The sequence below is a fragment of the Sciurus vulgaris genome, assembly GCF_902686455.1.
Source record: "Sciurus vulgaris genome assembly, chromosome: 14".
Classification (NCBI taxonomy): Eukaryota; Metazoa; Chordata; class Mammalia; order Rodentia; family Sciuridae; genus Sciurus; species Sciurus vulgaris.
In genome coordinates this window covers 68,909,809-69,153,601 of record NC_136475.1, presented here as the reverse complement: position 1 = coordinate 69,153,601, position 243,793 = coordinate 68,909,809, and the positions used below count along the sequence as shown (strand labels likewise).

General features: G+C 35.1%; 3 protein-coding genes across 5 annotated transcripts in view; 1 reads left to right on the top strand and 2 right to left on the bottom strand.

Moving 5' to 3' along the window:
- Window positions 1–6,720: 6,720 nt before the first annotated feature.
- Window positions 6,721–134,471, bottom strand: STRN (striatin). Of its 3 annotated transcripts, none has more exons than XM_079109594.1 (19): window positions 134,101–134,471; window positions 68,937–69,040; window positions 62,630–62,703; window positions 56,385–56,463; window positions 53,803–53,970; window positions 51,295–51,430; window positions 47,894–48,029; window positions 43,825–43,935; window positions 41,620–41,706; window positions 41,014–41,157; window positions 38,049–38,185; window positions 27,275–27,450; window positions 25,397–25,444; window positions 24,586–24,707; window positions 21,490–21,657; window positions 20,843–20,983; window positions 13,797–13,904; window positions 12,562–12,648; window positions 6,721–12,473 (listed from the first exon to the last, which is right to left on the bottom strand). In XM_079109594.1, exons 1-19 carry the CDS (start codon window positions 134,332–134,334, stop codon window positions 12,304–12,306), a joined length of 2,430 nt encoding a protein of 809 aa, XP_078965720.1. In that variant the 5' UTR covers window positions 134,335–134,471; the 3' UTR covers window positions 6,721–12,303. The 3 variants fall into 3 exon arrangements, with proteins under 3 accessions (XP_078965720.1, XP_078965722.1, XP_078965721.1); XM_079109596.1 differs by lacking the exon at window positions 134,101–134,471 and adding an exon at window positions 70,763–70,783; XM_079109595.1 differs by lacking the exon at window positions 41,620–41,706 and having other exon boundaries at window positions 134,101–134,468.
- Window positions 134,472–145,332: 10,861 nt separating this feature from the next.
- HEATR5B (HEAT repeat containing 5B) lies at window positions 145,333–234,328 on the bottom strand. Its single transcript, XM_079109587.1, has 36 exons — window positions 234,200–234,328; window positions 233,210–233,357; window positions 230,078–230,289; window positions 228,803–228,911; window positions 227,160–227,309; window positions 223,990–224,161; window positions 222,463–222,620; window positions 221,250–221,499; window positions 219,805–219,960; window positions 219,068–219,318; window positions 217,588–217,699; window positions 216,166–216,318; window positions 213,593–213,692; window positions 213,146–213,255; window positions 211,951–212,114; window positions 210,968–211,143; window positions 208,995–209,100; window positions 206,796–206,986; window positions 206,210–206,369; window positions 205,364–205,553; window positions 203,709–203,878; window positions 194,943–195,087; window positions 194,421–194,660; window positions 193,330–193,581; window positions 187,313–187,494; window positions 184,787–184,855; window positions 166,627–166,806; window positions 164,529–164,766; window positions 163,315–163,566; window positions 162,283–162,410; window positions 158,466–158,610; window positions 157,725–157,991; window positions 156,067–156,291; window positions 151,377–151,528; window positions 150,251–150,464; window positions 145,333–147,423 (listed from the first exon to the last, which is right to left on the bottom strand). The coding sequence occupies exons 2-36, from the start codon at window positions 233,333–233,335 to the stop codon at window positions 147,119–147,121; spliced, it is 6,210 nt and encodes a 2,069-aa protein (XP_078965713.1). The 5' UTR covers window positions 233,336–233,357; window positions 234,200–234,328; the 3' UTR covers window positions 145,333–147,118.
- A 3,719-nt stretch (window positions 234,329–238,047) lies between these two features.
- The window catches only part of GPATCH11 (G-patch domain containing 11), a 7,070-nt gene continuing 1,324 nt past the window's right edge, over window positions 238,048–243,793 (top strand). Inside the window, exons 1-7 of the mRNA XM_079110502.1 lie at window positions 238,048–238,122; window positions 238,764–238,990; window positions 240,003–240,044; window positions 240,838–240,958; window positions 241,088–241,178; window positions 241,981–242,094; window positions 243,354–243,435. Of these exons, the coding sequence (XP_078966628.1) occupies window positions 238,064–238,122; window positions 238,764–238,990; window positions 240,003–240,044; window positions 240,838–240,958; window positions 241,088–241,178; window positions 241,981–242,094; window positions 243,354–243,435 (736 nt within the window). The 5' untranslated portion in view covers window positions 238,048–238,063. The remainder of the gene's footprint in view (window positions 238,123–238,763; window positions 238,991–240,002; window positions 240,045–240,837; window positions 240,959–241,087; window positions 241,179–241,980; window positions 242,095–243,353; window positions 243,436–243,793) is intronic.

Sequence of the window (243,793 nt, the reverse complement as noted above, 5' to 3'; positions counted from 1 at the left end):
CCCCTGCTCACTCTGACAATGTGAAGGAACCAGTGTAAGGACTAAAGCACAGACCAGGAGTTGACTGACAGCCAACATCACAACCACCTCCATCCTACAACCTCGACGAGCTTGGAAGTGAATTCTTCCCCAGCGTTTCAGGTAAGAGTCCACACCCTGGCAAATACCTTTGTTTCGGTCCTGCTGGGACCTAAGCAGAGAGCCCAATGGAATCCACTTGAAGTTCTAACCTATAGCATTTTGAGGTAACAAATGGTTATTTTAAGGCCCAAATGTGTTATGTAGCAACAAAACACTATTCACTTATGAGGCAATCCAAATGATCAACATAAAAACATATCTAGAGTTATAGTAGCCAAGAAAGTGGAAATCAAAATAACACAGAAATCACTATACCCACCAGGCTTAAGGTTTTTCTTTTTCTTTTTTTTTTTTTTTTTAATGTTATGGCATCTATTGCCAGTAGGTATAAAGGGAAGAGTGTTTTTACACATTTACTGATAGAAACATAAATTGTTCTAGTCTTTTTAGGAAACAATCTGTCAACATGTATTAAAATTTTTAAATACACATATACCCAAATCCAGCATTCTACTCCAGGGAATCTACTCTGCAGAAGTAAAACCATCAAAATCATATATATGCACAAATGCTTATTATAATAGTAAAAAAAACTAGTAACAAAGGAAATACCTATTAATGTGGAAGAGGTTTGATAAATCATGGTATGTAATCACCGTAGAGTAATATACAACCATTAAAAAGAACAAAATAAGGCTATAAGACTTTGAAGAACTTCCATCATAGATTGTTGAAGAAGAAATGTGAGACTCAGAGAATAATTCTATTTATTAATAGCAAATGGCCCATTAAAGTCTTTTCATTTTACTTATATAAGATTGTGTAAATGTGCTAAGAAATTGAAAAGTAACATATATGTATAGACATATAAGGTGCTCATGACACACATTCAATTAAAAAAAAAACAAACTATAGAGTAATATGTAGAATAAGACAGATAAAACCCTTAAGGTAATATTTATGTATACATATTTGTATGAACAATTAGAAAGGGACATATTAGGGAGGAATGAAGGAGTAAAGTGGGAGAGATGGTTTATTTTGTTGTTACAAGTCTTTATTGCTTTTTGTGGTTTTTAAATTAACTTCATTAATTTAAATTGTTTTACTCTTTTCATTTGTAACACCCCCCACCACCACCACCTTCTTTGGCAGTACTGGCAATTGAACTTGGGAGTACTCTGAGTTACATCCCCACCCCTTTTTTATTTTTGAGACAAGGTCTTGCTAAGTTGTGGAGACTGGCCTCAAACTTGCAATCCTCCTGGCTCGGCCTCTTGAGTAGCTGGGAGCACCACTGCATTGGCTGTATCACTCTCTTATCAGAGAAACACCAAATCAAATTTATTTTTTTCTCAGTACTTCTTATTAAGATTCCATACATTTTACTTACCATTTCTCCCCATGGGCTTTTCAGGTACATTAGGTGAAGGCTTTTGTCTGTTCACAACTGACTACCAGCCCATAGAATTGTCTGGTGCACAGCAGACACTCAAATATAGGGGGACCAGGGAAGGAAGGGATGCCATTAACAGGGTTGAGTGATACTTCCGTCTCTCCTCCATGCTCTGTTCAGTTCCCAGATGGGCGGCACTGGAAGAGTGCAACAGAGAATGTTGCCTTGGGCATTCTGCTGCACCTGCATATGAGGCCCAAATTCCTTCCCAATCAGGCATCTGTAGGATCACATCCACAGACCTAAATGCATGTGAGCATTACCTAGGGACCGGCAGAGATTATTTTTCTCTGTTTTTGATGATTAGGATAGAGGGCTCTCCAGTTCCTCACTAACGAATATTTGAGTTCTTTCTACGTGGTAAGGCAAAGGCAAAGGGCTAAGAGAGAACAGAAGAAAAACAAACATGGTCCCTGCCTAAAGGAGATTCTAAAGACAGAAGCAAACAATTGTCAACATTTTATTTTGTTAGGTGACAAATGAGCAGTACTGAATGTACAAAATCTGGGTTGAGGATGGAGGAGAGTCAAGATATTCAGTAAAATACTCATTACCTGTGCCCCATGCCTAGGGAAAAAAAATCCAAAAGATTTTGAATAATACATAAAATAAACATATATTCCCTGTCAACCTTTTTACTCTCAAAATAATTTCTAAACATCACACAAAATTGTATTCATCAGGAGAAGCAAGCTGTTTGTCAACTGCATACATTGAAGGCACAAAATCGCCTGGATCTATAATTGAGTTCAAAAGTAAAATCATTTTTGCCTTCAGAATGCCATGATGTCTTTACAGATAAAGAGGTCTGTTTGTAAACTTGGGGGAAAAAAAACAAACTGTAATCAGTACGGGTGTATTACTAAGTAATCTACAGAAATAAAGGAATTCCTTGTCTTGCTTGTTTAAAAGACTGATCTTGGGAGTACACGTGTCTCTTCAACATGATGATTACATTTCCTTCAGTTATATAACACCCAGTGGTAGGTTTGCTAATCATATAGTAGTTGTTTTAGTTTTCTGAGGAACTTCCATAATCTTTTCCATAATGGCTGCACTAATTTACAATCCCAACAGTATATGAGAGTTTCTCTTTCTCCACATTTTGACCAGCACAATGGGATACTATTCAACCATTAAAAAAAAAAAAAAAAAAAAAAGGCATGAAATCCTGTTATTTGCAACAGCATAGAGGGACCCGGAGATCATTAAGTTAAGCTCGGCACAGAAAGACAAACACTGCATGATCTCATTCATGTGGACTCTAAAAAAGTTGAATTCACAGAGGTTGAGAGTAGAACAGTATACCAGACCTGGGGAGAGAAGGGGCGAGGTGAGGAGAAGTTACCAACAGGTCACTGTTAGATTTACGCAGGAGGCTCAGGTCTGGTGTTCTATGGCACAGCAGAGTGAATATGAGCAACAAAGATGCACTCTCTCTAAACAGAAGAGAGGATTTGGAATGTATTCACCATAAAGAAATAAGTTTAAAGTGGTAGATATGCTAATCATTACCCAATATATATGTGAACTAAAACATCACATCATACTTCATAAACATGTACAAATATTATGTGTATAATTTTTTTTAAATAAAAAGGTGGTTTTTTGGAGGGAGAGCTATACTGGGTGTCAAACCTATGGGTGCTCTACCTCTGAGCTACATCCTTGACCCTTTTTAAACTTTTATTTTTGAGACTGGTCTAAGTTGCCCAGGCTGCCCTCAAACTTGGAATCCTCTGGCCTCAGTCTTCCAAGTTGCTGTGATTATAGGCATGCACCATTACACCTAACTACAAATATTATATGCCAATTATTTTAAAAGGTATGAAAGAAAGTCTGAATATTTTAGATTCAGAAGAAAGCCGTATTTCTTCTGAGATAAACAAAGAATCCAAGCAAGCACTATTTTACTGAGAAAGTTTCCACTAACATGAATTTAAATGCTGCTTTAGCTTAATCTGTGTACTTTCAAAACAGTAATTGGCAGAACCTAACCTTTATGTTGTTGAGGACAATGCTATTAAAATTTTTCATGCTATTACAATAAATGGCATAAGCTTAATGTTCCATTCATTTTATTTATCAAATGTACAAGGCTCCACTTTACCTGCAAGTTAACACACAAAGACACTGGTTTATTTTTGATTGGCCGGGGTTGTTTTTGGTGGTACTGGGGATAGCACCCGTAGGCACTCTACCACTGAACTACATTCCCCACCCTTTTTAATTTTTTGAGATAGGGTCTCTCTAAGTTGCTGAGGCTGGCCTCAAATTTGAGGTTCTCCTGCTTCAGCCTCTCAAGTAGCTGGGATTACACTGCACACAGCACAAAAACATCAGTTTTCCAATCAGCAAAATATGCAAAATTTACCACCCACACATTCTTCCACAGCAGTTGAGTACTGGGCTTTGGGGTGGGGGAATTCACAAACAACTGTCAAAAGACATGTGAGACTACTGAATTTTCCTTATTCCAAAATATGCACCAGGTAAAATTATTCTATCAAAAGTATACTCTGTGTGGAAAAAGCCATAAGCAGATTTGTAAAATGCTTTTAAAAGCATGATTAAAACCACTCGAAGCAGTTTGCTCTCTAAAAATGATTCTCTCCCCCCACTCTCCTCCCCTAGATCTGGGTATGGAACTCAAGCACTCTACCACTGAGCAATATCCCAAGACTTTTTTTTTGAGACAGGGACTTGCTAAGTTGCCCAAGGTTGGCCCCGAACTTGTGATCTACCAGGTGGAGTAGGTGGGATTACATGTGTGCGCCACCATGCCTGGTAATTTTTTTTCCCTGAGATTATTACATTTCTTACATATCTGGTTTTCATTCTGACATATGAAGATGACACAACATACCTGGTTTATGTTAATCTTACTCCCTAAAGTAAAAACTAAGCTGCCTGACACTTTATTAGGGAACTCTAAGATACTTTGTCTTTAATGGATAAAGAAACTGTCGTGTGTGTGTATATATATATACACAATGAAATATTATTCAGTCATAAAAATGAATAAAATTATGGCATTTGCAGGTAAATGGATGGAGTTGGAGAATATCATGCTAAGTGAGATAAGCCAATCCCAAAAAACCAAAGACCGAATGTTTTCTCTGATAAGTTGATGATGATACATAATGGGGGAGGGGGGGGTAAAGGAAGAATGGAGCTGCTCACTTTTTGAGGTCAAAGTGATCATCTTTCCAGACCACTGAAGGAGAAATACAAGACAATGTGGCCCAGTACATAGAGCTAGCTGCTTTTTCATCTTGGTGCAATACTTATTTCCACTCTCACCCAAGTTATTTAGCACCCAGAAGAAACTGTTTCTGATAAAATGACTTTTGCTCTAAAAGAAGTTAACTTTGTTTACGTATGAAAAAACAGCCTCAGTCCCAATTCCACAGGAGTAACTGAAAGCCAGTATAATTTAACATTTCAGTCCATCATATAAAACCCATAAGTTTATTTCTACAACTCATGGTTAATGTAAAAGATTGCTTTCCATGCAATTTTCTTAAAGTTTTCAGTTTTGGGATTCTCATTTGTGAGTGAGTTTTCCTACCACTATCCTTAATTTGATGATTCTATTCCCTATCTTTGGTTTGATGTTATAAATTGGGAACCTGGTACATATACTGGATCTTATGAGGGCATAAAAAATCATGGCACATAATAATACTAATTCTAGTACTCCAAGTGCTATTTCACGTGCCTCACTGTGGGATCTTCTTTACATCACTAGGCTAATTAGCTTCATAAAGAAATACACAGGAAAACTCAAAGTGGAGTTAGCATCTAAACAGTCTCTCCCATGTAAGGTGGGTGGCTAATCACTAAGGACAAGATCATTTTCCATGAAATGGCAGGATATTGCAGATTCTGCTCTCAATTAACCTAATCCTTCTTCAAGTTTGAAGCCACCATTTTTAGTCTAATGTCAATTAGGACTAAGGGTGAGCAGAGTTTTGTAGAATCTAAGTGATACTTAAAGTGAGTCATTTTCTCTTTGGCACATTATGGATTCTGTTTGGTTTTGCAAATACAAAGAATGTACAAAATTAAAATTTCTAATCCAAAAGGCTGGAGGTGTAGCTCAGTGGTAGAGTGCTTGCCTACGTACAAGGCCCTGAATTAAACCCCCAATGCCAAAAAAAAAAAAAAAAGAAAGAAAAAAAAAAAGAAAAAATTCTGTTCCAGAAAATATGGATTCCAATTTTTGGAATCTGAGAGCTCTATGTCAGTGTTCTTTATACAAAATTGAATATCCTTGTCATTGGAACTGAAAGTTAATAAGTGGAATGATGCTTTGTGATTGTTGGGTTTGTATCAAAGGGTACGTCAGACTTTCAGATGTCTCTGGGGGTACGTTAAGTGCCAGGACAATGCTGAGACCCCTCAAAAACTCAGTGGTCTTGTCAAACTCAAGAAAGGTCAGACTTCTACTCTAACCCTAGGCTGACTCCAAAGGGGTTCATCTGTCAATTCATGAATAACTTTGAACCCTTTTGACTATCTGAGTTAGATTATTTCAAAATTACTCCAGCAAATCATGTCTCGGTTCTTATTAAAAGGACGTTTCTAATACTACTGAAAAATGTGTGTACATACTGAAGGATATAATACTTGCCACTACAAGAGCATGCAGAACCCAAAGAAGAGGAGGTAGTTTCAAGGACATCAGAAGAGGTACCCTTTGGATCCCATATTGTATTGTGGTTCCAGACTACAACAAAGACAATGTGAGTTCTAGGCAAGCAAAGCCCTTGAATAGTAATGATCTGAAGGGGCAGAGGGTATGGAAGGCTTAATTGTTAGGAAGTCAAGCCAAAAAAAAAAATTATAAGTGAGTATAAAAAATTATTGAACACTTGAAAAATATAGAACCTATTTGTTAAATATAGTTGTATCCCTCAAAGTATCACTGATCCAATCTTATGAGATACTTTGTCTTTCCAAAGGCCCAAATTCTCTATAATGATACATTTCTCCATCTTTCTTACAATCAATAATTAAAACTGTTTTATTACTTTGAATTCATATTTGCCCTTTGGTTTCTCTGCACCCTTCTAATACCCCTCCAATAAAAATGCCAAATTAGATTGTATTAATTGATTGACTGCAAAGTCACAGCTAGATTTCAAAACTGACAAACATTCCAATTCATGAGACACCTATAGCACATTATCTATATTTGTACACTTTATTTAAAAACATAATACACTTAGAGCCACCAAAAATGGATATCATCATTAGCTTATCCATACCCTGAATTTACAAAAGAAATTTCTTATACCACAAAAATTAGCATTTGGATTAATTTACATTAATCGATACTTTAACTGAAATTTAAAATACCTTAAGATCAAACAATCAGGCCCAGGGCTCACCAGTTGGGGGCTTAGGTGTGGAGAGCAAGGGTTATTTAGGAAACTGAACTGATGATACCCTGAGATCAGCTCTAGTAAACTTAAGTTGAGAAGACAAAATAACCAGTAGACTGAGTATTACAAAGAAGTGGTTCCTCCTAAAAAACAGGAATTAGATTATATAGTTGGAATGGGTATGGGAATACCTCCTAATCTGCATTGAAAAAAGTGTGTGTGGAGAAAGGGAGTTGTATTTGTTTTCTCACAAGAAGCTAACATCAGCCAAACAATGAGGAGAAAGCAGGGAAGGGAGTATGTGGTAGACCAAAGACTTTCTGATGCTGATAATACCAAATTTAGCAGCTCTCTACAAGTCAATTAAAATACCATTCTCTGAGACACTTTCAAAGAGAGCTAACACTCAACAGGGGGAAAAATCATTCTACATTAACAAGGCACTCACTGGTTCACAGCCTGTTAAAAAAATGCAGGCAGACATTAATCTAAATTAAAAAGAACCTTCTAATTTGTATCAGAGGGATGACAAGTTTGTGGTCCCAGTTAAATCAAATCTAAAGCTTGATTAGCAAAGATCCAGAAAATTCCAACCCCTATGCACCACCTCAGGAATACTGCTAAAATAAATGAGTGGAATCTAGGGGTCTCTTTTGGTCTAACATTTGCTTTTTATAGATTATAAAAATAAAAGTGATGTTATGGATCTATTAAAAATTTGTCAACATGGAATTCCTTGCAGTGATATGGAGATTCAGTTGGATGACAAATATGGCCTATTAAAAAGTTTTTAGTGGCAAAATAATGTACCATTCTTTGTTTTTAAATACAGATATGTTAGTTTCTGGACCTGCCCCTAAAACAGATTTTAGGAATTAGTACATTTCACAAAAATATACATATTTCAGTCAGTAACTACTTTTGTACAACCAGAATCCCAGTGTCAAACACTCAAAGTACTGCAATTACATAAATAAACAAGTAACATAGTAGTTGGAGGCAACTTCTGAGTTAATAAAATGAAGGATTATGTACTTAATAATTTGGAAACAGCTTTCAAAGAATAAAGGAAGCTAAATAAAATTACATTTAGAACTCTCTTTTCATGTAAATTCAATAACAATTTGTCTTTTGGTTGAAAACATCAGACAGACCATACACCAACCAGGGAGAACCTCCATTCACTCACAACACTGATGGTTAATTTTAAGCCATTCTTTCAAAGGAAAACTAAGAGTAATTCTAAGTCTTTCAATCTGATTTGTGACAATACAACTTAAATGATAAAGCCTGAGAAAAGCACCAACATGATTTTTAAATTGCATCTAACCATCATTTCAGATGTCATAAAAATTTGCTTTAGTTAAAATGGCAGCAACAACGAGGTAGATATGAGAGATGCCATTTAAATTCTTTAAGACTATTCTCAGGTAGAGATTTAACTAGTTCAGGTGTTTAAAAATATTTTTTACTAGTTGAATCTTCATCACTTAAGAATTTCATGACATGCTTTTATGTAAGGGAAATATATGAAGTACTAAAATGCCAACCTTTAAAAAATTATAATGTTAATGAGATCCCATAATTTTGGTGAACCAAAAATTTCTCTTTTACCTGAACTTGACTATAAAGAGTAGCTATTGATTCTCTACTGAAATTTCTAGGAATTCACATTCATAATTCTTGGAAAGTACATATGGTGCTCAGAAGAGCACAAAGACAGCGCATGAAATGTCCCCTGAAGTCCTAGAGGTTGAGCATTACATTAAAAAGACACTGATGGTCACAAATCAGGACCTTCACAGATTGGCAAACACACACACACTCTCTCTCACTGTCCCCCACCCCCACCCCCTTACACAAATTCAATCTTCATCCTCACTGTAAGGCTGCATTTGTATATATATATATATTTTAAAGGCACCTCTCATTTTCTAACTATTGCCTTCTTGATGATTTATATTTTGTTAAAAAGCCTGAATGTTCAATGGAAATAGTTCAGTACTGAGAATGGAATATTTTTCAATTCACATTTGAATAGCCAGGTTTTCTTACATTCAGATTTTAATAAACTAGAATGACAGTCTTTAAAACAAGCATGCTAGCCTATAATGAATATAGAATATACAGTAATTTAAACATTTAGAACTATATATTATACTGCAAAAGAAAACAGCACAACACTCATCATAATCTGCTGTTACACTACCTTCAAAAATGAAAATACAAAACAGTAAAATGCACCTATGGTTTATATTTATATATATATAGTCTATATATTATATATATTCACACAATATATATAATATATATTTATAAAATATACATACATTTTAGATATTTTCAAATAAATTTTCATCATTATCTCCAAAACAAATGTATAGCAAGAATACTGAAGGAATGAAAGTCAGATAAACAAAAAATTTTTCACAAAGTTCATTATCAGTAATGCAGATCAATTTCCCCCTTTTAGTTATAACTAAAATGATTATAAAAGCTAAATACTTTGCATAACTAATTATCTGTTTAATGGCAAAAATTGCTAAACTTGTTCAATAGAAAAATACTGAAGGTTATTATATCACTTATGTTAAATATTTGTCTATAGTTTGAGCAGCAAATGAGCTCCAAGTGACAGGTGAGTTTTGAAAAGGGTACTGCAAGCTCCCAAAGATGTATCCACAGCATATGAAAATAAGGCAGGGAACCACACCACCTGCTGATTTTCATACTATTCCAATACATTTCATCCAAAATATTTACAAATCAAGCATTATGAAAGCATTTCAATGACTGAATCTTGAATTTGTTCATTTTGTAAACTTCTATTGAATTTTCAATAGGCTGGGGGAAAAGTCAAATACATGCATATGCTACCACCTCATTGGAAGACAGCTTAGGCTCATTTCTAAGCTGAGATCTTACAACGCTAATATAAGAATCTCTTTGTGCAGTATCTAATGGCACAGGACTGGCTTCCTAGGAACTTCCAGGAGATCCATTATTTGCATTACAATTTGCATATCTCATGGTTATTTTTCACTAATAGAAAAACTTCAACCATGAGGCATAAAATGAACAAAAGAAGTGTCTTGGTTTTCAGAATTTCAGTGAAACAAGTAAAGCAGGCACTCAAGACCTTGGAAGATAATTAAAGCAATAAGTGTTAGAACAATAGCTTTGTGGTCATCGATCATAAATATACCAAGTAAGGGCACCTGGCTGGAATTTTCCAGTATTCTACAAATGTTAAGTTAGCAACATCCTTTCTTCACTTTGTGAACGATGGAATTTACTAAACACAATGTGACATTCTATATCTGCATGGAAAGATAAGCATTCATCTGGTAGCTTATTTCTAGATCAATTCACTTGATTATACAAAGAAGTCTCTTAAGCCTTCAAGTTAACCAAAGCACAAAGATGAAAAAGAAGCTGTATTAAAATATGATAGCATGTCTATATAACAATCAGGCAAATAGCACAGGTCTTAGAACTTTAATGAAAATTTGCCTGTATATACAAAATTCTAAATGCAGATAAGCAGAAATTTTTTTAAGATACTGTCAATTATTGTCCACGTTGCCACAAGGTTTCTGCTTCAAGAAATGTACACATCAGAATATTGCTATGACAATGAACTACATGGGGATAGAAATGTAGGAATTATTATTATTATTATTATTATTATTATTTTGGTAGTGAGGATTAAACCCAGGGGCACTTAACCACTGAGCGATATACCCAGCCCTTTTTAAATTTTAAGACAGTGTCTCACTAAATTGCTGAGGCTGGCCTTGAACTTGGGATTCTCCTGCCTTAATCTCCCAAACTGCTGGGATTATAGGCAAGCATGATGGTGCCTCGCTGAAATGTAGGAATTATTTGGTTAGATATTAATAATTTATTTTACTATCTGGATTGATCTCTGTCATTTGGGGCAAATAAGAAGAAAGTATGAAGAGCATGACAAGTTTAAGGAAAGAATCTGCATGATAGGGCACTCATTCTAGATAGTAAGGTAGTGGGAATCTCAAAAGTTGACCACATGTGGGTCACAGGTAAAGTGGGCTCAGGGAAACCCAGCCTCTTAGAACCTGGTTTTCCCAAAGAACAATATTGATTCACTGAGCATTAAAATGTGCTTTCCAATTAAATAATGGGGGAAGGGCAGGGAGAGGGAAACTTTTTGCCAACATAAGGCATAAAATCTTCCACTCAGATTTCCAAGAGGTTCTTCTTCTCAGGGATACTAGAAGAGGAATAGTGGGGTACACTTGCTTTATTTAACTGCTACAAAAGCAGCTGCCTGAGGTTAACCATATTCTTTGGACTATTAAAACATAATAATTATGAACTATTTTTGGTAGGTGTCAGCATGAATGTGAGAGACAAAAAAGAGCAGAGATCATCTGAAGCATGGTTATGTGGCTACTGACAAATGAGTACTAGCAAATAACTTCAGTCTTATTCAATCACTGGAAGATTTCATCAATATGAGATAATTATTCCGGCACTATTAAATATCACATGAATAAGGTGAATTTTAAAATAGAAATTATTACACAGCTATGCCCTATTTGCCCTTAAAAATAACAGAATCTCAAACCTGAATAAGTTAATCCTTTAGTAAAAGCAGACTCAACTATTCTTTACAATGGTGAGTGCTTGACAGCTAAACTTTACAATGGTACCAAATCTACTTTCAAAACTGTAATACAATATAGAAATCTGCTTGCAAAGTAAATATTTTTTTAGCATTTCTGAATAATAATATATTTAACATATTATTGCATCTTTTCCTGCTAATAGGTAAAATGCTTTACCACGTGTTATGCAAGGAGCTGAAGGAGAGCTAAATTAAAAATTCATTTTAACACTGCCTGGTCATTATACACAACAGGGTTAGCACAGCAGATATAGTAAAGATTAATGTTTTGATTACCTAATGTGTTTAATAAGATTTCTCAGGGGAGAAATAGGTCCAAGTTTCCATTCTTCTATTCCTTCCCAGTCATCCAGCTTTTAATTATCCCTTACAGCATGCCCTGTTTATTCAACAGGGACAAGCTAAACCTGTCTTCACTCAGGCCTGCCTAGCGAATTAGAACAACTTCAGAAATAAAAGCGCCTCTTTGGGGGAAATTTTGAAATAGTTTTCAGGCTTAAAGATTCAGCTGAGCTTGCAGCAACCTGAACAAACCTTAATTTTAGAAAACAGTATACGAATTGCAAAACTATAACAAATGTTCTCTGTGCTCCTTCAGCAGAATAAAAGGGCAGGATGAGTTGATTCTTGCCCTGGTCTTCTGTATGTATCTTTTTTTGTGCAGTTATTATTTATAAAGAGCTAGAAGGTGAAGATGATGCATGGTGTCATACAAAGACCTTAGCCAGGGCATCAGCTCCAGCACTGGCTATATAGCATTTGGATGGGTGGAAAGCTACATCATGAATGGATTCTTCAAATTTTTTCCGATGAGCCGTGAACTCTTGTATACATGTCTTACTTTCTAGATTCCATAAACGTATTGAACAGTCATGACCTATACCAAAGGAAAAAATTGAAAGGAACAATTATATTAACATGAAAATGATAAGAACAAATAAATAAACCATATTTGATGTACTTACTGCCAGACATCAAGTACAGGCCATTAGGATCAACTGCTAAACTTGTAACAGCTTCTAGGTGGGCTACCATTGAGTGGATCAGTTTGCCTTTGGAAAAAAAGAGATGGTTACTCTTTATAAATGATTTTTCTCATCTTTCACATATGCCAGCTATCATGTTACTGATTCCTCCAGCTATCCTTCTCGTATGAACAACTTTTTCCATCAGCTAAAACATATTACCTTCCTCCCTCTAATCATAATTATAATGTGGAGGGAAAAAAAAGAAGTTCAAATTTTAGATTCTATTTTTGTCTTTTAAACCACAAAAGGGAACTCATTAATTTCTATGTGTTCATTAATTAGAACACAGACATTATTAATCACTTATTTGCATCCTTTAGCTACAGACAAATTATATGGGCTTATGGGAACAGATAGTTTAAATTCATAAAGAGAAAAATGGAACTGAGACAAAGAAACCAAAAGAAAACATGTCCATAATTTTAGTGGAAACATCATACAGGAAAGAATTAAGAACAGTAAATTACTCATCACCAGCCACTAAACACAGTCAGTAGAAGTCACCATGTTAGCAAGGTCAAGAGCAAATAGGGAAATATCTCTGCTAATAAACAGAACTTTCCTCCAAGCACATCTCTTCATGAATTTCCTTTAGACTGGTGAAAGGTAATCCAGTAAAAACTGGGAAAGCCTCATGCCCCAATTCAAATTAATCAGGACTCAAATTTTATTATAACACAGAAAAGATCAGTTCATGGAAAAATAATTAAAACAAACAAATGATGTGTGGGTTTTCCATTAGTAACACTGAATAGTGCTATCCAATATCTTAGTAACTGAATACTGAACAAAACTGTTCAATAACTGAACAATTTTAAATACAATAATCATATACCTTTGAAAAAAGGCATGCTTATACGTTTCCCTCAGCTATTGCAACGTATCACAGCAACAGATGATCTTAACTGATATTTGACTGAATTTTTTTTTTATTATGTTCTTAGTGATCACCCTGGCTCTAGGTCTTAAATATACCATTAACTCACTGTTAAACAAGTCAGTGTGATTCTGAATTGCATATTATAGCCTGGTCTTAGTGCATCTAAATGGAATGAACAGAAATTGAACCAGGAGAGCATTTGTTGGAGTGCCTATTCCCTAACTATGAAGCCATCAAGAAAAGTCTCAATTAGCTTATTTTTAGTAGAGATATTGTTCATGAGAATTCTTACCTGTATTGTTATCATAGAATTTGATATGCCTGTCTTCATGAGCAGTGATGCTGATTGGAAGAGTGGGATGACTGATGACTCTATTTATTTGGCAGGAAGAGTTGGCTGCTAAAAAGGAAGAAGAGTAACACAAATTAGTCAAGATGTAAGGGAGAACTGAATATTCACTGAAGAAGCTGAAAAAGAAAATAATGTGACTTTAGTTTTAAAGTTTTTAGTTCACTTATTCTCTAACTATTTCCATCATTTCAGTGTTAAGAAAGAGAATTGCTTGAGCTACACTTTACCGACATATCCAGAGGCACCTAAGAATTAGAATTTCCTTTTCCACTATGTGATATCTATGGGTGCCACCTAAGGCTTAGCCTGAAGTTACTGATGCTTCTCATTCTACAATGTTCTGTTGATATTTCTGCTACTTTAAACTAAAGTTTCATCATCACTTGCATGTAGATGATCCTCAAATTTAAATTGCATTCTTTTTATATACAAAGTTCTTTATCACACAGTTGTCGTCTAAAGATAAACATGACAAAGACAGCTTCTTAACCTTTGAATCTTCTCTTCTTGAGTTGTCTTCATCATCATAGGAATGGTCATAATTTGACAAAGTATGGCCCATACCAGGTGAAATTTTGAAATAGTCAGCATCCTAACAATGCTTTTTGTGCACTATTTAAGAGTTTTCAAAGAGATTTCAATTATATGCACAATGAGACAGGCAGATCATACATTAGGCCCATATCAGTAAATGCACCAAGATTCAGAATGAACTGTAACTATCCCTACACATCAAGTGACAAAATCAGAACTACTCTAAAGTCTAACACTATTCCAATCATACAAATCAGGCAACTGCCAAAACTGGTTCCTGAGCAATCCGAAGTCTTTTATCAAAGGGGAAAAGATAACTAGGAAGAACTTAAGTTAAATTAGTGTTTTTATTAGTGTTTTTTGGTAAAGAAAAAAGAAAAGTCAACATATAGGTACCAGAAATTTAAGTTATGTCAGTATCATTATATAACCATCCAGGGAAAGGAAGGAGGCATCCTTATATAAAACATTATTGGGACAATTGGCAAAATTTGAATATGAACTATAACTCAGAATATAACAGTATTCTATCAATGTTAAATTTCCCAATTTTGATTACTGTAATGTTCTGTGTCAGAGAATGCCCATGTTCTCAGCACCCATTCATGTTAAAAACACTAGAGAAGCTAGGGATGTAAGGAACTTACCTTAACATTATAAAGGCTACTTATGACAGACCCAACACCAATATCATACTGAATGGAGAAAAACTAAAAGCACTTCCTCTAAAATCAGGAACAAGAGAAAGTGGTCCACAAACTAAGCTGTCCACTCTCACCACTCCTACTCAATATATTCCTTGAAACATTAGCCAGACATCAGGGAAGAAAAGGAAATCAAAGGGATACAAATGAGAAAAAAAGAAATCAAACTATTTGTTTGCTGATGACATGATTCTATATCTGGAAGACCAAAAAAAACTCCACTGGAAGACTTCTATAGCTTCTAAATGAGTTTAGCAAAGTAGCAGGATACAAGATCAACACCCATAAATCAACAGTTTTGCTATATTCCAACAGCTGAGAAAGAAATTAGGAAAACCATCCCATTCACAATAACCTTAAAAAAAATACTTGGGAATTAATCTACCCAAGGAGGCAAAAGAGCTCTTTAATGAAAATTACAGAGCCCCAAAGAAAGAAATTGAAGAAGACCTTAGAAAATGGAAAGACACCCCATATTCTTGAACAGGCAGAATATTATCAAAATGGCTATACTACTACCAAAAGCAATACACAGATTCAATGCAATCCCCACCAAAATATCATTGATGTTCTTCAGAGAATTAGAACAAACAATTCTTAAATTCATCTAGAAGAACAAGAGACCAAGAATAGTAAAAGTAATACTAAGCAAGAAAAGCGAAGCAGGAGGCATCACAATACCTGATCTGAAAACATACTACAGAGCTGTCATAACAAACATAGCATGACACTGGCATCAAAACTGACATGAAGACCAATGGAACAGAATAAAGACACAGAGACAAATCCACATACCTATTGCTATCTGATATTTGACAAAGGTGCCAAAAACATTTTACAGAAAAGACAGCCTTTTTAACAAATGGGAGTAGGAAAACTGGATAACTATCTGTAGAAAAATGAAACTAAGACCCCTACACCTCTCAACCTGCACAAAACTGAAATTGAAATGGATCAAAGACTTCGGAATAGACAAGAAACCTTGCAATTGCGAGATGAAAACAAAGGGTCAAAAATCCATAATATAGTGGACTGGGACTATAGCTCAGTTGGTAGAGTGCTTGCCTCACATGCACAAGACCCTGGGTTCATTCCTCAGCACCACAAAAAAAAAAAAAAAATCCATAATATAGGTACTGATACTGACTTCCTTAACAAGATCCTCCAAAGCATTTAAAAAAAAAAAAAATCAATAAGCAGGATGACATCAAACTAAAAAGCTTCTGGCCAGTAAAGGAAATGATTAAGAGTATGAAGAGAGCCAGGCACAGTGGTGCACACTTGGGAGTCTGAGACAGGAGGATCTAGTTCAAAGCCAGCCTCAGCAGTGGTAAGGCACTAAGCAATTGAGTGAAACTCTGTCTCTAAATAATACACAAAATAGGACTGGGGACGTGGCTAAGTGGTCAAGTGCCCCTGTGTTCAATTATTGGTACTCCCCTGCACCCCCAGTCAAAAAAGAGAGTGTGAAGACAAAGTCTGCAAAATAGGAGAAAATCCTGGCCCGCTTCTTCTCTGATAGGCAATAAATAATTCAAAAAATTTAACACCAAAAAAATAACAACCGAATCAATAAATGGGCAAAAGTATTAAACAAAAACTTCTCCAAAGAAACACAAATGGGCAACAAATACATGAAAAAAATGTTCAAAATCTCTAGCAGTCAGGGATATGCAAATCAAAACTACACTAAGACTTCATCTTACTCCAGTCAGAAGGGAAATGATCAAGAATACAAATGATAATAAAAGCTGGCGAGATTGTGGGGGGAAAGGTACCCTTGTACATTGTTGGTGGGACTGCAGACTAGCACAACCATTCTGGAAAACAGTATAGAGATTCCTCAAAAATCTAGGGACACAACCATCATTTAACCCAGATATCCCACTCCTTGGTTTTTTCCCAAAAGATCTAAAATTGGCATACTGTATCAATGCAGCTACCCTCAATGTTTATAGCAGCACAACTCACAATAGATAAACTATGGAATCAACACAGGTACCCATCAATAGATGAATGAATTAAAAAATTGTAGTGTATATATACACACATGCACACGTACAATGTAGTTCAACTTAGCTATAAAAAAAGAATGAAATTATGGAATTTGCCAGTAAATGGATGGAAATGGAGAATAAAATGATAAGAGAAATAAGACAAACTCAGAAACCAAAAGGTCAATTTTTTTTCTCCTATGTGGAAACTAGAGTTAAATAAAGGAAAGGGGGAGGAAAGGATAGGATATCATAAAGGGAAGATCAATAATGTAGAAAAAAGGAGAATGAGAGGCAGAGTAGAAGGATAGGTAAGGGGAGGCAATGCAGAATGAATTCTTAAAAAATCATGTTATGTACACATATAAGTAATATATACCACAAGGAATTTCACCTTTATGTATAAGAAAAAGAAACAAATATAAACAATGAGCAAAAGGAAGTCTAGTATAGAATAGAGGAAGAATGGGGGAGGAGGGGAGAGAGGGTGGGAGAGAAAAGGGGGAGGGAATGGAGGATCATGAACTGAAATTAAATTCCATGCTTTACTGTGAGTTATTCGTGATGATCCATCAATACAAACTATAAAGCTCTATATAAAAATACATATATAAAATCATTTCAAAATAGAGTTAAAAAATGAAAATCCTGAACAGGTACTGTAAATTTATGTTCACATAATAGAAAATAAAGCTAAAAAATTGTCTAATCTTACTGAATTTTCATTTAGCTTCTAGAAATATCTTAAATGAAGATGGATAGTGTCAAATACAGACAAAAATGTCACTTGTCTACGTGGACTGTAAAGAGATGCTTAGTCTCAAATTCAGACTGTGGATAGTTTTCTTCCAGACACCATTGAGCAATTTTTTTTTTTTCTTTTTCTGGCACCAAGGATTGCATTCAGGGGTACTCAAGCACTGAGCTATATCCCCAGCCCTATTTTGTTATTTTATTGATAGGCAGGGTCTCACTCAATTGCTTAGTGCCTTGCCATTGTTGAGGCTAGTTTTGAACTTGAGATCCTCCTGCCTCAATCTCCTGAGCTGCTGGGATGACAGATGTGCACCACCCAGCCTGGTTCAAGAACTATTTTTAAGGTTTGGCAGGACAAAAACAATAACAAAAAAGAAATAATGCTCCAAATATTCATATTAAGCTTGCAAATTAGAAATGATTTACCTTTTTAGTGGGTTCACAAGTACCCGATTATCTACATGAACTACCTCTGACTTTATGGGTCTAATCACCCATTGACATTAATTAGAAGAAAGGTAATTTATTCTTATTCTAACAACAAACATCCTTCATCATTTTAAACTCTATATGAAATTTATTTTCACCTTGAAGCATATTTGGTTTTTACTTTATTTTTTTAAAGAGTATTAAATTCCCAAAGTAGAACAACATAATCAAGTATAAATAACAAAGAAATAGTCCAAAGAAAGGAATAAAAGATTAATTCAATGTGCTTTACACAACTCTAAAAGTACCAAAACTGGTAATTTAAGAAATGCCAGGACATGTTGTAAGTTTAAATAACTATCATTTATTCTAATAATATTGCTTTTGTTAAAAACATTCTCGGTGGGGATGGCTCAGTGATAGTTTGCCTGGCATGTGTGAGGCCCTGGGCTCAATCCTCAGCACTGCATATAAATAAATAAATAAAATTTTAAAAAAGATCCATTGACAACTAAAAAATATTTTTAAAAAAATTCTTGGCAGTCTTCTTCCAAAAATGTTTCCAGCACCAGGCAAAATGTCTTATGGTCACATCTCTTGGAGAAAAAAAAATGTGATTATCTTATTTACCAGACTTTAACAACTTGTAGCAGTCATTAAACATCAACATTTGTCCTTCAGGAAGTTTTTAAAAATTAGCTATAATCTCTGAAAATAATTTTAAAAAATGCTCACATCCTCCCTAATTTAATGTTGTTTTTTTTTTTAATTTTACTACTGTGCTTCAGATCACATATTTAAATATGACTTAAATTCACTTAAAGTCTGCGGGTGCAGCTGCACACAACTATAATCCCAACAAATCAGGAGGCTGAGGCAGAAGACTGCAAGTTTAAGGTCAGCCTCAGCAACTGAGCAAGACCCTGTCTCTAAAGAAAAAGAGGGCTGGGATGTAGCTCAGTAGTAGAGTGCCCCTAGAATCAATCCCTAGTATCTAAAATAAGCTAAAAATTAATTAATTAATACAGAGTCTGTAATTCTTGGTAAAAATAATTATTTTTCCAATTCCATAATCTAATTATTTATTCTCCAGTCTTTCTCTTTCACATCCAAATAGCTCAAAGCTATATTTAAGCCAACTTCTCCAAATAATTCTCATAGCCTATCAGAAGAAAACAAAGAATAACGGATTAGGAAGTGAAAACAACAACAACAAAAAAACCCAAAATGGAATGAAAGAAATTTTTTTGAAAGGGAGGTAGAAAGAAAAGTAAGTGCACATGAGCATACACACATACACATGTGTTTATATATGCATATGCAAGTGCACACACACTCAAGTAATTTTTAAAAAATATTCTTTAGCTGTAGATGGACATAATACATTTATTAATTTATCTTTATGTGATGCTGAGACTCAAACCTGGTGCCTCACACATGCTAGGCGAGCACTCTACCACTGAGTCACAACCCCAGCCCCTGGTGTAATTACTTTTAATGCTAGTTCTCAGATTAAAACAACAGTATACGTTGATGTCTTTTTCTTCATCAACTACAACTCTGCCTGGATTATAGCTAAAGATAGAAGCCAGGTGTAGTGCACACCTGTAATCCCAGTGGCTGGGGAGGCTGAGGCAGGAGGAACACAAGTTCAAAGCCAGCCTCAGCTAAGCATCTCAGTGAGACCCAGACTCTAAATAAATTAAAAAATAGGGCTGGGCATGAGGCTTAGTGGTCAAGTGCCCCTGAGCTCAATCCTTGGTACCCCCAATTCCTTCCCCAAAACTAAGAATAGAAAGCTACCATTAAAAAAAACCCCAAACCAAAACAAACAAACAAACAAACACACACCATTATGTAACATCTTCTTCATAACCTGAGAAAACCTTTATTTCCTGATTTCCTATATCCAATAAGAAGTTTCATATTTGGAATTCTCATAGTCGAAGTGTGATCTATACTCTAGTCAGTAGTAAGCTGTATTGTTATACAATTAACCTAAAGTTGGTTAAAAATGAAATTATGAGCCAGGTGAGGAAACACATGCCTGTAATCCCAGCAAGTAGGGAGGTTAAGTCAAGAGAACCACAAATTTGAGGCCAGTCTTAGTAACATAGTGAGATCCTGTCTCAAAATAAAAAATTAAAAGGAGGTTCAGAAGTAGCTTAGTGGTAGAGCACCTCTGACTTCAAGCCCAGTACCTCCAAAAAATAAAATATTTAAAAAAGGAAAATTAAAAACCAATTTTATTTTCTATTCAGAATAAATAATGCCTTCTACAAACAGAATTAAAAATAAATTGTGTGGTATTAATCAAACTTGACTCATCTATGGAATAATTCAAATGCTGTTTCAAATAATATAGTTATAAATTTATATAAAGTTTACCCAAACTTAAAAAAAAAAATCAATTTGTAAATCACTATATTCTTCTAAGAAAAAAGTGTTCTGAGATTTAGGAAGCAGAATACTTTATAATGACATAGTTAACTTGGGAGGGGGCAGTTATAATTCTGATTAAGTTAAAAAACCAATCCAAATTCGAACCATTTGAAATTGGTATACATACTTGAATCTAGATTGGATTCTAAAGTAAGAATGCGTTGTTGTGTTTCCATGTTAAAGATGCTTGTAAATCCTTTGCTGAATGATGCTACCATATGGCTTGGGTCACTGCTCACTAGGTCCACAGATGCAGGAATTCCCAATTCTAAAAAGAGAACATTTTTAGAGAATGACAAATAAAGGGTCTACTTGACAATGTACTCAAAATACAGAAAAAAAATTAATAACAGCATGATTTCCTTAAGAAGCATATAAGGCTTACCATTAGAACAAGAACTTGCTCACAATGATTCAATGAACACTATTTCTTTTGCACCTTTTGGCCTTAGTCTAACTTATTATCCTTACCTATTTTATACATCTTCTACCTGTTATTTTGCTAATAATATTCATGGAATGCAAACCTTTATTTAGAAATCAAATGGAAAACAAGAATGGACTACTAGTTTTGCTGTTTCCATCTCAATCTGGGGCTTAGAGTCACACAGGGAAATTCTTCATTTTAAAAAATCAATCTTGGGCTGGGGGCAGCTTCAAACAACCTTCATTAAACAGTAAGAGTTCTTAGAATCATTAACTTATTTGCTTATTTATTTTCAGAATAAGATATTTTTATAAAGGATTTAGAAAAATATTTTTGAAAGTATGTACCTTGATTATTATTAAATACACTTAGTGCAGGAGCCACCTCCGTTGTATTCCACAAACGAAGAGTGCCATCTGCTGAGCAGGACAACAAACGCTGATGTGCTGCACTGTATGCCAAACCCCAGACTGCATCTGTGTGGCCTAGAAAAGGACCTCTTAAAACAGAAGGATCTATATAAAATAGCAAAAATAGGAATCAGAAGGAAAAGAAAAAGTAAAGTATTTAAACAAAAGCACCTGATCACAGTATAAAACATATTTCTCAGTTTCTATTACTATTTTCAAATACTGCAGCAATTAAAACAGGCTTGGAAATAAGCAAATGTAGAGCTTAACATTGCAAAATTATAAAGCACATCATTTTCCTCTTAAGAAAATTAGGTATATCCCCTTTCCTTTTATTCTTCCATTTGCCTAGAATTTTAAATTTATTTTTAATTTAATCTACCTTTGGAGAAAACAGAACTCATACTCCCTAAGGAAGTGAACAAAAGTCTTCTCCTCTCTCTGAATTCCTTTGGCACTTTGATTATACCTCTTTCTGGCCACTTTATCCTATTGTATAATGAATGGCAATTGTTCATATATTCAATTATTCATACTTGACAGGAATGAAGACCTACAGGAATCCCCAAATCCTTAATTCTCAGATAGCAATAACTAGGATGTGGATAATGTGCATATGGGGGGGCAGGAGAAGGATCTCTTAGCATAATCTTATGATAAAAGTAAAACTGGAAACTTCAGTTATTAATTCTGCAAAGGTTCTATGAAGTGGTGCTTTCAAGATGTCTCACAGAAATCTGAAATGCCAATGGTATTATCTGTCTTATATTCTCTCTCAGACATACCATAATTTTATTATTAATATTTACTGAAGACAAACTGTGTGTCAGGTACAATGATTGGTGCTTATGCCACACAGATGATTAAGACACAATACTACCTCTGTCCTCGAAACACTACGTTGGAAGTATAGTGATAGTGACAGATACTAGTTACCACAAAGACAAGGAGGAAGCACTGACAAAATCATAGAAGGAAAAATAGCTTGATGTGCAAGGAAATTTATGAGCAATTAAGTATTAATGGAGTGTGGAATATGAGGCAAAGTGCACAAGATGAGGGCAGCTAGTTTTTGCTGGGATTTCTATGACATATTAATGAACTTGGAAATTATTCTGATAGCCATTGGAGATTCACTAAAGAATTTCCTGGAAGCAGGTAAGTATTAAATACGGTAACCTTGCCTCTGATGCAGAAGACAGATTGGACAGACTTTGATAAAGGCTAAAGGATTGGAAAAGTAATGATAAAGACCTAAGCCCCCCACAGTGGTACAAGGGAAGAAGTAAATTCAGAAAATATTTAGGAAGTCATATAAAACATATAAAACTTCTTAAAACAGAACAGTAATTGATAAGTTGTAAATAGTATGCCAAAGCAAGGAATAAAGGAAAACCCTTAGGTTTCTATTTAATGCCATTAGTTGATAATGCCATCAAGTAAAAAATGGAAACAAAGACATGCTGAGATGTACAGATGAGACACTCACTTTGAAATTTCCTACAAAGATTTTACAGCTTAAAAGGGATTTATGAGTCAATAGCATATAAAGCTACAGAAGTAGCTTTAATTTCCCAAGGAATGTTCACGTACTACAAAGAATGAGTTAGTATCTGGGTCTTCATAAATGCCAATACTTAAGATGAGAAACAAAAGGAGTTTATGAAGGACAGAAAACAGTAATGGTCATAAAAACTGCCAAAAAAGCCAATGAAATGACAAATTTCAAAAAGAATGGAGTTGTTAACATTATCAACTATAGCCAATACATCTAGTAAAAAGGACTGGAAAATACCCTTAGATCAGGCTGTTAGTCACCGACAATCTTGTTATGTTTAAGTGATATAGGTAGAAGACAAAATGCAGAGCGGTGATGCACAGGGCAAAGACTTGGAATTCATAACTAGTAATTATGACAACACCATCAAAAAAATAAGGGAAAGAAAAGCTATACAGGGAAATGGGGTTAAGAAAAGACTTTCTCTTGACTGGGATGAGGGATACCTGATATGCTGAAGGAATAGGGAAAAAAAACAGAGGGTAAGGCTTAATTAAGAAGACAGAGAAGGAGGAAGACAAGAGAGTAGAGGGCTGCCCCAAAGGAGACACAGAGATTAAAGTACAGTCCCTTCTAGTTTAGAAAGAATAAGGTCAAGAGCAAAATGAGAAGGGCTGGCATAGTACAAAATGGGGGGGAGCCAATTACCTGGGAGAAAAGTAAAGGAGGTAAGGAAAGACATGGAACAAAAAAATTTTTAAGAGAAGTGTAGGAAAGGAGGGGTTACTTTTTTATATGCTTAGTGTTTACTACATAAGTGTTAGAGAAAAATTTTATTTATTGCATTTATGTTTACTTAGGTTAATAAAATTAACTTAATAATGAAATTCAAATATGCTTTTATGACAAATATGACACTTTAAACCATCCTCAAACTTAACAGAAAACCAAAACTGCCAATTCCTGAACAGATTCTCCAAGAAAATTGATGATATCTAGTGATAGATTATAATATGAATTTATGACTTATGATACTATTCCTCAGAATAAAGGGCATGTATAAACTTTTAAGGTCTTTTACATAGTTTGGTAGCACGGACTTTAAAACTTACGGCTCCTACATCCCTCTAATAATTGACCAAGGGGATAATGGCAATATTCATTTTCCTTCAAAGTTGTTTGTCAACAATGGTGATGAAATACGGTTATAGATTAATAACAATAAATCAAGTACCAAGCAGATGACTAAAATGGACACATCAATTGTCAATCAAGTCGATATTTCCAATCAGTAAGACCTTGGGAGAATGGAAACTGTTTTCTCAAGAAGAATGTTTTTTTCTTTCTTTTAGTATTATATATCAAATTGATTCCTGAAGGAAGGAATTTGTATTTTTAACAAAATAAAAACAAACTTCTGTCTTACCTATTGGATGTTTTATTTTCTAAAACATTCAAATTTTGTCCTTATATATACTAGGTAAAAATGTTTAAAAAGAAAACACCTTGTTCTTTCAGAACTTTGAATCACATACCATAAGAATCATAGGGATCAATGTTGGGATTAGTGGTGTTCCAGCCCTGGATCAGTCCATCAGTACCACCACTATAACACTGCTCACCATTGCTGCTCATTACCACACAAAGCACAGGACCTCTGGGATATAAGTAAATAAACAGGTAAGTATAAACTGCTATTCTCAAAAACCAACTCTAGAATATGACTTGTTAAAAATACAAATGCTTAATTATTTAAATGGATTTCTATTTTTCTGCTTTTTATGATGAATGAAAATACTATCAATACTTTTCTTCCTCTGCTATATCAGAGGTTGGTAAATGATGGCCTTCAGGTCAAATGCTATCAAAATGTTTGTTTGATTTTCAAACAAAACAAATAAAACACAACTTAAAAAACAAAACAAATAAAAAAAAAAAAACCAAGAATATGCAGATAGTATGCAGCTTGCAAAAATCTAAAAAAAAAAAAAAAAAACTGACTATATAATCTTTTATATAAAAAGGAAGCCAAACTTTGTGCTCAAATGAATATAGGTGTTCCTTATGCTTAAATGGAAACAGGAAAATATATATGATCACAATAAAAAATTTGAACACACACATAATTTAAACATCACGCAAATAAAACCTTTCAGCAAGGATCCCTAATTGGTAGTGATAAATTTGTTTTCAGCATTCTATTATCTGTCAGTTTCTTTTATATTCACAAAAACCCACTACTAAATATGAAACTTATGTAACAAATATATAAGTGAACAAAATAAAATACCTAATCAAGCTTTTTAAAAAAATGTTGGTTTAAAATAAAGAAAAACACATACTTACTTATGAGCCCTGAATGTATAGATAGGCTCTACATCAAGAGAAGTACTCCTAAATCACAGAAAGAAGACAAATTCAACCACTTTAAATTTCAGTAGTGAACAGTATGACTGAATATATATATCATAATACTGCTTTTAGAAATATAGACACTATGGTAATATACCATTCTCAGTCACAGGATACATAAAAACTTCAATCACACGTTCATGTGGTATTAAGCTTCTTGTTTAGTAACACCTTGTTACAATGCTTTTAGCATTATCATAATCTTATTTGACTGAAGGTAGAGATTGCTTCACTCAGGGCAATCAACAAAGGCTTGGAAGGGCTATTTCTGAATTCAATGTCTAGTTCTGTCATTAATTAGCTAACTTTAAATAAGTGAATTTAGTCTTTCAGGACTTCGGATTCCTTTATGTTTAAAATAACAGAAAAATGGGGGTAGCACCACACTTATGGGATTAAATGAGATTCTGCAATTTTAAAAATAGACCAGAACTAGAATCATGTATAACAGGATTTCAATAAATGATACTTTAATTTCCTTGCCTTTCCATGAAGGTTAATATGTCTATTCTTGATACTGTAGAAACTGTCCAAGTCATCAGTTTGCTCTTTACTAAGAACATCACTATGGGTTACACTACACTACCTAACAGGCCAACACTTTTTAATGGAAACTGAATGCAAAGTCAAGTATTTACCATTTTCTACACTGTGTCAGAGTAATGTATATAAGCGTATATTCCCTCTCCTCAAGTCATTTCCAAGTTTTAAGTTCCAAAGGTAAACAGGTCACTGTTACTTACACGTGATATTACTAAGTTATCACTAGCAAGTAACTTGTTTCAATATATTTCTAAATTTTAGTAAAGAATATATAATGAAACAGTCACATCTCTAGCTTAATGTGATTGTGCTAAAACTAACACATTGTGACCAAAGAACTAAAAAGGCAAGAGGCACAATGTACTGAAACAGGAAAATACCTGATCCACAGAAAGGTCCCTTTGGTTATACCAAGATCTGGTTGAACTATCTGCTGCAGACTGATAAATCAAGTATTTAATCTACCCTATGTACAACTCTCAGCATGACTGCCAATGGTCTCTTTTAAACTGGGCAACAGATTTCCTCTACCACTAATAAAATTTCTGTAGCCTCCTTCATTTTGAAGTTCAGTTGCACTCTTAAAAGTGCCTGACACAGCAGAAGGGCCCTTCCTTGCTGGCACAAGCTAGTTCTGTACCATGTGATCCAAGGGAGGAAAGGAGCTCCAATAAGGACTCCACCAAGTGGAAACAAGGCTAGCTTGGTGACTTGATAAAAGGGTTTATACTAAATCATGTTTGTTGACACTTAAGAATCAAGGGGTCAAGGTAAACACTAGCAGCTAAGTAAAGGCAACAGTGTCTTTCAGTTTACACATGTTGGTATGGAAAGTACTTAAAGACTCAGGGCCAAACAATAAGACCCTTTAGTGGTGCCCTACCCAATTAGACTTTCCTCTCCTCCAACCCGTTAAGCCCAAACTTATTAAACAATGGAGCCAGGTGGAGGTTTCATCATTTTAGACATACCAACCTACACCTGCTTACCAAAATAGTAGAAATCTTCAGTAGGGATCTGGAACTTCCCAATTATGACAGCCACTACATAAGGACTGTAATCAGCATTTATAAACTCTGGGGAAACCACAGAAAATAACATTTTTCCTTAAATGTCAGTTTTCCAACCTAACATGAGATTTATAGCAGGGAAAGTATGTGATGTGGTAAAGAAAACTAGAAGACATTTGGGAAATTCGATAGCAAATACTAAAAATTTCCTGCTGAAAAACTTAACTATGAAAGTAAAGGTAAAGTAGAATAGTCTCACTTTTTGGCTGGGGCTGTTTTCTGCAAATTCCACATTTTCAATGTGTGATCCTCTGATGCTGTTATCAAAACAGGCTCAATGGGGTGGAAAGCAAGAGCTCGGATGCCATCGAAATGACTTCTTAATGTAAACTTAGGGTTCCAAGTCTTCCTCAGTGCATCTTTATTGTTTGCTATCTATTAAAGAAAAAAAAACAAAGACATCTATACATTTAGTTGGGGTGGAAACACTGCCTTTTAACATTAACTCTTACTGATTTGTTACTAACCATCACACTGCAATTTTCAAAAATACGTAATTTTTAAATGTAAATAAGCAAACCAATAGGCAAAATTAGCAACATATCAATAATGGCTTTCTTTGAAGAAACATGAAATAAAAAAGTTAACATAATTTCATATAAAAAATGGATCAAATAATAATGCAAAATAGATCTTCCCAAGTGCTATAATTTGGATCCTGAATGCCCCCAAACTTAAGACGCCAGATGGAGGCTTGAAGCTCATTGTCAGGTACCTCTCATATATCAGGCTACTGAACACTGGGAGGTTTCATTAGTATATGATTATTATACAGTAGATTTTCTTTTTTCTCCTTTTAAAAAAAAAAAATTAAGTTTTTATTTCTTTACGTTTCTTGCTTTCTTTTCCTTCTGTTTACCTGTTCCCTCAGAGTCGCTTTCTCCCTTATTTACATGATGTTATTGTCCCCATAGGTGCTATTTGGTCTAGGATTGCATAGTATCTGATTTGGGCACTCCTAATATTGATCTCCCCTTAAAGAAAGGGTTTTGGAAACCTATAGGGCCACTATAAGCCTATAGGGGGAAATCTGCAATACCCCAGATCTGCAGCGCTAGAGGGGAAGATACATGAACAACATGAAAAAACAAGGGAAGAAAATGATCCAAACAACTCTAGATTCTATAGTAATAGAATCCAATGACAGTATGTTAGAAGAAATGTCAGAAAAGGACTTCAGATTATACATGATTAAGATGATTCGTGAAGCAAAGGATGAGAAAAGAGAGTAAGTGCAGGCAATGAATGATAATACCAATAAGCTGAAAGAGCACCTGCAGGAAGCAAAAGATCATTTCAACAAAGAGATAGAGATTCTCAAAAAAAAAAAAAAAAAAAAAAACAAACGGAAATCCTTGAAATGAAGGAGACATTAAATCAAATAAAAAACTCAATGGAAAGCATCACCAACAGACTAGACCACGTGGAAGGCAGAACCTTAGACAATGAAGACAAACTATTTACTCTTGAAAATAAAGTTGTCCAAACAGAGAAGATGGTAAGAAATCATGAACAGAATCTCCAAGAACTATGGGACATCATGAAAAGACCAAATTAAAGAATTATTGGGATTGAGAAAGGCACAGAGATACAAACGAAAGGAATGAACAACCTATTCAATGAAATAATATCAGAAAATTTCCCAAACCTGAAGAATGAAATGGAAAATCAAATACAAGAGGCTTACAGAACACCAAATGCACAGAATCACAACAGATCCACACCAAGGCACATTATAATGAAAATGCCTAACATTCAAATAAAGATAGGATTTTGAAGGCCGCGAGAGAAAAGCATCAGAATACATATAGGGGGAGACCAATATGGATAGCAGCTGACTTCTCAACCCAGACTCTAAAAGCTAGAAGGGCCTGGACCAACATATTTCAAGCTCTGAAAGAACATGGTTGCCAACCAAGAATCCTATACCCAGCAAAACTAACCTTCGGATTTGAAGATGAAATAAAATCCTTCCATGATAAACAAAAGTTAAAAGAATTTACAAATAGAAAGCCTGCACTACAGAATGTTCTCAACAAAATATTCCATGAGGAGGAAATGAAAAACAACAATGGAGGTCAGCAAAGGGAGGAACTACCTTAGAGAAAAACCACTCAAAGGAGAAACCAAGCCAACTTAAAAACCAAAAATAAGCCAAATGACTGGGAATACAAATCATTTCTCAATAATAACCCTCAACATTAATGGCCTAAACTCATCAATCAAAAGACATAGACTAGCAGAATGGATTAAAAAGAAAGACCCAACAATATGCTGCCTGCAAGAGACTCATCTGATAGAAAAAGACATCCACAGACTAAAGGTGAAAGGATGGGGAAAAAACCTATCACACACATGGACCCAGTAAAAAAGCGGGGGTTTCCATCCTTATATCAGATAAAGTGGACTTCAAGCCAAAGTGAGTCGGAAGGGATAAAGAAGGACATTTCATACTGCTTAAGAGAACCATAAATCAGGAAGACATAACGAGAGTAAATATTTATGCCCCAAACAATGGTGCATCCCTGTACATCAAACAAATCCTTCTCAATTTCAAGAATCACATAGACCACAACACAATAATTCTGGGCGACTTTAACGCACTGCTGTCACAACTAGATAGATCTTCCAAACAAAATCCAACCAAAGAAACCATAGAACTCAATAACACAATCAATAACCTAGACTTAACAGACATATATAGAATATTCCATCCATCAACGAGTGGATACACTTTTTTCTCGGCAGCACATGGAACCTTCTCGAAAATAGACCATATGTTATGCCACAAAGCAGCCCTTAGGAAATGCAAAAAAATAGAGATACTGCCTTGTGTTCTATCAGATCATAATGGACTGAGAGTAGAAATCAATGACAAAGTAAAAAAAGGAAATTACTCCAACACTTGGAGACTAAATAATATGCTATTGAATGAAACATGGATAACAAACAAAAAACATCAGGGAGGAGATTAAAAAATTCTTAGAGGTCAATGAGAATGATGATACTACATATCAAAATCTCTGGGACACTATGAAAGCGGTACTAAGAGGAAAATTCATTGCATGGAGCGCATTCCTGAAAAGAATGAAAAGTCAACAATTAAATGACCTAACATTACAGCTCAAAGCCCTAGAAAAAGAAGAACAGAATAACAGCAAAATTAGTAGAAGACAGGAAATAATTAAAATCAGAGCTGAAATCAATGAAATTGAAACCAAAGAAACTATTCAAAAAATTGACATAACAAAAAGTTGGTTTTTTGAGAAAGTAAACAAAATAGATAAACCCTTAGCCACACTAACAAAAAGGAGAGAGAAGACTCAAATTACTAAAATACATGATGCAAAAGGAAATATCACGACAGACACCACTGAGATACAGAACATAATGAGAAGCTACTTTGAAAATCTGTATTCCAACAAAATAGAAAGTACCAAAGACATTGACAAATTTCTAGAGACAGATGCTCCTCCCAAACTGAACCAGGAGGACATACACGATTTAAACAGATCAATCTCAAGCAATGAAATAGAAGAAGCCATTAAGAATCTACCATCCAAGAAAAGCCCAGGACCAGACAGATTCTCAGCCAAGTTCTACAAGACCTTCAAAGAAGAACTCATTCCAATACTTCTCAAAGTATTCCAGGAAATAGAAAAGGAGGGTACCCTACCAAACTCATTCTATGAAGCTAATATCACCCTCATACCCAAACCAGGAAAAGACACATCAAGGAAAGAAAATTTTAGACCAATATCCTTGATGAATATAGATGCAAAGATTCTTAACAAAATATTGGCAAACCATATCCAAAAACATATTAAGAAAATTGTGCACCACGATCAAGTGGGGTTCATTCCTGGAATGCAAGGATGGTTCAACATTCGTAAATCAATAAACGTAATCCATCATGTCAATAGACTTAAGGATAAGAATCATATGGTTATTTCAATTGACGCAGAAAAAGCATTTGACAATATACAACACCCCTTCATGCTGAAAACACTAGAAAAAATAGGGATAGTAGGAACATACCTCAACATTGTAAAGGCTATTTATGCTAAGCCCATGGCCAACATCATTCTTAATGGAGAAAAACTGAAACCATTCCCTTTAAAAACGGGAACAAGACAGGGATGTCCTCTTTCACCACTTCTATTCAACACTGTCCTCGAAACTCTAGCCAGAGTAATTAGGCAGACTAAAGAAATTAAAGGGATACGAATAGGAAAAGAGGAACTTAAGCTGTCACTATTTGCCGATGACATGATTCTATATTTAGAGGATCCAAAAACCTCCTCCAGAAAACTTCTAGACCTCATCAATGAATTCAGCAAAATAGCAGGCTATAAAATCAACATGCATAAATCTACAGCATTTTTATACGCAAGCGATGAAACATCTGAAAGGGAAATGAGGAAAACAACTCCATTTGCAATAGCCTCAAAAAAAATAAAATACTTGGGTATCAATCTAACCAAAGAGGTAAAAGATCTCTACAAAGAAAACTACAAAACACTGAAGAAAGAAATTAAGGAAGACCTTAGAAGATGGAAAGATCTCCCATGTTCTTGGATAGGCAGAATTAATATTGTCAAAATGACCATACTACCAAAAGTGCTATACAGATTCAGTGCAATTCCAATTAAAATCCCAATGACGTACCTCACAGAAATAGAGCAAGCAATCATGAAATTCATCTGGAAGAATAAGAAACCCAGAATAGCTAAAGCGATCCTTAGCAGGAAGAATGAAACAGGGGGTATCGCAATACCAGAACTTCAACTATACTACAAAGCAATAGTAACAAAAACAGCATGGTATTGGCACCAAAATGGACTGGTAGATCAATGGTACAGAATAGAGGACACGGACACAAACCCAAATAAATACAATTTTCTCATACTAGACAAAGGTGCCAAAAATATGCAATGGAGAAAAGATAGCCTCTTCAACAAATGGTGCTGGGAAAACTGGAAATCCATATGCAACAGAATGAAACTAAACCCCTATCTCTCACCCTGCACAAAACTCAACTCAAAATGGATCAAGGACCTTGAAATCAGACCAGAGACCCTGCATCCTATAGAAGAAAAAGTAGGTCCAAACCTTCAACTTGTTGGCTTAGGATAAGACTTCCTTAACAGGACTCCCATAGCACAAGAAATAAAAGCAAGAATCAACCACTGGGATAGACTCAAACTAAAAAGCTTTCTCTCAGCAAAGGAAACTATCAACAATGCGAAGAGAGAGCCTACAGAGTGGGAGAATATCTTTGCCTCTCATACTTCAGATAGAGCACTAATTTCCAGAATCTATAAAGAACTCAAAAAACTCTACACCAAGAATACAAATAACCCAATCAACAAATGGGCTAAGGAAATGAACAGACACTTCACAGAAGAAGATGTACAAGCAATCAACAGATTTATGAAAAAAGGTTCAACATCTTTAGTAATAAGAGAAATGCAAATCAAAACTACACTAAGATTCCATCTCACCCCAATTAGAATGGCGATTATCAAGAACACAAGCAACAATAGGTGTTGGAGAGGATGTGGGGAAAAAGGTACACTCATACATTGCAGGTGGGACTGCAAATTAGTGCAGCCACTCTGGAAAGCAGTGTGGAGATTCCTTAGAAAACTTGGAATGGACCTACCATTTGACCCAGCTATCCCACTCCTTGGCCTATACCCAAAGGACTTGAAATCAGCACACTACAGAGATACAGCCACATCAATGTTCATAGCGGCTCAATTCACAATAGCCAGACTGTGGAACCAACCTAGATGCCCTTCAATTGATGAATGGATAAAGAAACTGTGGTATATATATTCAATGGAATATTACTCCGCTATAAAGAATAATAAAATTATGGCATTTGCAGGGAAATAGATGAAATTGGAGAATATCATGTTAAGTGAGATAAACCAATCTCAAAAATCCAAAAGAGGAATGATCTCACTGATAAGCGGATGATGACACTTAATGGGGGGCTGGGAATGGGACAAGAATGGAGGAAGGAGGGACTGTATAGAGGTAAAAGAGAGGTTGGAGGGGTGGGGGGGAAGGAAAAAAATAATGGAATGAATCAAACATCATTACTCTATGTAAATTTATGAATATGCAAATGGTATGCTGTTACTCCATGTACAAACTAAAACAACATGTATCCCATTTGTTTACAATAAAAATAAATTAAAAAAAAAAACAACAGCCTCAGCAATTTAACGAGGCTCTAAGCAACTCAGTGAGACCCTGTCTCTAAATAAAATATAAAAAAGAGCTGGGGATGTGCCTCAGTGATTATGCACTCCCGGGTTCAACCCCTGGTACAAATAAAAAATAAATTTGATATTAAAAAAAAAAAAAAAAAAGATCAGCCTCAGCAACTTACTGAGACCCTCAGCAACTAAGCAAGACCCTGTCTCAAAATAAAAAATAAAAAGGGCTGGGGACATAGCTCAGTGATAAAGCATCCCTGGGTTCAATCCCCAGTACCAAAAGAAAAAGACAAAGCATTCATTATTAAATAATACATTCTGTTGGTAAAAGAAACATAATTTTCTTTTTCTCCATAGTGACACCATCTCAACATCTGAAAAAATGCACTTTTTAAAAATTCCAACTAACAGGAAAACTGAAGAAGTGGTTAGCATTTGACTTTACACCAGCACTATGTAAGATCTCTTCACATTCGAAAGTTAACCATCACACTAGGTTTAAACAAAAAAGAAAACCTGAGCAGAATCATATGTGCTCTTTTTAAGGAGTTGTAAAGTTTTCACATACTGGAGAAATGATATTCCTTATGAATATCCTAATATGGTAGGCAGCCATAAAAAATGATTCCCAATTAGTCCCACCTCCTTGTGTTTAACCTTGTATAGCTCTCTCAGAACATCAAAGGGTTGTCTTTGCAACCAACAGTACAAAAATAACAAGTTCCTTCCAAACCTAAAACTATCCATCTTAGGTGTTCCTGCTCTCTCTTTTCCCATGAACTCATACTAGGGGAAGCCAGCCACCTGCTATGATGAGAAGCCCAAGCAGAGGCTCATGTGGTAAGATACTAAAGTCACCGGTCAACAGTCAGCAAAGAACCAGGACCTTCAAACAACCATGAAGAGCTGGGAAGCAGATTCTGTGCAAGATGTGTCTGCAAGGTGGGACTACAGACCTTGATTACTACTATGAGAGACCTTGAACCAGAAACTACACAGCTGAGCTACTCCTGGATTCCTGACTCACAGAAACTATGAGATAATAAATATCTGTTATTTTAATCTGTTAAGTGTTGGCATAAATTATACATAGCAATAGATTACTAATATGTGTAATAAAACCTTCAACTATTTTTGGAAAAAATAGTTTTTTAACCATTTAGAACTATGAAAAAAGAATGAGCTTTCTCTAGAAGAAGACTAATAAGTTCCACTAGATACTGAATAGACTCTTTTGGGGGTTAGCAGAGAGGGAACTTAAGTATCTACAGGGAAGTTCTGCTTCTAGCCATGATGAATTAGATAATGTGGACTACCCCTGTACTAAGGACAAGTGGAAAAGCTGAACTAAATATTAAAAAACAACAACAAAGAAAAACCAAAAAAAAAGGTGAAGAAAAACCTAGCTATCAGGGTACAGGGGTGAAGGTGGGAGGTTAGAAGGGGAACACAGGACAAGGTCTAATGAGGTTGGCTCAATTTGGGGTGGTTTTTCCCCAAAAATGTTTACTATTTCCAAGAGGGATGGCTGAGAGACTAAGTAGTGCTTTTGATAGCTATCTACACTGACATAGGCATAGAAATTGGTATCTAGGACCTATCAAGAGAGGGGAACTTAGTGAATCACTTTGTTCTGGGTTACGATTTCAGAGGACTGCATCCTAGAAATAAAGGTGAATGGAAGAAGTTAAACTCTTGCAGGGACTATACAATGGTTTTCATACATATCAAAAGTTGAACATGTGATTCCAAGTGTCTAATGGCTATAAACATCTGAAAAAAGCAAATTAAAATACATTTACTGGAGGAAGAAATCATCTTAGGTCTGAAGTTATCTCTATAGTACAATTTTCAAATATAGTTACTTGGACATAAAAAATAACCATGTTATATGAGATAAGACATATAAATGTGCCGCTTGCTGCCCACCAGCGGGACAAACGACACGTACACTTCAGAAGTTCATGAAGCAGCTTCCGCTTTATTCGGATAACACCCTCAATATATAAGCAGTCTCGTGCATAAGCAATTGTAACCAGATATGTCCATCCAATCCTATTTAAGTTCAAGTGATCACGAGCTCAAGCATACATGTAAGATGTATCTGTCCACGCGCTAAGTGGCTGAACTAATTATCATACAGCCAATGGTAAACACTTCCTGTTTTTCTCAAGGTGCATTCAGCATGCCCTTTGGCTCTCTGCCAGTCACCATCTTGGATGCATGTGGCATAACCCTGTGCCCCGGGTCTCGCCCGCCACATAAATGAAATGAAAAAAAAAAAAGACGTAATGATAATAGAACTATAGTCTTCAACTTTAATCATGCTTCCTATGTTCAAGATAAAGAAATTTGAAAAAAAATTTTAAATTAATAATAAATGATTCCAGACACAAAATCTATAAGGCGTCAATAGGTAGGTTTAACTACAGATACAACATTACACATAACTGAAGAGAAAATTAGTGAACTGAAAGATTAGTCACAAATGAAAAAAGAAAATAGAAGATCAAGCTACGAAAAAGAAGATCTAACACATAAAATTAAGTTTCAGAAGGAGAGAGGTAAGTGCAAGCACAATATTTAAGAAGAAATGGCTGAGAAATTTACAAAATTAATGACAACACACCAAGCCATGAAGATCTAAGAACCTTAAGTTTAAATAAGAAAATTAAACCTTAATGCTTAGTCAAATGAATCAGGCTACCATTAAATGACCAGTAACAGAAATGATACAGTTGACTTCAGTAAGAAATAATAAAAATAAAAAGATAGTAAAATAGTGTTTAGAGTTAAGAAAAAAAAACAACGACTTCTGCCAACAAGAATTCAATGAGATAATAGTTAACCCACTCAGGCTAAACAAAGAAATTTAAAAAACCAGACACTGATAGAATTGATATACCCTCATTAAATAGAAGTATTAAAAGAATTCTTAGCCAGGTATGGTGGTGCACGCCTATAATCCCAGTGCCTCAGGAGGCTAAGGCAGGAAGATCTCCAGCTCAAAGCTAGTCTCAGCAAACAAAAAAGCAAGGTGTTAAGCAACTCACTGAGACCCTGTCTCTAAATAAAATATAAAATAGGGTTGGGAATGTGGCTAAGTGGTCAAGTGCCCCTGAGTTCAATCCCCACAGCAAAAAGTATAATTAGGGTAATACCAGGTAGATAGCCAGAAAAGCAAGAATGAATGAAAAAAAAAAAAAAAAAAAAAGCAAAATGTTAAACAGATAATCCTAAATGAATATAAAGTACACAAAACAATGATATCTTGTAGGAGATAAATATATTTAGAAATACATAACAAGAATGATATATAAGTAATGAGGCAGTTAAATAGAGTTAAAGTATTCTAAGGTCTTCACAAATAAATTTTTTAGAATTTTTAGTAGCTGTAGATGGACAGTGTGCCTTTATTGCATTTTTTTGTTTTTATGTGGTGCAAAGGATCAAACCCAGTACTTCACACATGCTAGGCAAGACTCTGCCACAGTTACAGCCCTAGCCCCACAAATAAAATTTTGATAAGGAATTTATGGTAATTTCTAGAGAAGCTATTGAAAGAAAAGCAAAAGCTTGTGTAAACTCCCAAAAAACTCAATGAATAATAAAAAAAAATAATCCCCAAACAGGCAAAATAGAAAAAGGACCAGAACAGGCAGCAGAGAGATTTAAAGCCAAATATATCAATTGATTACTTTAAAAAGAAATGGACTGAATGCTCTAATAAAAAGATAAAAGCTGTCAAGAAAAAAGCAAAAATCAACTAAATGGTGTTTGAGGAAGATAAATGTAAAATATGAGAATATGCAAACACTGGAAATAGATTTTTTAAAACATTTGTATCACATGCAGAAAGGAATGGAAGAAAACTGTTTAGGTTATTGTACTAGTTCTGGGTAAAGAAAAAATATATACCAGAATGGGAAGTGAAAAGAAATATATGGATTTCAGCTGTTTTTGGAGGTAGAACCCAAAACTTTCTAATAGAATTAATAAAGAGAGTTGGAGGTTTTGATTCGTAGGAAGAGAAGTGTGTGGTAAGGAATGCTCTTGGGCATCTATTCTATATACCCAGTACTGGCCACAGAAGCCAAACTATAGTCTCCAGCAAAGAGAATAAGCTATCTGAGTGAGAAGATTTTAATGAAATGATTAAGACAGTTATATATACTTTACCTATGAAACAAGTAATAAATCTTCTGACAAATTTACTGTGGTTAATGAATATAAGTGCATTTATAAAAACAACTGTCTGGTATTAAGTAAACGCATGTACAAAGATATAAGGGTTTCAGTTTTGGTCCAAATCTCTAATGGTTAGTCTTCATATCTGGAAAATACACATCTCTGACTACAATAATTAAAATCACATTTCAACAGAGTACTGGTTGATGTATTTTAAGAAGCAAGGCAAACGTTGTTTTAGGTAGGCATAATTTCAACTAATCCCTGGTATTCTAAAACTTTCACAAAACAAAACCCAAACTTGTAGGAGAATTATTTCTATAACCAAAACCAATGTACAAATCACACTGATTTATGGTAGTTTATAACTTTAATCTCTAGATTATTTGGAAAAATACTGGTTTAATTTTATATTTATGTTTTTGAAGTTTGCATTTAAAACTGAACCAGGATCTATACTTGTGAAGAAATTCTACAACTGACATTTTTTTTCTATAAAACCAACTTTGTTTTCTAAAGTTGAGTAAAAACATCAAAAATAAAACTACTACTTACATCATAAGCCAGTGAATCCGCTTCATTGGCCACTGTAAGGCCAGCTAATTCTCCAAGTCCTAGTTCACTTTCAAGGGCTTCATCTGCTCCCATGATGAATGACTTCCCAGAAGAAGGAGGAAATGTCAGTGCTTCCACTGAAATGGGAAGAAAAGGAAACACTAAAAACCTCTATTCTTTCCTTTGCACTATACAGAAAAATAGTACAATAAAAGGAAAGTAAGTTTCTCCCATTTATTATTTCATGCTAATGACTCAAATAATTTCTATCAATTACTAAACATAGAATAACAAGTAGTTCTGAACACTGCTGGTCTCATTTAAAAAACATATAACCCAGAAGACTACAGATATTTTCAAATAAAAATGATTAAAATTATAAAATTTAAAATTAATTTGAGGCAAAATTAATATGTGATATTATAAGTCAGGATCATTTCTGGGAGTTGGGAAAGGGGCAGTAAAGGCCTTGGTAATGCTGTACCTGACCTTGGGGGTAGTAGTAGCATGGGTGGGTGATAATTCTGACTTTGTAGTAATTCACTAAGTTATATATACGCCCTTATTATTTTAGTACTTTTCTGTGGACATACTTTTATTTCATTTAAAAATTTTTATTTCGAAGAAATTTTTTAAAGTTCATTTGAACACTTTCATTGCTGCCAACTATGCTTCAAGATGCAGATTTACTTTGTAATAAACTTGAAAATACTTACTTTATCACTCTGAATATAGCAATCCAATCCTTTCAACAATCATCACAGAGGAACCAGTTTTTAAAAATGCCAAGTTAAAATAGATTTTATTTGGTCAATAATAAAATGTCACCCTTGGTAGTGAAAAATTATTTAACAAACTGTCAGAGATAGTCTTGAGTAGTTTTCTAGAGGTGGTACCTTTACTGATGACAAACATTTATGAGTTAATTAGATGAATTTAGTAGTTCAAATTATTTGTAAAAGAGGTAAATTAACTTTTTCTTAAAAGAAACAAGTCAGTTTTATTAACTAGTACATGTAGAAAACAATATTTACAAGAAGTTTTTCATCATTATATTCAATCATATCTAATAATATTTGTTGGACAAATGAAATAATTTAAAAAAAAGCAGTCACAGATATTCTACTTAAAATTCTTGTCAGAACAAACCAAAAAGATGTTATCAAGCCATCATACAATAGAGCAGCAATAAAAAAATTAGGTTTTACCTAAAATATCATTCATCATCTGAGGGATTCAAACAACTCTAAACTTTCACTAATACAGTGGAAATTATTTAAATAAGAATAGTAATTTTCAGGCCAAAAATTCAAACAAATAGCTCATGTGAGATTATAAGGCTGTCTCCAGTCAGGCGTTTGTTCTGTTTTCACTTCTAATCTTTCCAAATAACTTTGTTCAGATTAAATGAAAACAACTCCAAAAAATTTCTAAGATTCCTGGGACTGACCGTATACATTGCGTGGGCTCATTTTAACTAATGCTCTGGAAAGAGTTAAGTAAAACCTGAGCAAGGCAACATCTATTTCCTCACATACCAGTAGAGACATTCAGTGGACTTACAGGCTGAAGACACTATCATGTGATTGTTCTTTAGGGCCTCATAACTTAAAGGACTTATAGGACACATTTCTTTTATACACACACACACACACACACACACACACACACACACACGTATTAGTTGTTGATGGATCTTTCTTCAAATTTTATTTATTTATATGCAGTGTTGAGAATCAAACCCAGGGCCTCACACAGGCTAGCAAGCACTCTATCACTGACCCATGATTCCAGTCCCATAGGCCACTTTTCTATCTGGCAACTAAACATTACTGACTCTAATTAGATTTTATAAAATTATTTAACTGTGCCTCTTAAACATGACACTAGCCTCATGATTAAAGCCTGGCACAGTGGTGCATGCCTATAATCCCAGTGACTCAGGAAGCTAAGACAGGAAGATCACAAGTTGGAGACCCACCTCAGAAATTTAGGGAGGCCCTAAGCAACGTAGTGAGAACTTGTCCCAAAATAAAAAATAAAAAAGGGAATATAGCTCAGGGGCAAAACGCCCCTGGGTTCAATCCCCAGTACTGTCAAACAAATAAATAAGAAGTCAAAATTATAAAGTATACACAGGTTACAGAAGCTTTTTCTGAATGTGGACAGGAGGCCAAGAAGCATCAATCATAAGCAACTGAACACACAATCTCTTTTTTGTGTGTGTGGCACTGGGGATTGAACCCAGGGCTTTGCACATGCTTGGCAAGTGCTTTACCACTGAGCTATATCCCCAGACCTCAAAGAACTATATTTACATACCCCAAGATTACATTGTAAAAAACAATCTAAATATTCAAAAGGGAAATGGCTTTATCTCTTCTAAAATATATAGTATTACAGTTTGAAATTGTATGATTTTATGTTAAGTATAAAACAAACTAGAAATTATACTGCATAAAAACAGATAAAAACATAACATAAGAACATATAAAAAGTATAACATGTGGACAAAGACAAAAGAGAACAAGGAAACATGGAAGCAGAAACTATGACTAGACTTTCCAGTGACTTTTTGCACTTTTTAATCTATCATGATAATTTTGCTTCAATAAAATATTTATATGAGTCTCAAAGTAAACATTTACTACCTATTTTCTGACTCAATTTCCTCAAGATTGGAATGGTATACATACGGCTTTACTACATGGGTGTCTGTGAAGCTGGGACATATTCTAACCCAGAATTTAGAGTTGGTTTTTAAATTTATGCATTCTTTCCTAAACTCTAAAGATAGAAGTTGAAATCAACAGTCCTTGAATGTAAGAAAGTCTATATTTGGTGAACATTGTATACATCAAACATTTGCAAAGTAAAATTCTAAGATAGGACAGTCTTATAATGACTTAATTTGGAGATGCACGTTCAAATGCTATCTGTGCTCCAGAATGTCGTAAGTACTTGCCTTCATCTGCCCTATTAATTTCATGCTCAGGAAGTCTGGAGCTGCTAGGTCTGGAAGGTGGACCCACAGATGGCTGCAATGAAGGAAGTTCATCAACATCTCTCAAATTAGCAAGCATATCCTGTAGTTTTGACCTATTGGGCCCTAGCCAAAAAAAGGGGAGGGGGCGGGTAGGGATACAAAAAAGAAGAAATAGAATTATCCAATTGCCATCAAAATGGTACCATAAAACTTATTTCACATCTGCCAATATTTACCTTCAGAAACATCCTAGATTGATTAATAAAAAGCAATTATTTTCAAAGTTTTCATATTATTCTAAAAGTTTATGTCTTGAAAACAATTATACTTTACAAATTAAGCTAGTGATCATTATTTCCATAAAAAAAATGCTTATGTCTTATGTGGACTATTAAAATTCACATTATTCTATACTCAAACCATTGAATAATGCTCTAAATGAAGTCAGATTCCAAAGACTGTGAACCTACTGTGTACTGAATTAAACAATAAAACCCCTGTGTATAACTTAAAAGTGCATTCACTGCCTTACATCCTGAAGCTATGACACCCAAGGTGAAATCTCATTCCCTGCAGATTACTTACCTGAGTTTTGATTCTTCCTTCTCTCACATCCCTGTTTTGACTGTTTTATATAGGATAGAGGCTGAAACAGATCTTCGGTAGTTTTTCCTGTTATAAGTTTAATTAAGAATGGGAAAATCTTACCCATAGTCTGTTATGGTTTGTTCCTATACCAGCAAAGAATACAACTATTTCTAAGCAATTTTAACTAATACCTAGAAATATATTTCAAGATAGTATGTATGAAGTACATAATTTGACTGAAAATATTTCCACTAGATCTATTAAAGGAACTCAGATTTTTCCAGTGAGTAATGTTCCAATTAAAAATATATATTTATGGTAGTTTATAAATAGTGTTTCATCTACCAATTCAAAACTTTGCTTCAGTTCTTTCAGTCACAAATCTTCAGCTTGTTCCCACACTGCTATTTTATCAACAAACATGAGCTAAAAATGATAAACAGAATGCGCTGAACTTGTTTGCCTCTTTTATCTTCAATGAAAGATATTAAAATTTCTCCCCCAGAGTCATTTTACTTCACTGAACCAAAAAAACCATGTGCTATACGCTTGAATATGGATCATTATCCCAAAATGAGGAAATTCAATTGTTTCTCTTAAGAATACTGTTCCTGTCAAAAGGTTCACTTATAGATTTCACAGGCTTAATTTCAACTATAGTGATATCTTGATATTTTAAAAGAACTAAATAATCAATGTAAGAGTAGATGAATTCTATTTAAGTTCTGGCTATCTCTGCAACCTAAAGATGTTTATGGATATTCATTTTTATGGTATAAGACCTATGGAAATACATCAACATTACGTTAATCTGGAAATTATTCCTTATGTATGGTATAGATATTCTCCTCAAAATTTCAGTTTGTCTGGTTTGGCCATAGCTCCAAAACAACATGGCAAATTATATCTCACTATATTTGTTAAGATCAATTTTTTATCAATATATTTGAATAAAAGGCATAGAAAGGTCTCATGATTTATATTAATAATTCTCATTCTGATTTCATCTATATTGGATAGCCCTAAATTATATCATCTTATTATATAACTGTTGAGACTATGCTAATATTAATAGCGAATACTGACCTTTTTTTAAATTAAGCTAAACATTGGTAAATTCAAAGATACTTTAAATAAAGATTTATGCTTTTAAGCAACTACTAGGTTGTAAAAGGATATCTTAATAGGGATGAGTGGTCTTTGATAAGCTTTACTATCGCTAAAAAAGAGGGGGAGGACATCCCTCCAGTCCTTTGCAATTTACAAAAAATATATTTCTCACTAAGTTTAGATTTCAACCTCTCTTTACACTACTTTCATATCTCAAAGGATGAAATTCCCATTTCCATAAAAGGGAGAGCCATGTTCATATCATCAATGAGGGCAGTAGCACAAGGAGGTAGTTTATTTAGTCTAGTCCTCCTAAAAAGATATTTCAGATCATCTTTAGGGATGTTTTGAAAGTTTTGGTATTTTCATTTTACATACTTAACTAGGTCTATTTCTAAACTTTTCATTTGCATATCAAGTTATATGGTACACAGGGCTAAAAATTTCATTTTGGCTCGTTTTTGATGTGGCACACAATTTACTGAAAAGAAAAAAAGGTAATTGGTAATACTGCTATAAATTAAACTGGCCAAAACTTTTAAATTAGAAAACAAATACTTTTAAAAGTTGTATATTTGACTCTGTGCCCTGTATAGCATATAGTTGGTGAGAGTAAATGAACTGTGTTGTGAACATAAAGAATATTCAGGGGTAGAAATTAACTTCTTTTTGTTCCTAAAATCTAAAATTATAAGCAATCATTGTAGTGATTTGCCAGAGGGTTACACTAGATGAGATTTATAAGTTGCCATTGGAAATAAACATCATTGCAATGAGGCATATATACTTTTAAAAAAAATCAATGTATCATCATGTTTGAATATGTAGCCCAACACTCTCATGACACCCTAAATTTGTTATTGGGATACATTATGATTCCATAATCATATTTTTTTAAGTTCATAATTAAATAGTTAACAATTTAATTTCCACCCCTGAGAGCAGGTGAAAAGGAAAGAAGGAGCAGAAAAGAAAAAGAGTAAGTAGTTTTTAGGAAAACATTGGAGGAAAAAAAAAAAAAAAAAAAAAACAACTCGGGAGATGTAAAAGAGGCAAGATTTATTATTTATAAACACAATGTTTTCCACTTACTCTTCACCCCCTTTTTCCCCTTTCTCTCCTTTTTGTATTGTTCCTTGAGTTTGGTAATTACTCCCTGGTCCACATTCCAGGCTTCAGGCATGAGACACTGGTCTTCCTTTTCTAAACAGTAAAACAAATGAAACAGCCTTTTTCAATAAAATATCAAACGTTGTAAGTCAATGTCTGAAAGATATAATGATTTTCTTCACAGCATGACTAACCAAAATAAAGCCATTATTTATTCATCGGATATTTAAGTTGCACAAAATATGGTAGCTAAGAAGCAACAATCAACTCAATTTCCTAATTAACAAGTTTCCCTTGAAAGAGTCATCAAGAACCTCTCAATTTCATTCCATTTTCTAAATGCCATTAGGAATGATTAAAAAAAAAAACCCACTTCATATTTACTTATGTGATGAGAGATGATTACTGAGATTATATCAAATGATCTTTCACTTTAAGAGTTTTATACTTTGGGCATGTGTTCATCAACAAATGATTTTTATTTCATTGGTTTTATAAATAGGATTTTATAAAACTTATTAATCAAACTTCACTCAAAACGTAAAATAATTTAAATAACATGATCATTTATAAATTCCAAAAACAGGAAACTCAGAACTTCTGGTGAAAAAAATAAATTAATCATTATTTCAGGAGAAGACTATTTAAAAGAGCAAATATGTTATATATTTATACTTACTATATAAAACAATTTATGTGCTATATAATGCTATGGAAGCATTGCTAACATAGAACTCTAGTTTGAATTCACAATTTATATATCCAACTGCTCACTCTATCTGTCCACTGGGAAATCTAACAGACATCTCAAAGTAAATGAGCAAAACCAAACTCCCAAACTCCCCTACTCATTCAATCTGTTCTATCCACAGGTTCTTTGTTTCATTTGATGGCAATTACATACTTGTATTTGCTCAGATCAAAACCCTTTTCTCTCTCTTCACATCAAATATTTCAGGAAATATCATTGTCAAAACACATGCAGAATTTAATTTCTCAACACATCTATAACTTCTCTGAACACTGATCTCTTACTAGAATTACTGCAATAATTATTCCCCTTCTTCACATAAGACAATTATCCACGGTGCTCTGGGTAGTCTATTCGAAGCATAACAGTCAGAGTAAAGCTTTAGAAGTCAGATATGTCACCCTTCTGCTCATGTCCTTCCCATGGTTCCCCATTTCAACAGCAGCTGACATGACAGAACATGGCCGTTTCTTAACACAAACCCTCTGTTTCAGTCTGTAAGCCATGACAGGTATGTTGCTATCTTAGGGCATTTACTTCTCACTTTCTTCTTCCTCAGATTTGTTCCTTCCTCAGACGCCATATGGTCGAATCCCTCAACAATTTTAAGTCATTTGCTCAAACGGCTTACCATAGTTACACTATTTTAAACTGTAACCTGCTCTTACCACCTCATCCAACTCCAATTCTTCCTATTCTACTTTTTCTATTATTCATAGCATTTGTCATCCTCTGACATTCAATATCATTTATTATGCTTGTTGCTTACTGCCTAGATCCTTTTACTAAGCTGTGAGCGCCACAGCAGTAAAAATCTTCATAGTGAGCACTTGTTCAATATTTGTTGAGTGAATGTTGAAATTATCTGAAATGAACCAGAATAAACAGAAATCTATTTTTAACAATTTGTTTCAATCTAGTTTAGAAAACTGTTTACTGGACCCCTAAATACAATGCTATTAAAATGATTTTAAATCAACATTTTTATACCTAACTCTATAATCTTAAAAACAGCAGGAATAAACTTTATTATTCAAGAAGAACCTAACAATTAAAATTTTTAATTTTCACTTATCAGGACTTAATAATAAGTTGAACTGCATGGGTTTTGAATTCTGGAAGGTCTTTAGTCTTTTAAAGTAAAAATTTAGCCCTATCATAACCTTAATAGATTTATTATAATAGCAATGGAAGATCATGGAAGATGTTAGTATAATTTATATATCTACTTGCCAGAAACGAATCAGATTCTTAACCTAAGTACAATTCCCTCTTTTTTAAGGTAGTGGAGTAGACAAGAGATGGAAGGAACACTTAAAATGGTTTAAATGTCCATTTGACTACACAAGATTTGCCATCTAATTCTGTTAGTTTGTTCAAAGTTCAGTGCTTTGAAGTTAAATTACAAATTTTTTTTTTTTTTTTTTTTTTTTTTTGGAGGAGGGTGTTTACTGGGGATTGAACCCAACATTGTTTTATCACTGAGCCACATCCCTAGCCCTTTTTATTTTTTATCTAGAGACAGTGTCCCACTAAATTGCTAAGGGCCTCACTAAATTGTTGAGGCTGGTCTTGAACTTGTGATCCTCTTGCTTCCGTTTCCTTAGCTGGAATTACAGGCATGCTGTACCACCGCACTTGGCCAAATTATAAAATTGTTAAAACGCACAGGATAAAACTACTGGAAAAGAAACTTCCAGTCAACTGAAGAGTTTTTACTTGCTCAGTGGAAGTTCCAATCAAAATAAAATAATAGTAACTTGTTTAATACCTCAATAGGAAAAATCATATAAAAATTCAGCAAATACCTCTAACATTATAATGGTTTCTGAGAAATAAGGAGAGTTGAAGGCTACTTTGAATGCAGGAAGAAAATCAGTCAAATAATATCTATCTCTTTCAGATCTTGTCCTATTGGGATTATTAGCAATTTACAGAGAAAGAACATTCCTTTAGATCACAAGTAATTTTCATTGCACAGTGTTTCAGATGAAAAAATAGGTTTCAAAAATATTTCTTGTTCACTGAAAATGTTAGTCAACCTTTTCCTTGAACTTACCCAATAGTCTTCTTATCAGTTACTATACAAAGACTGCACAGTGTAAAGAAGGAAAATCTGAACAAAATTTTTAACACAAGTTTAAAAAGGAAAAAATATTTTTTTTTTCCATTTTGGCTTTAGAGTATTATTATGTTTCATTTAGAATAGAAATACATTAAAATTTGGGGTTTAAATTAATATTTTTAATGTTTATAACTAAAAGTATAAAAATTTTTCATTTTAAGCAAATATACTAAACAACATTTGAACATAAGTACTATTTGTGTTCCAATATTAAGATCTACATTCTAGTTCTTGAAGATACATTGAAATCAGTATTTATAATAGCTGTTTTAATGGAAGTAAATGAACATGTTCATAATGTGGTGTATCCACATCTAAATATAACAAACAATCCCTCAAAACAATTTAGCTATTTTTATCTTTATGGACAAAGTATTAACCTAAAGGGAAAAATCTATTTCAAATAAGAAACCACTGGTTCATTCAAGAAAACTGAGTAAAGATGCTTTTATAAAGATAAACTTAAAATAATACTAAAATAATTAGCAACTTTATATGCCCTCAATAAGTAAACACTTGTCCAAATATTAGACCCTCCCTCTTTTTCTTTCTCTTTTCACATATATTGAAACCTAAGGAATTAATCAGTTTTGAAGAATTAATCACATCCTACCTTTTTGGTAATAAAAATGTACTTTTACAATACTAGGATGACTTATGCAACAGAAGTTTCCCCCAAATACTTGTTTTAACTCTTGTTAGAGGTTTATTAGATTCATTTAGAGTAATCTGAGAAAAAAACTATTCCTGTACAAACTGTCAAAACCTTAGAATGAATGACTACAATTTTTTAACTTCTACTTCTCTGTTGCACAAAAGATGCTAGAGATGAGATATCCAAAATCCTATAGTTAACATTTTCATACTAAGTTTCCACAAAATGGAGATTTGCAGGTTCTACTGTCTAGGAAGAAAATGAATATTCTATATATGAATTCAAATTATATTCATAGAGTAATGCTTATTCTGAAAGAAAGCAGGCAGGGGGGAAGGCAACTGGTTTTACAACCTTCCTTAAACACACACATCATCAATAAATGGCAACAGTAGTTAAAAATCTCACTGATGTTCAACATTTCAACATCATAACTCTTCAAGATGTAGCTCTCATGGTAAAATATTAATTTATTTTATTTATTTAAATCTCTGGTTGGATGCAGTATGCTTTCCCTTACCCCAGTCTGTTCCATCGCCTGCACTTCTAGATTCACTGTCTCCTTCCTCTGATGAAACCAAGAAGTCAAACTCCTTCAGAGCTTCTTTCGTATCTCGGTCTTCACTGCTATCAGGCAATGCTTTTTTCCTAACAATCTAATGAAAAAACATGCTAAATTAAAATATGTATACAGTATGAATTTTTAAATTTAATTTAAATAAAGGAGACAGTATCCCTGAGCCACTGAATGAGAAATGTGATTCAATTATTTTCTTCAGAAAGTATGTCTGTTGTATTAAAATGTACTACCTAATGCAGTGAAAAACACAAGTATCATTTTTAAAAAGTATACATTATATATCTTAAAGCAGTAATTTAAACTTTGTTCAATGGCTTGTTTTAAATAATATTCAAATCACCGCCATATTAGACATGCATTTAAATTGCAAATAGTTGGGAAGTTGAGGCAGGAGGATCACAAGTTTGAGGTCAGCCTCAGCAACTAAAAAAGACCCTTTCTCAAAATAGAAAACAGAAAGGCCTGGGGATTTAGATCAGTGATAAAGTGCTCCTGGGTTCAGTATCACCAAAACAGAACAAAACAAAAACCCCAGTAAGATTAAATTGCAAATATGAGAGGGGTTATGTTTATTTTTATATATTTAGAAGGAAGTATCTATGGAATTACAAATTCAGTTAGAGGGTTAAAATTTGAGATTAATGCATGCAGAGATGATTTCTGAGACCAAAATATCTATACTCTCTATGAATTATCTCATTTATGGCCGGCTCAACCAACACAAGCCCAAAGAAATTAGGGCGACTGGTCTGCAGCTTCTTTCCATAAAATGACACAATAGCTCAGCTTCTCCAGACTTCAGTTTTCTTGCTTCATGCAAAAGAGAAATAGCATGATCTAATCAAACTTTATCCCGGGGTTCCTCTGAGTGGCATAAAATTGTAAAGGTTCAGTGACAGATCAAAGGGACAGACTAGAAAGTCCAGAAATAAACCTTAAGAATTAGCAAACACACACACCTGACTTGTGTGGCCCTATTCCCACTCTCATATGTGGAATTATTTATCAATCACAAGCAATTTACATCAGAGATGAGACACAGTCTCAGAAATCCTTCATATACAGCATTCTAGACAGCCACTAAAAAGGAACAAAGCTGGCCTTAAAGATGAAACCAATCTGTCTTAACTGATCTGATATATATAAAAACTGAACATAAGAAATAAAGATTATTTAATGAGGCTGGAATAATTGGCTATTTGGAGTATTTCCTTAGTTGAATTTATTGAACTATATTGATTAAGCAAATGACACATTTTAAAAAACTTTTTGTTCTATAGGATAATTTTTGACCATTCTGTTTGTTTACATAAAATACAACATATTTTCTAAGACAAGTTTATTCACTACCACAAAGTTTGATTTTTAAAATCCTTGGCATGTAGCTATTAAACTATAGCAGTGAAAATCGGTGTAATATAATGTAGAAATTAGCAAAACTGTTAAAATCAGTTATATGTTTGAAAGAAAATTTTTTCTTGAAAAACTATGACTTTTTGGTCTAGTATTTAAAACGGGATAAGTCTCTTAACTACATTAGATATACCTTCATTGCTTGATCGCAGAACTATTATGATCTACACTAACTGGAAGACAGAATATTTATCAATTTGATTACTTAAAAACAAAACAACAATACAAAAAAAAAAAAAAAAAAAAGGCTGGGTACAGTGGCGCACACCTGTAATCCCAGTGGTTTGGGAGGTTGAGGTAGGAGGATCACAAGTTAAGTTGAAAGCCAGCCTCAGCAATTTAGCAAGGCCCTAAGCAACTTAAGTGAGACCCTGTCTCAAAATAAAGAATAAAAAGGGCTGGGGGGATGTGGCCCAGGTTAAGCATCTCTGGGTTCAATCCCTGGTACCAAAACAAACAACAACAGAAAAACCTCAAATGGTTAGGAATTAGGAAATCAAACTGGTTATTTTTAAAAATTTCTAGGCTGATAATTCAAAAGTTTTAATAATCAGTTTATAGATTTTAAATATGATCAATAACAAAGAAACTTACAGTATCATATTTACCATTTAGCTATAAATAAGGTATTCTGATAGGAAAGTAATATTTCAGTGTAATTATCCCACAGGAATCACAAGGAGTTACACAACTCTCAGATGATCAGAAATAGAGAAAAATGTCATAGAAGTTTAGGCTTTTTTACTATAGTAAATTAAGACACAAGCTATATTACTACTCATTTGGATAAGAAAATGTTTGAGTGACTATTCAAAGTTCCAATAATACCCATGACAGGACTACATTAGTAGAGCACTCCTGCATAGTGGCCCAGGGAAACAATAATCTGGCAGGAATAATTTGAGCACCTGATGGAGCTCAGGAAGCAGAAGGCATAAAAAACAGAAGTTACACTTTATAGTTAAGCCTATCATTTATACATAGTGTCCTTGTTTCTCATAAAATCTTCTAGGTATTTATTATAGTCTTCATTTTTATAAACCACAAAAACTAAGCCTGAAGCATTAAAAGCATAATTAAGTGGCTGACCTGGAATTTAAATGAAAGCATTTTAACACTAAGTCCAGTCTGCTTCCTATTTCTTTACTTTCCTCCTTTTTTATTCTTATTATAAGTATATGTGAAAGAAGAAATTTAAACATTTTCATAAACAAAGCAAAGCATGTCCTCATCTCCTACTTTGAAATGAAAGAGGAGGAAGTAAAAGAAGGGAAAAGGGGGTAGGAGAAGTGGAGAAAAAGTAATGGGGATAGAAGAAAAAGGGGAAGAGACAGGGAAGGAGGAATCATAATCAAAGAGGGAAGAAAATGGAGAAGGAAAGAGAAGGAAGAAATAGAAATTTACAGACAACTCTTATTCTAGGAAATTGCTAGGAGAAAGTTAATAAATTTATAAAGATCTGAACAAAACTATAGAAGAATCCTAAACATTTTGAAGAAATCCAGTGGAAGAGTCCTAGAAGTCTATAGGCCTGGTCTACCAAAGCAAACCTCCCAAGAGAGACAAAAACTGCATCTCAGCTGATGTTAGGCACCATGATATATCAGTCAGTTCTACTGTCTTATAACAGCCAATTACATTATAATAAGATTGTAATGCTACATATAACACACATCTATTATTTTTGTTATATTCATCAGTTCTATAAAATGTCATATTCAATAAATTAACAAAAAATTCAAGTGAGGTCTTTTAAGGGAAAACTCTGATATTAAACATTCTTGAATTTGACATCAGTACCAAAAGCTCTTCCCAATTTCCCCAAATTCATGAAAAAAAGTAAAAGGTTTACATTAAAGAATATGAATTATTTTTAAAGTAAACATTATAGTCCTTAAAATATATATTATCTGAGTTATCTAACTCACTGTTGAAGTATCAATGACACTTTTCTCTCTTCCCTCAATATCATCATCTTCATCTTCATCACTAAAATCAGCAGCTGCACTTTCAAGGAATTTGAAATTATCCAGCACAGAGGCAGAATCTGTTAACTCGGATTTTCTGGTTTAAAACACAAATAATCATGTTCAGTTAATCTTTTGAACCTCAACATAAAATTAATTCATGATAAGTTTTATTAACTTCTGTTTATATTATATTACAATTCCCAAATTACATTGATTCTCATCTATTACAATTCCATGGATTGAGAAAGCAATATTAGAAGTGGCTACTCTTTTAAAAGTACAATCTTTTTTGGGGGGTACCTGGTAATGAACCCAGGTGCACTTAACCACTGAATTACGTTCCAAGACCTTTAGAATTTTTTATTTGGTGCTGAGATTGGCTTTGAACTTGTGATCGTCTTGTCTCAGCATGGTGAGTTGCTGGGATTACAGTGCCAAGAGGCCTGGCGCACTAATCTTAATGGCTGATTGTGTCTTGCACAGTGGCACACAATTGTAATCCTAGCTATTTGGGAGGCTGAGGCAAGAAGATCGCAGTCTCAGCAATTTAGGAAGGTCCTAAGCAACTTGGCAAGAACCTATATCAAAATTAAAAGGACTGGGACATAGCTCAGTGATAAAAGCATTCCAGTACCAAAACAAACAAAAAAGATTAGTGGTAATCTACCAAAAAGAACTCCCTCTCAAGATTCAGCATTGCTTTGATCCTTACCATCAACCTTCATGTATTTTTGAAAATATTTTTCTCGTTATCTCTAGCTCTGTTTTTTTTTCTACCTTTTTCTTTCTGCAACTCTTCAATTAACTTCTTACATGAGTTTTCACAACTAAGAAAGCAACTAGAAACTATGTCATTTTTCTCTGATGCAATTTCGACTTTTGTTAAACAGAGGTAAAAAGAGCAAATGTACAAATAAAGTTATTTAAGACAATATACTAGTCAAGTTAATATTATGAGATTTGATTCTGTAGATAAGTAAAGCATGCATCTTTTAGAAATGACCAAATTTTCAAATATAAGACCTGAATATAGCTCCCTCAAACTAAATTTAGTTAACACTTTCCTAAGGGCCACAACAGAAAGATTTCTCTCTAGCTCAATAGGAAATGTTTTAGATGAGAAGGCATCTTCCCAAAAAAAAACTACAGTCACAACTATAGGCAATTTTTTCAAAACAAATAAATCTTTAATTTCAAATCTGCTGAGAGCTATAATTTTGATTTCTTTCCCCTTTTCTCTTTCTTTACAGAAATCTGACAAATTCAGAAAAATATCCTTGTCAATTTAAAAGATAAACACAAAACAAACAATGGAGTGATCTTTTCTGAAAGCCATTATAAAGGTTTTTTTACAAGTATGCATTACAGAGCCTAAAAATATTTATGTTGGGGATGGGAATATAGCTCAGTTGGTAGAGTGCCTGCCTTGCATGCACAACGTCCTGGGTTCAATCTCCAGCACCGCAAAAAAAAAAAAAAATTTATGTTGTCAAAGTTAACATAATTACTTAGGTTAATTTAAAAGGTAAAAACACAATGAAGAATAATGCCTATGTGATCTATGTCTACAAAGAGAAAGACTCTATACTTTTATTTGTAAATATAAGTTAATACATTCTTAATTATTAATGAATACTTTTAAGAAGGCTTCAAAGACATTTGTTTATAAAATTCCTATCTTGAAGCTTTAGCTAATCTTATAATTTTAGTTTATATTCCAAAGAACAGGAACTATGCTCTTATTAGAAAATTTACAGCATTCAATTAAAACCATTCTTCCAGTCTAAACATGAGTTAAACGCAGTATCATCACACTTAAGACTTTCAGAGAATCTTAGGTTTTGAAACAACTAAGAATCATAGCAAATTTTTTTCCAATAAAGAAGAATCACTATATTGAATTGTTAGTGTTCATTTAAGTAGAATTACATAAAATTGTATAATAACATGGTCCAATAAGGAAAATAAAATATTTCAGTTATTAAATCTTTCAATCTACCAATTAATATGCATATTTAAAATAGAGACTTTACATCAAAGAAAAGATGAGTTACATCATTATTACATAAACAAAAGTGGTTAAAAAAGGTTTCCTCTAAAGGATTTTGAGGTATTTTTATGATTTCAGGATCACTCATAATGAAATTTCATTCATACACATTAGTACTGCATTTCAAAACAAAATATTTTATGAGGTTCTAATAGTAGTTGATTAAACTTCAAGATATTAAAAAACTATATTAAATACATAAATCTCAAGCAAATAAAATATCCTAAATATAAAATTACATTCTTGAACTAAAATAGTCACAAATAATAACTTCAATCCCTGAGTTGCCTTCTAACCAAATGAAACTTTAAGTTTATTATTTCTAAATCCCACCTAAAAATGTAATATTTCAAAATCAAAAATATTAAACGTGAACTAAAGTTTCAACTGAAATACTCTCCAGAGAAAACACTTACCCAATCATTGCTGTCTCTTTAACTTCAGCCTCTGTGCCATTTAGAACTGAATCCTGATTTTTGTCATCTTCCCTGTCAGTGACATCACTTGAAAAGCCCAACAAAGCTCGTACTCGTTTAGATTTCACATCTAGAATAGTATCTGTGTAACCCACCTCCTGAAGATACCTGTGTAAAGAGGATCCTTACAATTCAGTCATCCAAGAATCAGTATTCTAAAATCTAATGTGTAAATAAAAGTATTTCTTCTAATACACTGCTTACAGAAGTCCTAACAGTACTATGCTAATAAGATCTGTCAATAATATTCCAGCTGCAGATGGAGCTGTCTCCTGCAGTACCAGCCTCTACAGTCACTGAGAAAGTCAACTATACAATACACCATTCATTACATTTATACCAGGAAGAAACTGCTCCTTAATATTTCATAGCACATTCTTTCCTTTAGGCAGGATCAGAGCAAGTTCACTACCAAACTCTACCAAATTGCTATTTTTGAATAGTGATTCCAATGTTTTTTAATACTTCAAATGTAAGTTGTCATGGATCAACCGTGAGCTCTAGAATGTCTCTAGTACATTTGGTTTCCTCCACAATATATAAGAACATAGATTTTCCCAAGAGCTCTGCAGAATAGAAGAATCTATGCTGAAATAACTAAAATAAGAATAAATCATAATTAAATTGTGGAATATGGGGTATGTGGACCATGCGTGTGAATTCATGCATGTTGCAGAAAGGCAGCAACACAGAGAAAAAGAGCACGGGCTTTGTGTTGAGTTAGATCTAGGTCTTACACCCATTTCTGCCACTTATTTGCCATATAACTAACTCTCCCAAACCTGAGTTTCCTTTCCCTGAAAACGGATACAGCTAATACTGTTCCTGGCATACAGAAAGCACTTGAATACCTATTTAACATCAGTTAATTTTAAAAAAAGATCAAATGGTAGGGGCAGGACCACGGAAAAGGCAAATGCCATTAATAAAAAATAGAAAACTATTAGGCATTAATACATGTTGATATGGAGTCTACTGCATGAAAGAAAACAAAGCTTAACAAGATACTATTAAGTTCAGTTTATTTCAAGATTTGGATTCAAAAGTTGTTAGAGCAGAAAGATATATGATCAAATGGAATAAGTGTATCTTATCAAATCAAGATGCTCATTTTCAATCCCAATGAATATATATAGAAGAGTTTTGATTAAAATAATAAATTTCCAACTTTTCTGAATTGAATCAGTTGTCATTATAGACTACTACAAGAATGTACTTTTTTATTTTTAGCAAATAATATTTGATGTGTACCTCACTTTGGCAACAAAACCACATTCTAAATATGTTTCAAAACTGCTTTAGCCATATGTAAATTGGTTTACTAATAATTATTTTGTAACTGATAAAATGTCACCTATAATCTAAGAAGATTAGAGCTCTTTTTAAATTTTCAAAAATATTTCTTCGATACTTCAATATGAAATCATTTCTCATTTAAAAAAAATCAGCATTTTAAGACAACTTCCTATTCAAAAAAATCAAAATACATAAGTCATATTTCAAACCAAAGTGAAGACAATAATGAAAATTCACTGAAATATTAGTAAGGATTCATTGTTTTCTAATTTTGTCTAAATAAACAATAGAGATTTTATAATATCTCTATTTTGTAATATTACCTTCCTGCAGTCAAAAGGAATGGCTAGAATTCATCCACTGTGGAAGCAACCTCAAAAGTCCCAAACAGGCAGCATATTTAATTTTACTCTGGCCTAAATGTGAATACCAGTTTCAAAGGTGGTATACAAGGACCAGGCACTGAGATAATGAGTTGGTCTACCACTTGACACCAAAACCTCAACTGAACTGTTTCTCCTATATAGTCTCAGATAAACATTTTGTAGGAGAAAGCTTATACTAGGCAGAATTTGCAAAATCTAAGAATTCAAGTTGTTCAACAAATTACTTAAGATAAAATTTTTACGGGGCTGGGGAGGTAGCTCAGTTGGCAGAGTGCTTGCCTTGTAAGCACAAGGTCCTGGGTTCGATCCCCAGCACCCCAAAAAGATAAATAAATAAAAAATTTTTTAAATTAACAAACAAGTACAAGAAAACACTGATTGGCCTTATATTGAAATATAAGTATATGCTTGCACAGATGATACAATAAGAATAAGGGTACAGAATTCTTTTAGTTATATACATCGTATACCAGGAATGAGTGCTATGGTCCACACCTGTAATTCCAGCAACTCAGGAAACTGAGGCAGGAAGATCAAAAGTTTGAGGCCAGTCTCTGCAACTTAGAAAGAATCTCTCAAAATTAAAAAATAAAAAGGGCTGGGGAGTAGCCCAGTAGTAAAGCATTCCTGGGTTCAATCCCCAGTACTACAAACAAAAATAAAAAGGGGAAAAAATGTTTAATATGAAAATGATACAGCAATTCAATTAAGCTTTTTCAAAGCAGTAATAAAATACAAGAAATAAACATCCTATTGAATCGAAAATACAAAAAATAAAAAAATCTCACGAAAATGCTTCTCATCTTCAACTACTGATAAGATTGACTGTGGGATACTTACTGTCTGAGTAGTTGTCGACCTTGCTTCCACATTAATTGGCTATTCTGTTGTGGCTGCACTTCTGTTTCATTACCTTCATCTGAAATATATTAAGCCAGAATAAAACTGACTTGTTTTACATATTAGAGGGCATCTCTATAAATATCCACTAAACACTTATGTATGTTTTAGGACAATTAAAATGTTTTTAACTTGAATTTTCATGATAAAACTTTAACATAAATTAATTATTGCTACTGGATTCCCATTAGAATAGTAGAATATAAAGACATTTTCCCTTTTAGCTAGGCTGAGAATTTTCCTCTAGGACAAAGACCTATTCAATCAAGTCACACACAGTGAGAGTCAAATATAAGTGTTAGGTATCACATTATAGCTAGAACAAAATATCTAGGAATGAGACCAAAAATCTAACTTGGTAAAGAGCAGATATCCTAAGAAATAACCTTAATTCAAATCTGTTTCCTTCACAAGTTATTAAATGAAAATTTCAAGTATTCTTTCAATGACATTCTTGAATGAAAAACCTCTTTTAACTCTTAAAGCTTAAAATCATCATTATGTACAAGCTGAATCATTTCAGAAAGATTAATTAAAAGAGCTTTCTCTATGATAAGACTAAGCCAAAGAAGTTCCAAAGTAGACTATGGCTCAAATTTCAGAATATTAAAAAAAAAAAAAAAAAAAAAAAAAAAACAACTTTGTTTTATCAGTTCTTGATTTTTTTTATCAGTTCTTGATCAAAATGAAATTGCTGCTCTTTATAAAATCTTTTTCAAGAGGAGTTATAAGAGGAACAAAGAAATTGTTTCACATTTTTTAAAATTAAGCATTTAGTGCATACTTACCATGTTCCCAACACTATGTTAAAAATATGTACGTTATCTCTTTTTTTTTTTTTTTTTTTTTTTTTTTTTTTAAGTGGTACTGGGGACTGAACCCAGGGGTACTCTTCCACTGAGCTATGTCCCCAGTATCTTTTATTTTTTAATTTTTGGACAGGGCCTGATAAGTTGCTGGGGCTGGTCCCAAACCTGCACTCTTCCTGCCTCAGTCGCCTGAGTAGCTGATTATAAGCATATGCCACTAGCCCAGCTCCTTCTCTTTCAATTCTGACAAACTCAAAAGATTCATGTTTATCCCTATCTTGAGAAAACTGAGTTTTAGAGAATAATTTTCAGATTTCTTGAAAACACAGTTGTAAGTGTTGAAATCCTTCCTGATTCCCTCTAGCATTTTCTTCCACATATTATTACTACAATGATAGAAAATTGGAGAAATATGTGAATAAAAGTAAGAATCATATCTAGTGTTCTGTTTTTTTCCTAAAATAATTCATAAAGTTTTATGGTTCTTCAATGAAATAGTAGTAGATTGGAGGTGAGTGTGGAAGAAAGAAAATAAGAGAGATTAAATAAATTAACTCTGAAACAAAGATTACTTTGGGATAACTTGAAAGAGGGTGTACTGTGGGGGGTGATAATGTCCCAATACTAAGGGAAAAATGATACAGGAGTAGGGGGAATGCTCAGGAATGAATTTAGCCAATTATATTGTCATATTGTGTGCATGTATGATCATATAACAACAAATTCCATCATTATTTACAAATAAAATGCACCAATTAAAAATGTGGAAAGAAAAAAATTATATGGTTCCATTAATTTGCATATTCAACATAATTATGTTACAATTTATACCATTTGGTCAATTGAATAACCTGTACATGCCAAGTAAGAAAATTTACATTGGCTCTTCAAGACTTTAAAATTTTCAGATGTGAAAAGAAATGTTAAGGTCATTTAATCTTCTATTAGAACAGGCCTAAATCTTTTCTATGCCATCCTCAGATATATTCAATGTCCTACTTTGACAGCTAATGATGTTATGCAAGTGTGGTACATTAATTCGATGCAATATTACTCAATAAGAACAAGGAACAAACTACTGATACACACCCAACATGGATGATTCTCAAATGCATTAGGTGAAGTGAATGAAGCAAGATCAAAAGGCTATCTTCTGCGCTAGGGATGTGGCTCAGTGGTAGAGCACTTACCTAGCATGCATGAGACCCTGAGTTCAATCCCTAGCACCACACACACAAACACACACACACACACAGACACACACACACACTAGCTATATTCTGTGAGATTTATTTTAATTCATATGATTTCTGAAAAAGGTAAAAGTATAAAAATGGATTAGTGGTTGCCAGTAGATTAGCAGGGAAGGAAAGTTTGATTACAAAGAAAAATAGTTATAAGACTATGTGTTTGTGAAAACACAAGATGATAAATTTTACTGTACTTATTTATACCTTAATAAAAAGTAAATTAAAACAAATCAGAAAAGAATGCACTTCCATCTTCTTAAAAGACAAATTACTCTTATTCAAACATAGCTAGGCCAAGTTAATAATTCTTTCTAGTAATTATCAAGTATCAGATTCATTCTTGCCTTACCAAGTTCAAAAAGTAGCTTTACATAAAAGTAAGGATTTTAAAGTAGCTCTGAAACAGTGAAGAACACCTGCAATCCTGGCAACTCAGGAGGCTAAGTCAGAAGGATCACAAGTTCAAGGCCAGACTCAGCAATTTAGTGAGACCATGTTTCGAAAAAATAAAAAGGACTGGAAACGTAGCTCAGATGTAATGTGCACCTGGGTTCAATCTCCAGTACCAAAATAAATCAATAAATAAAGTAGCTCATAGTTTAATTTCTTGATAATATGACTGCTACACCTAGTAGAGTTGGCATAACAGGAACTGGATTTACCCTTCTGCCTGAAACAAATGAGCCAGTAAGAGAATCACAAGTTTGAAGTCAGCCTCAGTCATTTAGTGGGTCCCTAAGTAACTTAGCAAGGCCCTGTTTCAAAATAAACAATGAAAACGGCTGAGGATGTGACTCAGTGGTTAAGCACCCATAGGTTTAATCCCTAGTACCAATAAATAAACAGAAACAAATCAAAAATGGTTTCCAAAACACTGGCCATCAGAAAACAAAAGATAGTGATACTTGAAAGAAGGCAAGCAAAGGGATGAACCTTATGATTGTCCCAGCTACTTGCTGCCTTGAAAAAATATTTCTAGTTTATAACACAGGGAGGAGAAACAAAGACAGTATGGAAGAAAAAATAACCAGAAGGTCCCAGATTTCATAAAAACTATAAACCCACAGGTCCAAGAAACTCATCAAACCCCAAACCTAAGAAACATTATGGGTAGAAGTAACTACAGTAAAGAACATCATAATAAGCTTTTAGAGCCAAGTGTGTGGCACATGTCTATAATCCCAGCTACTTGGGAGGCTGAAGCAGGAGGAGCCTAAATTCAAGGCCAGCTTTGGCAACTTTGTGAGACTCGTCTCAAAATAAAATAAAACAAAATGGCTGGGATGTTGTTCAGTGGTATAGCATTTCCCTAGCATATGCAAGGCCCTAGGTTCATTCCTTAGTTTAAAAAAAAAAAAAAAAAAAAGTTAAGAACCAATGATAAAGAGAAAATCTTAAAAGCAGTCAGAAAAAAAGGGTACATTATATCCAGAGGAACAAAGATGAAAAAAAACAGCAGACATATTATTAGAAACAATGATAGTGAGCAAAATAAAACTTTTTCAGATATGTAAAAGCTGGAAAAAGCTTCTTGCCAGTATCCCATATTATAAGATATGCTAAAAGAAGTCTTTAAGGCAGAAGAAAAATGATACCAGATGGAAATACAAACCTATACAAAGGAATCATACCAGAAATATATTTTTCATATTATTATTTAAATCTCTTTAAAGAGAATTTACTTTTGCAACTAAATAACTCAACCAAAGCCTTAGTTTTTCTCAATCCTACTAACCCCTAGTGCATGTCTTCCTCTTCACAAACAGTATTATAAACCTCCTCTGCTTTTCCTAAAGTCTGATTGACTCTTTGTAGATAATGTCTCATACATAAAGCTATCAAGAGGCCATTCCCTTAAATACCCACCAAAGTGAAACTCAAACTTATAAATCTGTTAACTTTCTGTTTCTCTTAGTAAAAAATGTGTCTGCAGTTATGTTCAGAATCCAATCCCAGTCATTTCTTCCTAATCTGAGGATACCCACCCTTTCCTTTTATTGGCTCCTTACTTATGAACCTCACTCTACCACCAACACAAAAAGTATCCCTGACGTCAGGTATGCTTTTAGGTACTGCCCTTCAGACGTTCTTCACTTTCATAACCTAAGCTTCCTAAAAGCTGACTACACTTGGTCTTCACTTTGTACTTATATCTTTGATTTTGTCCTCACCTGTCTCTTAAAACTGCTTCCAATTATGTTCTCAGTGACCCACTGAATGACCTGTGTACCACTAAATCCTACAGATAAGTCTTTAGCACTTTAGGAATTCATCAGCAGTGATGAACAGTCCTTCCTTTTGGAACTCTCTCTTCTCTTGGTTTCTACTCTCATGATCTTTCTTCTGACTTTAAAGTAGTCCTTATGAGTTTTCTTTTCAGGTAGACCTGGATTTAGTTCTACACTTCATCACTTAATGGGTGTGTGAATTTTGGAAAGTCTATCCACTTCTCTGAGTTAAAATTACACACACATGAAATGACAATATTTTGTTTATTGAGTAACTATTTTAAGAATTATAGTTTCTCCTTGGAATAGAACCTCCTTGGCATATACCCAAAGGACTTATAAACACTTATAAATGTTTATAGCAGCTCAATTCACAACAGCTAAGCTATGGATCCAACCTGGGTGTCCTTCAACAGATGAATGGATAAAGAAAATGTGGTACATGTACACAATGGAATTTTACTCAGCTTAAGAAGAATGAAATTATGGCATTTGTGGGTAAATGAATGGAACTGGTGGCTATCATGCTAAGTGAAATAACCAATCCCCCAAAACCAAAGGCTGAATGTTCTCTCTGACATGAGGATGATGATTCACAATAGGTGGGCGGGGAGGGGGTTCACCAGACTGGGGGCGGCAGGAATGGGGGGAAAGGAGAGAAGATGGGAATGAAAAAGACAGTAAAATGAATCAGACATAACTTTCGTATGTTCATATATGAATACACGACCAGTGTAATTCCATATCATGTACAACCACAAGTTTGGGAAGTTATACTCCATGTATGTATGATATGTCAAAGTACATTCTATTAGCCAGGCGTGGTGGTGAATGCCTGTAAGCCTAGTGGCTCGGGAGGCTGAGTCTGGAGGATCATGAGTTCAAAGTCAGCCTCAGCAAAAGCAAGGTGCTATGTAACTCAGTGAAACTGAGTTTCCAAATAAAATACAAAACAGGGCTGGGGATGTGGCTCAGTGGTTGAGTGCCCCTGAGTTCAATCTCTGGTACCCATCCTCCCCACCCCCCAAATACATTCTACTGTCATGTATAACTAAATTGAACAAATGTAAATAAAAATATAGTTTCCAAAGCCCCTAGCACAGGTAGACATTTCAGAAAGTGATATGAATTACAGTTAAAATCTTCAGTACTTGAAATGTGGAGGAAAGAAAAAAATCCTTAGATATTTGACTGAGGAATTTAATCTGAAATTATGCTAAAAATTCACCCATGTGATAACTTGTGAACATTTTTTCTCACTTTCCCTTATACCTACTAATAAGTGAATTATATCTATATTGTTTACAAGTACTATTTTATATTATTTGTTGGTTGAAGAGGAAGGTAGGGGAAAGAAAAAGAAGAAATGATATAAAAAGATAAATGTTTCACCTATTAAAACATATTCTGCTTATAGGATAGAATTTTTGTGGGTGAGGAAGTCCACAACAGTCTGAAACTGAGCAATCAGGTTTAAGGGATTAGGAATTCCCATGTGCTTTAAAAAAGAAATCTCTTACTTTTATAGTTCTTACTCTTTCTCAGGATTTCAAGAGCATCATGTACTTTACTGTGTACCTCAAAGTTCCCATTAATACTAGAAGGACCCAGAAAGACAAGGTTATGTTGATGCATATTACCCCCATGAAGTCTGAAACTTCCAGTAAGTGTAGAACATAAGCAGAAAATGGGAAACTAAAAGAAAGGGGAAGAGAGAAAAGGAAGGAAGGTGATGGGAAATGATCGATACAATACAAAATGATTAGTGCCAACAGATTAGTGGGTCAGAAAAACATGCAAATAATTAGAAATTAAATCATAGTTATAAATGTTGTTGTTACAAAATATTAGTCATTAACTTCTTTTTATTATTCAAGCTTCCTTTAAAATTAACTTACCAGAATCATAGCTTGGAGGCTTCATATCGCCTTGATTCAATTCTGTTCCATATTTTAACTTATGGTATTTGGCTCTAAAAAAGAAATGAGAAATTATCAAACAACTTGAAACACATTTAAATGAACTTTAGTTCAAGTTATATAACAAGCAGTTATCAGTATGTGGTAGTCCTGGCTTAACACTTCTAAAATCTTCAAAGGCTAAAAGTCTTCCATGGTGTCAAAGTCTAATTTAATACAAAAACATTTGCCTTTTTTATTTTTGTTATAACACCAGTGTCGTTATAACTAAGGAATAACACTAGGAATCATAAATCTCCCTGTAATTTCAAAGGAACAATCTAACATTCTAGTTTCTATAGTATTCAAATTATCTTGATGACTCCAAGTCAAACTTTACTGTAAATCCAAAGCAGTAAAAAAAACAAAACAAACAAAAAAAAAAGGGTTTGGACTATGAAACAAACTTATTAACTTTTCTCAAAACCGAGTGTTTTGTTTTGTTTTGTTTTGTTTTGAAAGGACAGTAATCTAGAATATGATGTGCTTTGCCACATAATTACAATTTGCCATGTATACTTATGGTGAACCATTGACAGGAAGCAAAAACAGCCCAAATCATCAGTATTGAATAGGACATTCTAGTAGTAATGAATAATTTTTTTTTCTTAGTCAAGTCAACGATTTTTTTTCCTTTGTCTTTTACTCAGAACTGTCAATGGGAAGACTGCTTCCTTTTAAAAGTTAACAGAATGTTGTTATTTCTGGTTAGTGAGATTTAGCCATCTCATTTAACCATGTCAGATCTAACCATGAGACTAGAAAAATAATCCAGATAGAGAAATTTTAAAAAGGATAATTAAAAAATGGTCATATCTGATTATTTACTTATATATTTTGACTTATTTTCTCCCCAAAATATTGAGGCCACTTTTAAATACTAATTGTTTTAAGATAAACAATGATAAAATGATAATTTTAAAAACGAAATACAATACTACAGAAGGAAGAAAAGGATAAGATAGTCAAATTGGAAAGTTTTTTCTTTATAAAAAGCTAACTGGAGGGCTGGGGATATAGCTCAGTTGGTAGAGTTCTTGCCTCAATACACAAAAAGGCCCCGAGTTCAACCCCCAGCAACACACACACACACACACACACACACACACACACACACACAAATTGGAGCATTTATAAGGTTTTTTAGTAATTCAAAGTATAAAGGAAATGACAATTATTTGCTCAGATATATAAATTACTCAAATCTTTCATGATTATTTTGCAATAATACTCATTTTGCAGTTAGAAAAATCAAAGGTTTTTAATTTTTATTTGCCAGTTTTATATAAAGAAGAGTCTTAAGAAAACCTATAAAAATTATAGGCAACTAATGCTGGGTACATGAGTATTTCTTATTTGTCTTTATACCTTGTATTTGTATAAAAGGTTTTGTAATAACATGTAACCCATTAAGAAGGAAGAAAAAGTAAACAAGAAAGAATATTTCTGTACTAATTCAAACTGATCTCTAAGCTTAAGCAAAAATAAAAGATATAAAATATTATGTATAACATGCCTCCATATGAGATGTGATTTGAGTATGTGTGTTTGTATGAGAAAGAGAGAGAATATTTCACATGCACAGAGTATTTTGGAAAGATGTATGATGGATAAGCCATCAGCTAATAGATTGTCTTTGGAAGGAAATCAGTAAATTAAAGCGGAAGGGAGCTATTTTTGTTCTTATTTGATTAATTAACTGTATGTATCTATTTTTTTATTTTTAGTAAATATGTTTGGTCCAAGTTATTTCTATTTCCAGTGTCGCAATTGTTTTTGTGGTACTGGGGAATTCTATTCCCCATGTCTTGTCTCTCAATCAGAAAGATTATCACCAGACACATTTTTCCAAATCTATTTCAACATATTTATAATAATGTTGATCACAAGAAGAAATATTTATAATTAATTTCACTTACAATTACCAGAAAATAACAAGATTCTTAATGTCACTGTCATTCTTCAGATTTTCCAGAAACATACTTCATCTACTATTAGACAAAGTAACACTATCTCCACAGAAGCCCAAATAGCAATTGAACCTGAGTGGTCTAAGGAAAGATTATATTAAAACTTTTAAAATAAAGTGACAAACGTATGAATTTATTTATATTTTATATATAAAACAAAGGAAAAAGAAAAACATAAGCATAAAATATTGCATTCTAGTGCATTCTAGTGGTCTAAGGAAAAACTGCAACAGAATTAACAAGAAAGAACAGAAAGTATTCTATAAAATAAATATAACAAAAACAATAACATTAAGAACTAACATTTTGCTGGGTGCAGTGGCACACACCTGTAATCCCCGTGACAATGGTTGAGGCAGGAGAATCACAAGTTCAAAGCCAGCCTCTCCAATTTACAAAGGCCCTAAGCAACTTAGCAAGAACCTGTCTCTAAATAAAATACAAAAAGGGACTGGGGATGTGGCTAAGTGGTTAAACACCCCTGGGTTCAATTCCCAGTACCAAAACAAACAAACAAAAAGACACCTAACATTTCATAAGAATTTATATAAGCATGCAGAAAGCTGGTTTCAATCCCCAGCATCACACAGACAAAAACAAAATATATAAAGAACTGTTAAATCACGGTCTCCCTACTGACTTGTTAAATTCACTAAGAAATATTTTACAGAACTCTCCTTAAGCCTAATAACATACTTTTGAAGCCATTCACATTGCTTCCCATTGTTTTAATACTTCAAACTCACAGTGCTATCAAAATATCTTCACTATCTTATTCTGACTACAGGATAAATAAGCAGATCTCATGTCTCACAACTCATATTTGACATCAAAGTTAGCCACACACCCCTCAATTGGCACTTATTGGAAAAAAGGATAAAAACCGTTTAATAATTATAATAAAGAAGTTTCATTCTAGCTTTTAAAGTCTATTATTATATACAATGTACCAAGAATAAAACATAGCACAACCCAATCACATTTTAAAGGTTGATGCTTTAAAAAAAAAAAAAAAAAAAACTAATTTCAATTAACTACTATGGATTTCTATGATGTACAAGGCAGTGTGCTGGCTGCTGGAAAGAACCTGCAGCTTGCAGTCAGGTAGGGGTGGAAGTAAGAAGCAGCCTAAGGAACAGGAATGTAAATAACTATAGTACACTATAGTAAGATCTGAGGAGGGTTATATCAAGTGTTAAAGGAATGTAGATAAGGGATTATCTAATTCTATAAAGGGTAGTGTCAAATAAAGCTATCAAAAAGAAGGCAATGATTTTAGCTAAGCCTCAAAAAAAAAAAAAAAAAAACCAGCCAGAGTTTTCTAGTCAGACAAATGAACTGATGGAGAAGGTATTTCTGTCAAAAGGAATACCATAAAAGTAAAAAATAAAAATACATAGTTGGTCAAAACATAGCAGTTTTACAGTGTATTCAGCACCCAAAAGTATTAGAAGGAATGGAGTCTTGAGAAGGGACTAGAAAAAGGATCTGGTTACAAAATAACTTTGCAATTAGTCAGATATTTTTAAGCAGAGATATAACATGACTATTTCATTTATATTTTAGAAAGTGAGTCCCATACACAAGGAAGATGAACTAGAAAATAGAAATACTAGAGGCAAGGAAGACAGGTGGGATCTTATGGTAATGCAGATAAAAGAAAAGTGGCAGTGAATGGAGAAAAACAACACAGGAGAAATGTTTCACAATTGTATTTTATACAGTATTTGAAGTTCCTCAGAATAAAAGTTCCTGAATACATCTCAGATTATATACTTTACATTCTTGAAAAACTAAATTTGCTTATTTGTAACTTTTATTACACTTTAAGGAATACTTTGATAAATACATTGCTATAATAATATTCAGTTTTTATATAATTTTCGACATTAAAGTGGGACTACCTTGAAAATCTACACAGCAATACAATATCACATTCCTTAGCTCTTTACTTAGGTATTTATAGGCAAAATGACAAGATGTCTGGAAATTAAAACAAACCAGGATAAAACAAGAATGATAAACATTATCTGCCAAATCTTGGAGATGCATATAAAAGGTGGTAGTGTCTCCATTTTGGGTCTCATATTTTCCTCAATCAAAAACATTTTTTTAAAAATTCCTGACATTTAAAGCATTAGAAAGGGGCTGGGGTTGTGGCTCAGTGGTAGAGCACTTGCCTAGCATGTGTGAGGTACTGGGTTTGATTCTCAGCACCATATAAAAATAAAATGAATAAAAGTCTATCGACATCTAAAAAAAATTTTTTTTTAAAAAGCATTAGAAAAACAATTGTAGAATGAAAATCACTGAAATGTTCTAGAGCTCTAGGCCACAAAGAAATGATTTTTATTCCTTAATTTATTATACTTAAAAAGTGCTGTTAGTTGAAGATCATTTTAGAATAAAAAGTACTTGAAAATTTCCCACAGTTTCTATCATGTGTGAAGTAAAAAAAAAGTCTGAACTCCTTAGATAGTTCTCCTTAGGTAGTCTGAACTCCATGATCTGACTTGACTCTCTCTACCATTATCAGTCATCAAATTACAACTAACACCCTACTCTTCACACAGAATGGTTAAAATTTTCTAAATACACCACAAGGCTTTGTTCCAGATCAAACATGTTCTACTTCCTGCACCTTGCCTGACTGGCAAGCACCTTCTTACTTGCTCTGATGCTGTTGAAGCCTCACTTTCTCTAATTATGCCTTCCTTGCTACTTCCAGATAGTTTCCAGTCCCTTTTGTGTGATCCCCATCCTACAGTCTATACATACACCTACCACACAACCTATCATACCTGGTTCACACGTGAGAATACACTCCCACACACTCACTCTGGTTATTTCAGTATGTATTTCATTCTCCTATCTTGCAAGACAGTATAACATACTGGTAAACAATACAGGTTTTAGAACCAATCCTGAAGGATCTAAAGCTCTACTTCTCTATGCAAATTACTTAATTGGAAGTCTTAGGGCCTGGAGCACAGTAACTATTAAAAAAAATCTTTACCATTATTAATGCTAATATTTTGTCTTTGGTTAATTGAGAAAGCCTAAGATCTCAAATATTCCTAGATTACATACTTCAAAAAATGTTTTTCTTTATAACTCTCCCATTTTCAACCAACCTCTCAAAGTATGAAAACAACAATTTTTTAGTAAGAGATAGAAAGGTCTTAAACTATTTAATGATCCTATATGAAGATGAACACAAGTTCTAATAAAAATATTTCTCAATATTCATAAATACCACCTGCTAAAAGGAATTTTATGGCAGTTTTACAAATAGTCCATTTACCAACTTCAAAAAAATAAGAAAAGTGGGCTGGGGAATATAACTCAGTTGGCAGAGTGCCAGCCTTGCAAGCACAAGGCCCTGGGTTCGATCCCTAGCATGGTTAAAAAAAAAAAAAAAAAAAGTAAGTGATTTACAAAAACAAAGCAAAAAACAACAAGCTCAGTGGCAGAGCACTTGCACAGTATGAGTTAGGCACTGGGTTTGATCCTTAGCACTGCATAAAAATAAATAAATAGAGGCATGTTGTCCGTCTACAATTACAAAAAATAAAAAATAAAAAAAATTCTAATATCAACTACCAAACACTTGATTACCTAAAGCAATGAACTGCTTTAGAATGCTCACACACACCCAAAGACCATCTATTGAAGTATATAAACAATTCATATAACTTGCAAAACTCTCATTCATGTCCTATTTTCCTTTAGCTGTGACATGAATGTCATTACTTAAATATCTTACACACTAGCAAAATAATGTAAAATCAGCCTCTGGAGAGAAAGGAATAAATAGCTGATGACAAAAGAACAAAAATGCCAAAAACAGTCTATGAAGACTCTCAGCATAGGCTGCCAGATCAAGTTTTTTTCTTAAGAAGTTATATCAAATTCAATATTAAATCACAGGAAAAGAGAGTAAACACTATAGACACTTTACAATTCAAAAGCTATGTCAATCTTATAAAAATGGATAATGACAGCTCAGGAAGTACAAACATTTCTTAAAGGAAAAAGTAGGGGGAAATGTTGCTAAAACATTTTAAATCATATAAATCAGTTTATTGATCACCATAACTGAACTATTCATAGTAAGATTAATATATTATGACCAGACATAAAAATGTTTAGTACAGATACACCTTAATTTAAGAATATACAGTAATAAAATTTGGATTTACTTCAGGAATAATAGAAAAATTATTTTGTCATTTAACATTAACACAACCTTTCAACCTTCCATTTTATTGATTTACCTTTCCTGTTTAAGAGCATATTCCAACATTTTGATCCTCCTCACCAGATCCTTTTTCAAGTTTTCTTGACCTTTCCTTTCCCCCTGAAGAAAGGCAATCTGGGCCTATGTAGGGGAGAGAAAGACAAAACTCACTTTAGACCAAATATATTTTTTTAAAAATTCAGCTAAGCAAAGATTCTTTGGGAAATAGGATAATTATATATGGTTTTTTTCCATATTTGTCACAAAATATGTACAAATAAAGAAAAGCATTGACTGCAAAGGGGAGGAGATTAAAAAAAAAAGGACATCTATATGCAGTTTAATTCATAGTCCATATCCTTTAAGAGCCAATCATCTAAACAGCCAATATAAATCAAATGCAAAGTATGCAATAGTTTGCGCAAGGGTTGTTCTCTTACACCTTTGAGAGGGTTTCTTTTTTTATGAAGAGTAAACGGGTGGGGGAGAAGTAAAATCACAAGATCTTCTAAATTAAAAGTCTTAGTATAACCAACTACTGAAATTTTACAAGAGATTGTCTTGAATAACTTTATCCTAGACCTTCCCTACAAATAACAAATTCCTCAACTTTTCAAATCCATTTCAGGATTTGTTATATGCAAAAGAAAGCTGATAAAAGGAAAATCAGAGACATTGGGCTTCTGTCCTTTCCTGCTTCCCACCAAAAAATTACTAACATAAAATAAACCATTATAAACTTTTATAATCAGTAGAAGAGAGGGGCTAGTAAAGAGTCAGAATTACTTTTTTTATAAATTAGAAATAAAATAGTATCTTCCATTTAAGAAATTAAAACTATGTTGTAAACATTAACTCATTCAAGTAATTCATGTTACCTATAAGTGAGGGAGGGGCTCCATTTAAGTTTCCTCAAGGAAAGCTACCAATATCACTATTCTCACACGTTTCCCTATTCCCCTAATTTCTGTTATATAAATAAGGCAGAAAACAATGTCTTTCCACAATGCTTTCCACTTGCTTTTCCAAGTAAGCAATAACTTTATATTTAAAGATGACCTTACCCACAGCCCTAAGGAATTAGGAGAACTGTTCAACTAAAATTTAATGAGGCAATCATTAAATTCTGTTTAATTTGAATGGGCTCATTTCTACTTATTTAGTACAACACTGACATGCAATCCAATTTAGCTATCTTCTTATAATATTCAAGATGCAGGGAATGTAATGTTTTCATTTTCATTTCAATGAGATCTCAAAATTGACATTTCAATTAACTGGATTACATTTGTCTTATTGAAATAAAAGTAGTCTGAAAACAACTGATATACACAAAGGAACAGGCATTAAATATTCACAGTATCTATTTCAACTTCACTGATGATAAAATTTTTGAAATTACAAATTTTGCAATGAGTTAATTATTTTACCTAAGTAGAATGACACATGTACTTAAAGCTGACAAAATTAAAATCTTGTCAAAAGAAAATATTAGCCCAAATTTGTTTAAGCAAGCAATTCTTTGTCATGGAATTTTATACACACTTTAAAATGGCTTTAATAAAAGCAATAATCTAATCGATTCAATGAAAATAATAACATCAAATATCAATTTGATCCTCTCTATATGCTTTGATTTGTTCTGTATTTATGCTACCATCACTGGCCCTGGATGATTCTGAAACTTCAGCCTATAAAACTCTGAAGTATTGTAACTCAGTCCCCAATCCACTAACAATTCCTATTTTCTCACTATACCTGCTTCCCTATCCTCCAATTCATATACTAGGTTATTTAAATACTAATCAAAAGAAAAGCCCAGAATGACTACAGAGAAGATTAGAGTATGTGAAAAAGACAAACCTAAGAGTAACAGAAATATCAGTGATACTCCTTCATGGTTACAGAATACCTCTGTGATGTTCCTGCCTAAGACACAAGACGATAATATCCATTTTAACCACAAAAATTTAACATTGTACTAGAGGTATAAATCAATGTAATTTAGTCAAGAAAATACATAAAATATAAAAAAAGGAAATATTGTTATCATTTGCAAACAATATGAGTGAATGCCAGGAAAATCTAATAAGAGTTATACAAAGAAAATGTTAATGCTTTACTAAGAGGAACAAAAAAATGACATGAAAAAATGAGAATATATATCATGTTCCTAAATAAACTCAGCAGAACAAAAATTTTTTCTCCCTAAATACATCTTTAAATATTACATAAGATCAATTAAAATACCAGCAATTTTAGAAAATAAAGTCACACATAATTCTAAAGCTCATATGGAACAATAAATAAGAACAAAAATTATTTAAAAGTCTTAAAATATGTCAAGCCATAATTCAATAGTTACTTTAAAAATGGCACTTATACATGAACAGACAATCCAAAAACCTGAATACATATAGGAATTTAGTATAAGCTCAAGGTGGCACTGTATACCATTGCAGAAAATGTGAATTAAAACAAAGGCTAAATGGATTTTAAAAATTGGGGTCAGGGCTAGGATTGTAGCTCAGCGGTAGAGCACTTGCCTAGCAAGTCTGAGGCACTGGGTTCAATTCTCAGCACCACATAAAACTAAGTACAAGAAAGGTCCATTGACAAGTAAAAAAATATTTTTAAAAAATTGGGGTCAGGAGTGGTGGTACAGTTCAGTGGTAAAGCATGTTTATCAGCACATGCAAGGCCCTAAGTTCAATCCCTAACACCATAAAAATTAAAATTTTAAAATTTAAATTAAAAATTATTTAATGAACACTAAAAGTATTAGTAGAAAAGGCAAGGTTTGATTTTGTTTTACTATCTCAAGGACGGCAATGCCTTTCTGAGAATAAGACAAAACCCAAAGCTATAAAATACATTTGACCTCAGAAAATATTTGTATACAGCAATTAAAAAAATTGCTGAAAAACTATTATAAAAAAATAAGATAATTTCTGACAAAGGTTATCACAACTTACAAGTTTGTTTTTCCTTAACTCTTATAGAGCATCTTTAAATCAGTAAGAAAAAAATCCAGAAGTCAATAGAAAAAACAGAGGACATGTTGATAGAAAGGAAATACAAAAGGTTCATATTTATTAAAGACATGTTCAATCTCAAATGTAAGAGAAATGCCAATTAAGTATAATAAGAGCTGAGGCAGAAGGCGAAGGGGGTGGAGCTCAGTAGTGTAGCACTTGCCTAGTATGTGTTAGGCCCAAGGTTTGATCCCCAGCACTGCCAAAAATAAAAAAAGGTAATTATACCCCCTTTTCTATTAGACTGATAAAGGTCAGTAATCCACTAATTTAATAGTCTACTATGTTGAGAAGCAGGTATTTGTATGCTATGGTTGTATAAATCAGTTTCACTTTATAGTGGACAATATCTATTAAATCTGTAAATATACATATTCTTTTAACTCAGCAATTTTGAAAGAATGTGTTTTCTTTCAAGTATATTTGCACATGTATGAAATGATAGAATGAAAAAAAAGAAAAGAATTATGTACAACCTAAATGTTCATCTATGGGGAAATGGTTAAATAGATTATGAGAGTACAATTGGAAGAAAATTAGGAACTGAACCAAGATCTGTGAGAACAGAGAAGACTCTTCAAGAACAATGTCAACCTTTTAAGTTTTTCACATCTGGAAAGTTAAAAACAAAAAGTCTTAAAACACATGTTCCTATACAAGGAAGCAAATTTCTTATGAAAAAAATAACTTGTGCCTAAAACATAGTAATTCCTATAAATATAAATCCCTTTCAAAATAAAGATTAAATTCCAGTTAGAGAGCCTCCACAAATGATAATATATTTTTGTCTGGATTGGATTATTTAATTGAAAAGGCAGAGGAAAGAAGGAAACGGAAGAAAAAACTGAAAGGAAAGGAAAAAAAACCAGAAGCAAAGTAGGATAATCTGTGTGAAAAAAATAAACTAGGTAGTTATTACAAAGGAGATGACTCTCTATATACTGATATGGAATAATATCCAAGATAGAGTAAATGAAGAAAAGACAACAATGTTAAAAATCATTCAGGTGTCTTTTTAAAATAGAAAGAAAAACATAAACATATCATTATTCCTCTACGTGTAGGTATTATCTCTAGAAAAGTTCACAAGTATATAGTAACTATGAATGTTCCCACAGGTGATGAGGTAACTGAGAGACAAAGGAACTGGAATTAAACCTACTTTATATGCATCATCCCCGCCAAGCTTGGGAAGACAGTACCATAGGTAGAGTGTTGTCATTGAAACTTATTACACCAAACAATACTCATTCATCAGATTCAGCCCCATAAGCCCACCAATTTGTAGACTGTCTTGGATGGTCCTGTCTACACTCTATAGTTTTAGACAGAAATACAAAGAAGCACCAAGAGATTAGGTGGATTATATTTCTAAAGGGAACAACATTCTCACAAATGAACTAAGGTGATGGTCTAAAACCTAAGCAAACTATCACTTAGAAAACTTAAGGCACACACCTAATGTATAAGGTTACTAGAAAATGCAATAGCCTGCAAGTTTCCTTAAAAGTTCTCCCTTCTTCTCCTCACTTCAATGAAGTTCCTTCCAGAACAGAGATCTCTAATTAGAGAGTAAGGGTATTTCTGATCTCCAAACCTACTTAGAAGTATGGAAGTGATGATTTCAGATACTTTTTTTAAAGGTATAGTTCTTGACATACCATTGTTATATTTTGCTACTTTTTCAGAAATCTCACTTCTTCGGGGTCTAATGTCACCTCAATATTCTTAGAGAGTACTCCCCTGAACTTTCCAGAATTTAGGAAAACAAAAGTGAGAGTAAAGTATGCAATCAATATCTTAAGAAAAAAAATTGTAAAACTAGAGAAATTCAATCTGATTAAGTTGATAAATTGTGAAAACAACTTTCAAGTATTACAAATAAATTAAAAAGAGAAAGCACAAGTCATCATACGATCATTTATCTGTACAAGCATACCTAATGATGTCATATATTTTGAAAGGAAATCTCTGGAATTATTTTCAAAGAAATTAAGTGTTAAACTTCCTGATTGCTTTTTAAGTTTTTTTACATAGTACATTTAAGATTAGACCTTCCATTTCCTAACCACTAAAAACAAACAAGACAGAAATATTAGGTGGGTATTTTACCATTTAGTCTACATAGTAAATAGGAAATTTATTATTTCATTTTATTTTGGAACTGGGGATTGAACGCAAGAACACTTAACCACTGAGTCACATCCCCAGCCCTTTTTATTTTTTTAATTTTGAGACAGAGTCTCACTTAGGCTGCTTATGGCATTTGTAAGTTGCTGAGGCTGTCTTTGAACATGAGATCATCCTGTCCCAGCCTCCTGAACCACTGGATTTACAGGTATGCACCACCACACCCAGCCTATTTTTTAAATTCTTATTTGTTAAAAGAATATATATAGGTTGAACATACCTAATCCAAAAATATGAAATTCAAAATGCTCAAAAATTGGAAAACTTTTGCACTCCATGACACATCTTGGACTTTGAATTTTCCTATTAGAGCTGTTCAACCAGTGAAATCTATGCAAATATTTCATAATCAAAAAAATCCTGAAATTTGAAAATACTTTTGGTTTCAAGCATTTCAGATAAGGGATACTCAACCTGTAAAAGGAATATCTGCTTATCTGCGTGCATCATATCTAATAAATAATTTAAACATAGTACTTATTTGACCCAAATTAAACTACCTTGTACTCTAAAATTAAAAAGCATTACAATTCAAAATCAATGAAATCACTGAAAAAAGTATACTCAAAAAGAAAATACAAAAGTGCCAGTTGTATTGAATACTTTTCAGTTGTTTCTCAGTCATCTGCTTTGGGAGAGAAAGAACATTCACATTTACTAAAATCCAATGAAGTACAGAAAACTTGACTGAAGTTCTCTTTCAATTCAGACACAAAGTCACAAATAACAAGAGAAATACATGTAAAATTCATAATGTGATTTACTTGAGCTAAGAAGTGACATACAATGAAGTTTCAACAATTTGCTTTTACATCTTCATGCCTTCTTGTAAACTATACCTAACTTCCTCTGAAAACCTTTGCATTGCTTGTGCTCTTTAATCTAGGCTGCTAGTTGGGTTTTCTTTAGCATTGCCTCTAGCCCTCTCTCTTAAAAGTAATATCATCACATGGTGACATCGAACTTTAGCATCAAAATCACATAGAGGACTTATTAAAACATAGATTGGGCTCCACCCTCAGAGTTTTTGATTTAGTAGGTATGAAGTGGGGCAGGAGAATCTGCAGTTTTAGCAAGTACCCAGGTGATGTTAATGTTCTAATGTGAGACCACATTTGGAGAAACACTGACTTACATCATCTGTGACAGTTAGAAGGCCAAAATAAAGCAATTAGGCCACTTAGAAGAAAGGAACAGAACTGACCCAGAACCACAGCTCTTTGCTCCATGGAAGTATGGGTCTTAAACAAGCCCACAAGTTGACAGACAAGTACATACTGGCTTTTTGAATCACTTCCAAATTTCTTATTTATGACTGTGTTTTTAGCAATCTCCTGATAAAGAAATAAAGACCAGCAACATGTTTCAGTTCAGTCACATGTTTCAGAGTACCTATTACCCTCCACAGCCTGAACTGCTATAAAGAAGAATACAGGGGGTGATCCGAGATGGCGGACTAGAGAGTGACTGCATCTCCAGTCACTCCAGAACCCAGGATTCAAGAAGGGGAGGCATTGAGAGACTCGGACTAAAATAGAGCCTCGGGGTGAGTCTCCCCCACCTGGTGAAGCGCTGCCCCGGTGGCAGGCCCGGATTCGGGTGGCTTATTAGAGTAGGGCAGAGCAGCTAGAGTCCTCCCCAGGCAGCCCTGCGCACTCTGGCGGTGGGCTCCTCCCACAGGACCAGATTCTCCAGCATCTCGGAGCAGGCCCCCCAGTGAGAGCCTTTCTGCACAGAACCAAGCTTCAATTCCCTGAACCAGGGCAGCGAGTTCCTGCCCGCAGGTTGCTTCAGGGACCAGGACAGGGAAGCCAGGGACTTCCCCAAGCAGCCTGCAGCCCAGCCCCCTCTGGTGGGAAGCACCTTTCCAGGCTAGCTTCTCGGAGCAGACCCCCCAGTGAGGGCCTTTTCACACAGAGCCATCTCCAAGTCCTGGAACCAGTAGAGGACTAGGGGCAGCGTTCCTTGGAAGCACTGCATTATCAAGTTACTCCAAGACTTCAGGCTACTGAAGGCAGGAAGGTGATATACTGGAAATCTACAGGGACAATATAAGCCAATAGAAGAATTCTGCAATATCACAAAGTCCCACTGACATCTGACCAATATGAGAAAACAAGGGAAGAAAATGTCCCAAACAAACCTAGATACTATATCAATAAAACCCAATGACAGCACAGCAGAAGAAATGTCAGAAAGGGAGTTCAGAATGTACATAATTAAAACAATCAGGGAAGCAAACGAGGAGATGAAAGAGCAAATGCAGGCATTAAATGATCGCACCAATCAACAGTTAAAGGAGCAAATACGGGAAGCAAGAGATCATTTCAATAAAGAGTTAGAGATATTGAAAAAAAAAAAACAAATCCTTGAAATGAAGGAAACAATAAACCAAGTTAAAAACTCCATAGAGAGCATAACCAATAGGATAGAACACCTGGAAGACAGAACCTCAGATATTGAAGACAAAATATTTAATCTTGAAAACAAAGTTGACCAAACAGAAAAGATGGTAAAAAATCATGAACAGAATCTATAAGAATTATGGTACATCATGAAAAGGCCAAATTTAAGAATTATTGGGATTGAGGAAGGCTTAGAGAAACAAACCTAAGGAGTGAACAATCTATTCAATGAAATAATATCAGAAAATTTCCCAAATCTGAAGAATGAAATGGAAAACCAAGTACAAGAGGCTTATAGGACTCCAAATATACAAAATTACAACAGACCCACACCAAGGCACATTATAATGAAAATACCTAACATACAAAATAAAGACAGAATTTTGAAGGCCGCAAGAGAAAAGAATCAAATTACATTCAGGGGGAAACCAATAAGAATATCAGCAGATTTTTCAATCCAGACCCTAAAAGCTAGAAGGGCCTGGAACAACATTTTTCAAGCTCTGGAAGAAAATGGAGGCCAACCAAGAATCTTATATCCAGCAAAACTTACTTTCAGATTTGACGATGAAATAAGATCCTTCCATGATAAACAAAAGCTAAAGGAATTTACAAAAAGAAAGCCAGAATTGCAGAACATTCTCAGCAAAATATTCCATGAGGAACACATGAAAAACAACGATGCAAATCAGCAACAGGAGGAACTAGCCTAAAGGAATAGCCAAATAAAGGGGAAACCAAATCATGTCAAAAAAAAAAATGAGTCAAATGACTGGGAATACAAATCATATCACAATAATAACCCTGAATGTTAATGGCCTGAATTCATCAATCAAAAGACATAGACTGGCAGAATGGATTAAAAAGAAAAATCCAACAATTTGCTGCCTGCAAGAGACTCATCTCATAGAAAGAGATACCCATAGAATAAAGGTGAAAGGATGGGAAAAAAACATATCATGCACACGGACACAGCAAAAAAGCTGGAATATCCATCCTCATTTCAGATAATGTGGACTTCAAGCCAAAACTAGTCAGAAGGGATAAAGAAGGACATTACATACTACTGCTTAAGGGAAGCATAAATCAGCAAGACATAACAATCATAAACATCTATGCCCCAAACATTGGCTCATCCTTGTACATCAAACAAATCCTTCTCAATTCCAGAAATCAAATAGACCACAACACAATAATACTAGGCGATTTTAACACACCTCTCTCACCGCTGGATAGATCGTCCAAACAAAAATTGAATAAAGAAACCATAGATCTCAATAACACAATCAACAATTTAGACTTAACCGACTTATATAGAATACACCATCCAACAAAGAACGAATACACTTTCTTCTCAGCAGCACATGGATCCTTCTCTAAAATAGACCATGTCTTATGCCACAAAGCTACTGTTAGCAAATACAAGAAGACAGAGATACTACCTTGTACTCTATCAGATCATAATGGATTGAAATTAGAAATAAATGACAGAATAAAAAACAGAAACTTCTCCAATACCTGGAGATTAAATAATACACTATTATATGATGAATGGATAACAGAAGACATCAGGAGGGAAATAAAAAAATTTTTAGAAGTAAACGAGAACAAAGACACATCCTATCAAAATCTCTGGGACACTATGAAAGCAGTACTTAGAGGAAGATTTATTTCATGGGGTGCATTCAACAAAAGAAGTAGAAATCAACAAATAAATGACCTAACACTACAGCTCAAAGCCCTAGAAAAAGAAGAGCAGAAAAACACCAAAAGTAGTAGAAGACAGGAAATAGTTAAAATCAGAGCCGAAATCAAAGAAATTGAAACAAAAGAAACAATCAGAAAAATTAGCAAAATAAACAGTTGGTTCTTTGAAAAAATAAACAAAATTGATGAACCCTTAGCCACACTAACAAAGAGAAAGAGGGAGAAAATTAAAATTACTAAAATTCGGAATGAACAAGGAAATATCACAACAGACATGAGTGAAATACAAAACATAATTAGAAGCTATTTTGAAAATCTATACTCCAACAAAACAGAAAACCTCGAAGACATCAACATATGAATTACCTAGAGACATATGAATTACCTAAACTGAACGAGGAGGACATACACAACTTAAATAAATCAATTTCAAGCAATGAAATAGAAGAGGTCATCAAAAGCCTACCAACAAAGAAAAGTCCAGGACCAGATGGGTTCTCAGCCCAGTTCTACAAAACCTTTAAAGAAGAGCTCATTCCAATACTTCTCAAAGTATTCCATAAAATAGAAGAGGAGGGAACCCTCCCAAACTCATTCTATGAAGCCAATATCACCCTGATACCTAAACCAGACAAAGACACATCAAGGAAAGAAAATTTCAGACCAATATCCTTAATGAACATTGATGCAAAAATTCTCAACAAAATTTTAGCAAATCGCATACAAAAATATATTAAAAAGATAGTGCACCACGATCAAGTGGGTTTTATCCTAGTGATGCAAGGTTGGTTTGTTGAAATCAATAAATGTCATTCACCATATCAACAGACTAAAAGTTAAGAATCACATGATTATTTCAATAGATGCAGAAAAAGCATTTGATAAAATACAGCATCTCTTCATGCTCAAAACAGTAGAGAAAATTGGGGTAGTGGGAACATTCCTTAACATTGTAAAGGCCATCTACGCTAAGCCCATGGCCAATATCATTCTAAATGGTGAAAACCTGAAAGCATTCCCCCTAAAAACTGGAACAAGACAGGGATGCCCTCTTTCACTACTTCTACTCAATATCGTTCTTGAGACTAGCCAGAGCAATTAGACAAACCAAAGAAATTAAAGGATACGAATTGGAAAAGAGGAACTCAAACAATCCCTGTTCACTGATGACATGATTATATATTTAGAAGAACCTGGAAATTCCACCAGAAAACTCTTAGAACTCATAAGTCAATTCAGTAAAGTAGCAGGTTACAAGATCAATGCTCATAAATCCAAAGCATTTTTATACATAAGTGATGAATCTGCAGAAAGAGAAGTTAGGAAAACTACCCCATTCACAATAGCCTCGAAAAAAATAAAATACTTGGGAATCAATCTCACAAAAGAGGTGAAAGACCTCTACAATGAGAACTATACAACACTAAAGAAAGAAATTAAAGAAAACCTTAGAAGATGGAAAGATCTCCCACGTTCTTAGATAGGCAGAATTAATATTGTCAAAATGGCCATACTACCAAAAGTGCTATACAGATTCAATGCAATTCCAATTAAAATCTCAATGATGTACCTTACAGAAATAGAGTAAGCAATTATGAAATTCATCTGGAAGAATAAGAAACCCAGAATAGCTAAAGCAATTATCAGTAGAAAGAGCGAAGCAGGGGGTATCGCAATACCAGATCTTCAACTCTATTACAAAGCAATAGTAACAAAAACGGCATGGTATTGGTACCAAAATAGACAGGTAGATCGATGGTACAGAATAGAGAACACGGACACAAACCCAAATAAATACAATTTTCTCATACTAGACAAAGGTGCCAAAAATATGCAATGGAGAAAAGATAGCCTCTTCAACAAATGGTGCTGGGAAAACTGGAAATCCATATGCAACAAAATGAAACTAAATCCCTATCTCTCACCCTGCACAAAACTCAACTTAAAATGGATCAAGGACCTCGGAATCAGACCAGAGACCATGCATCTTATAGAAGAAAAAGTAGGTCCAAACCTTCAACTTGTTGGCTTAGGATCAGACTTCCTTAATAGGACTCCCATAGCACAAGAAATAAAAGCTAGAATCAACCACTGGGATAAATTCAAACTGAATAGCTTTCTCTCAGCAAAGGAAACTATCAGCAATGCGAAGAAAGAGCCTACAGAGTGGGAGAATATCTTTGCCACTCATACTTCAGATAGAGCTCTAATTTACAGAATATATAAAGAACTCAAAAAACTCTACACCAAGAATACAAATAATCCAATCAACAAATGGGCTAAGGAAATGAACAGACACTTCACAGAAGAAGATGTACAAGCAATCAACAGATATATGAAAAAATGTTCAACGACTCTAGTAATAAGAGAAATGCAAATCAAAACTACCCTAAGATTCCATCTCTCCCCAATTAGAATGGCGATTATCAAGAACACAAGCAACAATAGGTGTTGGCGAGGATGTGGGGAAAAAGGTACACTCATACATTGCTGGTGGGGTTGCAAATTAGTGCAGCCACTCTGGATAGCAGCATGGAGATTCCTCAGAAAGCTTGGAATAGAACCACCATTTGACCCAGCTATCCCACTCCTTGGCCTATACCCAAAGGACTTAAAATCAGCATACTACAGAGATACAGCCACATCAATGTTCATAGCTGCTCAATTCACTATAGCCAGATTGTGGAACCAACCTAGATGCCCTTCAGTTGATGAATGGATAAAGAAACTGTGGCATATATGTACAATGGAATATTACTCCGCCATGAAGAATGTTAAAATTATGGCATTTGCAGGCAAATGGATGAAATTGGAGGATATCATGCTAAGTGAGATAAGTCAATCTCAAAAAACTAAAGGACGAATGATCTCGCTGATAAGCGGATAAGGACATATAAGGGGGGGGTAGGAGGGTTTAGTGTTAGGGTTAGGGTTAGGTTTAGGGTTAGGGATAAGGAGGAAGTAAGGACTGTATAGAGGGAAAAGAGGGGTGAGAGGGGTGGGAGGGGTGGGGGGGAAGGGAAAAAAATTACAGAATGAATCAAACAACATTGCCCTATGTAAATTTATGATTTTTAATTAAATAAATTTTAAAAAAAAAGAATATAGGAAAGCCAAAAAAACAAAAAAATCCAAGTTCCTACTCACAACACACTTCCAATCTAGTTAGGATACACAACCAGTCTGCAAGAAAATAACTCTTCTAACAAATGATAATTTAAGTGACAGTCAAATATTCACTTACATTCATCTCACAATATTAACTGAGCACCTACTCTGCTCTAAGAACAGTTACTGAAACTGTAATTAAAGTAGTTAACAAAAGAAAAATTTCATTGTCCAGGAGTTGTAACATGTCACTTAAAACATGAGTACCAATAACATATGAAACAGTTACAGGCAAAAGCAGTGAATATAAAAACAAACACAAAATAGTGGGACACCTATTTAATTCTGAAGAGAAGTACAGAACTGTTGCTCAATTAAAATACTTTTTCATCTGGTATTTATTACTGGCCTTACCTTTTAACAAATTAGTTAGTTTCCTTAATTTTCCTCATAGAAAATTTTCTGTACTATTTATATTTATTTGTCCATCATTCATTTTCAAAAAAAATAAGGAATTTTTTAAATGACATAAACCTCTGAAATGCTACAGGAAAGAGTGGTACATTCTTTCACAAAGTCATTTTCAAATGTATGATTACAAATATTGATTTTCCCTTACAGAAAACCCTCAACTACTTGAAATCACTAAATTAATTATATCCATAACACTGCCTTATGACAGCATATAAATAACCATACATCAGCAGGTTTCTACAATCTCATGAGGTTCACTTAGGTTGCCAACCAATCAGTTCCCACAGCACTTTGCTCTCTCAAATCTTTACAAATGTTTCTGATGTTTGCTCAAGGGGTTCAAGTTCACTGAAAAAATATGTTTATGCATATGTGTATACACACCTACACACACTCACACACACAAAGAAGTGTGAGAAAACAAGGTATCAATCAAGGGAAGAATTCCTGCAGATATATTCAGTCTACCAGACTATGACACTCATGGTTACCCAAGCAGAAGATACTTCGTGAAGGCAATGGAGAGGCTAAGGCCTAATTCAAAGACCAAAACGTATGAGTTTAGTCTAATGCTATTCATTTGCATCTCAAAGGTCAAAGGCAGTAACTGAAAATGTTATTTTTTAAAACCCTCAGTTTCTTCATAAAACATGTCTTCCCTACCACTACCAAAGAAAATTAAACTGTTAATGATGACGTTGGAACAAGGGAAAATGTAAGGCCTAAGAAAATGAACTCTTAACCACAAAAAGAATAGAGTATCAAATCTGGTAATAGCTTGTAGCTGTGAATGTGAACAAGTTCACCAAATGTTTGAGACAAAAAAAAAAAAAAATCATTTAACTGATTCACCAAATACTCCAATCTGACCAAAAATAATTCATAAAATAAAATAAAACCTTCAGGGAAGTTGAAAAGAATATTAACATGTAGAATAGGAGCATATATAAGAAACATAAGACTCAATAGAAATATAGTCAGGGCAAGTAAGGATTTACACAAAACTTTGAAAATTCAAAGATTTAAAAATTTTTAAATTTAAAATTTAAAAATGTTTAAATCTGAGGATTTGGAAAGGTCTCCAAGTATTCCATGCAACTGACAAGTCTTCTATAATGTATGATGTTGCTTATAGCTGCAATGAGGTTCTAAACACATTTTAAATCAATAAGATTATTTTGATATGTACATTAATCCTTAAAGAAGTATTCTAAAGTAGGTTTAAAGCCCAGCTTCTTCCCAATGGAATAAAGGTATCCACAATCTGTTCCCAGCTACTCTTCTAGATTCGTCTTAAAGAAGCCCTGCTCATACATCCCATGCTTCAACTGAAGCAATTAGTATTCAGATAGAATTGAACTTTTCCAGGTCTATGCCTTGAAGTTTGCTCTTCCCATCTCCCCAAACACATTTTCATTTTCATATTCTACCAATATTCAAATCTGAGCCTACTCAGTAATCTCTCTGAAACCCTAGGGCACTTATTTTCATCTATTTAAAAACAAAACAAATACATCTCTATGTGTATCATTTTATTAAACATTTTATTAATGTTTAGTCAAAAGGCTAAATAAGAAAATAAGCAGTCTGAAGTATTTAATATGTATTAGGCACTCTGTTAAACACTTTATATAATTAGTCTCATTTAATCAAGATTATTATATAATTATTTTCTTGCTTTCATTTAATTTTCCAAGTCTTTCTGGTTCACCTCTTCTCCAACCAGATTATAAGTCCCCTATGGGCAGAAGTCTTCATTTATGCATTCAATAAGAATTCATTAAATTCCTACTAAGTGCTTCCAACTTGACTTATATTGAGGATATAAAACTAGAATTCTTGCACTTTATGTACTAGATTATAAATCTGTTGAGGACAACAGATACATAAACAAATACACTATTATTCTGTTCTATAATAAAGTTACTTGACTTAAAAGATAAAATTTTAAAAACACTAAGTGGAGGGAACTAAGACAAGAGTATATAAAGAATTTAAAAAATTACCATATGCTAAAAAGTTTTTCCCACCTTTAAGCTTTGAAATTTTTTCAAATTTTCCCTTCTTTCATCTATTATGTAGATGGTCATAAAATGGGAATTAGTTTCTTCTACTAAGATAAAATAAGAAAAAAGTTTTAGAACATGAAAATCAAACATTAAATATTTAGGCAAAAGCCAACTGATGAATAAAATCCCACAGAAAAACAGGATGAAAACAACTTCCTTAAACAAAATGTGTAATGCCTAATCCCTTGAATGAAGACATTTAAGCAATTCTTTTTTGTTTCACATCTAGACAAAATCTTTTTTTCAGAGCGGGTACCAGGGCTTGAATTCAGGGGCTCAACCTCTGAGCCACATCCCCAGCCCTATTTTGTATTTTATTTAGAGACAGGGTCTCACTGAGTTGCTTAGCACCTCTCCCTTGCAGAGGTGACTTTGAACTTCGAGATCCTCCTGGTCTCAGCCTCCCGAGCCACAGGAACTGCAGGTGAGCACCACCATTTCCAGCTTAGACAAAATCTTTGTTTCCATATTCTCTTAAAAGTATAAGCAACCAGTTGCCCCTTTCATAGTAAAAAAATGCTGTCCTTGGTATATGAAGATATAATTGTTCTAATAACAATAAGAATCTAAACATTAGGATTAGATTCTGTTTTGGTTTTATTCCCTCCTGCATGGCACTAAATTAATCTTTTATTCTAATGAAAAAGGTAAGAAAATTAGGATTGAGGGAGAATTTCATGTTTGTGGAGCACAAATTATATTCTGTGAAATGTTAACAATGATTAAGATACTGAACTAGAAATCTGGTTTAACTGAAACCATCCCACATGCCAGGTACAGGTTATATCATTCCCAGCTACTAAGAGGGCTGAGGCAGAAAAACTCCTTGAGCTCAGGAGTTCTAGGTCAGAGTGGACAATGCAGTAAAACCCCATCTTCAAATAAATAGATACCATCCTATAAATTAACTGATATCATGTGTGTATGTGAATATATGCGTATGTATACACATGTACATTTTGCAATATACTGTACAGGACTTAAAAGAACTATACATGCGGAGTGACTAATAAACAGTCTTTCATTATGATGATAAAATCCAGAAAATAAAAAACAATCAATGCTATATTTATGAAAGATGGAAGGGGCTAGGGTTGTGGCTCAGTGGTAGAGCGCTTGCCTACCAAGTGTGAGGCACTGGATTCGATTCTCAGCACCACATTTAAATGAATAAAAAATAAAAGTCTATCGACATCTAATATATATGTATGTATTAGATGAAGAGGGAATGATTATATATACAATATATATATATACACATGATTTTATATATATATATATATGTTAGATGGAATGGAAGGTGGTGATATAGATAAGCATAGGCTTTCCAACTTCTAAATTATGGGAAAAAATTTTACCAGTCCACAAGTTATCTCACATTTGTTTGATGTTATCAACTGTATCATTTAGCCTTCTGATTCAGATCATAGGCTTTTTTCTTCCTTTTTGCAATACGTTAGCTATTACATAAGCAAAATTTCTATCAAAATGTCTTAAAATTCTCCTTCTGAATAATCTATGTTGTTGTATGAACACGGATTATGATGGCAGAATTTTCCAGGTCATCACACTAAAATAAAATACTCTGATCAAGACGATAGAACTGGGCTAGGGTTGTAGCTCAGTGGTAGAGTGCTTGCTGAGCATATATGAGGCACTGAGTTTGAACCTCAGCATCACATAAAAAAAATTTTTTTAATTTTTTAAAAGACTCAGAAAAAGTTCGAAAGTAAAAAAAAAAAAAAAAACGGAAAAAAACTTGCTACACAAAAGTGATCATATTTACTTGAAAGTAAATTAATGTATGCATGTGTGTAAGAGGTGGTTTAGAAAAGAAACTTACAGACTGACCAGAATGGTCCAAAATATTTAATCTTGACAGTAGCAAGAGAAATAAAAACTGCATTCTTTAAAGGAATCTCATTACCAATAAATGGTTCTACAAGGAAAAGTAGGAAGGAAAAAAAAAAACAAAAACCACCAAAAAATTAGAGGCTGTGACCATATATCTGAAGGCCATGAACATGGTAAGAGTATTTTATCAAACCTAAAGGTATTTTGAATTATAAAGCCTTTTAAAAGATGAACCCCTCTCAGAAGAACATATTTAATATAATTAAAAGTTTAGGGCTGGGGAGATAGCTCAGCTGGTAGAGTGCATGCCTTAAAGCACAAGGTTTAATCCCCAGCACTGCAAAAAAAAAAAAAAAAAAGTTTAAAAATTTAAGGAAAGCTGATTGTAAGAACCCCGGAAGCACTCTGCCACTGAACTACACTCTCAGCCCCAACAAACCTATTAAAAGGCAGTGCAGGTATATTCAGGTGGACCTAGTTTGAATCCTTGCCATGTACTTAATGGATAAGAAGGCTTGAGCTCACCTGTTATTTGCTATTTGTATTTATTTTTATAAAGTGGCCATAATCTTTCTCCCAGTACTGTCAAACCTAGAAGTTATTAAAACTACTACATTAATATTGTTTTTCATATTTTAGAACATACAATTACTTGGTATCTTTATTGTCATTTTTTATGGATTGTGACTGAAAATTTTTATGATTTTTCATGTAATCAACTTTTATCTCTTCCTTATATCTTCAGAAAGTATTTCTGCTAGTTTTGAAGACAGAAGACTTCAGGGATTGAACCCAGGGCCTCAACATGCTAGGCAAGTACTCTACCACTCTACCACTGAGCCACAGCCACAGCCCTCTCTCTTCCTCATCAAGGTCATTAAACTAGATGTATATCTGCCAACTTAACTCCAGATACCTATGCCCATCTATTGAATTTAAACTGTTTTTGCAACAAACATTTGAATAAAGCTTTAATTTTCTAAAATAAAAAGAAAACCAATACTATAAACCTTTATTATCTAAGTATGTGAGAGTTGTTTACTTACATTGTACTGTAATTTTTTCCCAGTCATTTTTGCTGTTTTCAGACCAAATACCTAACATAAATTATACCCAAATACACAAACTAGAGGCAATGATAATATCTATCTTTTGCACTGTCTCTTACAAAGAACTTTCATATACCTATTTTATTAGCATTATTTATCTTCTCTGTTCTTCACAATAGTGATACAAAGTAGGAATAGAACATTCTAAAAAAGTCAACACAACTCAACATCTAGTCATTTTAAAGCTTATTTTGCCATTTAATAGTGGTAAATTACTTAACCTTGTTAAACTTTCACTTCTTTATTAGTAAAAATGGAATAATACTCCCAAACTCACAATGTTGCTGCAAAGATTAAACTAATTACTATAATGTATACAAAAGGATCTAACACATTTTGTTACTCAAAACATCTGCTTACATCTTGTCTAAGGGTTTGGGTCACAGTCCTGAAAACACAATCTGGAATGCCATAATCCTAAATGTTGAGATCCTAAAAGATCAAAATTCCAAAAATGTAATTCTGGAAAAAATAGTTTAAAATTTTCTAAAAAGGGCAATTACATTTTCATAATGGGATATGAAAACACAAAATATGTCAGATTACTTCCTTTTACAAAATAAAATAGGCAATAATATATATTTTTTGCAAACACACTTACCTGTGCTACCAACAGTTGCACAGATGAATTATGAGCATACAAACTGCTCATAAACAAATAGGTCAACAACAAAGGTGCCAAAAACATACAATGGAGAAAAGACAGACTTTTCAACAAATGGTGCTAGAAAAACTGGAAATCCATATGCAGCAAAATGAAATTAAACTCCCTCACCCAGCACAGCACTCAATTTAAAATGGATCAAGGACCTAGGAATTAGACCAGAAATCCTCCACCTAATAGAAGAAAAAGTAGGTCCAAATCTTCATCATGTCAGCTTAGGACCAGACTTCCTTAACAAGACTCCCAAAGCACAATAAATAAAAGCAAGAATCAATAAATGGGATGAATTCAAACAAAAAAGCTTTTTTTCAGCAAAGGAAACAACGTGAAGAGAACCTACAGAGTGAGAGAAAATCTTTACCACATGCACTTCAGATGGAGCATTAATCTCCAGGATTTAAAAAGAACTCAAAAAACTCCACACCAAAAATACAAATAACCCAATCAATAAATGGGCTAAGGAACTAAGCAGACACTTTACAGAAGATATACAATCTATCAACAAATATATGAAAAAGTGTTCAACATCTCTAGTAATTAGAGAAATGCAAATCAAAACTACCCTAAGATTTCATCTCACTCCAATTAGAATGGCTATTATCAAGAATACAAGCAACATGAGCTGGGGATATAGCTCAGTTGGTAGAGTGCTTGCCCCACATGCACAGGTCCTGGATTCAATCCCCAGGACCACCAAAAAATAAAATAAATATAAGCAACAATAAGTGTTGGCAAGGATGTGGGGAAAAAGGTGCATCCATACATTGCTGGTGGGATTGCAACTTGGTGCTCTGGAAAACAGTATGGAGATCCCTTAGAAACCACCATTTGACTCAGCTATACCACTCCCTGACCTATACCCAAAGGACTAAAAATCAGCATTAGTACTATAACACAGACACATCAATGTTTATGGTAGCTCAGTGCACAATAGCTAGATTGTGGAACCAACCTAGATGCCCTTCAATAGATGAATGGATAAAGAAACTGTGGTGTGTATATATATATATATATATATATATATATATATACACACACACACACACACACACACACACACAATGAAATATTACTCAGCCATAAAGATGAATAAAATTATGACATCCACAGGTAAATGGATGCAGTTGGAGAATATCATGCTGAGAGAGATAAGACAATCCCAAAAAAACAAAAGTCAAATGTTTTCTCTGATAAGTGGATGTTGGTACATTAAGGGGGGGAGGGTAAGGGAAGAATGTAGGCACTCTGGATTATGTAGAGGGAAATGGGAGTGAGGAGGAAAGACAGTGGAATGAGACAAACATAATTACCCTACGTACATGTATGATTACACAAATGGAGTGACTCTACATCATGTACAACCAGAGAAATGAAAGGCTGTACTCTATTTGAGTACAATGAGTCAAAATGCATTCTGCTGTCAATTATAACTAATTAGAACACATAATAAAAAATAAAAATATGAAACAAAAAACAGGTCAACAAGCAAAATGTACAAATACATCTCACTATAACTGGTAATTCTGTGCACCCAGCTTTAGAACAATGGTTCTATGAAATATAAGATGAATAATCTAATTTTCTTGATGAATTCAGTCAAGTCTCACAAGGGGTCATGACCCAAACATTGGAGATATTAATAAATTTAATTTTTGCAAACACGGATATTCAAAAAAGAACACCTCTTCATATACTGAGGAATTTTCTACATTTTTACATATACGATGCTCACATACACAATGTTGTGAAAATGCACTTGCACAGTTAAATTTGCAAAAAATGCATAAAACAAATTAGATCTCAAAAATATTCCTTACACAATTCATACCTCTGGTATTAGAAATGATACAAAATGCACAGTATAACAAGATGAAACACACAGCACAGTGAATTATTTTTAAAAAATGCTGATTTAAAAATTCAAAAAAGGAAAATTTGACATAATGAAAAAATTCATTACAAGGATAGATAATGGGCAAATGCAGGAGAAGTTAATAAGATCTCACAATCATTAACTATATTTGAACTCTTACATCATGATAAATAGCTGCTCTTTTCTTTTAGGGCACATGGTTTCCTCAAAGAATCCATTCATGTTCATTTTCCAACTAGCACTGCTCTTTTTAAAAATTCTTCTACGATTCATTTATACACTCAGCCCTTATTAAACTGTCCCATCTGTTGTCCTATGCTTCTGGATCTTCTGATTCTAGTCCACTCAGACTCTCACACTAATGTCCACTGGAAATACTCTCACAGACACACACATGATAATGTTTTACTGGGTTTCCAGGTATTCATTCCACATAACATTATGCAACTAACTCATATATAACTGTAAAAGTTCCAATCCCTTCCCTACCATCCACATTTCTACTCTTCTTAAATAAGTTCTTTTCTCCCCAATGGGAACTGTGGGTTTGGGGATTTCAACTTTCAGGATTTCAAAATTCAAACACTTAACCTTTGGGGATTGCCATTCAGGGGACTTTAGATGTTAAGAATTGGTATCACCTAACTAAAATTAAGAATTAAACTTAAGGGAGGAGACCCAAAGATGAACCAAAATAACTACCACCAACTCCATTAACATACTAATAAAAATGCTTATTCAACAGCATATTGGAACTATTGAAGAGGAAAAAATCATTTAACGAAAGGGAAAATATTAATTTTTACACATAAAATGACTATTTAAAATACTCAAGGAAAATTGAAAAATTTAAATATGATAATTTAGTAAATATAAGCACATAAAACCAGCACTATTCCTCTTTTCTACAGTTTAGATGGTTACCTTCCAAGAATAACAATGAAATGAACACAAGGTAGCTTAATAATTATTACCGGTCTTCATCCTAAATGTGGTCTGCTAAATACATCACTAACAGAACCTTGGAAATCTCAAGTTCAGGTATGGCAGCACTGTATTTTGAGGTCTAATTTGTATAACAACCTAATTTTCAAAGCAGTGATGTAGAATACAAGGGTGGAAGTCTGCATGGAGAATACAAAGATGGACACAAATTACAAGAATTTTCCCATATACATTTAATACAATTCAAGCAAAGGAGATACTACATAGCCAGAAGACATGAGATTTTGGGTCACTGCAGAGGTATATACTGTGACAAGAATAGGTTCATCAGGATTTTCCATATTCCTTTATTAGTACATAATATTTATACAGAATAACAAGTTTCATTGTGGCATATTCACACAGGCAACTAACACACTGTGATCATAACCACCGCCCACTGGCCTTTCTCACCCACTCCCCCTTCCTTCCTTCTTCCCCTGATGCTCTTTTTCTTAATAGTCTCCCTTCTACTTTATATATTCCCCACTAGGTTACACATGAGAGGATACGTGTGATGTTTGTCTTTCTGAGTCTGGTTTCTTTTTTTTTTTTTGGGGGGGGGCGCACGGAGGGGGTTACTGGGGATTGAACTCAGGGGCACTCAACCACTAAGCCACATCCCCAGCCCTATTTTGTATTTTATTTAGAGACAGGGTCTCACTGAGTTGCTAGCCTCACTTTTGCTGACGTTGAGTTTGAACTCTCCATCCTCCTACCTCACCTTTCGGAGCCACTGTGATTACAGGTGTGTGCCACTGCGCTGACAAGCTTATATCTTACAACATGTTGTTCTCCAGTTCCATTCATTTTCCCGTCAAACACATGGTTTCATTTTTCTTTATACTTGAATAATACTCCATTGTGTATACATACCCCATTTTTCTCAACCATTCATCCATTAACAGGCACCTAGGCTGATAGCATATAATGGTTAATGTGATATGTGCTGCAATAAACATGGGTATGCAGGTATCCTTTGGGTATATACCCAGGAGTAGTGCAGTTGGATCATAATATTTCTAAGTTTTTGAGGAAACTTCCCACTGACTTCCAGAGTGACTGTACTAATTTACAATCCCATCAACAGTGTATAAGGGTTCCTCTTCCCTCAAGTCCTTACTAGCATTTATTGTTTTTTTGTTTTGGGGTTTGTTGTTTGTACTGGGAATTGAGCACAGGGGCACTTTACCACTAAGCTACATCCCCAGTCCTTTTTATTTATTCTGAGACAGGGACTCAGGAAGTTGCTGAGGCTGGCCTCAAATCTGTGATCCTCCTGCCTCAGTCTCTCAAGTCCCTGAGATTACAAGCATGTACCTCAGTGCCTAGTTTGTTTTTTTTTTTTTTTTTTTTTTTGTATTCTTGATGCTAGTCATTCTGACTGAGGTGAGATGGAATCTTAATGTAGTTTTGATATGCATTTTCCTGATAGCTAAAGATGCACATTTTTCCATGTAATTATTGGACATTTGTACCACTTCTTTGGGAAGTATCTGTTCATTTGCCCATTCACTGATTTGGTTATTTGTTTTTTTAGGAGTTAAGTTTTTTGAATTCTTTATGTATTTTGAGGTTTTTTTCCTATGGATATTAATCCTCTGTCAAAGGAGCTGGCAAAGATTTTCTTCCATTTTGAAGGCTCTCTCCTCACTCTAATATCAAGTTTTTGATTAGTCTGACTTCCCAGGTTCTCTACAGTTGTACTTGGATAGACATTATAAATATTCTAGTTACTAAAAGGGCAAAAACCCCATAAATATTAAAATTAGCATTTAATCTCTTATAAGCTTAGTTGATAAGACTCAATTCCCTAAGAATCTGAAATGCTTAAGATGAAATAATCATAATAAAATAAAGGTTTTCAAACTCACAAAGCAAAGGAGCAAACCTGAGGCAATGACAATTCTTGATCTCACATGTGGCCTTTCCACATTTCTTTATAATATCCTTTTCATATAATGACATTTATTATCATTAGACACTTAAAATGTTTTATTTATAATAGTGATAAATAACAAATGAATACACTGGTATTAATTTCATAAAGGACAAAAATTACAAAGAAAATTTTAAAATTCTAGACTAGTACTGCCAATTCAACTTTATACAATAACAGAAATGTGCTCCATTTATGATGTACAACATGACAGCTATTAGTCACAGGAGGCCACTGGGTATTTGAATTGTGAGACTCAGTAACTGAAGTATTATTTTTATTTATTTTTTTTTTCTTTTTGGTGGTATCGGGATTGAACCCATGGCCTCACACATGCTACACAAGTAAATGCTCTATCATTGAGCTACATCCCCAGCACAGGAACTGAATTTTTTATTTTATATACTTTTGCTTAAACTTAAATAGTCACATGTAGCTAGTGGCTATTATATTGGATAGTTTGACTTCAGAGAAATAAAGGAAGGGACCACTAACGCTCTTGACTGGTAAAACTTAACAAAGATAGCACCATTCAAGTTAATATGTAGACTTCAAAAAAGATAAAAAAGTATTTTTTAAAAGTCCTTTGGGATAATTCATAGAACTTGATAGATGTATGACAAAACTGTTACAAATAGGAAATCAAAGAATACTAAAGGAAGTAAAAAATAAAAGGAAAATATACAGTAATGAAAGCATATATATACTAGATTTTATAACATGATAGAACAGCCCCTTCCCAAAAACACATAAAAATAACATTAAATAAAATTTTAAGAGATACAGACCCACAAGATTAAAGAGGAACTTTTCTGTGTAATGTATTGGTATTACTGCTCTTAATTTTCATATAACTTTTTTTAAAAAGTCTGTTATCCTCATTGCTAAAATTAGAGACATATCACATACACAAAGTAACAGGATTCTAAGAAAATGTTTAAAAGATCAAAACACTGAAATTGAAATAATAATAGTCAAAATAGGAGGAAAAAATCGAGATAAGGATTCTCCTAAAAAATAGAACAAAAGGCAAAGAAATAGAAAACAGAAGCAAATATTAAAATAAATAAATAGGCCCAATATCCAATTATAATCATTCCAGAATGGGAGGCCAGAGAAAATTAAATAAGGAAATATCAAAGAAATAATGTTTAAAAGAATTCATAGAGGGCTGGGGAGATAGCTCAGCTGGTAGAGTGCTTGCTTTGAAAGCACAGGCTCTGAGTTCAATCCCCAGTACTGGAAAAAAAAAAAAAAAAAATTCATAGAACGGAAGGACAGCCAGAACGGCAATCATAAAGAATATAAGCAACAATAAATGTTGGCGAGGATGGGGGGGAAAGTACACTCATACACTGCTGGTGGGAATGCAAATTGGTGCAACCACTCTGGAAAGCAGTATGAAGATTCCTCAGAAGACTTGGAATGGAACCACCATTTGATCCAGCTATCCCACTCCTTGGTATGTACTCAAAGGACTTAAAATCAGCATGTTATAGTGATACAGTCTCATCAATGTTTATAGCAGCTCAATTCACAACAGCTATGTTGTGGAACCAAATTAGGTGCCCTTCAACAGATGAATGGATAAAGAAATTATGGTATATATACACAATGGAATATTACTCAGTCATAATGAAGTATGAAATTATGGCATTTGCTGGAAAATGGATGAAAATGAAGGCTAAAGTGCTAAGTGAAATAAGCCAATCCCAAAAAACCAAAGGCCAAAAGTTCTCTCTGTTATGTGGATGCTAACACACAATAAGGGGGTTATGGGGAGAACAGAAGTTTATTGGATCAGACAAAAGGGAATGAAGGAAAGGAAGGGGCGACAGGAATAGGAAAAACAGTAGAATGAATCAGACATAACTTTGCTATGTTCATATATGAATACATGACCAGTGTAATTCCACATCATACACAGCCATAAGAATGGGAAGTTATAGTTCATGTACTATGTCAAAATACATCCTACTGTCATGTATAGAAAGAATAGAAAATTTTTAAAAAATTAAACAACAAAAAGAAAAGGACAGAAAAAAATACCATTATATAACACAATAAATGAAATTTTTAAACACATATTATCATGAAACTTTAGACCAGAGATAAAAAAAAAAAAGCTTCCAAAAGAGGAAAAATAGGACAAATAAAAGTCAAGAATCAGAATACTGTTGAAACTACCAAAAAAATTAAGAAATATATTCAGATTATATCCAACCTGAAATTCCATCAACTAATCATTTTCATACATATGAATTTCCAAAAGTTACTTCGCAAATACCTTTTCTCAAGACTAACAATTTTATTAAAATGAAAGGATAAGCTAAAAAAGAAAACATGGAATCCAAGAATCAGGAATTCTAAGAACAGAGAATGGCAAAGGAAGTTCTAAGACAATGGCTGGGCCTAAATACCAAGTAATCCACAATAGAGCATGGCAAGAAGCTTTAAGAATAAGATCACATGGTTTCACATGTGGAACCAACCTAGATGCCCTTCAATAAACAAATGGATAAAGAAACTGTGGTATATATACACAATGGACTATTATTCAGTCATAAAAAATAATAATATTATGGCATTTGCAGGTAAATGGATGAAGTTGGAGAATATCTAAGTGAGATAAGCCAATCTCAAAAAACCAAAGGTCAAATGTTTTCTCCGATAAGAGGATGATGATACATAACAGAAGAGGGGTTAGAGAAGAATGTAGGAACTTTGGAATGTGTAGAGGGAAATGGGGGGGAGATAATGGAATGAGACAGATATAATTACCCTATGTACATGTATGATTACACAAATGGTGTGACTCCACATTGTGTACAACGATAGATATGAAAAAATGTACCCCATTTGTGTACAGTGAGTCAAAATGCAGTCTGTAAAAATAAGAAAAAAAAACCTATGGGGGAAAAAAAAAGATTAAGATCACAGATTTAAGAGGGGAGTAGGAGGGACTGAGGAATTATCCATCAGGTTTGACTACATATAAATTTGTATTAAAAGGTTACTGAAGCACATGAAAAGAATCAGTACAATGTTAGAAGAAAACTAAACCATAAAAAAATTGAGGTAGTGGTTAACTTCAGAAAAAACAAAATTGAAAGGAAAAGAAACAATGATAGTATACCATTTGGCTGGCCTAGAAGTGAAAAGTATTTACACATGCTTACATCATAATGAACACATTAATTTAAAATGTTGTAATCTAACTTTATTGAGAGAACAGGATATGAAACAACTGAAAGGAGATAACATAGCTAAATCCTCATCTACTATAACCAAAGTTAGTAGAGAATATTTAAAATTGACAAAAGGAGAATAATAAAACAATGAGTTTGAAATATGAAGATAAATAACAGAAATGGAAGCTAATGGTTAAAAATAGTTGATTCTGAAAAGTCATACTTGGAACACCTGTAATCCAAGTAGCTCTGGAGGCTAAGGCAGGAGGATTGCAAGTTCAAAGCCAGCTTCAGCAACTAAGCAAGATCCTCTCTAAATAAATTAAAAGGGGTAAGGAGTAGTAGGAGATGTGGTTCTGTGGTTAAGTACCTCTGGTACCAAAAAAATAAAAAAGGCAGTCATACTTGGAGGCAGGAAATGGACATGAGGAAACAACTATTTTTTTGTCATAAGTCTTTAAGTGTTATTTGCCTTAAATTATGTGCATGTATCATCCTGATTAAAAAAATATACTTGATAATGTATCAATTATAAATACAGCATGGCATGGTACTGGGGGATTCCACTTAAAGTGACTAGTGAACTATTAACTTCTTTACAATACAAACTATCTTCTTTACTTCTTGATCCTTAGTGCCTAACAAAGTTTCTGGTATAAAATCACTATTTAAGAAGTATCTGATGAACAGAATGCAAGTTAATAGAATGGAGATTTTAAAAAGTGATTAAAGCTAGTGTAACAACCAAAAATATGTTAAACCTGAAGTTATACAATCTAGGGACATATCAGGATTTAATGCTTAAGACAAAAAAAGGAATCATTTTAAAACAGAATAACTTGAACTCATTCATATTCTAACCAATATACTGCAATAAAATCTACCAATTCATTTACTGAATGTCTACTGTATACCAAAACTACACTAAGCCACCACAGTCATGGTCCAATTTCTCAGTTTATAACGTAAATACTGGTTTCTTTGTTTTTTTAAATTCTTTTTACCACTTATTTGGAAGCAGCAAAACCCTTTCTGACTACTGAAGAAATGAAAATTATAATTTGAGTAAAAACACATGTAATATCTGGGGATGTAGCTCAGTGGTCCAGCACTTACCTAGCATCTATCTACAAGGCCCTGATTTGATCCACAGCAAAGCAAAAAGATACATGTTAACATATTCAAATATAAGACATTTTTATAATGAAATATAAGATATGCTCCAAAGGAATAGTAATAGAAGAAATATACATGAGAACTTTAATATTTATAATACTGATTTGTTTTTAATCAATAACCAGACTCTACTTAGAAACAAATGGCAAGAGACTGATTAAAAGTCATGAGAATATAAAGAAACTACCAATACATACAGAACTGCATAGTAATTAGTAATAAAAAATACAAATTACCACATTTTAAATATTAAAAACTGTTGAAGTTAACTAAGGAATTTTTTTAGTCTTTTTGGAACTTTCAGTAAGTTTGAATTTTTTTATTGTTAAAAAGTAAATTAGGATCCAAGATGGCGGACTAGAGGGAGGCTGCATTCCTTGTAGCTCCGCAACCCCGGATTCAAGCAGAAGATATCTGTTTCTCGGTGAGGCAGTTTTTGCTGCTTATCGATCCCCTGTTCTTTACCCCATTTGTCTACTGTGATCACCTGCAATTTACCAGCATATTGACGCCTTTTTTGAGAGCAGATTGTTCACTGTCAGGCGTCTATCATCCACCATTTGCCTGCCTCTCGCCTGTCCATCGCCTGCCTTACCCCTATCCATCACCCAACGCTTGAGGTTCACCTCCTGATTGTTGGACAGCTGCCAGCACACTGACCGCAGACCGCCAGTGGAGAACCAGCTGCCTGCTGCTGCCTGGAAGTTCACGGTCACAGTACCTGCAGGTTTGATTACACGTGGCTGCCGCCATTTTGAGACAACAGCCAGGCCCTGTGGGACCCCTGGCCGGACTGACTGAGTCCCGTCTCCAGGATCGCTCAGCCTGACTGATCACTCCCTGCCTCTGGGGCCCTCACATCAACTGACTGCTCCCTGCTGCCAGGACCCCCAAACAAACTGACAGGGCCCTGTCACTGGGAACCCAGACCAACTGATTGCACCCGGCCTCCTGGATCCCCAACCATACCAAACACACCCGACCTCCAGGACCACTGCCGAACCAACTGCATCCTGTCTCCAGGACCTCCAGCTGACTACGCCCACCCCTGAGCTGCAGCTCCCCATTTGCCAACACATTTCAAAGCCAGAGCAGCCATCTTGGATAATCCTGGAAGCCATAGTTCAAATCTTTGGGTGAGGCAAATCCCATCCTGAGACGCCTGCTGGAGGCTTGAAGCTCATTGTCAGGTACCTCTCATACATCAGGCTACTGAACACTGGGAGGTTTCCTTAGTTTATGACTGTTATACAGTAGATTTTCTTTTTTCTCCTTTTTTAAAAAAAATTTAAGTTTTTATTTCTTTATGTTTCTTGCTTTCTTTTCCTTTTGTTTACCTGTTCCCTCAGAGTCGCTTTCTCCCTTATTTACAAGCTAACATCCGATTTCTTTTCATTACACTCTCACCCTTTCTATTTTCTAGAACTTCTATATATTCTTTTATTATCCCATTAACAGCCATATTCTTCATCCCTCTGCATCCTCTTTGTCCTCCATTAGAAACTGCAAACATTATTGTAAACCTGTTTGTTTTACCGAAGATAACATTTGACCTCATTTTGTTTACTATGGCAATTTTGTTATTGTCCCATAGGGGCTATTTGGTCTAGGATTGCATAGTGTCTGATTTGGGTACTGCTAATATTGATCTCCCCTTAAAGAAAGGGTTTTGGAAACCTATAGGGCCACTATAAGCCTATAGGGGGAAATCTGCAATACCCCAGATCTGCAGCGCTAGAGGGGAAGATACATGAACAACATGAAAAAACAAGGGAAGAAAATGATCCAAACAACTCTAGATTCTATAGTAATAGAATCCAATGACAGTATGTTAGAAGAAATGTCAGAAAAGGACTTCAGATTATACATGATTAAAACGATTCGTGAAGCAAAGGATGAGAAAAGAGAGTAAATGCAGGCAATGAATGATAATACCAATAAGCTGAAAGAGCACCTGCAGGAAGCAAAAGATCATTTCAACAAAGAGATAGAGATTCTCAAAAAAACCAAATGGAAATCCTTGAAATGAAGGAGACAATAAACCAAATAAAAAACTCAATGGAAAGCATCACCAACAGACTAGACCACTTGGAAGACAGAACCTCAGAAAATGAAGACAAAATATTTACTCTTGAAAATGAAGTCACCCAAACAGAGAAGATGGTAAGAAATCATGAACAGAATCTCCAAGAACTATGGGACATCATGAAAAGACCAAATTTAAGAATTATTGGGATTGAGGAAGGCACAGAGATACAAACGAAAGGAATGAACAACCTATTCAATGAAATAATATCAGAAAATTTTCCAAACCTGAAGAATGAAATGGAAAATCAAATACAAGAGGCTTACAGAACACCAAATGCACAGAATCACAACAGATCCACACCAAGGCACATTATAATGAAAATGCCTAACATTCAAAATAAAGATAGGATTCTGAAGGCCGCGAGAGAAAAGCATCAGATTACATATAGGGGGAGACCAATACGGATAGCAGCCGACTTCTCAACCCAGACTCAAAAGCTAGAAGGGCCGGGACCAACATATTTCAAGCTCTGAAAGAACACGGTTGCCAACCAAGAATCCTATACCCAGCAAAGCTAACCTTCAGATTTGATGATGAAATAAAATCCTTCCATGATAAACAAAAGTTAAAAGAATTTACAAATGGAAAGCCTGCACTACAGAATGTTCTCAACAAAATATTTCATGAGGAGGAAATGAAAAGCAACAATGGAGGTCAGCAAAGGGAGGAACTACCTTAGAGAAAAACCACTCAAAGGAGAAATCAAGCCAACTTAAAAACCAAAAATAAGCCAAATGACTGGAAATACAAATCATTTCTCAATAATAACCCTGAACGTTAATGGCCTAAACTCCTCAATCAAAAGACATAGACTGGCAGAATGGACGAAAAAGAAAGACCCAACAATATGCTGCCTGCAAGAGACTCATCTGATAGAAAAAGACACCCACAGACTAAAGGTGAAAGGATGGGAAAAAACCTACCACACACATGGACTCAGTAAAAAAGCGGGGGTTTCCATCCTTATATCAGATAAAGTGGACTTCAAGCCAAAGTTAGTCAGAAGGGATAAAGAAGGACATTTCATACTGCTTAAGGGAACCATAAATCAGGAAGACATAACGAGAGTAAATATTTATGCCCCAAACAATGGTGTATCCCCGTACATCAATCAAATCCTTCTCAATTTCAAGAATCACATAGACCACAACACAATAATTCTGGGGGACTTTAACGCACCGCTGTCACAACTAGATAGATCTTCCAAACAAAATCCAACCAAAGAAACCATAGAACTCAATAACACAATCAATAACCTAGACTTAACAGACATATATAGAATATTCCATCCATCAACGAGCGGATACACTTTCTTCTCAGCAGCACAAGGAACCTTCTCGAAAATAGACCATATGTTATGCCACAAAGCAGCCCTTAGGAAATGCAAAAAAATAGAGATACTGCCTTGTGTTCTATCAGATCATAATGGACTGAGAGTAGAAATCAATGACAAAGTAAAAAAAGGAAATTACTCCAACACTTGGAGACTAAATAATAAGCTATTGAATGAAACATGGATAACAAAAAACATCAGGGAGGAGATTAAAAAATTCTTAGAGGTCAATGAGAATGATGATACTACATATCAAAATCTCTGGGACACTGTGAAAGCAGTACTAAGAGGAAAATTCATTGCATGGAGCGCATTCCTGAAAAGAATGAAAAGTCAACAATTAAATGACCTAACATTACAGCTCAAAGCCCTAGAAAAAGAAGAACAGAATAACAGCAAAATTAGTAGAAGACAGGAAATAATTAAAATCAGAGCTGAAATCAATGAAATTGAAACCAAAGAAACTATTCAAAAAATTGACATAACAAAAAGTTGGTTTTTTGAGAAAGTAAACAAAATAGATAAACCCTTAGCCACACTAACAAAAAGGAGAGAGAAGATTCAAATTACTAAAATACATGATGCAAAAGGAAATATCACGACAGACACCACTGAGATAGAGAACATAATGAGAAGCTACTTTGAAAATCTGTATTCCAACAAAATAGAAACTACTGAAGACATTGACAAACATCTAGAAACATATGTTCCTCCCAAACTGAACCAGGAGGACATACACGATTTAAACAGATCAATCTCAAGCAATGAAACAGAAGAAGCCATTAAAAATCTACCATCCAAGAAAAGCCCAGGACCAGACAGATTCTCAGCCAAGTTCTACAAGACCTTCAAAGAAGAACTCATTCCAATACTTCTCAAAGTATTCCAGGAAATAGAAAAGGAGAGTACCCTACCAAACTCATTCTATGAAGCTAATATCACCCTTATACCCAAACCAGGAAAAGACACATCAAGGAAAGAAAATTTTAGACCAATATCCTTGATGAATATGGATGCAAGATCCTTAACAAAATATTGGCAAACCATATCCAAAAACATATTAAGAAAATTGTGCACCACGATCAAGTGGGGTTCATCCCTGGAATGCAAGTATGGTTTAACATTCGTAAATCAATAAACATAATCCATCATGTCAATAGACTTAAGGATAAGAATCATATGGTTATTTCAATTGATGCAGAAAAAGCATTTGACAATATACAACACCCCTTCATGCTGAAAACACCAGAAAAAATAGGGATAGTAGGAACATACCTCAACATTGTAAAGGCTATTTATGCTAAGCAGATGGCCAACATCATTCTTAATGGAGAAAAACTGAAACCATTCCCTTTAAAAACAGGAACAAGACAGGGATGTCCTCTTTCACCACTTCTATTCAACATTGTCCTTGAAACTCTAGCCAGAGTAATTAGGCAGACTAAAGAAATTAAAGGGATATGAATAGGAAAAGAGGAACTTAAGCTGTCACTATTTGCCGATGAAATGATTCTATATTTAGAGGATCCAAAAACCTCCTGCAGAAAACTTCTAGACCTCATCAATGAATTCAGCAAAATAGCAGGCTATAAAATCAACACACATAAATCTAAAGCATTTTTATACGCAAGCAATGAAACATCTGAAAGGGAAATGAGGAAAACAACTCCATTTGCAATAGCCTCAAAAAAAATAAAATAAAATAAAATACTTGGGCATCAATCTAACCAAAGAGGTAAAATATCTCTACAATGAAAACTACAAAACATTGAAGAAAGAAATTAAGGAAGACGTTAGAAGATGGAAAGATCTCCCATGTTCTTAGATAGGCAGAATTAATATTGTCAAAATGGCCATACTACCAAAAGTGCTATACAGATTCAATGCAATTCCAATTAAAATCCCAATGACGTACCTCACAGAAATAGAGCAAGCAATCATGAAATTCATCGGGAAGAATAAGAAACCCAGAATAGCTAAAGCAATCCTTAGCAGGAAGAATGAAACAGGGGGTATCGCAATACCAGAACTTCAACTATACTACAAAGCAATAGTAACAAAAACAGCATGGTATTGGCACCAAAATAGACAGGTAGATCAATGGTACAGAATAGAGGATACGGACACAAACCCAAATAAATACAATTTTCTCATACTAGACAAAGGTGCCAAAAATATGCAATGGAGAAAAGATAGCCTCTTCAACAAATGGTGCTGGGAAAACTGGAAATCCATATGCAACAGAATGAAACTAAACCCCTATCTCTCACCCTGCACAAAACTCAACTCACAATGGATCAAGGACCTTGAAATCAGACCAGAGATCCTGCATCTTATAGAAGAAAAAGTAGGTCCAAATCTTCACTTTGTTGGCTTAGGATCAGACTTCCTTAACAGGACTCCCATAACACAAGAAATAAAAGCAAGAATCAACCACTGGGATAGATTGAAACTAAATAGCATTCTCTCAGCAAAGGAAATGATCAGCAATGGGAAGAGAGAGCCTACAGAGTGGGAGAATATCTTTGCCACTCATACTTCAGATAGAGCTCTAATTTCCAGAATATATAAAGAACTCAAAAAACTCTACACCAAGAATACCAATAACCCAATCAACAAATGGGCTAAGGAAATGAATAGACACTTCACAGAAGAAGATGTACAAGCAATCAACAGATTTATGAAAAAAGGTTCAACATCTTTAGTAATAAGAGAAATGCAAATCAAAACTACACTAAGATTCCATCTCACCCCAATTAGAATGGCGATTATCAAGAACACAAGCAACAATAGGTGTTGGAGAGGAAAAAGGTACACTCATACATTGCTGGTGGGACTGCAAATTAGTGCTGCCACTCTGGAAAGCAGTGTGGAGATTCCTTAGAAAACTTGGAATGGACCTACCATTTGACCCAGCTATCCCACTCCTTGGCCTATACCCAAAGGACTTAAAATCAGCATACTACAGAGATACAGCCACATCAATGTTCATAGCAGCTCAATTCACAATAGCCAGACTATGGAACCAACCTACATGCCCTTCAATTGATGAATGGATAAAGAAACTATGGTATACATATTCAATGGAATATTACTCAGCTATAAAGAATAAAATTATGGCATTTGCAGGCAAATGGATGAAATTGGAGAATATCATGTTAAGTGAGATAAGCCAATCTCAAAAATCCAAAAGAGGAATGATCTCACTGATAAGCGGATGATGACACTTAATGGGGGGTGAAAGGGGGACAAGAATGGAGGAAGGAGGGACTGTATAGAGGAAAAAGAGAGGTGGGAGGGGTGGGGGGAAGGAAAAAAATAACAGAATGAATCAAACATCATTACTCTATGTAAATATATGAATATGCAAATGGTATGCTGTTACTCCATGTACAAACTGAAACAACATGTATCCCATTTGTTTACAATAAAAATAAATTTTAAAAAAAGTAAATTAAAATGATAAAACCGGATTCACAGCAAATGAATTACAGATATATTTATCTATTGCTGGTACAATGCAAATTCAATCTCTCCTGCAAAAGGGAACTATAAAGCTGCACACATACCTTACAAGCTGGTATTTTGTTTTGGAAAACACAAGAGAAAATGGGTTGCTTTCTCCAGATGCCCACTACCCTCAATACACAAAAATGTAATATGCAAAACTATTCAAACACATGTTCTATTTTTATCTATTAAATTATTTCCTTCCAATTTCCTTTCAATAATTTCTCTACACAAACAGAATTATGGTGCAAAATGTTATAACTTACTTCTTTCTGTGCTAACATTTTATATGTTATTATAGTTTTTATACCATTATTTTATATTGGTTATATTATAGGTTTTCAAGTAGATTTGTCATAAGTTACTTAACCACTGAGTACTCAACATACACATCCCCAAACTCCTTCTACTTTGTAGCTGAATCTGGAAATCCACATGCTTGCTTTCTTTAGATTTCTAATTTGGCTACACATGACTATGTGACCCCTGAGATACAGAAGAACCTTCTCTGGGGACAAGGAGAAAGCAAAATAACCCAAAGAAACTTTGTTGCTACTTTTCCTGGTTGTCTTGATGTCTTTAGATACAGCAATCTTGCAACCGTAATAAAACAAGGACAATAACATGTTGGGGATAAAGACTGGCAGATGAGTAGGATAGAAAAAAATTTTTTAATGTGTGTGTGTGTATGTGTGTGTTTATGTGATGGGTATTAAATCCAGGGCCTTGTACATGCTCGACCCCTAAACTATAACTCCAGCCTCCCAAACTAGTTTATGTCATCACTGTGACACTGGATAAGTCCTCCACTACCTGTTTTTTTCTCATGAGAAAAATATGATCTCTATTTGTTAAGTCACTGTTAACAAGATTACCTGCAGCCGAAAGCATTCTTAATTAATATGCATTCCCTGTTACATTAGTACTTTTCCCATTACCTTCTTGGTGATATTCACCACATTTTACTAGACATTTATTGATTAGTGTGTTGAATCAAATTCTCTAAAGGTGTGTGAATACTTTCGAGAGGCTTTGTGCTTTTCACAGTGAAATACAGTGGTATCTTGAATAAGGAGGTACCTAAAAGCCAAATTAAAGTAATAACAATGACTTCTTGGCTTTGATACTTTGTTTTAGTATTTATAACTATGTATCAGGAAATGTTTACCATTCATTTTTGAGCATTTTTTAGAAGACAGCTTGAAATATTTAGAGTATAAATGGCAGTGAGGATTGGGATATATTGAATCTGATCATTGGTTCATACACATTATTGAATTTGAATAATACAAAATTAAAACATGATTAATGCATTTTGAAAAGGTTCTAATCTTAGTGAACTTTAACTGGACTTCTTGGCAATTTGCTTATATTTTATATTTAAATCTAGTTCTTTTATCTGCTATTAGTGTGCAGAAATTGTCTTAGCCACCACATTGGTAAAAATTTAGAAAAGCATATTTATTTGATGTTACTTTTTGTCCAAAGACCTTGTCAGACTCTGCTATCAGACTATCATCCAGATTCAGCAGAATCATAACATCAGAGAAAGCTTTCAAAGAAATAGCACTTACTAAAATAGAAATGATTAGTCCACTAAAAAAAATTAATATGCATTCCACTGTAGTTGGAGATTTAGATTTTAATTTCTCACTATTCTAAAATAATTTGCCAACAAGGCTCTTCACGTATGTAGACTGGGAATTGGACATGGGGCACTCCACCACTGAGCTATAAGCCAAACCCTATTTATTTATTTATTTTTAATTTTGAGACAGCACCTTGCTAAATTGTCCAGGCTAGCCTTGAACTTGTGATCCTCCTGTCTTAGCCTTCCCAGTTGCTGGGATTGCTGATGTTGACCACTGTACCCAACTATGCATACACACTTTTATTTATTTATATTTTTGGTAGTTGTAGATGGACAGCATGCCTTTATTTGCTTATTTTTGTACGTGATCCTAAGGATCAAACTTGGTGCCTCACACTTGCTAAGCAAGTGCTCTGCCACTGAGCCCCAGCCCCAGCCCTGCATTTAGACTTTTTTAAAAAATCTATTTGATTCATTGTACACAAATGGGGTACAACTGTTGTTTCTCTGGATGTACACAAAGTAGAGTTGCACCATTTGTGTAATAATAGATGTACATAAAGCAATGATGTTTGTCTCATTCTGTTATTTTTCCTCCCCATCTCCCCACCCCTCTTTTTCCTCTATACAATCCATCCTTCATTCTTGCATCCTTCCCACTCCCCATTATGTATCATCACCTGCTTATCAGAGGGATCATTTGGACTTTGGTTATTTTGGGATTGGCTTACTTAGCATGATATTCTCCAATTGCATCCATTTACCTGCAAATGCCATAATTTTATTCTTCTTTATGGCTGAGTAATATTCCACTGTTTCTTTATCCATTCATCAATTGAAAGGCATCTAGGTTGGTTCCACAATCTAGCTTGCACATAGACTTTTAATGCAATTCTTTCTAACTTTCCTGAAATAGAATACCACAAGTGAGAATAACAGATACATATATGACTATTTCATGTCTTGATATTAGTGACCAAGTGCCAATACCACCAACATGTATGAGAGTAAAGTTCTAGAACATATCTTCCCCAGCATTGGGCTAGTTAGTATTTAATTACTAGATAGAAAAGGGTACCTCACTGCTTTAATTTATATTTCTTTTATAACAATCAATACTATTTTGCCATGTTTATTACTAACCTACAAAAAATATGCAAATGCTCAAAAAGTGGATAGTTTGTGGAAGTCAATTTGTTTTGAAAAATTCTTATTAGTTATTAAAGTATAACATAAAACGGGGCAAAAATACCCAAACTTTACATAAGCATATAATGTAAAACCTGAAGAGATACACTCCTTCATCCCATCCCACTCTCCACAAGTAACCAGTGAATAGTTGCTGAATTCCCTTCCATACCTTACTGTATAAGAAAACAAAAATCTAAGGAAAAATGACATGTGTTGGTTATATAATTATTTAAAATGAGGGATTACAATTATACATATGTAAATATACATAAAATAAATAAAAAAGCTAAGAGCTTTATAACAAGCTCTTATGTTACACCATTCAGAATAAGTGTTTTATTTATTAACTTCACTGTCAAACAAAGACCACAAAATAGTTCAAATAGCTGCATATGAACTCATAATATTTTGAAAATAAACAGGTACACTAACAGTTGAAAATATATAGAGTTAAAACTAAGATTTCTTTCATCATATATTAATAATATATAAGAGGGCAATGGGGATATAATGAAAAGAACCTGCAGAGAAAGAGGGTAAGACTAACTTGTAAACTATACACTGTTGATTTTACTATCAAGGTGGACATCCTTTGTAGGCAGGAAACATATGGTTGGAGTCCAAAAAAACTTTCAGGATATTTGGTAATCTCAGTTTTCATACAAATACTAACATTTCTCAAAATAATTAAAGTAGCTACAAATTATGTATCTTTTATTAATGTGAGAGTCCAATCTAGAAAATATACTTTTTTAAAATTAAATCCACTAAATAAAATGATACATCTTATTTTAATGACTATTCCTAATGTCCTCATCTTAACCTGCTTCACAAGTATCAGATTTATCAAGTTTTAATAAATGAACGTATTCCATCTTCTGTTAAAACTAAAACGAACCTGAAAAAGTACCACATATATAGAACAAAAACGTGATTAAAGACAGAAGCTGGAGGCCGCTCGGCACAGCGCTGGGACTCGGAGCAACCACTGGGGCTCCGGCGGCTGCCCAGGGGAAGAGTGGCAAGGAGAGCTGTGTGGACTCAGGACACCGGGGCCTGCCCTGAGGAGGAGGAGGAGGAGCGTGGCCGCTTGGATTCGGAGTGACTGCACCAGAGCTACAGGCGGTTGCCAGAGGAGAAGCTGCGCGGCGAGCTGTTTGGACTCAGAACGACGCTTCTGAACACCGGGCCCTGCCCTGAGGACGAGGAGGAGGAAGAGGAGCGCGGCCGCTTGGATTCAGGGTGACTACACCAGAGCTACAGGCGGTTGCCAGAGAAGGGGCTGCGTGGCGAGCTGTTTGGACTCAGACCACTTCGGAACCCTGGGGCCTGCCCGGAGGAGTAGGAGGAGGAGGAGGAGGAGCGCGGCGGGTCGTATGGACTCGCAGTGACTGCATTAGCGCTCCAGGCGGCTGCTCAGAGGAGAAGGCGAGTGGTGAGTTGTTTGAACTTAAAGTGACAGCTCCTGAACACAGGGGGGCTGCCTGGAGGAGAAGCGTGGTGGGACGCTTGGTCTCGAGTGGCCGCACCAGAGCTCCAGGCGGTTGCCCAGAGGACCCGTGCTGCGGGTCACATGGACTCAGAGCCACTCAGAGCGACCACTCCTGAACACCCGGGGGGTTATCTGGAGAAGGAGGAGGAACGGGGAGGGTCACTTCGACTCGGAGTGATTGATTGCCCAGGGCTACGGGTGGTTGGTGGAGGTGGAGGCACACAGTGAGTTTCTTGGACTCCTAGTGACCGCACCGGAATACTGGGCGGCTGTCTGGAGGAAGAGGCATGTGGCGGGTCTCTGGGATTCAGAGCGATTGTACAGGGCCCCACGTGGCTGCTCAGAGGAGGGGCCGCATAGCCAGGCGATTAGGTGCAGAGCAGGGTCCCAGGATCTAGGAGGCTTCTTGGTGAAAGAGCCGCACAGAGACAGGTTTAGGGCGGAGCGAAGGTTCCAGGACTGCGGGCAGATTCTCTGAGGAAGGGCAGCCTAAGGAGAGTCATCTGCAAAGGGTGAGGCTCCCAGGCCCAGGAGGTAGGGCCAGGCCCCTGGGAACTTTGCAGAGGAAGGCAGCCCAGCCCAGGCGGTAGCTGTAAATTGAGGGGAACCTCTAGGAGGGAACTGACCAGCGAGACCTCCCCACCGGGTGAGTCTTCCCTGCTGGGTGAGGTTTCCCCACAAGGACAGTAAAACCAGAGACTCAGGCCCAAACAGGCCTTGCCTCAGCCCACAGCCTAGGTCCCCTTTGGATGACCATTGGTCAACAAGTGGAGGCACCTCTGCCCACTAGCAGGGATTATACCCCACCTGAAGGCCACCACTCCTAGAGAGGCAGCTTCCTTGTGGAGCACCGCATTATCAACTTCCTCCAAGACTTCAGCCTACTGAAGGCTAAGGGGGGATATATATAGAAATCTTCAGGGACATTGTAAGTCAATAGAGGAAATCTGCAATATCTCAGCGGTCCGCTGATACCTGAACAATATGAGAAAACAAGGAAAGAAAATGCTGCAAACAAATCTAGATGTTACATCAATAAAACCCAATGACAGCATGGCAGAAGAAATGACAGAAAAGGAGTTCAGAATGTACATAATTAAAATGATCAGAGAAGCAAACGATGAGATGAAAGAGCAAATGCACGCACTGAATGATGAGATGAAAGAGCAAATGCAAGCATTGATTGATCGCACCAATCGACAGTTAAAAGAGCAAATACAGGAAGCAAAAGATCATTTCAATAAAGAGTTAGAGATATTGAAAAAAAACCAAACAGAAATCCTTGACATGAAGGAAACAATAAACCCAATTAAGAACTCCATAGAAAGCATATCCAGTAGGATAGAACACCTGGAAGACAGAACCTCAGACATTGAGGACAAAATATTTAACCTTGAAAACAAAGTTGAACAGAGAAGATGGTAAGAAATCATGAACAGAATCTACAAGAACTATGGGATATCATGAAAAGGCCAAATTTAAGAATTATTGGGATTGAGGAAGGCCTAGAGAAACAAGCCAAAGGAATGAACAATTTATTCAATGAAATAATATCAGAAAATTTCCCAAATCTGAAGAATGAAATGGAAAATCAAGTTCAAGAGGCTTATAGGACTCCAAATACACAAAATTACAACAGACCCACACCAAGGCACATTATAATGAAAATACTGAACATACAAAATAAAGACAGAATTTTAAAGGCTGTGAGAGAAAAGAACCAAATTACATTCAGGGGGAAACCAATACGGATATCAGCAGATTTTTCAATCCAGAACCTAAAAGCTAGAAGGGCCTGGAACAACATTTTTCAAGCCCTGAAAGAAAATGGATGCCAACCAAGAATCTTATACCCAGCAAAACTTACCTTCAAATTTGACGATGAAATAAAATCCTTCCATGATAAACAAAAGCTAAAAGAATTTACAAAAAGAAAGCCAGCATTACAGAACATTCTCAGCAAAATATTCCATGAGGAAGAGATGAAAAACAAAGAAGCAAATCAGCAAAGGGAGGAATTATCCTAAAGGAATTGTCAAATAAAGGAGGAAACAAGTTGTGTCAAACAAATAAATAAATAAAATTTAAAAAATGAACCAAATGACCGGGAAACCAAATCATATCTGTATAATAACCCTGAATGTTAATGGCCTGAATTCATCAATCAAAAGACATAGACTGGCAGATTGGATTAAAAGGAAAGATCCAACAATATGTTGCCTGCAAGAGACTCATCTCATAGAAAAAGATACCCATAGACTAAAGGTGAAAGGATGGGGAAAAATATACCATGCACATGGACTCAGCAAAAAAGCTGGAGTATCCATCCTCATTTCCGATAATGTGGACTTCAAGCCAAAGTTAGTCAGAAGGGATAAAGAAGGTCATTTCATACTGCTTAAGGGAAGCATAAATCAGCAAGATATAACAATCATAAACATCTATGCCCCAAACAGTGGCTCATCCATGTATGTCAAACAAATCCTTCTCAATTTCAGAAACCAAACAGACCATAACACAATAATACTAGGTGATTTTAACACGCCTCTCTCACCACTGGACAGATCCTCCAAACAAAAATTGAACAAAGAAACCACAGATCTCAATAACACAATCAATAATTTAGACTTAACGGACATTTATAGAATATACCATCCAACCAAGAGCGAATACACTTTCTTCTCAGCAGCACATGGATCCTTCTCTAAAATAGACCATTATGCCACAAAGCTAATGTTAGCAAATACAAGAAGATAGAGACACTAGCATGTATTCTATCAGATCATAATGGATTGAAGTTAGAAATAAATGAAAGAGTAAAACACAGAAACTATTCCAACATCTGGAGATTAAACAATATGCTATTATATGATGAATGGATAACAGAAGATATTAGGAAGGAAATTAAAAAATTCTTAGAGGTAAATGAGAACAAAGAAACATCATATCAAAATCTTTGGGACACTATGAAAGCAGTACTTAGAGGGAAATTTATTTCATGGAGCGCATTCAATAAAAGAAGTAAAACTCAACAAATAAACGACCTAACACTACAGCTCAAAGCCCTAGAAAAAGAAGAACAGAACAGCACCAAAAGTAGTAGAAGGCAGGAAATAGTTAAACTCCGAGCTGAAATCAATGAAATTGAAACAAAACAAACAATACAAAAAATTGACAAAATAAATAGTTGGTTCTTCGAAAAAATAAACAAAATTGATAAACCTTTAGCCACACTAACAAAGAGAAGACGAGAGAAAACCCAAATCACTAAAATTCGGAACGAACAAAGAAATATCACAACAGACACGATTGAAATACAAAACATAATTAGAAGCTATTTTGAAAATCTATACTCCAACAAAATAGAAAATTTTGAAGGCATCAACAGGTTTCTAGAGACATATGAATTGCCTAAACTGAACGAGGAGGACATACACAATTTAAATAGACCAATTTCAAGTACTGAAATAGAAGAAGTCATCAAAAGCCTACCAACAAAGAAAAGCCCGGGACCAGATGGGTTCTCAGCCGAGTTCTACAAAACCTTTAAAGAAGAGCTCATTCCAATACTTCTCAAAGTATTCCATGAAATAGAAGAGGAGGGACCCCTCCCAAACTCATTCTGTGAAGCCAATATTACCCTGATACCTAAATCAGAGAGACACATCAAGGAAAGAAAATTTCAGACCAATATCCTTAATGAACATTGACGCAAAAATTCTCAACAAAATTTTAGCAAATCGCATACAAAAACATATTAAAAAGATAGTGCACCATGATCAAGTGCGTTTCATCCCAGGGATGCAAGGTTGGTTCAACATCCGGAAATCAATAAATGTAATTCACCATATCAATAGACTTAAAGTCAAGAATCACATGATTATTTCAATAGATGCAGAAAGAGCATTTGATAAAATACAGTACCCCTTCATGCTCAAAACACTACAAAAAATAGGGATAGTGGGAACATTCCTTAACATTGTAAAGGCCATCTATGCTAAGCCCATGGCTAATATCATTCTAAATGGTGAAAAACTGAAAGCATTCACCCTAAAAACTGGAACAAGGCAGGGATGCCCTCTTTCACCACTTCTATTCAACATCGTTCTTGAGACTCTGGCCAGAGCAATTAGACAAACCAAAGAAATTAAAGGGATACGAATTGGGAAAGAAGAACTCAAACTATCCCTGTTCGCTGATGACATGATTATATATTTAGAGGAACCTGGAAATTCCACCAGAAAACTCTTAGAACTCATAAGTCAATTCAGTAAAGTAGCAGGTTACAAGATCAATGCTCATAAATCCAACGCATTTTTATACATAAGTGATGAATCTTCAGAAAGAGAAATTAGGAAAACTACCCCATTCACAATAGCCTCGAAAAAAATAAAATACTTGGGAATCAATCTCACAAAAGAGGTGAAAGACCTCTACAATGAGAACTATACAACACTAAAGAAAGAAATTAAAGAACACCTTAGAAGATGGAAAAATCTTCCATGTTCTTGGATAGGAAGAATTAATATTGTCAAAATGGCCATACTACCTAAAGTGCTATACAAATTCAATGCAATTCCAATTAAAATCCCAATGATGTACCTTACAGAAATAGAGCAAGCAATTATGAAATTCATCTGGAAGAATAAGAAATCCAGAATAGCTAAAGCAATCCTTAGCAGGAAGAGTGAAACAGGGGGTATTGCAATACCAGATCTTCAACTCTACTACAAAGCAATAGTAACAAAAACGGCATGGTATTGGTACCAAAATAGAAAGGTAGATCAATGGTACAGAATAGAGGACACGGACACAAATCCAAATAAATACAATTTTCTCATACTAGACAAAGATGCCAAAAATATGCAATGGAGAAAAGATAGCCTCTTCAACAAATGGTGCTGGGAGAATTGGAAATCCATATGCAACAGAATGAAACTAAACCCATATCTCTCACCATGCACGAAACTAAACTCAAAATGGATTAAGGACCTCGGAATCAGACCAGAGACCCTGCAGATTATAGAAGAAAAAGTAGGTCCAAATCTTCACCTTGTTGGTCTAGGATCAGACTTCCTTAACAGGACTCCCACAGCACAAGAAATAAAAGCTAGAATCAACCACTGGCATAGATTCAAACTAAAAAGCTTTCTCTCAGCAAAGGAAACTATCAGCAATGCGAAGAAAGAGCCTACAGAATGGGAGAATATCTTTGCCAATCATACTTCAGATAGAGCACTAATCTCCAGAATCTATAAAGAACTCAAAAAACTTTACTCCAAGAATTCAAATAATCCAGTCGACAAATGGGCTAAGGAAATGAATAGACACTTCACAGAAGATCTACAAGCAATCAACAAACATATGGAAAAATGTTCAACATCTCTAGTAATAAGAGAAATGCAAATCAAAACCACCCTAAGATTCCATCTCACCCCAATTAGAATGGCAATTATCAAGAATACAAGCAACAACAGGTGTTGGCAAGGATGTGGGGAGAAAGGTACACTCATACATTGCTGGTGGGGCTGCAAATTAGTGCAGCCACTCTGGAAAGCAGTGTGGAGATTCCTTAGAAAACTTGGAATGGACCCGCCATTTGACCCAGCTATCCCACTCCTTGGCCTATACCCAAAGGACTTAAAATCAGCATACTACAGAGATACAGCCACATCAATGTTCATAGCTGCTCAATTCACAATAGCCAGACTGTGGAACCAACCTAGATGCCCTTCAATTGATGAATGGATAAAGAAACTGTGGTATATATATACAATGGAATATTACTCAGCCATAAAGAATGATAAAATTATGGCATTTGCAGGCCAATGGATGAAATTGGAGAATATCATGCTAAGTGAGATAAGCCAATCTCAAAAAGCCAAAGGACGAATGATATCGCTAATAAGTGGAGGATGACACATAATGGGGGGGAGGGAAGGGTTAGTGTTAGGGTTAGAGTTAGGGTTAGGGAGGGGGGCAAGTATGGAGGAAGGAAGTACTGTATAGAGGGTAAAGAGGGGTGGGAGGGGTGGGGGGAAGGGAAAAAATAACAATGAATCAAACAACATTACTCTATGTAAATTTATGATTACACAAATGGTTTGCCTTTACACCATGTACAAACAGAGAAACAACATGTATCCCATTTGTTTACAATAAAAAAAAAAATAGAGAAACCAAAAAAAAAAAAAAAAGAAGATAGAAGCTGATCTGAGAAAATGGATAAATGGATATTTCTTGCTTTAAATGGAATTCAAAGACTATGAAGGAGCAATTTAACAAAGGAAACCCAAAAAGCCAGCAAGCTTAGAAAGAGATGTTTAAACTCAGTAATAATCTGGGAATTGCAAATTAATTAAAGTAGGAGATACAACTTTACATTTAGAGTAGCAAGAAGTAGAGTTAGATAATGCCAAGTGTCAACAACAATACGGGATTCACTCACTAATGAGAATGTAGACTATAACATTCATTCTAGAAAGCTGTACTTAAAGGCAAAATTTACATATATCCAACAAACCAGCAATTACAACTATTGATTAACATGCCAAAAAAATGCCCAGTTAAAAGTAATGGACTTTCACATATAGAAAACATCACAGCTGGATCTTACAGAAAATGATACAATTTTGTTTTTGTAAATAAAAAAATATACATTTAGGAAAAATAGCAGTATTTTACGAAGATACACTTTTAAAAATATAAGAGAAGAATTGAAATAAAAATGGATTAAAAAAACAACAGAAGGGCTGTGTGCAGACCAAAAATGATGTACCATAAACTGAAAAATATAAGAACTCAAAATAATGAGTTTACTTAATTCAGAAGCAAAAATCCTAATTAAAATATTAACAAATCAAATACAGCAGTATTTCAAAAGAATACAACCACAGGGCCAGGCATGATGGCCCACACATGTAATCCCAGCAGCTCGAGAGGCTGAAACAGGTGGATCACGAGTTTTAGGTCAGTCTCCGAAATTTAGCAAGGCCCTAAGCAACTTAGGGAGACCCTGCCTCAAAATAAAAAATAAAAGAGGCTGGGGGTGTAGCTCAATAGTTAAGCACTCCTGGGCCAAAATCCCCAGGCCAAAAAAAGAAAAAAGAAAGGATACAACCATAGGACCAATTTATTTCATTAGCAGGTTAAATGAGAAAAACAACAGATTATTTTTGTTAATTAAAAAAAAATGAACAAAATTCAACATCTATTATTGTTAATATCTATTAGAAACTGTCTATATAGTAACATGCTACATAGTTAATTCTTAGAAAATAGTACACTTACTAGTTTCTGTGTAAAATTGTTTGTTTGTTTAAGGAAAAAAAGGAGAACTTGAAGCACTACCATCTTTAAGTTCTGGGGGTTGACAGCCAATACTAGAATAAGATGAATAAATGTTGGAATATTTGCAATTGTTTTTTTTTCCTACCTAAAATATTCAAATGTGAGAAATAATGTATTTCTGCAAGGTAACCAAATTTGTTTACACAAATGCAATAGGAAAAATGACCCCACCCACACTAGTAATAAAACCTTTAAGTTGGTAATTTTATTTCTAGGTATTTTAAGGACAGAATGTCTCTTCTTAGGTAAGAGAAATCTTGGTTGCAAATTCTCAAAATGTAAAGATCCCAATTACCAACAAGGTAAATATAAGCCTAATAAAAATTCCATGTGCATGTATCTCTGTGTATATACAGAAAGTATAGAGGGATATGATATACACTAAATTGTTCATAGAATTTATCATGTCACTAAACAGGTCTGTGAGAAGAACTGGAGAGAGGAAGGGGTACTTTCTGCTTTGTGTATTTCTGCATACTTTGTGTTTTTGTGTATAAACATTCTTATTTTAAATGTTAAATAAATCATTTTTCCTAAATGTAGTTTCAGAAAAAATTTAAATTTAACTTTGAATTCTAAATAAGGATCACTGTTTCCTTTTTGTAGAAAAATTGGTTTCTAACCAATAATTCAAGTTCCAAATCTTTCTGTAATTCTTATCACAGCAAACTTACAAAAGCACCTTTAAAAAAATCAATATAAATGCATGCATTAACTAAGGAAGACAAGTTTTATTAAAACATACTTTTACTAATAATTACCTGACTTTCAACTATCATAATCCTCATTTCCTGCTAAAACCTAATATACAAATAAAATCAAAATGTCAAAGCAATGAGTTTTATTCAAAGTCTGAAAACAAAAGGAACACATAAAGCAGATAAAACAGAAAATACTAGACATAAGAATATTTGAGATAAATCATTTAAGCACTAAGTATATTAAATTCTAACAATCTACAAGTTCCTAGCTTCATTATATTCACAAAAGTCAGTGAATATAATTTTTCTTGATAACTCAGATTATAAAAATATATATATTTATATTATATAAATTTTGCACTTTTTGTTCAAAATTTCATTGTTCTTTAGTACAGAAAGCATTGATGCAGGAATTAGAGATCACAACTGTTTTCTAATCTGGGAAGCCTTATTAGAGTTACTAAACTTTCCTAAGCAACCTAAGTTCCATCAACTATAAAAGAGTTTAACATTCTGTGATTACATGGTACTAAAGATAGTACATGGAAAACAGCTAAATCAATATTGATCCAAATACAATGAGTATTTTTCAAAGATTTATGCTTGTATTCTGCTTGTATTCTTTTCATAGATTAATGGCATACAGCTGAATTAATGTCTTCCAAGGCAGAATTTCTCTTTCTTTCTTTCTTTCTTTCTTTCTTTCTTTCTTTCTTTCTTTCTTTCCTTCTTTCTTTCTCTCTCTCTTCTTTCTCTCTTTCTTTCTTTCTTTTTCTTTTTGGGTGATGGGGACTGGGGATTGAATCCAGGGCCTTGTGCATGAGCACTATATCACTGAGCTACATCACATTCCCTTTTAAAATATTTTATTTTGAGAACGGGTCTCCCTAAATCACCCAGACTGGCCTTGAATTTGCAATCCTTTTGTCTCACTCAGCCTTCTGAGTTACTGGGATTACAACTGTGTAACACTGTGAATGGCTAATTTTTAAATTTGTTGTTGAATGAAAGAAAAGTCACCTCTCAAGACTTCTTCATCCTCCAGAATGATCATCTTCTCTACAGTTAACAGTGTATTTTGGTCAACAGCAAGGTGTTACTTTTTTTCCCCCCTCTGCAAATCTGGACTCAATTTTAAAATATCATCATTTTAAAATTATTATTTAAAATATGTTCTTAACTGATACATAAAATATTTGTGCATATGTATAAGGTATCATGCAGTGTTTTGCTCTATGTAAACACTATGTAATCACATTATCATTATGAACACATAATGTGATTTTTTTAGGTTACAGAGGAAGTTGTAAAGCTGCAAGATTTGTCTGTTATAGACTGCCATATCCCCAGTGCCTAGAGCAGCCACACGCATGCAGCAGATGCTCAACTAATCTTTGTTAAATTAACTAAACAGCTTTATAAAGAAGCTAGTACAGTGTAAGGTAGCATACAATCTAAGTGCCAAATAATAAAACAAATATTTTTTTAAAAGAACAATAACTGAAAGATGAGCATCCAAAAAGTCTTTGTGTTAAAATGGGAGTTCAGTTAATACTGCATAAGAGTTATAGAAATCTGAAAGAGAAATACAAACTACAAGGTGGTAGAAGTACGTTTCAGAATCTTGTAAGCAATAAGGCAAAAAAAAAAAAAAAGTAGTCATGGTTAAAGTACAAAGATTACACTTCTTTTGTTTACAAATAGTACTCTAATAGGTAGAAATATAAATCATGTAATCAAGGAGTGATTTGAAATCTATAATAGGCAAAAAAAAAATGAAAGAATGCCTTGACCAAATCAGTATTTTTTAGGAGCTTGGAAGTCAGTACTATGTATAGCCAAGGTAGAAACCAGAAACAAAAAATTAGGAAAGCTACTACTTCAGTCTCCCAGATAATGGTAATGAGGGTCTGAACCATGATAGCAATAGGCTTAGGAATTAAATGATTTAAAATGTTCTTAAAAAGGAAACGATCAATAATGTGAAGGAAGGCCTACAGAATGGGAGAAAATCTTTACCACATGCACCTCAGATAGAGCATTAATCTCCAGGATATATAAACAACTCAAAAAATTTAACATCAACGCTGGGGCTGTAGCTCAGTGGCCGAGAGCTTGCCTAGCATGTGAGGCACTGGGTTCAATTCTCAGCACCACATAAAAATAAACAAAGGCATACTGTCCATCTACAACTACAAAAATAAGTTTTAAAATATTGAACACCAAAGAAAATAAATAACCCAATCAATAAATGGACCAAGGAACTGAATAGTCACTTCACAGAAGAAATATAATTGATCAATATATGAAAAAAATGTTCAACATATCTAACAATTAGAGAAATGCAAATTAAAACTACACCGAGATTTCATCTCACTCTAATCAGAATGGCAATTATCAAGAATACAAGTAACAATGTTGGTGAGGATGTGGGTAAAAAGGTACAATCATACATTGCTAGTGGGGCTGCAAATTGGTGCAACCATTATGGAAAGCAGTATGGAGATTCCTCAGAAAACTTAGAATGGAACCACCATTTGATCCAGCTATCCAACTCATCAGCATGTACCCAAAGGACTTAAAATCAACATACTACAGTGATGCAGTCACATTGATGGTTACAGCAGTTCAACTCACAGTACATAAACTATGGAACCAACCTCCGTGTCCTTCAACAGATGAATGGATAAAGAAAATGTGGTATGTTACAGTGGAATATTACTCAGCTTTAAAGAATAAGGAAATGATGACACTTGCTGGTAAATGGATGGAGCTAGAGAATATCATGCTGAGCAAAATAAGCCAATCCCAAAAAACCAAAAACCAAATGTTTTCTCTGATAAGTAGATGTTAATTCCCAATAAAAGGAGGAAGAATAGAGGTAATCCGGATTAGGCAGAAGGGAATGAAGGAGGAGAGGGGATATGGAGTAGGAAGATGACAGAATGAATCGGATATTATTACCCTAAGTGCATATGTGACTACAGGACCGGTGTGACTCTACATCACGTACATTCTTTTGGTTAGAAGAATGAGAAGCTGTATTCCATTTATGTAACATGTATCATAGTGCATTCTACTTTTATGTATAACTAATTAGAACAAATTTTAAAAAGGTGACATCCATAGTGCTCAACACATAGGAAATAGTTAGAAGTTACTATTTTATACCATTTATAATTTTTAATTTTATATTCATAAGTCCTGTATAAGTATACACATGTCATATAAATTATACAGAATATACATGTAAATGTAATTTCTTTATACTTACAAATGTTACATTCTATTAAAAAATGTTCTTAAAACTACATAGTTTAAAGAACTATAGTTTTAAGACTACATGATTGAGAATGTGGACACAAGAAAGTGAAAGACTGAGTAAAAGCTGAACCTGGGCTTCTAGAAAGAGTAATTTAGGGGAGAGGAAGCTCAACTTGGTTTGGGAGGATTTTACAAAGAAAGAGTTTGGAAACAGCAGCAGATCATCCAGGTACATTTACAAGAACTGAACATATCAGATTTTAACTGAGAAAAAGTATGATCATAGCTACAGACATAATTTTATAAGCCATCTAAAGAAAAGGAACTAGCTAGAGCAGTAAGACTGAAATCAGAGTATCTACTAAAAAAAAAACAGTACAATCTGCTGATCAATTATCTAAGGAAGTAAGATCACAAGAGACTGTGAAACGAGTAACCCCCACAAAAGAAAAAGAAAACAAAGATGAGATTGAAGGTAGTAAACATGCTCTGTTCAGAGAAATTTAGATTGAAATGAAACAGAACGAGGGATGGAATGACCGAACTAATGGATAAGAGAGCTGAGAAAGCAGTTTCTTTGGTTTAACTGGTTGGTTACTTTTTAAATAGCAAAAATTTAAATGGCAATAACAAGGTGGATATTACTGTTAGCATAATGGACTCAGGTCTGCCCAAAGTTAGGAACTGCTGCTTGATAACAAACTCCCTGTGAGCTGGGACCATATCTGCCTCTTATCCATGTGTAGGATCCATACATTAATACACGCCTAATGCACCAAACAAAAGTTTTGAAACAAAAGAATAAAATTTTAAAAATTTAACTATAACACGTTTTCTGTGAGGCTGTGGCAACTTTGCCATTTCCACATTTTAACCTTTTAGTACTTAATCTCACTTACTTGGCTAGCTGTACATATCTGGAAAGCTAAACCTTAATTTGGTGGGCAGGGTATTAGGGGTTGAGCCTAGAAGTGCTCTTGCCACTCAGACACATCGCCAGCCCTTTTTATTTTGCATTTTGAGACAGTCTCACTAAATTGCCACAAGTAGCCTCAGGCTCCCATCGCTAGGATTACAGAGTTGCTGGGATTATGGGTATGTGCCACCATGCCAGGTCAAACATTAATTTTTTTCTTTTTCTTTTCTTTTATTTTTTTTTTTTTGTAACATGGATTGAACCCTTGGGTATTTAACCACTGAAACACATCCCCAGTCCTTTTTATTTTTCACTTTTGAGAGAGGGCCTTGCTAAATTGCTAAGGCTAGCTTCGAGCTTGTGATCCTCTTGCCTCAGCCTCCCAAATCCCTGAGATTACAGATGTGCTCAGCCACACCCAGACCTAAACCTTAATTTTGTTGATGAAAAGAAACTGGATCAGAAGTTAAATTTTGCATTCTAAACTCTGGTTAACTAATACATTTCTATTACTTATTTATTTTTTTTATTTTTTTATTTATTGTAAACAAATGGGATACATGTTGTTTGTCTGTACGTGGGTTAAAGGCATACCATTTGTATAATCATAAATTTACATTCTATTACTTATTTAAAGAAGCAAATTCATAGCTGGATATGGTGGCATATGCCTATAATTCCAGTTACTCAGGAGGCTGAGGCAGGAGAATCACAAGTTTGAGGACAATCGGGCAACTTTAAGACCCTGTCTCAAAAACTAAAACTGGGCTGGGAATGTAGCTCCATTGTATAGCACCTCTGGGTTTGATCTCCAGGACCTGGGGATGGGGGATAAAGAAACAGAGTTCAAAAAAATTTAAATATCACAATATATCGTAATGTAACATAAATAGTATAAACAAAGTTAGAAAAGTAAATGCATAGTAATGATAATCAGATATTTTATTTAAATAAGACTTCAAGAAATAAAATATTCAATTAGTTATTTAGAAGGAATAAGAAACTTGGTAAAATTTGAAGGCATGGGCTGCTGACTATAAAGACCTTTCAGGACATGATGCCGAAGGCATTTCCTGGTAGTCAGTTCAACATACAAAAAGGGGTGTGGGAGACAATACACTCATAACTACCAAATCTCAAATGCAATTTGCTGTAGCTGGCATCCAGCAGCAATTACGAAGCCCAGGTACTGCTCTATAGGAGAGAATGCTGATAGTACTTGCTTCAAAAGCCTCCTTCCAATGGAAGGCAAAAGGAAGAACTAGCTATTAGGATAGGGACAGACACAATACTGCCCTGATACCAACACATATTGTACATTCACTAAAATTATCACAACACTGTCCAAATCAAAGATGTATGAGACACGGCACCTGCACTTAAGAATACAGTTTGCTGGGAGACAGAATATACATATATAGATACATTTTTATTAAGTATTCAGTAACAATGTAAACTAATACATGATTCATTCAATTAAGAACTATTTATTAAGCAGCTATTATGTGCTAGTCATTCTGCTATACCTGAAATAAAAACGCCCTGCAATGACTCAGTCTAATGAGGAAACAAATACACAAAGAAAGAGATAGGTGGTGTAACAAAAGCACAGTCCATGTTCTCACCACTAATTCCCTCTTGTTAACCAATCCTACGAATTAGCCAGCATTTCTCTGGTCCCTTTGTACAACACTGCTCAAAGCCCAGAGCATATTAAATATGCACAGTTGGCAAGTCGTTCTTTTATAGTTCATGTATACACTTAAAATTTCCACAGGAGAGTTGTATAAGATTACTTAAAGTTAACTGAGGAGCTAGGGGTTTTGCTCAATAGACGAATGCTTGCCTAACATGTCAAGACCCTGAGCTCAATCCCAGAACCTGGAGGGGTGAGGGTGGTCAACTGGGTTTTCTCCCACAACTTTTTATGCTACTATGCCAGAAACCCTAGGTTCAATACACACACACACACACACACACGGAATAAAGAATGCTTTGGAAAGACTAAACTAGACAGTAAAGAAGACCCACTAAAAACAATGCTATCAAACTAGCTGTAGGAGAAGTATAAGACTCGGGGAAAGATCATAAAAACACTACGAGTCTGCATTCAATGTGCTTTACTAAAGGAAAACCAAAACCAGAAATCATAAACAATATGCTGTAATTGTGGTTTATTCAAAGAATGACAACACAGAACTCTAATCAGTGTTCTAAAAAAAAAAAAAAAAAAAACAGTGAAGGCTCGGTAAACTTGGTCTTACACTGGCAAATGATAATATACATTTGTTTTTCATTGAAAAATGTTTTCAGCCAGAGGTGGTGGTGGTGCATGCCTATAATCCCAGCTTAGGAGGCTGAGGCAGGAGGATTACAAGTTCAAAGCCAGTCTCAACAATTTAGTGAGGCCCTACGCAACTCAGCAAGACCCTGTCTCTAAATAAAATATAAAAAAGGGAGATGTCACTCAGCGATTAAGGGCCCCTGGGTTCAATCTCCTGTACTAAGGGAAAGAAAAATGTTCTCACATAAGTAATCATTTGTCTTCATTTTCAGAAAAAAAAATGTTTTTTATACATGTATATTTTTAAAGTTTTCAAGGTATTACTTTAACCATCTTTTCTGATTAAATGATCAACCAACCACCAGTATGAAAGGTGTTGGATAACAATGCTTCTGTCTTATATACATATTCAAGCTGTCAGAGGAGCATGAAGCTTTCTTGTGTCTAGTAGTCAGACAGGTTTTCCAGAGAAAGTAAACTGAATCTCAAAAGATGATTAGAAATTTAGCAGGCAAACAAGAGGAGAAAACATTCCAGTTCTGTACACTGACCCAGAAACATGATAGAGAATGAATAAAGTCAAAATATTTCCTTTTACTTACCAGGCCCAGATTCAGATTCATGATTCAATCTTTTCTTTTTTTTCCCCCTCTCCCTTTTTGGTACTAGGGATTGAACCCTGGGGTGCTCTAACACTGAGCCATGTCCCCAACCTTTTCTATTTTTTATTTTATTTTATTTTATTTATTTTATTTCACTAAGTGGCTGAGACTGGCCTTGAATTTGCCATCCTCCTGCCTCAGCCTCCTGAGTCTCTGGGATTATGAGCATGTGCCACTGTATCCAACCCACTGAACTTTTTCTACAACAAATTTATTTATCCTTTCTCTTTAAATTCCTTGTCTATGAATTAGGGAATAAGTACTACCTACCACATATGATTTTACAAAGAACGTGGATACATGTAAAGTGCTAGCACTGTACCTGATAACAAGGTAAATGCTCAATAATGAAAGTATGATTGTTTTTGAAGGGTAAAGAAAAAAGGAAAGAGGAAACAAAGTACTGGGTCAAATTACTAGACCACGGATACCATCTTCCCCGACTCTACTACTCTTTCAAGTTTAGTAAGTGTGCTGACCCAGATCTCTAGGCACCTCCTTACTCCCTCCTTTCAGTTTTATAGGAACCTACATTCCTCAGGAGCAGGTTTGGGTTGTGCCTATTATTTAAGCTCCTTTGCTCACTGCTTAACCTTCTCATTTAGGAAGTATAAACTGAGAGCAAGTCCCAGACTGAGCTGTAATTTTCCATCAGGTAGAATTGGTATCACCCTTGTGGAATCTGACATCATGTTTATTTCTCCTAAGTAGATATACTGGTATTGAATTCAATTTCTGTCATATGCAAATGAGTGTTAATGGAACTTGTGTGATCAGAAATGAAACATTCCCCCTGGCCCTTCCCTTTGAAGAACCTCTCTACTGCAGTTATGCCAAGAACCTATTTGCCACACCCAAAATACCTCTTCTACCCAACCTCATTCAATACTTCCCAAAGCGTACCTTAATTTCAGGGCTCCTACACCCTGCTTTTCTCCCCACCTCATCTCCAAAACGAAAATTCTACCTTTTTTTCTTTGGCCATACTGCTTTCAGTCAACTACAACAAATTCTCCTTTTTGCATATCAATATTTTCTAATAATTCATCAGCTTGTTCAGATACAGTACTTTTATAAAAAAGGTTAAACAGCACTAGGTCTGCCAAAGTCATCTCATTTCCTCAAATAAGAACAGGTTTGTTCTTTTGCATAAGAACAAACACACAGTTGACATATTTATTATTCTGTTGTAACAGAAAATATAAAAAAGGCTAAGAAAAACCAAAGAACTACATATTATTTGTTCTTGGTAACATAATAAACAAATTATATTAGAATACATATATACAGGACTTAATTAAGCTACTAGCCTAAGAGCAAGCTGAAAAATCTCCAGCTGACAGAGATGTGGGACAGGGGAACATGCCTGTCACTGCCTGTAATTCCAGCAACTCTCAGGGGCTGTAGCAGGAGGATCGCAAGTTTGAGTCCTGTCTCAAAATTAAACATATAAAGGGCTGGAGATATAGCTCAGGGTTCAATCTCCATTATCAAAAAAGAAAAAAAAAAAACTTTATACATTTGGTTCCTTCCTCCTGTCTGCCTCAACTCTACCCGATTCCTGCTCCCCTCTTCTATCCCCTTCCCCAATTTCTCTTACCTCAGTTTCTTTCTGAACTCCAAATTTTTCTTTATTACAACCTCCAGTCCTTGATGCTTACTTATTATCACCACCGACTACTGCTATCTCCTGCCTATTCTCTAGCGCAGTCAGTTTATTGTCCTTCAACCACTATTTATGGGCAAAGAAAATATAGTAGTTACTAGGCAAATGGATCATTTAAACTAGTTCTTGGCTTCTAAAACATGATACAAATAAATATAAAACTGAATGCACTCTGTCCATAGAAACCTCAACCAACAAGAACAAACCACTTACAGGGCACCCATTATATGCCTCAAATTTTACATACTTTTACCTTTTTTAAAACTTACAACTACCCTACTTGGTACATATATTATCACCAGCATTTTACCAATAAAAATATGGCCTGGAAAAGTTGTGAATTGGAAATGATAGAGTTGTCTCAAATATCCACAATTTCTACTGCCAAATAATGATGGTCAACAGAGTGCTTTGTTAAATTGGCCACCCAGGCAAGAAATTCCAAAGATCTTGAGGATAATCTTATTTCTAGCCCAGAACTGAAACCTGGATACCATCAGCAACACTCATAAGTGGTAAAGTATAACTGATTGTCAAGCAGACTGTAGTCTGCAAAGGGAAATCTGTCCAGATTATTTGGGCATTCAAACACCTCTCAAAAACTTCATAATAAAAGATTTTGTTTTAAATTCTGCCTAAATGGGCAAGTATTGAAGAAAAACCTTCGGTCTCCCCTACTACTAGAATTCAAAGAAATGTAAATATAGAAATAAAGTTTAGGACTATAAACAGGCACATCTCTTAAAACATAAGTACTATCAGCCAAGTGCAATGGCATACACTTCTAATCCCAGTGGCTTGGGAGACTGAGGCAAGAGGATCACAAGTTCAAGGTCAGTCTCAGCAACGTAGCAAGACCCTAAGCAACTTAGGGAGACCCTGTCGCAAAAGGGCTGGGAGTATAACTCAGTGATACAGCACGCTGGGTTCAATCCCTGGTACCAAAAAAAGAAAGAAAACAGAAAGAACTGTTTGCTATCAATGGTATTGTTCCCCAAATAAGTACTGGGATCATTCTTATTTGGAAAGTAACATTAAAAAATCCAGTTTCTAGTAATGGTGCCCTACAGCAACTCGCCTACTGAAACAGCTAAAAATTCTGTACAAAATATTTCTATGATCTTCTTAAAAGCAACACAAAGCTGATGAGATAGCAAGGAATTATTTGGTCAAAATTAGAGAAGAAATGGGAATTCAGCTAAGTATATAGAATAAAAGTCACTGTTGCCCTTTTGGGTACTGGCCAATCAGAACAAACTTGAACTTTAGTTTGGACAGCCTTGTAAGACCCAAGAACAAAAATGAAAGATCCAGACGATCCAGAATAGAAGGGTCTAAGAGGTGACATACCTCACACTAAGCTAAGACCCCAAGGAGCTAACCTTAAAGCAAGATGGCAGAAGTACAGTGACACTCAAACATATTTATAATCATAATTTATATCAGCTGGGTGATCAAAAAATCTTACCAATGAATTTGCCTTAAAGTAGCTCTGGATTAATAAGGCCTCCAGACATCTATGAGAAGCAAACACAAAACCCTCCTGAAGAAGATACCTATATTTCGAAGCTCAGATTAGTCTTAAATTTTCTGAAGGACAGTGAGTAGCACACAAAAATATTCCAAGGGGTCTGGGGTTGTGGCTCAGTGGTAGAGCACTCACCCAGCATGTGTGAGGCCCTGGGTTCAATTCTCAGCACCGTATAAAAATAAAATAGAGGTACTGTGTCCACCTACAACTAAAACAAAATATTTTTAAATTTTTTTTTTAAATAATAAACAGGAATGCAGAGGAATAAGTTAAGTCATCATGATCAAGAACCAGAAAACAAGAGGGACCATGCAAAGGCTCCCCTAAGATCTCAAGTGTAGGAACTGCAGAGACACTAAATATAAAATAACTACTAAGTTTAAAGAATAAAATATCATACTGAAAATATCTGTAGAAAATAGAACACTATTGGGGAGCAGGGGGAAAGCAGATTTGATTGAAAAAGAACCAAAGTGAATGTCAACAACAACCAAAACCAAAAATTCACTGGATAAAAGATTAGACTCAAGAGATGAGAAAAAGAAATGAAAGATAAATCAGAATAAATTACCCAGAATAAAACAGAGATGACATGCATGGGGGCAAACACCTGTAATCCCAGCTATTTGGGAGGCTAAGGCAGAATAAGGCAGAAGACTGCAAGTTTAAAGCCAGCCTTAGCAACTTGGGAAGATCCAGTCTTAAAAAAACTAAAACAAAGCAAAACAAAACCAAAAACAGATAAAAAGATGGAAAATATACAGTAGAGAAAGGAGAGGCGTAGGATATATGTATAATCAAAACCCAAAAAGAGAAGAAAATGCAACAGGAAATATCTAAAGAGATTATAAATGAGAATTAGGCAAAATTAATGAGATGCTAACCTACAGATTTAAGAAACCTAACAAAGTCCCAAACAAAATAAAAAGGAATCTATACTCTAACAAATCAATGAAACTGCAAAACACTAAACATGAAGAAAATCTCAAATGTAACCAATATAATAAGTTAGAAAGTGGGAAAATACAGTAAAATCTCTGTGTCTGATAGCTTAAATAAAAACAATAAGTAAGCATCAGTGTGGTTCTGATTACTTCTGAAAGCTGTGAATGAAGGAGACAATAGGGAAGGGGTGGGGCTTAGCGATGAGAGTATGTTTAGCATGTACAATGGACTGGGTTCAAAGCCCAGCACCAAAAAATCAAATCAAATCAACAAGAAGAAGAGAGATAATATCTGAAAAGGCTTTTTAGGGCTGGGGAGGGAGCTCAGTCAGTATATGCTTGCCTTGCAAGCACAAGGCCCTGGGTTCGATCCCCAGCACCTCAAAAAAAAAAAAAAAAGGCTTTTTAAAGAGATATCTGGAGCTGGGGGTGGTGGCACACACCTGTAATTCCAGAAGCTCCGGAGGCTGAAGCAGGAGAATCTCTACTCAAAGCCAGCCACAGCAATTTAGCAAGGCCATAAGCAACTCAGCAAAGTCCTGCCTCTAAATAAAATATTTTTTAAAAAAGCAGGGGGCTGGGGATGTGGCTGAGTGGTTAAGTTCACCTGGGTTCAATTTCCAGTACCAAAAAAAAGGGAAAAAAAAAAAAAAAAAAAAAAGATATCTGGAGACTTAAGTAACAGAGCTTATACAAAACTATTGCATTCTTGATCATTTAATCTCTCTGGCCTCACTTTACCTATACAATAAAGTAGGGGTTATTTTCAAAGATAGTTTCAACTCAAAGATTACACTGTCATTATATACTTCAGTCAGTGGGAGGTGATTCAAATTATAATATTCTACTGCCTAAAAATAAAATGCTAGCTCTCATCAGAAAGAACAATGGAAATAAAAAAAGAAATCATAGCCCAAATTCTATAAAGCTATCCATATATGGAATACCAATACAAGTGTTGAAACTGCCAAACTTTTTTATATAGACTGTGTGTTCTGTGTGCATAAAAACAGAAAAAACAACAACTAAAGCACTGGTTCTTAATCCTTGCACATTACAACTATAGGGGAGCTAAAAAACAAACAAACAAAAAACTCACTAAAGCCAGGGACCACACTTCCAATGACTCTGACAGATATTATAGATTGGTCTGGGAATAGATAACTTTACAAGAGTCCCCACATTATTTTAAGATTTCAGCTAAGTTTGAGAAACGCTGGAACTTAAATAACAAATAACAGGACATATTTTAAAAGAGTAAAACCTCTATAATAGTTCCAAAATATAATTAAAGATTATGAAATTATCAAGGATATGGACAGAACAAAAAAATGAACCTGCTCACAAAATTGTATCATATCACCATTGGGTTTGTCTGTTCCAAAAATAAGGAAGTATGTTAAAAGACCGAATGAAATTGGGAGTTAGTTTCATTGAGTGGTCAATAAATGTAATGCAAACTTAAAATAATTATATTCAGAAGAACTCACATGAATTCCAAGATAGCAGATGCCTGGTGGGTTATTAAAGAGAGCAAGTACTTCAAAGAATGTAACTATTTTGAAGCAGATACTAAAGACCAACATTCCTACTAAATGTCCTTAGTGCCAGGGTCAGAACCAGAGTATTAGACTGCATGGACTCAGGATGGCACATACATTCTCTAGCTTTGAAAGAATTCATGACTAAAGATTATATTTTTCTCTGGGGATACAGATATAGAGTAAAACAACAGTGCATTTGCTACTATTTATTTATTCAGCGCTTATTTTGTGTTATGCACCATACCTCTACCAGGTTCTTTAAAATAACTCATTTAAGTCGCACGAGACCATTAATTATTCTCACTTTACACACAAGAAAATTAAGGCTATGAAAGGTCATTTTGGCAAATATGTATTAAAGGCGTGAAATATAACAGTAAATTTTAGAGCATGGATTTAAACCCAGGTCTATGCCACGCTGCTTTTCACAATACCTTAAATATTATCATAACAAAAATAAACATCATTTAGTGCTTACTTTTTCCACTTAAAATGCTTAGTAAGTCTTCTCAACAGTTTTATGAAGCTACTTGATCAAAACATGTTTCAATCATTTTTATTATTATATTTTTTGACTCATTGTACACAAATGGGTACAACTTTCATTTCTCTGGTTGTACAAGAAGTAGAGTTACCATTTGTGTAATCATACATGTACATAGTATAATGATGCTTGTCTCATTCCATTATCTTTCCTTCCCTCCTCCCTCGCCTTCAATCATTTTTGACTCCCCCTTTTCTCAAACTTCACATCCTGTCAGGCCCAGTGGCACAGGCTTGTAATCCCAGCAGCTTAGGAGGCTGAGGCAGAGGAGGATCACAAGTTCAAAGCCAGCCTCAACAACAGCAAGGCGCTCAGCAACTCAGTGAGACCCTGTCTGTAAATAAAATACAAAATAGGGCTGGGGTTGTGACTCAGTGCCTCTGAGTTCAATTCCCAGTACCACCACCCCCCCCCAAAAAAAAAAAAAAAAAAAAAAACTACTTCACATGCTATCCCTTAGCACATCCATTTGCCGGTTCTACCATCAATGTCATTCAGAATCCACTATATTTTGATGATATAATAAAAAATATATTCACATATCCCTGCCACCATCACTCATTTCTAGCCTGAATTAACTCAGGCTCCTAAATAGTCTTCCTGCTTCTTCTACGCTTCCAGGCCTATTCTCATGCTTGGCAAAGGTATCTTTTTAAAGACAACATCACCTTTGCTCTCTGCTCAAAACATTCCAATGGCTGCCCATTTTGCTGAGGTAAAATCCAAAGTTTTTATAATGGGCAAGACTCTACCTCTCATTTCTCCCATCCTCTTTCTCTACTCTAGCTACATCTGCCTCTTGTTATTCCTCAAACATTCCAAGCATTCTCCCTTCTCCCTGGCTGCTTCTCCTGCTTACACAGCTCCACTTCAGATTATTACTTTTTCAGGTTTTAACTCACATGGCATCTTATCAATGAAGACTCTCTTCCCTTCTCAAGTACTACGGATCCCCTTTATCCCATCAGGGCATTTATCACCTTCCAACATGTCCTATATTTATCACTGTCTGCCCCTGATTTAAACTTCATTAGAGCAAGATCTCTTCAGTCTCTCTTCATTGTTGTATCTTTTCTGATGCCTCAAATGGGATATACCATCAAGTAGGTACTTAAGAAATATGTGCTGAATGAAAATATAAATCATTAGTGCCAAAACCCAGATTCATGAACAGTCCAGCATACAACCTCCACACCACATGCCCTATACTACTCAATCTTATCACCAACTACACACAATTCTAGCACTTTCAGGTAAATATCAAAACCTTTTCCCTATTATACACAAACGTCATCATCAAAATCTAGGGCCAAGCCAGGAGCTGTGGCACACACCTATAATTCCAGTGACTTGGGAGGCTGAGGCAAGAGGATCATAAGTTTGAGGTCGGCCTCAGCAATTTGGAGAAACCATGTGTCAAAATAAAAAAATTGTTAAAAAAAAAAAAAAGAGTGGAGCTGAGGATGCACTCAGCTCCACTTACTCACTCAGTGGTAAGTCACCTCTGCGTTCAAACCCTAGTAAACCCCCAAAATCTAGGGCCATTAATTTTTGGGTGGTGTGGGGGCACCAGGAATTGAACCCAGGGGCACTTACCCACTGGGCCACATGCCCAGCCCATTTTTTGTATTTTATTTTGAGACAGGGTGTAAGTTGCTGAGCCTGGCTTTGAACCTGTGATCCTTCTGCCTCAGTCTCCCAAGCCACTGGGGTTGCAGGCTTTGTGCTTCTAAGCCCAGTTAGGGCCATTAATTTTTAATTTTTATATATCTGATTTCCTAATAGATATTTTCAAATACTGACCCTTGGGTTCTCTAATTCAAAGTGCTTTCCTCCTTTCACTCTTTCCACTCTTAACTCTTCTCTCTTATGCTATTCTAAGAAAATTAACCTTCCTGGCAAATTAGAAACTCTGATTCTTCTATATGTTATTTATTTTCTATTACACTAACTAGGCTGCATGTTTCTTTGGGGTCTCTAGCACAATGTCTTACATACAGAAATATATTCTCATATCTTATTAGTATTCCTTCTCCAATTCCTTTTACACCCTGATTATTCTTTTTTTCTCCCACAAATAACCCTGCTTTTTTGGAGGGTACCATTGTCAAAATTAATAGTCTATTAAGATGGGCATGGGGAAATAAATGACAAAGTAGTTTTTGGTACAACATGGCTGTTCTTTACTCTCAAAATCTGAAGGAGGCAGGCCGTGGCAGAGGCAGGCCAGGTAGATGGGAGCTTGGATTGCCTTTCAAAACTCTGCCCTGGCAATTTGAAAGAGCAGGACTGACAGGTTCCCGAAGGGACAAATTAGACAGAATCTTAAATCTTTGTTGGTGGTAATGACATGAAAAGAGATTTAAAAATTAAAAGGACACCAACTGATCCATATTTCATCTCAATTCATTTAAATTATTTTAATTTCCTATTGTTTTACCAGAAAAATTTCCAATGGTGAAGAAGAAAAATGAAGGGAAAGATTTGAGTTTAATGATGATATGATGCAAAGAAATGTTTTGAAATTTCCAATTTCACTAATAAGGGAGACAAAGATCATAGATTATTGCAAATTATCTCCCTCCTTAATACCTATGTTCAGAAAATATGAAAACAGTTTTTAAGTTTCTCTATGGGAGTTTAATTTAATTTTAACACAAATCAAAAGAAACTATAAAAATGTATTGTCCTTAATATGATGAGCATGAATGAGAAACCTACCTGAAGTTTAAAGAGAGAGAGAGAGAGAGAGTGTGTCTGTGTAAAAAAGACTGACAACATAGGTAAATTGAAAAGTTTAAACAGGAGGGAAGAGAGTAAACAAGACAGGATGGAGTAGAAATTCTCAAACTCCTACTTGTAGCATTGATTTCTTATTTGTTTTTGATCAAGTTAGCGTGACTTATTTTACAATTCTTAAACCAGAAAAGAAATTAAAATATAAGCAGCTATATCAAAAATCATTTCCTGCAAATGAACATTAAAGTTAAGCCTTGCCTTTAACTCTTCCTTGAAGCCTGAAATCCACAAGCTCATTTACAGAATACATTACTAATAAAGGTGAAAACATGTAAGCATTCAAACTTGTTGGGTACTATACAGACACTATCAGCTTCATTCTAAGAAAACTTACAAATCTCAAATGAACTACATTATAGCAACATTAAGAGCAGGAACAAAAAAGTCACCAAAGAATAACATACAACTGTAGAAACAGAGACTTAGAAGAAATCACAGACACCATGGACCATTCCCTCACTCATTTAACCTGTTCATCCATCATCTCCCAGATACCTTCCCTAATGATCCCCTCTAAAACAGCTGCCCCATCACACTTTATTTCTGCACCCTGACTTGTTTTTCCCCACAGCAGTTGCCACTATATGCCATTATACAACACAGCTGCATTCGCTGATTATTTGCCTTCAGACTAAAACAAACTCCAGGAGGGCAGAAGCTCTGTCAGTTTTGTTAATCCCAGAGCCTAGACACACGTGGCTGGCATTCAATAAACATATCATGAACATAAATGATGAAAGTGAAGCCCAGAAAGGTTAAAGGATTTCCTCAAGGTCACAGATCTAGCAGTAAACATGGTCCTTACTGATAACACTGTCTACTATAACCTTGCCTCTTTGGTCTTTCCAGAGCCACCTCCACTCCACCAAAGCAGTCTGTTTCAGCACATGATTCTATTTCACAGATTTCTCCCTCTCTCTCTCTCTGCCAAAGAAAATACATGTTACAAAAAAGGGGGGCACACTGGATAGCATTTTAACTTCAAGTACTTCACCAACCAAAACTGTATTCAAATTCCCTAAGTATAAGGGATTAGCCCCTAAAACAGGCATAACCAATCACAGTTCTTTAAGTTCCTCCTGAAATTAAGTGTATGCTTTATAACTTTCAAGAACCACCACTGAAAACCTTACCAATTCAGAACTGCCTGTAAAATATCAACACACTTTCATTCTTCTCAGGGCCCACAACAGCTCATCTCTGGATATACTTTATCTTGCAGATTATGTAAGGCAATGGAAATAATACTGAAGTCCCTTTAGTTCTTTTTAAAACATATGTCAATCTCACAAAACACTGAACATAAAATTAACTCTTGGCAAGTGTTAGATTCTGAGAACAGGAACTATCTCCGAACCAAGATTGGACCGTAATCAACTAGGTTCTTCATTCAAAATCCATGAAACTAAACGAAACGCAGGAGCAGTGGAAGGGAAGAAAAGGACAGAAGAAACATTCACATACAGAAAAAGGGAGCTGATATTTCTAATAAGACTACTGCCCAAAATTAGTTTTTCACTGAAAGCCAAGGCCTCATTGACACAACTTGGGTTGTCTTCTGTGATCACCTTCCTTGCAGAAAGAGAAGTCAACTGCCAATACCTTTTGCAGGGAACGTCTCCAGACCTAGGATGGGACACGCTAGGACAGGATGATTTGCTCGGTGTCTCTCAAAACTACTGTCAGCCCCAATCAGTAAACTAAAAGGGACGCCCTAAGATGTGGCATGGCAAGAGTTGAAATGAGACTGGGAGTTCAGAGTGGGAAACAGACGAAAAGGCGCGGGGAGGGTAAACAACACATCAAGAGCGGGAGTGAGAACCCGGGTGGAAGAAGTGGGGTCAGCGAAAGCCAAAGGTGAAGGGAACCAGGGGATGAGGTTCTGGGTGGGATGGGCGCGAGCAAAGGGGGAGGGGACGCGAGAGGGCTGGGGGAGGGGGAAAAGGGTCCGGGGCGGGGCGGAAGGGAGCGAAGAGGCGGGATGAAGAGAGCCAGGCCGGGAGGGTCTTTACCTGCAGCTCCGCCCGCTCCACCTCCCACTGTGCTCTCTCCACCTCGAAACGGGCCCATTCGTGCTGCAGGAAGTGCAGGATCCCCGGGAGGCTGTATTGGGCTCGAGCCGCCCCCGCCGCAGCCGCCCCGTCGCCGACCGCGGCAGCCTCTGCCAGAGGCCCGAGCCCCTTCGCACCGCCGGCGCCCGGGTGGTTGTTGCTGAAGAAGACGCCGGGACCCGCCTGCTCGTCCATGGCGGCCGCAGAAACCCAGGGAGCTGCCCAGGCGCCCAGCAGCGGAGGCAACGGCGGCAGCCAGCAGCGCCTCCTCCTCCCTCCGCCGCTCCCCGCCCACACCCCAGTCAGCAGGGAGCAGCCGCTTGGGCGCGGGGGCCGGCCGAGCCCGTGACGGGCCGGGAAGTGGGTCAACTGCGGCGCGCGGCGGCCCGGGGCCTGCTGGGAAATGTAGTCGCGGGGCGGGGCGGGGCGCGGCGCGGGCGGCCTGCAGGCTGCGCCTGGGCTCGGGCGTGACCGCGGCTCCGCTCCGCCCCGCCCTCCCGGAGGGGGCGGTCGCGGGGGCGCTCGGGGAGGTCCGGGCGATCCGCGTGGGTTTCCTCTTCAGCTGGGCTAGGCGGAGCTGTGCCCCGCGCCCTCGGGCAGAGGAAGCTGCGGAAGTTCACGGGCGGCTCTCCCTGTTGCACACTCGCACACACACGGAAGTTATCTCGCGAAAATATCAACCCGAGTTGCACATCTTTTAGGGCTTCCTGGTCGTTTTGTTAAAAAAAAAAAAAAAAAAAGGCTGAAAGCAAGCTATGCAGTCCGACTGCAGGACTTTGGCTCTCCAACCAGCCGCACTCAGTCCTCTCCTTTGCAAAGCTCCGACCTCACAGTTTCTCCGGTCCTACACAACCCTCGCCTACTCTGTGTCGCTCTCGATCCTACCTTTTTTACCCGATGAGTTCAAACCTGTTGCCTGATGAGTTTTCCTTTACAAGAAACTGGTCATCTCTCCCCTAAGACAACACAGCGGCTTTCTGGGGCTTCTTCCAAATTCTAGTTTGTTGATGTCTCTTCCGAAAAAGCTTTCAGCAGAAGTCCCTCTCCCTTTGTAGTAATCCTGCAGTAAATCCTGTAAAAAAGTTTCAGATGTCAAATAACAGATGATATAGTTTTTTTTTTTGTTTCATTTTTCCTATCATCCCCCTGAGGTTTTTGCTCAATTCAATAGAGCAAATATTTTGATTGTCAGTTATATCCCCGCGCTTTGGAGATAAAAAGATGACAGTTCCTGTTATCTAAGAGAGATTGATACACACACACACACACACACACACACACAGCCTTAAAACTACTCTATCTGAAAAAACAAAGTCCCCTTCTGCTCCAGACCTCCCTTGGGTATCCAAGGACCTTTCCTTTTTCACTTGTCAAGTTCCCAGTTTCTTCCACGTTTCACTTGCATACTGGCAACGCTATCAATCTACCAAAGGCACACACAAATCCATTTATTTTACATGAACTTTTTGCAAATGTTTTCCTTCTCCGAATACCTCGATATCATTATACTGTAATTCACTCTACAACAAGGGGACAAAGGAAGGCGCCTGAAAAAACACTTGAGAAATGAAAAATAAATTATCTAGCAAATATTTCTTAAGTCTAAGAAGTTACTTGTAATCCTTCTGTTTCTTGGATGAACTTCTGGGATATCAGACCTGATGATGGTCATGGGAAAAAATGTAAAGATATAGGGTGATGAGTGACATGTAAGGGAAGGACATCCTGTCCTTGTCCTCTCTCGCCTCCCCCTCTTCCCATGGCTACTTGTGCAAAGGACAGGAAACACATTGTATCTGGTCTGGTTGCAAATAAAGATGGCAAGCTCTAGCTTCTCTCCGTTATTGAATGTTTCCGTTTTGTGAATTCATCCTTTATTGTCATAAAAAGTTGATCAGGGCCTGGCTGAATTCTCTGTGTCATAAATTATTTTGGATGTTAAGTGTCCTTCGAGATACAACCCAATTTTCTCATTTACAAGTCAAATAACTAAAGTCCAAAGAAATTGAGTCTTGTCCACAATGAGATCTTGAGTGAGTGCCAGAGCCAAAACTAGCACCTAGATTTCCTGCTAATTTAGTGATCTTTTTTTCATTAACAGATTGACATCTCTTTTATTAGAACTACCAGAGTACCAGGGAGACAATTATTCAACAACTGCTTATTTTTTTTATCTGAAGGGTTTAAATAATCTTACAGGTTTGAATGTTACCTGTTTTTTCCTCTAATGTAGATGTGCACTGACTCTTCCTTTAATTAGTAACAACCTATAAAATATAATTAAATTGAGATAACCTAGGCTACCACACATATGCAAAAGCACTGTTTTAACTCGTGGTTTAACTTTATTACTTTTTTTGCTTTTCAAGACTTTATTTATATACAAGATAATGCTGATAGTCTGTCATGAGAATATCATTCAATATACCAAAATATTAAAAATGGTCATAGTAAACTGGGCTTATGAAACAATTTTCACTTTTTCAAAAAATTTTCATATGTTGTTATATTTCTTTTTAGTAACAAAAAAAAATTTTTTTAAACATGATACCTTCTCTTGGAGTTATAGTTCTTTTGCTCCAAATTGTTTTAAGAGAGTAAGGTAGGGGCCAGGGTTGTGGCTCAGTGGTAGAGTGCTTGCTTAGCATGTGTGAGGCACTGGGTTAGAGTCTCAGCAGCCCATATAAATGAATAAAATAAAAGTCCATCAACAACTAAAAATGTATGTAAAAATAATTTTTAAAAAAGCATAAGGTATGTGCATTCCCAGATTTCCTACTAAATGAGTCAACTTCTAAAACTATTCATTCTTTAGTAGTGAACTTACTGGTGGTTTTTTTCCCTTTGTGCTTCTCTGTTTTTCACATTTTCTGTATTCAATATGAATTGCTTTTAGCATTTTATCGAATACAACATATATACAGAAAAACTCAATGAACTTTCACAAATTTCCATGTAACTACTACTCAAATCATAACATAGAACATTATAGGCATTCATCCCAAAAGTCTCCTTTCAATGTACATTCTCAGTCATAACAGCAAAAATGTCTTTTGTATTCAGGGAAATATCCTTTAAAAGTCAATAACAAAAAAGGACATAGCATTTGTAATTAGTCAAACTTGAACTTTATTTCTTAGTCTACGTAATTTTCCAGATTTGGAAATATTGCACAAATGAAATTTTTTTCATCCTTGATTCCTTTGTTTTTAATATGGTAATATCAGTTACCCTATGAAGTGACAGTGAGATCATATGAGAGACGAAATATAAATCCCTTAGCACAGAACCTCGCATATGATAAATACTGACTAATAATGGCTATTATCTTAATCCAGTTCATAATATTAACTGAAATGATACACATAAAAACCAGGTGTTGAGCTGGGCAGGGTCACATTCCTGTAACCCCAGCTACTCCAGAAGTTGAGGTAGTGGGATCACAAGTTTAAAGCCAGCCTGGGCAGTTTAGTAAATTTGTCTCAAAATTAAAAATGACAAACCGATCCTGGTCAATATGAAGGGTTCAATAATTGTTCTTTTTACTTTCTTATCCCTCCTCCCCTATTCAGAATTTTAATTTAGAAGATTTAAAATAATCTTAAAAACAAAACAAAATTAAAGCCTAAGTCTAACCTTTAAAACCACAGAGTGTGGCTAATTTCCTGATCTTTTTATTTTATAATAAAGCCTAAATAACATAAAAATAGGGTACCCTTTCTAAGAACACAGTGCAACTGTTAAAACCAGTTTAAAGTGAAAAATGCAAAATACTACAAGTTTATTTAGATATAAGGAATGTTTTCTACTTTTTAAAAAATATGCGTGTGTGTTGTGGGATCAGCTATAGTTCTATAAAATGACAATACATCTGCTTTTGTGCGTGTGTGTGTTTTTTCATTAAAATGAGTGGTTTTTTTTTTTTTTTCAAGTGGTTTTAAATGACCAGTTATTTGGGTTTCTGAGACTTTACCCAAAGAAAAACTTCAAATTGAATTTGACAGTTCTTTCAAAATTCTGGGCAGAAAAAAGGGGAACTATTGGAATTAAGAGAGGCCTTCCCAAGACGAGAATTTGGGGGAACAATTGGTGATAACCCATTGTTTATACACCTCTTCTACCATCTGACCTCTTCCTGATCTCTTTCCCCTCTCCCATTTGCTTACCTTGCCTCAAGGGGTCAGTTCTGAGACTAACTTCCCTCAGACTACAGCTAAACTTACTGCCTAGATTTGAAGTCTAGTAATGGCTTGGTTGGGGAAACACCCAATAATAAGTTGGGAATGAAGGAATTCTATCATTTGAAACTTTCTTGAAGTCCAAGAATTAAATCTACCTCACAGGCTTCTGACATGATGGGAAAATAGCCTCTATTAGTTGTTGTTATTATTACTACTATTTTCTTTAGAAGAGTATGGTTGAAATTAGGGAACTGCCTAATTTTAAAATTAAATTTTATTTTATTAATTCTATTTAATAAATTTATAAAAATTAAATTTCATTTTTAAATTAAAATTAATTTTATCATTGTTGATAATTTGAGGAATACTTCAAATTCAAAATCAGGATTGCTTTAATAAATCTAAATAACAAGAGACCACAATGATTACACAGTTCTGAAGCTGTAGCAAGACTTCTGTTGGAATATTAATGGTGATCAAATTCTATTTCTCTAAGCAAAGAAGACTGAGTTTTGACATATTCTCATCCTTTCTCCCCGGCAACTCCTTCTCTTGCTTCTCTACCCCTTTTCTCTTTTAAAGTTTCCAATGAATGAAAGTTCTACCCAACAAACTATTGTTTTCTTTTAATAACTAAAGTGTCCCCATTTCTAAGCCAGGAACTGAATTTCAAACAATTATATACTCACTCTATAAAAGTAACTCTGTGTGTGTGTGTGTGTGTACACGTGTGTGTAAGAATATCTTTGTATGCTGGCTACTGCTGCCAACAATGCAACTGAATCACACCGGTTTCTAGGTGTAGCCACTTTTTCAGTAGAAGATATACAATCTTCATTTAGGTGTGAATTATTCAGAACAGTACCACTTCCCCAGATTCCCATTAAACTGGTTCTCAAGAGAATTAAAATGTGATACAATTTTGTACATTATTTTTTACCAACATGACAGAGGAAAAAATCTGGACTTCATGCCAGAAAACCAAGATGAATGAAGTTAATTTCTGTTTACATTTTGAAGACCCATGCTTTTCTTAGATTTTTTTAAAATGGGATTTAATCTATTTTGAACGTACTACAACTCTGCAAGTTCTCAATACGGTACTATTGTTTAATATGTGTTAATTATAGTACTTGCTGTTGTTCCCTGTGATGGAAAATTCTACCATTATCTGTGTTATCTCCTCTTCCAGATTTCCCCTCAGCAGCAGGACATGAAGTAACAAGAGCAGAAGAGTAGGACTAGTTTAAACCAGTTAATCCACACTTTCACAGGAACTCATAATATGTAACATGACCAATAAGCTGACTATATTCAAATTTAGCTAATACATATAAATTTACTAGGAGAAAAATAATTTAAATAAAATGGTTCTTAGTATTTGGCAATAACCAAATTAATGCTGCAACATTTTTTGTAAGCATGTAATCACTTGTAAAAATTAAGGAAGAGTAAAAATTAACTCTTCCTTAATTTTTAAAATTTTTAAAGAGGGCGGAATGGGGTTTTAAAGCAGAATTTAAGTACTCAGAGGAAGAAAAGTAGTATGGTGAAAGAAACCCAATATTACTGACACAAAAAGAATCAGATGAAAGTAATAACAATTATTTTATAGCTGATATTTATGGAACATGTGCTAAAAAAAAAAAAAGCATTGTACATGTATTAATTCAATCCTTACAATGTCCCTATAAGGTAAATTCTATCTTTACTGGTACCACAAGGCCATAGACACCACTACAAAACAAAATAAAGAGGTGAAGAAGGTAGGGGCCAGGTTACACAGGGCCTTGAAAGGAATTGGTTTTTATCTAAGGTAACCAAATGAAAAGTTTTTAGAAAGGTGTCAGATTTGAATATATAAGTCATTTGATTTTATTTGTAGAAAATAGAGCATTCAGACACTTCTGAATTGTTTTCTAAAGGTCAAGCACAATTTAAAGGTCCTTTACGGGTATTAACTCATTTAATCCAGAGCTACTCTATGAGTATGAACATTATTATTGTTCTCATTTTGCAGATACAGAAATGGAGGCAAAAAAACAGGTGACCTACTCAGGGTTATATAAGTTATGACAGAGCTGGATTCCTACCCAGACAAACTGAGCCTACCATCCACTGCTATACTTTTGCTTTTTTATCTACAGTGGAGTTATATCCTGATAAATTCATCTTCAATTGAAAATAACATGTTAAAAATGCATGAATACACCTAACCTACTCAACATCTTAGCTTAGCAACAGGGTACACTCTAGAGACCTGGCATGAGGCTCAACTGAGGCTGACCAGAAGCTGCAGTTCACTGCCCCTGCCCAGCATGGACAGAGAATATCCTATGGCTATTTCTCACCTGGGAAAAGATAAAAAGCAAAATTTGAATTATGGTTCCTACTGATTGTATAGCACTCTTGCCTCATCATAAAGTCAAAAAAGTTTAAGTTGAAATATTATGAAGTCAAGAATCATCTATACTGCAAATGAGCATGGTGACTTGGAGTAGGGTTCAATCCTGGGTTCAATCCCTGGTACAAAAAAAAAAAAAAAAAAAAAAAAAGTAAATCTTAAGGACTCCTGAAAACCTTTAAAGGAATCCTGCCTGTTATATCTCCTCTCATGCCATACTTCATACCATTCCTTCCTACTTACTAACATCTGTGATTATTTTATTCCATCTCCTGTCGGAATGTAATCCTATCATGGCAGATTTTTTGCTTGACCACTGTATTCCCATCATCTGTCATACATAAATTGTCCAGTGAATGAATAAGAGACAGCACTGGAGAATCATATCACAAAATTTTTTTGGTAAAGGGGAATTTAAGTTTTTTGTTTTTTTTCACATAAGAGAGTTTATTAAGCACACAGACAGTGTCTCCCTGCAGGGTAAGAGAGAAAATGAGAGGAAAAGAGAAAGGGTGCGTGCGCAGGAAAGAGAGAAATGGAGGAGTCAGCATGAAAGCGAGGAGGAGCGAGAGAAGCATGAAAGTGAGGAGAGCAGAAGAGACAGCATGAACGTGAGGAGAAGAAGAGAGCGGAATTTAAGTTCTTATACATATGTCCAGTATCAAGCAAAGCACTATCATAAGGCAATCTATGTGGGGAGGGGCATACTGCAGATTGACCCTAGAGACTCTCAACCACTGAGCCACATCCCCAGCCCTTTCATTTTTTATTTTGAGACAGGGACTTCCTAAGTTGCTGAAGCTGACTTTAAACTTGAAATCCTCCTGACCTGCTGGGATTACAGATGTTGAGCCACTGCATCCAGCTCCATTTTTATTTTACAGTTTCTTAGAAAACTTATTAAAATTACTTATTAAAACTACTTATTTGACATACTGACCTGTTTATGCAGGTGGGCTAGTCTGGTCATCCTACCTGAAAATTAATGATCACATGGTTCTTTTTAAACCTCAGCTCCTCTAAATCTCTTGGCTTAAATGAACATCAGATCATCATTGTCCTTGACATCTTCTACCCTTCCCTACCTCCTGTGTGCACACACTGGGGTTCACAGTATGTAAAACAGTACTACCAAAAATTGTGTTTTTTCACTAAAAACAGTCCAAACTTCATTAAGATTTTCTCCTTGCTGCTCAACTAAAATGCCATTAATAAAATATAACATTTAGTTATATCAAAATATTTGGCAATGTATGGGATCTCCCATCCATTTTCTTGGAATTTGGAAAACAGTGACCCAGTTTCATTTTCATATGTCTACTCCAAAAAATATTACTTTCTGAAGATTCAGAACTATCAAAATTCAAATCTGGCTTTTGTAGTTGTTGTTGGGATAGAGACCTGTCATAGTTTTATAACCCCTGTAACAAATCTATCCTAAGAAAATAATGTACAAAGTTTTACTTTTAAAAAGTCAAATGCAACATTTTTTATTAAAATGTAAAAACTGGAAACAAAATACCATGTACAGGATAATGGCTATCAATAATAGCATATCCACCATTAAGTAGCCATCAAAATATGATCATTGCTAAATGCTTCTCATATTATTAGAGTAGTAATATAGGGGAAATGCTTAGAAAATAAATATAAGAAAGCAAGATACAACATCTACTATTTAGGAGATTGCAACTATGGAAAGAAATAGATTCAAATATTAACATTTGTTCTGGGTGGTGGGTTGTGGAAATTTTCCCATAATTTTACAGAATGCAAATTTTGTGATTATAATAAATTAATTCATGAAAGATATAAAATTAACTTTTTTTTCCTCTGAGTCTCTTGATATGCTCATTGGACAAGATTAAAGGCCTTGATAGGCATAGTAGCACAAGCCTGTAATCCCAGCAACTCAGGAGGCTGAAGCAGATAGATCCCAAATTCAAGGCCAGCCTCAGTGACCTTAACAGAATGCTCAGCAACTTAGCAAGACCCTGACTAAAAATAAAAAATAAAAAGGGCTGGCGATATAGCTCAGTGGCAAAGCGCCCCTAGGTTTAATCCCCACTACCAAAAAACCAACCAATCAACCAATCAAAAAGAAAGATTAAAGCCCATTGTAGTTTTACAAACAAAATGAGGCATTTCTCTATATAACTTGAACTAATTTGAAAAGAAAGAGATTTAAAGCAAATAATCAAAAACAAAAGAAAAAGAGAGGAAGAAAGGATCAATAATGGAAGTTAGAAAATTCAAACAAGCCCAATTAAATTTCCATGGGTTCTTTGACTAGACTTGACAGTAATGGGGGAGGGGGAAAGACAAGTACATGTGTATGAGAACATGCTGAGGTAGAAATCCATGAGTTCCAATGACAGAGACAGAAAATTGTGGATAGGAAACAAAGGCTGTAATCAAATTCCCCTTTGGGAAAATAATAGAATAGGTGGGAAAGAAGGAATAGTTGTAATTGATCACTTGTAGATATATGATTATCACATACTTGCTTAGGATAGTTTTTCCAAAAACTTGGGACAATTTTTCTAAATTATGATTGATATGCATTTTTAAAAAAATATTTTTAGTTGTCGATGGATCTTTATTTATTCATATGCAGTGCTGAGAATTGAACCTGGTGCCTCACACCTGCTAGGCAAGTGCTCTACCACTGAGACACAACCCCAGCCCTAAAATCTTATTTAAATAAAATTCTGTAAGGTCCACAAATAATTTAATAGGTTTTTAGATAAAAGAGAACTAGAGATGGATTTGTAAAGATTAAATCATGTTTTAAAAATAATCCATCTGATGGAAAATATTAAGACAAGAAATTTATTTATAGCTATACTTCAGCCATTTCTTTCACCAACCTAAACATTCCAATTAAGAATGAAGAAAATGTATAGCTGGGCATGATGCCACAGGTTCATAATTCCATTGACTCGGGAGGTTGAAGTAGGAGGACTGCAAGTACAAGGACAGCTTCAGCAACTGAGTAAGATGCTGTCTCAAAAAAAGTTTTAAAAAGGGCTAGGGGTGTGGCTAAGTGGTTAAGCATCCCTGGTACTAAAAAAAGAAGAAAATGTGAGGAATAGTAATGCATTTATTAAATAGTTATGCAGTAAATTAAATGTTTTGAAAATTGGTTAATTATAGCCATCATTCAGTATTGTTTGAATGAAAGAATCAATATAAAGTATCTAACACAGGGTCTGGCACTCAACACAAATGACAGCTTTTAATTTATAGTAATGATCTGCAATGCTTTTTTGTTGCAACTTTATTTATTTTATGTGGTGCTAAGAATTGAACCCAGTGTCTCACACGTGCAAGGAACTTTACCACTGAGCCACAACCTCAACCCCATGATCTGCAATACTTTAACTTCTGTGCCTACATTACATATTTAATGTTTTACACTTTCATACTGTAACAATTTTACATACATGTAAAGACTATTTACCAAACCAAATATCATTATTATATGCTGATATTAAAGGATTATTTAGATTCACTCTTGATAAAAAATAAGCAGATAAACATGTGGACAGATGTATTTTCTAGGTATGTAAAAGATCACAGAGAAAAATATCTACTAAATTTCCCTTTCATTTTGTAGATGAGGTACTGGGGTCTCAAAAGGTAAGTGGTCCTGTGTTTTATCCCTAATGACTAGTAGGATATGTTCAGAACAAGGACACCCGACTTCAGAGCTTATTTTTTCTAGATAAATTGAGAATCCAAACCTATAATATTGATTAATGAGAACTTGGAAAGCAAACAGAAGATACTTTATTGCTTATGCTATTAAAACTACTCAGATTATGCTTCAGAATCCACTGGCTATAATGCTACTTCTCCTTTTAGCTTTATGACACTGGAAGTTTATAATCATAATAGATATGATTATTTGGGTTGTAAAAATCTCATGGGTTGGGCAATGAAACATTAATAAACATAAAGCATCAAACAGAATTTCATTTTATAGTTGTGATTATAGAAAACTAGAAGTTAGGTTGACAGTGGCTTAGAGGGGGTTAGAGAAAAGAATAAAGAAGTACTACCAGAGAAAGAGAAAACAAGAGAGGCAGGGAGGAAGGGAAGAGAGACATTACTAACACATGATGCAGTCTACCCTAAAGGGGGAAATGATGGGAAAAGTTTGAGAGGTATCAAGAACACAAAAAATAGCCAAGGCAGAAATAAATATACTATATAAAGAGATGACTGAAAAGGAGCTACGTGCACGCATGCATGTGTGCAAAAAATGAGACCAGAAGACAATTTGGCAGTGCCTTAAAAAGTTAAACATAGAGTTACTATTTGAGTCAGCAATTCCACTCCTAGGTATATACTCAAGAGATATTAAAACATGTATCCAGCTGTGGTGGTGTGCACCTGTAATTCCAGTGATTCAGGAGGCTGAGGCAGGAGGATTGAAAGTTCAAAACCAATCTCAGCAACTTAGTGAGGCCCTCAGGACCTAGTAAGAACCTGTTTCAAAATAAAACATAAAAATGGCTGGGGATGTGGCTCAGTGGTTAAGCACCACTGGGTTCAATATCTGGTACCAAAAAAAAAAAAAAAAAAAAAATATATATATATATATATATATATGGCCACACAATAACTGGTACATTATTTTTCAGAGCATCATTATTCATAACAGGCAAAAAGTGAAAGCAAACAAATGTCCTTCAACTGATGAAAGATATCAATTGATGATAAAATGTGGCATTCATACAGTGGAATATTATTCAGTCATAAAAAGAAATGGGAGTGCTGATTCACACTACAGCATGGATGAGCCTTGAAAATATGCACAGACAAGAAAACAGTCACAAAAGATCACATATTATTCCATTTATATGAAATATCCACTGTACAAATATTTATAGAGAGAGAAAGTGGATGAGTGGTAGCCTAAGGCTGGTAGGAGATTGTGAGATGATAGATAAAGGATATGGAGTTTCCTTTGGGAGTAATGAAAATGTTCAAAATTGGCTATAGTGATGGTTGCACTACCCTGTGATTATAATAAAAACCACTGAATTGTACACATTAAGTGGGTAAATTATATAATATGTGAATTAATTTTAATAGACTTTTACCAAAATTAAAAACAAAAACAAAAATCAAGAATAACAACTTTGGAAACTCAAGTCAGAAATTAAAAACAACTCTGTAGAAATAAAAGTCAGTGAGAAAACAGGTGAGAGAAAGTGACTTTCTGAGGAATTAAAAGACTGAGGCAGGAAGAAAAGCAAGGATCTGTAAGCTGGCTGCCAACTGGTGTGGGTATGAGAGAGAATAAATGGCAGGTGGCAGGTGATAAGTAATTATATAGCTTGAAATGTTCAGAAAAGTCACTTACTTTTGATAAAGTCTATGTCACGTTGTCTGGTAAAATTTGGTGTTTAAAATTTGCTAAATGCTGTGGTATCCATTATTTCATCAATTATCTGTTTTGCAAGGAAAAATTCCCATCGCAAGAGAGACTGGCATTAACTATAATTATGACTAATTCTTTTTTGTATACCCTGAAGCACTTAGCTTGATGCCTTATACACAGTAGGTATTCAATAAATATTTGATGAATGAAACTAGCCATCACAGTCAGAAACTGAGGCTCTGTAATTACAAAACATAACTTAGATCAAATTTTCACCATTAAAAAAAGTAGAACATTAAACCACATTTGAAACACTTTAATGGACTTTAAATGAGAACTTTAATTCAATTAACAACTAAAATATACATAAACACAATTCAGTAATTTAATATTAAAGTAAAAAGATGCCTCAGAAAGATAAGGATATTTTGAGAAATGTTTAGAAAATGTGATTTTATTCATAGTATGTACACCACAAAAGAGAGACTTTCTATTATTTTGGTTTCCTGAAAATTCTAAATTTCCTTATTTTGCAAAGCAAGTTTTTTTGACAAATGCCAAATTTTGACCTTTTTTTCCCCTGATAACATCCACAGTCTGTTCCAGTACATGATACAATTATGTATTCAGCATGTAAAAGACTATGGCTCAGTGTTTAAAAAATAAATTAATTAGGGTTTGCGAGGGTATAGCTCAGTAGTAGAGTGCATGCTTAGCATGTGCAAGGCCTGGGGTTCAATCTCCAGCACCATAAAGAACAAAAACAAAACAACAAAAAAATTAATAAAAGAGAAACATTATTAGCAGGAAAAAAGAAAACATACGTACCACATAATTTTTAAAATCACTTAAAAATCAATAGTGGTGTGAACATTACTTCCTTAACCTATTTAGAAGCATTATAATACCAACATACAAATAAAATAGAATCCACAGCCTGAAATGATACAGTGGTTATCACTAACTAGGTGAAATACATATAAAAACGAATAGAGGAACGCACTAAAAAAAACTTGTTTTTAGCTTGATTGTTGGTGCAGAATGTATGGTAGGAGCTGGCTGCCTGGCAGCAGCTTTAGCCTTGCTTGCTTGGCTTGCTCGAACAGCAGTTTCTAGCCGCACTTTCAACTCAGGAGCAGCCCCCATTACCGTCTTGAAAGCATGTGGATACAGAGGTCCGATATGCATTAAATTCTGAAGTGCAAACTCATGAAGATCTTTGGAAACTGAACTTGCTGAGGCAAAAGAATTTTCATCCAGCAGGTAAGAAATCAAAGTGGGAACTAAAAGCGCAAGTAACTGGACTCCTGTAAATAACAAAGATAACAACAAAGATGGGTCTGATTTGAGAGTGCCTATTGTTTAACATTTTACATAAAAATATATTCACATATTATGTATAATTTATAGTTTAACAGCAGATTAGGCTCCAGCAATGCCCCTGAAGTAACTCATTTCAAATAAGAATTAAAGGTATAAAATAATGAAAGCATTATAATTTCAATTCTGAAATCAGTATTATTAGTGAGATGTATCAATAATAAGCACCATCATGATTTTTCCATATTTTAATTGACTACTTTACTCAGATTACAAATGTTTTGTACTATAACAAGACTTTTAAAAGGTAGTAGCTGGCTTTATTATTATTATTATTAAAATCTAAGACTAAATGCACTGCAAGAACTAGGTAGGGCTCGGGTGTAGCTCAGTGGTAGAGTGCTTGCCTAGTGTGCTTTAAGGCCCTGCTCAATCGTCAGGCACCCCCGCCCCCACACACAACACAGAGGCAAATGAATCCTATTAATGAATATGACATTCATTAGGAGGGTACCATCAAATGAATGAATAAATATATTAATTTGATGGTGGCATTTTTAGACTTACCTTTACATTTTATAGTAATATGATTCCAAAAAGGTAAATTTTCTTTTTCTTTTTTTGGTACCACAGATTGAACTCAGGGGTGCATAACCACTGAGCAACATCCCCAGCACATTTTATATTTGTTTATTTTGAAGTAGGGTCTCACAAAGTTGCTTAGGGTCACGCTAAGTTGTTGAGGCTGTCTTTGAACTTGCAATTCTCCTGCCTCAGCCTCCTGAGCCACAGTGTAAATTTTCAATTTTTGAATTTATCACTTGACTTTAAAAAAAAATTTTTTTTTTTTAGTTGTAGATGGACACAATACCTTTATTTTATTTGTTTATTTTTATGTGGTGCTAAGGATTGAATCCAGTGCCTCACACATGCTAGGCAAGTGCTCTACCACTGAGCCACAACCCCAGGCCCTATCACTTGACTTTTTGAATTTTAATTTTTAGTGCATTACAGTTATACATAAAAGTGGAGTTCACTGTGACATATTCATAAAAGTATAAAACATAGTTTTCTCCATTTCAATCCCAAGTACTTATTATCTCTTCCCTCTCCTCTTCCCTCTCCCTGGTCTCCTTCCTCTATTCTATTGGTCTTCCTTCTATGTATTTATTTATTTTTTACTTGATGAATTATAGTTACATATAAAATTCGAATGCAATTTGTGGTGTATTCATACATGTGCCTAGCATAATTTGGTTAACCAGTTCTTCCCCTTTCCCTCACCTCTTTCCTCCTCGATGGGTTCCCCGTAAACACAAACTCTGCCGATCTCCATTCTATTTTTCTGAAAAAATGACAGATGCCACAGAGGTAGGTGGCAATGCCTTAACCTTATGCCTATTGTCTGGCCCACTGGCCTTTTCCATCCTTGTCAAGGGAATGCTAACCTCTCCTTTCATACAACACTATCACTCAGAATTTTTTTATCTCATTTGCAAATGCTCCTTGTCTTAAAATTTTTTTTCACAGGAAACTGGAAAGGTAGAGGTTTTTGAAAAGCTACTGAAGGACTGGAAGTGTCACTCAGTGATAAAGCATGTGCTTCAGCAGGCAAAGGTCCACAAAGCCCTGCAGAGAGAAGTAAAGAGGCAGGAAAGAAGAGGAAGAAAGGAAAGAATGGAGGGAAAAGAAAGGAAGTCCATTCAAATAGCTCCCCTATAAAAAACTATAATCTAGACCTATGATAGCAGAAGAATGCACAGATAAATGTAAAAGACAGACTGATCTGATTTGATGATTAATGATTAGCTGATTATAGGTAGCAAGAAAAAGAGGCAAATATTAATGTATTGCATGGAAGCAGTGTCAAAACTGAAAGTCAGAAACAACTGTTTAGAGAAATTCATAAATTTAATTGAAATTAGTAATAAATTAATATATAGGTTATTTGGGCAGAAAATTCATGACCGACACTATGATGCATGTTAGGAAAATCAACAAATTTTTATGCATACTTTTATTTTACTACTGTGAATTTCATAAACATGAGTTCTAAATCTTATTCGTTTTGAAATTCTAGCACTGTTCTTATTGACCTTTAATAGTTAAAATATTTTTAGTAGACTCAACTTAGATCAATTCCTGAACAGATATGCTAATTTAAAATTAAATGTAGCATGAGAATCTTGAAAATTGTAAACAGCTTAATGTTTGATCATAAGATAGTATTTTAAAAATTTAGACTTTCTACAATAAGTAAAAAATATTTTTAAAGACAAATATATTATGAGGAAAACAAGATTTAAGTATTAAGGAAATAAAGAAAAGTAATATATTAAGCTGTGTAAGTTTTGTTAAATGGATGTATGTAGCAGTTTTTCATGAAATCAAAAATAATTTTAAAATATCAAATTTTGAGGTATTTAAACAATAATGTTTGGTGTTCAAACTTATCTGGTTATATATGTTATAAGATTTTTATACCTTTATTATATGGAGTAAAACGCTATTTTTAAAAAATCTACTGAACATCTGTATTTTTCCTCATTCTTAAAGGTTATATTCCTAGAAAATTTAAAAATAAGTATGTTGAAATGTCATCAGTAATTCATTGAGGCTTCCTGCTCATAAAAAATAAATATAATCAATTCAATACATTATGTTACTAACATAAGCAAATACATTATGCTTTCAGACAGCAATTGCTCCTTAGTAAACTTACTGTTGCAAAGTCCTGTGTCCAATATCAAATAAGATTTATGTATAATACAGATCTTCATTTTGGGTTAATGGCTTTTTATTAAAAACACTTACTGTTCTGTTCTTCACCAAGAGCAACCAATGTTTCAAGAACTTTAATTCCTTCTTGAACAGCCAAAAGTTCAGTGTTACTGGCTGGTCTGTTTCTTTCAACAGCTTTTAGCTTTTCAACCACTATGGGAGCTAAAGAATGGATATAGGGAGTTGAAAGGGCACGGTTGGAATGCTGAAAGACTGATAGGAGAAGCTGGTAACATTTGGCTTGAACCTAGAAGAAGAACATTTGGTCAATTAACACGATGATAGTTCTTATCTGCTCTACGATCACATTGTACCTTAATATCTACTGAAAAGAAGTGATATAGCACAATGAAAATATAAATGCTATTTTTCCCATAAGCAAAATGAAGGAGAATAATGGAACTTTCAATAACTTAAATAAATAAACCTCTTGAAAAAATTTGAACCTCTCAAAATAATTCTTTAAACGAATTTAAGTTTTGTAGGCCTAGAAAGTAAAGTCTCACTGACTTTTAGATAAGAAAAACTTCATATGAATAATTTTTTTTAAAAAGGAAGGAGGGAAGGAAGAAAAGCGTATAAATATTTGAGAAAAATAGTGGATTGTTTCAGCACTTTGTAGAATACAAATTACCAAACTTCACTGACATCAGAAATACCTGGGGAACATTTTAAAAATATAGATTCCTGAGTGCCAACTCTGAAGACTGATTCAGGGAGCTAGGAGGCCAAGAATGTTCCTAAACTGTTTTATTTTTCCTGATATGCAGCAGGTTTGATAATCATAACTTTAGACTTCAACACTGTAAAATAATAAAACATGTTTTCTAAACAAACAAGTTTCTAATAGGCTCATTAAAATATGTAATAATATAAATTTATCCATTAATGTACTGAGTGTCATTTAAATAAATGTTGAAAGCACTGAAAATCTCTCCTAATGTGGTCCAGGATTAATTAAAGACATTAGAGAAATTCTGCATATTTAAGTAAACATACAAATGTGTCCCTCCTAGTGCTCAAACCCAGTGATATTTTCTAGTTTTTCCATTTAAAAGTCTTACTGAAATACTTAGGTTTTCATTAGATATAACATATTTTAATGAATCAATCAGATATTCTCCTGATAAAGTGGAATGTTTGCTTAGGTGTAACTTACCCATGGGTCACATGAATTTAGTGCATTTTTAAATCTGTTCATGCAGCCATTCTGTAATGACTGGACTCCTATTATTTCACTACTAGCAGACCACAGGAAGAGTGCAATTGCTGTCAGCATGCTAACTTCATCAGGCGTAGGCACAGAATCTTCTGAAAATGAAAATAAAGTGCCATTTTCAAAACATTTTAGAAATTCAATCTTCAACAACTCTCCCCTGCCCCTAACATTTATAAGTTTATCAATGAAAAAAATAAATTAAAATGTCATCATTTTGAAATAATAAATATTTGTAATAATAAATTTGTAATAATAAATATTTCAGGCAAAGTGGATGCTAAAACCACTGTGTGAAGGTTTGATGGAGAGCAGATAACTAAGAGAGTTTCAAAATATTCCCCCATAGATTCCTTGTTAATTATAAAAGGGAAAAATGACAACTTTATAGTAGAGAAACATGGCAGACACCATCTTAAAAAGTCTACTAAAGTTAAGAATTCCAATAATGGGACAATGTAACATTATGTGCTTCCTTATGTAATGCTCTGAGAAGATATAATATTCCTACAAAAATTCATGAGCTAAATTTAATCTAAATAAGGAAAAAAATTGGATGATTCAAAATTATCAAACATTCTACAAAGTAGATGGCCTATACTTCAAAAACATTAATGTCAAAAAAGATTAAGACTGAGGAACTATCTCATATTAAAGAAGACTAAAACGATATGACAACTAAGTAAGAAAAAAAAGTTCTATGGAAGTTGTGATTAGGACATTTGAAATATGCATATGAACAATAATAGCATTGCATTAATGTTAAATTACCTAAATTTTATAATTCTTCTATGATCATGTAAGGAATGTTCTCATTCTTAGGAAATTCATGATGTATTCAAAGAGTCATGATGACTTCAGTATATTCTCAGTGGCTCAACAAAATTAATGACAATAATGGTATGAGGGTTAAATGGATAAAAATAAATCCTTGTGGTAAAATGTTAACTGGTGAATCTAGGAGAAGGGTATACCAGAGTTTCCCACTCTTGAAAATAAGTTTGAAATTTATTTCAAAATCAAAGGATTAAAAGTGAAAAAAAGTACTGCAGCATTCTTAAGGGGATTTATGTACACATATATATATATATGTCCACATAATACATACACACATATTTTAAAATAAAATAGCTCTTATAGTAAGAAATAGAATTTCTCTCTATTATAATAATTTCTTTCTTAAGCAAGAATTAAGGGAATTGCTAGCCTTATACTATGTAAATATTCCCATGGCCTTGATCTACACTTCATAAGTATATCTCCTGTGAGTTCAGTCTGGACAGAATATCTTAGGCAAGTTAATTGTATTACCAGACCTTTAAATTCACTTCATATGAATGAACCAGCTTGATGAAATAGCAAAAACTTTCCCTTAAAGTTGACAATTTTAAAAACATTGATTCTGGATATCCTCAACAAAAATTAAAACAATATTTATATTTTAACAAATTCTTGACCATTTCTTCTTTCTGATACTTGTATTTATCCATCGATCTATAAATACATACATATAAAAGGCATTTAATCTTTTTCAGTTTGTTAAAATCTATGTTAAGAAGCAAAATATTAACTCTTGATAAAGTTAAAATAGTTTCAGTAAAACTAATACAACTAAGTTTTCCCCTTATATGTAATTTTTAAAAAATCACATTCTAAAATGTGTAATTATTCAAAATATAAAAAAGCATATGAAAAAGAAAATAAAACTTGTGGTTCTACCACTCAGTGACAGTTAGATTTTAACTAATTTAAAATTAGATTTAATTTCTAGGTTTTGGCTTAATTTCTTCTGGTCCAGGTTAATAGATAGTTGCTTATGAATATGACATGGAATGGATAAAATGGACATATAATCCAAACTAATATATTTTCATGTATAATTTTTCCCACTGCCAAATATCTTTATCACACATTTTATTATTATAAAATAGATGTACTGATGATTAATAACCTTGAACTTAATTTTTTAATTAACAAGGTCAAAGAATATGCATTCTGTGCATGTGGTACTATGGATTAAATTTAGGTCCTCATGCATGCTAGACAAGTGTTGTACCACTCAGCTACATCCAGCCCCATACAAGTATGCATTTTCTTTCTTTATTCCTTTTTTTTTAAATTGGTATTAGGGGTTGAACCTACTTTATCACTAAGCTACATCCCCAGTCCTTTTTATTTCTTATTTTGAGACAGGGTCTTACTAAGTTGCTGAGAGTCTCATTAAATTGCTGAGGCTGGATTTGAACTTGCAGTACTCCTGCATCAACCTCCTGAGTCACTGGGATTATAGGTGTGCTGCACATGGCTCCAAGTATGCATTCTTCTTCTTCTTCTTTTTTTTTTTTTCTTTTGAATCAAGCATTGAAACCAAAGGGTGCTTAGCCACTGAACCATGTTCTCAGTCCTTTTTAATTTTTATTTTGACACAGGGTCTCACTAGGTTGCTTATAGTCTAAATTCCTGAAGCTGGCTTCGAACTTGAGACCCTCCTCCCTCAGCCTCCTCAAATGCTGGGATTACAGGTATTTGCCACCACACCTGGCCTTTTTAAAGGCTCTTTATGCATCCTACAGAATTAATTCCCTGAAAGTCTAAACCAGTTGAAACTCTCTTCAGCAAAGTATGAAAATGTTTGGTAATCATTTTAGCTGAACATAGTCATGTTTTTAAAAAGTCATTTTACAAGCAAAAATTTATATTAATGTTTTGGCTGTACTTCTTCACTCGTTAATGTGACTGATTTTTTTCATATTCTCAGTGGTCATATTTTTGGGGGGTACGAAGTATTGAACCCAGGGGCACTTAAGCACTCACTGAGCCACATCCCCAGCCCTTTTAATTTTTAAATTTGAGACAGGGTCTCACTAAGTTGCTTAGGGCCTGGCTAAGTCGCTGAAGCTGGTCTTTAACTGGTGATCCTCCTACTTCAGCCTCTCAGTACATTGGGATTATAGGCCTGAACCACCATATCTGTCTCCTTTTAACTAATGTGCATTCTTTCCTTTCTTTTTTCTTCTATTGAACATTAATTCTCTTATAAGACCTCTTTGTCCGTTAATAGAATCAACACTGACATAGATATTACTGTTAGTTTTTCAGATACCCTTTAATGTTAAGATGTTTTGATGTCTACATGGACCAATTGGTATTTTCCTCTGCAATATCTCTCACTTGACTTATAGTCTTTTGTCATTCTGCCACAAAAGGTTCATCTGTATTTTCTTTGTTTTCCTATTTTAAAAAACTTACACTACTATTTAAATTTATCTGGTGTCTATTTTGATTCATGATAAAAGGTGAAGGCCTAACTATAATTTATTTCTCAAACGGCTAACTGACACACCATTTGAAGAATAATGAATGGTCTTTATTATTTATTTTACTTTTAAGGGGATATATGTGTATTTGACAGCAATCTTTTCTGTTCCACTGCCCCATCCACTGATTCCGGGGCTTCTTAACAGTTTTAGATGATGTGGAAATTTTTTAATAGGCAATATGATAAATCTTTCCTTACTATTCTGTTTTCAGTTCTTTTGCATTTTCTTTACAGCTAAAAAAGAAAAACTTGAGAGAAAAAGTCAAATAGAAGAAAAATGGAGAAAACATAAATAAGGATTTCCCTCCATTTGAAACACAATCATAAAAAATGCTTATATTCACTAGGAAACTGAGAAATGACAAATTAAAAAACATAATTGTACATTTTAGCCATCGTAGAACAAAATTTAGAAACCCAATAATACCAAGTATTGGTGAGGATATGGGGAAACCAAGATCATCTGAAGGTGCTGGTGGGAGTGTAAATTCATATGGTTACTTTGGAGAACAATTTGTCAATGTCTGATAAAATGGAAGTTAATTTATGCAATCAATTCTACTTGTAGGTATAGACCCTAGAAAATTTCTCACAGACACAAGAAATCTATTATTTTTGCTGAAGCAACTTTTGTAATTGGGAAAAACTAGAAACAACAAAAATATCCATTGATAGGGGAATGAATAACTGAAAAAATACATGTGATAAAAAGTTACATAGGAGTTAAGAATGAATGAAGAGTTTTATATATCCACATTAACAGATCTAAGAAATTAATTACAGAGGGGAAAAAAGGTAGAATGAGATATGACATTACTTACATGAATTAAATAGTACAAAAACATATACTGTTCATGTTTACTTATCTCACTATATATAAAATTCACATATATTAACATAAGTATATTTGTTAAAATAAATGATACATATTAATATAGCAAATATAATTTATAATAGGGACACTTCTAGAATGAAATAGATCAGTATCAAGATTATGGTTCCATTTGGGGGTACACTGAAATAGTGACAGATACTTGAAATTCTTTCCAATTTTATATCAATATATTAACACATGTCAATTCTGGGTATATAGTATGTCTGTTTTTAAACTTCCCAATATGTATGCAAGTTCTAAGACAAAGATATTTAGAGTCAGGGATAGGGATATTGGAAGTTCAATCTAAAAAATGTAACTAATGTCACGAATTACTTCAGTGTTATACACCAATTTTCTGACATGATTATTTAAATAAATAATTAATTAGGGAACAGATATCCAAACAGATTAAAATTTTTTAAACTTCCATAGGTTACCTGGTTGAGAATATTCCAAGATACACGCAAGAGTACTACGAATTAGAGCTGTCCATTGTTTTTGAGTTTCCTCGGTTTTGGCCATTGAAAGTGTGACAATACTTTTGATCCCTTGAAGAGCTGCACTGACTGGTGGAGGAACCTGATTATCTGCTGACTTTATTGCTGTGTCTTTTAATATTCTTGCAATTAAGAACAAAATTGTGGGCAGGATTGTCATACATCCTAAAATAAAAACAAATTAGATTACCTCATAAATTATTTCATTTGCTACTATAGCTGTTTCCATTCCTTTATTTTTTATAATTAATTAGGTTTGTCTTTTTTTCTCTCTCTCTCTTCCTCTAGACAGGGTCTCACTATGTTGCCCTGGCGAGCCTGACACTCCTAGGCTAAAGTGATGCCACTGCCTCAGCCTCTGGAGTAGCTGGGATTAGAGGTGCATGCCATCATTCCTGGCTGACTGTGGTTTCATATTATTCATTTTTCTTTGTTTTTATGTAAGATTTGCTACATTACTATTACTATAATTTGATGTTTGAAAAAGAACATAAGAAAGTACCATGTTATTTTAGAGAAGAGAACTAATAGTTTCTTCTTCCAACCCAGCCTTTTTTATTACTGCTAATATTTCACCTATTTAATAGTTCATGCCCTTCATAATGAAAATGAGAAAGGGAAATAAAAAAAAAAAAACAGAAGGAAAACACTACTTCATATACTTTGAGAAGCATCTGAGTTACCTGGTGAATGTTACAGTAATTCTCAGATATATAAGCAACCTTCAGTGTACTAAAGTCAGCATAACCAAGTCAGGAAAATGAGAAGACTACTGAGGTAAGCAAAGAAGAAATTAAAGGATCCCAGAATTTGTGGATAAAAATTCAACCATTGAGGGTTGGGGTTGTAGCTCAGTGGTAGAACACTTGCCTAGTATGTGTGAAGCACTGGGTTTAATCCTCAGTGCCACATAAAATTAAATAAATAAAGGTATCATGTTCTTCTACAACTAAAAAAAATTTTTAAAAATTCAACCATCCACTTAACAAAATAATCCCTTCATTACTCTTACAGGCAACTGCCTACAAAGCTCTGAGGAGAGAAAGTTATTCTTTTCACACATGTAGGGGAACTGTAAGAGCTAGAAAACCATCCCTTGATTATACTGAAATTTACCAGTATGTTTACTAATAATTACTTTTACTTTCCAGATAAAACAGAAGGAAAGTTTGCTTCCATATAATAGTTCTACAGTATCTATTATCTTTACTAGTCATAGTTTCTTTAGATACTCCTTAGAGCTGGCTGTCACCTTTGAAATTTTTTAGCTTTTCAATGCTGCTCATGAATGGCAACCAGATTAGAAAATAATGAGCTTAGTAATTCTACCTTACTATCTGTTTAATACAATGTCTTTCCCTATCTGAAGTTCTGTCTCTTGTTTGGAACATATTTGAAAAGACCAGCTTGGATTTTTGGGTTTTCGAATCTTTAATCTCTATAGGTTCTTAAAAGTACATAAACCTTTTTAAAAGACTGACCTCTCATTTCACACTTGAGATTTAAGAGAAAAATAAATTATAAGTGTTTAAAATCCAAGGCAAGATTGCTTCATCTACTGTATATAAAACATTTCCAAATACTGATCAATACTGTACCAGCAGGTGAACAGAGGGATGGTAAATCAGAGAGAATAGTGACTGTGGCTGCCACCAGACGAGCACTTTCTTCTGACAGTCGGGTTTTGGTGGCTATGTGACTTGGAGAGTCTGACATCTTGCTACTCAGATGTGGCATATGACGAACTAAAATGAACATCAATAGCTCCATAGTTGCAAACACAAGAGATTTTCCAGGAATGAGGCCACCACTGTCACCTCCTTCTCCTAATACTGGACAGGACTCTTTTTCCATGTCATCTTCATCTTAGGTAAAAGATAATTTGATGAAATTTTCAGGAGAAAATTGAAAAACAGCATATAAAATATCACAATAAATACATTTAAGAAATTCCTTCAAAAGGATTTACAAGTAAATGCCTAAATAATGCTATGTCTTTCTTAATATAATTCTCTTCCTTACTAGAACTTTGTACGTTAACTTCTCCTCTAAGTTGATGGATAGTTCATTTTTTATTTGGAAAATATATATTAGGTGTTTATTTCCTAATAGAAATAACACATATGCTAGGTTGAACTATGTGAAGTTGACATTTTTAAAGAGAGAAAATGATCAGCTATCAGCAATTTCATTTGGTCCTTCTAATGAAAACAAAATCAATTTCAAATTTTCTAAATGTATGATCATTTTTTAAAATTACAAACTTCCTGGCATTACTACTTTAAAAATTAGAGTGCAAATAAGGTTTTCTTTAAGTTAGTATGATTTACAGTGCTTACTTAGAGTATTTCTTTTTTCCTGCAAATAATCCTGGGCAGCTCTTACTATCTGTTGTACAACTCCAGTAACCAACAGTTGGATGGATGGTGGGTTCCAAGTCAATAGGAGGCGGTGCAAAACGCTCAGCAACTCAACACCAATCAGCTATTATAAATTAATACAAATAAATTTAATTAATTTTAATTTTACAAGATAGGAAGGGGTGGGGGACAAAAAGAATTAAACAGACAGTATTACCCTATGTATATGTATGATTACATGAACAGTGTGAATCTACATTGTATACGACCATAGAAATGAAAAGTTGTACCCCATTTGTATACAATGAATCAAAATGCAGTCTGTAAAAATAAAAAATTTTAATTAAAAAAAAGAAAATAAACAAATAAATGTATATTATTAAAATCTGAGAAAATATACATATAAACAAAGAATTATGGCCACATTTTATCCTAAGAGATTTTCAAGCAACAGATGCCTTTAATATTTAAGTTGAATTGTTCTCCCACAGGGAAAAAAGAACTTGAGTTAAACAGTGTTTTTAGAGTTTAATGCCCTTAAAATGTATACTTTCCAACCTAAGCTGAGTATCTGAGAGTTGTGTGTCAGAGACAATAGGAATTTCTGGTAAGTCCCTCTCCTATTCACCTCAACAACTCCACCCAATGAATCTGCTTCAAATTTCAAAGACAGAGAAAACTTAATTGCAAATAAAGTACCTTTACCTCTTCCCTTAAGATCTAATGCCCAGCTCCTTTTCCAAGTTGGTTCACCTTTCCTCATGTGATCCCACTTCTCCCATCCTAGCTGACCTTCCAGGGATTCTTCAGGATTTCAATCATAACTTCCATGTCTTCAACCTCCCTGTTCTAGTTAGGCTATTCTCCAGAACATACGGAAAATGTTCAAGTCTTTCTTATCTAAAGCTCCCAAAGACTCTCAGACCCTTTTATCTACCCTCACTCCCCCTCTGTCTTACTCCTTTCTTTCCCAGCCTAGATGTTTCCACTTCATTTATTTTCTCATTCACCCCCTGATCTTCTACAATCTGGCTTTTACCCACCCAAGAAAATCCTCTGCAGAAAGTCATTAATAACCTCCTCTGGACTCTTTTCTTTCCTCATTTACTGTACTATTTCTTTTGATGCTGTAATCTAAATTTCTCTTTTTGGTATTGGGGATTGAACCCAGGGGTGCTTAACCACTGAGCCACATTCCCAGTCCCCCCACCTTTTTTTTTTTCATTTGAGATAGGGTTTTACCAACTTGTATAGGACCTCAATTGCAAGGCTGGCTTTGAATTTGTAATTCTCCTGCCTCAGCCTGCAGAATCACTGGAATTACAGGCGTGTGCCACTACTCCTGGCCTCATCTATCTTTCTGAAATGTCTCCCTTGTCTTTTTCACTTTTTTTTTTTTGTGCTGGGGATTGAACCCAGGGCCTTGTACTTGCAAGGCCAGCACTCTACCAACTGAGCTATATCCCCAGCTCTCTCCCTTGTCTTTGATAACTATTCTGTTTTGGTTTTCTTCCTACCACTCTAGTGGTCTCCACTGCTGATTTATTTCCTTTATTTATTTCTTCCTCTCAATACTTAAATGCTATTTATCCTTAAGGCTCCAATCTCAGTCCTCTTTTCTTCTTCCTTTAATCAGTTTTCATAGACCAGTATACTATTTCTCTGGAATTATGAAGAGTCTCTTAACTGGTCTCCCTGCCTCCCTTCTCATCTCTCACAAACCACTTTCTACAAGACTGATAGTATGTTCCTTCTGAAACAAAAATTAATCATGCCATTCCTTTATTTAAATGTTGTTAATTATTTCCCATCACTTTCAGTTGGAGTTCAAATTCTTTTATATGCTATAAAGAAATCTTCATGATTTGATCTTTACCCTGTTGCACAGCCTCATCTAACAACCTCTACATTTTCCATTCACAGCAGCCATACTAAATGACTATAGTGCCCTTGAACTTCACCTGATTTCTCATGCTTCCTTAGTTTTTGTATTTGCTGTTTCTTTTTCCGAGAGGAAAACCCAACCCTTTTCTTTGGCCTCAATAATTCCTGTGCAACTAAATGGATAAAGAAAATGTGGTATACATACACAATAGAATATTACTCAGCCACACAGAAAAATGAAATTATGGTATTTTCCAGTAATGGATGGAACTGGAGAATATCATACTAAGTGAAATAAGCTAGTCTCAAAAAACCAAAGGCTGAATGTTCTCTCTGATATGTAGATGGCAACCCACAACAAGGGTGGGAAGAGGAAGAACAGAAGTTCATTGAATTAGACAAAGGAGAATGAAGAGAAGGGAGTGGGGGTGGGAATAGGGAAGACAGTGGAAGTTATGAATTGGACATAACTTTCCTATGCTCATACATGAATACATGACTAGTATAATTCACCATGTACAACCACAAGAATGGAATACTAATCAGAATAAGTTATACTCCATGTATATATAATGTGTCAATATACACTGTACTGTCATGTTGTCTAAAAAGAACTAATAATAAATAAATAAATAAATAAATAAATAAATAAATTCCTCTGTAAGATTTGATTCAACCATTGTCTCTTCTAAGAAGATGTTCTTCTCAAGACGGTGGTCCTCCTTCCTATTCTCATTATACCCTATGTACATGAGCATAGTACATATCACATGATATTTATCCCTTAATCTAGAGGCTATAACATTGCATTTGGTTATCTATAGCCACAAACTGGGTCTGAGGCAGAACAGACACAGAGTGACAACAGCCAGGTGAATAAATACAACATGAATCAGTGCACTCTGACAATGTTGAAATTACAGGATCCAACTTTAAAAAAAAAAGTCAAATTTTTCCCACTGAGGAGCAATACTTCAATAAAATATTACTAAATCCAAAAAATAGCTAGCTGTGTGAGATATTATATTAAAAGCCAAATGCTTGAATTTAAATATAGTAGTCACTCTTCATTTATAGATCGAATCTTAACTATTTGAAAACAATCCTAAAGCTTCTTGTAGTAACTTGTAGTTTAACTTTGTAGCACAGCTTGGGGCCACAGGGTTGGGGTTTGAAAAAGAGTTAATCAGTAATTGAATCTTATACTTGCATAGCATGTTATGTTTTGGTTTTAGGTAGCATAAAATGCAAAACTAATTTTTACATCAAAAAATTATATCAGCTTGGTATTTTATCTGTTTGTGTTTTACAGGAAACTACCCCAAGTGATACCATGTGGTAGTAGTTGTGTCAAGAGATGATTCTTATTATGAAAATATAGAATTTCTAGTTACAAGGAATAACAAATCCAGTGGCAGCTTGATTCTGTGATATGAATAAAGTTCCCTCAATGTTTCATACAGAAATTAGAAAAGGTAGTTCTTTAAATTTTGAATGAGTACTTGAGCCATTCCCCACCCCCTGCAAATTTCATTAAATGAGAGATAAAACTTTATCTAACATTCAAAAGTGGCATAATTTACTTAATGGCCTTGTAAGTTACTTTAGCCTTTTATTACTTCAATCATTCAACTGGTACTGAAGGTAGTCCTTAAAGTTTTAGCTTTATTTGATTGCTGATGAACAAATCAAAAAAGGTACAATGATATCTATAGTCTACTGCTACTTGGTTATTCAAGATTCAATAAGAGAAATCCTGAAAACTTATTATATTTTGTTATTCACTAATGTAATATATACTACTGTTATTAATTAATACAATATATATTTACTATGTGAGAAAATTATACTAAGGTAAATATGATTTCAACAAAGTACTTAAGTAGTTATTCATTACAGAAATACATTGTACCTGATCTTCCGCAATATGGACTCGGGCATAAGGAGAATCCAGCAAGGTGTGCAAGGCCTGCAGGCATGCAGTAACATGCTCCATAGGCTCCTCAGGTCTTGGGGAACAAAGAAACTGTATACTCACACCTGAAAAACACAAAACAAAAAAACATGAGCTTTTGATATAAAATACTTTATTTTGTACTGGCATCCCTTTTCCTGTATTTTTCTTACAGAATACTTTAATATACATTTATTTGTTAATGTTAAAGTACAGTTCAAAATGGTTTCTAAGCTAAGCAGCCAAACTGAACATAAGGTTGCAACATTGCATTGGTTAATATTCAAATTAATTTTTCTATTTTTAGGACTTTTTAAAATCATAGTATATTAAGAGTAACTCTATGAACATTATAAAATTACACTTTTCATTTAATGGTTGTGAAGCAATTTCATTTATACAACAGGTTTTTTAAATGGCAAGCTACAGACCTAATAGATGTCATGGGTAAAAAGTGCTGTTAATGTGTATGAGGGTAAGGTTTTGAAAGTTATTCACATTTTCATTGATGGAATCTACTAATGAATTCTACAATTACACCTTTCAAATTGTGTTCTTTTTCATCCCCAGAAAATATGAAATCACGAAAAGCTTCTTTAGAATGTGTAAATTCTTAAATGCTAAAACACTTTGTAGAAAGCAACTGTAAATTAGGATTTTTTACATTTTTAAACTTTTTTTCTTCATGGGATAACAATTTTAATACCAAGTATAAAGACAATCTGTTGTTTAATTTAAAAAATTGGTTTTTTTCTTGCAAATTATTCAGTATTGCTCTGTGAGTGAACATGAAAGCTAAAATTTTTAAAGAGTAGTTTTAAATAACTTAATTTTTAGATAAAAATTCAGCTAACTTATGAGATGAACTAAAAAATCCTTTTACTATTCCTTCTTTGAATTGTGCTATATAACATTTTCCCAAAGCATTAAAGTGAAAACCTGAATTTTCAAAAGTGATACATCTTGAAATACATTAATATGACACACTACCTAAAATCAGATGCATTCGGTCTTTGTTAATTTCTGGCAAAGATTTAGCACTGGCCATTGCTCCTGATGCCTGGTTTAAACTGATGGATGCAGAACGCTTTTGTAAGCCAGACACTGCTGCTTCTGTGGATTCTGTACATGTAAACCCTGTGCTATTTAACCAAAGTGCCACCGCATGAAGAATTGGGGCCCAGGAATTCCGATAGTGAAGTCTAGCTGTATCAATAGTCTCAGGAGTATAAAATGCTCCACCTGTAAAACAATCAAATCAATTAAAAATATTACTTTCTATTACAAGTGCTCACTCATTTAAGAATAACTAATTGAAAAACTATTTTTTCACACAAAACAGCCATCTGGCCAAAGAGTTTATCCTCTCCAAACAAACCACTCTCTACTGCAGCCAGAGTGCCTGCCTCTCCTCACTGATGTCTACTTTCCACCCTTTCCTGTGGAGGGCTGGTGCCACTCACTAGCCTTATCTTTTCCTATCCTGTCATCATAGGATCTGCCTCCTCACTGTCACCTCTTTTTCTACCATAACAGGGATTCTGTCTCTTTTGTTCTTCTATTCTTCCTCTCCACCTTCTATGTCCACTATCAACGCTGGGAATTTCCTCATCTCTCCTTGCCATAACAATGAATTCAGAAAGGAGAAAAAGGAGAAACTTCAGTACTGTTATCATTAATATATGGGAAGAAGAATGGAATGGGTTCTTTGAAAAGGAACTGATAATACATTTTCTTTTTTTAAGCAGAAATAATGCTCATGATGATTTCAAAATAAATTCTAATAGGAAAACAAATGAGGGTACAAACCAACAATTTGCAAAGAACTTAAGGAACACAATTCATTAGCAGAGTAGGATTTATATGAAAGAGCATACATTGACCAGTACAGCAGTATTCTTCATCATGGTTATGCATAATGACTTGTTATCCATAGTTATTTCAAGTAATCCTGCTCATACAACTATAACAGTGATAAAATTTTTGTTTCAGCTAACAAAAGTATTTTGCAGTACAAATACAAGTACATCTTGAATTCATAAATGCAATAGAAAACATGACCTAAATGAAATAACATCAAGTTTAAGTCCACAAAATTTTAAGACATTATTATTGTTATTGCTGGTGTTAGCTTCTACCAAGTCCATTTTGTTTAATTAGTAATCTGAACTCTGTAAAGGCAAAACTGTGAATGCAATACTTACCATCTGGGGGAAGCTGACTAGAAAATTCTGCTGGTAAAGTCAAAAGTGCATAGTCTTTCAAGGCTGCCAACCACAGGCGGCTAAGGGTTGGCAGTTCGGGTTGTACCAGTGTTATTAAACTATCTGGTGGTAGTTCATCTATGGTACCATAGTCATCATCATCATCATCAGTATTCTTAATTGCTCTTTTCGGTTTTGACTCTGCTTCCTTTTTAATATTCATAGCAACCACATATACCTAATAAGATATTCAGAAGGTGACAATAACAAGGCATAAGGTAAAGACCAGATATTTTAAGTTGCTGTAATTGTACAGTTGAATTATTAAAGGTGAATGGGGTGTAGACAGTAAATAGTGCAATAACCAAAAAAGAGTACTGGCAACTGCTTTGGAAGCAATTTTTTAAAGCTGATCTGGTTTCTGACTATTCTCACAGCCTAGTCCCTGAGTAGGCTTTTTTTGGGTTTCCTTGTCTACTTTACAAAGCCTCCTTTTTTATTTATTTATTTATTTATTTTTGCCATGGGGTATAACTTCCTGTTTACTGCCTCCACTTTCCTAGACTTACAAGACATAATCAGAGAGCATTCAAAGAGAAAGGCTGAGAATAGGGAGGTGGCCTGAGAAAGAATTTCCATAAATATCCTCCTAAACTCCCTCTTACACAGTCCTTAAATGATATTTAGCAATCTAGCAATTACAATGGATAGTCAAACGAAAAATATAATTTACTAGTCACATATATTATCTGTAGTCTTTCTCTCTAGTTTGTGAACCAAAAAGGCATATAATAACAACTTTCCTAAAACATAATTTTGAAGATTCTTTTTTGGCAAGTGTGTTTTTCTACATATATTTAGGCTTTGGCAACCTGGAACATATGAAACTGAATAACGTTATAATGAAAAAGCAAAAACTAAAGCAATAAGAGCAAGAAAGTAAAAGTTACACTACAAAAAATCTGGAGAAAATTGTTTTCCCCCTATGATATTACTTCCAGTGTGTCTAATGGGAAGTCTGTGTGTACAGGTACACCGTAAGCTTCTTTGTGGGAGGTGCCATGTTTTACTTCTATTCCTACATTAGTTAGGCAGGGATAGCACAGAGAATACATAGCAAGTGATTAAGTTCTAAAGTACAGACTTTGGATCTTAGGTTATAAAAATATCACATTCAGAGTTCTCAGTGATTTTAAGCTTGTTCTCCCCCTAAATCTGTTGTTATATTTTAAAAAAATCTCAGTAAGAAATAAAAGAAAATCAGCTTGTTCACTTGAATCCTACTAGATACCTTTTGACTTGCATTTAGGAACACAATTCATTGGCAGAGTAAGACATATGAAAGAGCATACATTGACCATAGGGGGTGTGGTTCAGTGGAAACTTGTTTAATCCCCATTTACTACCCACCCAAAAACCCCCCCCCAAAAATCAAAGAAGATTCAAAGCAACTAGCCAAAGGAATTTAGGAAAGTGAATTAAAAACACTGTGTGCAGGGCTGGGGAGATAGCTCAGCTGGTAGAGTGCTTGCTTCACAAGCACAAGGCCCTGAGTTCGAGTCCCAGTACCGCAAAAACAAAACAAAACAAAACACTGTGTGTGTGTGTGTGTGTGTGTGTGTGTGTGTGTATTGTAAAGTGACTGTGGAAATGAAAGAGGTAAACCATAAACTAGCTTATTAAAAAAATTAAAAAATAAACTCTGTAGCTAAGCTATTAAAGTGGTAAATCTCTGGAAATATAATTAAACACAAGATTCTTGACATAAAATATTTTCTATTATTTATATTGTGAGGGTTTTCTAGCCCAACTTGCCCATAGTAAGTAAGGAAAGTCCATCCTTAACATACAGGTTTTCAAAAAAACTGATGAACAGATTTTGAAAAAGCATTCTATACCAAGGGTCAGCTTTTAAAAACAATTTGTGTGTGTGTATGTGTGTGTGGTACTAAGGATTAAACCAAGGACCTCCTCCTTGCTAGGCAAATGCTCTATCCCTGAACTCCATCCCAGCCCAAAACAAACATTATTTTACCAACAGGAGCAGGAAAATATTTTCTCATGAATGGAGAAATGGTTCAACAATAGCTATGGTTACCTCTGCCCATGCTTTGAGAACAGCCAGTTTTTCCATGGTTGTGGCACTTTCTCGATATAGTTGGCTGGAAGATCCTTTTCCAGCCTGAACTTTGTCCAGAGAAGAAACAAGCAAATTGTGTACTCGACGCAGATCATTGAGATCACTGACAACTCCACTTCCAATCCATGTGCTGCAAACCTAACCAAGTAAAATTCAAAAAATTTTGTGTACACAAAATAAATACTAACAAAAGGGGGAGTGGAGTAAATATTCTCTCTCGAGGGAAAAACACAACATAAAACCAAAATCAAAACAAAAAACTACATAATATTGTGATTTGGGGTGTTTCAAGATGGCGGACTAGAGGGTGGCTGCATTTCCTGTTGCTCCAGGACTCAGGATTCAAGAAGAGGAGATATTGAGAGACTTGGGACAAACTCAAAGCTGCCCAGCCGTTGGGGAGGCCTACCTGATGGGGTGATCATCCCAGAATGCAGGGAACTTTGTGAAGTAGAGTTGCCCAATGAGACACCCCTCCCCCCGCCGGAGCAGTGAAAACGGACAACTGAGAGCATTGGAGAGGAGGCTACTCAGCACAACACTTGGACTTGGAGGAACCCAGGGCTCTGGGCGGCTGCCTGGAGGAGGAGGCGGCCTGCAGCGGGTCGCTTGTACTCAGAGCGATGATCCTGAACACTGGTGTCAGGGGGGGGGGTGCCCAGAGAAGGAGAGGCAGCGAACCGGGTCACTTGGTCTCAGAGTGGCCGCACCAGAGCTCCGGGCGGCTGCCCAGAGGAGGAGGCGTGCGGCAGGTCGCTTGGGATTGGAGTGACTACACCAGGGCTACTGGCAGCTGTCGGGAAGAGGAGGTGCACAGTGAGTTGCTTGGACTCATGGTGACTGCACTGGAACTCTGGGCAGCTGCCTGGAGGAAGAGCCTTGCGGCGGGTCGCTGGGACTCGGAGCAACTGTAAGGGGCTCCAGGTAGCTGCTCAGAGGAGGGGCCGCAAGGCAGGCGATTAGGTGCAGAGCAGGGTCCCAGGACCTAGGCGGCTTCTTGGTGGAAGAGCCGCACAGAGGCAAGCTGAGGGGTGGAGCAAAGGTTCCAGGGCTGCGGGCAGCTTCTCTGAGGAGGGACAGACTAAGGAGACTCATCTGCAAAGAGTGAGGCTCCCAGGCACAGGAGGTAGGGCCAGGCCCCAGGGAATGTTGCAGAGGAAGGCTGCCCAGCCGAGACGGTAGTTGTAGATTGAGGGGATTCTCTAGGAGGGGAACTGACCAGCGAGACCTCCCCACCGAGTGAGGCTTTCCTACCGGGTGAGGTTTTCCCACAAGGATGGTAAAACCAGAGACTCAGGCCCAAACAGGACTTGCCTCAGCCCGCAGCCTAGCTCCCCTTTGGATGACCACTGGTCAACAAGTGGAGGCACCTCTGCCCACTAGCAGGGAATATACCCCACCTGAAGGCCACCACCCCTAGAGAGGCAGCTTCCTTGTGGAGCACCACATTATCAACTTCCTTCAAGACATCAGGCTACTGAAGGCTAAGAGGGGATATACTAGAAATCTTCAGGGACATTATAAGTCAATAGAGGAAATATCTATTTCAATATCTCAGTGGTCCACTGATACTTGAACAGTATGAGAAAACAAGGGAAGAAAATGCCCCAAACAAATCTAGATATTACATCAATAAAATCCAATGACAGCATGGCAGAAGAAATGACAGAAAAGGAGTTCAGAATGTACATACTTAAAACAATCAGGGAAGCAAATGAGGAGATGAAAGAGCAAATGCAGGCACTGAAGGAGGAGATGAAAGAGCAAATGCAGGCATTAAATGATCGTACCAATCAACAGTTAAAAGAGCAAATACAGGAAGCAAAAGATCATTTCAATAAAGAGTTAGAGACATTGAAAAGAAACCAAACAGAAATCCTTGACATGAAGGAAACAATAAACCAAATTAAGAACTCCATAGAAAGCATAACCAATAGGATAGAACACCTGGAAGACAGAACCACACACATTGAAGACAAAATGTTTAACCTTGAAAACAAAGTTGAACAAACAGAGAAGATGGTAAGAAATCATGAACAGAATCTACAAGAACTATGGGATATCATGAAAAGGCCAAATTTAAGAATTATTGGGATTGAGGAAGGCTTAGAGAAACAAACCAAAGGAATGAACAATCTATTCAACGAAATAATATCAGAAAATTTCCCAAATCTGAAGAATGAAATGGAAAATCAAGTTCAAGAGGCTTATAGGACTCCAAATACACAAAATTAAAACAGACCCACACCAAGGCACATTATAATGAAAATACCTAACATACAAAATAAAGACAGAATTTTAAAGGCTGTGAGAGAAAAGAACCAAATTACATTCAGGGGGAAACCAATATGGATATCAGCAGATTTTTCAATCCAGACCCTAAAAGCTAGAAGGGCCTGGAACAACATTTTTCAAGCCCTGAAGGAAAATAGATGCCAACCAAGAATCTTATACCCAGCAAAACTTACCTTCAAATTTCACGACGAAATAAAATCCTTCCATCATAAACAAAAGCTAAAAGAATTTACAAAAAGAAAGCCAGCATTACAGAACATTCTCAGCAAAATATTCCATGAGGAAGAGATGAAAAACAAAGAAGCAAATCAGGAAAGGGAGGAACTATCCTAAAGGAATTATCAGATAAAGGAGGAAGGAAGTTGTGTCAAAAAAAGAAAAGAAAAGAAAAGAAAATTTAAAATAAATGAGCCAAATGACCGGGAATACAAATCATATCTCAATAATAACCCTGAATATTAATGGCCTGAACTCATCGATCAGAAGACATAGACTGGCAGATTGGATTAAAAAGAAAGATCCAACAAAATATTGCCTGCAAGAGACTCACCTCATAGAAAGAGGTACCCATAGACTAAAGGAGAAAGGATGGGGAAAAACATACCATGAACGTGGACTCAGCAAAAAAGTTGGGGTATTGATCCTCATTTCAGATAATGTGGACTTCAAGCCAAAGTTAGTCAGAAGGGATAAAGAGGGACATTTCAATACCTATGCCCCAAACGGTGGCTCATCCATGTACGTCAAACAAATCCTTCTCAATTTCAGAAACCAAATAGACCATAACACAATAATACTAGGTGATTTTAACACACCTCTCTCACCACTGGACAGATCCTCCAAACAAAAATTGAACAAAGAAACCGTAGAGCTCAATAAAACAATCAATAATTTAGACTTAACGGACATTTATAGAATATACCATCCAATCAAGAGCAAATACACTTTCTTCTCAGCAGCACATGGATCCTTCTCTAAAATAGACCATATATTATGCCACAAAGCTAATGTTAGCAAATACAAGAAGATAGAGACACTACCTTGTATTCTATCAGATCATAATGGATTGAAAAAAAAATTAGAAATAAATGAAAGAGTAAGAAACAGAAACTATTACAACACACGGAGATTAAACAATATGCTATTATATGATGAATGGATAACAGAAGATATTAGGAAAGAAATTTAAAAAAATTCTTAGAGGTAAATAACAACAAAGAAACATCATATCAAAATCTCTGGGATACTATGAAAGCAGTACTTAGAGGGAAATTTATTTCACGGAGCGCATTCAATAAAAGAAGTAAAAATCAACAAATAAATGACCTAACACTACAGCTCAAAGCCCTAGAAAAAGAAGAGCAGACCAACACCAAAAGTAGTAGAAGACAGAATATAGTTAAACTCAGAGCTGAAATCAACAAAATTGAAACAAAAGAAACAATACAAAAAATCGACAAAATAAACAGTTGGTTCTTTAAAAAAATGAACAAAATTGATAAACCCTTAGCCACACTAACAAAGAGAAGACAAGAGAAAACCCAAATCACTAAGATTCGGAATGAACAAGGAAATATCACAACAGACATGAGTGAAATACAAAACATAATTAGAAGCTATTTTGAAAATCTATACTCCAACAAAATAGAAAATTTCGAAGACATCGACAGGTTTCTAGAGACATATGAATTGCCTAAACTGATCCAGGAGGACATACACAATTTAAATAGACCAATTTCAAGTAACGAAACAGAAGAAGTCATCAAAAGCCTACCAACAAAGAAAAGTCCAGGACCAGATGGGTTCTCAGCCGAGGTCTACAAAACGTTTAAAGAAGATCTCATTCCAATACTTCTCAAAGTATTCCATGAAATAGAAGAGGAGGGAACCCTCCCAAACTCATTCTATGAAGACAATATTACCCTGATACCTAAATCAGAGAGACACATCAAGGAAAGAAAATTTCAGACCAATATCCTTAATGAATATCGACGCAAAAATTCTCAACAAAATTTTAGCAAATCGCATACAAAAACATATTAAAAAGATAGTGCACCATGATCAAGTGGGTTTCATTCCAGGGATGCAAGGTTGGTTCAACATCCGGAAATCAATAAATGTAATTCACCATATCAATAGACTTAAAGTCAAGAATCACATGATTATTTCAATAGATGCAGAAAGAGCATTTGATAAAATACAGTACCCCTTCATGCTCAAAACACTACAAAAAATAGGGATAGTGGGAACATTCCTTAACATTGTAAAGGCCATCTATGCTAAGCCCATGGCTAATATCATTCTAAATGGTGAAAAACTGAAAGCATTCCCTCTAAAAACTGGAACAAGACAGGGATGCCCCCTTTCGCCACTTCTATTCAATATCGTCCTTGAAACTCTAGCCAAAGCAATTAGACAGACCAAAGAAATTAAAGGGATACGAATAGGAAAAGAAAACTGAAACTATCCCTATTTGCCGATGATATGATTATATACTTAGAGGAACCAGGAAATTCCACCAGAAAACTCTTAGAACTCATAAGTGAATTCAGTAAAGTAGCAGGATATAAGATCAATGCTCATAAATCTAATGCATTTTTATACATAAGTGATGAATCTTTGGAAAGAATAATCAGGAAAACTACCCCATTCACAATAGCTTCGAAAAAAATAAAATACTTGGGAATCAATCTCACAAAAGAGGTGAAAGATCTCTACAATGAGAACTACAGTACACTAAAGAAAGAAATGAAAGAAAACCTTAGAAGATGGAAAGATCTCCCATGTTCTTGGATAGGAAGAATTAATATTGTCAAAATGACCATACTACCAAAAGTGCTATACAGATTCAATGCAATTCCAATTAAAATCTCAATGATGTACCTTACAGAAATAGAGCAAGCAATCATGAAATTCCTCTGGAAGAATAAGAAACCCAGAATAGCTAATGTAATCTTTCGCAGGAAAAATGAAGCTGGGGGTATCGCAATACCAGAACTTCAACTACACTACAAAGCAATAGTAACAAAAACGGCATGGTATTGGTACCAAAATAGACAAGTAGACCAATGGTACAGAACAGAGGACACGGACACAAACCCAAATAAATACAATTTTCTCATACTAGACAAAGGGGCCAAAAATATGCAATGGAGAAAAGATAGTCTCTTCAACAAATGGTTCTGGGAAAACTGGAAATCCATATGCAACAGAATGAAACTAAACCCATATCTCTCACCATGCATGAAACTAAACTCAAAATGGATTAAGGACCTCGGAATCAGACCAGAGACCCTGCAGATTATAGAAGAAAAAGTAGGTCCAGATCTTCAACACGTCGGCTTAGGACCAGACTTCCTCAACAGGACTCCCATAGCACAAGAAATAAAAGCAACAATCAACAACTGGGATAGATTCAAACTAAAAAGCTTTCTCTCAGCAAAGGAAACTATCAGCAATGCGAAGAAAGAGCCTACAGAGTGGGAGAAAATCTTTGCCAATCATACTTCAGATAGAGCACTAATCTCCATGATCTATAAAGAACTCAAAAAACTCTACACCAAGAATACAAATAACCCAATCGACAAATGGGCTAAGGAAATGAACAGACACTTCATCGAAGAAGATCTACAAGCAATCAACAATCATATGAAGAAATGTTCCACATCTCTAGTAATAAGAGAAATGCAAATCAAAACCACCCTAAGATTCCATCTCACCCCAATTAGAATGGCGATTATCAAAAATACAAGCAACAACAAGTGTTGGCGAGGATATGGGAAGAAAGGTACTAATTTGCAGCTGGTGGGGCTGCAAATTAGTGCAGCCACTCTGGAAAGCAGTGTGGAGATTCCTTAGAAAACTCGGAATGGAACCACCATATGTCCCAGCTATCCCACTCCTTGGCCTATACCCAAAGGACTTAAAATCAGCATACTACAGAGATACAGCCACATCAATGTTCATAGCTGCTCAATTCACTATAGCCAGATTGTGGAACCAACCTAGATGCCCTTCAATTGATGAATGGATAAAGAACCTGTGGTATATATAGGAGGTTTCAAGATGGCAGACTACAGGGTGGCTGCATTTCATGTTGCTCCAGGACTCAGGATTCAAAAGAGGAGAAATTGAGAGACTTAGGAGCAACTCAAAGCAGCTGGGGAAGTCTCTCCGTTGGGCAGGCGTCCCAGATGGGGCGGTAGTCCTGGAACGCAGGGATCTTTGTGAAGTAGAGCTGTCAGCGAGACACCCCTCCCCCCGCTGGAGCAGTGAACTCGGACAACTGGGAGCGTCGTAGAGGAGGCCGCTCAGCACAGCGCTGGGACTCGGAGCAACCACTGGGGCTCCGGGCGGCAACCCAGAGGAGGGGCTGCGAGGAGAGCTGTTTGGACTCAGCAACCACTTCTGAACACCGGGACCTGCGCAGAGGAGGAGGAGGAGCAGTGCGGCGAGGCGCTTGGACTTGGAGCGACTGCGCCAGAGCTACAGGCAGTTCCCAGAGGAGGAGCTGCTCGGCGAGCTGTTTGGACTCGGAGCGACCATTCCTGAATGCTGGGGCCTGCCCTGAGGAGGAGAAGGAGAAGCGTGGCTCCTTGGATTCGGAGTGACGATACCAGAGCTACAGGCAGTTGCCGGAGGAGGAGCTGCGTGGCGAGCTGTTTGGACTCAAAGCGACCTTTCCTGAACACGGGGGACTGCCCGGAAGAGTAGGAGGAGGAGGAGGAGGAGGAGCGCGGCGGGTCGCTGGGTCTCGCAGTGACTGCATTGGAGCTCCAGGCGGCTGCTTAGAGGAGGAGGCAAGTTGTGAGTTGTTTGGACTTAAAGCGACCGCTCCTGAACACCTGGGGGCTGCCTGGAGGAGGAGCACGGTGGGTCGCTTGGGCTCCAGTGGCCGCACCAGAGCTCCGGGTGCCTCCCCGGAGGAGGCGTGCAGCGGGTCATGTGGACTCAGAGTGACTCAGAGTGACTCACAGTGACCACTCCTGAACACCCGGGGGGCTACCTGGAGGAGGAGGAGGAGGAACGGGGTGGGTCACTTGGACTTGGAGTGACTGCCAAGGGCTACGGGCGGTTGGCGGGAGGAGGAGGCTCGCAGTGAGTTGCTTGGACTCCCAGTGACCGCACCGGAACACCGGGCGGCTGTCTGGAGGAAGAGGCGTGCGGCGGTTCTCTGGGACTTGGAGCCACTCCAAGTGGCTGCTCAGAGGAGGGGCCACATAGCCAGGCAATTAGGTGCAGAGCAGGGTCCCAGGACCTAGAAGTCTTCTTGGTGGAAGAGCCGCACAGAGACACGCTAAGGGGAGGAGCAAAGGTTCCAGAACTGCGGGCAAATTCTCTGAGGAGAGGCAGCCTAAGGAGACTCATCTGCAAAGAGTGAGACTCCCAGGCCCAGGAGGTAGGGCCGGGCCCCTGGGAACTTTGCAGAGGAAGGCAGCCCAGCCCAGGCAGTAGTTGTACACTGAGGGGAACCTCTAGGAGGGGAACTGACCAGCGAGACAATCCCACCAGGTGAGTCTTCCCTGCCGGGTGAGGTTTCCCCACAAGGACGGTAAAACCAGAGGCACAGGCCCAAACAGGCCTTGCCTCAGCCTGCAGCCTAGTTCCCCTTTGGATGACCATTGGTCAACAAGTGGAGACACCTCTGCCCACTAGCAGGGAATATACCCCACCTGAAGGCCACCACCCCTAGAGAGGCAGCTTCCTTGTGGAGCACCGCACTACCATCTTCCTCCAAGACTTCAGTCCACTGAAGGCTAAGAGGGGATATACTAGAAATCTTCAGGGACATTATAAGTCAATAGAGGAAATCTGCAATATCTCAGCGGTCCACTGATACCTGAACAACATGAGAAAACAAGGGAAGAATATGCCCCAAACAAATCTAGATGTTACATCAATAAAACCCAATGACAGCATGGCAGAAGAAATGACAGAAAAGGAGTTCAGAATGTACATAATTAAAATGATCAGGGAAGCAAACAATGAGATGAAAGAGCAAATGCAGGCACTGAATGATCGCACCAATCGACAGTTAAAAGAGCAAGTACAGGAAGCAAAAGATCATTTCAATAAAGAGTTAGAGACATTGAAAAAAAAACCAAACAGAAATCCTTGAAATGAAGGAAACAATAAACCAAATTAAGAACTCCACAGAAAGCATAACCAATAGGATAGAACACCTGGAAGACAGAACCACACACATTGAAGACAAAATGTTTAACCTTGAAAACAAAGTTGAACAAACAGAGAAGATGGTAAGAAATCATGAACAGAATCTCCAAGAACTATGGGATATCATGAAAAGGCCAAATTTAAGAATTATTGGGATTGAGGAAGGCTTAGAGAAACAAACCAAAGGAATGAACAATCTATTCAACGAAATAATATCAGAAAATTTCCCAAATCTGAAGAATGAAATGGAAAATCAAGTTCAAGAGGCTTATAGGACTCCAAATACACAAAATTAAAACAGACCCAAACCAAGGCACATTATAATGAAAATACCTAACATACAAAATAAAGACAGAATTTTAAAGGCCGCGAGGGAAAAGAACCAAATTACATTCAGGGGGAAACCAATACGGATATCAGCAGATTTTTCAATCCAGACCCTAAAAGCTAGAAGGGCCTGGAACAACATTTTTCAAGCCCTGAAAGAAAATGGATGCCAACCAAGAATCTTATACCCAGCAAAACTTACCTTCAAATTTGACGATGAAATAAAATCCTTCCATGATAAACAAAAGCTAAAAGAATTTACAAAAAGAAAGCCAGCATTACAGAACATTCTCAGCAAAATATTCCATGAGGAAGAGATGAAAAACAAAGAAGCAAATCAGCAAAGGGAGGAATTACCCTAAAGGAATTGTCAAATAAAGGAGGAACCAAGTCGTGTCAAATAAATAAATAAATAAATAAAATTTAAAAAATGAACCAAACGACCAGGAAACCAAACCATATCTCAATAATAACCCTGAATATTAATGGCCTGAATTCATCAATCAAAAGACATAGACAGGCAGATTGGATTAAAAGAAAAGATCCAACAATATGTTGCCTGCAAGAGACTCATCTCATAGAAAAAGATACCCATAGACTAAAGGTGAAAGGATGGGGAAAAACATACCATGCACATGGACTCAGCAAAAAAGCTGGAGTATCCATCCTCATTTCAGATAGTGTGGACTTCAAGCCAAAGTTAGTCAGAAGGGATAAAGAAGGTCATTTCATACTGCTTAAGGGAAGCATAAATCAGCAAGATATAGCAATCATAAACATCTATGCCCCAAACAGTGGCTCATCCATGTATGTCAAACAAATCCTTCTCAATTTCAGAAACCAAATAGACCATAACACAATAATACTAGGTGATTTTAACACGCCTCTCTCACCACTGGACAGATCCTCCAAACAAAAATTGAAAAAAGAAACCATAGATCTCAATAACACAATCAATAATTTAGACTTAACGGACATTTATAGAATATACCATCCAACCAAGAGCGAATACACTTTCTTCTCAGCAGCACATGGATCCTTCTCTAAAATAGACCATATATTATGCCACAAAGCTAATGTTAGCAAATACAAGAGGATAGAGACACTACCTTGTACTCTATCAGATCATAATGGATTGAAGTTAGAAATAAATGAAAGAGTAAAAAACAGAAACTATTACAACACATGGAGATTAAACAATATGCTATTATATGATGAATGGATAACAGAAGATATTAGGAAGGAAATTAAAAAATTCCTAGAGGTAAATGAGAACAAAGAAACATCATATCAAAATCTCTGGGATACTATGAAAGCAGTACTTAGAGGGAAATTTATTTCATGGAGCGCATTCAATAAAAGAAGTAAAAATCAACAAATAAACAACCTAACACTACAGCTCAAAGCCCTAGAAAAAGAAGAACAGACCAGCACCAAAAGTAGTAGAAGACAGGAAATAGTTAAACTAAGAGCTGAAATCAATGAAATTGAAACAAAAGAAATACAAAAAATTGATAAAATAAATCGTTGGTTCTTTGAAAAAATAAACAAAATTGATAAACCTTTAGCCACACTAACAAAGAGAAGACAAGAGAAAACCCAAATCACTAAGATTTGGAATGAACAAGGAAATATCACAACAGACACGATTGAAATAAAAAACATAATTAGAAGCTATTTTGAAAATCTATACTCCAACAAAATAGAAAATTTCGAAGACATCAACAGGTTTCTAGAGACATATGAATTGCCTAAACTGATCCAGGAGGACATACACAATTTAAATAGACCAATTTCAAATAATGAAATAGAAGAGGTCATCAAAAGCCTACCAAAAAAGAAAAGTCCGGGACCAGATGGGTTCTCAGCCGAGGTCTACAAAACCCTTAAAGAAGAGCTCATTCCAATACTTCTCAAAGTATTCCATGAAATAGAAGAGGAGGGAACCCTCCCAAACTCATTCTATGAAGTCAAAATCACCCTGATACCTAAACCAGACAGAGACACATCGAGGAAAGAAAATTTCAGACCAATATCCTTAATGAACATCGATGCAAAAATTCTCAACAAAATTTTAGCAAATCGCATACAAAAACATATTAAAAATATAGTGCACCATGATCAAGTGGGTTTCATCCCAGGGATGCAAGGTTGGTTCAACATCCGAAAATCAATAAATGTAATTCACCATATCAATAGACTTAAAGTCAAGAATCACATGATTATTTCAATAGATGCAGAAAGAGCATTTGATAAAATACAGTACCTCTTCATGCTCAAAACTCTAGAAAAAATAGGGATAGTGGGATCATTTCTTAACGTTGTAAAGGCCATTTATGCTAAGCCCATGGCTAATATCATTCTAAATGGTGAAAAACTGAAAGCATTCCCCCTAAAAACTGGAAGAAGACAGGGATGCCCCCTTTCGCCACTTCTATTCAATATCGTCCTTGAAACTCTAGCCAAAGCAATTAGACAGACCAAAGAAATTAAAGGGATACGAATAGGAAAAGAAGAACTCAAACTATCCCTATTTGCTGATGATATGATTATATACTTAGAGGAACCAGGAAATTCCACCAGAAAACTTTTAGAACTCATAAGTGAATTCAGTAAAGTAGCAGGATATAAGATCAATGCACATAAATCTAATGAATTTTTATACATAAGTGATGAATCTTTGGAAAGAATAATCAGGAAAACTACCCCATTCACAATAGCCTCGAAAAAAATAAAATACTTGGGAATCAATCTCACAAAAGAGGTGAAAGACCTCTACAATGAGAACTACAGTACACTAAAGAAAGAAATGAAAGAAAACCTTAGAAGATGGAAAGATCTCCCATGTTCTTGGATAGGAAGAATTAATATTGTCAAAATGGCCATACTACCTAAAGTGCTATACAGATTCAATGCAATTCCAATTAAAATCTCAATGATGGACCTTACAGAAATAGAGCAAGCAATTATGAAATTCATCTGGAAGAATAAGAAACCCAGAATAGCTAAAGCAATCCTTAGCAGGAAGAGTGAAACGGGGTATCGCAATACCAGATCTTCAACTCTACTACAAAGCAATAGTAACAAAAACGGCATGGTATTGGTACCAAAATAGAAAGGTAGATCAATGGTACAGAATAGAGGACACGGACACAAACCCAAATAAATACAATTTTCTCATACTAGACAAAGGGGCCAAAAATATGCAATGGAGAAAAGATAGCCTCTTCAACAAATAGTGCTGAGAAAACTGGAAATCTATATGCAACAGAATGAAACTAAATCTCTATCTCTCACCCTGCACAAAACTCAACTCAAAATAGATCAAGGACCTCGGAATCAGACCAGAGACCCTGCAAATTACAGAAGAAAAAGTAGGTCCAGACCTTCAACACGTTGGCTTAGGACCAGACTTCCTCAACAGGACTCCCATAGCACAAGAAATAAAAGCAACAATCAACAACTGGGATAGATTCAAACTAAAAAGCTTTCTCTCAGCAAAGGAAACTATCAGCAATGCGAAGAAAGAGCCTACAGAGTGGGAGAAAATCTTTGCCAATCATACTTCAGATAGAGCACTAATCTCCAGAATCTATAAAGAACTCAAAAAACTCTACACCAAGAATGCAAATAATCCAGTCGACAAATGGGCTAAGGAAATGAATAGACACTTCACAGAAGAAGATCTACAAGCAATCAACAATCATATGGAAAAGTGTTCAACATCTCTAGTAATAAGAGAAATGCAAATCAAAACCACCCTAAGATTCCATCTCACCCCAATTAGAATGGCGATTATCAAGAATACGAGCAACAACAGGTGTTGGCGAGGATGTGGGGAGAAAGGTACACTCATACATTGCTGGTGGGGCTGCAAATTAGTGCAGCCACTCTGGAAAGCAGTGTGGAGATTCCTTAGAAAACTTGGAATGGAACCACCATTTGACCCAGCTATCCCACTCCTTGGCCTATACCCAAAGGACTTAAAATCAGCATACTACAGAGATACAGCCACATCAATGTTCATAGCTGCTCAATTCACTATAGCCAGATTGTGGAACCAACCTAGATGCCCTTCAATTGATGAGTGGATAAAGAAACTGTGGTATATATATACAATGGAATATTACTCAGCCATAAAGAATGATAAAATTATGGCATTTGCAGGCCAATGGATGAAATTGGAGAATATCATGCTAAGTGAGATAAGCCAATCTCAAAAAATCAAAAGTTGAATGATATCGCTAATAAATGGATGAGGACATATAAAGGGGGGAGGGAAGGGTTAGTGTTAGGGTTAGAGTTAGGGTTAGGGAGGGGGGCAAGAATGGAAGAAGGAAGGACTGTATAGAAGGAAAAAAGGGGTGGGAGGGGTGGGGGGAAGGGAAAAAAATAACAGAATGAGTCAAACAACATTACTCTATGTAAATTTATGATTACACAAATGGTATGCCTTTACGCCATGTACAAACAGAGAAACAACATGTATCCCATTTGTTTACAATAAAAAAAATAATAAAAAAGTAAATAAAAAAAAGAAACTGTGGTATATATATATACAATGGAATAGTACTGAGCCATAAAGAATGATAAAATTATGGCATTTGCAGGCAAATGGATGAAATTGGAGAACATCATGCTAAGTGAGATAAGGCAATCTCAAAAAACCAAAGGACGAATGATCTCGCTGATAAGTGGATGATGACACATAATGGGGGGTGGGAGGGGTTAGTGTTAGGGTTAGAGTTAGGGTTAGGGAGGGGGGCAAGAATGGAGTAAGGAATAGAGGGAAAAAAGTGGTGGGAGTGGTGGGGGAAGGGAAAAAATAACAGAATGAATCAAACAACATTACCCTATGTAAATTTTTGTTTACACAAATGGTATGCCTTTACTCCATGTGCAGAGAAACAACATGTATCCCATTTGTTTACAATAAAAAAAAATTGTGATTTGTATTATTTTTTTAATAAGTCAACAGCAAGTATATTTTATTATATTCCTTTATAAAACACCAGTATTAACTTACCATGTTTCCATTGTCTAAATTAATAAAAATTTTAACAGAAATAATTTTCCAAAATTGTTCAGTCTTGAATTGTTCAATTCAACAAAATTTCTGCATACCACATGCAAAGGGTTATGCTAGCTGTTTTGAATGAGATTAAAAAATAAAAAAAATTAAAGGGAAAAATACAGACCCTACCCTCAAGTAGGAAAACACAGACTGAACAAACACATGGGAACATTTCACGACAGTGATACTACACTTAAAACAGACAAGGGAGAAAAATTATAGGAGATATGGGAATATTTGGATAGCAGAAAGGTTTGTGTGTACAGACACAGGGGAGTTAAATGAGGAAGAAATGGCAATGAGCATAGTTATTGAGATCAGATATGGTAAAATCTGAATGTAATGTGAACTGAATTCAGACATCATTCTGTAGACAATCATGAGTTTCTATGGGTTCTTTTTTTTTTTTTTAATTGGTTCTTTTTTAGTTATATAACTGTAGAATTCATTGTGACTCAATTGTACAAGTATGGAATATATCTTATTCTAGTTAGGACCCCATTCTTATGGATGAGTATCTATTCTTCCCCTCTCCCCAGTTATTGTGGGTTAGCTTCCATGACTTCTGAGCAGGTGGATGATATTATTAGAATTGTGCCAGAACTAATGGACAGGGAGAAATGTGTACAGTTAGTAAACAATACATTATGTGTCTATTAGAATACTACGTAACAGACATGAAATGGATTGAACTGGGAATGGAATTAAAAGAAGAGGCATTCAAGAGAAACTCAGAGGTAGAAATCACAGGATTTGGAAATTACCTAGATATTTTTAGAGTACAAAGAGAAGTGTAAGACAAATGAGAAATAGAAGATTTTGATTGTCAAAAAAATTTCTGATTATCATCGCTTCTAACTTGGATGAATGGAAGGAAGTTGACACCTCTGTTTATGAGAACTAATACAAGAAAATAGGAAAGGTTAGTGAAAGTGAGAAGTTAGCATGATTTTGATTCCAAACATTTTTACATGCTGAGTTTTAAGTGCCACTAAGAGACATGTGAAAAGATATTCAGCAGACAGTTGGAAACTTAGGTCGATGTTTCAGGAGCCAGTCCAAGGATAACTACACAGATCTAGGAATTTCCATGATAACTAAAGTAACAGCAGTAGGTAAATGTGCTTCAAGAAAGTTTAAAAAAAGAAAAAACTTAAAGCCTGATCATAGGGAAAAGAGTTACACTTAAGGGACAAGTAGAACAAGTATGAAGTGCCCCCTGAGTTCAATCCCCAGGACCAAAAAAAAAAAGAAAAAGACAGTGAAAATCCAGGCAAGTGCAGTGATAATGGAGTTGAGGAAGGAATTTCAAGGAAGAGGTGGTCTGATAGTGCCAACTTCACCAAGACAAAAACAAACACATGTTCCTCACTTTCTCATCTGAAACCCTTGGGTCAAGGTGGGTTTTGCAATTCACAACATTTGAGTAAAAGGTACATGGACTTCATTAGGAAAAAATATGAAAGGCATACAACAGCACTTTATAATTAATGCTGAGATACTTCTGCAATGAAATATTAGGAATCACTCCAGAGAGACTGATCAATACTAAAATCTCCAAGTTGGCCACATGAGCACAAGTCAGTTCATATTTTGCTGCCAAATCATATAAAGGCTTCTGGTTTTCAGTTTGGATTTCAAATCATAGCTAATGAACTTGTATTTCTATATCTAAAACTCTTTAAAAGAGGAGAATAAATACTTAAGTGAATAACTTTATTCTCTTAAAATGTTATTCTCAAAGAATCAATATTATATATAATAAAACAAAGGCATTTTTAAATGATTGTTGTTCATTAAGGATATACAGATAGCAAAAAAAAAAAAAAAAAAAAAAAATTGCCAGTGAAAACATAATGAAATTTAAAGTGAAAAGAGATAAATGTGTTTATGACAAGTAAAAGTTGTGATTCCTTTTTTTTTTTTTTTTTTTTGGTACTGGGGATTGAACCCAGGGGCGCTTTACCACTGAACTTAGTCCCTACCCCTTTTTATTTTTTTATTTTGAGATACAGCCTCGCTAAGTTGCTGAGGCTAGCCTTGAACTTGTGGTCCTTCTGCCTCAGCCTCCAGAGTTGCTGGGATTACAGGTGTGAGCCAACATGCCCAGTGAAAAGTTGTGATTTCTAAGGAAACTAAACATACTAGGTAGTTTTGATAAATATATCTATGAAATTTGGTAGAAATATTACTAAAAGTTGGGTAAAACTGTAAAAATTGAAAATTTGAAACTAAGTTTTCTTTGCAAAAACTAAGTACTTTCTTAAACAAGTTCTAACAAAATTGCAAATAATGCATAATGGATTTGGTTTATGAAGATAAAGCAACCAAGAGCAGTGATGTATGTCTGTAATCCCAGCAACTTGGAAGGTTGAGGCAGGAGGATCACAAATTCAAGGTCAGTCTGGGCAACTTAGGAAACCCTGTCTTAAAAACTGAAAAAGGGTGGGATGTAGCTCAGTAGTAAAGTGCCCCTGTGTTCAATCCCCAGTACCAGAGAAGGAGAAAAAGTAAAAAGATAAAGCAGCACTGACTTAGCAAAATCTTATTGAGAGAAAAGACCTTGCTACATATCAGAAGCTGAAATAGTTAAGGATGCATTGTGTTTATGATTCTGACTCTGCTTGAATTTATTTTTTACTTACCCCCTGATTAATGTCCCCAACTTTGTCACAGTTGAGGGTCTCTCCTGTAATATCTAAGAATTACCCTGATTTTAAGATTTCTTTACATGACATTATTCCTGCAAAGAAGTGTAGATACCTTGAAAGCCAAGTTAAGGAATTTGCAAACAACCCACTGCCCCACCTGTTTCAAAACAGGTTTCCTCCTGCAACAGAAATCATACATTTAAGCCTGCCACTAGAAAAGAAGAAACTTCTTAAAGAAAAAGTACCTAGGGCCACAAAAGAAATAAGAAGTTTTAGGCAAATTCTATGACAGGAAACTCTGATACAGTTCATTTACAAGATGAAATTCTACTAGCCTTTGCTTTTCTAAGGATTAGGAACTTTGTAGAGTTTTGTTTGCTTAAATACTATGCTCTATTTACACATGATTCTGATTTTTGATGCTTGTGTGTCAGTATCCCAAACCAAAATCAAATCACCTACTCTAACCCCACCATCCAGAGACCCAGCCCTTATAAAAACAGTTCCTCTCTTCTCCCAGTCTGCTATGGGTGGAAGGCGTTAATTCTTCGTCAGGCTAGCATAAAGGCAGCAGGCTTCAGAGAAATACATTTCCACAATGGAAATAAGAGGAAAGCCCATTCGGTCAGTGAGGACAAAGTCAGAATTTCAAACCTATCCTGGCATAGAGCAGAATCTTCTCTGAATAGAAGTCACAAGAAACTTGGTCATGGATCTAAACCAAAATGGTGAAACACAGTCCTGTCTTCTAGAAAACTGGGAGGAAGACAGTGGCTTCTCTTCTGTACATAGGTAACCATGTAAAGAATCTGATTTTTCTGAAAGATTAGACCTTAATATGTAAATTCTTCAGGATAAAGCATATGTAAAGGAGGAACTTATTATAGGTATAGGAACATGTGTTTTTCTGTGGTTTTGTGACTTTCTTTAGTTAGAGTAAGATGCAAATAATGCTTTGAGATTAATTTTACAATGTAATTTCCAAATTGTTAGATGATTCTTTTTAGGATAATTTAATACTTACAAACATATAGAATTTTCATAAGCTTGGTCAAAAATGCTTATTAACTAATTATCATTATCATACATTCTTTAGTCATCATAGATTTTGATTTTGTACTTTTTTTTTGTCCCTTTTATGATTTACCTATGTCTATATACTTCTGGATAAAATAAGAGCTAAGTATCCAAAAGTCAAATTCTTAGCTATGACCAAAAAAAAAAAAAGAAAAAAAATGTGATTAACAGTTAACTACTTCATCATTTCATGCAGAATCAAAAAGAAAACTGCTAGCTGAAAGTGGTGGCACACGCCTGTAATGCCAGCTGCTCAGGAGGCTTAGGTAGGAGGGTAGCAAGTGTGAGGCCAGCACTTAGAAAGACCCTGCCTCAAAACAAAAAGTAAAACAGGTTGGGGATACTGCTCAGTGGTAAAGCACCCCTGAGTTCAATTCCCAGTATTGGCTGTGGGGGGACTAACAGCCACAATTTTAAGATAAGCATTATTTGATTTTTCTTTCTTCTTTCTTGCAGTGAAATTCTAAGATATCTCTGAATTTACAGAAAACAACTACAGATATTCAATTTTTCTTCTTACCTGGCAAGCTTTTGCTATTATATCTGATGGTGTATCTTGTGAGAAGGCTGGTCTTAGAGCAGCTCCTACCTAGAAAAATGAATAAAGCATTTTATTTTTAGAGATAAATAGTAAATATAAAGACTCTTGTGTCTTTGGAGATGTAAATACACAAAATGCATCTTTGCTCATTTTCTTTTTATCACCTCTCTCTTATCTTTTCAGATACAATAAAAGAAACCACACCATTTTTCTTTGCTTTCCAGGAGGCTATCATTATCAAATCTACATGAACATTACACCAAATAGGCAATTAATCTTCCTTTTTCCTTTGTTTTTGTTTATTAGTAAATAGGATTTTTTGATGGAGTCATGATACTGGAGATAATAAAAAACTGTTAGCGGGGTGCCGTGGTGCACACCTGTAATCCCAGTAACTCAGAAGGCTAAGGCAGGAGGATCACAAATGCAAGGTGAACCTGAGCAACTTAGGAAACCCTATCTCTAAAAAGGAGGGGCTGGGGATATAGCTCAGTCAGTAGAGTGCTTGCCTAGCATGCACAAGGCCCTGGGTTCAATCTCCAGCACCAGCAAAAAAAATAAATAAATAAATAAATAAATAAATAAATAAATAATACTGTTGCTGTGTTTTTTCCCTGTCTTTAGCTTTCTAACAACCATATTTCTAATAGTACTTATCTCATGAGTGAATAAAAATTCCTATTGTGTTATGCGTTTTTCCTGCCTATATTTTCCTAAACATATGTCTAATAGTATTGATCTCATGGGTGAGCTCATGTAACTGGATCAGTATCTTTACATAACTGATACTAAAATCATGTAGTCACTAAAAGACCTCAGAGATGATTTCACCTCAAAAAGAAATGCTTTAGAAGTTGCTCAGAAATATTAGTTTATACATTATCATTACGTTAATAAGTAAAGGAATATGAGATTTAATCTTAAATAAGCAACATCAATCATAGATTCTTTTTTTAAAATTTTTTTTCAGTTGATGGACTTTTCTTTTATTCATTTAAATGCAGTGCTGAGAACTGAACCCAGTGCCTCACACATAGTATGCAAGTGCTCTATCACTGAGCCATAACCCCAGCCCAGTTCCTAGATGTATCAGTAGACTTGATGTGTATGAGTTGAATAAAAGGACTAGATGTTGTCAACTCCTCAGTTGAGATTTCTTCCCTGACAGAGATCCAGTCACTAACAGTATCAACAGTAGTTTGGAATGGATCAAAAGTCCCTCCCTGTGATTAAAGACACATGGCAACTAATCACAACATGTGACCCAGTATTGGATCTTGTACCAGAGTAGAAAAAAATACTATAAAAGATGCTATTGGGTCAACTGACAAAACTGGAACATAACAGATTATGTAAGTAGAAGATCAATGTTGAATATCCTAAGGCTAATAAATGTTCGGTGGTTACATAAGACAATGTTCTTGTCCTTTGGAAATACAGACCGAAGTGTTTTAAGCATAAAATCACATGATTTGAATGATTTACTCTTAAATGATTTAGGAAAAAATTGTGTGTGTGTATGTATGTAGAAAGAGATAGAGAAATGGGACAGGGAGGAATACAGTCAAAGTTCAAATGAGTCAAAATTAACAGCTGGCAAAAGTGAATAAAGGGTGTAAAATAGTTTTTGTATTACTTTTGCAATAGTTCTGGACATTTGAAATTATTTATAAATTGAAAGGTTTTTTTAAAGATCCTCTTTCTGTGAGGGAATAACAATTGTACACAGGTTTTCAATAGCCAGTTGAGCTAGAAGCTGTAACTTTCTCACCTGTACTTGTAATGGAAAAACAATGGAATACATATTATTCACAGGTTTAATTTTGTGTACAAGCATAGCTTTCAGGTAAAATGTGGTATACCTGGAACCAAGATTTTGGCACAGTTACAGTAAAAAGATATTTCTACTTCTTTGCTAACCAAAGTTTTTAAACCCCACTCATGCTTTACCATAATTAGTTTACTATGCTTATTCTGAAAAAGATAAGAGCATATAAATTTCAGGAAAATAAAGTTTTTCTCTAGGATGAAATAAAAGTATTTTCAAAGAAGCTGTTTCAGTAATACATTCAGCTGCAGTTATTAAGAGCTAACTTGTCCTTCAGCACACAAGAGGAAATAGCTTTTTTATTTCTAAACCTACTTATCAAGACTTAGCACATAAAAATAATGGCAGCAAAGCCACAACATTCCTGTGAATGTTCCTTTTATCTTTTAAATGGCATAGCTAAATATCTAACCACAGGACTGGAAAACTAGGCTGGAATTTCTATTCTAGTTTTATCACTAATATGTTATCACAACTTAAAAATAGTGACAACAGTTTGACACTATTATTTCTTCAATTGTGGGCTGACTGAAACGACGAAACAGATCATGGAAATAAAAATAAGTATCCTACATGAAAAAATAGATTGCAGTTCCAAATATACTCCTCCAGGGTCACTCTTTTAATGAGCCCTCAAAAGATCAATTTAAAATTTCTAAATAAATAGAAAATCTCACATTAGCTTGATACTGCTCCAGAATCACATGACCCGGAAATTCTGGCTCAGGCACAGATGCAAATTTCTTGATAATGTCTTCAAGGGCCTGGAGCCCAGCCATCCGCAGCTGGTTGCTATGATCAGTTGCAGCCATGAATGCCATACGAATCAGGTCAGAGAGATGGAGTACTAAGAGGTCATCTTAAAATAAAAGTAGAATGAAAAAAGGAAAACTTTCAAAAATTAGTGTAATAACATAAAAATATAAAATAAATTCTGATAAATGTTCTTTTGACCCACATATTTTTTGATGTTTTTAAAAACAAAGATATTACTTTAAGAATATTTCCATATCAATTTTCCCAGAACACTAGTAACCTAACATAAACCATCCATGTTAACATAGAGTGTTAATTCATTAACATAGAAGAATACAGGGTATACAATGACATCCAAAGTAAATAACTTGATTTCCCCAATGAGTCTGTCATTCTTTAAAGGGTTGGGGGGCTGGGGCTATAACTCAGTGATAGAGCACTTACCTAGCATGTGTGAGGCACTGGGTTCAATCCTCAGCACCACATAAAAATAAATAAATAAAAATAAATAAATAAATAAATATAAAAATAAAGTAAAGCCATTGTGTCCATTTACAACTAAAAAAAATTTTAAAAAATAAAATAAAATATTTTTTAAAAAATTTTAATGGGCTGGGGAGATAGCTCAGTTGATAGAGTGCTTGCCTTGCATGCACAAGGCCCTGGGTTCAATCCTCAGCACCACCAAAGGAAAAAAAAAATTGAAAAAAAGAATGGGTGGACAGACTTTCTGTAAAGGATAAGATAGTATTTTTGGTTTTGCAGGCCATATCACCTCTATACAACTACTCAAATCTGCTGTGACAGTACCAAAGCAAACACAGATAATATGTATGGAAATGAGTGTGTTGTGCTCCAATAAACTTTATTTACAAAAACAGGCTACAGGCTGGATTTGTACGGCAGGCTATATATAATATGCTAGTTCATACTTTAGAAAAACTCAGATTTGTAGTCAGGAAACTTAAACTCAAAAAATGAGAACAATTTTTGTGAGAATAGATGTGAAAGGGTAAATCTTGTTTCTTTCAGCCTGATAGTAAAGCTACCCTGGATCTTACTTAAAAACAAGTCTTGAATTCACATGACACAAAATACTATAATTTAACTACATCCCAGAACAAAGGCTAATACTATTTAAAAGACCACAGAAAAATCCAACACTAACATAGAAAATTATAAGCATGCAAATACATAGTGAAATATGTCTCATAACAGAAAGGAAAAAATGATAAATAGGAACAAATTCAAAATGAAAAGGAAGATAAACTTAGCGGGGCTAGGGTTGTAGCTCAGTGGTAGAGTGCTTTCCTAATATGTGAGGTGCTGGGTTCGATTCTCAGTACCACAGATAAATAAATAAAATAAAGGTTCATCAACAACTAAAAATTATTTAAAAAATAAACTTAGCAAACAGGGAATTTATTTTTTTATTTTTTGTGGTACTGAATATCTACACCAGGGTCTCACATGTGTTACATAGGCTACCATTGAGTGGCATCCCCAACCCTAGACAGTGACTTTAAAATAACTATTATAAATATGCTTCTTATACTGAAAAAAAAAAAAAAAAAAAAAAAAAAGGAAACCATGAACATGATGGAGAAATGAAAGGCCTAAACAAACCACAAAGGGGACTTTCAGAGGTATAAAAGAAGGGATCTGAAAAGAAAAATAAACTGGATTAAATTAATAGAAATTAGATAGGAAAGATCAGTGAACTTAAAAGACATAGCAATAGAAATTATCTGAAGAATATATCAAACTCAAGTATTCTCCAGTGTTATAGTGAGGTGTCCCCCAAAAGCTCCTGAGTGAGACAATGCAAGAAGATTTAGGGGAGAAATGATTGGGTTATGAGAACCTTAATCCAGTTAAGTGAATTAAGGCCACGATGGGATTAACTAAGTGGGAAATGAAGGCGGGTAGGGTGCAGCTAGAGGAGGTGGATCATGGTGGGCATGGCTTTGGGGTATATATTTTGTACGTGGCCAATGTAATCTCTCTCTTTGCTTCCTGATTAACATGTGAGCCGCTTCCCTCCACCACATTCTGCCTCCTCGAGCCCCAAGGAATAGAGCTTAGGGTCTATGGATTGATACCTCTGAAACTATATGCCCCCAAATAAACTTTTCCTTCTAAAATTGTTCTGGTCAGGTCTTTTAGTTGCAGCAGCAAAAAAGCTGACTAAAACATCCTGTTTTTCAGGCAACTATAAGGCTGTCAAAGTCTTTTTGAAGCAGTGGCAATTACATGGCTCAATCAGATCCCCAAACAGTTCCTATTTAAATAAGTTTTAGTGTTTTTTATTGTAAAGGCTATGAGACATGTATCTTCAATTTTTTTCATGTGCCTACCTAAAATACCAATTTCAGAATCCTAAATTTAAATGTTGTACTATCTATTGGTTTTAAGTAGGGAGCAATGAGAGTGGGGAAAACATTTGGCTAGAAGCCCTAATGCTTCCTCACCTAAGAGAGGCAAAAACAAACAAACAAAAAACAGTAAAAAAACGAGGTATGATGAACCATTGCCAGAATTTGGGGAAAATTTCCAGGAAGGAACTGGATTAACATGAGCTTACTCATATTATACAACCTAAAAGTAAATAAAAGGCCTATTATTCCTCCTGAACTCTCCATCACCTAATTCACAGTCTAACTATATTCATCTACCAAACCAAAAGATAGGCAATTGACCCTGGACTGACAGGCTGCTTTCCCCAGCAACCTAAACGCATTTCAACCTCCAACATTCCTCAAGTTGTGACCTCTTTTTTAAATTCCAAGGAGATGAACTCCTAAGAGTGGGAATAGGAGGGGGAACAGGCACAAATTTCAATATGGTGAGAAAATTAGGAGACTGGTAGAAATTTCCTACATTTTGGGAACAGGAATTCTCTGCAACTAAAGCACATCAGATCAGAAGATGGGCTGGGGGGCGTGGAGATGCCACCGAAAGAACCTGGATAGCACATGCTTTGGGACTACATTTTTCCACAGACTCTGCCATGACCATTCAGAATAAGAATGGGGTCTGTTTCATCCAGTAGAAGCACACTAGAGAGCAGAATGGAGGTGGGGAGTTATTAGATCAGCTTACAATTCAGCAGCAGCTGTGAAGTACCCAGTAAGCAAAGACAGAGAACATAGGCAAACCATGCACCATCTACTCACGGTACCACAGAGCAAATCCAAATACACAGAGCGCTCTTCTCTTTCCCTTTCATATTTTCTCTTTCTCTTACATATTTTTCTCTTTTATATTAACAAGTAAGTCATTGAAGAAAATATAAAAAGGGAAAAGAAAGATTCTGAAGATTCAGAGAAAGAGCTAAACTCTGGAAACAATTTTCTATAAAACCACAATAAAATTGAGAAAATTTGGCATCCTCAATAGGATGCAAAAAAAATTATGGTTGTTAAGGAATAAGAATATAAAACCTTAAAAGCCAAATGGATATAATATAATGGAGGTGGGAAAAATACAGAAAAATTCAAAGAAAACTAAAAACATAAAAACAGACTTCAGATCCACTACAGAGACAGAAAAGAATAAAACACACATAAAAGGACAGCATTTGAACATCTTCAGAATGCAGGTAAAAGGACAATGAGACAAAATGAGAAATCAGTTAAGAAATAGCAAAAAAAGACAACCTTAGAATTTTCACTATTCCTTAAGTACAGTTTATACAATTATGATTCTAAAATTTTAAAAATTCTTATTTCTTCTGCTTTTAATAAACTAGTATGGTAAAGCAGAATAATGTTGCCCAAAGAAGTCTACACCCTAGCCCTAGAACATGTGAGTATGTTACCTTACATGGCAAAGGGAATTGTCAGATGGGATTAAGGTTATAGGCCTTGAAACAGAGATGGTCCTAAATTATTCAGCTGGACCCAGTAATCACACAAGTGCTTAAAAGCAGAATCTGGGCTGGGAGTGCAGTATAGTGATAGTGTTTGGCTGGTATGCATGAGGCCTTGGGTTCAATTTGCTCCCCAAAACAAAACAAATAGAAGCAGGATCTTCCCTTGCTATAGTCAGAGTGATGACTAAAGAGGTGTCACAGAGACTCAACACTGCTGGCTGTAAACAAGGAGAAAAAGGCCCACAAGCCAAGGAATGTAAGCAGTATATAAAAGTTAGGAAGGGAACTGAGTTCCCCACAATGCCTCCAAAAGGAGCACAGCCCTGCTTTAGCCCAGTGAGATTCTGACCTACAGAGCTTCAAGGTAATAAACTCATGTTATTTTGAACCAAAGTAGTGGTCATTTGCTACAGCAGCAATAGAAAACTAATAACAAGCAGTCTCTTTTACCTAGAAAACCTTCCTCTGCCTTTAAAACCCAACTTCAGGTTGGATACAGTGGTGCATGCACACCTGTAATACTAGCAGCTCGGGAGCCTGAGGCAGGAGGATCCAGAGTTTAAAGGTAGCCTCAGCAAAAGCGAGGCACTAAGCAACTCAGTGAGACTGTCTCTAAATAAAATACAAAATAAGGCTGGGGATGTAACTCAGTGGTTGAGTTCCCCTGAGTTCAATCCCCAGTACCCTCCCCTCAATAAAAAAATTAATTAAATTAAATATATAATTTTTAAAAACCCAAACTTCAGAATAAGCTCCCCTCTGAGATCTTCCCTGACTCTTCAGGAAATAAATGACTTTTTAAAAATGTTCCCAAAATATTATCTATTACAACACTGTTGGAACACACCACAATTGCCAGACTTATATGTTAGCCTCTGTATTTTTCCTTTGTATCCCCAGTGTAGGATTCAGCAAATATTTGCTAAATAATGACAAGAATAAAGATACCTTTTCATGACATGTGTTTTTGTGATACCCTATATTTTATACATTATGTACTGTTACTTACTTTTGTAAAATCTATTTACTTTTTTTAAAAAAATCTATTCATGAGTTCTGCTGCTGCTTTTTTTTTGGGGGGGGGGGGGTGCCACGAATTGAACCCAGGGGTACTTATCTACTGAGCCACATCCCCAGCCATTTTTATATTTTATTTAGAGACAGGGCTCCCTGAGTTGCTTAGGGCCTCCCTAAGTTGCTGAGGCTGGTTTTGAACTCACAATCCTTTACCTCAGCCGGAGTTGCTGGGATTACAGGTGTGCACCACTGCACCAGCTCTGCTACTTCTTATATACAATGAAATAACATGAGAAGTATTTTTAATTTATAGACTTCAATATTGTTAATACATATAATTTGTCTTTGGATATTTAAAAAATGAGAGGGTGATGGACAGACAACAAAGCACAGGATAGCTCTTACTTGACCACCCCTCAGCATCTCTGGGTCTCCTTCACTGGAAAATGAAGGTTTTAGTGGCATGGGTCTGATGATCATTTTTTTAATTTCCTATGATATCTCATCCAGGGGATGTGTGGTATAAACAACTTACAAAAAGATGAAAAGCAGTGAGAGGTTTCTGAAATAAAAAAACTTTCACCTTTTCAAAAATACCTAACAGCATTGTTGAAATCTGAGTTTCAAATCTGCTATGGCATTCGTAAATTCTGACAGTCTCCATGGCTGGGGACTGCAAATCTCCTTTTATTTATGTACCTTAAAGTTTTATCATCTCTTTTACATGGAAGTACTACAACCAGGACAATGAACTGAAGAAACATAAGTTGCTGCCATCATTATCCTGAGGGAAAATGAGATAGATAGATAGACAGACAGACAGATGGACACAGGCAGATAGATGATCGATAGGTATCTGCCTTTGGACACCTTTAACTTACTTTTCAAATAGGAATGGATAGTATGCAGGGGGAGAGAAAACAAAAATAAAAAGCACAGCGACTTAGAACAAATAAAAGGCACAGTCTAAAATAGGCTAGATAATGGTTAAATATCTCAAACCTATAAAAATGCTTTGGAGAAAAAAATTACTGGTTTTCAATTTACTTGTAGGGTTTCGGAGTTTAGCAGAACGTGCCATGGCAAGATCAAAGTGAGCCTGGTCTGCGTTTTCACACAAATTGATGATTCGACACAGGCAATCTGCAGCAAATACTCGAGTGGCCCAGCGAGGTGCCACAAAAGGTTTTGATTTATCTTCCTCGCCTAGTGTGGTAAACATGGTATCATCGTCCATCTCATCTTTCTTTTCAGATTCTTCATCTTTTCCACCACTTAAGGGAGTTGCAGTACTCATATCTGTAACAAAAATAAAGAATATATAACACCTCACCTACAGCGAATATGATGCTTTAAAAACCCATTAATTGTCATTTTGAAAAACAGAGGTTTGGCAATGTTTTTTTTTTTTTTAAACAATTAAAAATGTAGGAGAGGATAACATACATTACTTTATTAATTTTTTAGATGTTGATAGGCCTTTATTTTATTCATTTATTTATATGTGGTGCTGAGAATCAAACCCAGTGCCTCACACATGCTAGGCAAGTGCTCTACCACTAAGCCCCAGCCCCAGCCCACATACATTACTTTAATGCAAACTATACTTATATAGTTCAATAGTTTTACACATTATTTTGCAGTACACATTGAGATTTTTACGTACGAAAATTTAATTTGAACTTTCAAAACTTTTGAAATGTTTTGTAAAAAATATAGAAAGTCTATTAGTTTGTAATATAATTTGACTTTCAACATTTTTACAGGAATTAAAACCTATTAGTACTCTTTTTCTCTCTTTTTTTTTTTTATACTGGGGATTGAATCCAGAGACTCACTGTATGCTAGGCAAGTGCTTTACCATTGGACTACCACTGAACGGCTCTAATCCTGTTTTTAAATTTTATTTTGAGGCAGTGTCTCACTAAATTGCCCAGGCTGGCCTAAAATCTGTGATCTTTCTGCTTCAGCCTCCCCAGTAGCTGAGATTACAGATGTGTGCCACTGTGATCAGTGAGTACTTTAAAATGTAAGCTTAAATTTACATAGATGTACATTTGTATATTCATAAATCTACATCTACATAACAAAAATAAAAACAATTTCCATTAGTTTGAGAACATTTATTACATACATACCACTAGAAGCTGCCAGGACATCTTTACAAAGCATTAACCAATGAGAAAGTTTTTCTACTGCCAGTGAAGAAAGCATATGTCCCAATGTGTCATGAATATCAGAACATAATTTTCGATCTGTCTCTCGATCAAGCATCCCAAAAAGAAGTCCCTCAAGACCAGTTTCTGTTATATTAACACCTTGGTGCCGGCAATGGATGTCACTTCGAGAACTAACCCCAGGTGCAAAAGGGCTGACATCTGAAAAGTAATTTTTACAAATCAGTTAGTATGAGATTTTGCCGTATATTACAGAAAACAATTATGGTAAAGACCAAGTTTTTCAAATAAATTCACAAGAGCAACAAAACCAGCTACCCATAGATAGAATTTAATTATGGTCTCTAGTTTACATACCTTTTGGATTAAAATTTAATCTGACAATAACAGTTAAACCCTGGTTTTTAAATCTGATAATTTTGAGATATTTGAAATGAGAAAAGTACTAAGCAAAAAACAGTATTGACCAGTAGGAGAACTTACTAGCACCACTGCTCTCTTTGTCCCCTGCATTTTTGGCGAGGTTCATAGCATATTCACATACTTCAGCTGCTTCTCTTTGTGCAAGTTGCCGAAGACATGCCACAGCTGCTCTTCGGAGTAACAAATGGGAACTACATAAGTGAACCTGTGAATCATAACAATTTCAGGCAATGTTCTTAAGCTGTAGTTCTTGACGTTCACTTCCCTAATGAACATATGTGAACACATTACTTGTGAAGAGGCTCCTAATTTAACAACCTCAGTTGTCTAAACTACAGTCAAATAGTGGCTGAGATTAAAAATAATTTTGGTAAAATAATAATGCCAGTAAGACACACAAAAAATGTTAGTAGTCAAAATAACTGTGTCAAGATGTATGCACTAATGCTCACACAATATATTTAGATAAAAATCCAGAAGAATCTTTTGCGCTTCTCATTTTACACATGGTCCCACTAAACTTTGTCATCCAAATCTTTTAAGTAAATAGAAATCAAATGTAGTTAGGAGATAGAGAATACAGTAAAAACTGAAAGCAAAGGAGAGTGTATATTTAGATGAAAAACAAGGAAGCAAACATAAACATTTGAAAATAACTTCAAATAGGACTTTTTGATACAGAAATTTTTTATCTGAAAAGTTCCTAAAAGAATCAATACAGTACATTCTAATAGATGAGAAATATATGTAAGGAACAGCAGAGCACAGTGGTGAAGGATTTAGGTTCAGAAGCCAGTCTGGGCTTGAATCCTGCTTCCTCTGTCACTTCTTCCTATATGGTCCTTTATTTGCCCATGTGTAAAATAGGAAGAGTAATTCTTCACAAGAATATAGTGAAAATAGATGAGTTATACAAGTAAAATGCTTATAACATTCTCTGGCACAAGGTAGAAGCTCAATAAATGTTAAGTATTAGTTACTACTACATATTTGACTCATTAAGAAAACATTAAATTATGTTCCATGCTTTGCTTTCTAAGCAGAGAAGTAATGCATTTCAGAAAGAGTCCTAACCATGAATGATGGGAGGGAGAGCAGAATATATAACTACTTCACAATGCTAGATAGTGTATTCTTACGCAATTAATATGGTGTTGGTGACTCAAGATACATTTGCATGAATAAAACACAATTCATGAAATTTATACCAAATATTAAGAAAAACAAAATATAACTGAGGAAGAAAACCTGACAGATTTTTATAAAAAAAAAAGTTTTATCTACTTCTCTTCCTAAAAAGAAAGATATTTTCAAACTTTCCAATACCTACTAGAAAGCTTAAGCTTGGTCTTATCACATGGGAAGAACAAGTCATTTGGTTTATTAGTCTCTGTTTTTTTTTATCTGAACAATAGGAACAATGTTCACTCCATGTATCTTACATAATTGAAAGAATCAAAGAGCAAAGAATACACAAAGTAGAACACCATAAGTAAATTACTAACAATTACAGAAAATCTAAGCAATACCCTCAACAAGTATTAACTGATACAAAGAAAAATAAATGAGACACTGTAGTTTACAAATATGTTTTTAAAATCTCCATTTTAGAGATTCTAAGGCATCCTTTTTTTTTTTTTCCTTCTCAGTACTATAGGTTGAACCACAGATACTTTATCACTGAGCTACATCCCTAGTTCTTAATTTAATTTAATGTTTTGAGACAGGTCTCCTGTCTCAGCCTCTGGAGTTGTTGGAATTACAGGTGTGTACCCCCAGAGATATATTTCTCTTTCTCATTTTAACATCTGTGATATTAGAGATGCAAGGTACGACAGGTGATATTTCACAATCCCTATATTTCTTGAAAAGATAATCCGTTCTACAGTGAGTTTTAATGGTACCAAGGCCATAAATAATTAAGACCATACATGTGTAAATCCAATTATGGACAACCAATTATGGTTCACTTGTCTACATAAACAGGTCTCAACTTACATTGGGTTGATTTACTATTTTTTGATTTACAATGGTGTGAAGGTGATACAAATTTCAATAGAAACCATTCTTCAATGTTTGATCTTTTCCCAGGCTAGCATTCTGTGGTACAGTATTATCTCATGATGCTGGGCAGCAGCAGTAAGCTGCACCTCCTGGTTAGCCATGAGATCTCCAGGGTGAACAAGAGTTATGGTTTGAATGTGAGGTGTCCCCCCAAAGCTCCTGTGTTTCTGCAGGAATATCCAGAGATAAAACGATCAAATTATGAGAGCTATAATCTAATCAGTGGTAGTGATTATAGGCAGGTGGGGTGGTGGCTAGAGGAGGAGGGTCACTGGGGGTGTACCCTGGAAGGGTGCATCTTCCCGGCAGCTCTCCTCTGCCCAACACCTCTACTTCTTCACTGTGCCATGAGCTGAGCACCTTTCTTCTGGTAGGCCCTTCTCCTTCTTTACCTCAGGCCCAGGGCAATGGACCTGGCTTTCTATGGACTGAGACCTCTGAAACATAAGACCCAAATAAATCTTTTCTTTTTAAAGTTGTTCTTGTCAGGTGTTTTGGTAACAGTGTCGAAAAAAGCTAACTAAAACAATAACCAGAGCTGGGGTTGTAGCTCAGTGGCAAAGTGCTTGCCTCCAATGTGTGAGGCACTGGGTTCGATCCTCAGCACCACATAAATAAATAAAATAAAGGTATTGTGTCCATCTACAACTAAAAAAAATAATAACCATAGTGTATTAAGTGACTAAGCTATGATGCTCAGTAGGTTAGGTATAATAAAGGCATTTTTGACTTGTGACATATTCAATTTATGATGGATTTTTTTCCATAACCCCTTTGTAAGTAAATGAGCATCTGTACTTATGGTGTTATACTTTCTTTCTTACTATAGCTTTTGGTAAATCTTATTAGTAAGTTAATATTCACAGTAATTCCTCCAACTTTACTGGTCATTAAAAACGTTTTTCTTTTTCACATTTCCACATAAAGTTAGAGTTGGCTTGTCAATTTTTCTTTTCTTTCTTTCTTTTATTTTTTTGTTGTTGTACTTGCAATTAACCCAGGGACACTGTACCATTGAGCTACATCCCCAGCCCTTTTTAATTTTCTTTTTATTTTTTTGAGACAGGCTTTCTCTAAAATGCCAAGGCTAGTCTTGAACATGTGATTTTTCTGTCTCAGTCTCTCCAGTTTCTGAGATTATAGGTGTGTGCCACCATGCCTGGTTGCTTGTCAATTTTCCCAAAACTATCTTTTAGGATTTATCTTGATATGGCTTGGTCTTTTGAATAAATTTATAGATCAATTTTAAGAGATTTAAGTCTTCTTTAATCTCTCTGAGCAATGGTTTATAGTTTTCAGCATATATTTCTTGTACATTTTTAGTTGATTTATTCCCAGCTATCTCATGATTTTTGACACTAATGTTAATAATATTTAAAAAATTTTATTTTAAGTTTGTTGCAACTATACTTCTTATGGCTTTTTTCCATAGTAAAAATAATCATTATAAATACTATTTTCTTTTTTGTACAAAAAATTAATGATCACTTCATGGAATAAAGAAAGACCCTCTCTAAATTGTATAAAATAAAACAAAAGGAAACTTCAATTGTGACAAAAAGTGAAATTCAAGAAAATGGTTGCTGGCATTTGGTTTTGATAAGAAGTTTGAAGTAGTAAAGGAATTTCTGATATGTCAATGCACATGTAATCTTGACATCCAGTTTAAGTATTCCTTTTCATTTGATGCCTATGAGAGCTGAAGATGACTAAATTACGTACATTTTTAGTAGCAAATGACATCAGAACACCCATGATTTGCTTGCCAAGATATGTTAATTCCTTCTCTTTAAATCAATGAATTCATCTATCTTAAAGTTTTGCCATGTAGAAGTAAAAAGGATTAGGAATCCATGTATCAATCTTATAATCAGAAATTCTTTGATGGTATCAGAACATACATAAGATGAAGTCCAAAAGAGACTGTATCAACAATTTAATCCAGTTGCATACTGAAGGGAAACACAGTCACCAATTCCTTCAGGACTTAATTCAAATTATTAATAGAAATGTATACTATTTTCTGATTCATTTGGCAGAGGTTCTACTTCAATATTCTTAAATTCTACACTACAAACAACTATTACCATCTCCACATGGCACACTGCTTCATCAAGGTACATCCAACTGTTGGGGTAGGGATCTCTTGGCAAAAAATATTGCAGGATGCTTCAAAACAAGAATTTTGTGTAGGAGTAAATGCAAATTTTGATAATCCATTGAGTCTCTCCATCAAAAACCACTCTTTGACTACTGTATTGTCAAGACAAACAAAAATGTAAGGTCATCCTTCCTTATTTTTAGGATGATTTTCATGTGGTAAGTTCCTTGCTGTGCTTTTCTGTTTGTGGCTTTTGGGTCCTACCATGTTGGACAATAAAACTAAACAGTATATAAATATTTACATATTATATCTATAGACATCTATATGTAGATATATATATATATATGTGCATCTTGTACTTATATTCTTTACTTTCAAACTAAACTAAGCTTGGCATAATAAAAATTAAATGCTTATAATTATAATGATAAACTCTAGTTGATTTAATTCATATCAATGGAAAACCAGCAACAATGGCAACTTTATATTCTTGACCATATATAGTAACATTCCATGCCATCTTATGCTTATTTGGAATGATGTAATACCCACCATCCCCCAAAAAAAACTTGACAGAAAAAAAAAATTAAAAGGTTTTTGTAATCACAAAGATAAACTTCAAATTCTCACACTGACAATTCCTAAAATTATCCTAGATGACATAAATGCCTTCATGCAGAAGTGATTCTGTCAGGACAAGAGACTGAATAACTGTTGTCACATGATAGAAAAAGCAGTTGTCTGCCAGGACAGAAATTATAATTATTCAGAGTGGTACTTGTTTGTCAAAATATATTTGAGTAGCTCTATTGAATAATTCACATATTTTAATATTTCTATATCATTTCATCAAGATTAGTATAGTAAAAATTTATCTCAACACATTTGCTAAAAAAAAATCACATTTCATTTGTTTTAGGTTTTAGGTACTGCATATGGTATCAAATAATATGATCATTTTTGATGACAAAACTAAGTAGAAATGAACATGAAATTTATAAAAATCTGAATTAATTTCACTAATCTGGATGAACCCAGGCGTAAAATATTTTTCGGAGTGTCAAATGATCTGGTTAATGCAGACAGCATAAAAGGTGTTTGGCAATATTCAAAGAAGACTTCCACTTGAATGCCCATTTTCTCATCTTCAGCCTGCTATGCCATCTCCTTTCCACAAGCTGATTATAATCTCACTACTTAGTTTTCTGGAACATTTCAGGAAGATGCTCCAACATGCCTTGTAACCAGACCCTAGGTGTCCCATTAAGGGAACCAGTTTAGAGATATTATCCTATGCTAACACACAGGAAACTCACTGTGTTCCCTGTGGTTTACTGAAAAGCTCCACTGAGATAAACAAACTCATGTCATTACTTTATCCTCTTAAATGTGCTCCACTGTATCAGGTCAACCTCCATAGGATAATTATTTAAGAAGAAGAAAAAAATGGTGGGTGCAGTGGAGCACGCCTGTAATCCCAGCAGCTTGGGAGACTAAGGCAGGAGGTTTGTGAGTTCAAAGCCAGCCTCAGCAACTTGGCAAGGTCCTAAGCAACTCAGGAAGACTCTGTCTCTAAATAAAATATTTAAAAAGGCTGGGGATGTAGCTCAGTGGTTAAGCACCTCTGAGTTCAATTCCTGGTACCAAAAAAAAAATAGAGAGCAGAATCAGACAACCTAAGATGAATATCTGGGTCTTCATCACCTTGGTCAGTTGCCTAAGCCATATCAGGTATATGATAAGTCCATCTTGCGCGAGAGATACTATCTATGTCTTCAGAGCTTATATCAGATTTTGGCAGGATGCTTAATATCTTGCTAAAGAGTGCCATCTAATGTACTACACTGGCAGTTTATCATTTTCTTTGTGGATATTCTTTGTGAACATTTCACATGGATTTGGTTTTACCCTGTGCCTTATTCAAACTCCTTCATGGTCCAGGCCTGACTAAATTCACCTTAGGCTGTAATAAAACAGGAACAAATCATGCTGAGTAAAGCTAAATTTACTACATCAGATTCAGCATCTAATATCTTGACCTTTCAGTTCCCTCACTTTATTCTAAATAACATTTCCCTTCTTTCACCTCAACATATATACTCCCATGGTTACATATGTAGTGACTTTCTCCCCATGTATCAGCCTCCTCCTGTCTTTACCCTCCTCCCTATCCAAATGAGACTTCACAGTTCATCATTTCAGAACTGTCTTGTTAGCATCCTTAGTTCCCTTGTCCAAGGCCATTTGATCTATTTTACTTGGCCAAATTCTGACTATAAATTTATCAAAGTATCTGGTTTCTATGTTGTTTACAAGGGCTGGAGAAAATCTCACAACTAGGCAAATGTTCCATCATAAATCCCACAATGAAGCCAACAAGGGTCATTAACCTCTACAGAACCCCCAGTACTATCAGAGAATCTTGTATTTCCCCAGCTAGTTCAATATCCTATATTCCATTCTCCTGTACTTCAGACCCTCTTCTTTACCTTCTCATTCACAGAACTTAATCTTCCCTTTCACTTAAGAATGTAAAAGTCATCAAATACCTCTCTCGACTTCCAAATTTCCAATCCCACCTGTATCTACACATCTCCTCTCCTATTGCATTGAGATATCCCTCTACTTATGCCTTGTAAACTCCATCCCACTAGAAACCTTGGACTACTAATTATTCCCTCTCTGTCTACCCCTTTAACCCTCTCCCTCTACTGTCCCCCTACCATAGCATTTAAACATGCTCATACTTTACTACTATACAAGGAAAAAAATCTCTCCAGATTCCATCATCCCCTTGACCTACTGTCCTCTGTCCTCTCCTTTACAGTTGAACTTGTGGAAAGGAGTTTCAGTTCATACTCCATTTGTAACCCAATGTTTTTGGGCTGCATTTGTACTATTCTCCCACATGAACTCTTGCTAAGGATATCATGTGTGACAAAACTCAAATGATATATCATAGCTCTCATCTAATGATCTCTTGACAATACTTGATATAGCTCAACACTCCTCCATTCCACTTGGCTTTGGCACCTGTGAATAACATAACCTCTACCTTTCCTTTAATCTCTAGTGACAGTGGCAACAGTTGCTGCTGCTTTTTGTTTATTTATTTATTTTTTGGGGGGACTTGGGATTAAACCCAGGGGCACTCAACCACTGAGCCACATCACCAGTCATTTTTATTTATTTTTATTTTGAGACAGGTCTTGCTAAGTTGCTGAAGTTGGCCTTGAACTTGCCATCCTCCTGCTTCAGTCTTCCAAGTTGCTGGGACTACAGGGATGCACCACCATGCCCAGTGCTGCTTCTTTTTTTTAAATTTCTTTCTCTTGTTTAAATATGCTGGGTTGCTCATTCAGCACTCTCTCCCTGGTGATTTCATATCTCCACTGGCCATTTAAATACTTATGCTCCCAAATTTGCTTCTTTAGCCAGATGTCTCTTCTGCTCTGGGCTCATGTAACTTATTAGCCACATGTCTAAAACTGAATTAAAGATATCTGCTCTTCCCAACCTTCTCCTCCAATATGCACAATCAGGAACCTAAACCATATCCTTCTTCCTTTTCCCTAAGAGACAATCGATCAACAAATTCTGTCAATTCTTTCTTTTAAATTCTACTCAAATCCATCTCCATTCTCACTGCTACCAACCTGGAGCAAATTACTATCATCCTCCTTCTATTACACACTTCTTAACCCAGTAGAGTCCATTCTCCATCATGCAGCGAGAATGAAATGGAAAAAGTGAAGATCTGATACTGTTACTCCCTTGTGGAATACCTTCTAATGGTTCCCCACCGTTTATAGAATAAAGTCTTAAGTTTTAATATGTCTAGAAAGTCTGCATGATATGCCACCTGGCTAATTGTTCAGCCTCATCTTGTGCCCTGATGCCCAGCATCTTGGTTCTCTCCCAAACCTAACCACACTGACTAATTGGTTCCTTAAATGTAACACCCTCTTTCTCGTTTAGGGAACTTGCACATAATTTCCCCTGTGATTAAAAGTAAATGCTGTCTACTTTAATATCATGCCCTTCTGTAAACTAACTCCTACTTATCCTGCAAATCAGACCTTAAATATCATCTTTTTAGGAAAATCATTTCTGAAGGCCTAGATTATTGCAGACCCTGTGTTACATGTTTTCTTATGCTCTCCAATAGCTTTTCCTAAGCTCTTATCTTATATGTAAAGAGCTACTTAAGTCCATTTTTCCTTATAAACTATAAACTGCACTATGACAGTGGCTTGGTCTTGTCCCACCCACAAATGTACCTCTAGTACTTTGCACAGTACCTGCCATATAAGAGGCTATCAACAAGTATTTGTTGAATAAATAAATCAATGATTGTAATGATAGCAAGAGATCCTCAGACGTTGTCAATAAAGCTTTATGAAATAAAATTCTTAGTGGGCAAGACTAAATGTGATACATTCTTTGCCAAGAAATAAACAGCTCATCAAATTGTCTTCAAAGGCAAAAATGAAAATTCATGAATAAAATTAATAGTTATAAAATGACTACTGAAGCTAAAACCCTAGACTTGCAACCTCGTAAACTTAAATCTTTTGTTTTGGTCCAGATTGATATTTTAGGAAAGAAATGTGGAGGCTTCCTAATTGAATTATTGAATAAAACTGGCTTATACTTACACAAAGGCTAGGAACAAGACTGGACAGGTTGACATGTCGTGGTGCAAACATGTGGAGCTGCTGAAGGCAAGATATGGCAGCTGCCTGAACAAGTGAGTCTGAATGGTCCTGTGTTATTGCACAACCCACCAAACAAGAGGAACGAATTGTAGAAATTGTCGCTCCATTCCCTTGTAGCAAATTAAAAGAAAATGTAGAATATAATTATTTGATTAGTCTTATAAAAACCATTCCTAGAGGGCTGGGGATATAGCTCAGGCCCTGGGTTCAAATCCCCGGGTTCAAATCTCCAGGACCAAAAAAAAAAAAAAAAAAAAAAAACAACAAAAAAAAAACCATTCCTAGAAAATAATTATCTTCTAAATAATCCCTTCTTCCGATTTCTATTCAGATTGTTTTAAAAACAAAAAGTCTGAGAAATCCACAGAAATGATTACAAAATACAACCAAATTTGGATTTACATCTCCCTTAGGTCTGGCTAGATTTATATTTATTCCCGGATAAATTATACTATCAGTTACAACCGTCATTTGAAAGGGCCAGATTTCTCATTCTCTGTTCAACCAATATTATTATTTTTAATATATAATAATTTCGGATCCAGTCTTAAGATGATTAATGACAGTTTTCTTCAGAAATAATGAGAGAAAATGAAATACAGACTGTAGAAATAATTTAATAGTCAAATATAAATGACTTAATTTTTTCTAAATTAAAATAATTTTATATACATATAAAGATCAAACAAGGAAATCATATAAACATATATATAAAACTTGGGGAAAGTACTTAAATGACTCTCAGCCTTAACATTTCATCTGTGAAATAAAAATATCACCTACCTAAATTTTTGTCAGAATTAAATAACATTTAATCATTTATTTCATTTAATTAATAAATGGTAGAGGGTAAAACAGAAAATTTTGAAAGTGGTTTATATATTCAGGGCACATTCACAATAATTTACTAATTTCAGCATTTAATTTAGGTATTAGTAGAATTAGTCCTGAGTGTAAGAACATAAGTTTTGGATCATAAATGTGCCACTCACATGTTGAATAATCCTAGCCAAATCATCCCTGATCTCTTCCTTCTAGAAAGATATTATCTACCTTATGGCAGTGTCTTTGCAAACTATGTTCCTGACCCGTAGGGTTCAAAAAAAGTGAAGCAAAGTCCATAAAGATAAGTGCATAGCACTCCAGTCCCAAAGAACTCCATTTTTTAAACCTTTGTTTCCATAAGGTTCCAAGTATAATTCCATTTAAAAATATTTTTCTGTCTTCAAACCTTGAAAATACTGACATATCATAGATTTGTTGGAGGTATTTTAAAAAATCACACATGAGGTGTGGGGTTGGGACTCAGTGGTACAGCCCTTGCCTTGCAAGTGTGAGGCAGTGGGCTCCATCCTCAGCACGACATAAAAAATAAATTGAAAAATAAAGGTACTGTGTCCATCTACAACTAAAAAATTTTTTTTTAAAAATCACACATGTACAAAGTTGAGTACCAGGTCTTTGGAAAACACAATTATTCAGTAGATAGTTATTATTATTATAAAAATGTATTGAAACATGATGGTGACATTCAGGAATTTGAAAGAGAATAAATTATCTGCCTAGTTTCTTTAGCTTAAGATGAATTTACTTACCTTGTAGTTCAGGGCCAACTGTAGTTATTATAGCACCCAAACATCTACCCAAACACTGATGAACTTCTGTATGTGAAGGTGGAACTGTCAACAGCAAGGTAAGAACCAGAGATAAAGTTGGTTCCACATATCCTCGATACATTGGGCCACTAGAATCCACTATCAAAGCAAGTGAATGAAGAGACCATGTCTAGAAAAAAATATATAATTTATTTTAGTTGTAAAGAGGAATTTTGCAGTACACTGAATTGTATGTATTGAATTATTAAATGCATATACTCAATATTTGTGGGCACATCCATGAGAAATGGCAAATCAAGACTGTAGGACACTTTCACACATGCTCATGATCCTCACTGTAGCTATATTTACTTACGTATAAAATGTTTAAGAAGAAACCACAAAAACAAAACAAATTCAACAAGTAAAATAGAAGATTTAATGAATGACCCAGAGCCTGGGCTAGAGCAACAGGAAAAAAGAGAGAGAAAGATAGCAATTTGAAATAAAACTTGATCAATAAAATGTAAAGAAATGCAAAAAAGAAGAAACAAATACAAAGAACAATAAATAATAAAAATATGCTTGAAAGATTATGTGAATGGGGTTAACTCCCAAAACAATGCAGACTTTAAGGTTAGGTTGAAAAGAAAAATCTTGTTACACATAAGACACCTAAAACAAAATAGACACCTAAAACAAATAAGACACCTAAAACAAAATAGCAAGGAAATAACACAATATATTTTTCCAAACAACTTATTGGCCATTATTATTTTACAAAGCAAATAATTTTCTTTAAAAACTATTTAAAATTTTGTAATAAAAAAATCAACACTACTCTACCTGGACTTCAGGGGATGTTCCATCTTGTGCTAGAGCCAATAAAATGCTGACACTGGTCTTTAGATGTTGTCCTGAGCCTATGCCACCAACATAACGATGCAAACAACCAAGAGCCAATGAATGACCAGTCCTAGATACAACATCTCGAGCTGATTTCAATCTGGAAAAAAGATTATGCTTCTAGAATTGAGTTTTATGTAGTAATAACAATCTCATGGCTCACACACAAAAAAAGGGAAATATTGCAGAAATCAGAAAAGATTATAGTTGTGATCTACTTTTTCTCTCTCTAACAAGAGTCTGGGCCTCAATTTAAAATAGTTATTTAAGACAGGCAACCATGCTCATAATTCCAGCTACTCAGGAGACTGAGGCAGGAAGATCAGCAACTAAGTAAGATCCTGTGTCCAAATAAAAAAATAAAAAGGGCTGAGAATGTATCTCAGAGGTAGAGTACCCCTGGGGTTCAATCCTGAGTACTACCAAAAAAAATTTAAAGAAAATAAAAATAATTGGTTAAGCTGGGGGTGTAGTTCACTTTGGTAGAGTTATTATTAAAAACTTGTTAGTAAAGAGACTGACTTACTTGTCAAAGCTATATTGAGCCATTCTAGCTATAAAAGTTGCTTCTCCAACCACCTGAGCCATTCTTCCAAGAGCTTCCCCTGCTGCACATCGTAAGATTGGGTTTGGGTTGTCAAGAGCACCCATAACCAATGTCAGAGCAGATTTACGAACTTCCTCAGGTCCTAAAGTACTTTTGTTTTCAGCTAAGCCCTACATTGATTTAAAAAATAATAATGAAATATTAAATAAAAGAAAAAATATTCTGTAATCTTTGTAAATATACAAATATATTCATACATTATTTTCTTTAGCCAACTTTCCCAAGCATATACTACACCTAAAACAAGTTCTTGTTAACTGATAGTAATCACTTTTCTAAATATGATTTTAGAACACAATAAATAACAATCAACAGTTCAACTAGTCCTAAGACCAGCAATCGCTGGCAGAGTTTCTATCCAAAGCCTAATACTTAAATGTTGTTTTTGTAGGGATACTATACTATAAATCAATCATTAAGTAACTGGAATTGAAATTTATCACTCTAAAGAAAGAACAGGCCTGATGAGTGTGAAATCTGATTCATTTGTATAAAAATTCAATGAAAGACAATTATGTCTTTGAGTATAACAACATATGTGTAAAGCAAAATTTAGTAAAAAGAATCAGTAATTAAGTGTTGATATAGTTTGTTCATCTTTCCCTGTTCTAGATATAGTCACTGTTCTGGAATTAAATTTACTTACTTGAGACCAAAAATCTCAGTCATGGTGCCAGGAAAAAATGTTAATGACCACAGAGGCATTTACTTTTCTATGAAGAAAAGTATAATCTGTACTGCAATGTTACATTCCACTTTCTCCCAACATCTAAGGGAGACCCTAAACACATCATTTCTTTTTTTTAAAAAAACTCAGATGTTAGCCGGACATGGTGGTGCATGCCTGTAATCCCAGTGACTGAGATAGGAGGATTGTGAGTTCAAAGTCAGCCTTAGCAACTTAGCAAGGCCCTAAGCAATTTAGCAAGATGCTGTCTCTAAATAAAATTAATGTTTTTTTTTAATTTTAAAAAGGGCTGGGATATGGCTTAGAGGACAAGCATTTCTAGGTTCAATCCCTGGTCCAAAAAAAAAACAAAAACAAAAACAAAAACAAAAGGAAAACAAACAAACAAAAAAAACCTCAGCTGTCAGTATTACCTTATGATCTCTAAATAGGGCATATATTAATGATTATATAAACAGTATAAACCTTTATTTCTGTAACCAATGCTTATATTTCTTTTACCTAATGTCTGCAAAACATGACTAAAGATATCCTCAGTTAAGCACTTGTATTTGTGACCACTTTCTTTTAAAGCAATATCCTACAATAAGCATAGTGCTAAATGATATAAAAAGCTTCAAATACTTTATGAAAGAATACACAGTATGATGCATGACCTCTCTGAGTTAGGCAAAATATCTGTTGTTCTACATCCAGTGTAGAGACTAGTTCAATAAAGGTTAAGGGAATTTCATTAACCATAAACCTAGTGAGTAACTAAACCAGAAACAACCTCTCCATATAGCATTCTTTCAACTATATAAACAGTTCCCATGGTTCCCATGACTTATGGTCTAAATAAAAAATTGAACTTAAACTTTATTCAGGCGACCCTCTTCAGAAAATCATTATTTCTGGCTTTTCTTTTCTTTTTCTTTTTTTTTTTTTTTTGTACCAGGAATTGCACCCCAGGGTGCTTAATGACTGAACCACATCCCAGCCCTTTTTAATTTTTATTTTGAGATAGGGTCTCCCTAAGTTGCTTCGAGTCTCACAAAGCGAGGCTGGTTTTGAACTTGTAATCCTCCTGCCTCAGCCTCCAGAGTCGCCAGGATTACAGGTGTATACCACCATGTGTGGCTAGAAAAATCATTATTTCTTTAATCAGGCATCTTTAAAAATTCCAAAAGAACATATTGGCACACATAAAATTTGAGATTCAAATCAAAATATGAACTTTAACATTATTAAAAGGTAAAATACCTATGTAATTACAATGAGCCCAATATAAAGTTTCTAATAACTTTATTAAGCTAATATAAAAGCATAATTATCAAGTATACACACACATATACATAAACATAAGCATTATAATAATATTGAGATTCCTGGCTTATTAAGTGAATTAACATCTTATTTCAGAACATTTATTAGGGTCTAAAAGTAAATACCTTGAGCGCACTAAGAACAGCAGTAAATATATTAAGCTGCACAGCCTGTTGGCGAACACCTTTGGCTTGTTTAACACATTCAGCAAAGTGATCCAGCATTTGTAATCTATAGTAGAATAAATATCACATTAGTGATGCTTTTATTTAAATATGGCTAAAACACAGAGAAAATAATATGAACTGTTAAGCAAAAATACCTGTGTTGTCTCTTTTCTATTTCACATAACTGATCCAAACCAGATCTTTTTATGTTGAATTAAAGTACAAAGTTGTGTGGTTGGTTATTAAATGAATAAGAAGAGAGACTAAATACTGTTTCATTTAGCAAAATTAGTTCATAATTGTAGTGGTCTTAAACATTAACACCAGGGTCCATGCAGTGCCTAGCATATAGTAGGTATGTTATAGTTTGCATCTTGAATGCCCACCAAAGGTCCATGTGTTAAGGACTTGATCGCTAGGGTGGCATTTGGGAGGTGGTGGAACTTTAAGAGGTGGAAACTTGTGGAAGGTCACTGGGGATGTGCCCTCAAAAGTGAGAGTGAGACCCCAAGCCTCCTCCTTCTCTCTCTCCCTTTGCTTTATAGCCAAGAGGTGAGTAGTTTTGCAGTTTTGCTCCAGCTACAATGTTACCTCACCTCAAGACCAAAACCCAGTATCAGGCCAATGGTTAAGGACTGAAATCTCCAAAATGTGAGCCAAAATAAATTTGTCCTGTTTATAAATTATTTCAGGTGTCTTGCTACAGTAATGAAAAGCTGACTAATACAAGGTATTCACAGTTTCTTGAATATAATAGTAATCAATAATTACATATCTCTGTGGCAGAGTTCTCAGTTGGAACTTCTTAAAAATGTGGCAAAATATTTTTTCTTTTTTCAAATATTTTTACATAGAAAAGGGCCCAGTGGTGCATGCCTGTAATCCCAGTGGTTCAGGAAGCTGAGGCAGGAGGATCAAGAGTTCAAAGCCAGCTTCAGCAAAAGTGAGACACTAAGCAATTCAGTGAGACCCTGTCTCTAAATCAAGTACGAAATAGGGCTGGGGATATGGCTTAGTGGTCAAGTGTTCCTGAGTTCAATCCCTGGTAACCCCCAAAAAGATTCTTTCACATTTAATGTTCTTTAATACTTATGTAACAACCAAATATTCCTAAAGATAGCTAGGTAAGGTGAATTTTTATATTTAAACTTTGAATATAAAAGTCAAATTCAAAGACAAGTAATCTACATATTTAAAAATTATCTTTTTTTTTTTTTAGAAAAGCATAAAGCCCTTATTTTGTAAAACAGAAGTAACACTCCAAGGTGTGTAGATCAGGTAGTCCCCAACAGAGGAAATCTAGATTTTTACTCTTTTACATACAAATAATTATTTGTATAACTTTCAAATGATCTGTGAAGGTCTTATATTAATTCACTTTTGCTTTTCCTTTTTAGCAAATCACAAATATATGAAATGCCTACTCAAGTTAGGGATAGTGACTATCAATATAAAATACAGGAAACCAAAATGCTTCAGTTACAAAAAAGAAGGAGTTATCTTAGTTTTTTGAGTTTCAGATTTAAACCACCTCACAGACAAATGTTATTAAAGAGTAGGTTTCTCATATAGTCACTCCTTCAGTAACAAAAACAACAGAATTAGCAAATTGATATCCCTAAAAGATAGGGTCAAACTTCTTAACTGTCAAATAAGCCATTAGAATGAAAACTTTGTTGGGCAAGACATAGTCCATAATACAATGGATACCAGATAATAGCACAAAGGGTCAAATCTTAAGCACATTTTTGAATTACGTGGAATTTGCATTCAATTCATTCTATCCTTATATGTGTTACTTAGGTCAGTAAATTTGAGAATATTGTTTAAGCAGTAGCTCACTTTATTGAGAAGTTAACTGGGATGGGAAAATTTACTATCTAAATATAATTTATACTTAACTAAAATTACCTGATTAACTTTATACTAACCGGTGTTTATATGAAACGTGAGGAAACACTACACCAAAAAGAGCCACAGAGGCATCTATGACTGAAACTCCAAGAGGGAGAGGACCAGGTACAGCTTCGCCAACAGGTATTCGTAAATAAATGGAGGAAGGGTCATGCTCCAGAGCCCCACTTCCAGATGCACTGTTTGGCTGGAGCTGAAAAAGAGTGACATAAAAATTACTCAAAGTCTAATTTAGGAAATTTCACTTACAAAGTATTGGGTATGAAGAACAGCAGGAGAGGAAGAAGAAAAGGTAACAGTAAAAAGAATGACTGGATATGAAATTTTAAAAACAGATAAAAGTATAATTTGGTCATTCAAAAGTCATCAATAAGGGGCTGGGTTTGTAGTATGAGGCACTGGGTTCAATGCTCAACACCACATAAAATAAATAAATAAATAAATAGAAGTATTGTGTTCATCTATAACTAAAAAAATTTGGAAAGTCATCAGTAATACCTTGTAAGATTTTTAAAAAGTCTTATTCATTCTAAAACATTTTTATGCCATGCACCTTAATGGGTGAGGAAAATAAATCGACAATATCTAAACCCACAAAAATATATAAAATGGACTTAATATTTTTTTAAATGCACATAGGAAATTACATATTCTGTTGGCAAAAGAGGTTCTGAATCTTCTATTAACTCTTATGCCTCTCCAACCTGTCATAGAACAAAACAAACTAAAATATAAACACCAATAACTAAAAGCCCATTAAAACTCAAGTTTCCCATGACTACCACAGGGCATTCAAATATAAAAAATACTGAAGAAAGACAATGTGCCAAATTATAACTAATACTATTAGCCACTTAACTATCACCAAGATGCTATTGTTGTGTCTAATAAAACTAAACGTAAACTAAACCTTAGTTCCCTATATTTTCAAAGAACAATGGGTAAAAGAACCGTTGTTTTAGATTAAATCAGTATTTAATTTCCCTGTGTGGTTTACTACCTGGTCTTCAATTGATTTGTGATCAGTTTCTTGAAGCCAGGAACCAAGAAGAACGCTATCATCATAATGACAAAGGGATCGGAGAAGGGAGGTAGTTGTGTTGGCTGAGTTGTCAGTCAAAGTGAATTCTGCTACCAGTTCTCTAAGAAGTGCATTAAAAGATCCTAAAAAACAGAACTTAGGATCAGATTAAAAATAATAATTTTATGAAAATTATAATCATTGCCCACAAAAAGTAGCAACATGTTCACCAGAAATGAAATAAGTTTCCATTCCCTTTTCTAAAAATCTGCATTGATTTCTTTTTTTAAGAGATGGGGTCTCACCATGTTTCCCAAGCTGGCTCTGAATTCCTGGATTCAAGTGATCCTTTTGTCTCAGTCTCCAAAGAAAGTGGGACTACAGGTATACCACTGTGCCCAGTCTAAAATTTATATTAAATATTTGAATTCCAGTCTTAATATACAATAATGGTACTCTCTTTTTTTATTATTGTACTATGCTTTCAGTCCAAACTAAAGTGACCAAAAAATTCACAGAGAGCTTAGATCCTTTATTTTAAATATAGTAAATGTGACATGATTATTATTTATTATTCATTGTCCAGTAAGGGCAAACACTGAACCATAACATGAAAATTCTTGGGCATAGTTGTATGGGAAAGAAATTATTTATTTTAATATTAACATTTTATATAATATTTGATTTCTCCAACGAACATAACTACTCTCAGATCTCTAAATTATTGACTGTATTTATATGTATATATATACATATATATATATATATGTGTGTGTATATATATATATATGAAGCAGTGTAGGAGGGTAATTAAAAGTATAGACATTTAAGATAAACCATCTAGGTTTGAATCCAAGCTCCACCACTTTTAAGCTCTAAGACTTGGGCAAGTTACTTCAGCTCTCTCTATCTGAGATCCTTCACTTACAAAATATGTGTAATTGCCTCATGAGCTGGGTTAGGGTCATAGGACTAATACATGTAAAGGTTTAGAACAAGACCTACAATACAGTAAGAACTCAACAATGTGAGCTACTCTGCATGAAGAAAAGTAAAATGGTGCTTCTCTGCATAGTGAGCCACTGGGAGAAGCCTGGTCAGAACTCTTTAATACTGTAAGGATCTGCAAAGGCACACTGAAGAATTTCTATCAGATACTGCAAATTTTATTTACCTTCATAAGTTTTTGGAGGTAACAAAGCCAAGATATCATAAAGTCTTAAACGGACCATTGCAGCACTAGCTTTCAGATGAGCTCCGTGGGCTTTAATGACAGAAGGTATGCTATAATATTGAAAGCAGAGTTGGAATCAGCTTACTAGAATAAGTATTACAAACTTTTAGCAGTGCATCTTTAGTAATGTATAAATGTACTGTTAAAGTACATTGATAAATATCACACTTTCTTTTTAGTTTATTTTGTGATATTTACTCTAAGAAACAAAATACAACTATATTTTAATACACACCATTAATATAATTTTAAAAGTCACTTCACGAAATAGTTTGTTTCCTATGTAACTCTAGAAAAAAGTACAAAATATGAAGGAGAAACATAAATGAATAAATTTATTTATAAATATATAAACAGATTATTAACTTGTTATAAGTGCTTACTTACTGTGACATCATAGTCATGGCACATTCAATAGGGGTCATTAATTTTCTAATCACATCTTCAGTTAGTAGTTCAGGACAATGTGCAACAAAACTCCTCATAGCTAGGTAAGTTTTAAAAGGACAAATTTAGAATAGCTTTTGTGAGCCATTAAACTTAAAATTATACAAAGGTACCTACAATTCTCAATTATTATAAGGTTCTCAAACTATATCAAATCAGAAGAAAAACCAGAAAGAACTACAGATAAAAATCATTAGAAAGGGATAGAAGAAGTATGGACAATGGAAATGGAGAGAAAACGTGTTGGGGAGACTCCTGTGAGTGGAAATTCAGAAGACTATAACCCCACAGGAATTCAGATGACCAAAAAGAAAGCAGTTCTACACCACAGAGTTCACACTAGAGAAAGGCCTTTATGGGTATGGCAAATGTGTGAATTCCTTTAGTCAAAGTGCCTTTCTTAACCAACACTGGAGAATTCACACTGGAGCAAAGCCTTATGCATATGGCCAGTGGGGGAAATCCTTTAACCAAAAAGCCACATTTGTTAAACACCAGAGAGTTCACACTGGAGAAAGGCCTTGTAGATGTGGTGAATGTGAGAAATGCTTTAGTCAAACTCCACCCTTACTCAACACCAGAGAATTCACACTGAAACAATACCCTGTGATTGTAACCAGTGTGGAAAATCCTTTAGCCAAAAGTCTGGCCTCATTCAACACCAGGGAGTTTACACTGGAGAAAGGCTTGTGAGTGTGATACACGTGGAAATTCCTTTAATCAATGCTCTAGCCTCATTCATCTCCAAAAATGTTATAACATGTAAAGGCATCATGAAAGCAACAAATATGGAGAAGTCTTCAGTCCAAGGTTTAACAGCTCCTGAAAGTTTTGAGAAAGGCTTTAGACCTATAGGGAATGTCCTCTTTTTCGGAGGCACTGTGAAGGAACCATCTGCCTAAAGTTAACTTTAGGCATACTTCCTAACATCCAGTGGGTTGAGAGTCCCCATGTATTCAGGCACGTGTGAGGCTTACAGGAGCTGCCATGCACACTCTCCACTGACTGAGGTTCTTGACAGAGTTAAATCACTGCCACTTTCTCTGGTAGAAGGCATCTCCTCTACCACCTTGCACAATGTTCATCAGTTACTGGAGCATGTTAGTTAGGGAAGGCAAATGCTTATTCCCTGGAGGAAGTCTTGAACAACCTGGGCCTTCAAGGAGAATTCTTTCCTTTTTCTGACTGATTAAAGCATACATATAACCTAGTTTTTTTTGTTTGTTTGTTTCTTTTTTTACCAGGAAAACCTAGTCTGCAGTCTGCTGGAGGTTTCTAGGAATAACTGACAAGAAATTTCTTCATAGAAAAGTTGTTTCATCAGTCTCACATGACAATTGGGTTAATTTTGCCAGTCCTCTGTTCACCAATTGATAACTGCCTACCTCACACTGATATCTTGATTGTGTGCTAATAAATGCCTTACTGTTAAAGCTATCTTTAAATTGTGGGGTTTAGTTTACTATGTGGGGAGGCTGGAAAACACTTTGTGCTATTTGTCTAAAAGGATAGACAACTTTCATGAGTCAACTTTGTGTGCTTCTTCAGGAAAAGTAAAATGATAGTTCTCATTTGAAAAAAAAAAAAAAAAAAAGCAAGCAAACAGGTTTAAGACAGAACCAGAAGTGGAAAAAATGGTCCAGTGAGAAGGAATATCTTCACTGGCCCTTATAACAGACCTAAAACTAAAACACCTTGCCCTGTCATGGTTATATATCTCTTTCTCTTCTAGTTTGGGGAAAGAAGCATTTTTTACCCTGAGATAAACCAAAAAAGAACAGGGACACCCAGTGAAACTCTAGTTCCCAAATGAAACAAAATCTGTAAACTACTAACTCCCAGACAAAAACAACTGTTTCATCATTTTTGTAATGTTGATGTTTAAAAAAACCCATCAACATTTGCAGATTTGACAACACTGGGAAAAAAATGTGCGTTTCCATAATGAAAAGACTAATTTTAAACTTAGTAACCCTGGTAATGCTGTTTCTTGTTGGATTTTTTATTTATTTATTGTTTTTTTGGGCGCTGGGGATTGAACCCAGGGCCTTAGTGCTTACAAGGGAAGCACTCTACCAACTGAGCTATCTCCCCAGCCCCTGGATTTTTTAATGGGAAACTTTTTTGACAGATGAAGCCTACAACTACTGGGTATAAAGAGGCTTAGGTCCTAGCTCCCATCTTACCACCAACTGTAACCACTTTCCTCAGAGTCTCAGGTTCAGTTTTATTACAAAAGAGCAAAATGTTAACTACTATTATTTATAAAAAAATTTCTTTCTAAATCTAATGGTTGCTTTTTTGTTTGTTTTGTAGTGCAGAGGATTTAATCCAGGGCCTCTCATGCATGCTAATAAGCACACATCCTACCACTGAGTTACACCTCCACCCGCTCCTTCTAAAATCTAAAAGTCTACACATTTATCATTAGACAGTAAAATAAAAAAATGAAAGTGATTTCATATTTCCATTCACAAATAATATTCTGAAAGTGAAATCCTTTCAGTTCTTACCACATAAAGCTCCAGCACGACCTTCCAAAGTTACCTGCCAGGTAAAAGAATCACCTCGGGCCTTCTCAGCCTCCAGTTCCTTTAAAGAACGAGGGAAAACATTTCTCCATAATAACAACATCTTGGGCAGATGGTAACGAACAACAGATGGTCCTGACCAAGAAAATGGAGAATACAAAACCATAAATACATGACATACAATACAAACAAATGTCAAAGAAACTTTAACAATATCTCTATCATTTCATTCTATTTTAAAATTTCTGACATTAACATTAGTTTCGAATTTTTCATCTAGTAAGTAAAATAAATATTTATTAAAGCATAACAAAATTTATTTTCCTTATTTCTTTTTTTTCTTTTTTTTTTTTTTTTTTGGTTCTGGGGATTGAACCCAGGGATGCTTAACATCTGAGCCAGATCCCCAGTCCATTTTATTTTATTTTCTTAAATTTTGAAAGAGTGTGTCACTACATTGCTCAGGGCCTTGCTAAGTTGCTGAGTCTGGCCTTGAACTTATGAGCCTCCTGCCTTAGCCCCTTGAACTGCTGGGATTACAGGTATAAGCCGTTGCACATGGCTTAAAATTCATTTAAAAGTATCGATATTTTTTGTATCTAAATATAAAATAAATATATAAAAATAAAAAATTCTCAACTATATTCAGAATGGTAGATTATTATCAATAATAAAATGATCCTGGGATATATTCCATGAGGTTGCTTTTATAAATACATATGTGTACATAAAACATATGCACCCACTCCCACAAACAAATACATATTCCTTCATTTGAGAACTCAGTTTCATGAAGGAGCAATATATTCAGAACTAAGAACACATATTTACATTGCTAAGGAGTTCATTCAACATACCACTAACGTACTTAACATAAACGTCTAGAAAAGAGTTACTACTTTGTAATAAACAGTTTTTATAGTAACAGCTAAACATGTGAACTGAAAAGTGGACATAACTTATCATAATAATAAATGTATTTCTCTTCTATGCAAAATGCTAAACTTTGCCTACTCTAAGACTTATCATATTACTTAGAACAGCAAAGCACCCCAAAAGCAGCATTAACAATATGGTTTAAATGTGACTTTATCAGTCCATTAAAATCATGACTTCACTTAGGAAATAGAATTTTCCCCCACACTCTCATCTCTTTTGATTAACAGTAAATTCATAACATAGACAATGGCTATTCTAATAGTAAAGACAAAACTTCATTAAAAATTTTTAATTAATTGCACTTGAGAAATTATTAAAGCAATATGAACTACCAAATAAAATATCTTTATCATTTTACAACCTCAAAGTCTGGAATGTGGAGCTTAATACTTTTATATTAAATTTTCTTTAAAGTTCACTGACAGTTATAGAGTAAGACAAAATCCTACTCAAATACAATTGTACCTAAAGTCATAAGTGCTCCAAGTAAAAGCCAGCCAGCTTGGGTGCGCTGTAAGGACAACCTGCTATTTTGGGCAGCAGTTCGTAACAGATCTTCAGCAATACTAACTACCATCTACAAGAGAAATTTGGAATCAGATTACAGAAATTTAGAATTAGATTATTAGTTAAAGAAATCAAACAAGAAAATAGATAACCAGTATACTTAATTTAAAAAGCAATTATCCTTGCATGCTGTTGCAGTTAACTAATGTTTTCAAAGAGGCAATATCAATACCTACTTAGCCCTGACTACACTGATGACTGATGTGACTCAGACCATGGGGACGAGTAAGTTCTTGAGCCAGACTGCCTAGGTTCATATCCCAACTCTGCCATTTACTACCTTTATGATCTGAAACATCTGAACTTCCTAGACTTAGTTCCCTCATTAGTAAAATAAGAATGATAGTAGTGTCTACCTCACTCGTGATTAAATATGTTAATACAGTATTTAGGACTATTCCAGCCCATGTAACCACTTAATAAGTGCTGTTATTAGTGGTCCTTTAAGCTAAGCTAATCTTATGGAACTAAGTCTAGACAGAGAAGACACAGGAAGAATGCAAAATAGAAAGCAGTGAATGATTAAATGACAAAATAGGAGCTCGATGTAGTAAAGACTAACATAGACTCAGTGGCTTTGAAGAGATTTCATGGAGATGGAACTTGAATTGGGTCTCTAAATCAACAGATTGGTACGGGTGAGTAATAAATTCTAATGTAAGAAAGGCCTGGAGGTTGAAAAGGGACTAAGGGAAAGCTCTAAGACTATTCTGAATAGAGCACTGAGAAACCAGAATGAACAGGTAGGTCACAGGTAAACCCGAGGCATTTGTCTACCAGACAGAGGAGATTATATTCTATTCCCTGAGTACCAGGTTTCCAATAAGGGTCTCTGATAATATGTGAAATATGAAAATGGTACAAAAAAGATGAGAGAAAAGGACTTCATGAAAGATAAACAATGAGAGAGCAAACATGACAAAGGAAATGGAAGCCAAGATTCCTTTGGAAATAGTCACAAAACTCAGAATGTGGAAGAATGAATGGATTTGGGCCTAATGTCCTAGAAAGAAGAATTTAAAAATCTAGCCACAGTATACTTAAGTATTATTGAAATGACAATAGTGTATTCTCCTGTCATCTTTGAATACAGCAATATGGAGTTTTAATTCTAAAAAGTGAACAAAGCTGAGTTTGAGATAAATACTATAAAGTTATTTTACCTCTAAAATAAATTATAACATGATACTATACCCAGACAAAACCTATTATCTGCACATCACAATGAAAAATTCCATTTTAATTTGGGTCCATTAACACTATATTCTACATTACCATAATAAAACTATTGTAATTTGATCACCCAGCTCAACATTAAGCACAGCAGTGTTCCACTGTTCTCCTGAGAGCATTCACAAACCTTTGATCTGTGTCATACCTTTCCTTTGGCATGAGGAATGCCCAAAGGACACTGATGGACTCCACCTAACAAAGCAGCCATTGCAAAACTGTATCCACTAACAGCTTCTGGAGAAGTTTTCAAGTTGTTGAGCCGTTCTGCACACCGGTCAAGAAATGGTGTCAACTGGAAAGGTAAGGCCACAGCCACACAGCGCAAGCACCATGCGGCAGCAAGTCGAGCAGCCATACTTGGATGAAGAAGCACCGAAGTCACAATCTCCAAGAGCCCTAACAGAGAAATCCTCAAAAGATTACTCTTGACTGAAGTAACTGATTTCAGAAACCCAGGAGTATGCATAACACAATAATTAAAACAATAATCACCATGATTTAACACACTAGTTTCACAACTATGCCAAAAAGCACATGCAGTGCTCATGACAGTAGCACGCTTTAAAGGAACATATTCTCCAAAGAACATAACACAATTACATCCAATAAAATATAAAAGTTGATTAAAAGGAAATTCTTCAACAAATTTTAGTCAATTATTAGGAACAATTACCATGACTATTTTTGATCTGTCTCCCAAAACTTTATTTCACCATTTAATTCAATATTCCCTATTATAGTGAAGATTAGTTTAAATAAAACCCAATCATCTAAACTGATAATTCTAGTAAGTACCTAGTCAAGAGTTAAATATACAATCATACATATGACTTTGAAAAACAGTAAAAAAAAAATACTTCAGCAAGTGACAGAACGTCATACCTATCGATGCCTCCTGAATAAGAGGAGAGGCGGTGGCATTCAGGCTCTGCACCAGGCTCCCAAGCTCCTGCAGGGCACAGACCATCACATGCTGGCTTGCTGCAATGTCTGCTGCACCTGACTTGTTTTCACTACTAGTGTCATTCACTACTGCTTCTGGAACACAAAATCATGTATTTGATGTGGCTGAACTGAATTTTGATGTATTATTGGTCTACACACTATGTTTTAGTTATACCACTTAATACCTGAGTATTAAAGTCTATGCGATTTTTGCTTTGTGGAAAAACTGTATAATGAAGTACTGAAATAACCTAAAATACACATTTATATCTAGTCTTGCTTTAGTCTTCTAACTGGATTATGGACTCCATAAAGACAGAATTTTATTTCACTTATTGTTTAAACTCTGAATTAGTGCCCTGCAAATCTTAGATGTTCAATAATTACTTGTTAAACTGAAAAAAATTATAAAATGGCTACTTTTTTAAAAAAGTTTTCTTTACAGGGGTCCAACAGAAAAGAAGGAATAACATCTAATGTCCTATAAGGATAGTAGTATAACTATGGTTGACAATAATTAATTGTATGCTTCAAAATAGCTACAAAGAGGATGGTGAATGTTCCCAAAACAAATGTATGATCAGTGTTTGGGGTGATGAATATGCCAATTACCCTGATCTGATCATTGTACATTCTATACCAGTATTAAATTGCATACTGAACTGGGCATGGTGACACACTCCTGTAATCCCAGCTAAGCTTAGCCTAGGCAACTTTGTAAGACCTTACCTAAAATAAAATTTTAAGGATAAAATTAAAAAGGGGCTGGGAATGTACCTCTGAGGTAGAGCACTTTTCTAGCATGTGTGAAGCCCTCAGTTCAATTGCCAGGACCTCAAAAAATAGTGTCACAATGCACTCCATAAATATGTATCAATATTAAGTTTCAATTAAAATATATTTTAAAAGAGAAACAAATGGATTTCTTATAATTATGAATTACTGAGATTGTACAATATATCCTATAGGGAAATAATAGCCAACTATAATTGCTGCTAAGTCTTTATATGAAGCCTATTAGAGGAGAAAAAACACAACAAAAATATGTATTCATAAAACAACAGGCTCCAGGCAGAAAAATCACAATAGATTATTCCTTGAAAACAGAAACCAATGTGCTGCTGCATTCCAAGAAAGTTATAAAATTCATGTAGGTACTAGAAACACAACAGAAAAGCTAATCTTACAAACACGTATACCAATCTTCATTTCACTATAATCATGTTGTTTTAATATTAAATAAGACTATTCAATAAAAATGATTATGAAAACACAGTTCTGACAGATATAAACTTAACCAGATCTATTAGTATACATTCAGAATAATGATAAAGAAGTAAGTGACTAAGAGCATCAATGCCACACACTATACCAATTCTTACCTACTGCTTTCATTTGTTTTCCAATAGCCTGGCAGATCTCTTTGGCAGCTGCTATCTGGGCTTTTTCACCTAGCAAACTGCCCACAGTAGCTCTCAAGATAAAGGAAACACATCGCCTTGAGTACACAGCTTCCACATGTGTTTGTGTTGCCCGTGGATGAGAAACGAGATCAAGCACATGGGACAAGAATGTAGCAAAGCTACGCTCCAGCCACTGTCCACCCAAAGTAGTTACAAAAACTACATATGCCTATAAACACATAAGATGATGTCAGATAAAAATCACAGATAAAGTCAACTACAGAAATAACAGATGGCAGCATTCAAAATGAATTATATTTGAAATTAAAATACAGAAAATTTACATTTCACATCTTTTTAGGATTTCTAGCATAGGAATTACTGCCAAAAATCCTTTGATTAACACACTTAAGATAATAACTTCATGAAGAACATAAAGAGAGAGTGATGAAGGAAGGAAAGCTAAAATCACTCCAGAATCAGGATGGTAACAGGGTTTAGCAATAAGAAAATCTTAATGTGTTAAATAATCACTGACTTATAGCTATAGTACACTTGCTTTCTCTGTAAAATAAAAATAGTTCACTTCCATTTTATACTTGTTTCAGGAATAAGATACAGTTGTGATTTGACTAAGATCAGGAAGACCAATTTAATCTACTTGGTGTTAATTATTATTAGATCATTAGCCATAACATCTTTGGTGCTATTATTTTGAAACTACAACTTCAAGTCAGATTTAATTTTATAATTACATTGATGAATAATCATTGACAGTAAATCTAATCAAAAAATAAACCAATATTTTTAGCTACAGCATCACCAGAAAACATTAAAATCTAAATGCCTCAAACTACCTATGATACCTACCTCAAGCTAAGAATATCTAAATATAATTTCAAATAAAATTGTATTATTTTATATCTGTTTATAGCCAAGTAAAATTTGGGAAGAAATTTCCAATATTTATATAAACACAGTAGACACAGACTTATTTACACATCATTAAGTATCTACATGTCCATACAAGCATGCAATTTGGAATGTGAATGTAATTCATTAATCTTGTAAAAAAAAATTTTGAAAGAAACCAGACAATATTAAAAATCTCAGTGTGTATGCTTTACTTAGCAACAGTCTTCCAAGAAATTTCACAAGTGATTCAATTCTTTTATAAACATATATTACAAACCTGTGTAACTCCAACTCTTACTTCCCGATTAACAGATCCTCCAACTTTTAACATTTCTCCACCACTCTTTAAAAAACCTGACCCTCCACGGAGAAATCCAGTGGCCATGAGTTCTAAGACTTCATCAAATGTTGCTCGTTTCACGTTTTGACGCATTACTTTTAGGAAGAAAAGTAAATTCATATGCAAATATATTCATGGAGCAGATTTTTATTTTGCTATTATTTAAATCATATTTCTAATATTCTAACTTTAAAATCTGAGTAATTATTTTTAAGAATACTTTGTTATTATGAGGATAGGGTCATTTAGTTTTCTTATAATCTTAATATGTACAATGTACTCATAAGCTTCAATTTACTCTTGAAGCAAAAAAATGCTAAGAAAAATGGAAGGAGCTAGAATATAAAACAATTCAATAAATCTATGTAGAGGAGGCAAATAATGATGATAAACTTATATGTGTAACACAACCAGGACAAAGTATGTCCACAGCAGCTACTGCTAACCAATCATAGTTGTTATTCCCAGATAGAGTAGACATAAAGAGACTTTCCTATACAGCATCGAAGGATTAAAATACCAGTGGGAATGCAACTGACTTTCCATCCCTGGAATAAAGCTTCACATTTAAAAGGTAACAAACACAATCATCACAAAAATTCCATAGAGGAGGTATAAAGTATGTAGGTTAAGTATGTAGGATTTGGAATTTGACTACCTGGGTTTGAACTTCAGTTCTGACACTTACCAATAGAACATTTTTTAGAACACAAGTGATATCAGTCTCAATTTCTTCACTTATAAAATTACAATAAAATTACAGTACTTTTAATTCCTAGGGCTTTTGTGAGGATTAAATAAAGCAATTCTTTAATATGCTTAATTCTGTGCCTGCCACAAAGTTAGCACTTAAAATGTAATACCATCATCATCATCTAATGAAATAATTGTCATTGAAGAAACCAAAGCTTAAATATAAAGGCTGGGACCTAAACCCCTAACATCTGATTCTCTTTCCACTGTACCACAAGGTAGGGATGGAACAAGAGCACAGCTGGGGTCACTCAAGTGTCTACTCACAACCCTCTCTGGGACGTCTCTATAAAACCATGAGGCAAAGCAGACGCTGTTTGCAAAATTAAAGCTGCCTGATTCTACTAACAAAAATGGTTAAGAAAAACTGAAGATTAATACTGAAGTATAAGGGAAGATCTATCAAAGATTGAAAGTTGAGAAATCAGCACAAAAAGTGTCAGAGTCCAATTCCATAAACATTTTACAAAACCATTTAGTAAATCTTACTTGCTTATACATTCAGCACAATTGCTAGTTATAGTCTTGTATGTTATAATCACAAAAAAGTGTCTTGACTATGTCAAGAAAAATGCCTTTTGGGTTCTTTTCACTTTATGAAATTTAAAATCTTTAAAGTGACCAGCCTATTTATTAACCAATTTAGAAGGAGGCATTCCATAAATCTTCAAATATCTGTTATGGTCTAAATCAGACATTAGCAAACAATACCTGTTGCCTGCTTTGGCATCAATGCTGTAGCCATGACTGTTCCTAAGAGTTTAGACACTGTCACTCGTACCCCATAATTTGAGTTTTCCAAAGCCTTAAAGCAAAGAGTGGCTATATTTTCCAGTTCAGCAGTCCACATAAAGACAGCTTCATTCTGTAGTTCTAGTAGACACTAGAATTAAAAACAAAAATTAAATTACATCCTAGAACTACTGGTTGCAGAGATGGAGAACCAGATACATATATTTCTTTTGGAAAAAAAAACTGCATAAATTGTACCTAGGGCAGTGAAGGACAGTTATTCTTACAGGAGTGAATTCGACACAAAGCAAGCAGAAAAAAAATAATGTAGAAAGGAAATCAAAGAACTAGAAAATTGAAAAAATAATTGAAATGAGACAAAAGCTGCTTCTTGGAGAAAACCAATAAATTTGGTAAATCTCTAGTAAGACTGATCAGAAAAAAAAAAACATAAATGCAAACAAATTTGACAACTTAGATGAAAGAGACAACTCACTCAAGAAGAAAAAAATAACCTGAAGAGCCCAATGTCTATATTAAAATTGATTTTATAGTTCAAAATCTTCCCCCAAAGAAAACTTTAGCTCCAGATCACTGCAGTGAATTCAATTGAAAGTTTAAGTACAAAAATAATACCAATTCTATATAAACTCTTCAGAAAATTAAAGAGAACTTTCTTCCTCATCCTGTGACAAGATAAAGATACTACCAGAGAAGAAAACCGTGCACCAATGTCCCTCAAAGAAACAAAAATGTTAAACTGTTTTCAACTCTAAAACAAAAATACACAAAAAGGATAATACATCATGACCAAATACAGTTGTCATAAGAATGCAAGATTGATTAAAATTCTAAAACCAATCAGCGTAATTCACCATATTACAAACTAAAACAGAAAAAAAAAATCATATTATCTCTATAGATGCCAAAAAAAGTATCTGAGGAAATACAAGCAAAACTGGGGATATCTTCATTGTGTTATATCAATGTCAATATTCTGCTTGTTACACTGTACTATTATACTTTTGTAAGATATTACCATTTGGACTCTAGTAAAGGTTTAAAAGATCTATTGTTTCTTACAATTGCAAATGAATCTACAATTACCTTAAAGTAAAACTTTAATTAAAGAAGAGCAACAACACAAGAAAACAAATTCAAAACTAAAGACATTTGATAAATAAAATCATAGAAAAGGAAAAAAGGCATTTGATTCACTCCCAATTAATTAAGACTCTTGGCAAGCTAGGAATCGAAGGTTACTTCCTCAACCTGATAAAGGGTATATATGAAAAAAGACAGTTAATGTCATATTTAATGGTGAAGGACTAAATGCTTTTCCTTTAAGATCTGGAATATGACAAGGATGTTTGCTTTCATGTTTTCCATTTAATGATGGATCTGATCAGTACAATAAGATAAGAAAAAGAAAAAAGCATATATACTGAAAAAGAAGTAAAGCAGTACTTATAGACAACATGATGGTCTACCTAGGATAATAGGACATAGAAAACTAATAAAACTATTACATCTGTTCAGTAAGGTTAGTAGGTACAAAATTAATATACAGTTGGGTGCAGTGGCACATGCTTCCAATCATGCTATTTTCGTAGACATTAATAAGCTAATTCTAAAGTTCATATGAAAATGCAAAGTATCAAAAATAGGCAAAACAATTTTAAAAAGAACAAAGGGTTAACACTACCTAATTTTAAGACTTATTATGAAGGTAATGTAATTTAGAAAATTGTTGCTGGCATCAAGATAGGCAACTAGATTAAAACTAATCCAAAAATAGACCAACATACATATGGTTGGGCATACAACTGATTTTCAACAAAGATGCAAAAATTTAGTGAAGTAACACAGGCTTTGCAATATGGTATGGTAACAAGTAGATATCTACATGGAGAAAAAAATAACTTTGATTCATTCCTTGCACCATATACAAAAGTTAACATAAAATGGAGCATATATTTAAGTGTAACACTATCAAACTTCTAGAAGGAAACATAGGAGAAATCTTGGGTTAGGAAAATTTTTCTTAAGTACACAGACATGGAAAGCACAACTCATATAAGAAAAATTCATAAACTGAACTTGGACAAAATTCCAAAATTTTTATTCTTAAAAAGGCACTATTTAAGCCAAGTATGGTGGTGCACACCTGTAATCCAAGGTTGAGAGACTGAGGCAGGAGGATCACAAGTTCAAGGTCAGAGTGGGCAATTTAGTAAGATCTTGTCTTGAAATAAAAAATAAAAGGGTGGGCTAAGGATGTAGCTCAATAGTAAAGCACCCCCCTAGTTTCAATCCCTAGTTAAAAAAACAAACAAACACTATTTAAGAATGAAAAGATAGCCCACTGACTGGAAGAAAATAATTGCAAATCATATATCTGGTAAGAAATATATAAAGAATCTATAAACCACTTTCAAAACTCAGTAATAAGAAAACAAACTAAATAAAACAATAGGCAAGAGATTTTAATAGCCCTTTCTTTAAAGAAGATATGCATGGCAAACACCCCAAAACATGCTTATCATTAGTCACTAAGGAAATACAAATTAAAGCCACCTATATGTATCTATTAGTATGAATAAAATTAAAGAATCCACATAATAAATGATGAGGAGGTAAAGGAAGTAGCATTCTCTTACACAAATGGAGTATAAATGGTAGAAATGCAAATGGCACAAGTATTTTGTAAAATAATCAGGCAGTTTCTTAAAAAGTTAAACTAAATCTAACATAAGATCCAGTCATACCCAAGTGCAATGAAAGCATAAATCCATGTAAAAACTTGTACACAGATGCTCACAGGAAGCAACCCAGATGTTCATAATAGGTGAAGGAACAAATGAATGTGGTATACCCACACAATAAAATACTACTCAATAAAAAGGTATGAACTATTAATGACACCCACCTAAATCTCAAAATAAATATACTGTGTGAAGGAAGCCAGAATACATGTACATATAAAAAAGTATATACCACAGGATTTCTTTCATATATAATTCTAGAAAATGAAACTAATCCAGAAGAACAAAAACATGCTATCAAAATTTAAAAGATTTTTTAAAGTCATGAATTATTTAAGAACAAGAAAGATAAGGATGAGCATTATAAACTGGTGGAGTACTAACCTTGGCCACTGCACATCGAACAGCCATTGATCTGTCTGTTAAGAGGGATCTGGCATTCTTGTAAATATCACGATGAGAGGAAGCTGCTGCACCACCCAATCCATTCAGAACTTTTTGTAGACTCATTAAGATTTCACTTCTCCCTTGAGACTACATGTGAACATAAGGCAAAGCTTTTAAACTACAGAATAAAATAAATTCCACATTTAACACACCAAGATACAGTAGTTCTCTGGGCGTAATGATCTTACCTCTAAATTGTAACAGTAAGTAATGAAAACTTAAAAAAAATTAAGTATTCTAGAAAGTACCTGAAATAAGAACAATTATTAACTTCAACTAAACAATATCTTTGAGAACTTGTTATAAGCAAATGTATTCCAACGTTTCTATGATATATTAAAGTACAGTATAACAAGAACATGAAGATAGATACCATATCTCAAAGGTTCTAACTTTCAGAATACACAAGATTCAGCAAAAAATAGTTAAGAAATAATAGAAACCATCCAAAAGACAATGAATAAAATATTCAACACATTTTTAAAAACCTGTCCCAGAAATATTGCAAATCCTTATCTTCTTGTGACTAACTCAAACGCTTTCTATACTCTCGCAATGCTTACTCTTGTGTACGTATCATGGTATATCAAAATACTGCTAACACAGAGATCTCTTCCACTAAACTATAAGATTTTTCAGGTCAGGGAACATGTTTTATTCACTTTTGTATGCTAAACGCCTCACAAACATGTCCTCAATTCACATTTAATAAATAAATAGACAAAAAGTTCCCAGAAGAGATATTCGAGAAGCCCTTAGTTTTCCTGGACAAAGGAATTAGACTTAGAGAGTCTTGGGTTTAATCTAGTTTTAGTTAACCTGAAGTTGACAAGAAGTTCATGGAAGTAACATCAAGTGACCTAACAAAACAGAAATATTTTTACTTGATATTAGCTGTCATGGGTTAAACTGTGCACCCCACAAAAATAAGTTCAAGTCTGCTACAAGTGAATAAGACTATTTGTAAACTGGATCTTAGGAGATGAAATCAAATAACGATGAGGTCACACTGGCTTAGAGTGGACCCTAATCCACTGATTGGTAACCTTGTAAAAAGAGAAGAATTTATTTACAACAAAAGGAGGTAGAGATTGGAGAGATGTTTCTACTAAGGAAGGTCAGAGATTTCTGGCTACCAGGAAAAGCTAAACAGTAAAGGACAGATTCTTCCCTAGAGCCTTCAGAGAAAGCATAGCCCTGCTGACACTTGATTTCAGATTTCTACACTCCAGAACTGTGAGGTGACAAATTTCTGTTATTTTTAGCCATCCAGTCTGTTGTATTATGGCAGTCACAGAAAATTAAGATATTAGGTACAAATTAAAATAAAATACCAAATAAAAACAGGACTAAATAAAAAATAATAGGCAAATCTACTCTTTGTCAAGGTACAGCATTTTTTCCTTCCCTCTGAACTTCAAGGTAACATACATTAAAAGAAAGGGCAAGTAATAATTTGAAATTAATTTTCTTGCTAAGCAATACAAGTACCACAGAAACAGAAAAAAGCAAACATTTTAACTGACATTTAACTCTCATCACAAGCAAAACATTCAAATAACATTCATGGTGAAACTTACCTCTGCACTTTTCAGAGATTTCAGAAGATTATTTACTGTTTCTGGAAATGCACTGCCTAACATTCTTCCCATTTTTTCATAAAATGCTCCAACACAAGCCACTGCAGCCCTGTAGGAATATTTTCACTGGTCATTTTTTTAGGTTAATATAATTCAACTTAACTAGAATCACAAAATTATGTGCATTTGCTAAGTGGTGGAAAATTAAATCATCAAACTAATAACACAGTTTTAAACTTCAAAATAAATTAGAAAGCACTAAAACACTCTCATCTCCTCCAAAAACTTTTGAGAACTCTGTGTTCCAAACACCACAAAATTTAGTAAGAGTGTATAAATACTGTTGAAAACAGATCTAAAAATCAGCTTCCAGGTTGGTTCACCATAATCTCTTCATGTCCTCCAACCCCTTGAATGTTTGTGTTCTAGAGTTGTATCCATATCCATCTTCTCTTCTCAAACAAAAATTCTCTTTCTAGGTAGCTTTATCTATATTGAAGGGTTCACCCTACTTCAAAATCTCTATTCCTTGCTCACCAAAACTATATTCTCAACTTGGATCTCTAACATCAGACCAGGATTTCAAGTATAGTAAGCTTACTATATAAACTGTCACTTGGATATCACCACCTGTGATATAAAACTGGCATGCCCAAAATTGAACTCATTATTTTCCCCTTCCTCCTTTATCTTTTTTTCCAAATAGAAGTTTCCTTTACCTAGAAAATAGGTTGGTAAATTATAACCAGTAGCCAAATTTGTCCCACCATCCAGACTGCCACCTATTTTTGTAAATAAAATTTTACTGAAAGACAAATGTATATTCATACATTTACATACTATGACAGAGGCGAGCAGTTGCTGCAGAGATATTCAGTGCACATGCTGAAAATAATTACTATCTGGTCCTTTCCAGAAAATGTGCTGACCACCAGTCTATCACATCCACCTTTCTTCCTCCCATCTTATCCCCTTACTTCATTTCCACGTATCCTTCTTCAAGGTTCAATCTTCTTTTGGCTAATGTTTCCTTGAGAAGCTTCCTTGACAGTGCTCTCCCCTACACTGTTACTACTCTTATTTGGGTGTCATTTTCCCTCCCATGGTTGGCTATGTGGAAGGAGAGCTCCTTCCCCAGATCTACTGAGCACTTTCATTGTCAGCAACAGGACTCAGGTTCCATCCACTGGGAGTCTGTATGGTCAGTCATCCCTTACTATGTTACCCTGAAAGAACACATAGAAGTTGGAGAGTCCCTGTCAAGGAAGTACTTACAATTTTGTTGGTAAGTAGGCTGCAGTGTCGTCTTTATTTCTGATAATGTCATTACATTTATCAAGTGTTTGAAAAACTGTAAAAGTATCCCCAATGCTATAAAGGGCTGCAAGATTTTTAGCTAATAATTTTCTTGTAGGTGGTCCAGGTGAACTACTTATTAATCCAGTTAACTGTTCAACAAGTTTTTTCTGTTTTTCCTTTACGTCAGTCTGTTATAAAAAAAAAAAAAAAAAGAAAAAGAATGTCATTTTTTCTTATACCTTTTATTACCTTTTAATTAAGATTTAAAAATACTTAACATTTAAAAAACTCTAATACTTAAAATCTGTATTAAACAGAAATCATAAATGAGAGCTTTTAAGAGAGGGAAAAGTTTAGTAAGAAATGATCCATTCTTTCTAGTATTGTCTTCTTCATTTCCCTTCAATGCCAAAAAGTTAGCCTCCAATAAAAGAGACAGCTCTAATCCAAAAAGTTTCCAGGACAGTTTACTAAGAAATAAACCAATAAAGGATTAAAAGTACTAGATAAATGGACAATTGATGTCTTAGAATCCAAATAGTTAAACAGCTCAGTAAAGGAAACCAAAAGAAACTCTGAAGACACCTAGGCAACAGAACATGAAACCCAGATCTATTCATAATCAATACTTAGAATCAATTCATTTATTAGAAAACACTTAACTGTGCACTTACTGCATGCCATGCACTATCCTAGACACTGGGGTACAACAGGGGACAAGACAGACAAAGTTCTTGCCCTTGTGAAGTTCGTACTCTACTGGGAAGGGACGGAGTTTATCAAATAAACAAATAGTACAAGTGCTGTTTATATATATAAATATATATCTACATATATATGTAGATATATATATATATATATATATATATATATATGTTAAAAAAGAACTCTCTGAAACATGAAGGAGTGAGCTACACGAGTATCTGGGGAAGAACATTCCAGGCAGAGGGAACAAAAAGTGCAAAGGCTTTGAAGGTGGAGCATGCTTAGTATACCTGAGGACAGCAAGAAGGCCAGTGTAGCTAGAGTGGAGTGAGAGAGAAAAAGTAGGAGGAAATGAAGTCAGCAGGGATCAGATTGTGTAGTATGATGTTCATCACTGTAAGAACTTTGTATTTTATTCCGAGTGAAGGTTTTAAGCAGGAGGGTCATAACCTAAATGTTGTAACAGGCTCACTCTGACTGCTAAGCTGAGAATAAAACAGTATATGAATGGTGAACAATTAGGAAGCTGCTACAATAATCAGATGAGAGATATTGAAGAGGTAGATGTTGAGAAATAAGTGAATTCTGGGTATATTTGTGGAAAAAAACATAAGATTTGCCAATGAATATGATGTGAAGTTTGAGAAAAGAGAAAATATAAAGAATAACTCTAAAGTATTTGGCCTAAGCACACAGAGGATGAAATGGTCATTTCCTGATATGCAGAACACTGGGTAAAGGGAAAAATTGGGAAGGTAAATAAAGAATTTGGCTCAGATATGTTAAATTTGAAGTGCTTTTTAAGATATGAATGAAGTACAGTAGACAGTTGGATATGTAAGAGTCTTTATAGAAATAGCAATTTTAAGATTAGGTGATATCACTGAAGAAGATAGGAGAAAAAAAGAATGCCAAAGACTGAAGAATAGCCAGCAAAATAGAATGAGAAGCTAGTGAAGTACAAGGGAATTAAAAGAAAATTGATGTCTTGGAATGTCACTACTAGGAAGAATTGCTAAAAGGATGCTAAGTAATAAAAGGTATTTTTAAATTTGAGTGAAGGGTATACAGATATTCCTATTATACATTTTGTAATTTAGATATGCTTTATATACTCTTGAATTTGTCAGTGTCACAACAAAATAAATATGTTTTACATATTTCAGGGTAAAGTATCAAAAGATTGATCAAATAAAGCAGAATACAGACCACTATTTTGGACAATTTGAGATCCATGGAGGCTGGAAGAGAGGAGAAAATAAATGCACCTCTGCATGAAGTTTAAGAGAAAAACAGAAATTTCTAGTTGAAGATTGCAAGTAAATCCATGCATAAACTGCCTCTCCACAAACTCCATTAAACCCATACTAATAGGCAACCAAAAAAAAAAAAAGAAAGAAAAACCCCACACGAATCCAAGAGCAAAGAAAACAGGAAAAGAACACAAAATTTGGAAGCCTAGTCTTCCCAATGGGAAAGTTGAGAAGAAATTTACACAATTTACACACAGCACATAAAGCCCTAGGTGCTTCTGAAGCAGGAGTCAAGAGGCATCTGGAAATGGAGGGAATGGTTAAGTCTGTTTAAGAAGTTCTTAGCTTTTATCTCTCTTCCCCATACTAGAATAAGACTAGAGGCTTATTCTCTGGAAAAAGTAAGGTATTTATCTCTGGACTAAGGGAGTTATAGGCACAACTAAGGGCTGAGATAACTGTACCAAAAATAGAGAAATTAAGTGAAAGTTTAGACACTAGATGCTGAAGTCTTTAGTCTTCTCCCCCAGTTCCTAGAGTCTAGATAACTATCCGTAAACTCCCAGTCATTTGAGTAAGTCTCTTCTGAGGAATGAATAGCCTAGAGAAACTTGGGATACTAAGGACAGGAAATGGACTTAGTATGTTAACTGGACACTGAAATCCAGTTAACAAAATTCACCCTTCCCAGAAGACTTTTCACAACTCATTCTAAAATTTAAGCAGACAGTGGAAGATCATCACCATCTGATAAAAGTACCTAATTTAAACAAAGAAAAGAAAACACAGACAATAAACGAACCAAAGAGACAATGTAGTAGGAAGAGAAAAACAGAAAGAAAAAATGAAAGTCTATTTTGCTTTTCCTCAGAAAAGCAAAAGTACTGGGATTGCTGATAGCACTGAAACCACTAGCAGTTGCTAATGATGACTTTAAAGTAACACTAATCACATAGCCATGTTTTTCTCCAGTCACACTGAACTGACTATATAGAGAAATGAAGCAAGCAATGAGTGGAAGGTCAGACTAGAAATTCCTATTTAGTGTTACATTCTTGAGTTTCCTAAGTGACTCCACAACCTTTACAAAACATAATGTGCTTTATTAGCCCCTACGTGTTAATCCAGTTTGAAAAAAGCAATATCATACCTTGTTAGCAGCAACCAAGACTTTATCAAGAAATCGCAACCACTCAAAGATAAAAACTGGTCTCTTTGCTTCAGTGATTTGAGCCAAAGCTTCTTCGTTTAGCAATAAACTGTGGGCTAACTCCATTACTGAAGTTTTTAATTCACACCTTAAATTAACAGATTAAAAATACATGTAAGGATTTTTAATGTTAAAAGTCAAGCTTAATGAATGCAATCACTAGAAAAGTATGGCTTTATTTCATATTTAATTTGGGGAAAAACATAACTTTTTTGACAGCACAACCGGAGAATCAACTTTGAAAGGACAAAGGTTGGAACAAAATTTTAAAAACAGTGCTTGGTGAGGAAGAATAAAAAATGGGGTGAAAGGAAAATTAAACACTGCAAAAAAGGCATTACTCCAGAAGAAATGTGCCTAGCAAACGGTAAGTCATTAGCCCACTCTATAAATAAGAAAACGAAATAACCAGTATCAAGCACCGTGGCGAGCCTTACTACCCCATCCTTTTTTTTCCTCGTCCACAGCTCGCTGAATAGCACCTTCACCCCTTCCCACTGCACCTGTCCCAGCAAAAAGACCCCAAACTGCATGCTTCCCAAGCTTCCTACGAGAGCCCGGTCGGTGCGGCGAGGTCCCCGAGGCCCGAGCGTCCGTGGCAACACCGGGGATCCGGGAATGCAGCCGGCAGAGGCCTCGCGCGCTCGGGGTCTGGGTTCACCCGGCTGCTTGGAGGAACGGAGTGCAGCGCTGGGCCTGGGGAAATGCAAGACGATGTGGTAGGCCTCCTCGAGCTGTCAACCCCAGGTCGCAGGGTTCCTCAAGCTGTCAACCTCTGGAGGCGGTGGCTCGGAAGTGAGCCCGGGCCAGAAGAGAAAACGTTCATTACGAACGCGAATTTCCTCTCCATTCCTCTGAAAACGTCTGGGGGCACAGGGGTTTGTGTGCGTGTCAACGTGCATGCTTTAGCGGCGATGGGTACGGCCTCACCTCCTAGTCTGGCAGGGGCCAGATCAGCTGAGCTCCTGAGGCAGAAGCAGCCGCCAAGGGACCCGGATGCCCCGCCTCCCGCTCTCCTGCCGGCAGGAAGCGGGGGGAGGGCGCGTGCGCGAGACACTGGTCCTGCGCACTCGCCACTTCCTCCTAGCCCCGCCTACTGCAAGTTTCCAGTTCAGTCGGCCCTAGGAAACAGGTGGAGGCGGAGTCCCGCACGTCCTGCAGAAGCTGGTGGGCGCATGCGCAGCGCGCGCTGTCCGGAGCTGGGGCCGGGCGGAGAACTACCAGGTAAGGGTCTGGGGAGGCCGAAGGGAATGATAGAGCCGGCGCTGGCTAGCTGTGACTACCATCCCGCCGTCAGCTACGTTCCCACCGGCAGGTGGTCGCCGCTGTGGCACGCTTCAGCCCGGAGGAGCGCAGGAGGGAAGGGACCAAGCGTTCCTGAGGGGTGTGTGTGGCAACGAGGCGTTTCTTGTCCTCCCTACTTAGTTCACTTGGATGTACAGTGGAATCCTCAGTTTGTATGAATACCAGTCTTGCTGTCAGCTCTCTGGAAAAAAATTTAAAAACTGGAAACAAACCTGCGCTTACAGCCTTCCTACTCAAAAAAAAAAAAAAAAAAAAGTTAACTCCATTCTTCCAGGTATTGAGGCCAAAACTGTAGCATAAATCTTAACATCGTTCTTTCACACACCGCCAGCAATCGGTCAACAAATCCTGTACGCTCCACATTCAGATATGCCCAGGATTCGACCCCTTCCACTGCTGTCACTCCAAGTGGTGATCCAAGCACCATCATCTCTGGATCAGGATTATGGCCTTGTGAAATGTATGCTTATGTTTGATGGAAGTGAGTAATGTTAAAATATTTTGTTCTGATAAAAAGAAGACTTTTGAAAGAATCCGTAACCTCTATTCAGCCCTGCCTTGCACTTGATAGCCAAATGGGTCCCTTAAAAATAATCTGATTCTTGGCTGGGGGTGTCGCTCAGTGATAGAGCGTTTGCCTAACTTGGGTTCAATCCCCAGCTCTTCCTCTTCCATCATAATCATCATCATCATCTAATCCTGTCTTCAGTAGTAAAATCACTCAGACCTGAATTCTTTGTGGTTATGAACAGGTCATTTAGCCGTATGGAGCTTTAATTTCTCCTGCTGGAAAGTGGGAACTTTATTCCTACTTTATTGGGTTGCGCATAAACTGGATAAATACTGACAACTATATGTAAAAATACACATGAGGAATCTGAGCCTTAGATACAGGCTGAATTATCAAAGATGCTGTATATAATCATATGCATGTTTAACTTAAATTTTTAAAAATACAGTGCTACAGGATGTACATGTAGATGTACATGTGGAAAATGAATCTATAAAGATTCCCATAAAAGGTACAATAGTAACTGTTCCTCTAATCAAAGGAGAGGTGCATTTGGGTTGGGGGAAAAGAGCGGTCTGAAGTGGCTAACTGACAAGGTTCTATTTCTTGCTGTGGATGATAATTTGTATTATCTTTTGCAGTATAACAAATGATCCCCAAATTCAGCAGATTAAAATAAGTATAGTCATTTGTTGTATCACAGTTTCTGTGGGTTAGAAATTTGTTAGCAGCTTAGCTTAGCTTGGACTTTCTTAAGAAGCAGTAATGAAATTGTCAGCCCATTCTGAGTCATCTGAAGGCTTGCCTGGAACTAAAGGGTCCATTTCCAAAGTAGCTCACTCATGTGGCTTACAAGTTTGTACTGTTGACAAGAAAACTCCCAGTAGTCTTCCCATGTGGACTACTCCATCGAGCTTCCTGAATGTCCTCATTATGTGACAGCTGACTTCCTTCAAATAAATCATCTAGCTGAAAGTTGTAGTGTCTATTATGACCAAAAAGTCGCACTCCATCATTTCCACAACATCCTGTTGGTTACACAGGTTAATCCCATTCACTGTGGGAGGAGACTACACAAGGATGTTGAAAACCCAAGAGGCAGGAATCACAGGGGGCCATCTTGAATCACATCACGTGGTTATAAGAGTATTTGTCTCATAATTTGTTTTATGTAGTTTTCTATATTTATATGTTTATAAAATATTTTTAAAAGATGTGTTGACTTTGGAAAAAATAATTTATTATTAGAAAATTACAAATATTAAAGACTTTTGTGCTGCTTGTACCTAAAAATTTATTAAGAATTTATGATGTTTACGACACAGTGGTAGGTAGTGGGGACATAAGAGATTTCTTGTGTTTCCCAACCTAGTTGGAAAGATAAAACGTTAAAAGTATGCAGAGCCAGAACAGTGATAGTTTTTCCATCCAGTATAATTGTTCAGACCCTTGGTTGCAGTTGACAGATCCCCAACTCAGGCAAATTTAAATAGTGAAGAAAGTTGTTAGTCCACATAGCTGGGAAGAATGCTAGGTCACAGCATCACAGAAATGAGGACCTTGGGAACTAGAATTGGAGTCTCATTGCTTTTAGGCTTATCTTTGCCCATTTTCTCTATCTGGCTTCATTCTGCAGACAGGTCTTCTTTATATGGCCAAGAAGATGGCCATTCACAGTCCAGCTTCATATACTCCCAGTTCATGAAAACAGCTTTTTTCCCTACAACCCATACATTTATAACACGTAAGGAAAGAAATACTTATTTTCTCTGGTTGTTAACCCCCTCTTTCTGGGACATAGGGTATTAAAATTGGTCATCTTTGTGCCCAAGGGAATGAATACTGGGTGCTAACAGTGCCACCTTCTACTAGAACCACTTGGACAGCTGAGGAGTGGGTTGTCAGAAGAAAGGATGGTAGTCAGGAAAAAACAGCTTATGTACCCTGCAAGAAGTGACTATATTTTGTATCTAGGAGCTGGATTAGCAGCATTGACATTACCTGGGAACCCATTAGGAATCAGAACCTCAGGTTCCAGCCTCCAAATCAGATTCTGCATTTTAAGAAGATCCTGGGGCAATTCATAAACACACACGCACACATAGAGTTTGAGAAGCACTTTAAGGGCTAATAATTACATGATGTTAACTACTTTGGGTGGAAACTGTCACCAAAAATTTTTCCATATAAACAAGTATAAACAGTATTTCCATATAAACAAGTTCCAGATGAGCAACTTTCCATAACATAGTGCTATAGAGAGAGGCCTAGGAATGGTCAAGACAGGTTTTTATGAAGAAGGATAGCCTTGACCTAGGTGGAAGGGATGTCTGTGCCTATTTGCAGTGAAAAGCCCATATGGCTTGAATAATAAATCCTTAAGGAGGGTCATAGTTCAATGTATGAAGGATGACCTCATGCTTTGCTAATGTGATTGGTCTTCCATTGCCTGTAGGGTCAAGTTTATTGAAAGATTGGAAACAAGTAACCTGACCTGTATTGTAGTTAAAAGGAAAAAAGGAAAGAAAGAAAGAAAGAAAGAAAAAGAGAAGAAAAGAGACAGACAGACTCATCAGGTTATATAGAAGAGGCCAAAGGGAAAAAAGTCAATTAGGAAGCTATTATAATCATTTCAGGCAAGAAAAAAAATTGAATTAAAGTAGTCACAACTATAGAGAAAAAATGTCTATGAAGAATATTATGGAGGAAGAATTGACAGGTTTGTGAGAGGTAAGAAATGGGAGATAGTTGTGACAATGTGAAAACATAGGGCATATATGGGGTTTTAGGAGATAGTTGAGTCATTTGGACTGTTAAGTTAGAGAACACCACAAATAAGGGTGTCCAAAAGGCACTGAATATGTAGCAGAGTTCTGGATAAAGCTCACAGCTGGGAATCATAAAGGCATATTCCCATTTGGTAAATAAAAAAAAATGCTTTTATTTTATTCTATTTGATTTATAGATACTATTGGCACATGAAGTTGAACATGGCAGAAGAAGAGGACTATATGTCTGATTCTTTCATTAATGTCCAGTAAGTAAATGTGCACACCTAGTGTCATGAGACATGTAGACTGTGAAGCAGGTCACTGATTTTATTTTTATTTTTATTTTTGTGGTACTGGGGATCGAACTGTGGGCTTTTTGCTTGTAAGGCAAGCACTCTACCAACTGAGCTAACTTCCCAGCCCAGGTCACTGATTTTAAAGGTGAGGTTGGAAAGTCATTCTTGCTGCTTAATGGAAACACTTCATACAAAGATATTTGTATCCCTTTCCTCCCTTTTAATGGTAATCATTGTACTTCTTTCCTTTATTCTTGAATGGCCCTCTTCTAAGGAAATAAACTCCTTTTCCTTTATTGCATCTTATTGTCTCTTCTAGCTTCTATTTGGCCTTGTTCTTTATAATTGCTAACCCCTACAAAAATTCATGTTTACTGTTACTAATTTCTTAAACTCTATACTTTCTTTAATTTTCTACCATATGTAACCACCCTTCATCATTTCTATTAAAATAGCTTTTCTTAGACATCTCTGATTATGTTCTAATGCCAGTGATAACAAAGATGATCATAGAGGCCATACTAAAATACTGAAATATTAACGAGTGTCAGGTGAGTAAAGGGCAAAGTTATGAAAAAAAATCATCTAAAATAATTTCCTTTATTGTTCAGAGAAGATATCAGACCAGGATTGCCCATGCTGAGGCAAATCCGAGAAGCCCGTCGAAAAGAAGAAAAGCAACAAGAAGCTAATTTGAAAAATAGGCAAAAGAGTTTAAAGGAAGAAGAACAAGAAAGACGTGACATTGGGTTGAAGAATGCACTAGGCTCAGAAAACAAAGGGTTTGCTTTGCTCCAAAAGATGGGATATAAAAGTGGTCAGGCTCTTGGAAAGACTGGTAAGTCACTTTCAGAAATAGATATTCCTAACCTCCCAATCATGATGTATTTATGAAGAACAGAGATGACACTTTAATATTTATCCACCTATAAAAAAATTAGAACAACTTAAGCTTTTTAGTTTCTTATGTGCTAACAATCCTATAGAGAACTTTTATCTTCCTGTGTCCATTTTTAATAATACACATGCTATCAAGAACTGCTTATCAGTTCAGTGCAACCATGAAGGCACTAGCAACTGGTGTGGACGTGGCTTACAACAGAGGCAGCAAAGAATGGTGACCCATGATGGGTTGAGAAGTGCAGTGGCCAAAGGACTGTGAAAAGAACTGGGGAGGATGGCAAGGCTCTGCAACTAAGGCAACTGAGTGCCCATTGGATTGGAGAAGTCCCAGTGTCTCTTCTCTTTAGGAAGTGAAACTGATTATTAAGATGTAGAGGCTTTATATTTGGAGTAACTTCCATATGCTGTTTTTCTTTTCTTCCCTCCTTTACTGTAATTGCTTTGCAATTGCAAGGCTTTGCTTTCTCTTAAGGCCGTCACTGATTGGGACTCATAATATCAGTAATGTTACTTCTTAAAGTAGTGTAAGAGGCTGTGAATTGCTGGGTGCAATGGCATGCACCTACAATCCCAGTGACTCAGGATACTAAGACAGGAGGATTACATGTTTGAAGCCTGTCTTAGTAATTTAGTGATACCCTCAACAACTTAGAGTGTATCTCAAAGTAAAAAAGGGTTAGGAGTGTAGTTACTGGTAAAGCATCCCTGAGTTCAGTCCTTAGCAGCAGAGGCTGGGTGTGGGGGCACTGTGAATCTGCCTTAATGACTAAGTGTTCAAAGGCAAGGGAGGTAAATGATTATATAGAGAGTATGGATTTCAGATTTCAGTTTTTAATATCACTGAAACTGAGGGGATACGTGTAGAACCTTATAAAGTGGTATCCTATACTGGCTTGAAGTTTGAGGCAAAATTTCTAAAGTGTTTGTGTTTTGTTCTCTTTTTTTAGGTGATGGTATTGTTGAACCAATTCCTCTCAATGTCAAAACAGGTATATTTGAGCATATTTACCAGTAGTAATAACTTATGCATAGGTTAACCACAGATATTTGCTTAATACTTTTTTTACAATGGTACCATTATAGTTCTTACTGCAGGAAGCCATTAGAAAAAATGTTCATTAGTTATATACCTTTTAGAAGATTGTGTCTTCTAGAAAAAAAAAATAATTAAAATTAAGACTTAGTGAAATGAAAGTGAATTTTAGTGAGTAAAAATAAAATTTAAATCATAAAAATGTGGGGAAAATCATAACCTTTTAAAGCATAATACTGTTTTTGTCAGTTGAAATGTATTAAAAGTGTTCTGAGATGGATTTATCCATGGAATGTTTTACCTAATATTTTGGACAAACTAAAAAAAATACATATATATCTTATTTATCATACTCACATGAAAGTATGACAGTTGATACTGTTACCCTGATTTTTAAAAATGTGTATGGTTTTACTCTCTGAGAAGAAGATTAAAAAAAAAAAAAAAAACCCCAGTGTTTTCTTCCTGTCATTCCAGTGAAATGAAGTGGGGTGATTATACAGAAATGAGAATTGTATTTAATTTGTAAGTATTTAAATTGTCATGTTTTGAAGTAAAGAATCAGTAAGTTCCTCATCAGAATTTTGTGTTTGGGGCTGGGTTATGACTCAGTGGTAGAGCGCTTCCCTAGCACATGTGAGGCACTGGGTTCAATTCTCAGCACCACAGAAATAAATGAATAAAATAAAGGTCTATTAACATCTAAAAAATATTTTTTTTAAATTAAAAAAAAATTTGTATTTGAACAGGGAAAAGTGGCATTGGTCATGAAGCATTATTAAAACGGAAAGCAGAGGAAAAATTAGAAAGTTACAGAAGAAAGATTCACATGAAAAATCAAGCTGAAGAAAAAGCTGCAGAACAATTTAGGTAAAACTTTGCATTGGGACAGGTTTTGGTTTCAAATCCTCTTTATCATAGTATGTCTTCTGGTACTTGGGAATATAAAATGATTAAAGAGAATACTGACATTACTTTATACTTTTTTCTTTCAATTAGAATGCGACTTAAAAATAAGCAAGATGAAATGAAGCTAGAAGGAGACCTTAAAAGAAGCCAGAGAGCCTGTCAACAGTTGGATACCCAGAAGGTAAACTGTTACTTGCTTTCAGTCTTGTACAGTGTCTTGGCACCCAGTATGATTTGCCACATTTTTACTTAAGAAAAAAGAACTCTAAGCCCGGTTTATCTAACTTTTTGTTCATTAAAACTTTCATGTACTGTGCATTCTTGATCTGTGATAGAATAATGGCTTATTTACTGTAGGAACCCGAGTTATTTGGATTATCCAAAAAGAGATTGAAAAAACAACTATTCTTTGCTGATTTGAATTTTGAATACTTAGGACTAGAATGTGTGGAAATTCTGTTCTCCAGGTTTGATTAACCAAAATAGTCTATTTTCAGTCCCTATTCAGTACCTTATATGTCTATAGTAAAATGAAACTAGAATGCTATTTCAGATTTGAAGGATTTTTTTAAAAAATGCTTTGTTTTTGTCTTAGTAGTTCAAGTACCATCAAAATAAAACTTAAAGTCTCAAAAATGTTGGCAAAACTTCTTACATATATAAATAGGTTACTGGTAGAGTTTTTTATTTGCTGTGTTTCCATAGGACTTTATTTTTAAATATATTATCTGACACCTAAGGTTTTCTAGCTTATATGTATTATTTTATACCTGAGATTATCTTTCCTGCTAGACTGTCAGTAACAACTTTGAGACCACATTCTAAATGGACTTTGCATCCCCTTCGTTTATGCTATAGTACTTTACTCTTAAAACAGCATGCAGTAAATATCTATTGACAGAACAAATTCATATTGACCTGAACATACTTGTAATACTCTTATGCTTAGCTTTGCTTCATGAGAATAATTTTTGCATTTCCAGAATATTCAGGTTCCCAGAGAGGCATGGTACTGGTTGAGGCCAGAAGAGGAGACCGAAGAGGAAGAGGAAGAAAAAGAACAGGATGAAGATGAATATGAGAGTGAAGATTTAACTGTATGTTTGGTGCCATTTGCTTGATAGCAGGGTGTCTCAGCCTTAACACTATCAACACTGGGTAGTTCTTTATTGTGGGCAGCTATCCTGTGCACTGCAAGATGTTTAGCAGAATCTCCAGCCTCTACATGTCAATTGCCCTTCCCCTTATAACAATACAAAACATCTCCAGGCATTGCTAAATATTTGCTGAGGGAAAAAATAATCCATGTTTGATAACTCCTGCTCTACAGGATTGTTTTATTAATCCCAAATCAAAATTTTATATGATTTTTCCATTAAGCTTCAATTTGCCCTCTCACCTCAGCTTCAGTTTGGATGAAGGATTTGCTGCAAACATAAATTCATTTAGGCTTGTTTCCCATTAAATTGTGGGAATGATTTAATGTGTCCCTCCTTCCCTTACCAGTAAACAAAGCAAAACAGAAAATACAATCAAAAGGAAGTGGAGATTATTCAGGAAAGGAAAATAACTTCAGTGGTTGTTTATATGTAAGAATTTTGTAGAGCCCACCATGGTGGCACTCATCTGTAATCCCAGCTTCTCAGGAGGCTGAGGCAGGAAGATCACAAGTTCAAGGCCTGCATGGGCAACTTATTGAGGCCCTGTCTCAAAATTAAAAATAAAAAGGTTGGGGGATGTAGCTCAGTGGTAGAACTCCCTGGTTCAATCCCTAACACCCAGGGGAAAACAAGAATTTTGTAGAGTGCATTCTCTACAAAAGCCTCTGACTACTTTGCTGGGAGACTACTGATGAGAAATTTTTTTTTAAACATTTTTTTAGTTGTCAGTGAATTTTTATTTTATTTTATTTATTTATATGTGGTGCTGAGTACTGAACTCAGGGCCTCACACATGCCAGGCAAGTGCTCTACCACTGAACCACAACTCCAGCCCTGATGAGAACTTTTATGGCAAAAGCAGGCTGTCTTACCTTCACCTGTCAGTTGAGGGGTGAGATAGATGCTTTGAAACTAGCAGTGGGTTTTAAGGATGCCAACTATCATAGAGCTGGTCAAAAACTATTTCTTACATGCTAATCAGTGGTCTCTATTGTGTCTGGCAGAGTTGTGAAAATCTCAGGTGGTTGGTAAACTGGAACATGTTCAAATATATTATGTCTGCCTATGGCACCGCTAATAACTATTGAAAAGTATAGCACATCTATTGCCTGAAGCTAATGAAACATAATGTAAGACCTAGAAAAACAAAATTCTTTTCAATATGAAATAGTTATGTACTTGTGTCCTATATTTAGGTACTAGAAAAATTACAAATACTGACTCATTATTTAAGAGAAGAACATCTATATTGCATCTGGTGTGGAACAGCCTATGAAGGTAAAAGGATACTTTTTAAAAATATTGACTATCATTGCTCTTTGATTTTAGTAAAAGTCACATCCCACAGGCAATGAAAATTTCTTATTCCATTCAAATAAAAAGGTGAAGCCAGCGTTTTAAAGAAATAGTGACTATAGAAATAATTGATGCCTTATTAGAATTTGTTTTAGCTTTAACTGAATGTGCAGGAGGGAATTTTTCAGTGTTTTGTTTAAAAAAATATAACTTAAGGATGATGAATTTTTTTTCATGCTTTATTTTTAAAGACTCATTCTTTAGCTACAGATGTTTGAAAGATATTTATATTAAATTTTTCAACTTATTTTATGTTGTTAGGTAGAAGATTTTCCCTGAA

What these genes read in the sequence shown, in the direction of transcription:
- STRN (XM_079109594.1), bottom strand. Translation starts at nt 134,334, where the DNA reads ATGGACGAGCAGGCGGGTCCCGGCGTCTTCTTCAGCAACAACCACCCG. An exon ending in GGTCGACAACTACTCAGACA is followed by an intron (nt 53,971 to 56,384) that starts GTAAGTATCCCA and finishes CTCTTTACACAG; the next exon opens with GTATCTTCAGGAGGTGGGTT. An exon ending in CCTGTACTTGATGTCTGGCA is followed by an intron (nt 12,474 to 12,561) that starts GTAAGTACATCA and finishes CCTTTGGTATAG; the next exon opens with GTCATGACTGTTCAATACGT.
- HEATR5B (XM_079109587.1), bottom strand. Translation starts at nt 233,335, where the DNA reads ATGGAGTTAGCCCACAGTTTATTGCTAAACGAAGAAGCTTTGGCTCAA. An exon ending in GCTCAATATAGCTTTGACAA is followed by an intron (nt 206,370 to 206,795) that starts GTAAGTCAGTCT and finishes TCTTTTTTCCAG; the next exon opens with ATTGAAATCAGCTCGAGATG. An exon ending in TCCATATTGCGGAAGATCAG is followed by an intron (nt 158,611 to 162,282) that starts GTACAATGTATT and finishes AATTTATAATAG; the next exon opens with CTGATTGGTGTTGAGTTGCT.